This window comes from Rhopalosiphum maidis, chromosome 1 (genome assembly GCF_003676215.2).
Source record: "Rhopalosiphum maidis isolate BTI-1 chromosome 1, ASM367621v3, whole genome shotgun sequence".
NCBI classification, from domain to species: domain Eukaryota; kingdom Metazoa; phylum Arthropoda; class Insecta; order Hemiptera; family Aphididae; genus Rhopalosiphum; species Rhopalosiphum maidis.
Window position 1 is genome coordinate 47344978 of NC_040877.1, and position 248500 is coordinate 47593477.

At 27.9% G+C, this 248500-nt stretch overlaps 3 protein-coding genes across 4 annotated transcripts in view; 2 read left to right on the forward strand and 1 right to left on the reverse strand.

Moving 5' to 3' along the window:
• LOC113550403 (insulin-like peptide receptor) overlaps nt 1-2072 on the forward strand; it is a 9517-nt gene extending 7445 nt beyond the window's left edge. The window contains exons 4-6 of the mRNA XM_026952204.1: nt 1-804; nt 885-1382; nt 1461-2072. The exon at nt 1-804 is cut by the window's left edge and continues 1734 nt beyond it. Coding sequence (XP_026808005.1) covers nt 1-804; nt 885-1382; nt 1461-1659 — 1501 coding nt within the window. The 3' untranslated portion in view covers nt 1660-2072. The remainder of the gene's footprint in view (nt 805-884; nt 1383-1460) is intronic.
• Nucleotides 2073-16424: 14352 nt separating this feature from the next.
• LOC113548206 (connectin-like) lies at nt 16425-236724 on the forward strand. 2 transcript variants are annotated; one of them, XM_026948961.1, is made up of 5 exons: nt 16425-16716; nt 37772-37847; nt 45258-45307; nt 61624-62719; nt 234903-236724. In XM_026948961.1, exons 4-5 carry the CDS (start codon nt 61633-61635, stop codon nt 235430-235432), a joined length of 1617 nt encoding a protein of 538 aa, XP_026804762.1. In that variant the 5' UTR covers nt 16425-16716; nt 37772-37847; nt 45258-45307; nt 61624-61632; the 3' UTR covers nt 235433-236724. The 2 variants fall into 2 exon arrangements, with proteins under 2 accessions (XP_026804762.1, XP_026804761.1); XM_026948960.1 differs by lacking the exon at nt 45258-45307.
• Nucleotides 42537-45338, reverse strand: LOC113547772. Its single transcript, XM_026948262.1, has 2 exons — nt 45244-45338; nt 42537-42927 (listed from the first exon to the last, which is right to left on the reverse strand). Exons 1-2 carry the CDS (start codon nt 45336-45338, stop codon nt 42537-42539), a joined length of 486 nt encoding a protein of 161 aa, XP_026804063.1.
• Nucleotides 236725-248500: the final 11776 nt, after the last annotated feature.

Sequence of the window (248500 nt, forward strand, 5' to 3'; positions counted from 1 at the left end):
AGATATTATTGATAGCAATAGCGTACAAGATGAAGTCGTGAACAATCACACTGTTATTATATCTTGGGAGCCGCCAATTCTGATAAATAGTATATTACATAGTTTCCAGTTGGAATATAGGCGCTCGGATGCTCCTAATTTTGTTTCTGTGTGTATTACTATGAAGGAGTATGAAAATGCTGGCCGATCATATGTCTTCAAGAACTTACAGCCTGGTGTTTACCAATACAAAATCCAAGCTGTTTCTTTGTACAAACCTGGGCCATTCACTACTGTGAAAGAGTTTAATCTTCCATATCCAAACTCATTTAATAGCTGGAACCTTATTCTCATTATTTTCATTTGTGGTTGTATATTAATTGTATTAACTATATATTATATTCGTACACACTTTAGTCGTAAGATTTTGGAACGTAATACTATGTTTAATTTAGCCAATAATCCTGGTTATGTCGGTATATATGTTGAGGATGAATTTGAGTTACCTCGAGAGGATGTGATTATACAAAAAATACTTGGTAGGGGGACATTTGGCACAGTTCACGAAGGTCTGCTAATGCCTGATTCTATACCATGTGCTGTAAAGTCTGTAAGCAAGACAAACTTTTTGAGATACCATGCAGAGTTCTTAAACGAAGCAGCCATAATGAAGAAGTTCAGCGAAGCATACCATATAGTGAGATTGCTCGGTGTGGTGACTAAGACCCATCCACCACTACTGGTAATGGAGCTCATGGGCCGTGGTGATTTGAAAAGTGTACTGGTAAAGTGCAAGAATTCTGATGATCCACCTCCACCCAACAGGTAAAGACTTGAATATTAATTTTTTTTTCTGTAAGCATTTATTAATACTTTTTTTTAATGATTATTTAATTATTTTTCAGGTATACCATCATTCGTATGGCTGCACAAATAGCTGATGGTATGGCATTCCTAGAATATAATAAATTTATTCATCGTGATTTAGCAGCCCGAAATTGTATGGTGGCTAATGATATGACAGTGAAAATTGGCGATTTCGGTATGAGTCGACAAATATATAATGGTGACTATTATCGTAAAGGAAATAAAGGTGAAATGCCTATACGGTGGATGGCTCCCGAGAGCCTTAGTGAAGGTATATTTACCAGTCAATCAGATGTCTGGAGTTACGGGGTTGTGATCTGGGAAATGATGACGCTGGGAGCACAACCCTACTCAGAAAAGAGCAACAATGAAGTCATGGCGCACGTGCTTGACGGCAACTTACTTAACTTGCCAATATTTTGTCCTGATGTGTTAGCTGGTATCGTTAGACTATGTTGGAATTGGACTGCTTCTCAACGACCAAGGTTCCTAAAAATAGTTGAAACACTTGATGTTTATCTGGAGGATGATTTCAGGTTATTATTAATTATTTACTAGCCATTAATATTATATAATTTATCATTTGTTAAAATATTTTCAATTTTTGTTTATAGATCAGTTTCGTTTTATCATACACGTGGTTTACACAACGAATCACCTGCTGATCAATCGCTGATGTCACCATGTACTACGTACGAAGAAGATGTAGATAATGAAAGTATTTCTTTCGAAGGCGGTGACACTGTTGCTGTATATAGTGCGTTCCATGTAGACAAAAATAAAATGAGTAATGGCCATTTATCGCCAATGTAATTTTTAGGGTCAAAAATATTTAAGTGAAAATCAACGTTACCAGTAAAGTCTATTTAAAAAAATAAGTGTTTTTTTTTTTTTATTTTCTTTATAAATATTGTATAAGCGGTCTTAACTTGACATCTGGGTAACCGTTTTTGTAGACTATTATTATTTCGTTGTTAACTTTTTTTTATATAATTTAATATTTTGATGTTCATATTCTAATTTTATTAAGAATTAAAATAACATAAATTTTTTTTCATACCACCTCACATGTATAAACATATTGTTCTAGTTTCTAGTCAGCGCGTGGAAATCTTGTTTCTCCACCGTCTGTTTTTTCATTTTATTATTATTTTATTTTATTTTAGATTTTTACATGTCATTATAAAACTAAAAAAAAATTAAATATATATTGCCATATAATTACTTTTTTGGAACTATCTGATTACTGTTTAAAATATTTTTTTTGAATATTGACCGAACTAATATTTCCAAAAAAGTATTTGATATTACATGAGCGTATATTTTTTGAAAATATTTTTGGAATATAAAAGTCTCAATTGATAAATACAATGAAAATATAAGACTAATATTGTCTCACACTTTTTAGGAAAATTCAGTTATATTAATTATGTAATTGTAATATTGTTAATGATAAACATTTATAAAATTGTATTTTAGGTAAATTTTTATAAACATTTGATATTTGTCCTCTAGTAAAATTATCCTTTTCCATATGTGTTTACTATGATGTTCTTATAATTAAAAAACTTACCAAAATTGGATCTCTCATTGTCAAAATGTTTACTTGTTATCATAATATGTTTTCCTTAAAACAGTAAGGTAATTAAAATTATTTGATATTTGCATATTGCATATAGTAACTAATATTTTAATATTATTAAAATTCAATCGATAAATTTGATTTACATTTTTACTGATCATTGTTTAAGCTGTTTTAATTTAAAAATATGATAAATATATTAAACTATATAATTTACAATTTTAAACTAAATAAATCTGAAAAATCATTTTTTTTTTTTAGCCAAATGTATTATTTGATATGGTAATGTATAAATAATGTATGTGTAATGTAAACAATTTAAAATTGAAAAAAAATATATATTTTTTTTTAATATGAATTTATATTGTGATATTTCATAAATATTTCAATTTTGTACTTTTTATTTAAATTAATTCAAAGCTAATAAAATACATGACCTCAAGAATATTGGTTTTTACCATGGTCATATAGTTGTTTTGTATCTGGGTTTGTTACTACCTTGAAAAATACTGAATTATTATTTTTGGTCTCCTCTTTGAATAATGTGCGTTATTAAAAAAATGTATAAAACGAAAAAAATATATAATAAATGTTTAACACAAATAAAAATATTTTCTTTAGGAGGATGTCACACCCAGGCCCAGATTAATACAATCTTAGGCCCTAGGTAGAGCCGTAGGTTCGGACCCTCAAGATTTTTTTAAAAATAGAAATATTTTATAGTGATGAATAAAGTTAATTGACTATAAATTTTCAGTATTTATATTTAAAAAAAATGTTGAACCTCCCCTTCAAAATTTTTTCAGTTGAAGCCTTGGCCTTAGGCACAGTGCTTTTAATTCCTATGCACTTATACAGCACTGCGGTGTCCAGTTTTTAAATGGGTATAAAACCTTCTTTTTAAGAGAGGAAGTGTTGAATTTCGATATTAATCATTTAAAAACAAAAAAAAAAAATCAAATCTTAACTTTTATATGTTAATAATTTTAATAAATCTTAAAAACAATTAATTTTACACAGTGTACAAATATATAAAAAATCAAATTGTTAAAACCATAAAAAAACTTATTTCACACCAATTTGAATATTTCTTTATCCCTCGTATTTAAGTATTAAACAAGATAATTGTAACAAAAAAAAACAGTAGCCACACATTTCATTTTTGTAGGCCCCAAAAATGTTCGTAGGCCCTAACCTAACCTGGCCTATGTGCTATACGGCCCTGGTCACACCAGCACGTGTGGATTCATTTTTACAAATGTATAGCAAATTTTATGTTAAGAAGAATCTATTTTATTCTGTTAGTAGAGTGGATTGGTACATTGGTTATTGTCACTTTGGCACAAATAGGTGGGTGCACAGAGGACTTGGACACTCAAAAAAATGAAGTCAATGCGTTTCTATAATTATATTTTGAAATAGATATTATCAATAAACACAAAAATGTTGTACCTGTTACGTATTAATATTTCAGGTATTTATAGGTAGGTTGGTAGGTATTATAATCATATACCTATTATGTAGTTTATTTGATGTTGTAATAAATAGGTCACGGATACGTAGTTATTTGTGGCACAATATTCGTAGTAATGTTATGGTATATATTTATTGAAATATCTCTGAACACTGAGTGACGAGGTCTTCTTCGTCCATAACAGGATGCAGAATGGCCCAATATGTACGCGTTTATCGACGACTTATACATTCATATCAAAATAGTAAACACGTTTCCGATTAAATATTTTTCCAGGTAAATGTAATTCCTAAGATATATTTTCCAACGCTGTACTCGCTTTTTGTCTTTGAAAAATGGATTCATCGAGTTGCTCCGTTGAAAGCAGTTTCGAAATGAATCAAAATGTTGTCTCTGCAAAGATGCACATTTGACGAACATTTAAGAGGTTAGAAAGTAGAATACTCTGAAAGATTTATGACTAAAATATTTTAAGAAATCAAATCGGACGAAATGGAAAAATGCTGATTTACCCGTTTAACGATGGTCGCAATATGGCACGACCTCTGTGGTTATACCGCGGGGCTTACACTACACATATTCTGTTAACATACAGATGGCGTGGTGCTTATTGTCTCGCACTATCGTTTTTGTCTCAAAATCGTATTTTTTATTTAAGTCATCAATTCCTTCTTCAGAGCTGATAGGGAGCCAGTAGGTGTCCATAAAATTTATAATTTTCTAGTATAAAATATGCGTAAAACTCTTCCGTGTATTATATTTAAAACTTTTTCTGATGTAGGGAAATGTATATGTATTATTAGCCGACGGACATGCGGACGTCACTTTCGCAGTGTTTGTGTGGATGGTGGTGGTCGCTGACGATGGCCCGCGTGGCCCCGGTCGGTATGAATGCATTCTTGTAATAGTATTATTATATTTAAAGTATGTAATACATTATGCGAAATTAATTTAATACTATGATTACCGATTAGTGATTAGTCATTATTCATTAGTTTAGCAGTGAGCTGTTTTTTGGATGTGACGAAATAAAAGTTTACCACAATTCTAGACAGTTTTTTATGTTTTCAAGTAACGCTCTTACATTATACCAACACTATTTTGTACAATTTAAAATAAGGCTTACGGGGGATTTTTCTCCTACATCATCCCCTCTTGTATATGCCGCTGGTCCTAACTCCTAGTTTCCTTACGAATTTTGGGTTTCGCGCCACACATCACACATGAAAAATAAAAAATAAAAATAATAATATAGTGTATACACATAATGCATATACATATATATATACATATATACACCGGCTATAATTTATTTAATATATTTTTTTTCATAAACATTAACTTTGGCAACTAAAATTAATAATGTAAGGAGTAAGGACTAAGGAAACAGGACACATATTATGTACCTACCAACCTACCATGATTACGCGACGGCGGTTAAATATTTGTTTACTGTTGACAAGAGATACGCGAAAACCGTACAGTTGAAGGTGTTGAGTGTACGTCGTTATTGAATAAAATAGTAGATGCGCAACCTTCTTGTAGATCCATCGCCCCAAAATTATTTATTTTAATGTAGCGCAATTTTATCGACATTATGTGCTTAAGTATATGTATGTTTCGGGAAAAAGAAGAAATCGGGAAAACCTTAGAAATGTCTGGGTAAAACGCTAACTATCCGCTATCGCGATACTTGAAAAAAAATTTCATATTTTGGCTTTACAAATCTTGTTGTGACCAACCTCAGAAATGAGGTTGGACGTACGGTATTAATTATATTCGAATAAATCATAAATTACGTTAATTTTAGGCAATTTGATATGTATTTGATTTAGTTAGTCCAATATACATATATAAAGACAATAATAATCGACATTATGTAACGTACCATGTAAAATATGTACTTTCGTCATATTATCAATGTACTGTATGTGTTAAAGTTAAATTTTAATTCAATGATAGTTCATTGTCTATGAAAAAAGATACTGAGCGAAGACCGTATATAGTTTCAAAAACACCAGTTATATTATTACCTTGAAATGTGACAATTACATAAATATTTTTTTGAATTCTAAAATATTAACTAAAGTTTTTATTCTTCATTTAAATATTTACAATTTTCCAAATTTAATCTTCAAATGTTTTAACAAAAATTGCGTACTTTTTAAATTTTTTATTTTAGTACGCTAAATTGAATATTCATTTGAAAAACTTTCAGTTAACATTTCAAGACAGCTATGTAAATTGAATATTTTATACATTTTTAACTACAAAATAATTGGTAAATTGTTGTGATTTTGTCAAATTTCGTTAAAATTTAATCGAATATGCTAATAATAAAAAAAAAAAAATCATTCCTATGTATTTTAAATATTTTTTAATTTCTAAAAAAGTAACTTATATGGATCATATCGTATTAAATTTTCAACAAATAATTTTTTTTTTTTTGTTCTTTATTTTAATTAAACAATCTATGTAGCTTGTGTACAGTAAGCTTAAATATTAATGTTAAAGGTTCGACAGAAAGGCTTGACAGAAGAAGCCACTCATTGATGAAACTCACGGTAAAAAATAAAAAAAAATAACTAACTAAAAAATGTAAAATGCTTATAAATATCTTAAAATTAAACTAAATATAGAAAATGAAAATTGTGGATTATTTCAGTTTCTAAATTAATATTTTTTTTTATAAAAATCATTATTATACGTTTAAAAATTTTTAATTACATAAAAATTTAAACTTTAATAATTCTCATAAAAAATGAACATCGTTAAAGCGATTTCGCTTTAAAATTCCATCAAGAACAATTTATAAGCTACTTCGTGAAGCTTAATTATTATTAAATGAGCGCTTTACTAAAATAAGCACTGTTAGCAATAATTAATATATTTATTTTAAATAATACAATATAATATGTTTAGGCATAAACAATTTATTATTATATTATATCAAAACGTTTTCTTTACTTTACATGTCTTACACTATTAAATAAAGACGATGTCGTACCCACGTGTCATGTCTCTATTTTACTAATGAATAACATACCAAATTGTATGTTCAGCAGTTCTAATTTTGTAATATTAGCTTTACATTTTAAAACTAGAATGAAGTGACTCATTATCAAAGTGAAAGCTATGAACATTATCTGTGTTTTCGTGTTAGTTTTTTTACGATATTTTAATTTTAAAGCGAGTTATTAGAATTTTAAAATGTTATGTACAATTGTATAATACTCATAACCCGCCTAAAATTGCAATATTCTAAAAAATCAACGAGAGAACACAGATGATAAGTTAATGCAGTCTAATTCCAAAGCCAATGATACAAAATTAGAATCACTAAACACAATTAATTTACTATAGGTATGTTGTTAATTTGTAAGATATAAGAAATAACACATCAACACACACGGATGCGACGTCCTTTTAAGGTCCTTTCATAAAGGTACGTTTTTTTTTTTATCAAAATCATCAAACTTCTAACATTTTGACTTACTTTTGAGTTCCAGTCGCTCAATTTCAATTTTTGATATATCAGCAAGTATATATAATATTGTAATTTGTATAAATCGTGTTTCATTTTTTAATCATATAATATATTAAAACATACATCCGAAAAACTTTAATCGAATTGTCGAACAAATTATCATAAATAATGAACAGTATTCAATGTAAAAATCTAAAATATAGGAGTATAGATAAATGAAGGTAACCTATTAATCTGCAGTGTCAGTCATATTAAAACGTCCCACAAATGAAGCATGCGTGAACATATTTTAGGTGGAGGGGGTTGCATGGCCCCTTCACCCCCCTTGGATCCGCGCCTGAAATCACTCCGCTACCGAAAACACTTTAAAATTAATTAATAAATAAAAAAGTCTAAATTTATATCATTGAAATAATATCTAATAGGTGGGAGGGGAGGCTTCATTTACTTCAGTCTCCAACCTCTTTTTATCCTTCTTATTATATTCAAAGATACGAATATTATTTTAAGAATTTTAAATCGTAATATAACGGAACCTAACTATACTATTTGAAAATATTCAAACCAAATTCGCATCAACAAGTAGTTTTGCCTTTTAATTTTTGAATGGAAACAAATATTTAATATTCTAATAAGAAAATAAAAATGATGGATGCATTTTACAAAATAACGATTTGAAAATGCAATAAGTAATAACAATAAATAACGTGATATTATAGGTATGCCATTATAGTTTTATGAGTTTCTACTTCGATTCGCTTTGAAAATCGTACGAAATAAGTTAATATTATGAATATTTTTTCGGCGATAGCTTATTATACATTTTGCAGTGAAAAAAATGTTTATTGCGAAAAATATATATTTTTATAAGTTATGATTATATGAGTTACATCTTATACAATATTCAGTGGCGAAGCATAATAGAAGACAAAGAGACAGTGTATACGTCGTATTCCCACTTAGAACACGGACATTTTAACTTGGTATTACCTATTATGATAAAATAAAATATTATTTTAAGATTAATTCGAATAAACTGACGTAATATAATATAGGTACAAAATATTTCAGTTTTTTTTGTTGTCTTAGTGTTAATAGTGGCCTAGGGCTCGAACTTAATGCACTTAAAAAGTACTAATTGTGCATATGCATGCACTTAAAAAAATTAAAAATACTTATGCTTTAAAAATATGCGTTTATTTATTTACTCATAATTTTAATAAAAACAAATATTTCATTAAAACATATTTTTATATATTTTATAATTTGTACTAAATATTTATTAAAACCGGAAATTATGTATGTCTCTTTGAAATACGCACTGTACAATAATATATATTGAAAACCATCAAAATATACATTATTAATTATACATTTTTTATTTTATTGTAAAATTTTTAAATTGTATTATTTTAAACATAATATCATTAATCGTCAAGTATGCTCTAAAAATAAAAGCGAAATAAAATAGTTACAAAATTACAAAAAACTACAAAATCACTAAATATACAGAAATATACATTATAAACTTTAAGTATTTTTTTCGTAATGTCGTGAAATTAATTTCAAGTTTATTTAGCGATAAATCTTATAGCCCCCCCCCCTACAAAAAAAAAAACCATGCAAATGCAATAACTTCTGAGCCCTACAGCCTATTAGAATAGACCAGTTTAGGTCCTCGCGCATGAGCTGGCGCTGTCCGGCGTTATCTAGTGAACATCCAAATGCAGTATAATAAAATGACGTATGTATAAATATGAGAGTACGTCGAATTCATCTAATTTTGCTTGGTGCGTCATCGACCTTCGTAAACTCATTATCGAGGTAGGTTTTTAATTTATGATTTGTTTATTTTTGATGTGTATGATGTGATATTGTCTAAATATGAGTATCAATGGTATTGTCAATAGGCCTGATTTATTTTTTTTCAACGTTTCCACGATTCTAGAGTCTCACGTCTCACCACTGAACATTTTAAACTCAAATTATATTTAATGCATATTATTAACGACAGAACCGTTTGATGCGCATTTAAATACACTTAAATTATTCATAAGATAAATTATAAAAACACTTTTTATTACTTAATAATATAATGACATAATGTTAAGTGTTTTTTAAAATTAATTTTATTTACTTTGTCCCGCAACGTTTTGATCTTGTGAAGACTTAAATATTCGATTTTCCTCTAAAATAAATCTGTATAACTTCGCCGGAAGAGGTGACATGTAATTTAATACCGACTTGTTAAGTCCCCTTTGATGCTCACTAAACTTTACGTGCGCCTACTTCACTGTTCAGTGCTGATTTTGCTATCACAAAGTTGGTCATGATATTTTTATAAATTTAATCTCTTATTCATCGTTATTGTGAACAATTAAAATAATTATAAAGTCCTGTGTGTGTATTCAAATAACTCATAAAGTAATGTTGCAGACATCTTATATTAAATCATGTAGGTACCCACGTAGTCGTTTCTCAAATCACTTTGAACCGAATCTATTATAAGCGAGTTTAAATTAATTTTTGATTTAAACCGAATGTGTATTAGTATCAGGATCGTATTAACCGTTAAGGGGCAATGAATACGGGAGAAAACATAAATATAATGCTCATCGTCCAGTATACACCATTTTTCCCCCAAATAAATAGATCCTGATTGGTACACGGCTACACGCGTCTATTATTGCCTTATTGGTGTTGTACAAGACAGTAGTTAGATGCGGTGATATTGAATTGAGTCCATGCTACTTTTAAGTGTTTGAATCGAGTCCAGCTTATGCCCTTATGGTAGTCAATGGTAGTATAGACCACATAACCGTCCTTCCTTATAGGCAGTACCGAATTAAAGGCCTCGTATATAAGGTAAATAAGTCAGATGGGCCTAATTGGTAGGTATATAAAAAAAAGTATACACCTGTGCTTTTCTGAACTAAAAATTAAAAGTGTATAATTTATATATTTATGTTTCATAATTTTATTTAATACATAATTATGCCAAATAGAAAATATTTTATTTGTTTAGAACATTTTTAAATTACAGGTACACATACATTTGTATATTTTATTAAAAATGTTTGTATTTTTCAAAATATAAAAAAAATACCAGCTGTTTTACGGGTCGAATTTTTACGAGGGCCTTAAGTAGTGCTTAATTTTCTTATAGCCTTACAGGTTAATCCAGCACCGTTCATAGGTTATAACCTAATCTATCATTATAATACCTATGCTCTATAGTAACTTAGTCACTATACTACAGTGTATATTATTATATTGTGTGTATCATTCACTTTTTTTTTCATAAATTGTTAAACATTCTCTTTGGTAATTAAAATTAATGATGTAAAGAAACGGGACACATATTATGTACCACGGTTATGTGACAGCGGTTAAATATTTGTCTACCGTTGACAAAAGATACGCGAAAACCGGAGTAAAACTTACCTAAATGTATAACTGTATAGGTAGGTACCTACACTGTACAGATCGCTGAACACACAATAAAGGAGTATTTATTATTTATTATATGAAAGTGGTTATATCTCTACACCGCCTTAGATATTATACCGAAATAATAACGAAATGTAGTAGCTGCACTACTGTCTATTTTTTTTAGTGTGTCTTACAAACACAAACATGCGGATAAACTATAAATATAAAAGTAAATAAATTAATAAATCTACGTCGTATAAAACTATCGTCTATTACTATAAGATCTAAAATGTTTTACCTCTTTTTCTTTTTCACAAGTACGGACGATGGACCATTTTTCTACGTTGTATATAGGAGTGTAAAAAACCTACGCAACACAAAAGCTGCGGTTGTCTGTTACTTGTTACGTCGTACTATTGTGTGTATGTATCTATAGTTGATCGCAGAGGCGCAATTTAAATGAAAAAACTAGTAGTGGAACTTTATTTTTTTATTTAGTCTACAGACCACAGGCTTGGATTATGAGGGTGCTAATTTTAAGACCGGTTAGCTAATCATCTTCAAGCAACCCTCCCCTAAAATTTCGCCTACGATTGATCGCTTATTCACTTATTCTTTGAAGATAGTTTCTGCCCGTTTCTGGTAAAAATTGAATTTAGATGGTATTCCACGGAGTCAAAAATCAAAATTCCCCATAATTTTCAAAATAATCCGGATAAACTAATCAATTTTGTGTTTTTTTTTTGTTATTCGTAAAATAAATAATTATTATATGGGCTATACATTTTTATATTGACCTTTTCTAGTCATAATCATATTTTAAAATTAATTTGGTTTTATTTCTATACATTTAAATTTTTAATAAAACAGTTTCTATTATTAAGTAAAAAAGTTTGAAAATTGAATACAGGATTTGAGGATTCTTCTTAAGTTGTTAAATATTAATATTTTATTTATTAAGCGTTTTAAGTTAAAATGTTGACGTTACTTTGAATAAATATATATGTAGTTCAATATAAATAAATTATAAGATATTCTTACAAATAGAGACTGACACTCCATTTCCACTCATAATCGTTTTTTTATATTTCATGATTTATCATTGAGTTCAAATTTAACACGGCCGTTACAATGTGACTTACTCAATTACTAGGTACACTAGAATCATTTTATATAACAAAGCAACTTTTCCATTATATATATATATATATATATATGAAAGCAGACAACAGTAGTTATTCGAATCATCAATTTAAAAACTGCGTTTCTAGTTTCCAATATTTAACTTGGATGAAAACAATGTTCAATTACATAAAATTAGAATTCAAAAATTAGTAATTGGCTATGTGCAAACATCGATCGAAGCTAATATTATAGCTGATTTAAGTATATTACGATAATAATAGACAAATATTGTTATTTCGAGACGGTTTACATTTTTAAAATGTTTCAATATTATTATCGACCTATACTATTTCATATATTATAGGTATTCAACTATTGACGTTGTAATTAATATCTGATTATGTACAAGTACATTAACATTTATAATCTAAAATATTAAATCTATGATACGCGTATTATTATGGTTGGCCAATGAGCATATAAATGATAAAATAACTTCGTACTCGTTATCTTCAATAATGACTTGTATAACTCATTATTCAAATTCGATTTGAATATCTTATTCAATGAAACTTTACAACAATAAATAAATAATATAACAAATTAATTTTGAAAAATGATTTTACTAAAAAGAAGGTAATGCAAATTAATTACATATTTAATTACATCTCCGCCGTCGTTTCAATGAAAATAATTAAAGGTGTTCTTATAATATATATATATATATATAAAAATAATAATAATAGAGAAGTCCTTGTTATAAGTTGACTGCTGGTGTTTAAAATTGTTAAACATTGAATCACACTGTACCTAAAATTTTCGCACTTTAGTATAACATTTGTATGGACTTTGAGCATTTTTTTCAGCTGAACTATTTACGTGGTATAAGAATGCCTACCACCTCATTAACTTTATTTATAAGTTGTTTATTATTCACGGCCATCAATGGGGCTTATTAATAAATTACAGAGAATATGCAATTGAAAATTTATATTTCATTATACACGATGTACCTTGAAGACACAACAATTTTATATTAAAATTACATTTGCATCTTGAATGTGTCAGATCATTGTGATTCACTCTGTATAACGTAATAGGAACGCATCACACGTATAATTAAAAAAATTGTCGCCGAGGGACGATCTTATTTATAATAATAATTCATATTCTTTACAAATATTGTTATAGGCGAGAGCGAAAACGGGACGATTTTTTTCGAGACGATTGCATTTTGTAATTTTATTTTATTATACATTTTATAGGTTATGGTGTTATGTATATACTGCTTCTGTAGGTGACGGGACATTTTAGAAACCAATAATTGCTTTCATAGTTTTTTAATTTCCTAAGAAAATAATTGACATTTTAATACGAATGCTATATGACCTAAACGCACATAATATAAAGTTGTGTTTTGGTTAAATGTTCAAATTGTTGGTACCTAAATGTTATGCGTTAATAACATTGTGTTTCCAGCGTATTAAAGTATTATATCCGGACCAACCCGGTATATAATGCCACTTAAAACGAAGCGTTACGAATTACCTCTGCAAATCAGAAACATCCACATCACGTGATATGAAAATACTCGTTGTTTTGAATTTTCGTTATATATAGAAATTCAATTAAATCACCATTAATCCATTATTATGTATTTTTTTTAGATTTTTTGTTTTCAGTATGAACTATTCACGAGGAACTTTGTATTAAATTTTAAAATTTCAACTATAAAAAGTGCTGGTTTTAAAAATATTCAAATGCAAAAGGATTTGTAAATTTTCGTGATTCAGAAGAATTTTGTACACATTTGAACTTTAGACGATTATAAAAATAAATTGTGCTTATGCGTTTTAAAATATTTACATGTCTCTAAAAAAACGTACGTGAGATCTTGTATGTCATTTTTAAGCATTTTTGCCAAGTGAAGAATTTTTTATAGACATTTACAGAAGAGGATTTCCAATTTGGCACTATAGGCAGCTTCTTAGGGCGGAAAATGTGGGGGGTGACAAATTTTGTAATGTTTTATTCAAAAACATCAAACTTATAAAAAAAATTGGAAAATTAATTATTTTATATTTACGAAAGATAATTAATAATGTGCGTATTTTTCTATATTTTCTATTTTTTAAACATAGGTAGTCTAAAAATTCAAATTAATGTCCACTACTATTGTCTATATATTTAATATTTAGAGTAGGTATTTTGGAGGGGGTATTGTAACTTGTTTACCTATTATAGGGGCGGCAAATTTTTGGCGCATATAGCCGTAAAAAAGATATATCCGCCTCTGCTTACATTATATACCAGGTAATTATTTTATCGAGGCACGCCTATTATTTTAAAAACTATTAACGTTTTTTTTTTTTGCTTTTTTGAATGACAAAATATAATTTTAATTTCAAATTTCGTTGAAATTCGTAAAACGATAAATAATTGTTAAAAATATGATAATTTTTTTTTCAAATATTCCTCAATTTATAAATATTTAAAACTACTTATACCTATATAAACTACCTTGGCGTGAAATATATTAACGTATATCAAAAACTATACACCTCTTAATCATTAATAAAGCAAAATAATATTACGCCCGACGTCGAAAACCGATCGCCGTCTGCTGCGGCCTGCCCAGCGATGCTGTCGAATTCAGCCACTTGCAAATGGCGAGCCCCAAAAAGTATGCCGTGATTTCTTCGATTCGATGTCAAAACAATATGGATCGGTTCCCAATATTGTACTGATGTCTGGTGCAGGTGATGCGTTGAAGATCCGATCACCGTCACCGGTATCGACGCAGCTAGTATCTGCGGACTCGATCAAACTGCATGCCGCGAAATGTGAAGTCATTCGTCTACCGAGGAGTTCGATGCCGAACATTCACATAACGTTTATTGGTGAAACCGAACCAACCGAAATTGAGTGCATTTCTATGAAAGTTTTAGCCGATGTTGAAAATGGAACAAAACCGGCCTATGATGTGCACAGTTTATTCAGATCCAATAACCAACACCAGTCGTCATGGAACCACTACTGAACGTGGACGCCGTTTGTGGCGGAAACGTACAAAAAATTCGTACGTCGAATGTTTTGTTATGCGTAATATAACCTATAGTTTAAAATATAAAACAGTGTGATTATTTTAACTTCTACGCAGTTATAAGTTAAGTACATATATTATATATTTGAACCCAGAAAAGTTCCTTATGGCTTAACGGGTTAGGTTAAGTAAAAATATTTTTATATTGGTCACCCATACTAACTACACATCCGACATTTCTTAACTTCAGTGATCGGACGATAATTAGTATATTCAATATGGTCGTTGGCGATGTGTAGGTAGAAAATAATAGTAATTAAATACCGTAATCAAATGTTTAAACTTTTTGGTGGTGGTATAAGACGAAAACTAAATTCAGTTAATTTTCAATATTTCAAAAAAATACTAAAACGCAAACACGACATTAAACATAGATGTATAAATTGAGTATCATTTGAACGTATACGAAGATGCACAGTTTATTAATTAATTTTATTTTTAATTTAATTTTTATTTAAGGCGCTAAAGCCTAGAGCGGCAAATTTTAACGGTCGAAACGAATTTTTTTTTTAGTCGGTAAATTTATTTCAGCCTTCTGGCGGCCTGGACATTTAAAAAAAAACGGATTTCAAATATCTGTAAGCTTAAAAATAGTTGAAATATTTTGAAAATAATCATATTTAGTGAAAACTTGAAATAACTACGGTTATTAGTTTTTGAATTATACAAAAAAAAAAAATTAATTTTATTGAAATCTGGCTTTCTGTAAAAATCTTTATTTTTTCATAATTTGTTGTTTGAATTTCCCGATTATTTTGAAATTTAAGTACTATAAATTGTTAATTTTAATTATCTTAAAGTACAAACTAGATCAGATTTGTTATCCCAAACCACCCTCAATGTGGAAAATTGAAGCATTTTTTCGATCAGGTATTTATTGTGTAACAACAACTCTTCATTGTAAAATCAATAACTAACCCATCACATTTTTAAAACATATAAAAATTTGGATTTAATTACAATGATAAAAATAAAAATAAAAATATATATATTCTATCGAGTTAAATTTTTTCTAAAATTAAGGATAAGAAAATTGTTTTGGGAGCGAGACGACTAACTTCTATTGCATTTTCAGAACTTTTCACTGTACCAGCCGACCGGGAAATCCACGGTCGGTCAGAATTTAAATAAAAACGAATGAAAACAATTGCATTTCCGTCTTTTGACAATAATAATACCTACGTGTACGTTGTGCGTACCTATATAGATAAACATTGCGATTTATGTTTTCCGATGTATAACGGCGCGGAGGGATGGGGCCGCGAATGTTTATAGTTCGGTCGGTGGCTCGCTCTGCTCCGCCGTTCGACCGACCACACCACGAGGTTATAGCCGGTGTTGCCCGAGGTCTGCGATCAGTTCCCGCGCTGTCGCAGACACCGAACGTTGCTGTTAATTTCTAATCCGTAAGTCGAGCGCACCGTGTGCCCGGCTGTTTCTGACGGGATAATTTACGTGAATTTATCAGCCGTCCCACGATTTACCGTGACCACGCGACGGATAAATGAGATATCATATCGCCTGAACAGTTTATTGTAATCATCTTGACGTCACGATTTTATTTGCCGATTGTTTAGTAAACATTGTTGTTGTATAGATTAAATCGTTGTATCATTCGAATCGTTTGGTGATCGACGACGGTTTGTCGCGAAAATTGTCGCATTAAAGTGAGTAATTTAGAGAAACACCATCTCATAACCTGTAAAATGTAATTTTGATTATTTAAGAGCCGCGTAAAAGTTTAATATCACGATGGCTGTTGGAAACGTGTTACAAACCTTTCATGTTCCTCTTTATAATTTATATTTTGTAAGCTACGTCGTATCAATTTAAAGTAAAATCAGTAGAATTTACTCACAAGGTCATAAAGGCACTTACTCTATGATTGCATAAAAAGACCCATATTTTTGATCAAATATGTTTATGAGAATATACGTAAAACTAGACAATTGTTATTTGATATTCGATTATAAACCATTGTTTGAAAGTACCTTTAATTAATCGATTTAGAATGTGTTTTTATAGTAATTATTAATTGGTTTTTAATTTGTATATATATTAAAGTTCATGCTTATGATATTTTAATTATTTATTAATTTAATCATAATTTTATGATTTTATTTATTTATTATTAACATAATTAAAATAAACTATGATTAATAATTTTTGATAATGTAGGTACAATTAAAATTTAATAATAATTCAATTTTATTTATTTAAAATACAAATTTTGGGGAATATCCAAAAACTCAAGTATAAAAATGATTTAATCCTTCCAATCAATATCCTTCAGAACACTAACTAATGCCCTTTGGTATGTTAGTAATAGAACCCTTCACAATGACCTCAACATAATGACCATCCCTGATCAAGCATCTAAACTCTATAAACGATTCCTAGCAAATTATTTAATCATTTAAATCCTCTCATATCCAATTTATCCTTCCTAGACCTTCCCGATATAATTCGTTGACTAAAAAGAAAATGGTCTAAGGATCTATTAACTTAATTATTATTCACACTTAATTTATAAAGAAAAAAATATATATTATATATAGTCTTGAACTTGGACTAGACTATATTATTATTACTTTTGTACATAATAGCTGGTTCTTAGTATAATATCACTTGATAATTTCACTAATCGCGTTCCTCTTGTCATTTCTTTCTTTCTCTATGATCAAATTATTAATTGTATTTACTAATAGTATAAAAAAACAAATTTTAATAGAAGTAATATTAATAATAATAAATAAAATACAAATGAAAGAAATAATTTTTTTCTATACTTAAATGCAATAAATTATAATTTATGATAGTTTTTTCAAATATTTAATTAACTTACCAATGATTTGATTTTTGAAATCAATCATAGGTAAAACCAACCGTTAAGTGCTTATTTACTTTTTGTCAGGCACCTAAAAATCTAAAAATATAATTAGTTTATACTTGTAAATTATACTAATTTGCTTAAAAAGTTATGTAATTAATTCTACAAAGAACTGCTATTATAGGTTCTACCAAATTATACAAACAAGAATATTATATTTATTAGTTGTTTATTTGTGTATATATATATATATATATATATATATATATATAATAGGAACATTACATTTACATTTATGACTAAATATATGAATTATATATATTATTATTATTATTATATTATTTTTATACTATATAAAACTATAAAAGTATAATATAATGTTACTAGTATTTTAAATTTGAATAGTTATCAGTACCATTTTGTGAGGTTATTTAATGCTTTACTGATATGGATGATATGAACATATTTTTATGCAAAATAAAAAAATATTTTAAAATTTGACTTTGTGGAATTACATATTTTGATTGACTGAGCGTTAAAAAAAATATAGAGTTGAGCAAATTTATCATTGACCTTTGGGAAACATGAAACTTTTCTTGTAAGAGTTAAGTCCCAAAGTTCTACGATTTCCGCATAAACACGTCATACAAACACATCATTTTATCTGTACAGATGTATAGACTATAGAGTGAGTAAAAATATATTTGTTGTTGACAAATATTTACCAACTTTGATTTATATTAAATTCATAAAGTTTAAGATGATGTTTTTAGGATATATTTTTAAAAACCTTTTATTTAACGAGAAAAAACGCAAAAGATACAAATAAGTTTTAAAAGTTAAAACGTTTAAAAGTCAATATAAATATAGGTTAACAGACATAAATATATGATTTGTGATATTGAGAATTAGAAATGAGTAATTTGACCTTTAATTGTAATCATTTTTAGTTAACTTTTAAATTGATTGTGATTGTACGGGGAAGAACACTATATATTTGTATGTGTTATTTCAATGAAAATTGTAAAATGTTTGCGAATAGTATGTACACAATACATCCCAAAACCTGTATATAATATATCTTTATATTGGTTCAATGACATATTTGAAGAAATATAGCGAATATCCTATTTGATAGTATATTGTACATTGACTCCATTAATAAACTAACATTCAAAACTCTAGTATCCACCATGATATATTTCATTAAATAAAAAAAGTGCCGATGGGTATTTCCTATTTTTCTAGTAGTTATAGCATTGATCAACTATACCACTTAATCAATGGTTATAGGAACTTGAATTACTGTATTATTACTTATATTACTTTAAGCAAGAACATGTACATTTTTCAACAGTATTTCTAAGGGCGAGGAAAAACTTAGAAAAAATCTACACCTATATATTGTAAAAATATTATTAAATTGACAGAAATCCGTTTTTAATGAATTATAAACGTGACGCAGTACGACTTTTAACCTCCTATTTTATGTCTGTGCATTTATCATTTAAAACATAAGTATTTATTATAAAAAGTTTATCTGTAAATTTTGAAAATAGAATTAGTATGTCAAATTGTTTTGTTAAATTTATAGTTTAAAAATAATTGTGTTGATTCATAACGGTAATTACGCTAAATATAATTTGTGAATTACTATTTATTCAATTTTCCTTTGAAGATAAAATTAACAATTTATTAAATCTTAACAATTTATAAATTATTTTAAATTAATAAATAATTTTTACGTTCTTAACCTAAATACAGTTATCATAATCAAATACCAATAAATCTTATGTAGATTTTGTATTATATGTATAGATTTTTAAATTTTTTATTTCATTCGCTGTTTTTACTAGCCATAGAAGTATTATTTAAAACTTTTTAGATATACTCTAGGGGAATTTAAAATGGGTTTGTCGATGAAAACTTCAAAATCTGTTTTCAGTGATAAAAATTACACTTTACGGAGACTTTGCCTAGCTTGACCGCGGGGATCAGCAAGTACGTTGTAGACTTGTAACTTTTGATTTTTTAAAACTTGGAGTTTAGTTAAGTTTACTAAATCCATAAGAGTATTTATATTTTAATATATATATATATGTATTTATTATGATAATAGTTGTGTAATAATATATTTGTGTAAAAAATGAAAAAATGAAAAAATTTACTGTATTAAAATATAAATGAATAATAATATATTAACATCTTAAAAACTTATTACAATAATAATAAATTAAATTTATTTAATAATTGATTTATCGTCATTACATAATATTCGGATAATTTGAAATTGTATATGTATAATATATATTTATATTTTATATTATAACATATAGATTAAATTTGAATATATTATCAGTATTTATTATTTACATTACCATTTATAAACTAATTTCAACCATAAAAAGTGTTTAAGACATGGAAAAACGGCTAATTATTCAATAATTGAAAAACAGATTATTAAACAATTTTATTTATCATTTTTTTTTTTTTTTTACGAAATACTCATCATTACTGATGAAATTTTCTCCTTGTGTTTATTTATTATTAGAGTTAGTGTTTTATTTAAGGATAATTAATTTTGTCTATAAACTTGACAGTTGTTGTGGTTGATTATTAGTAACGTAAAATCAGACCATAAAATATTAATTCAGAGCATTATTTTTATTACTTACCAAACAATAAAGTTTTAAATTTGTTTTTAATAATGACTCGAGCAAATAATAATAATAAAAAAATACCTAATTTAAGTTTAATTAGTTTATATTATATAGTAAATACTAATATACATACAAACTACCTATATTATTTATTCCTTGAAATCGAATAAGTTTTACATTTATTTCAAATATCTTTAATTAATTTGTTTTGCTAACTATATATACATAATATATTATTTATTTATCTAATATGATTATTTTCTGTTTACATACAATACTTTGAATAATTTTTACTTTTGTTTATGTTTATAAACTTAACACAAAGAAATAAATACTAATATTAAAATATTTCTCGGTATATAAAACAGTTTTAAACTATGGGAAATTTTTAATTTGATTTCTTAAATATTTTTCTTATTTTAGTATTACTTTTATGCACTAAGCTTAAAAATATTATGAAAATGCCATTACCATATTGACATGATATAACTGCTCTTTGACATGAACTATTGAGTGGTTCTAATTTTCCGTCAATTTGGAAAGTATCAATTTATCGGGAGGGCTCCTAATGCTCATTTCATATTGGGGTCTTATAGTTCACATACAAAAGGAGAACGCACACCCGCGGTCGACTTATATTTGATCAGAATTTTTATTTCTCTAGAGACTACGTATATTACTCTCTCTTTCTCTCCCTTTTATTTTACCCTTCCCTAATTTCTTTCTAGCCCCAGTGAATATCCACTGGGAAAAACACACGGCAATGGTTCTTCCATTAATTTGCCCTCGACATCTCTAGTATATATACACAGTAACGCCGCAAAATACTAGTAAAACTTTGATTACCAGTCCTAAAGTGTTTTTTCTCTTGCACCCGTTTCTTTTTCTCTTTACTTTCCGTCAATAAGCATTCTGCAAGGTTTTATGATATGGCTACAATGTTTCTAAGTTAATTAGAAATTTCATGCTGATGGTATACAACTCATACCACGTCATTTTAACATTTTCTTATTAATAGTTATTACTTATATTACATTTATAAAATCTTAAATCCTTTTACACGAAACGTGATTTTTTTTTAATTCACACAATTAACTATAATTGATTATTTAAGAATACCTACGATAAAATGATACGGTGAAAATTGTATGCATTTAAAATTAGTATTGCAAAAAATAATAATAATAATAATAATAATAATGTGTTATAATAGTAATTATACATTTTCTAGAAATTTTAATATTATACATAAAATTTCTGAAATTTACGAATGTATTCAAGTGATATATTTATTCCTCACCGTAAATATTTAACTTTTAAATTATACTAACATAAAAAATAATTTAATTTTTATTTACATATTTTATTTTCAAGAAGGTGCAACAGTTACGATGTATTCAATACAAATAATTTGATCAACGTATTTTGTTGAAAAATATTTATTTTTTAAAGGAACCAAAAATAAGCCTAATACGAATTCTGATTTATGTAATATTAAAACATACAAATTTTAAATACTACGAGCTCTAGTGTCCGTCACATATTTTTAAGAAGGTTCACATACATATTTATGTTAGTGTTATAGACTATGGGATATGTTAATATTATAATACGATATTTTTGATTTAGTGGGGTAAATATTATGATATATTTTTTTGAATGCGTCATCATTAGACACCCAAAGTATACTGTTAAAAATCGGAACACCCTAATGGTCGTATTATATTTATTATACATATAATAAAATATGTTGTTTAGTTTTATAATGACAGACGACATGTAATATTAGGGGAAAACTATTATAAATTATAGTATTAAATTTGATTTGTATAAATTGTACTGATTTTAAATATTGAAAATCTAAACATTCTAAACCAAAGTAATTTTAATATAAAAGCATGTTCCTATTGAAATTTTCAAAAATAATAATTTTTATTTATTATTATTTTATCATACACATTATTAAAATTTTGAATAAATACATATTTATTATGTATAATGTACACTTTATAGTTTATTTAACTATAAATATCATATATTTTTATACAGATGTATTAATATTTCCTAAACAAATGAGACCCGTGTTGAAAGAGAAGTGTTTACAATGAAAATAAGACGTTATAATTGTATAACGTTAATTATATACTAATCTAATCTAATCTATTAGGTAATTAATGAAAATTAGTGAAATTGAGTAGTCTATACATCATAAAAATAAGAATATACGTATTTAACAACAAAAGTTGAAATTAAAAGTTTTTGGTTATCTTAGTTTTGCTCATGTTTTTATCATCAACCGATAATCCTTTAAAAGCGTGCGTAAGACTTGATATTTATTTATTAAAATCTATCCATCTGTCACCTAAAACTATCAATTATTTTTATTATTCTTTAAAATTTAAAACATTTATTTTTACCTAAAATATTTAATTTTATTTCATATCCTCTAGACTTTGAGTCAAAATTAATTTTATCTCAATATATTGAATTTATTGTTACACGAAGAGTTAAAAATTAATTATAAATGTATAAAATATATGTTTTCTTAATGTTTTGGTTCAGTAAGCTCCAACTTACGAATTAATTTCTAATTCCGATTTTTTTGTATTAATAATGTTTTTTTTTTAATAATTAGTTATAAAAGCAGTATAATCAAGTTAATTTCAGTGAAGAAGTCAATGGAAGTCAAAATATTAAAGTTAATCAAATATAATATAATAATAATATTAGGTATACCGATTTGAGATAAGTCTAAACATTATATAGACATTGGTAAATGTACTAGTTGGCCAGCCAAATATGTCACAATTGGTTGGTTGATAATTCGATACCTACACATTTAATTCAAATTATTATATCACGTTAAAAATAAATAATTTATAAATAAACAATATGTGGTACTATTATTTTTTAGTATTGACGTAGGCGACCGCACCGTGAAACTAATTAATTTCTATTCATAAAACATATTTTATGAAATCGATAAATAACCGAACGGTAAAGATATTTGATTCTCACCGATTACACGAGTGTTTTTATTATGAAAAGAAGTTATTATATTCTAATATAGTTATTGTTATTGTAGTGAAGGGTGCATCTAACGCCAGACGGCTGACTGGCTTAGCATGTAATAATAAGCAACAATTCATTGCAATGCGTCTAGTTGCAGAGACAAATTGCAAACATTTTTGACCCCGTTAGTCAGCTGGGGTTCATGGGCCATTAAAATGCGCGAAAGTGTCGTGCATGTGTCCCTTATTAACGGTACATTAACCACGGCATAATGCCGGTCACCGTCCATCGTTTGGAAACAGGAAAAAAAATATAATCGTTGATTTTGAATGCATAAATTTGAGTCTTATTCTATTCTATTATTGTGAAAAAAATTGCCCTATTACAAAACCAGGAACGGTATTAGAGGTCTTTTAATGCGGAAAAATGGTCCGATATTTTTATATTATACACGGTAACAATGAATGTTTCGTTAAGAGGATTAACTGTAACAAAAACGGTGGTTATGGTTTTGGTTTTCTGAGGTTATCATACCCTTTTGTTCGGGCCACGTTTAATCCAGCTCTATCTGAGTGTACTTATGATTCTGTACTATACACAGCCATACTACAGTGTCTATATGCACTTATTATGTATACGTTTATTCATAATTATTATTGGTTTTGTTGTATGTGTAAAATGCAGCACGGTTAATACAAACAAATACGCGTTAAACTGTGGTGGTGGTGGGGGGGTGTTCTTTATCTACTGGTAAATACCTATGATTAAAATTAAAAAAACATAGACATAATATTCGGCCTATTTTGTAAGAGAAAAAAAATTGTAGTTGTAACTTGAGCTGTAATTATTTAAAAAGCGTTTACCGTTTACATTTGTTTCTTTACTGTATTGGATGTCGTTAGTAAAAATATTTTAAAATTTCCTATACCACTGCCAGCTGGCTTTACCGAATTCCACAGGGAACACGAACCATGACTTATAATTAAACCTAATAAGCTAAAAAAAAAAAATTATTAAAATTAACGCCCATTAGTTATTAAAACTCCAATTATCTATATACACCGCGATTCGCATAACTCGTATAGTTTACGCTGCACGATATGGATAAAGCACAAGAACAAAGCGCAACATGTTGCGTATAAACAAAATTAAAAAAACAAGGCCAGCGAAACCAAATTTTTGGGAAATAAAGCATTCAGTTTTGTTTCTTCTATAGAAATAACCGGATAAACCTGACTCAGTTGTTAAAATTATGCAAAATAAAGGCAGGAGATTATAAGTCATATTTGTGTTAAATTAAAAAATATATTTAAATAACCAGATAGATCGACTTTGTTTAGTACACCGAGCTTATGATTAACCACTCATTTTTATTTATGTTTTGTATCCTTTCAATTGTATTTGAGCAGTGATGAAACATTTATTAAACCTACTGCTTATGATGTGGTCAATTTATTTAATTTATATAATATTTTTAAATTTTAAAAATATAAGTATGTATATTGTAGTCAAATAAATTATATTATAATACATTTTTTAACAGTTATATGTGTGAACAAATTAATGACTTTATAATTATTTATAAATGAATCTCAACAAGAAAAGGTGAATTGTCATTTCTCATTAATAATGAGTCATTATATATCCTTCTATCCTCCAAGATTATTGATTATATTGTAATATTTAAAAACAATTTTTTTTATCATTAAAAATTATCATTTATTTAAAACTAATTTTATGATACATAGCTTATATAACTTATCGTGTAATATTAAGCTTAATAATAAAAGTTTCAATAGTGTTTTTTTTTTAAATTAATTTTCATGGTTAACTGAAGTTTAGATTATGACTTTTATGGTTATAGAAGTGAGCATGAGATATGAGAAAGTTTTATTATTTTATGTGTGATTTTTTTTCTCCAAAAATTATTTTAAGGTATTTTTTTGAAGTTGTATACATATCCACTAATTTTTTTTTGTTTATAATAAAATATTATGTGGTACTATAAACAGATTGAAAATTTATAACAGATTGGCTTTTACTACTTTAGAAAGGTCATTTTTTAAAATCGAGTTTTGTAACCTTTTTTTCGCGATACACTGCGCCCAAGAAGAGGGTTTCTTTCTAACATGTACCCTGCCATACCTTATTTTTATAATTGATTTAAAATATTTATATTTCAAATTAAAATGTAATCTGTGACATAATTTAATAAATACATTTTTGAGAAAAATTTATTTTAAAAATAAATCTGGTGTTTAATTCGAATTTTAAAGTCATTATTATCATGATACTTTGAAATTATATAAGTATATTAATATTAACGCTAAATCAATTATTCTACAATAATATGTTAGAACATAAAATATAAGTACTCGTATTTCTTAATTTTTGAGTAGGGGACATTAAACAACCGTTAAATTAATTCTAAAAACATATGACCACCACATTTAAATTTAAAAGGGCTACGGATAAATCTGTTTAATGTATTATACATTGTATTTTTTTTTTTTTGTGATCGATATACCAATATTTAAAATATGAAAACTATTTTGTTTTCATTTTATTGAAAACGTTTTCCTGCCATTGAAATAAAAACTAGTATTATTTTTTTTTAAATAACAACATTAAAAATAGAAACACTTAAATCAAAATAATATAAATTAATGACTGAAGTAAATTTCTAGCTGTCGATGATTCTATTTTAATGTTAATCGTATACAGGCACGTAAAAGTTAAAACGTTACGTGAAACTGCCATAAATTGAATAACGACGACAGTCTTACATTTTAAAAGTAATGCTATTTCAAAGGAACTGGAAATAATAGATTACTCACAGAGACGTTTTAAAATGTGGCAGTATTGATCTCAGCGAAACGCTAAAATCTAACACTGGAAGAACGTTGCAATGTTATTACACAGTCTATGATTGGCCTAGATAGATTATGGCATTCTTGCGTTATGTAGATAAAACAATCTGGTACCCAACTGCACCCTCGACTAAATACGTCCAACTTTTGAGTTATGACGGTATTCTACCGACGGAGTCAAATATGTTTACACATTTTTTTAATAAAAATATGCATATACCTATTTTATGTAAACATTTTGAATTAAAATATTTATAAACATCCGGCCCCGTGTATATATGCTATATAGTTCCCCTTCATTATTTTCAATTTAAGCCAATGTCTAATGATTTGTTCGACAATTTCCATTTTTGTTGTTGTTAAATATTTAAATGTTATAGAGAAATATTGATGAAGAAATGTATAATATTTTAGAATAATGATACTTTAAAGTTCCGTCTGGCGAGAAACGACGATTTTCTGTAAGCATTTAATTCCGTTGACTATTGTAGGTATTACAATATAGCGATGTGCGATTTTATAGAATTAATAAAATGACATTTATTAGTCTTTCGTTTTAATTTAAATGTCTGAATGAAACGATTAAAATTGCGTAACAAAGTGATGCGAGTTAAACTTTTGCCCCAAATTAAATAGGCATTGTCATAATATATAGTATTCGTTATACGATGCAGTGTTTTACGGTAGATATGTTGTATCGTTGTCATCTCCCGACTCTTCGTGGTTAACGCGTTTTAATAGTCATAATAATATCGTAATGGCAGTGTTGTGACAACGAAACCAACCCAAATTAGAAATGGAATTTACTGTTTTGAAAAATATGTAATAAATCAAGCATGTTTACCACTCTCCCCGCCGTTAGTCGCATTTCCTGGTGCACTGTTATTTTAAATCTGTATACTCCAGAACTCGGATTTACAATATATTATGTGACACTCGTTTGAAAAAAAATGTGTTATTGTAAAATATTGCACGGTGCCCTGCAAAAAAAAAGAAAAAAGTAATAATAATAATTTCACGCGTTACGAATCACACATAGGGGAACATCTGTCGCGGACGCCACCCCTTTCATTTTTCCGAAAAGCGCTACACGAGTTCTGAGGTCTGAAATTGACTCTTGCCAACAGACCATGATTCATATTTTCGTTTGATCGGTTTCATTAATGGCTTTATAAAGAAATTGTTCATATATTTTTTTCATTTTTGAAGTATATATATATATTAAGTTTAAATAATAGAGAGGGCGTTTTTTATTATTTTAATTATAATTAAAACTATGTTTAGTCTCATCATAAAAACATAAATAAACGTTTAAGAATTTTATTTTTTTTACGTCAAAGAAACAGACAAGTTAGTCTGAATTGCTAATACAGTGGGTTTGTTTTTAATATATGTGTTTTGCAATCTACATTAATAAAACATAAATATTTAAATTAATGTTTAACAGTTTTACAATGTGTTAAATGTATGAATACTAAACTTATATTTTTGGTTAAATTTAAACAAATTAATGCTAGGTAAAATCATTAATTAAATCTTATTTTTATCAAAACTTTAAATGTAGGAAATTTAGATTGTTATTTTATTATTATTGGATGCATAAGGATATTTAAAATAATGTGATCAAATAAAATATATAATAATTCATACTAAAGTTTTGTATTTATAGAGAAATTGGGATATGCAATTAGTGATGGATTCCATAATCTATCGTTTTAATGATAATGGTATGTATTTGTTAAATAATTTAAGTAACATATTTAGATTGGTTTGGAAATTGATTAAAAATTAATTTAATTTCGTTACTTAATATCTTAAGTTATCAATTATTATATAAACCATAGACTGTTGCATTTGATTTTATTTAATGTGAATATTTTATGTGTTTTGTATTTATTTATTAATACTTCAACTGGGTTGAATATTAATTAAATTAATATTAGTATGCTTAATATATATGTATCTAAATTAACATTAGTTGAATATAAGTAATTATATTGTTTTGAATAAATGTAAATATAAATAAAAATAAAATTTAAATTTCATAATTTACCAAGCCCACATTGTCATTTGTCGTTAGTCTTCTTAGTGGTTTATTTGGTTAATAATCAGTAATTATACGTCCAATTTACAATATTTGAATTTATTTTAAATTAACTCCATAATTATTATTTATTCACGTCGACTTGAAATTCATAAGTTTTGGATAATTTAATATATTATCTACCAAAATTGTCTTGGTTCAGTACTCTTTCATAATTTCTTAATTTGTATTTCTGAAATCATATTATATTAGTATGTTTCTAAATTTAACACGAATAATTGTTGCTGACATGATTATTAACAATAGATATTTTTTTCAACCATCGTAATTAATGTATGTTATAAGAAAAAGCATCTTTATGAAATATTACTTTAGAGAAGTGCTTTAAATTTATTTCTTGACATAAACTGATCGGCACCATTCTCCTTTTTACTGCCGGAACGATTAATTTCAACGCTGTGCGATTCTGTGCGATTTAAAAGAAATTTTTGAAAATACATAAAGAAAGATTTTATCCTTTGAGAGTGATATTGAATTTTCAAGTCCCGAATATTATCAATAGATACGATATCAATAAATAAACGGAAGATAATTTTAATGTATTCGTACAAGTAGTGTGATATAATAAGTTAAGGTATAAATAATATCATAAAATATTGTTAATAAAAAAATAAATAAATAAAAATCGTATCAATACATATTATATTGATTTTATCTTTGTTGACTTTTTTTTTCTTTTTCACTGTGGAGGTTATAGAAATGTGTACCTGTAATATTAATTCTATCAACTACAATCATGTATTTATTATTATTTATTTTACTTTAAAATACATTAAATACTTTGCATCAACAATGCGTTTATTGGCCAATAAAATGCACACATAGTATTACACATGTGATATTCCGCAAGTTGGTCAGACGTGATTCAATAATAGTGCATGTGGAGCCTACGAAGGTATGGATATATTATATGGTTTGGATCACGGTAGAGTTGATTTTTTGATCGTTCTAGGTCTATGAAAAATTAGTTTCTCTATTTGTTAATATTTTTGTATTTTTAGAAAAATTTAGTTTAACTTATTTTTCAGAAAAATAAATTGTAATGATATCATTATAAATAAAAAAGTAATGCAATATCTTTAGAAAATACTATGTAGGTTGACAGACCGTCTTCACTCACAAATATTTTCATTCAGAGTTCAAGTTTAACGAATTTATCTCAATGACGAGATACACTCGACATGGTGTCGTCGACATCTAATATATTATAACAAACAGAATATTATTCGTCTTGATTTTTAATTTTTATGTATTAACATTTAATATTATAATTAACGCGTATGCTACGTTACTGCTTACCCAATTACATAAACTACAAAAAATTGTTTCGCGCCGTAGCAAACAGTTTAAAATATATTTTATATTAGATTCAGAAATATGTGTGGTCTTTGTTTATTTATTTAACTAAATGCAAAACTTTAAAGTAGGTACATAATTCGAAAAAATGCTGCGTTCAAGTTTTATATTAAAACCATTCGTTACAAATACTTATAACATTGGAGATTTTTATTAGCCATTTACAAGTGGCGCAGTATTTTCTATTCGTGCGTTTTTACATAATTCGCAGATTTTAGTTTTTATTTTCTTTAAAAATTATACTCTGAATTCAAAAAACTTTGATTCTATATTAAAATTAGATGCCAAAACTGTTTTAATAAATTTATTTGAAATTTTTACTTAAACTTAAATGTACTGTACGATATTTATTGAATTGTTTGAGATCAGTAGGTACTCAAAATAGGTTTCTAATGACTACCATCAATATAATATAGTATATATATATTATGTATACAGCTAAACCGATAAAACCGTAAATTCACGATTCTTAAAATAATTAAAACTTCAATTTTAAGATTATTTGAGATTGATAAATTTTTACAATACTTAATAATAAATAGCAATATTGTGCTTTTACTAATATTGCCGTAATTTTCTTGATTATGACGCAAAGCCAAATTAAAGTATGAATAAATAATATTAATAATTTTGTATTTATTTTATATAGGTACCTACGTAATAATATATTGTAATAATTTACCTAGATTTTACAAATTATAGATATCATTTTTTTCAGTGTTAGTGTCTATCAAAAATAATCAGTGTAATCTTGTAAATCAAAATTTAATATTCATAAGATACTATAGTATTTTTATATATTATTAAAAAAAAAAAATATTGACCTTTTGATAATTATTATTACTCGGTATTGGAAGTATTGATTGAAGAGAATAAGAAGTATCTAAGGCATTTTATTAACAATGAAGCTAGAAAATATATGTACGTACCTAACATTTTCGATTCTCCAAATAAATACTTAATGTTAAGTGTTTTAATAATTTTTCAAAGGATCTGAAAATTACTGATAAAAGTCTTAGAATTACAAACATCGCTATTTATGACACAAGGCTACACCTATTATCGGAATAAATCTTATTTCCTCTCTTGTTGTTATTCTTGATTAATTAGCACTGGAATATTTTACCTTACTCGTATACTTAAAATGTTCGTTATAACTACTACGTCATTTATAATCGAGTATCGTCTGATTTCCTAGTAATTTTTTAGGTTAGGTAGGTATAATTATTTAAAACAAATTTTCTCTAAGTTGTCTTATGTGAATAATCTTTGCTTTTTGTGAATAATAACTAATGCATGTTTTTTGAATTACAGTGAAAACATATTTGAAACGTTTTTAGCTAGTGGCTGAAATTAAATAATATAATTCAAATCACTAAAAATATCTAATATGAAATAAATAAATTACTAGTCAATTTTTCATATCAAAATTTAATTTTTTATCACAACATTGTTATTGCGACGGTATATTGTTTTAATTCATTAAAGTTATTTTTTGATTGGATTAACTCGACATGTTTGTTTTATTTCACGAATGATTTTTATAGTATTAGAACCATACAATGTAGATAACTTTATAACTATAATAGCTCATCTGTATGAATGATAAAATAATAAAATGGTATTATGTAATACATATTAGTAGTAGGTACTTTATTAAATCATTTTCATTATTTTTTTGCTGTGATTTAAAAATGAATATCCATAGCTACTTGAAATGTTCATTAAGTATTTATATTATTTTTTCTATTTATAAATATTTCCATTTTTTTTTTTTTTAATTTGTTTAGTTCTTATTTACTTATGTTGGTAATATTTTTCTTCCAAGTCAAAAAGATTTAAATTTTAATTCAAAGTTCCTCAAAAGTTGTTGTTACAGAATTTAAAAAATATCAAAGATATATAGTAAATATACTTTGTTTATAAGTACTTGAAGTTAAAATGTTGACGTGATTTTGAAAAATGTACTTACAGTTTAAAATAAATAAACTATAAAATATCGCTAGAAATAGAGGTTAACACACCATTTCCGGTCAGAATCATTTGTCATATTTAATGATTTATCATTGAATTCAAATTTAACTCATCCATTATAGTGACTTATACAATTACGCGGTAAAGTTGAAACCTATTAGTTATTACCCAACAGAGCAACTTTTCTAGTCTTTACTATTACATGTATGTAAATATGTAGATTGTAATTTGTATACTCATAAGAAATGCCAACATTTTATTTTCAAGTATTATTAAACATTAAAAACTGGAATAACAGGTATAGAATTGGCGACCTCAGTTGTATTAAAATGATTGCTTAAACGCATTCACGTGCCAAAAGTTTAATGATAAAAAGACATTTTTCCACGTTTTCACATCTCTCAGTGGCGGATATACATTAAATGATTACTGCAGTTAATTCTTAGATCGTGACAGTTACGCAAGGATAAAGAATTTGCAAGAACAAAAAAAAATAATGGTTTACTTTATTTTTATGTGTTTAGACTTCCAATATCTAAAATTGAGTTTCTAGTTTTATAATTTTATTTTTTATTCGTATTACAGTTTTAACTACTATAAGGTTTACAAAAATAAATGCAATCGTTTAACATTTTTAATAATTTATTTTATGAAAGGCGACATTTATTTTTAATCAGCATTATACATTTTGTAAATAAGTAGAATTATTCATAAACTTTGATTCTATTAATATTCATCATATTTATATAATTAATTAAAAAAAAAATCGTATAACTTTGAGTTGAAACCGTTTAAGGTTTGACATTTTAATATATGGTTATTTTTCGTACCATGTTCAAGAATCATGGCTTAATGTAATATATTGACATATTGTATTCAATACAATTTTCCAAATTATTTGGTATTGTCAGTAATCGTAACTTATTTTATGTGCTTTTTATACATTTGAAAATAAGATTTATAAAACACTTTGTCAAACTACATTCAATCAGTTTTCTAAATGCACTGTTATTAATCATTGGTTATAAATGTTTACTAATAATAATAAAACGCTGGCAGTGAGCGAAACTATACTATTATAGACGAGTGATAATCAATTAATTCCAGCCGTATCTTTTATGTATCTGTGTCCATAAAAAAGTATTGGTTTATTTATTTTCTCTGTAATATCATATCTATTATAAATGTGTAATTATTATGCTAACTTAATAAGTTATCCAAATGTAAAAAACACAAAAATGAATGATTGCAAAACAAGTTAGAAATTACACTTAAAATCTTACTAGATATTTTATATAAAGAAGAATTATTTTTATCGCGGATATGATTTAAAAATTGTCATTGTCAATGACATATTTTTTTATCCACATTTCTTTCTAGTGTGCCTGCAAGAAAATTAAAATATTACAAAATATTAGTGAACAATATTTTTAACACGATTACTGTGAATTTTTGGATTCCACTCACTAAATACTAGTAATACTACTCAAAGGCGCTTAAGCTACGTTCATTGCTCGATAAGTATAGTTGACAAATATTATTCGCATTGTTTATTTCCGTGTTTGTGGTTTGAATTCATTTAAACATGGTTAAGTTATATTGCATTAGAATTATATAATTTAAAAAATATATTGACATTATTAATATTGTCAACATTGTTACATGGTAGATAATAATTTAAATGTTCTCTATCTCTGTTACGGTGTATTAGCAGTGATATATGTATACCAAACGAAGAAATATCAAAGGATTTAGATGTTAATAATATTAGACAAGACACTTAGTTATACAGCTATGTCGAGTATAATTTATATATAATTATTGAAATAAAATGTTAAAATGATATATTGTATCGGTAACTTAGTAAAACAATACACGAAGCAAGCGATGTAACAAGGTTACTTCGGCACACGAATATGTAGCCATATTTTATATGGCTGAACAATTATAGTATTATAATTATTAAATATTTCGTCAAGTAATCGAAATATAGTAGGACTTGGTGATAATACAAAATTAATGTAGGATGACACATGTATTTGACCGTCTAGGTTAGGTTAGGTTTAGTATATAATAGTAAAATATAAATACTGTAATGGTATAAAACGCCTTTACAACATCATCATTATTAATTGTTATTAAAATATTCAAAGAAAACGCAAATTATTTATAAAATTGGTAGATACAAGGAACTAAACATGATATTCAATATTTAGAACTTTCTTTGTATAATAATAATAATAATAATAGGTATAGATAAACAAGAAAATAAAATACTGTTGAGATATGAAACAGTAATTAATTTATTTTGTTTTTTAATAATTTAAATAATAATTATTCGGAGTTAAGTTCAAAACGTAATATTGTATTACATCAAAATATAGTTATCACATTTGGCACAACTTTATTAAATTCATCGCGTTTCATGTAAACGAAATCTGTTACTATATTATGTAATGTTAAAATATTTTTTATTCTTAAACTGTTTTTCAAATTTTTAACTAGTATTAGATGAATTATATTTAATCAACAAATGTTATGTGCATGGTAAATCTACTTAATTTTTTACCTAATTTTCTAAAAGTTACTTTATTACTTATAATTAGCATGTGTGGACATAACACTATAATACATTGCAATTTATGTTATCCTTTTTTCATAGTTTCTAATAGTTAAACAATGTTGAATAATAAAATAAACTTAACATTTAAAATAATAATAAGTAGATAGGCATGAAATTATTCAACACAAATTAATATTGTCTAACACAATATTATATTATAATGAAAAACAAGTGTATATATTATTTTTTTGTGTTATATTATAAAAATGTTCATTGTTAAACACCCCCGTTTAATTATAATATTTGTCTATAGATAATATGAATGTCTAAGGCAAAATCGTATATAATAAATAAAAACTTTTACACTTTAAATCTTAAGTTTTTAAAGTTGAACTAAATATAATTTTACCCTTGTATTTTTTTACATTTATATTTCAACTAAAGGTATATACAGATTTTTTTAGTAGTGAATGATTGTTTTAATTTTAGATATATGAAACATTTTTATTGTACAGCACTGGATTGAATTTTGTCCTGTTAATGGAATTATAGTATAATTTAACCACTGTTTTATTTTTATACTCTGATACTAGGATATCCGGAAGGTATGGAATGAAAAAAACTCTTAATGGTAACAGGATGGTACAGTTACTGGCTAAGTTGTCTTTATACGCCTTTCAAAAACTTTTATAATAATCAAAAGATTACACAATAAAAAAAAAATACTGTGTTAAAAGTTAGTTTTTGTTTTATTAAATAATTATCCATTATTCTCTAAACTTAGATCTAAATACCTAAGCATACACAATTTATAAATGTGCCTAATTGGTAAACTAAAAATAAAATATGGAAGAACGGAAAAACTTACGATTTATTAGATTTAGATAGAATTGGTTTTATTTTATGTTTGAATTCTAAATGGAATAACTATTGAAACTTGAAATATTCATCAAATATATCATTAGCATTTTCTAGACATGACATAATTTCAAAATATTTTGGCACTTTTTGAGTTAATTACAGATAATTAATATTTTTCTGGTTCTTTAAAAGTTTTTTTTATTGTAATTAAAAAATTTAAAAAAATCAATGATTTAAAATTATTAAAATTCGTCAAAATCCAAAAATGTTTACACAATATTATTTGGTATTTAGTAATTAATCAAATATTCAATTTTAATAATTAAGGCTTTAACAATTGTTGTTCATAAAAAGTTGTTCTTACAGAATTCTGAATATATATAAAAAAAATTATGAAAATTCATTTATAGTTTTAATTTTGACGAATTTGATATTTAAATGATAAATAACAATTGTAGTATTTTTGTTGAAATTAGAAAAAACAAATCATAGGAATTTGAAAATTTTAGCTATTTACGATGACGTTTATTACTATTTTCCGTGTACAACGAAGTTTTTAAAATAATTTTATTAGTTTTTAGCTATTTATTACCATAAGAGTGTAAAATCATATTAACGGATATATTTCCAAAAAGCAAAAATAATGATAGCACGAAATAAATAGAGCTAAAACTAAAATGGTGAAAGTAATAGTTTACAATATTGAAGAAAAAAGAGCAAAATCCAATTTTAAAATACACATTGTTATTTATATTATATTATGATGGAGAAATAATAAACAATATAACATATTATTACAAACTTATCACAATTATTAATTTTAATTTATTCACTATGACTTTAAGATTGAAATAATACAACTTTTTTTTAGATAAAATGGAGCAATTTGCTAACTTTCGCTATGTGTTAAAAAAGGTTATGTTTACAAATTGTATATTCAATAATAAACATGAAAAAGCAGAAAAATGAGTCAAAGGACCCAAAAGACAAATCCCAAATCCCCTTGACTCCTGAAGTCCTTCCACGCTTTTACGTAGACCATCATAACCACATTCGTTTTACGCTTTATTTTTTGTTTTTATTAGTGTCGATCATATTTTACCGGCTATCGTATAGATTATGATGTGAATCTATTACATTACATTACACTTATTATTGCGTATACCGTTTTTTTTACTTCGATATTCCCAAAGATTTTCTAATAAAATATTGTACTTCGCCATTTTCATTTATTCACTGTAAATTATATTTGCATTGGCTTTCAAATTTTAAAATATTCATTTATGTGATTTAATATTTGTATTTTATTAGAAATTTTAGGTTAGTGTAAACTGATTACACGTAGTATATTATCATGGCACTCGAAGGACATTATATTTAGATGTTTGATATTTCATTGAATTTAAATTTACTATCATTTAATTAGTAATGAAAAGTTATGTTTTCTTATTTGATAGATGTATTAAATTTTTAAATTTTTATTTGGCTTTAAATAAATATATTTATATTTAAAGATGTATGCATTTAATATTGGGGTGTGTATTGTATTGTATTGTATTTTTTTTTTTTATAAAATTAAATACAATCGAATATGATTCATGTGCGGTTATAGTAGGTATGTAGTTTAACCTTACTCATTATCAGTACTCAGGAAACAATTTGTTTTGAAGTTTATTCGCATATATATTTTAGATTTTAAACAGAAGCAAGGAAGTTAGTTGTTTGATAATTATGTGTGTTTTTTTTTTGAGGGGCTAAAAGTTTTTGAAGTAGGAAAATGCTCGAAAAGTTTCATACAGCATGTCCATCAATTAAAAATTTAACATGGATAGTATTTTTCGGGTTAGTAAAAATTACTAATAGTTCAAGGAAAAATCATTAAATACTGTAGAAAAGTAAAGGTGAAATGTTTGGTAGTTTGACATAAAATCATTAATTGTTTAAAAACCACCTTTTTCCAAAGTGAAAATTCATTCAGTTTATTGTTCAATTCGAAACAAACAGTAAAATATATATCCGACTGTAGAGTGTTTTAATTTTTGAAGTTTATCAATAAATTGAATAATAAATTATTCATTGTTATAATCTCTATACATATTACATACTGTCGAATATTTTTACCATATTATTTTACATATGCCTGTAAAGTATTTTAAATGTATGCTGCAGCTTTAATCATGTTTAAAAATTAATTAAAAAAATTTAAAATTAATTTGTCATGTAAATTTTCTTTAAAATATAATATTATTTATGTTTATGTGATAAAATACCTACAATAGAATTTTTTTTTTATAATAAATATTTCGAATTATATAAAAACATGTATATTAATATTCTTAGGCATACATATACTCGCTTAAACTTATCCATGCGTACAACATATTTCTTTATTCAAATTTATAATATATAATGTAATATAAAATAATATTATAGTAATAATATTTAGGTAATTTGTTTTCATAATATATTACATGTATATTTTATAATTTCAGATATTTGTATTGTATTTTCGTGAAGGGAAGAAGAAAATTAAATCGGAGCTGAAATCGCCTAAAGTTTATCGTCTGGGTGAGTGTGTTCTATTTAATTAATTATAATTTAATGTCATAATCGGGAATAAGCACATTTACATACATTTATTAGTTCTATACGTCATTTACGTAGGTAGACAATAAAAATCGTATGAGCATTTTGAGTTATTCACTAAATTTCAAATCTACTGTCACATAACATTTTAGTATCTTAAAAGTGCTTATTTATAAAAAAAAAAAAAAACATTGCTCTGAAATCAATAGCTTCGTTTAGCATTACAGAATAAATAAACTGTATAATGTTTCTATCAAACTTGTGTCATTGAATTTTATATTATGTCGTTACAGGAAGTATAACGAAAAAATGATGCATGCTTAATATATTTTATAACAAATTGGTCGTGAAAATATTGAGACCTCATTGTTAATTTTATTGTTCTCAGTAATTTATCATGAGATATGGTTTATGAGGTAGCAAATGAATATAGAATTGGAGATTTTATTGATGACTATTGTAAATTTTTTACGACTTATGCATCTGCGTACAAAATACAAAGGGCAAGATTTTACATTACCAAGAAACTCTGAAACTACAAACTTAAAATATTTGTTTCTGCAGGCAATTTGTTTTCTATACATCCTCGACCATTAAAATGATCGATTTAGTAGTACCCACTACCTAGCTACTCCACAATATTTATTAAACTGTTGAAAAATATTATCTCTTATTCACTGTGAACTTTCAATTTATTTTAAACATTTTCCATTAATCTGTTTTTATTATCAGATTCTGTATTTTTTAAAGGTAATCATTCAAAATGCATGTTCTTTTGTTAATATATATAATTTTAAGTTAAAATATTCTATAAAATGCAAGACCATAATATGTCCATACCCATACCCATAATATTTTGAGCTGACTTTAAAAAATGAATTCGATTTTTTTTATTCAGGGTGAATAGAATACATAATCTTTGGCAAATTTTAACCTTCCTTAATATTAAACTTTAATCATAGCAACGATAGCTTAAATAAACATCGTAGTAATTTATCGCAAATTTATTAGAATATACATATATATTTATACACAATGAAAATATTGTTTATTAGATGTATTTAATAAATATAAAATTTATTTTTGTCTTCGTTTATCGATACTCAAATGTTTTGGTATATAAAATTTGTTTTTTATAATAGTGCAAAATAATATCATGTGACATATATGCATGTATGTATATGTACTTTTGGAATCATTTACGAGCTTGGTATTCAATAAAATGATAGTATTATATAAATTATAATTCATATAATATACATAATTAAATCAGATAGAAAAATGAAATTTATGATTATAAATTATTGAAACGATTTTATAATTTAATTTCGAAATATTTGATACGTATCAAGTAATTGGATAATATTTTAAAAAAAAACTAATCATATTTTTGTATCATTTTAGTGTGTTTTCTTTTTGTCTACTATGAATAATTCTAATATCTACCTCATAATAGTTTGAAAATATGTGTGTTATATGGTTTTTATATCAAATTATAAATGGTTTGTAGAATAGATTATATTAGGTTAAATGACATGCAACTGTTTTAAATGTACATTTAACACGAAATCTTTGTACAAAAATCAATTTTTATACATAGTCTATACCTGCGACTATAATACAATACCTAGTTGTTATTGCGGTTATTTTGTCTTTTACGCAAGTCAAAGTTCTCTTCTGAAATTTAATTTTAATTGCATATTGGTTACTTAGAATAATATTATACAGTATTAGTTCGATCGTAATATTGTGTCTACTATATATATATGCGAGCATTATTAATTTTAGTAGCAGTGTAAATCGATTGTTGTGAAATTTAAGGATTTATACGTACGAAATTGGGTCATATAAAACTACAAATTATACAAAACATAAAACCTTATCGATGTTTAAATATCATATTTTTTTATAAATTATCTATTATCTATTGTTAATATTTTTTTATACGATCAATTTTGTGACGTTTACTTTGTTTTCATTAATATAAATATTTATATATAGCTGTCCTGTGCTCTTCGTCGCGAGTACACGATGCATCAGTGTTAAATTTGGTTGCCTAATGCTAACATTTAGCGTAACGCGCGTGGTTAAGTAATATTAAATTAATTAAAAGTAGCATTATATTAAGATTTTTTTTTGCTCGAATGTTGTTCTTGATATTCTTCAAAGTTTATATCAATTTTATAATATTTCATTGTAAACTGTATTATCCGTTTTTATGATCAGATGTATTAATTGCTTTCTAAGCTTACACGAGAGCAAGCTGCATATCAGTTATCTTCGTGCACTTCGTTGCCCATTAAAATTATGCTTGTTATGTGGTTCAAATTTTGTTCAATTCGTTATTTATACTCGTTGATGATACGACTTTCCTTTTATACCTTTATGTGTGTATTTAAATTAAATTTATAACTTGATCGTTAATTAACTTATAGAATTAGAAATGTGCTTAAAATCATCTCTGCCCGAACAAACGTACGGTACTACATCAATGTATCTTGGTTTTTGTATACGTATTATACGTTTTCACTTGTAAATCGTTAATTTTGTTTTAATAGATTTTTATTGAATGCCAAAATTTTATGTTAACTCAATATTGGTAATTCTTCTAGTTGTATTAAGCTTTACTACGCTAAGGACAAAGTTTTAAAATTGTATCATTTTATTTTTTAATTTGACACGAGACGGCGCCACTGGTATATTCATTATTCATATTTTATCTCTCAATATTCCGTGGACGAGAGTAGAATCGATAAAACTAGGCTTAAAACTTCCCTCGTAGCTTATTACATTAAAAAAAAAACTACATGAGTGGTTACCGTGATCATTGGCGTCTAAGATTCACACACGTGTTATAGACATATCCATGACAACATTTCTTAAAATTTGATTGCAGCATCACCTATAAAGTCCAATTTTGAATCTAAATTACTAGAGATCCACTCAAATACTCACACATTTATTAATCACAACTGGTCCAGCCGTTTAGGAGGAGTTCAGTGACATACAAACGTTTATAAGAATTAAACAATATATAAAGGTAATGTATTTTAATAATAACGGTTTAATAAAATTTACTCATTGATTTTGCAATATGGGATTTTTTGTCGGTTGTTATTCAACTAAAATAAATTATATACATTTAAAATTATTGTAATAATGTCAATTGATCAATCGCAAATTCGTTTTATAATTATTTAATAGTCATTTAATAAGCTTAGAGTTAAATTACACGAATAACATTTATTGAACCTAATGAAGTTTGAAGTCACTAGCTTTCCTCGTCGGTACTGTTATTCATTTTGGGATTTAGTTATAGGTACTATATCAATCGAAAACCCAAATGGAGAGTGGTTTTGTTGGGAACGGAAAAGCAAAAAGAAATCTATTACTGAGGTTGGTTGGAGTAATTTATCCACGCATATCTGCAGTGCTTTAAAGATGTTTTTAATAACCAATAAAAATCAATCAATTTTTGGTATTTTATAAAATTATTAGGCGACATGCTCAAGTTCAGTTTTTCAAAAATTATTTATTTATTTAAATACAATTTGCTTATATTCTTTATAATTTTTTTTAATTTTCTTATTAGGATTAGATTTATGTTGGAGTTTAATGAAATCGAGGATTTCAGATTCAGATCAAGTTAGGCTAGGTTAAAATCATAAGTTGTTTGGAATGTACAAGATAAGAGTTTTGTAATAGAGATCGATTTGTTGATGATTATTTCATAAAATATTATAATTATTAAAATAAACAGTTATTTACACTATAATAAAACTGTGACAAGGATATTATTGTGGTAAATTCATTTTTAAAGTGCTTTATATTTTTATTCGTGGTAAAGTGAATTAAGTTTAATATTCTTTAAAACTGGTGTTCGTAAGAATACAACATACGCAAATGTTTGAATGTTTGACCATGAACCTTGTAAACTGTTATAGAAATGTTGGTCTAACGGGAAATTTATGTTTTCGCATGGTACAGCAAAGTTGATCTTTATGAGAATCTTATTTAGTTCTTGGTATGTGCTCCTATTTTCCCGAATTTTCTCAAGTAATTATACTTGCTTTAATAATATTATTACGCACTCGTATTAATAATTAATTTGATCCCATTTCGCGTTCGTTCCGTATAATATATTTATTACACTATTACCTATATTATAATATAATAATTATTTACTATTTGCTTAATATTTTTTAATTATTTATTTTATTTCTTTATACGCTGTGTACTGTGATTATCGTAGTGATACCACGTAGATAACTAATATTATTTTAAAAATCAATTTTTTTCTATACATTTACAGCAACACATGTTCCGAATGATTTATGTTACAAAGTACCATTAATATTTCAGGTTTTCATACATTTTCAAAAATTTTAAGCACATCTGTAAAACGTGGTTTTTTCCAGAAGATGAGACCTTGACCAATAAAATAATTTTATCAAAAAACCCTTTTAGTTACGAAATCCGTAAAGAACCGTATTTAAGAAAAGATTCATAGACACACGCATGCGCTTTATTATTATTCAGCTTATGGTTTAGTAAGATAGGATATACGTAATACGTAGAAAAGAAAACGCCTTGCATATATAATTGCGGTGTAAGTGTTATTATAATTCGTTGAAAGTGAATTTATAATGTTTATTATGCAGTTATCGACAGTCATTTTTTTTTAAGTTTGGCGTACTTGTCGCACACCAAACTGTAAGTTTCCAGTGGTAGTGTAGACTTAGCGTGTGCCAACATCACTTCGGCCTCTTTATAGCTCAACACGTACAAAGCTTCGGCAACGCAGACGGCCGCTTCTTCTCTGCAGCCAATGTCGGCTGCCTGTCCTTTGCAGCTTCCACGACACAAATAGGCTCCGTCACCGATTGCGGCCTCCGCGCACTGTTCAGCATGTTTGATTTTGCACAGCGCGAATTTTAATCTCCCAGCCAGGTCATAGGGCGAGGGGAACGTCAAGGACTGCGATCCAAATGCGTTTGATTTCGCCAATGCGGCGGACTGTCTAGTATTCTTTACGTTCGTGTGGTAATTCGGGTCTAAAACCCTGCAAAAATGACCAAAATTTGACTATAAAATAAATTATGTATGTAGTATAGGTACCAAAGTTTGCAACCAAACCACGAGGTGGTATTTTAAGACAGAACATCGCATATATGTTAGTACCACCCAGTGTTTTTTCCTATAATATTTTTCATCGATTGAGTTATTTTTGATGACCCTAACATATTTTTAAATGATAAAAAAATGATCATCGAATTCAGAAAATAATTTTTAAAAACATTACTAAAAGAAAAGTTTACCGGGACTGCGGGCGTGTTCCGAGACCTGTGTCATTCTGTATTTGTGCACATATATATCGTATAATGTACGATGAATATTATAAATGTTTTGCGTACGAATGTTTCGACATGGCATCACTTGGCAGTTGGCAGTAATTTTGTCTATTGAATTTGACGTTTACATTGAATTATCAATTGAAAAAGTTAGCGAATAAAATGGTATAAATATACAATATAATAATATCGAGTTAACAAAACTGATCGATAGGTTCGGTATTACTAATAATAATATTGTATTGTTTAATAGCGTAAGTCTATAATAACAATAATACGCGAAGGCGCGCGAGTACAACGTTTGTAAAGTATAATAAGTTAACAAGTTACAAATTCAACATTCGATTATAGTAATTTAAGACTATTCCGAGGAAACTATGGAATTCACTATAATATGTATTATTGTAGCCGATAAAACCCATGGGGTATACATAAGTAACTTTAAGGGAACCTATAAAATATGCATATTCAATACTTCAATAGCCATGATTAGAGCAAGGACTTCTAAGCATTTGTGTGATTGCTAAAGGTAAATACAAAATGTAGTTTCGTAACGTCGCTTTCATCGGTAAATGTTCAGAATCTACATATAACTATATTAGTTTTTGGGAAATATTTACATTTTCAGTGCATATTTTGTAAAAAAAAATATTATCTAGGAAGAAAATAATTTTTTTCAAAAATACACAGAAATTCTATTGACATCTAACATTATTTTCCTCGATCAATTGTATATAAAAAAGAGTGCACACGTGCATATGTTATATATTATATCATATTATTATAATACATTTAAATTCACTTTCTAGTACGTCATATATTATTAACGTAAAATATAAACATTCCAAAATGGCAGTTAATAAGACTTATAAAAAACATATTTTTCATAAGCTCTTGAAGCTTTTCGCATCTATATATATTATTATTTTATATACATAACAATTTTCAAAATATTTAGATTAATTTTATTCTATCATGGTTAAGTATTTAATCTATAAATTAATACACAATGCAGCAGATCGCTAATCGAGTTCCTCTGATTTATTTTTTCTATATGTGTATGATATATCTATTGATAAGTTATAATATAATTTCGATACTTATTCATGTATTTTTTACTTTTTAGTCGTGTATTTTATTATTTTACCTATACCAAACTGTTTATATAAAACAATTTTGAATAAAAATGTAATAATAGGTGCCTATATATTTTTGTATAACAGCAAAACAAATAATGATGTATACAATTTATTAGTTTATGTAAAAACATTTTTTCATTTAAAGTCGGGTGTACATTTGCTTTAATTAATATGACCTTTTAATTAAAATATAAATTACTATAAATTATTACACGGTTTTGAGTTTAAATAAATTATCTGTAAAGTATGAGTAATTAAAAGACAAAATTATTTTATTAATTTTTCCCCTTTGTATTTTTCCCCATTTAAGTCGGTGACCATCAAATAATATATATTTATATGAACACAAACTCTAAACAATTGAACAAGTATATTATATGTACTATATATACATTATACATAAATAGCTACAATACGTACGTATAATAAATCCATAATACATTTTAAAATAAAAACGTATTAGTCACGAGTCGATATAAAATTACTAATATTTTTTATGACAATAAAATAATATATTATGTTATATTTCTATGTTTTCTATTTACGATATTCCCATATAAAAATTATTTACTGTTAGGAAATAATTTTGATTTAAATGGAAATTGTAAATGTATACTCCACTACCTACAATCTACATATCGTGAATAATGAAAGAAATATCGCTTCTACAGTTCTACTATTTGATATATTCATCTGTATTCAATTTTTGTATTTTCAATAGTATTTATAGAACGTTAGATTTTATTTCTAATCAAATCGGCAGCTCTTTATGCATACAAATTCGTATACTTTTTTCGATAGTTTATTAGTGTTCAGTGAAAGGTAACATTTTTTTCTATTCTGCACTGTTGTGCAGGGGTGCAATTTATCACGTAAATGATGTTTTACCTTTTTTTGTCCAGATACCATAAACAATAGACTGTACTTCCAATTAGACAAATATACAAAAAAGGTAAGTTAAATATGTTTGTGATGTTTTGCATATAATTTACAATTTTTTCTTTAATATTGGAAATAATTTTTTTTTTTTAGAATTTAAGTGTAGGTATATTATATAATAGCTTATTATGATATAAAACATGAAACTATAGTAACTCTTAAGTATACAGAGAATAAAGTGTACGTTTAAAATTTAAGTTATAAATTTTATAACAATAATAATAATAATAATAGGTATTCATCTGGGAATTTCTTTTTTCATAATTATGCAACTTGAACTGTTTAAACATGCACATAGATATTTGTTGCTATATAATTATTTTTTTAAATATTAGGTCTGATAATTCTATTAACTTGACGGTTTGAATTGCCTAATATTATGTTTTTCGAGCAAAATAGTATTCATATTTAATTGGTTTGGATAATTGTATAATATATTTATATATATATAATGTATATAGTGTATAATTAATGTTTTGCCAGTTTTTAAAACTTATTTGCTGAAAGAAGTCTTATTTTTTTTATTAATTGACCGAGCACCATTTACTTCATTCGAAATAAATATAAATAAAAAATCACGTCTGATAATTTACAATTTATAAGGCAATAAAAATCAAATATTTTAAATGCATTATAGTACTGCATAACTTTAAAGTTTAAAAGAGCCTCTAATTTTAGTATATGTATCTCATTACCCATTAATTGAAATTAGTAGAAAGTTTATCGGATGTTTGGAAGCATACCGGATAAAGTTAGTAGTTTAGTGGTAATTCAAAGGTTCACCTAATTTCGGGGACGTGCGGCATATACCGTCGTCGAATGGCCAGTTAAAAGTGCTCCGTTTTGCGTGTTAGGCTTTCATCCGTCGCGGCACTATATATACATTCGGCAACCACGTCAAAAAGTAAAAACGCAAGCCCTTAATCATATACACGTGATAACTGGCGCTATATATACTTTTATACGTCTGCGCAATTACGTGCTCGCCGGTTATCTGATGCTCGTTCCTTATATTACGTGCTCTCGCCCACTCTCCGAACACTTAATTTTGATTTTTCCTAATAACACCCCGAGTCCCTAATATATATTTCCCCGAGTACCGGTTTTGTGTATATTGTTATACCCTTATGTATATATCCAGCCGTCATTAACTTAACAAATCGCGTACAAACATGCGGCAGGTATATAATTTATAAGGCTTTTTTAATCGTAGTATTTATTTCCAGCAGTCGTGTACCATCTATGATGCGCACGACAGGGCAATTTTTTATACACTCAACATTATCGCTTAACAAGAAAACATTTTGGTTTTTGTAATTTGTACAATCATATAACATGTTGGTGCATATTTTTGCTCAATTTAACTTTAAATATATTGACAAATCATAATTAATAAACTTAATTGGTTTAAAATTTGTTTTTTATAGGTAGTAGGTATACTACTTACGTAACACTGTAACACTGGTGACCACGGTCTGGATTCCCTGACCTTATACCTTCTTAACGACGTTGACGCTGTTAGCTGTTCTCTAGCCGCTAATTATTGCTACATGCTATATGACCATATCCCATATTATATAGTCATTTTTCAGAATTTTCTAAAATTAGATGTATATTATGATAACCATACTATAACCATTTCCGCGAATAGCACAAAATATAAAACGTAATTTGTAAATAACCTAAGAGACTATATGTCTGTGTAACTGTGCGTATGATATGGAAAAATTAGACCTCAGAATCACACATATATTTTTAAAACTATTTACGTAATGATATTTAAATAGCTATCAGAAATTACACTTGCAATTTAAAATTAAATTATTTTTACCTATTTCTCTAAATGATGGTGAGATTAGAACAAAATTCATATTATTGTAAAACCATAACATCCGTCGTTTTACTTGGAATTTATAATATAAACATGTGTCCATTTTAATGTTACAACCAATATTTAAATTATATCATTAATTTCTTAAAATTATGTAAAAATAATATTTTCAAAATCCCATAAATATATAGAGAAATGTATTGTTTATATTTTTATATACCCATATATATAATATATATATATATACTGGCTGAATGAAAAATCTTGTTGAAAAAGTCAAAAAAGTTTTTTGTAGTTTTAAGCATGCTCACACGAACTATTCGTATGCCCATCTGTGTTGATAAATGGTAATAAATGTGTGTACTTACAAAAATGTGTACCTATTATATAATATTATGTACTTGAAAGTGAAATAATGTGTTGATCTGTCGGCTTTCTATGAATGAAAGACCAAAGTATTAAATAAGTAAATAATACAAAATGTTCAAACTAAATTTAATAATAAAATATTCGAACTAGTTTGAACTTTTAAATTCAAAACAAGCTTTATAATATAACAACCTGTATAAATATACAATGAGGAAGCCCAAAAATACGGATTTTCAATGGAATAATGTACGCAATGTTGAATAAAAATGTTGGATTTAACTGTGAATAATACCTTTAAATGAATATAATATGTTTAAGTTTATATATTGTTTGGAATATGTTAATGTTTAAAACTGATCAAAAGTTATGTATCATTAAAACTGTGCGATTTCATCCATTGAACAATAAGTATGGAAAAAATGATAAATATGTTTTATTAATTAGAATTTATAAACATTTACACAACGGTTAATATAAGGTTTAAAGTATTAAAAGGAGAGTTCCATACAAAGTCGTTTTAAGTTAAATTTTAAAAGATAACATACTCATTAATTCCTTAAACACCCACTTAAGTAACCTCCAAAATGTAATCTAATAAATATAAATCCTCCCTAAGGTTGAGTGCACTATGATCTTGTTACTTTTTTTTTCAAATTGTATACATGTTAAAAGCCAAACAACAGTTATATAGGGCAAGACTAAAAATACTAAGACTTAAGACTAAAAATAATTGTTTAAAAATAATAGTAATAGTAATACTTATTATTTGTTACAACTTTGATTTTTTTTTTTAGATTTGCAGAGCATTTGCATAACGTCTAGTAGAATTGGCTTTGAATTATTTATTTTTATTTGGTTAGTACAACAAAAATATTTAATATTTACATTGTATTATATTATACCATTCTAAATAAAATACCTTAAATATTATATAATATAATTTTGAATGGTAAAACATATTTTAACTTATGAACTTTTAACTTTTAACGTTTAACTTTCGAGCTTAAGGTAGTTGTGTAACATGCAAAAAGAAATAAACTTTAATATTGTAGGTAAACTGATCTTTGTTTACCAAAATCTGCTATCTCGTTAAGTCTTAATCAGAATAACGGTCATCATTTATAAATTCTATCCAGATTCCCGAGAACATTGTAAAAATACTTTAGCGCAGTCGTGATATTTTATTTAAAATAAATAAATATATATTATTACAAAAAAACTGAGTAATTATTAATTTATTCACATCGAACCGACCATCTCTGGGTAGGTAACTGTTAGTTGAAGATAACAAGCCGTTTTCTTTATGTTTTAAATTCATCAATAATTAAACGGTTCATTGTATTTATAAAAATGTGGGAGGGTTTAAGATTATACAAATTGTGTAAAATATAAAAAACAAATCGATTTCAGTGGTCACAATAAAATAATAATTACAAGTCTACAGTATTAAACAAAATGCAATATTTTTTAAACGAATTAATAATGACAACTTATATCACATTATAATGTTAAATGCATTTATTTCTTATTTCAATTGGTTTAAAACAAAAAAGCCTACTTAACTGTACATTTTGCTAAATATACAGTAAAATATTATTTATTTGAATGTACTCATACACAAAGACACTAAAACATTTAGCGGGCATATGAAGACACTACAGTGTTTAATATTTTTGAGTATAAAGCTAATAAATGTTAGGGAATAATTGTATAAATGTATATTGATATTTATATAATGTAGTTTGTTATTATTTCATTCTAGACGGGCTATAAATTTTAAAATACCGTTTTCATTTCGTATGTTTTCTGTATTAAGCAAATTATGTAATGGCCTTTGGGAAGTTTGCAATCCAAGCATATAACAAATGTTGATTATTCAGTTGAAATTCATTTACTGCTACGTTGGATGACACACGTTATTTAACCAGAACACTATAAGTAAACACATTTTTCCTTTAGAGATAATTTTATGTTCAAATTTGTTTTCACCTCCCAGAATATTACCAAGGTATTAATTTAAATTAATTTCAGAGTGAAACGATTAAAGCGGTATAGATATTATAACGATCGTGTCTAAAGAGCATTTTGAAAATTAAAACTCATTTGATTTATACTATTTTTCCTTAAAGTATATCTTACAATATTCAGGATCCCGAGGGGAACGTTTATCACACAAAAGTTTCTAGATAATAATCACTTGATTGTGATCTTCAATAACATTTATTAAGATTATTTTATCTCCTTTTATAGCCATTAGCTGTCAAGAACTTTATCAATTTAAAAAAGCGCAACATTAATCTGGTAGTGATGTATTCGTTAAAATATGTAGTGGATAATTGGTTAAATGTCAATATTTTTGAGGATAAATTTTCATCTACTAATTAAAAAAAATAATTATTAAAAATAGCGATAAACGTGGAATCGATACTGTGTGTATTATACCCAATTTGTAATTATTAATGTATTGTCTATTTTTTATGTTAATATTTTTTGTATTTTATAATTAACAATAAATATTTATTTTTCTCTAAATTTACAGGTTTTCGATGTGTAATAAAATACTGATGAAAAATCGCGTAGTTTTTATAATTTTTACAAAATATCATGTGAATTATACATCAAGTATATAATACACATATATATATATTTATATTACATTATAAGATGATTGTAAATTTTTTGAATCGTACGATGGATGTAAATATTTTTTTTTTTAAATAATGCTTTTTATATTATAATATTTGTTGTATGATAACATTATATTTAACAGTTAAATAATACCAGTAAATGGTAGTTGTATCATTGTTTGTCATTTATTTTCATACAATGTTGAGTTGCTATTTAAGTATTTTTTTAAATTTTATTATATCATAATTGAATTTTAAATGTTGTTTTCTAATATAAAGTGCTTAGGTGAATACATCAAAATGTTTCTTAAAATTTAAAAGTAATGATTACGAAAAATAACACTACACATTCACATATGAATATGTATGATACGATAATGTTCATTGATAAAATGATAACGAATATAGATATAATTGTTACTATAAATAAAAACTTCAAAAAGTACAATAAACGTTTATTAGAATCATTTTATTAAAACGAATATTATTAATATATACAAAATTTATTTTTTAATTAAATTGAAAATTGCAAAAAATTTAAAAATGTTTCAAAATCATTTGAATGGTAAATACTTGAATTAATATTTTGTCTATTTTATATATAAAATGCATGTAGCTTAGTAGGTTTATATTGATAAATGCACAAACGTAACAAGTATACCTACTTACATATAATCATATTATATTAAAATATTTAATAGATACAATAATTATCATTGGTAAATAATGTTTAAAATCTCAAAACGATCTTTTTCGAATTTTGATACATTAAAAATGACGGTTTTCATTAAATAAAAATTTGTATTATGTTTTGACACTTTTTTAAATTGTACAAAAAAATTTAAGTACTTGATAAAATTATTAAATGGTCTTAATTGGATAAACTTATAAATTGTAAAAAATTAGGATTTATATTAATGCACGTTTGAAAGATAAAATAGGAGTTTTCGCTCAAAACAAATCGTCATGTATGTTCTTCGTAAGTATATACAACACTGTGAGTTTTAAACAACGTATACCAACCAACACAATGTGTGTGTGTGTGTGTGTGTTTTTTTTTTTTTACAAAACAAAATCAGATTGTTTGGCGGAATACACGAACTCGTATTTGTAGTTCACATTGGTACAGGGTTTAATCATATTACATCATCATATCCTTTATTAAATCAACTATAGGTATTTATTTGTTTGGGGATTTCGATTCATATTATTTCACAATTCCACCCTACCACGTTACGCGAATTTCCGATAGGCATGTAACTTTTACGATTGATAACCTTAAATTCTAACATAAATTTTAGGTAACATAAAATATTAATTTGTCCGGGATCACATCATATATGATGTATGACATAGTTGTGCGCGTTCGTTTCATCAAAACTTTTTAATTAATAATCACCGTCGAAGGCACACGACGAGTAATTCAGTGAATAGGTGTAGGTAGCAGATATGCCATTTTCAATTTCGATGACTATTATGCGTTCATTCAGCCTCAAAACGGTTTATTGCGAATAACTCGTTAGATATTTATAAATTGCCAGTTATTTGGTATTAATTTGCGTCTTATGGATTGTCTTACTGGGATGATCCCAATTCCTTTCCAAGTTCCAACTTGAGTGTATTAAAATATGTCTGTCTTTATCGACATTGTATAAATTGTGTGTGTATTATTATTATTATTATTATTATATAATTAAGTAATTTGGCATTTTCAATTTTATATTGTCATTGTTTATGAATTTACGAGGAATATTTTTTGAATTCTTTGTCCATGTTTCATAATAAATAATATTATAAAGAAATGAAAAAATATTTTTACTATTATCATAGAATTAATATAATAGGTAGGTATGTATTATTTAGACGTGTGTAAAAGGTTACGAAATTCTACGTAAATTAGATTTGTTACTGATCAAAAAACTATAAATTATAATTTATAAGAAATAAAAAAAAATATTTAAGTTTGTTGAATATAATATTTAATTGAAATTCAGAATTTTTTTCAAAAACTCGAATTTATTATTATAATATTTTTCGATATTCTTTGGTATATTAAAAAAAAAATGTTTTGATTTATATAAAAAAAAATAATTACTATATAAAATATGATTCGATGTTTAAAATAAACTTCTTTTATGATACGGTTTTAGTAATTTAGATTCAAACTAAAACAAAGTTTTATTTGTATTTAAAAATGAAAAAATAATTAGTTTATTTATTTTGTATTGTTAAGTATTAATATAAAAATGTTTGAGAGTACAGGGTATAGCAAAAGTTTATTTGATCAATAAAAATAACATTCAATTATATTTTAGTAAGATGTAATATAAGTATTATATCCAATTATGAAATTGTTATTTTAAAATTTTACGTAAACTACTCACTTGCCATATCGTACAAATTATTTCATACTGTAATGTTCAATAAGTGTTTTCAACATAAATTTTAAAGCTGAAATCTTATAAACCTACAGCTTATACATTTCTAGTCTAAGTTAGATATCAATATTCAATAGTGGTGGGTTATAGCTATTTACATACACAGTAATATATTTATTTGTTTAACGTTACAAATTTAGCATTAACAATAATAATATAATATAATATCGTATACCTATTTAAAATGAATTATTCTAAAACGGCGAACAGTTGAAATAATGACTTAGGTGCTTTGCATTTCACTAGGTACATCGAAACTTATAGTTTACATATGTTTCTAAGGGGGAGAAAATTGGTGGTGATCAGTTATTATTATTACTTTAACCAAAACATATCAGTTTTTTTCCATTATTTTGATCGATCTAGTAATGTGATAATAATATTGAAAACTGATTGGAATTTATGATTATGTCTAATTGAGATCGGTCAGTCTACTTTTCCTAATTTAAGCTCCCCAATTCATATAAATCTGGTTTGAATATTTTAAAATTAAGGAATTTTCAAAAAATTAATTATGCGGAATTAATATCAGAAATCTTAAAATGTGGATTGCCCGATCTCAAGCAGATATTATAACAAATTCAGATTAGTTTTTTGAAATATTATCCCATTATTAGATTGACCTGTAGGACGGAAAAAAACTGATATGTATATAACTAATCACCACCAATCCCCTTAATCATATTATATAATATATTGTATAGTATTGTGTTGCAATCAATATTCACCAAATATAGAATTTCGATCTTATTATAATATACCTTAGCATTGTATTACTAAATATATAAATTGATTATAATACGTAAAAATGTATTTTATTTTATGTAAGATAGTTTATGTATTAATGTAGAAAACAACCGATTATAAGATCATCGAAGGTTACCTAATAGTTTATATTTAAATAATAAATATTATGTTAAAATTATGTAAAAACATTATTTTAAACTATAAATTATTGTAGATTACTTTTCTTATTAAATGTATGTGTAGTATCTACATAACACATGATATATACAATCATATATTTTTTTATATTAAAGTATCATACTATTATAATTATTATAATATCTTATTGACACGGTTCATTAAGGAAGATTAATTTTGTTAAAACTTAGTTATGATAATTTTAGTTTTTAGCTTTTTTTAGATTTTAAATATTTATCTTTAAATAGTTTGGACACATTTTCTGATTTTTAGACGATTTTAAACAGATATTTGTCCAATTTTATTATGCCTCAATAATAATAAAATATTTCATATTTTTATTTTTATAATTCGTTAATATCAATCTTCAAAAATGTATTAATTTTTAAAAGTATATTACTTATTTATGTATTTTATATAATTAATTTTACTGATTCAATTTTTATTTTATTATATTATTTAAAATTTTATATTATATTATATTACAAACAGGTCAATAATATAAAATATTTAGTAGGAGTGACGTATTTTCATTTAACTTTTAAAAGTTTGTACTCGAATACTAATATTTTCAATAATGCTTCTATGGATTCTTATTATGATTGAAATACTCACCGAAATCTCATAAAAATATCATGTTATAATGGATTCACGTGAGTACACAGTACAAAACTAAATTATACTTCAAATTATCCAGCTCATGTTTGTTAATTATATTTCTAAATTGTAAAAGTTGTCTATTTTATCTTACGCCGCACATTATAAATAAATTCTTATTTTATATTCTTGAACTTTTAACTTTTGTGATAGTTTTATTAATGTAAACTGGATTGGCAGGCCAGTTGTGGTGGCATTAAGAACCCAAGACTTTATCCACCTCATCTTTTTTTTCGTCTAGTTGGTCTATATACTTACGTGACTAGGATTCATTTTCGGAACCAAAAAGAATACTAAAGGAAAATTCACCACTGAACTTCAATGACGTCTGGTGACTTAATAATGTTCTGTAACGACTTAACAATGTTGTGCAATAGTATGATAATAATAATTTTTGTTGTAAACACGATATTTTGATTTTATACATATATATTTACGGATTTACAAATTATTAACACTTAACAATCATTATTTAGTAATTATAAATTAAACTCAATCAATATTAATTTAAAAATACAATTATTTAAGTTTAACTTAAATATATTCCAGGGCTTTATGTAAGAATTAATTATACTCGTTCAATATATAATAATATAATTCATATAAGTATACATACGTATTAAAAATATTTAGACTAACTAAATATTTTAATAGGTACCCTATTTTTTTTTTAATTTACTAATTTATATTTTAAATTGAAATTCATTTTATTTTTAAGACTTTTATAATATTCGTACCTAAGTTAAATAAATTACAAAGAATATGAAGAAATTTCAAAAACTTTACAAATTAAAATTTCATACTCACACGTGCGTGTTGCCAATATATAGTAATTAATTATTACATATTTTACTAAATTTCAAACATTTAGGATCTTTAAGTTTGATAGTAGGTTAAGACTATATTATAATATAGACAATATCGCATTTTGAAATTTGATTTAAAACTTAAAATTAAAATTTGAGTACAGTGTTCAATTTACAGTAATATTGTAACAATATTGTTAATAATTTTGCTTCAATACTAATAGTATATTTGAATGATTATAATGGGGTTGTGAATATTTATGACAAGACATGAGTTATAGATAAGTGGTTTGTGGTTAGGTTGTTAATATGAATTAATTGATTTTTTGATCGTTTTTATTATTAATATATATATAAAAAAATACTTTATCATAGTATATTTGACATTTTTTACTTTCGTTTGTCAAAATTTGTCTTGTACTAAACAAGTATAAATGACAAGCGGTTATGGTTTGTTGATGTGTTTTGTTGTAATAGATAATTAGGTATAATTTATTTTGGGTGGTAGTTTTTTTGTTTATGCATTTTCTATTTAGACGCGTCATTATATGACTAATCGTTGGTATTGGTTTGTTGTATTATGACTAAGATTCAGTCGGTATATAGTGCCATTATGTAACAATTTTTATCTGGGGCAAGTTTCAGCATTTTTACCGTTGCAGGTGTCCAAAAAATTGGTTCTTCTGTTATATATACCTACTCTACATACATTTCATTTAATTTGTAAACAATAAACGTTTAATAATATAACATGTATGTTATGGTTTTTAAATTATATATAAAATATTCTGATACTTATTTATGTAAATATTGATAAGAATATTTAGTTCTAAATGTATAGAGATACTAATTTTTTAATAAATAAAAACGTATTACATACCTATATACCGTAGAAGCTCTACCTCATCATTCATATATTTATATTTCAATTTATCCACATTTCCAAGTATCCAATTCTTATGGTTCGCTCGGGATTTAAGCATTCGGATACATTGTAATAAATACTAATATGATGTAGGTGTGAGGGTACGTAGAAAAGAGACACATGAGCCCCTTGAGAAAACAAACTCAGAATTAACTACAAAATTTGTAAACTTAAGTGAATATCATGCTATAATACACGCACACAGCGTGTATGTAAAAGGTGAGTGAGCGTGTGTGTGCGAGAGATAGATAGAGAGAGAGAGAGAGAGAGAGAGAGAGAGTCTAATGATTTTTCATTCCACTGCAAATAAAATATTAAACACCCTTCTCCTTTTACTACTTTAAAGGTCTTGAGAAAAATCGACCGATTCTCTACAAAGTGTATTCAGAATATTAAAATTACGCGCTTCTGCCCCCCCCCCCAAAAAATAGATCTTATACGAATTAAACCAATCTTAATACACGACCCAACTGTTACCGTTTTCTGATTGTTACTATACGCTGCTGTCGGTGCTGCTTTACTAACATAATATAATTTGCATACACTGGTTATAATAACGGTGTAGGCGTAGGACGACCCTTTATAAGGGTAGTCGACCCCTTCTTATGAGTATTTTTAGAGGAAACAATATACATGCGTATGAAACACCACCTATGTTCCCGCCTGCATTATCTGACATGTTCAATTTTTTATTTTTTTTTTACGTACGATCATTTATTGATTTCATATAATATGCTTTTGCCTATAACATGACTGTATTATATTGACATAAATTATCATCCAATAACTATTGGTCTTTATTAACTAACGCTATTCCAGTCAAGATTAGAAAAGCTAAACATTTTAAACATTGATCTCATATTACTTAATATTTGACTATTAATTTATTAATCTAAAATAAAATAATAAAATATCGTTTCATAATAAATCGCAAATTAAAGAATGAATGTGTTACTAATTATAAATAAACTATTAATCGTTAAAATTAATAATGAATAATAAAAACAAAATACGACCAAAGAATTTTGAGTATATTTTAAAATTTAAATAGGTTTCATATGACTGAATTTAAATATAAAAAAAATAATTTATAAGAATTTAGTCTGCGTGTTTTAATACATTTTTATAGTTCATTTCAATGTACTTGTTCATATTTAAAAAAAATGTATACATAAATTTGTAAGTTATAATATGATACAGTTATTAAAAATTATATTTTGTTGAATATTATATTATTTAAGTAAATTTATTCATTAACATTTAATTTTTATAATTGTTATTATGATTTGTGAACTGTATAATAATATATAGTTTTATAGTTTGATTCGGATATAAAATTATATATTTTACATGCGTTTTATCATTTTTTCATGTAGTCAACGTAGAAGTATATCGGTATAATATGCCTTTTATGTATAGACGTTAATTTAAAAGATTCTTTTTTTTTTTTATTATTGCATATTTAAGCATTTTTCCTTATTTTTAGGGTATAAATGCATACATATTTTGTGATTTTTTAGTGTATGAAGTCTCTAGTTTTACTTGCAGCTATATGGTTTATAGAAATTTATTAAATGTTTATCTATTTATTGTATTAGATTTTTGATTTATTTTAGATATTAAGAGTATTTTTTTTTTTATTGGTGATATATGAAACATTGGAAATTGAATCAAAGGTTATTTTGTTTATAGTTTGTACATTTATGTTAATAATATAACTTATAGCAAAGTTATAAAATTGTAAAAATAAAAATAATAACTATACCTACGAATAAAAAAATTGTAATAGTGTTATTGTAAACAATTATAAAATAATAGTATTATTGGCATTAAACAAAGTTTATTACGATTATAAAATGTTGCATATAGTATATTTTCCATGTTGTTTTTAATATCTAAGTGCACATGAAACATTGAATATTCTTGACTTATTATGTGGTGTATAATATATTGTGGTTGTAACTTGTTTAATTTATAAAGAATAAGTAAATGTACTAGAAATTGGTGAACAATAAGCTCATAAAAATCGAATAATGAAAAAAAAAACACTTTTTTTTTAACTATTGTTCTATAAAACATATACGTACAATTTCGTTTGTTAAAGAATTTTTGGAGTAGCGTACAAACGTAATAATATTACTGTGCACAGCGGATAGTTTTAGACTATATATTGTATATGTCTTTTATAATCAAAACAAAGTTATTTTATTTATGTCCCGTAAATCTCAGTCATGAAAAATAAGTGTATTCGTACAATAAAAGTTTGGACAGCCACATTATAACTGAAAAAAGTAAATAATCGGTTTTATAAAGAGGGATTGTTCTCGTTTTACTTTATTTGCGTAACCTTTTGTAAGTTTCATTTTTAACATCCAATCAATGATTACCGGATCGGTACAATGATAATATCAACATAATAACGAATGTGTCACTTTTTGATTTTCAAAAATTGTTTGAAAAGTACTTAGGTACCTAGATTTAGTATCAATGTATTTTATAATTTTAAATATTATGTAATATCCAATCGTGTATAGTATAATATCGTGGTAATAAAGCTTATACAAAGTTTACCACTATAAATAATTATTCAAATTCGTAATGGCGATGTCGGGGATACTGCGTAGTTTATCGGTTAGAATATTGTCATAAAATATACTGTTTAGTGTTTATACATGATATATATTTTACGCGTGTTACGCCGCTGTTGTTTAAACTATCTTGCTGGTAACTAAAATATTCGGCTTATTCTATTCAACTAGGATTTTATGAAAAGCGGTCGGCAATCATCATAATACTCACAAATTTGAGTATTCTATATTATCTACTTATACTACGATTTTATTTGAACAATGTAATAATATTTATAGACTATAAATATGTGTACTACTACGAAAATAACGTGTGATTTTTAATCTTTGACAGTACCGTACACTACAGGTATACGTACATAGAGGTTATTTATATGATAAACAGAAATTTTTCGTTCTGATGGTCTTAGAGAAGTGCTTTGACATTTTATACGTTGATTCCACGGAAACGCAATAGTGAAATCATCGTGTGGGAAGTCTGTGAGCCACGGTGTCTAGCCAAATGATAATTGAATCATTTTCCAATTACCGTTCTCTTGCGTTTAGCACCGGCACCGTATAGTAGAACCCTCGGGTTACAACACGATGACAGCCACGCCCACTTAGGGGGGACTTGCAGAACACTTGTGTCGGTGACGCCCATCTAATTAAGATTTTTCCAATCGTGTAATAATAAAATTCGGCGTTGTCGGTGGGAAGGAGAAAGAAGGGGGTCGAATTTTTGAAAAGTCGAAACAAATGCTACGCGCTCTGTAGTCTTACTAATATAGGTGTAGGTACTCGCTAGCGGTTTTGACGTAACGTAATGGCACGAATACCGAGACGTTTACACGAGCATGAATTATGGCCGACTCGTGCGTTTCACCCATGCAAACTCGGTAAATTTTTTTTATTCCCGCCAAAGGCGAAACGCTTGCAATATTAAAACAGTGTATATACGAACCGCGGGGAGCACGTAAAGCACAATGGACATTTCAATATTGAATGAGCATGTGTGTATATATATACGAAGGGCGAACTGCATGGAATGGCCAACAATTCCTTTTGTGAGGAGGGCCTGCGGTCAATTGTATATGGGTGACGTAGTGGTGGGGGATGGAAGCGAATAAAAAGGAGAAAAAAAAGGCAACCCATAATCCATATATGTATATATATATATAAATTTACCCCACCCGTTAGCTATACACAGTGGCTTTTATCGTACGGTAGTTTTCTGACACGTCACGGGAAAAACACACATAGACAAAAAGAAAGCCAATATAATATATAAAATATGCCGTCCGTAAGGTAATACTCCTTCGATTCGTACACCATAAGAAACGCATATTACGTATAAATATTTCATTATTATGTCATCGCTGTTGTTCGTGAATTATTCGTGAGTCGTTCGCACGACAGGAAACTCTTTAGACGTCGTCGGGTGAAAGGGGTAGGTCGTAGGTATAATACGTATATATACTAATATTTAGGGAAAACAAATATTATGTCGTGACAACAGCCACTTAAAGAAAATTATATAGGTATAAGATATAAACCGTTTTAGAGCCATTGCCGATCGACAGGCATAATTGTCATAGGAAATCCATTTTTTCGTATATATTGCGCATCGTACTTAGCTGGTTCTCGGAAATGCACCGGGTCAATCGACAGGCAGGGGCAGCAATGCATACAACCGATATTTCTTTAGTTAAGTAACATACATTCTTTAGTTGTTTCAACTAAATGAGTGTCGATATTTTACCTAATCCTATCCAGTTAAAGAGTTGTTGGTGAGCTATTCCTATTTCATGAACCTGTCTTCAGAACCGGGTTGTTAGACCAATAAAAATAAAGTTTTATAAGTTCTATAAAATATAATAACGCATATAAAAGTTTATTTACTGTATGAAATAATAATAATATCGTACAATAGGTACAGTACTGTCGTCTGTTACCTAAGTAACCTTGTTATTGAGGATATCAGTGTATTGTAGATTACACTGATCACAGTAATAGCGGAGTACGAGTTGAATAATTTGATTATTATGAGGTACGTTATTATAACAAACTATTGTAAAACGAATACTAAGCAAAACATGTAGAGATGACCGCCGCTAGTCTGCACTTTACTATTTAAAACTTGACTAATAGTGGCTATGCAAATAATATGCTATGTGCATTATATTATATATATGAAGGTGATAAGAAAAAACCGCTTTCTTACTTAATATTCATTTAATTAACATTTTATAACATTTTATACATTAAAATTATATATGAAATACTTAATACCGAATTACAAAATATGATCATATCATATTTGATAGATAATTATTCGATTTTCGTATTTTGTGTTACAAAAAGCGTATTGACTGCTTTTGAATCACTAGTTGATTGATGCTTTTTAGAATATTTAGACAAAAATAAATATTGTATTAAGTTAGTCTTACATGTATTGGCCAATGAATCAATTAAACTACAAATTTCACAGGAAGCCTCGTGTTTATTTTCAGTTTTTTCAAACATTGGATATTCTTTAATTAATTTATCATTAAACTGGCATTTATAGACGAGACATTTTAAACTACAGTTCACAACTCACAAATTATGCACACGAAAAAGTAACAAATTAGACTTGACTAACAGAGCGAATCGTCGAATACTAACCAATAACTATAAATAATGAGCTTAAACAGTTAAATTATAGGTAACTGGATGTTATACATAGATCGATTTCGATTTCCTACAACAAGAGACTTGTACACAGTAACACCATAAGTATTTCGAGGAAAAGCGAAGATAACATCGATAACGTCTATGCCGACTAAATATAAATACGAATAATATACATCGTATGTTACAATTACAAAGTTATTGGTTTGGTCATTACGACATAATATGGCAGTTCGTCGAAATTAAATATAAATTAGCAAAAAAGAATACACAAATTTTAAAAGCTCAAAAGACGTACTGTTGGTAACCCTGTCCGTATTTAATGCCCCTGTGTTCGTTCTATTAATTACCAAAGCAAAATTATTCAAGGCGATATGTAAACGACAAATCAGTAATCTGTAAATTGTTAAGCGTACACCGAAAATTATACTGCAGTGCAAACAGATGGCAAATAATAATTATAATAATAATAATAGGTTTGTTTTACGATTCTTACCATTTTTATTTTTCAGATTTTCGAAATGGCGCGTCAACAACAGTTTGTGGCCCTGTGGTTGGTGTTTGCGGTTCTGGTGTACGACAACCACGGTTACGTGTCGAACCGGAGAGTGAAAAACCAAAGACCGGGCATCCGTAGCTATTCTGACGACGACAAGAATATTGGCGGCACCGAAATAAATGTGTGCGCGCTCGAACAGAAGACCACCATAAATTTGTACTGTTACTGCGACGACTCCAAGCCTTACGCAGCCACGTCGGCCGACTGTTGGGTGTTCAACGACGGCGAGCCCCGCGAATCGGCTGTGTGGCGCGAGTTCGGATCACAGTCCAACGTGACCAAGCTGACGTTCAACGTGCGCGGAACCACGTCGAAGACGCTGTCGTTCGTGCCCACCGAGGCGTTGGCCCGGATGCCCGAGCTCCGGACGCTCGAGATCGTATACGCTGCCATCGGCACGGTGCACTCACATGCGTTCGCCAACCTGTCCCGACTGCAGGACTTAGCTTTGGTTCGAAACAACATCGTGCAGCTGGCTCGGGACTCAATCGCGTACATGGAGGATCTGCGCGTGGTCACGCTCGGTGACAACGCCATTGAGAGCATCAGCAACGATGTGTTTGCCCGGTTGCCCGCGCTCAGGAAGTTGTACATGGACCGGAACAACATCAGTTATATTGCTGAGGGGGCGTTCGAGCAGTTACGGAAACTGGAGGAACTCGACCTGTCCGACAACAGATTGACGGGATCGTTGTCCAGGTACGTGTTTCTCGGACTGGTGTCGGTAAAGCGGTTGGATATGCGGGCAAACCATTTGGATCGAGTGGGCCCGGACGCGTTCGCCGAGTTGGTGTGCCTCGAGGAGCTCGTGCTCGAAGACAACCTTATAAAAACGATCGACGGCAGAGGATTTTCTGGACTGCCCAGCCTCCATAGACTGAACTTGGCGGAGAACCGGTTGACTGCACTCGACGACCGCACGTTCCATAGACTTGACAAGCTTAAGTTTATCGACATCAGATACAACAACCTGAAAACGCTCACATATGGAACTGTGGAACCGATCTTGGGACGGCTTCGGAACTCAACGTTCTTTTTCCATTTCAAAGGTTAGTGTCCATTTTCCGATTATTAATTATTGTTTTATAAAATTGTATTATAATTATTTATTTATTTATTTCATTTTGAATTCAATGGATTTCAAAGGGTCTAGCCCTTTTATAAATTTGAGTGTGGTATAATGACCAATAATGGATAAAGTATAATACATTTAAAAAATATAATAATTAGTATGTACAACACTAAAGAATATTAGAAAAAAAAAGTACATTCAAGTATAGATCGTACAAGGGAATAATAAATTGTTTTTATAGTAGTATAGGGTTATTAAATTGTTGAGTGTTCCGATTAATGAAGCCTAACAATTTATAAGATTTGCTGAGCATATGTTCATGATTTAGTCTAAAGGATAAATCTGAACTAAAGTGAACACCAAGATCTTTTATTGAATGAGCTCTGTTTAAAACTATATTGTCTAATGAATAATTGTAAATTATGTGCGCTGCGATTTATACCTATACGTTCAGACCAATTAATGTGATTTTCGTAAAGTTCCAACAATATACAACAAGCTTATAGGTGCAAATTTTTAGGGTGGTTTTTGTAACATTGTGCAATTGTGCTACACAAGTAGTTAAAATGCCTAAATTTGATGGTTTAAATTTGTCATATCGAACTCATGATCCAAAAATTACAATATTTTGAACAATTAGGATACTGGATAATAGTGGATATTTTAATTAAGATACTAGGAAACATGAATATCACCTAAATAAAAATTTGTGTCAACTAGTAGATGATATAATTTATTTATTGATGACGGGACGACAACATTGTTTTGTAAAAACGACGATGTTTAAAGTTATTATATAATTTTATTTAATAGTAAATAGTAGTAGTTTAATAAATACGAACAAATAATAATAATTGTTGTAATTTGAGATCTGTCAAAAATGAATAACTGGTTGAATAAGTTTATATTAATATAACTACACCAATAATAATATGAAAAATATAATTAAAAATATCAATAAATCAAGTAAATCAGTAAATTATTAATAATTAATACGTATTATATTACCTACTATATAGGTAGGCGTTGAGAGGCATTTCATTACATTACGTATGATAATAAATATCTTGATGATATATCTTAAATTTGAAGCAATCTATTGACATTAAACGAATTAAATTATATCGAATTGAAAAAAATAATTTATTATTTGAAATTAGAAAAATGGAGTCTATACAATATTTTTCAAGTCGTAATTTATTATTGTAAGCTGATAATTATAAATATATATATTTATATATATATATACATGTAACAAAATAATTATTTTTTCTTCTGTTATAAAATCTTTATTTTTAAGAAATTGTGTAGTATCATATAAGAATAATGAAATATATTATCTATAAATTAACTAAGTTCTCATCTGTTGTGGTATTAATTATTACATATATTGACTATAGTCTATAGTTATAATTAGAATTAACAAATTTAATCAGAACTACTGTAAAAACCATGATGAAAAACTTTTTTAAAGAGTCATCTGTGTTTATTTTACGACAATTGAGGAGTTGTACGGGACCTTTATCGCTCCAAAAAGTGTTTTCCAAAAAGTTAATATACTTTTATAAACCGATTATGTCCTTTGATAAAAATTTTAAATATAATACTTATTTCCAAGCTATATAATAATATATTAATTTTTCAATAGACTGTATTGATTTGTAAAATATTATGAATTATGATATAGTTTAGTATTTAATTAGTTTGGAAATCGTTTTGTATATTTCATTTGGTATTTATTTATTTTTAGTTCAATAATATCAGTTTCAGAAAAATATTTACATTAAATTATTGCATTCTAATGATAAAAATATGAAAATGAATCATGATTGTAAAACATATAATCTTTATAAACGTAATTTACTTCGACTAAAGAATCTATAGTTATAATTTATAATATATGTATCATACTGTCATAATAAATTAAAATAGTATAATATATGAAGTTAATAATATTTTGAAATCAAGTTAAGATTGATAATACTATAGACTGCAGGGGATTTGTCTTTTGATTATTTTAAATACTTATCAATTATATTAAAGATCGCATATCTCGGAGTTGTTAATACACTATTATAATTTTATTTATTTTTCCTTTCGACAATTCCTGGGGAGGAGTAAATTCTGTTTTTTCTCATTACTTTACTGGAATTTATAATATCATAAATAAATAGATTACTGTTTGAATTAGATATAAATAATGTTATGCATTATTGTATATATTACTTTTTATTTGATTACCTACATAAAAACCGGGTGGAGTAATATTCAATTATTAATCTGCTGTATGGATAACGAAGAAAATTATCTAAAAATGTAAATGGATCGTCAATAAAGCGATTCATTTTGTCATCATTATTTATTGTATTTGAAGTCTTATTCGATTTATTTGAGCCATTCGTCATTAGGCTACTTGTAACAAAAGTATGTTAGAGTTTATAAATATGAAAGGTTGGCGTCTTGTATTAAATGTCATAAAAAAATGATTGAGCTGATTAGGAATGGTAATTTTTGTAAAGCATAAAATATGATGCGCAGCTTGTTTTTAAACGAATGTCTAAATTGTGCACCGTCCGCTTCTTGCGTGCAGGGTTATAATTTTTTTTAACAATTCGTTACAGATTGAGACACATGAGATGCGAAAAATAAGTGTTTCGTTAGAAATCTCGTCTCATTTAAATTCCGAACGATCCTCCCGGGTTTTCCAAAGCCTTTTAAGCATAAAGGAAAAATGTATAAGAAGATTCGTTTGCGTGATATAATCTTTAAGGAAAACGATGTATAAAATAAAAAAAAAAAAATAGATGGTAAAGGATTTTTTTCTTTATTCGCCGTGCAATATCTTTTTAAAAGATAACCGATTTGGCAGTGATCTTTTCGTTTATGTCTTTGTCCATTTCGCATTTATTTTCTTTCCTTATACATATTACTCTCTCATGTGCCGTTCGGGAATGTATGCGAGTGACAGCCGGCGTGCCTGAGCAACAAATGAACATACTGATTAGGTGACCTTTACGCTGACGAAAACCGGGTGATTGCACCCTCGTCGCCTTTTGCCCTCGTCTATCCTTCCGCAGGACTTTCCGCTTTCATTCCGTCGCTCTTTGTAGCCTTTCTTGCAGCTCTCCGCTACATGTGGATCTTTTGAACCTCCTGTCGGCCAAGGGTTTTATTGCGTCCATTATTTGACCGAAAAGCACTCTAATTTACATTTACTTACAGATATAGGTGGATCGAGAGATTTCCTGACATCTGGCTATTAATAAATTGCAAATGTCTTGGATGATTCAACTTTACCTGGATGGTATAATAAGTATTTGTCAATGGGCTTGACTGTTCAATTACCCGTGTGATACGGTGATATTGAATACCACTATTCATTGATTGCGTTTAAGTCGGTTTGGGTTTTAGGTCGAGAACGGTTTCGACGCATGTTTTAAATTCATAATATCGTTATTTTGGTGGGTCAAGTTTATCGTTCTGCATGACTTAGTATTAATTTATATGATACAAGTTATAAATGTGAATTATCATTAGATATCTATAATAACTGTGTTTTTGATTTATACTTCGAACACTAGTATTATTATTTGTCGTTTATACAATTATAGTAAAAATTAATAATATATGTTTAAAACTAGTTCTTGTGTACAATAATACATCGTTAGTTACAGTTGTATATTGTTATATTATAAGTACTTGGTATACTGGTCTGCCGTCTGTGTATTATGTTCGTAAAGTTTATTTTATTTACCTAATTAAAATACTCACTTGGTGCACCTATTTGATGATGTGATTTTTTCAAAATGATGTAATTCATTTTTAACGTACACTAATGTAAAGATATGGTTATAAAATATTTTATTTTTCTATTTGTATTTTAATATTATTGAAAAATGTATCTTTAAACATTTATATTTATCTACAAAAAAATTAAATTTAATAATAACTTCTAACTAGACAGGCACTTTAATTGAATATTCTAGGTATTGTAAGTTGACAATGGAATATATAATTAGATCTGTCCTATTAATGCATGTATTATTACATCACACACATATATATATATATATATATATATTAAAATCATGTTTATGTACATTATTAATATATTTGCAATATCAAATATTAGTTTATGACAGCAAAAAAAATTACAATTTAAAATAACATCGGATATTATTTATAGTATAACTATTGAGAATTTAAAAATAATTATAACTTCCAAATGGCACTCGTAATACATATTATATGTATGTATATAATGCGCACCATCTAAAACGTTTGATGTTTGAAATGTACCTATATTGGCTATATCAATGAGTTCTTGTGCATGTTTGGTATTTACTATACCCAAAATTTAACTGTGTAATCCAATATTGGTTGTATTAAATAATCAGTTAATAATACCCCATCGATATACTTAAATGGGCTATTTCAAAGAGATACATTGAACGTTAGTTTAAAAGGGTTATATATTGCTATTTATATTGTATCAGAAGGGTTATAATAGTTTTGAAAGTTATTTTGCTGTACAAAACTTTTGTCATACAAAACTAATGATGTAAAGTTTAACGATTTAAATTTTTATTTACATGGATAGGGCCTATACAGTTTTTATGAAATCGAAACTTTTTAAATTTTAAATAAAATTATTAAAAAATGTGTGTTTCTCAAGACCTTTCTTTTTATTTTGCTATTTATATTCCATTTAAAAGCTTATGAATTCTTTTTTTTTAAATAATGGTACTTCAAAAATAAATTTAAACCTCATGTCTCATATTTGTATTTAAACTCGTTGTATATACTAATTCGTGCATACATTTATCACTTTTGGTTTATTGTTATTATTAATTGTATTCCAGATTGGTGAGAATATTATTACAATCTATATATTGTATGAATACCACGAAAAAGAACTTCTGTATTGTTAGTACACCTGCTAAATTTGAATTTATTTATATCAATCATAAAATTAAAATACGTCAATAACGTTGAATATATTTTCGTAAGACCATAAGCCCACTCAAATATTTGTCTTTGGCTACATTCAGTGAGCGAAAACAGATTTCGTTTGTTTAAACGTTATCGATGATTACTGTAAACACTGCTAATTGTTTATTCGCTGACATGCCTGTATGTCGACGCAACAAAGGACCTATTGATTAGTAGATAATTTATAGAGCTTTAGTGGATGAATGATGATGCACAGTTATTTTAGTCTTTATCGCTCTTATTATATATTGTACAGTTACATCATTTTTTGTTTGGACCGAGAACATATGCAAATATTTTTGTGCATAATTACAATAAATAAATTCTTCGTGATATCCAAACGTGTGTGGATACAACACGTGTAATTATAACATTATAGAATATATAATTAAAATAAAATTGCAGATATAATTAAACATAATGTGGACGTGGGTATCTGTGAAGTATGATATTGTATTTAAACATGAACATTTTAACATTTGTCTCGATCTTTGCATTATATAGTTTACAGTTTTTAATATTATATGTGTAGGATAGAGCGTAAACCATTGAAAAACAAAATTAAATACCTACATTTAAATAAGTATGCAGTGTTGGATTATGGTACGAATGCAAAACATTACACTAACTATATATAATTATAATATTATACAAAGATATAACAAAAACACATAATATAATGACTCAAACTTAAACTGTAACTCAATATGCTGGCGTGAAAAGTTGTTAACAAATTTATACTATGCGTTATTATATTGTATTGTCTACTGTGGTATAAGTGAATTGTTTTGTTCGAGATTTGTAGATGCGTCATCCTTTACACCCAATCCTTAGGCATGATATAAAAATATAATAGACAACATGTAGTTAATATGTTAGTTTAATAAATTAATTTCTTAACAATTTGTTACTATAGTGATTTTAAATTACAAGATCTGCATATTTTAGGTCAGTTTACCTAATATCTGTAATATATTATTACTATATAAATACAGAGACACTGAAACTGTAAATTGATGTATAGAATATTTTACACTTATTTTTAATGTATCCAATAATGTACATAATATTAATATAATGTCATCAAAATATAGGTATTATTTTTTTAATGTTTTTGTGCTTAATTTTAATCAATTTAATTTTAAAGATGTTACAGTGTCTTATATAAATTTGTATTCAAGAGTACCTATTTATTAAATAGGTAAACTATATTAACTATTGTATATTGCGCAGTGCCGGAAATTCTCAGAATTATTGTACTAATCTAATACTTGTATTTTCGAAAAGGTTTTAAAACCGTGTAATAAGCATAAAGTTGGTAATGGATAATCAAAAGTTTATTGCATTTTTGATTCAATAGCGCAAACAATTTTATTATCATTGTAAAATATTTGTTTTATAATAAATTAGGAATGAGATTAATTAGAAATGTATGCGTTAAACTTTACTGTTATCGTTAATTATTGTAATATAAAATTAATATAGTACCTATTATTAGTATTGGTAATGATATCTAATTATTTCATTTAATAAAATTATTAGTCTTTTGCTGTATACAATCGATAATTAATATACGAATACGTTTGTTATTATGTTGCGTAGGTTGATGTCTTGTTGAATAATAAACAATAAACAGAACCTACATAGTTTATGGTAACTGTTAACTCCCAAAGTCATACATTTTAAAATCATATACTAAGTTTATGTGATTCATAACATTTTTATTTTACGTTAGAAATATTAAAATAAAAATACATAATCTTTAATTTTTATGAATTTAGTTAATAAATTATTAAAATATGCGTTAAATATTAAAAATTGTATAACAATTATACATAATAAATTAAATATAGTTAACTGTGATTCTCACATAATATGATGTTTGAACATTGGATAGTTTATTTTCAAATATATTTTTTATTTATGAAACCGATAGAAATGTTATTTTGTAGTAGAACCGTTTAAAAATAGATTTCACAAAATGGATAATGTTCACGAATAGTGGTGGTTGGATGACTATTTTGTGAAAAGACCCATTTTCATTAAAAGGTCACCAGAAGTCCAGAACTATAAACATCAATATTATATATAGTTGAAAAATCTTTATTTTTTTTTTATGAAATTTACTTTAACACCGGAAATTGGTATAAAGTTGTACTATAGCATGCAATATGAAAAAAAAAATAACATTATAACATTATTAATATAACATTGGGCTAGATTTTTACAATAACTGTGAACGAAATGTTTATAAAAAATTATTATTATTTTTTAAAATGAAATCCATCAGAATCGTTTGCAAACACGATTATATAGTGTTATTACTTTGTGCGTGTTATAAAATTCGAATTTCGTGTTCATAATATATTATATGCATGGGATGGTCATGAGTGAGATATTTGGTGGAAATATAGCGTATTATAATGTCTGTGTAATTGCAGACATTGATTGTAAGACAAATTTAGTAAGGAAATTGTGTACCGCCTGAAAATATTTTCCACCCAATCGTATTTCAAATTTGAATATTTAAAATGTCATACAACATTTGAATTTCATGTTTAGTAACCGTCAAAACTAAACAATAACATTTTTTTAAATTCTTATACATTTTTTTTTTATTATAAATTTACCTGTAATTGTTGAACTATAATAGTTGCTACTAAAATTCTAAAATAAATTAAAATATATATATATATAAATTTATATTAATGTAATATAAATATAGACTTATTAAAATTTAAAAAAAAAAAATTTATTATTTAATGAAATATAAACTAATTTATAATTTTATTATTGGTTTTATTTTTATGATTTTACTAAGTTGGTTTAAAAAAACATTAATTATTGTAATTTAATATACGTTAGTACAATTGGTATAAATGCATTGGTATACAAAATAAAGTAACTATTGTAATAAACTATAATTACTTCTGATATCTAATTTTCCTAGGTACATTTTATTTTAAATCTAAAATGTATTCCATTAAGTATATTATGTATCTACAGAATGTTTCAAATAAAAGTAAAATTAATATACGTGAAGTACAAGTCTAATTACCAGATGGGTATAACGAAAAAATTATTATACTAGGTTAAAAAATATAAATAAGTCTTATTTAAAATTATATGCCACATCATTTTTACAGTTGTTGGTATCATAATGGTACTAGTCACTAGGTGATGCTGATAATTTAAAAATAGTGTGACACATAATTTTAGGGTAACATTTTTCATTCATTTATGTGGTGCTATTTGTTTTTATATTTTGAGTTTGAAACAATAGATTGAAAAAATTATATTTTTTAGTATAGCATTTCAGTAAAGCTATAACTTAATTTATTGTATGTATAAAACATATAAAATATATAAAAATATCGTTTAAAATGTATTTATTTATAAATATATTAGACAAGGTTAACAGAAGTATTTTATGAATGCAGAATGCTATAAATAAAGTTTTTGTTTTATTAAAATATATAATACGATTTTCTTAATCTATTTTTTAAATTTTAAACTGAATATTTAAAAGCATATTGTACCACGAGAATGAGTTGAACGTTTTACTATAGAAGTATATAATAATGAGTTAAAAAGCGTAAAACTCGTTTTAATTTAACAGAACATATCAATTAAAACGTAGTAAAGAATTAGGCGTACTATAAATATTATAATATTTATATATTTATATTTAATAAAGCATAAAGCATAATTCTGTTATATTTGAATAATTTTAAGTTAATTATAGCTCTATATTGTTTGATTCGTAATGAATTAAAACTTTAACTTAATGGAGTTGATGTTTGAAATGATATGCTATAATATAATTTCATGACAATCAAACTATTAAAACGTTTTTGATAATTCAATTGTTTTTTTCATTTATTGCAATAATAATCAATCAAAATATATTTTATTAAATATTATGTATTACAAAATGAATACACCAAATATGGATCAAGTAGATCTTATAAATGTAGTACAGAAATACTTCTATAACTAAATTAATTAAAATTTAATAATTATAATGCAGATTATTGTATTTTGATTCACTTCGTAATTTATAGATACTGTAAAAGTGTATGAGATTACAGACAATAATTATAAATTTGTTGAAAACAATTAAAATATATATAAAAAAATAATAATTGCTTTAATATTATTTTTTAGTCTATTATTTTGGATTTCGAGTTTTTATATAATTTAATTCAGAGATATCACTGTTCTCGGATAATTTTCTGAAGATGACGTTTCTTATCACTTAAATAATAATAATTCCGGAGATATGGTTCCAAGGCGCTTGAGAGGCTCGTAATTTTGGGTGTCTATATAACAGCACAATTATGTCGAAAAGCAAAGTGGACGGTTCCACAAGTACTGCAGAAAAGGGTGTTTTTGAGTATTTTTATATTATACGGTGTGATCCATTTGAAGTAAGATTCATATACTTTCAAAAAACACTAATATTTTTGAAAACATTTAATTAAAATAAACCTACGTTATTACAAAATAACATTTTTTTTTTTTACAATTTTTAATCACTTTACTTGTTTGAGATTTATATTACTATGAATGATACGTATATTTTATATTTCATTTACCACAGTATAGAATAGTATTTGGATCTATAAAAATCAAATTTTTGACAAGTATTTTATTAGTTATGACTTAATGAGTATTTAAAATTTAGATGAGCGGAGTAGTTGACCAACATATTGTGGGGTATTTATGTACCATCAATTTATTGCACTCATCTAAACTAAGAAAAAACTTAAAAGCTTTAGCTAATAAATTATCCGTTTCAAATACAAGAAGTAGGTACTAAAAAAAATATTTTGCATTGGAATTAGGAATTAAAAATATTTGTTATCATAAAAAAAACATGATACTGAAAAATAGTAATAGATAATAATATACGTATTTGATAAAAAAAATATCATGTACCTTTTAATGTTTTAAGTTTATGAAAATATTTATTTTTCAAATACGTTAAAAGTTTTTGAAATTATGAGTATCATGCGTTAAATAGATCATCCGGTATATCAGTATATGCGTGCTTGTATGTTTGTATGTGTTTGTGTGTGTGTGTAATACAAAAACAATGAAACAAACGGTTGCCGTCGAGATGTAATTAGAGTGGGGAAAAAATTAATTCCACGGTGTCGGTTTTATTGTCGAAAAGGTCCCGGAATCTAAACCATCTGTTGTTCGGATATAAGTCGTGGACGAGGTGGCCTGCCGTGAGTGGGGTAACCATGTAGACGGGCGGGGAGTGGTTGCGCTTGGAGAAAAACGTCGGGAGGGTGGTCTTGCGGCGGGCAGCCAAAAAGGAATTTATTTACAATACAATCGCAAGCATTATTAATCCTGTCACCTTTAGTGAAACTCGGATGGGAATCCACTGTACTGTAAACCATCCTCAACCGGCGATGCCACACTGTATCTATATAATATATTATATAGCCAGTGGTTGGTCTTCCACATTGACTGGCAATAATTCTGTGTTGTTGTTATCATAATATAAGTATATAAAAAGTACAAAACTCGACTCAATGCTGTGATCTTGTTTTTGTAGTGGCTACAGATCAAATTTATTGGTTAAAATCAATGTTCAATAAATGTTTTTTTTTAGGAGGGGAACGTGGTCTGGAGGGTTGGAAGTTTCGATTATTGACGTTGGTTGTGATAATCATTAATAATATTATTTATAATTATATCTAAACAGTGACCTACTGAATGAGGGAAGATATTTTAATGTACAAGTAGGTATATAGGGTTTTTTTTTTATTTTAAAATAACTGTCAACAATGTTATTATAATATAATTTAAAATGATTGTCGATCGCATTAGAAATTCGGAACCTTCAAGAGTGTTATTAAAATAAATAATTGTCTTTATAAAAATTAGACGACATTTTACGAGACAGATGTGTGTTAATACACCCCGTAGCTACTTATCATTTTTCGCGTTTTACTCTCTTTATTTTATTTCACTCCGCTGACGTATTACGTTTAATTTAAAAAAAAAATATCTTGCGCCATATTTAAATGATAGTACGCACATGCGGGTGCACCGAACATTCTTGTTGTATTATGTAATCTGTCCGTGAATGAAAAGTCAATATCGTGAAATATCTCGCCTATTCGAATGGTTTTTGAATGCAATTGGTTTAACATGACTCGGCTTTTACCGTCTATAAACCTAGTCATCTTTTATTTATTTTTACCTCTATGTCACCACACGCTTTGTATATCTTTTTTTTCCTACTCTTAACACACAACTCAAGCAAAACGTTTAAGCTGCACGAATCGCGAATATGTGGTGATATAATACGAAGTCAAAAACAACTAGGAAAATCTTAAGTTTCAAAAATTGGATAAAATCCATGTTAAAAATTCTAATTGCTGCGTTAAATGTTAAATGATTCCTTACGCTTGTTTTGAATTAGTCATTTATAATTTTGAACCTATAGAGATATACTATTCTACTAAGCTATAGTTCAATTAAAATTTCAAGTTAAATGCATTAAAGTGCTTATCACATAATAATACACACGATATTTATAAAAGTCTGTTCTGGTTGAACATTAAATTTTCTGAGTTTATCTATAATAAGTAGTTACTTATCTTGTAATACGGCGGAACAAAGGTGGTCTTAACGAAGTTATATTCCGATGTAGATATATATATATATATATACATATAATATATTATGTCATCATGGAACCGATATGGAAACGTTATGGGGTAAGACCATACGGAAATTTATTCTAATATACTACGCCAAACGGGAAGTACATATTACCAGAAGACTGTGCAATAAAATTATATCAAATGAAAAAATTAAATTTTGTACATCAAACGTTTTACAAAGTAAACATTTTGAAATATAATTTTATTTAGGGTCATAATTGCTATACCTATTGTCTATTATGACAGTTTAATAAGATTCAATTAAAGTGTTTTCTTTTATAGACATTTAGAACTTATCTGATTTTTACAAAAACCCTAAAATGGATAACTTTTTCAGCATTTTTGAATTAAAAATTCTAATATTCATATACTTCTTAAACAATTTAAAAATTATACTCTAATATATTATCAAATTTTTAATCAATATAATATTTGTATATTATATATTTAAAATGTCACAAGTTATACGTATTTGTACATCATATCGGTGTTGGTAGTCTGATGAAGCGTAGGTATAAAATATTATGTGACTAAATAAATGAACAAACCGATGACGGTGGTTTTATATCACTTTATAACACTTACGACTTTTTTCGTTTAACGATCTGACTCTTGAAAACATTTTAAAAATATATATATATATAATTTTATTATTTACCTATAACATCAATTATACGAATAAACCACACATATATAACATTGTGTATCGTATACTATGTAATATAACAAAGATGTTGTTAACTAGTGTTGTTGACAAAATAAAAATATTATATGTGGTATAACAGTGTCATAATCTCAATATAATATATGTTGTTTGTTAGTGTTGCAATACAAACTTGGTGGCAACAGCCCCCCGTACGTATTCGGTGCAGGGGTGAAATAAATTCTTATTGCCACAGGGGCAGGATGTATCGAACCGGCTTAATCTACTTAACGAAACCCCTGCTATTTTCTACATATTTAACAGCGACGATTCGTGGATACCGCACGAGGGAGCGCAAGTCTGATGTGTTTAAACTTTTCACGAACGGTCGACCGTCTCATTAATGGACTTAAAGTCTATAAGAGTGTTAACAATAATTCGTTGTTCTGAGTGTTCTGTATCTATTGTGTCCATACACTGTAGATACCATAATAATAATAATTTATTTAGAACGGCATTAGATAAAACTATATACTTTAATCAGTAATCACTTGGTTGTAAATAGTCGATTATAATAATTAGTTATTAACATTATTTTATCGTTTTGAGAAACGTTACAAATTAATAACTCAATTTTCAAGTAAGACCTTTGTTATTCTATGTGTATAATTACTATAGTATGCTAGTTTTTAATTATTATAATGTTATGTAATATTTCAAACGGTCATTGCCTATGTAGGTACGCATAATACAATAATGGTCGTTAACTCGTCATGATTAACGTATGCTTATAATTATTATTTAAAATGACAACCTATATATTATAATTATTGATTTATTGAAACAATAACGTATATAAGAATAAAATTCTTTTACGTGCCTACTATACCCATTATATTAAGATAACATAGTTAATATACGAAATTTTCTCAAAAAAGCTATATGATAATAAGCCTAACTGCTTGTGTCTTTAAGCTGGAACACCTATTGTTGAAATAATATAATAATATATTACATATATACTTCACCCAAGCTTAAATAAATCTATCTTTCTATCATTTTCCGTTTTGTTTCAGTTGAGATACATAATTCAAACAAAATTACAATAATTATTTTTATGATTTTATGATCTAGATTTTGAACATAATTTTAATGTAAACACAATACATAAAAAAACTGGAGAGAAATTCAACAAGTGTTTAGAAACCGCTAAGTAAATCCAATATCGTTAATATTGGGATTTGTTTTAATGTATTTACTTATCGAACATTTTTCCAAAATTAAGAAAGTAAATCATAAAAGTAATTATTATAATTTTAAGTGTTTATTAATATTTGATTTACATTTTTAAAAAATAAATTTATGCCTTATTTCTAATAATTAAAATAGTAATATAATAATATGTAACCAATATATAAATATTTAAATAAACATAAAAATTTTCGTGAACTAAACATAAAATTATGTGTGAGCTAATTAACCATCCTATAGCAATCTTTTGGGGTTGAATATATAAGCTATAAACACCGTCCAAATTTCAAGGAATATATTCATATAACTTTTATTGAAAACAGTCTAGTAGTTTTAATCTATAGAAGACAATCAAACAGTTTTAAATATTTTAGATAGATCATTATACGGAAGTGTATTATATATTACCTATACATATAATATTATATAAATGTCACGTTTTTTAATCAAAATGTCCCTTTTTGTTTACCACTAAGTCCGTTTATCGCTAGTAAATAATAAAAAGTATTCATTTTCATATTCTAACATGAAAAATTTTAAGTTTTATATTTCGGTAATCTTTTATTATTAGAATTATAAATTATATTATAGATCACGGCACCACGTAGATTATAAGAATAATAATTAATTCTAATTTTCAATATATTTTGTATTGTTAATATAATTCCACATCATATAAAAAAAAAGTAAATAACACTTAAGAATTAAAAAGTTTTCAAATTTTATCAATTTAAGCCCTAAACAATTAACAACCATTAACTATTTATCACAATAAAACTAAAAGCAAGATTTAAAAAAAATGTCGTTTAAACAATTTATTGAAAAATTTAATTGATAATTTTGATTAATATATCTAATTTATTCATTATATCGATATTACAGATTCTATAAAATAGTATTTTATTATCTGTGACCATATCAATAACATTTTACCAAGTATGATAAAAAAAAAATAATAATAAATAAAATAATCTTGATTTTTATATAATACTGTGATGTGTTAAATCATTTGCATATGATCGCTTGATTGATGAATAACGTGGACGATGGCGAAGATTAAAGATTGTGCACAGTAATACTGCCTAAAATAGCAAAAGAATCTCTAACAACTTTTCGTCCAAAGTGATAGTACCCATTCGTCTATATATCGTTGCTTTTTATACAAATTAATTATTACTCAAATATGATTTTTATTTATTAAAAAATATAAATTGGTAATATTTTCTATATTATTAAAGTAGGTAAATAATTTATTTCATATACATTTGTATTGTGTTGTTGTATAACAACATGGAATTTATGATTTTTTACCGTCCATATTTAATACATCACTAAATTCACATAATTTTCAAAAAATAAAGGATTTCCAAAATTTAAAAATTTAAATTTCTTATGGAAACGTTTAGAAAATGGAAGTATAATATATTGTTATTATTGAACTGCAGGTGGTAAACAAAAAGGTCGATTTTTGTGAAAAATTGGAATACTGTAGTAGGCACCTATATTATTTTATAACGACGTTAGGTACAATAAAATATAAATATGTTTCTAAATACAATATACTATATTATATACTGAGTAATATACGATAGAATAGCACCACCATCACTAGTGCTAATATTATGCGTATATGGACATGATTATAACTTTATAAGTTTAGGTACGGTATACATAAATCTTAACCTCAGTTATGTTTAAGCAATATGTCATTATGTAAATCGTGTCGTATAATAGATCTCCAAAGATGATGATGAGAAAATTGGTAGGTGAATATCGTCTCATATACATGATGTCACGCTATAGATATACCTTTTAGCTCTTTCTATTAATAATAATATATAATAACAATTGCGTGATAGGCGAGATTAAGCTGCAGTCCGTTGAAATTGTATTATGTCTTCGTCGGACGTCGTAGGACCTTTTATATTATTAAAATCGTCCTATTATAACCGCTAGTATAAAGGTGTCATTGCTATACGACTATACAAGGGATAAGATAGTGAGATCCTACCGATATTTTTAGAAATTATAAATGATAGTTGATTGAAATTAATTATTAAAATTTTCGAGTCACCATAAACGTCATACCTTTCAAATACATAATTGTAGATACACATGATGTAAGAGCGCTATAAATTATAGCGTAGTGTATAGACATCAACAATTTTTATATTGCTACTGATCTTCGTTCGACTACGAATACAGCCACTTAATAATGTAAAACTTGATTTATCTACTTTGTAAGTATTTAATAGATAATAAAACCTAATAATTACTGAAAATTTTGAATCCTTGTCATTTAAATATACTTGAGATCTTTATTATGTTATTATCCATGACTATGGTAACTACAGATTATGGTAATTATATATATTTATATATACTCACCTACTGCAGAGTTTACGATCCTCACTGAATATCTTATACTTAACCGGACATCTAAGTCTAATATTTGAATTTTTCCATTGCACTGAGCTTACTGGCATGGATCAAAAAACCATCATTATTGGTAATCTCTGTCACGTCCGTCTGATCTCACCGTGCGAAGATTTTCGATCGATTGTAAATACGAGCCTCGTTGCACATCACACATTGTTATGATTATATTATTATAATATACATACGTGTATAAATTACATAAATATAGACATTATTGGTATACATATATAACATAAAAATGTCATATGTACGGTTCGGGCCTTAGGTCGACGGTACATAATAATATTTCAACCGGTCAGCAGATTTCCCAGGAAAAATATTATGATGGTTGTTGGGTGGCTGCTGCGGGTGGTAAATGACCAACATGGGGGGCAGTATGGTCGGGTATACGGGGGTAAGTACGTGCGTGTGTGTGTCATTAGGAGAAAATATACGCCTGGCGAATATTTTATACGCAGCTTTTATTTATTTTTTTATTTCGCGTATGACGTTGAGAATCACAAGAGTAAGATATACAATATAGTACGCATACTGCACGGTGTCGACATGTAATATGTATGGGTATAATAATGACGATACACGAGAATATACGTAAATATAACATAAATTGACGTAAGACGATGAAGAATAAAAAATCCATACAAGAAACGGATCGAGATTTATTGTCCACGGCGGGGGTAAATATAATATTCTATTTTCCAATGTATCCATGTGTATATCTGTTTTAGAATTAAAGACACGAATCGTGCTCACAACCCGCCTGTCCGATCACTTGTACGATATATACAGGTCGCATGGTAAGGTTCAGGGTATACCTATTATTACTGCTTTTTCGCATCGTACATACCAGCGTAATAACCTCATACGATATTATATACGGCGTGGCATATTAATAAGGTCGTAAAATTCTAAGGACGGCGGCACCGCCACCCACTCGGCTAAACAATGTGCAACATACACACATACACCAACGCACGTCATATCATATATGATATTATTATTATTATTATTATACACCACTCACGAGTTTTATTAATATATAATACATAGTATTATGGCTTTTTAACGGTCCACGCAGTCTCCGCGCATCGTTTTTACACAGGTACGATCCTACGATATGTGCGTCTCATATAATCGCAGATTGCTGCAGAAAGGGCCCGGCTGCAAAACGACTATTATAGCTGAGTACCTATATTTATGAATAAATAATGGTTTTGCATTTTTTTTCCGTTCTACATTTTTAACACGTTGCTCAAATACAATGCGCGTGGTCTGACGATCGCCACATCTGCGTCAAAAACCCAAAACGAAAAGGAAAAGTTCCTTGCGTACACGCGATGTTCCGAAATTGCTGCGTTATAAATATTTGAAATAAATATACCAAATAGTTGCGAATCGTAGTATTAATGATTTCAGAGACTTGCGATACCGTTTCTTCTCGATAAGATTTCATGTACAGACCGCTTTGTTTAAACCACGTGTAAACATGTTTTCTTTGAAAACTTATCGGAAATAAACACACCTTTGAAAGTAGATATTATATGTACACTTTCTTCCTCCACTTACGCAATACCTATTGGATATTTAAAAAAAAAACAAATGACCACTAACGGGTGGGCTATAGTTTTGAGACGCGATAACAACATATTATATCCTTATATAAAATCGTTTTTCATATACTTAGAGTATGAATTGTGGCGTTAGGTTAGCTACATAGGGTTATTATTTTACAATATTTTTTATCGAAATAGGATTATACATTGGGATTGGTGGGCTGTAATTATTTACGATGAGAGTATACGTGGAAGCTGTTTAATTTTTATAATCATATTATATAGAATTGAGTATTAAAGAACAACGAGTACCTATTATACGTTTTTATGACTCATACGGTTGATCACAAGTTATTAGGTTTGGTTAGGCATTAGTATCAGCCTATCAATTTTGTTTGTTCGACGTGAAGACATGCAGTTATTTTCTTATTGTTTCATAATCTTATATGTTTGTAGAAATCAGGAACAATATATCAGTAATTTTAATTCTACACAATTTATATAACAATGTGTGTGGTTCATACCAGGCTGAGATAACTAAAAATAGGATCTACGGGAAGGCTTATATGCTATTCGTATATGGAATTAATAACTGTGAATCCATGAAAACGAAATGGTTTTTCGCGACGTTTCACTATAATAATACGATATCTTATAACAAACAAATCCGAATTGAAAATAATAATATATAATTAATCAATTAAAGTTTTGCTGTTTTCTTAATGAACCATTTTTATGTCAATACCTACTCTTAGTATATGCATAAACGTAGTGTGCATTTTTGTATAGAATTTTTAATTCAAATTATAATTTAAAAACAAAAATGTGTGTATTTGTATATTTTTGAACGAGTTGGTTTCCAGCGCGTGAGAAATATGCATTGTGCTCTTCTCTAGACGAACCACCGTCATCGCACCACCGCATCGACCGCAAAAACCGACCGGGTAAAATGTTGCGAGCGTCGTTCATTCGTCCAACCGACTGACTGACCGACCGACCGACCAACCCATGGCGGCGGTTTGTCCGTGGTTTTTGCCTATCGGATTCCTCATCGAATCCATATTCCAAGAGATCGTCGATAGAACGATTTGTGTATACTCGTTGTTTGGGCTTTCGAGATTTATGTGCAATAGTGTATATAAATGTACACAAATGCAACGTTGTACGTATAAAAGTAACATGTATATCGACTATATCTTTATTATAAGACCTTTGCCCGGTGTGCAGCTGCCACTGGCCGTAAATGTATCGGCGTGTTTATGTGTACAGGTGGACCACCTTGTTTTCCCGTAGAACTATATAGTGCTGTTGGAGAACACCATGGGTGTACATATAATACTATTATAGCTTGTGACAACCTCTTGTATATTATTTATCATATTTAATATCTGAAATAATACATTATTACAATAATACAATGTAAGTATAAAATGTGCGTAACCGACAAATGACAATAAATTGTATTATTTTAACGCTCGTGCTTATGATGTTATTAATGTAATTACCGTTATATAAAAAGGCGGATTTATAGAATCACAAAAAAAAAAAAAAAATAAAGCACCGCCCGTAAGAATATATTGTATTATTATTTATTACGATTAATAATATAATATCACGGAGTAAAAACGATTTAGAGATAAATCGATAAATATCTTATTCAAACTATACGACCATACGTCATTATTATATTTGATATAATCATTACTACAACGATTGAATTGACTTCTGGTTCAAAAATTGAATTTTATAAAAGATTAGTATGAGACTATTATTCCTAAAAAACCAATTATTTGTTTTAATTTTTTTTCTTTTCATCGTTAGTACAAAATACTAAATCTTGGCATTATGACAATACGAGTGACCGTATTGTAGGCTACCGAAACATTTCCGTTTTAGTATAATACAAAAAATACACCGCTGGGTCGATTTAAGTGACATTAGTAGGTACAATATTTTATATTCTTTATGATTTCAATATTATTATATTATGTGTATATAATATATAATATTACTATTATCTCTCTTATCCAATTTTAAAATTAATATTTATTATGATTAGATAAGTATCTATCTCGAAGATATTAAAACTGGAAATAAAACTTTATACTGATGACCGCGGTATTCTTATATTATAAGTTTTATAATATAAGTATATATTATTATTTTAAATTGATTTCTAAGCATATATTCATATTGTATATTTTTGTGTTGTAAGTAAGTAGTATTAGTAACTAATAAAATACGGCTGTAAGTTATTTTAACGTTAAAATCCACAGTGAAAAGACGATTGTAATGTTTTTAGAAAGCATTGTATTTATTCATTTTGTTAGTATTTTTAGTATATGTAAAATAATGAATAAATAAATATTTAAAGAATAATAAGCTTTAAAATTTGAATACTTCATTTTTTTTGTCAGTTATGAAACAGAATAACACTTGTTGTAAGATTGATAAAATTTATTTTGTCGAATCCATCGTTAAACGTAGACACTTCAATTTCCCAAAAAATTCTCTATTGGTAGATATAAAATCAAATTTAACTATTTTAAATTTGAAGTGATTAGCTGAAATGTATTTTTTAAAGGTTGTATTTATTATAGGTACATTTGTTTTCGGAAAATATTTTTTTAGGGCTGTAAAGAAACTTAGAAAGTTTCAGTTCCTTTACAAGTGAAAAATGAACACTTATTATTTGTACAATTTGGTTAAGTTTAAAATTGTTAAATAACTACCAATAAAATCTTGAAATTGAAAAAAACACTTATTGAAAAATATAAGCAGAAATCGTACAGATTTTTGACTAATGACTCATGTTGGCTTTTTGTATTATGTCAGATTTAATCATGTTCTCAGTAACACGTACGTAAATATAATAATTACAAAACACAATGTTTTGTAATTGTATATATTACGCCAGATAAACTAAACCATCTTAACGTTCTCTATTTTTCCTATGGAATATCTTCAACAAATTTATATTACCATGTCAAATTTACCACCGACCAGTCGTTATATTGGTTCAACATTTATTACAGCAATCGCCAATCGTATAATGTATATATATATACACATATATCTATGATCGTTTGGCGAGATTTACGCATTACCGACGACTATATATACTGCATATACGTTTCAAACGTTTTTATTTACTTTCCGTTTTAAAATTATCACAAAAAAGATTTTACTAAGTCACTTAAACCAATCGCACCATTAAATACTAAATGCTAATGTTTATTTATGTTAAAACGGCTTTGGACGTTATTTTTAATCCACACTTTTATTCGACGACCTATTGTTTTAATAAAAATTTAACGCCGTATCTTTCGGACAATGTTACATTGGTTTAGTCTTATTGTTGTATATTTTCTGAGAATCTGAGCGTATATGAAATGTTCTCAGATTCTAATATTTTATTTATTTTATAAACCGTACACCGTCGACTTGCCATTGTTTATGGTATGAAACTATTTAATTTCAAAATGTTTCCGGATGTGTATATGGTCTGAAAGCCGATTTTATATTGTTGATACTATATACACTTTTAGAACGTATATATAAACGATCTTTAAAATGAACAACTAACAAATATTCCTGGATGTGCATTTTATCTGAAAAATTATAAACACCTATATTATAATATAATCTTGGTTTTAATGGAATTATTACAATAAGATCATTTTTATATTAACCTAATATTTAATACTCGAAGAACAAATTGTTTGGTATAAAATCGCATAATTGTTATACGTTTAATATAATATGTGAAACATAATTTATCATCAAGTATAATATATTGTAGTAAAACGTTTTTCATAAGTAGTTTATTATTTTACAGTTGAAGTACATTATATAAAAACAAAATTATGTATTTTAATGATAAAATATAATATTCAGAGATTTTTTTTTCACCTTATTTCTTCATTCAACTATATATATATATATATATATATAATATAAGTATATGATAGTACGACACTGAATAAAATATATATTTGTTGTTACGTGTTTGAATAGAATTATTGTTAAATCAAGGGCTTAGTAGAAAAAGGTTTGAAATCGATTCTATGAAATTGTTTGGGACAGCAATTTATTTTAGGGTTTGGTATAAAAATTGTCACTATATCGTCAAGATTATTTTTTTGCGTAAACAATATCGACCAATGGAATTACTTGACATAGTTTATACTTTATTATATTGTGTACCTATAACCTAAATATACCTCATTGTAATCATTAAAATAGTATACATTATACATATTAGTTATTGATTGATATTGTTGAATAAAAATTATAATCCGTTTAATATGAAATTATTAGTTTTAAGTTCTAGTAATATAATCTTTTGTTAAAAAAAAATCGAAAATAATTTTGTTATTGTAAGGAATAAATTTTGTTTAGTTTAGTTTAACGATTAACTTTTTTTTATATTGATTGATGTATTGACGGAGATGGAATTTATTTCCATATTAAACGAATTCGCATTCTTGTAGATATTATATAGAATTTTAATATTAATGATTTTTATTTTAAAATAGTTTGGTTCTATTACTTATTACTTTATTAGTCATGAATTTTAAATCTAACTAAAATAATATGGGTACACGTTTAAGGTTATGATTTAGTGAACAATTTACCTACTAAAAATCTTTGACTTTTTTAAAAATCGCCTTTACAATGACCATCATCATCATCTAATTTTATGAGTAACAAACAAAATTGCGTTTTGAATAAAAGTTATATTGATATACTGTGTTTAGTAAATGTAACGGTAAAGGTAATTTTCATTTTCATTTAACTTTTATAAAAAAATATTATACAACATGGTAAAATTCTTATCCGTGAAGGAAATTATGTCACTAAAATAAAATATATAACCTAACCAAAGCACGGATCCATTATACGCCGTTTAATGTAAAAAATTGTTACAAATCCCATTTATATAGTTGGATTGTTATATTTTTAGAGAATTCGAGGATAATCTGCACTGGATAGCAGTTACACAAATATTGATATTTTTTTCAGAATTAATTTAATAATATTTAAATTAACCATCAGGAAATTGTGTAGTATAACGAAGAATGAAAATTATTAAACATTGTGCACTCGTAGTTCGTAAAAATAAAATTATACTAAACTACCTACCTACAATAATATTTATGAAAAGTTAAAACAGACATTGCAAATGCGGTATAATATTGTAGATTTTGTGATCATTCGTATTATAGGCTCATATAGTTAAGGGTTGAGTTTTAATTTTTTGTGTCGAATAAAATACATAGTAAATTATTCAAAAATTTTTAAAAAGAACTTAATATTTGAACGAATCGAGGATTAACCACTAACCGGATATTTTATTGAATTAGAAAAAATATATAAATAATATAACTACAATAACTACTGTTCAAATAAAATAAATATGGTCCATGTTTTGATTAAAATTAATGTTTTCGAAAAAAAAAAAAAACACATTAATTGTAGGTGATAGGTACATACCTACTGTTTTACATAAAATAACGTAATACAAATCTCACGTACAATATGTTAAAAATGTTTACTCCAAGTACTTTAAAAAAATCAAAATATGATGCAGAATAGTATAAATGAGCCACGGTGTCATATTATAAGAGTTTATTATGATAACTATATACAATAATAGGATTAAAAAAATAATTATACATACTATATTGAGATAACTTTAATTTTACGGAAGTGTTGGACAAACATTTTTTTCTGCAAGTAAAGGATCATAAACAAACTATATTGCGTTATAAAAATATTTTGTATTTTTCGCAAAATAAAATAATGATGACGTTTAAAGAGCAAACAACAATATAGTTCAAAAACAAAATATTTGCCGCCCATATCACCACGTGCAGGTTGGTAGCCACGCAGGTTACGCGTTATGCGTAAAACAAATAAAAATAAACGAACCGACGTAAGTATTATGTACTTATATTATTATTACACCTAAAACATATTATTATGAACAATATAAGTATTATAGACCTACATAACGTACGTGATGGCTCGCACAACCATTTTGTATAGTATAATTGTCACATAAGAGCGTTTCGTTGAATATTAAATTATAATAAGCTGAACTTCCATTAAGATTTTATCGATATTATGTTTTATTTTTTACGATATATTTATATATACATTGAACGCGTGTTTGGGTGATGTAGTATGCAGTTTCAACTTAGTCGTTACCTATAATATATATTATATTGTATTTTTTTAAACAACTTTTTTCTGCGATAAACGTTTTATGATGTGACGTTGATAGGCTTTTTATATTCACATAAAATAGTTTTAAGTTTTTTCACTGAAAATAATAGTAGTGTATTGCATGTGAATTATAATAATAATATTAATAATATACATGGTGATTCAACATGCATATGCGCTATCCCTTATTTTATCACTTATTAAATGTATTCAGTATTCACTCAAAGTCTGAAAATGTTTGGGAATTTTTAATTATAAGCCATAAGACCATAATATTATTGCATATTTCTATTTTTATGGCATTTAATAAGTGTATTTCTGTGATGCAAACTTATTTTTTTTAAATGAGAATTAAACTTTTTACTGAAGATTGTTAAAAAGAAAATAAGAAGTTTGTATTGTTGTATAGTTGAATGCCGAATATATCACACAAATTGTAAGTAGGTGTAGTTGTATTTTAAATTGTTGATTATTAAAATCAACCCAAAAATTAAAAAGTTGAAATTTAAAACATAAATATAATAATTAAAAGATAAAGTAGCGATACAATACTTTTTAAACACTTTAAATTCAAAATGATACGAAAAAACGCGTTATTCGTCTGCGGTCTGCGTATAGTATAATAAAGTATAACTCACATATGGACTTATAAAGCGTGTTGTCAATATAATAGGGAGAAAAAATATTGTTTCTATGCCAAAATGCACTGTGGTCTGCCGGGTGACCTGGACTTGCAGCAGTTATATGAGAAATACGGTTAATACGAGTATATATAAAATAACGCGCCAAAATCATAAATCATCAATTATTTTATTTCTTTTCAAATGAATGTATATGTTATAGTAAAACTTTATTTACTATTATATACACTATATACTACGAGTCACGTTCGACTTTAGAACTTAAAAATAATAACAAAGTCATGTTTTATTTCTAATAATATAACATGTAATTGAAACCATACAGAGAATTAAAAAAGAAAAAAAAACAGGAAAGTTGTACCTTATAGTTGTTGGCGCCGAGTTTGCCTCGTTATTGAATGGGTTATTATAAATGATTTATTAAATTTGAATTGCTTAAAATTATTTAACAACAACTGCCATTTACATTACATAAATAAAAATTGAATGGTTTGATATTTTGGTTTGATTCAAACCAATTAAAAAATAAAAGTGAATGCATGACGTCCTTTAAAGATAATTTTCCATTACGGGATATAGCAATAAGAATTATATAATTATAAACCGTTAAATATATATATATATATTAATGTCCTTATAAGTTATTCTTATACCAATCTAAAAATATAGAAAATATATGTGTTCAGTTTTATTTGATAAGTACTTGAAATTAAAATTTTAAGTCAATTCCACTTATGTTTTTTTTTTTATATGTATAATGATATATAATTAAATTGAAAGATCGAGCTATTTATTCAGTAGAAACAGGCACTCCGTTTTTTTTTTTCATATAAAAAGAAAATTTTAAACAATGCTAGACAATTGCCGGATTAGCAAATAATAATTTGAGGAAAATATGAAATTGATTTATTGGTCAATAGTCAAAATATTTACAACTTTAACTAAGAAAATATTCTACATAATTATGTAGAACTCTTTTAGGATATTTGTGTTTGCAAAAAAAATGTTTTATTCATTTTTAGGGGGTTTTAAAGCCTTTCACGAGGACTTAGCCTACCAGTCCCTTCAATTTATGCCAATGCATAAATATCTTATTTAATATTTTTGTATCATATAAATTAATATTATATTGAGTTGCAAGTACCGGTGCAGCTGCAGTAATTATATCACAGCGTTAAGTATTGAACAATTAAAATACCAATTAATAATATATTATACCGTAATAGTGTTTGGTTGTTGAGTTGTTATTTCAGCGGGATAACGTTTGGTAATAAATAATTATACATTCATACTTTGCAAATGTCCGTAACCAAACGGCCACGGATTGTCGCGAACAGGCCATTATTGGTGTTTATGGTGGTTATTATTAATATTTACTATAAATTATAATCCAATTATGTGTTCAACGCTCTAGACGTTATTAGAGTTAGTTTGCGTGTTACGCGAATTATCTTAGGAAAATTTTGTTGGTCGATTGCATACTATTATTATAATATAGTTATGCATCACACGTTTGTAATAGGCGTACTTGGCAGTAGTGGTGTTATACTGCCTTTTATAGAGAAACCGAATAACACACATTGTTGATAAACAATGACCAAACTCAGCACATCGTGTAGTGTTTAACCTATCATTTAAACATTCAAGTTTTAGTTGCATGCATTAATATATTAAAACAATTAAGATAAAAAACATTTTAGGTAGATCTACTTTTTACTCATGCTCTCTACCCATTCATTTACTTATTGAAGAACAATTATCGTTATTTTTTTTTTGTGTGTTTGTTCGACCTTTTTACAATGGAAAACTGTGAGAAGTGGCGGCATTTTTCGAGTTTTATATCCGAATTGAAACGGATTTATATATTATACGAAGTCTTAAAATTTTTTCGTGACAAAATTTTCGGTGGATCGAGGAGATCACGCAAGGACTTTACGTAATCTCTTGCACCGTTTTTGTCACACTATAAATTCAAATGACCCTGCAGACTGCAGTACATAATAAACGTATACAATCACGCTGTGGATTCCATTTGTGTACAGCCGTTTCAGACTCATTGTCATGTAAATAATATTAAAGTGCATTTGCGAGTATAGCGTAGGTACTGTTCTTTCACATAGATATATATTATATTATTATTATTATTACTGTTACTATTACTATTATTATTATTATTTGGTAAATAGCGTGTCCACAACACGCGCTTTACAGTTATCCATATTAATAAGTATAGTATGTGTTATACAAATATACAAATATACGTAATATTAGTTATTATGCGTTATTAAAATTTTATTATTTTTTGAGAGAGTACTACTGGTGAAAGGATTATGCGGTGGTCGCAAATATTTTATGTATGTATGATATACTTAATACATGTATGTAGGAGCCATATACGCTTTTCGAAATCTCAAAACCCGTCCGCACTTACTGACTGCATCAAGTACTGTGTGTATATCTAATATAATATACGAGTATGTGTTTTATATATATTATATGACATCCGGTCATAGTAATACTATACGTATTGTTTATACTAACGATTTCGATTTCGAACTTTGACCATTTTCCATATTCTTCCAAAAAGGTTTCACACCCGACAATATTTTATAGAAAAAATAAAAAAATCGTAAGTGTATTTATTTTTATTCGTTAAATTAAAAATATATTTATCTTAATCTATACGTTGGTGCCTTTTAATTAAATTTCTGGAAAAATTATCCTGACATTGTAGTATCTACCTATACTGCAGAACGACAGCGGTTGAATTAAACGAAACATGCCATAGTTATTGATAACATTTAATTTTGTCCTAAATTTATTAAACGTTGTGTTAAAATGTTTAGCTACAAATTTAAGTATACTCCTCACTATTATCTCTTTGACAGTGACGTATTATACAATAAATAGAATAAAATATTATATTATAATACAATGTGCCTATCAGATATGAGCAAACTGTGGTTTATGAACCGTGTATATAAAATTATTAATAAAATAATATCAAAAAATATAGTATCATATTATTATTTAACTAAACAAGTGGTTATCATAATTATTTTTTTAATCCCATTTGATATTGAGTTTCTATTGGATTATGTTCTTTATATAAATATTATTCTAGTATAAGATTCAAACTATATAACTACCTATACTCGTAAAATAAATTGTATATTTTTTTTGTACGTTATTTATTTTGTTTCGTTTTTTCAATATATAAGTACCAGTTATGTCTGGTTAAAAAATTTTTTCACCCTTTCGCTGTTAATTGTAATACTAATAATACTATATAAACATGCGTGTGTCAATACATTCAATATGCGTGTTTAATAATTATACAAGTGCGTTTGTGCGTGCTTGTAAGCTTCAGCTTTATCGGTTCAATATATCGTGACGTGTGTTTATGAGTTATGTATATTATGTTTAGGCATATCGTACTCGTATAAGGCTGATGTTTGACGGAGAGAACAAAATTAAAATATAACAAAACTTCGATGTGAGAGACCATGTATTATACATGTACAAATAGTATATATATATATATATATATATATATTATATATGTGTGTGTATAGATAGGTACTGGAGAGAAAATTATTTCGCATCCAAACACAGAGTTGTAGCGCTGACGATGAACACCAATAATAATATTACATAGGTAGGCTCTGCAGCAGTAAACAGCGATGATGTTAATATGTGGTTTTATGCGTCAACCTTCGCGAATAGTTCATTATACATTCTGATGCACTCGGATGACGACGTGAAATAATATAATATATTTCTCTAAGCCGTTAACAATACATAAACGCTACAACAGTCATTTGGCTTTCGTCGTAGTCAGTGTTTGTGCCTATTATGTTTTTACAATGACTGTGGACTGTCTATATTGTATTTGAATAAATGGGGTTTGTACAATAAGTATAATATTGCATACAAACTTAACGTTCTGAATAATACGCAAAATACGAATTCTATTACATCGATATTCGATTATATTGGGATCAATTACTAACATCTTAAAAATGAATTTTTTAGTAAACTATCGTTGTCTGCGTTCAAAAGTTTTTTGAAAAAGTGTCGCACATTAACTGCGATGTAGAATTCTGATAAATTATTGTTTTTATTGGACGACGTTGTATTATTATTAATTTCGTCCAGGGAAAATTTTTATTCGTCCAGTCCGTGAAGGTGAGGACAACTGGATGCCAATACTTCTACTGAAGTTTAAAAAATGTATTATTTTATATTTAAATTAATGTATAATGATGTTTAATATTTTTAATACTAAGTAAAGCATTTTTCTTGCTATTCAAATGATTTTTTTTTATTAATAAGTATATAATTTTATGTTAAGTATTATAGATGAATACAATTTTTACCGACATACTTGAATATTTACTTATCCATTTTTACCTTCGGGAACTTAAATTTTTATTATTTTGCCCATATTACAAAATAAATAATAAAAAAGAAACATTATAGTTAAAATACAACATAATCAGTGATTTGCATGTTGAGATAAAATTTCTTACAAGTCATTTTGAAAATTTATAAGAGAATAGGTATTATGCTGCATTTGGTTCCTTGTATATTGCACTCGTGAAACTTATTTGTTGGGAGTGTCCACGAATTCGTCTATGGTTTCGTAGTATAGTTATTAAATTATTGAAATTCAGTAGTTAATATATTTGTATTTGCGATGGCTAAAATTAATTTAGTTGTTTTATAATTATTTTGTACTTTAACGCCTAACGCATGCGTACTGAAATCGGAAAATTTTAAATTGCAAATTTTAGGTAAAATATTATGACAATTGTTCAGGAAATGTTTAACGTACGTTATATTTTTCATCGTGATAATATTTGTTATGTGTTATTTTATCGTCATCTATTAGACGCGACCGTTAGAAAATTCTCACTGTTTGAGTGGCAAAGTGTGTTATACCTATTTAAATTAAAAAATAATATACCACGCTTGTATTATGTAAGTATATTATACACATTACATATAATACTGCAGCTGGGTACGGGACGGTAACGAAAGCATTTTCGACCGAATGTATAATCAAGTAGCGAGTGAATTAAGTTTTGATCACATTTTTATAGTCTGTATAATAACCTACGAATAGCTTATATACGCCAATTTAAAAGGGTTTATAGCATTTGATAAGTTTTACGAGTATATAATGTTAAATATAATACATAACAGGCAGGATTTTTTGTTTGAATTTTACTTACATAATATAATATTATATTCCATCTTCTTGTCAAATGAAGAATTATTATTTTTAATTTTAAATAATTTGACTTTTTATAATAATACATAGTTATATGAAAAATGTGTCGCTAAACTGGTAAAAAATATGGATTAGAAATTTATCACAAAACAAAGAGTATATAATACAAAGATATTAAAAAGTAAAACAATAAAGAATTTATACTTTTTACGATAAATATTTCTATACATTATCTACCAGCATTTGCTGCAGTGAATATAAACTTAAATATTTATAAATACTTTTGAAAATAATACAATGTGTATTTGATTATAAATATAGGTTTGAAAAAGAAACTGTCTAGATACATACGTACCCTTCACGGCCTGACCTTTATATTACATGACAATCAACGAGAATTTAATTTTAAAAACAAGCATGCGTTGTATCGCAACAGTACAAATGCCAAACAATTTGTATAATAATAATAATAATAATAATACGCATATAAAACGGTATTTTTATGAGGGGTTTTTTTTGTTTCGTCTTAAGTATTAATATTATTTTCAACGCTATACACCTAAACCAACTGTCAGGAAAGACTAACGTGACGTGTGTGAAATATACAAAACCCTTACGAGGGTACTTCATGGATAGGAAAACCCAACAAAGCTTTATGAACGTAGTTCCGAGAAATTTCATTCTCGGTTAGTTTTAGACAAAAACACAGATCCATATTAATACAAATTGAAGAAGACAGTTTTTTATTTCACGCTGGATTGTTGATGTATATTATATATATTGTATAAATTGAAAATGAAATTCTACCCAGTTTGAAATAAATATGATGGATTCAATACGATTGTAAATTATTTTGCTGTAATATTGTTTGTTTTAAAAGTATATTTAAAAAATAAATTATACGTATTTTTATAGTAGGGAAATGCAGCGTATAGCCGTATTACTAACTCTTAAGCATTTTATAACATAAAAAATTTCAAGAAATTAAAATTGGATTGCATAATTATGTTTAAAATATTGTTAACTTCAATAATATTAACGTATTTTTAAAAAATCTTAACGTTAACTCAACAAAAAAATCTAATTTTTGAAAGTATTTAAAAATATAATTGCACCCTATACGAGTAGATAAACTGGGTAAAAGTTAAAACCAAATGATGATTTTTCGATTTAAAATATTAAAAATAAATTGAAAAATATATCCTATCTTTTATAAAAAAATAAATAATAACACACATTTTTAGTTAATTTTTATAAAATAATTATATTTTTTATGTATTGTATATAATTATAATATCATTTTTTTATTAAAATAAAATAAAATAGCACGAAATTTATATTACTTTTTCTTTATTACTAATATCATTTTTTAAGGTAAATTCAAGATATTATATATCCTTAAATACATAACAAATTGATAAATAAAAATTTAAAAAAATATGTTTTTTATGTTTGTTTTGACTATTTCGTATAATATACGACATACGATTTTGTTCCAACGGTTTTGTCCTACAATAGGAGGTGGCTTTAAATTAACAGTAGTTAAAAAGTATTAACAATATTACTTCAAATTATATTATTAAATATTTTATTCTTATTTTTTCATAATTTGATACAATTTTCTTTGATATTAAATATCATTAAGTAAAGATATTTTTGATCATAAAATAAAAAAAAAAAATTACCTCATAACTATATATTTTTTGATATTAAAAATGTACTTACTAGATAACTATTTATCGTAACTAGATAATTAAGTTAATATTTATTGATAACATAGGCATATTTGGCCATAGAAAAATAAACATTAATATTTTTTTCTTATTTCGACTAATTTCCCTACCCGCAAAAACATGTAGCACTAATGTAAAATTTTTTTTATAAAAATACCGGCTTCACAATATTTCAAGACTTATATTTTTTAATTAAATATATATATTAACTATTATTTTTAACGTTAAGAAGTGTATTTTAATTTTTCCTTTTTATGGATTTTAAGCGTTTTTAATAAAACTCTAAATGTTGAAACTTTAAAAGTATTCATAAAAAACTTTTATGTTCATATTATATTTAATTTTTAAACACTCAGAATATTTTAATAGAATTTTATATTTTATAATATTCGAATAACCTTGTGGATCAATATTTTTAAATTTATTTAACAATGACTATGATAAGATAGTATCTGATAGATGATAAAATTTAAAAAAATTTAAAAGACAAATATTAATGTATAATGTATATTAATAAATATATACAATTGTACGTAAGAATATTATATCTACACTTATAATTTTTTTGCCGTATAATAATTATTAAATTGTGTTAAACTTAACTGTGACTATCCACAACAATTATTTTATGTCTACTATTATTGTTTTGTTGTATTGGAAACATTTTATTTCAATTCGAAATAATTAGTCTTCTGTACAAGAGCTTGAAAAATTATTTGTTCAGACAGGGTATTGATTAAAAATTATTATAAATATTCTGGGCGAAATTTTAGACTTAACAAGTATCGATAATACTAAAAAATTTGATAAACCAAAACCAACCTCATCATCATAAACTGTAGCGGGATTAAGATGATTCTAATTTTAAGTGTAATGTATAATCTCTCTTTGAAGTTTTATAAATTATTTCCTTTCAATACGAGTATACAAAAATTTAATCTGATTTTCAGTCAAAACGTTTTTTTTCCTTGGAAAAGTAAAAAAAAAACTAACTAAAATAATAAATAATAGAAAGCCATCGTTTTCACTATATGGTAACGTACACGGGGGGGGGGTCCCTCGTTCATAGCGTATATGACATTGCCACTGCGATTGTAGGCGGCATCCTTTGGTCCTTATTATACAGAAGAATATTATACATGCACAATGGTTTTATTGTGTACATTTAGTCACCGTCGTCAATATAAAACGATGTGTTATAATGTATATATTTGAGAGTATCGAACGCTTAAATTCAAAGGGTTCATCAGAAATGTGTAATGTTTAGAAAATTAAAACGTTTTTAATATTAATTCCACCAATAGCATTACAATAATAATAATGAAAAAACAAATAATATACTTTTAGGTACATACTATGGACTAGTACATAGTATGTACTTAAGAGTATATTTATTATACAAATTTTTTTTTTCAATATTTTATGTACAGTACTTTTATTTTTTATTATTGTGATCATTTTTTTTAAATTCAATACTTTTTATATTATAGAACACGGATAAGTGAACAGTTAATTAAATTTTCAAAAAAGTATAAAAATATGTATTTATTCCGATATCTATCTACATAATATTATATATACATTTTTAATAAATTACTTTACATTCCCACGTTTGTACTGTTATATATATCTTTATTACGATGAAATTTCGTTTATAAAACTGTGAACGTATTTGAATTTATTGTTTAGAAACTTATCATTTATGTAATTTAAAATTACAGTTATACTCATAACTCATAAAGTGTTTGATGAATTTTTCGTAAATTTTAATGTCTTATTAATACTTTAGGTGTTGCGAGGAGATCATTAATTGTCTTTATAGTGTGCATTTTTAAACATTACTTAGTTTAAATGTCTTAAATAAGTGCTCAAATGTTTGGGCATAAAATTTTGTTATATACTTAAATATTTAAAATTTAAATAGTACATAAAAAAGTATCTTTAAAATATTAATTTAAAAATTTAAAAATTATCATCACTTACGACGTCAAAAAAATAAATTTTCAATTACGACTGCCATGATATTTTTTTAAATTTCGATAAGTTGGTTAATCTGCTTTTCTAAGTTAGGAGTTTACATTATAATAAGTTTTTAATCATACAGATACAATTCGCTAATTAAGACAGACAATTATACCTATGCAGTTAAGTTAACATACGGTGTATGACAGGACGATAAAATAGATTTTATTTTTGTAAATTACATAGAATATTTATGGGTATTATACATAAATATAATATTATTATTTAGGTCTTATGTGAATACAAATAACCGCTGTTGAATACTGGCAGTATTATTAAAAGTTTAGAGAAATCTTAAATGGATTTTACGACAACTGCTAAAAGTGTGTGTCAAAGGAAACTCGTCGAGGATGTGATCAAGTATTAATATGTACACGGCATTTATATTATTATTATAGGTGGGTACCTACTACCTATATTTCAATAATTTCTGTGTATTAAAATTATAAATTTGTCATTTATTCAGTGGGATATTATATTATATAGGACACGGTGTAGGTACAAATATAGTAAATTCACAAATGTACGAAAAACAAACGATTCTTTGACGGCTTGAACATAATATATGACATTTTATAAGAATAAATAATAATTTTATTGAATTTGTAATAATGTAACTATATTATATAGTATACCTACTTAATATAATATAATACTCGTTTAATATAGTCGGTATATATGTACGAGCATCTTATCGATTTATATTTTCGCATACACCCGGACTATAGGAGTCATTATTACTATTTAACTAGCAGTTATAAATATTTCTGAAGCATGAAAAAGGATAATAGATTATGAATTATTATTCACGCTGTCCGGTGTCCATTAGTAATGATTTGAATATTAATGTAAAATTATAGCAACAAATTGCGTAAATATTTTATTGTATAAAAAAACGCGTCTACACAATAATAAGGAGTTGGACTGCATTCGCGGTCTAATGGTTTTATGCAAATATAATATTACTGTTCAGCACAATGAATGTGATCGAAGTACAACGACCAATTGGAATGAAAAAATATATTTCGATAACGTCAAATACTTAAACGTGTGTACATATAGTTTCCATAGTGTTTTGTTTGTACAACGCGTTTCATATTATGTATTTGATATGTATTGATGTTATGTATATAGTTCATCGCTTTCAACGATGCGGGTTCAACAGTAAGTCAGTGAATGATATTAAATTTCTCAACATTTAAATTCAATTAATTCAAGAGAACATTAAACACAGTGTTCTATTTTTTTTTATTTAGACACTATATTCGTTTATTTTTTATAAATTGTTAAAAATGAACAGTCCAGATGTATTATTATATTTTCACGGAGTAAAATATTGTAAATAGCATTTTTCGGAGAACTTATAACAATTTAATTTCACAATCATTATAAAATTATCTTCTTTTTACATTAAAAGCACACGGCTTTTTTCATAGAATATAATTCATATATGAATATGAATGATATAGATACATTATTTTAAAATTATTTATTTACGTATAATAACAACAATAATGATAACTACAAAATCGTTTTAATACTATGAATTATTATTTTTAATAATTGAATAACCTATTATATTTTGATAATTTAAATTGAAAAAAAAACAAATACTACTGTGTAAATATAAAATATGTATACATCAAGGTTTATTTTAACGATACAGTAAATTATTGAAAATTAATCAATATGATGAGTCTTTAAATTTAGTTTTTTGTTAATTTAACAATAATATTTTTTTGTATTTTTTATTTGTGTGGATATCTATTAACTTATGAATTTAATGATTTATGTAACCTTTTAATTTTAAAATACGAAAAATACGAGTATATTAAGAATTAAAACTAATAAATTATAATTAATTAATAATACACAATCGTCCAAATGTTATAATATAATATTATTAACTCGTGATAAAACTATTGTTTATATGCGTATGGAATACTTATCTATAATAATTACACAGATGTCTACTGAATCGTCTGTTATACATATTGTGCAATATAAGCGTGTGAATTTACATCTAATATTTTTTTGTTTCAACTATCAAAATTTACCTACTGTATACATAAATATGGACAGCTGGTTTATCAGTATATATAACATTATTTTATATTATTATTAAACTACTGCTTTATACAACATATTGTCTAGTATATTATATTTGTTTATATTATTTTTAACGCGTTATAAATATATATATGTACTAAAACAGCAATGTATATAAATGATATAATATGCAGTAATATTGGTTTACTCCGAGAATGTTTTACAAAGATCGAACATCTGGTTAACCGGTAACTATTATCGATATTATTCCTACTTTAAAAAATATTTTAATATGTAGATTGTAATTAGAAATATAATTACGTTAGACGAATTTTATATATTATTATATACTATAATATAAATATCATACTTGAAACTATATAACTATTGGTCAACATTTTCTTAACTGTTAATCGTTTCAAAATAAAATTTTATCCTTGGAATGTATTTTTTGTGATAGTTTGCCTCGTATATAAGATATATATTCAATATTGAATATTTATACAAATCTGTAAAAAAATGAATAAAAAAATAGTGCGCGTGACAAAATATAAACCTTTATTCTCGATAGGTACCTATTGGATTTTTAAACGAGCTTATGTGGCTTCAAACAAATGACATGAATATTATATAGGTCTTTTCGTTGTTATTTAGATTTTAGAATGACATCAAACGATTTTGGTCACGACATAACGACATATTCAATTCTATATATTTTATGGCTATACGAGAATGTCGTTTTAGTTTGAGTTAATATCCAAATTATGTTTTCTTTGTTTAGTTTAATTTATCGTAACCAATAATAACATCATACATATTTACAAATTAAGAACACATGAAAAGAAAATTACTGATCACCAGTGAGCTATTGCTAATTTTTGGGTATAATTGAATTAAGCTTACAAATAATTGTTTATTGAATCTAAAGAATAAAAATAAAAATACGTACATAGTATATAAATAATACTTAATTCTTTAAGTTAAAATAAAGCTTGGATTATAAACAAATAGCCTAGAGAATGTCAACAAAAGTTTTTTAGACTAGATAAAATATTTGATATTAAAATGTCAGTATAGAAGCTGCGCTCGTTACGATAATACAGTTATATGGATTTCTAACAAAATCGAATATAACGACATAATATTGAAATACCCACTATTAAAATTATAGTTTTTCGATTAAAAGAACTTTTAAATTTGTACATGAATCTATTTATGATAAGCATGTCATGTTTTACATGAACTGAAGTATAATAATATAATACAATTTACAAAGATTTAAAAAAATTTAAAAAAATTAATTCAAACGTTTCGCTTATTTGTCAGTAATATTGAAACACAACTTTTTAGATAAAGTTTAAATAGTAAATAAATCTTATTTTAAATTTATGTGTACATTTTTAATATCTTATATTCTTATGTGTGACATAATTTTTATAGAACTTAACCTTTTATAGAATATTAAGTTAAAGTATAATTGGGCTGGATTCAATTACTATCAGAGGGTAAAAACATACGATTTTCGTTTAAAAATTCAATATTTAATATAGTGTTCATCATTAAAGTATTTCTGTCTCGTCTATTCAAATTACTGTATTCAGTTCAAAAGATCGGTAATATTGTGACCACGTTGCCAACCATTTTTACACTTTCACCAATGATTGCGAAAGTGCAGTAAAAATACTAGTATTCAAATGCAGTAAAAAGTGCACGTGATTCACATCTTCTACGCGAGACGGTGCTACAGTAAAATGAGATTATATTTTTATCATTAAAACTGAACTCAATATCTTGTAAAAATAAAATGTTGAAATGTGGTCAAGTTGGCACACTGATTTATCGTTGATCACGCCAAGTCAACAGGGCGTCGGAAAACGAAACGAATCGAAAGAAACGTTTCGACAATAATATTATTACGTACATCAAGCCGTGGTATATGAACAGTCTAAAAAAAATTGTATTTCTTTTTCTCGTTTTCGCCAATATTGTGATGCAACGTGTCCAGAAACCAATTTCCTGTTTGAGTGCATCTTCTCACCCCCAACTTACAAATAAAATCTGATAGACAAGGGTGGGTATTTACCACCGGTGTGCGTAAACTTCCGTCCAAATACAATGCAGTACAATGCGTATAATAATAATTATAATATGTACTGTTTGTATATACATATGTTAGTACGTATATTTAGTTCGTTGTGAAATCCCACTAGAGATAAAATGGCGTAATGGTGATTATGCATGAGTATAATATGATATTGTGATAGGTGTGAGTGACTATATTATTATATACAGGGATGTGTCCGGTTGTCGGAGTCAACTTTAATGTTTAGACCTATACCTATACCTACGATAGTATAATAAGAAAGGTGTGTCATTTTTATATTATATTGTTGGGTCTTTGTCGGTGCTAGCTAAAACTATATTAGAATATTGTAGAATTAACTTCATATTATATTCACAGCAGACGGACAAACGCTTTTATATTACATATGCAATATTATGGTTTAGAAATTTTATTATATTCGTGAAATTTATTTTTTAACGGAAAGTTATGGATTTCATGTGATGACTGAGACGAGAATGTAATTTTCACGCACTTGGTAAAATATTTTCAAATTTTACGAAGCAGTCACTCCACTTTTTTTCAAAAAATGGTTACAAACTTACAACATACAAACATTCAAATTTAAGTCTCAAATTTAATTTATAACTGATACTTAATAATAAGAATTGTGTACAGTAAATATTTTATTTCGCCAAGTGAATGATCGCATTGTAAAATAAATTAAAGTGACCACGTTCAGTAGAATATTTTTGTATTTTTCGAAGTGTAAAATATTCGTTTACACTACATGAAATAGAAACATTTTAATGCAAAAATCGACTTTATAAAATAGCTTCGACATAGACACATTCAGATTCACATATTATATTGTTCGATGATTGGAATTAGTATTATAATCAGCCAGTTAGGCTCACATTTTATTGTATTTTACGTTGAATAGTCTGTATATATTTTTTATTTTATGACTACGAATTTTATATAGAACAGTTTTTTTCTTTTACGGGTATATTTACAGATTAAATGTATGTTTAATGTATCTTTTATGATTTTAGCGCATAATCGGAGGTTTAATCAGTTTGTTATAGTAGTAGTGTCTACACAGACTAAAAACTTCATAAATTAAAATCGAAAATATTAATATAAGATTTTAATCTTGTACCGTAATATTAATCCATGATTAACAATATTTTTATGAAAAGGCTAGTGTTTATTTTATAGTATTACATAATACGACGTATCCACGTAAATTTATTGTAAATGTGAAGAGTAAATCATTATTTTTATATTTTGAAATTTACTTATATTTAAAATTAACTTACCATCATTTTCAACGTAAAATCTTATAAAATTTATAATAATAATAAAAAAAAAGGAAACAAGTGGGTATTACTCGACTGCATATTAGGTGCTGAATGGGTATAATGGGTGTGTTATATTTTAATTCAATATATCATTGTATACGAAAAACGATTTTGAACGGAAACTGTCTGTCTACCTAGTCACTATATATATTTCATGATATTTTTTTTGGATAGGTAGCTTTTAAAATTATTTATTTAATTTTTAATATTGCAAGTATAGGTTGATATTATTTTTTTGGGAAAATTTTTTGTATTTATTATAAAATTAATATTTATAATTATTAAAGAAATATGTATTTTTACCACATTATATCAATTTATATACCTAATTTAAAATATAAAAACACCGTTCTATAAACGTTGTAAAATAGTGGTTAAAATAGATTTATAGTAGGTATAAATAGATAATATTTTATATTTATGAGGAATTTGTATTACATTTATTTTTTAAAAATAAAAGTTTTTATGAATTTCTTTCTAAAAAATAATTTGTAATTTTTTGCGATTTTAAAGAATATCGTCAAAAAAGAATTCAAATGCAAAAAAAAAATATTGCGCGTTATATGTATTTATAACATTTTTATACAGATGGAAAAATAACTTGTGGAATCTGATATTAAATTTTTAAAAATATCAACAGTTAGTGAATATATTTTTTTAAATCTTTATAAAAAACAAATGAAAATTGGCCATGCTTTTAAGTAATTAAAAAAAAAAAAATAGTTTTTATTGAAAATTAGATTTGCCTAAAATTGCGGTTTTTCCTTGATTATTTATTTGATTTTCCTGATAATAATATAAAAAATGGGAATTTTTTACTTTTGAATTCTTAAATTATCATCTATAGATCAAATTTTCTATCAAAAACCATCCCCATTTTTGAAAATAGAGAAATATTTTAATTTTTAACCGTCCCAAAAAGTAATGATATACAGAAAAAATCATTGTAAAAACAATACATTCATCTTTTCACTTTGAATTTTTGTACAACTTTTGTTATTTTACAAGTTGAGCTTCAGTAGATAGGCTATATCTTCTTATTATGGGTCAAAATCAATAGAGTAAAATTATTATGAATTAATGTATCTATTACACTATGCAATGTACATATTATATTATTAAATCGTCTAGAATCTATAGCGATCGTGTATTATTAATCACACAATTACTATTTGCCATTGATGCCGGTTGTTGTTGTGAGAGTGGGGAAAAGTTCATATATTGATGCCACAGAGTACAGATTGTTTATACATTCATCTTGTATACATATGTTACATATTATATCACATGCACAATATACATTGTACTCATACTGTACATAGATTTCTACAGAAACCGTCCGGAAATCAAATATATATATTTATAACATAAAATATTTGTGTTTTACGTATAACATTATGTGTTCCAGCTCGGTCTTTGACTGTTGAATATTATAATTTATAATACTATAATAATATGTACCTACTGACTCGACTGTGTGCAACGCACTTCCGGTAAGTTATTAACGCATATAATATTTACACGCAATGGTTTTGGATTTTACGAAATTTTACTACCAAATGGTTATCTTTTTATTATTATTACCGAGAACAGTCCTTTATAATCATTGTATTCATAAGATATTTCGTGGTTTATTAACGCTTCTACGCTGCAGCAAGTCGAACTCACTAAACGTGTATTATAATGACAGTTATTATAGCCATCATTATATTAATATATTACAGATAGTGTCTTCAGGAGGATAGACTTAGCTTCGCTCAGTTATTTAAACGTAAATAATTAGTTGATAGAAGTTTATATAATGTAATGCTGATTTATTATAATATAATGTTACTTATAATGAAAGGTTAATGTAATATTATATAGGTACATCATTTATTGTAAGGTATAATTAAAATTAGTTTACTATACTATAATAAATAGAAGTAAATATTAGCATAAGTTAGCGAAGTGAAGGCAAATGAAATTAAAAAAAAGCAGATAGGTGACCACTGTTCTACGAATTTTCCGCGTAAAAATATAAATATAAGCTGGTATTTCTTTTAAAAGAAGGTTGGTAACACTAATTTACTTAAAAATATTAAAGCTTTTGGAAATTTTTTTTTTAAATAAACATATATGAATTATATATATATATATATATAAATATTTTATATTCTTGAAAATGTTTATAATTTTTACTTTTTGAGTGACAGCATATATTTTTAATTTTATATCCTAAAGCGAAATATTTTTCTGACAATTTAAATATAAAAATCGGAATTTGTATGAGTAGTTCAGTTTAGTTGATTACTACTTGTAAGTATTTAAAGTTTAGACAAGCATTCCGGAGTGGCAAAAGAGAAGGTGCAAAACGTTAGTCCACTACTCAGCTCATCTAAACTTTAATTTAAATACTCATAACTTATAATTAGTTATAAGTTATAGGTTATAACTTCTAACCTGTTATTTGTTAACTACCTACTCATTTGAAATTCAAATTTGACTTACTGAAATTCTTAGAAAAATATATTGTTTTAGAATATTTAATTAAACATAGGATTTAACGATACTCAAAATGTTATCATAAAAAAATATTTCCAAATCGTAAAAAAATTTGTGAGAAAATGCGTATCTCGCCTTTAAATGGATAACTGTAAATATATAATATAATCGCACAGAATTCGTTTCCGGTGGCGTGAAAAGTATGAAAACCGTTTTAAATCTTACAAAAGTGCGTAATCGCTAAACTTATTATTATAATCATTAAACAAAATATGTTTTACCAACAAATCCTTCGGGTAGAGATACGGGAGGGGAGTCATAGATCAACATAGATCTACACAAAACACATGCGTATACCGGTAAGGCAGTAAAGTATGCGTAAGACGTTTTATTTCGTATATCATAATAAAAATTACATATCGTATAGGTAATATACTAATACAATATACATTAATGTCGTACGTATAAAAGGTTTTGTATACGTGGGATACAAGGCTTTATTATACCGTCGCGATGTTCTAGAAACTTAGTTTGCAAACAATAGTTATAGGAACATATACGTTTAAGTATAATTACGTGATCATAATACTATAATAATATAGTGTTAGCAGGCCGCATAAAACCTGAGTAACAATTGTATTTATTTATTGTTTACTTAACGAATTCGTTGTTCGCTATACCGAAGAAAGTTATCAAAATATAGGTAATAATATATTTCTGTACAACATAATATTAAAATAATAATATAATATTATTTAAGAAATCAAAGATAAATCGATAGTTTTTTTCGTGTTCGTATGGTTTTGTGTAATTTTTTATTTGCATAGTGTAAAAACATAATACTTCGTATTCCCATGTCGTCGTCGTTCCAATTGCTCACCCTGCTCCGGACAGTTCCACTCCATTTAAAGTGAAGTCCACACACATGAACAATATTATCTACTTAGTGAAGTGGTAGTAGGGCGCTAAACACTACCCCTTTCAAGTGATAAGACATTGACAAAGACTGATAAAGTCATTATAATGAATACAAATAATAATAATAAAAAGAGATCTGCTCGTTAACGGTTAAAACGCATTTATAACAGTATATAAAAGTATATATAGAACAGACTACATCACAATTTTATATGCATACGTAGGCGATGTACAAGCGATACGTTCGGTATATATAATCAAATATAAGGGTTTCAATTTTCGTCAATCATAATTGATTTGGTAAATTTCGTTTAGCGAAAAGCTCAAAGTCACGTAGAAAATTTGTTATCTGGGTGTAAAAATCTTATCGATTAGATTCTCCCTGAGCTTTGAATTCATTCAATACCGTATAATAATATTATATAAACGCTGATGAAATTCTAGCACTAGAATACATTTTTCTTTTGATATTCCGTAATATGTATTTATGGCAATACTAAAATAACGTAGCGAGTATACCGCTGTATAGATAAAGTCTGCATTTATATTAATTGAACTTTTTGCTCAATTATCTTATTTAAATAAACATACCCCGAACTTTAAGTACCTAAATAGCATTTGTTAACCATTTTCATAAATTTATAATAATTATTACTGTATATCGAGTGATAAAGACTAAATTGGCAGATAGAATACTGTACTGTTATTATTACAATCGATGTTGGTTTTTTCATAAAGTTAATAAACGGTTTTATATCATTCAAAATGTGAATAAGTCTTAATACTATATTTTCAAGGTTATTTACGACGGTGTGAGACATCAAGAAGGTACAAATATTTGAAAAAAATTATAAGCAGTGCATAAAATAGCATACATTTTGTTGAAAATTAATGAGCTTTTATATCTTATCTCCTATACTTTTTCTAGCAATTTCATTAGAAAATATTTCTTAAATTACTATAAAATGTATACATATTTTTTTCAAAGAACCTATATACGTACCTATAAATATGCTTATTTCTATAGTCATTTGAAAACATGAAAAAAAAAATGTTCTTTTAAAAAATATTTTTTAAAATTAAAACATGGTTGGTTTTATCCTTCTTTTATATCAGAATAGAATAATATATTTACACCCTACAACGTTTTGAATTGTATATATTTTGTAACGTTGCTTAAGAATAATATTTTTAAGTATATTATATACAGTATGGGATAAGGAATAAATAAATAAATTCATACAAATTGACTCTTGTCAACATGTACTCTAACTCGTTATTATTGTTTCTAGTATTTTGAAGTTCCTTAAAGATTGATAAAAATACAGATTACCTTATAATAATTTGTTGTAAGAAATATTTTTTTACCTTATAGTCGTTTCAATCAATAGTTATTTTTCCGTATTATTTTATGTTCCATTTAATTATTGACTGTCGTTGGTCATTAAATTCTATCTAATTATATTAAAATTAAATTTATAATCTTTAGTAGTCAATTGTTTTACAGTTTTATACATTTTAAGAGATAAATCTTAAGCTTACACAATTTGTTGCTGATTGTGTTATAAATCCTAAGAATAAAACATCGATAATTATTTTTTATTATTTCTTTAGTCAATCTCATACATTTTAATATACAATAATCAAAAAATATTTATGTTCATATTTTCAAAAATTGTCTTATATTAAAAAAAAATATTGAAATTTCTATATTTTCCTTCATAACTATAACCACCGGGTTCTTTAAATTTAATCAAAAACAAATTATTATGAGTGCATGGTTTATAATATCATCGTTGTATTTGTTCCAATATCAGGTTAAGAATTACTTGAATTATTCAAATATGAACTCTATATTATTGGATATTTTTTTATACCTAATTGTTTATTTAGTTACGGTCGGTTTATTTAAAATATTTTTGTGAGAAGCCCAATTCTTTATTTTGTATAATGTGTGTCTATTATATGAATGCCGTCAGTCAACTGAATATTTTACTGCTTTAACTTCTTGAAATAACTATTTTTAAAATTAGTTACATGTCGACTTGAAAGTGTGTCATAAATAACGAATGTCTAGTTAAATTACTTTGAAATGAATTTCATTGTATTTGTATTTTATTGTGTATCGTTATCAGTATTCAAATCTTATTTTTTCGCAAACTAGTTGTATTTTAAAATTGGACGTTGTTATATTTTTATTAATTTATTTTAGTATTAAAATAATGGTGATCAATATGACGTGAGATACTTAAAAATAAATTGCTTATCATTGTTTGTTTTTCATTACTTTTCAAATATATATATTTTTTTTTACAAACAGCAAAATTTATTAAACATGACATTTTAAATATGTAAATGTAACTCATGTTTGTAAATTAATATTATTTTTGACTATTTATAGTCAAATATATTTTAATATTATAATTTTTTGTTTTTATTTATCATACAGTCATAATGTCCAAGTCAAATTCTCACTTTTAATAGTTGTAAAATGACTAGTGTAAAATAGTTATTTTTAATAACGTAATAATATTACGTTTATGTTTTGCCAAACTGTAAAATACAATATGTAACACTCTTAATGAATATAAAAGTGTATTATATTACGACTTTTTGCGCGTCTATGTCAAATACTGTTAAAAGTATTTAAAAGTAAATTACAGTAGGACTTAACTTTTAATCGCAATTTAGTTGATTATCGAATGGGAGTTTAAGAAGTTCAGCAGTTGAATAAAAAAAAAATGGCACTGACGGGTTTCTTGAAACTTTTCGGTTAAATTAATTTGTTATAATGATAATTGTATTATAAATACATAATTCGTTTACTTATGTAGTTATGTAATATATACATTATATATATATATATATATATAAACCGATATGACTATGGGAAAAAAAGATCGTTTGCATATCTATTGAAGTGTTAATAGAAAAAATGAGGATAGTAAAATAAACAGTTGTCATTAATAATGATTTATTATCGTGCCGATCGGATTGTCAAAGGTCGCCGCTTGATAAAATTGCGTGTCTTCGGCACATTATTATTATAATCTTGGTGCACAACAAAAAGCGTGCCTCGTTTAAACGGTCGACGTTTGGAAGAAAAAAATAAAAACATACGACCTATCAAAATATCCATTATGCAGATCTAAAGATAAGCGAAAAAAAATGAAAAACAGGGTATATGAAATCAATTGATAATATTATTAGGATTGAGATTTTTCGTAATGTTTTAAGTTCAGTCAAAAATATAGTTTTAAATATTTGTAATAGCCCACTGCTTTTCGTATATAATTTTATTATTGTAGAAATATAAATCCGTGTATGATATATTATACTTAGATATATATATATATATACACGAACGATTTATTTATGATTATGTACTGCATTATGATATCCATAAATAAAATAATCTGTTATTTCGATACTGCAAACTTTTTTGATATTTTACGCGTTGACAATTTTAATGATCGCAATAAAGTGCGTCCGATGAAAATTATTGCAATTGTTGATTATCAAACAAATCATGATAAGTCTTTATCATAGTAGTTATAATTTTAAATCGAGTTAAGTTTATATATGATTGTGTTCGATATTCAAGAATATACAAACGAAAAAAAAACTATTAGGTACTCGATTTGGATAATAAGCAGTTTGGACAACCGAAATAGATGAGTTGTCATGGCGTTTATACAAAACAGTTGCAGCTTGATCAACTTCAATTTTAAGAAGGGGATTAGGGAATGGATATTGTAATCAAGACGAATGAGAGGAAAGGAGATGATAGGGATAGGTATGCAATATAAATAATATAATACGTATATATATATATACGCGAGAATCTTGTGGGACGGCGGAAGGTGAAATAAATCTTTGCCAGATGGTGAAGTTGGCAGGAGCCTATAATATAACTGCGAGAAGATTCAAGTCTCATTTTAGGTTTTACAACAAGCTGAAATCTGCGACAGGCGTTTTTTTAACGAGATAGAAACGGAGCGTGAGTGGATAAGCGGGAGTAAAAGGGGGTGAGTGAGAGAGGAGAAAGGATGAAACAGAGAAATAGAGTGTTGATAATTTTGTTTTTGTCGAGGTGGTGCGAGATTTTCTGTGTAGTTTTGTTACAGCAAAATACTAACTCGTCATGTAGGTACTGGAAAGAGTTTAATGAGTTTTGAGATACACGAAAATGGCTTGTTAAGAAAACCGTATGATTTTGAAACTCATAAAATTGAATTTATTATTAGTATTTGTGTGCATAATATTATGTACAGTTTCAAAGTGCGCAATATTGAAATATAATTGCAATAATTTCAATACAATTTTATAATAATTATTATTATTTAATAATATTGACACGCTAATTAAAAACTATACGTTTTATATTTGGTTTGAAAATAAATTTTCCATGCGAGATACACTTAGTTACACATAATATTATATTTTTATTTTAAATAATCTTTAATACAGCAACGATAAGACCAATCAAAATCCTGGAAAATGTCTTCAACTTTTATATTATTTATTGCCAAAGAAAATATTTAAAGATTATTAAACGTTTCTTGAAATCGTTCCTGTAGTATTATCAATTTTTATTCTTTTGATATTTTCTAACTATAAATTGCTCGTCTTTTGCACAGTATATTATATATAACAGAGTGTTCACCTGTTCTCCGTTATATATTAAAAAAATGTTTTTCTTCCTAGTGGCATTATCGGAAAAAAAATCGCACAAGTGCTATTCATCGTACCAGTAAAAATAAAAAATGCCATCGAGTCATTGTTACAAATCCACTTCGGACATGGCGTGTTGTATTTTTACTCTTTAACAAATCACAAATACTCATATAATATCGGTTCTTAGGCCGTAAAAAGAATAACAATATACACGTCTCGAACAACTAACATACACCTCGGAGTTGTATAGATTGGTACTTAACTATATGCAGTTTCCGTCGTTTCCGAGTAATAGAACAATTACTGTATTATCAATTTACAGTGATTCAGCAAAACATGTTTCTCCTTATTATTTTTTCTTTAATAATGTAATTATTCAAAATATATTTAAAAACTGCATTTCCAAATTGTTGAGATTTTTGTGTACTACTTAAAGATTTTCCATTAGAAATACAAAATTTTATTTTTAAATAATACCCCCCTCCCCTTTAAGCAGTAAATTATTTAGAAAATATTTTCTTGAAAATGTTGAAACATGTATAATTATAGTTTTCATTTTAAAAACCAAAGTTTGTATCGTCACATGAAACTCCTTAAGCAGTAAATAATCTTTCAATAATTTGAACAATGACGTTCAAGTATATTTAAAAAATTGCAAAACAAAATTTTTAAATAAATACATAATTAAATATTTAAATGAAAAAATGGGGGTGATTATATTAGGTGAATAATTACTGTTTATTCACTATGGCTGCCGCTGTAAATGATATACCTATCCGGATGTAAATTCTGCACTGTACGGCCACTTATTATATAGGCGTAGGTACATATAATAATATAGCCGAGTGTTGTCATATACAGATCTATTTGTTTCAAGTTTTGTTTCAAACTTGACAAATCTTCTGCCAAAAACTTTTGTGTAACGCGACGGCTAATAATCATAAAGTTTTTCGATGTCCGTGCGACACTGTGTATAGTTCTTTTGATTTTTACTCTTGCTCTTCCTCTCTCATGTCTACGAGGCCATCACGAATTGTTCGTATATATACCGAATACTTTTCGAATGTTTTCGCGTGATGCGCGACAGGAGATTAATTTATTGTGTTTACGAGTTAATAATATGACAGCGGTCATGCCGTCACTGCTCAAAACAAAGTTATATTTCGATAACGATTTTATAATTGATTTTTTTCATTTCTAAGGCGAATTTTCGTCGTAAACACGCGATCAAATCAAAAATTAGTGCCAGTCGTGATCTTTATCTTGTCGACTTGGGGATTAAAAACTTGGGGACGAAAACTTGCGCTCAAACCATTCGAGTAATACCGAAAGTCTTCCACACATCATCACACATACATATGTAATAATATGTACGTGTATATAACCGTGTGTGCAGGCGGCTTTTCTCGGTAAGTCTTATTTGAAAATTTTCCTCCCCGGGAGATCTGTGGAGTCATGTGTAATACACGAAATATAATATTATTCGAGTATATAGAAATATTATATGCAAGTTCTTTCTGTTTCACGATATAAGTATCAAGATATAAACAAACTGTTAATAATATACAATATATATCGCAAGTCAAAATTTAATAATAATACACGTGGAGGTGAGTAAAATCGGAAAACCGAATTTTAATTTCAACTGATCGCTATTATTTGGGTCCAGAGTTAAAACGGTACACAAGTTTAGAATGACTTCCATTTTTTCATCTGATTTCATGTAAGAGGTTATAATATTATAGCCATAGCACACATATAGCGTACCATTTTAATTATTTACCTATTCGTATGATAATTTATTACATAATTGTCGCGTGACTAGCAACGAATCCATTAAACTAAATTTATACTTACTAACTATTTTCATTATTATTATTATTCAGAATAATGTTAATATACTTACATATTTTCCTTTATTTTTTTAAATAGTTCATTACTTTTCAATATGTACAATACTACTTCTGTTTCAAAAAGTTTGTGATTTTTTTTCCCAGAGGAATGTATTATACATTTATACAATATCACTAATACTGTGTCCTACGAATGAGTAATGTGTGTTATTTTGTTTGTTTAGTTACCAAAACTTGATATCAGCATTTCGAAGAGGAAGTGTTTTTCGTACAGGTAGCTAAAAACAGCTACTGATTCAGAATACTAGCGCAATGTTCTTGATATTCTTGTAACAGTACCCATTAAAATATTGTGTATTAATATTATTATATCATGTACAGAGTACAGATGTACAGTGTATGTGCAGTATACGTGTAACTGTGTAAAAAACAGTAAACATGATTCTGCGATTTGTATCGTTTCGATTATATTAAAATAATATTATAAATAATAACATTTTAAAACTAATACAGGGTAACATAGCACGAAAAACTAAGCAATTTCGACTAGCTGTTTTCGATTTAAACAAATTTATTCGCTTGGAATTTGATAGAATTTTTAATAGATATTATCTGATCTAAAACTAAATTGGAACCAAAAAATTCGTCAGTGGTTTAATTAGTAATGATTAGCTACGTTTTAACTTATGGTAGGGCGAGCACCACGGAAAGCCTGTGTTCAGAAATAATATCAAAAGACGGATTGGTTCGAGAACCACTGAGTTTAAGATTCTAATAAAAAAAAAAAATGATAAATAAATATTACAAATTAATTATTACTAATTAATAATTATTGAAAATATTATACAAGAGTTCATTGACATACATTTTTGTTTTCAATTCAAATTGATGTCATCAGTAGCTAACACTAATTACCGTACTATATTGATACCTATAATATTATTTACATGTCTATACTATTAATAACTAATATTATTTATGGAATTAATTTTAGTCCTACAATTTAAATGATGTTATTATTCACATTAAATCTAATTCCTAATTCGATTTAATCTAATCAATATGAAAAAATCTGAGTCTACTTCAGCCAAGCAGTTGAGATTAAAAAATAAATAAATTCAAACAGCAATCTTATCATATTCTAATGTAAATGCAAAAGTCGAAAAAAGAATACAGTTGTGAGATAAATGTGTCATCCGCTTTACTTCGAAATTGAGTTCTCAGCGGGGTCATCACGACATAACCCGAACGGACGCGAACAAAGGATTCGTTATCAGTGTCCTGTTTGCACCATAGTAATGTTGTATTGTAATATCTATGACATTTCAACGTGCTTATATGTCTATTTTAGTTCGTTTCGAGCGGTAACACGATACCTATTTCTACTTAGCAGGTAAACAATATAATAATCTAAATATTTTTTATTCCCTCTGCTTTCATCATTTCCGTTGTATGTTTTGTGTAATTTCAAATAAATAACAATAACAAAACACGAAATAAAGACACTGTGTAATATATAATAAATATAACATTTTATATATTTTGTGTATAAAGGGATATATACCAATGTTTCTCACACCTATCCTTTAAATAAAATGTGTTTATTAAAATTATGATTTTATTTTAATATTCTGAATTATGGTTAAACCGTAAGTTTTTAATACGAAAAATTAAAAAAAGTCAAACGTAAATCTAAAATAGTGTTCATAAATTATTCAAGTAAAATTTTTGATAAAATTCTTCAAAATCATGAAACTATGTAAATTCATTTTTAGTTAATAATTTATACATTTTTCAATCATTATTTAACATATTTTATGAAAGTTCCTTTAAAATTCTATAAATTAAAAAATCGCCTCTCCAATATAATCAAAAGCACAGTTTTTTTGTTTTTTACTCTTTAAGTAAAATTTTGATAATTTTATATTCAAACGAAGAATAACGATTTTAGCCATTTTGTTATAATATGAATATATGATATAATATAATATTATTCATGGAAATTTAAAAAATTAAACTTTTACGTATATTATTATATTTTATTTATATTCAGTACTCACACAATATTTAGATTAATGTTAAGTTATTGATAGCTATTTATACCATGAACTTATTCATATCGTTATTCTACGATAAGACGGTATTGATTTAAAAGATAATAAAATTAATATATAATATAAATATCTATGCATTATTAAAATGATTAATAATATAATATATGCAATGTTTTCGGCATAAACTAATTAAACCTACTATATAAATGACTATAGTAATTAATAGTAATATAAACATATCATAAAATATACTTAGTAAAATAATGGATAGACCGCTTTTGATCAGATTAATTTTGCTAACTGCAGTGACTTATTCAATACACTCAATACCTACTGTACAGTAGAGTGATTATATATTTTTCCGTAATTTTTTATATTAAGGAAATTAAAAAAAATATATATCAAATCTAATATTATTAATAACTATAATTATTTTAATATTTAATACCATGATTATTATATTTATTATATAAAATATACCATGCACAATTTTCCTTTATACATATAATGTTTAATAGCTTAGAAAGTACTCGTTTGAATTTCAATTGATATTTATTTTATGTATTAATTTTTTTATAAAAATGATTTGCTTAAAAACTTTTATTAGAAAAAGATGATTTTTAATAATTGAAAAATAGATTTGTTTCACCACACGATAATCTACAAATAAAAAGTATACAAAAACTAACTAGGTGTTTAAAAATATAGTCTTTAAATTTACTCATGAATTCTAAAAATCAGAATTTTAATCAATATAATATATAATTAAAGGGAAAATATTGTGGGTGAGCAGTGAATATGCCCCGTGAGTTGTGAATTATTCAGTGTAATTTTGTATATTAAAAATATGTACCTAATATAGTCTTGTCCATTTGGCTCGATTATTCAACTTTATCTTAACGTTTCTATCAGTATTGTATAATTTTATTAGCAGATAGACATGTTAAATTTTTAATTGGATTGAAATTAATTATTAAATGTAAATAAATAAAATTGTATAACATGAAATGTATTTAATAGTTTTTGAAAATTAGTGATAATTTTTAATATTTTAAGCTTAATTACATTATATATTTTAAACACAAATAATATACTTCTCAATTACTTAAATGATACTCAACTTGAACATTTTAGAGCACTTTTACTGCTCTCGAAAAGTGTTTTCAGGGAAAAAGAAATAACTCCGTCGCTTTGCTCAGAACCTAAAATCTAAAAGCTCTTTGTGTAGTTATTATATATACTATAAACATAGCCTCAAAAAACAACTCGCAACTGTTTATTACTTTGATGTAACATTGTTTGTAAGCCGAGTAATTTTAACGTGAAACGTTAATTTAGGTAGGTACCTATAATTTCTAGTCTGAAAGTTTATCTTTATCATTACAAATTTACAACACTAGACCAAAATACCGTATTTCTTTGTATATATAGGGTACATTATACAATATAATACAATGTTTGAAGTTTATTTTCAATACGTTTCTAACGTACATTTTTCCTATAGTATATTTTATTAATACTAAAAAAATCTGATATAGTCATCTTCAGATGTCCAAATCCATTAGTCTATTATCCGGGACGTTATCACTGCGCTTTTGTTCGAAACTCGTCGTAATCGCTGTTAGATAAGAATAGGAACTCGTTTATTACACAGTTAGAGTGATTCATTTAACGTATATCAGGTGTATCTTAAGAAACAAGGATTCTTTATTTTTAAATTATTATTATTATTATTTTGGAATAACGAATTATTTTACATTTTTATTCTATAATAATTCGTAAGTGTTATTAAACATTTTAATAACAAATTCCCTGTGCTCTATATGATTTTTCTGAATGACGATAAATAATAACTCTTTATACTATTAAATATTACAGAGTTTAGATAGCTAAATCATTTTTGATGAAGATCTACTGAAAACATATTTTTTCTTTAGAAATCAAATTGTATGTTAGTGCGTATAGTTACTAATTAGTGATAATAATATTCATGATAAAAGCGTATTGGTAAAACAATTAGAACGCATAGCAGTATAATTTCTTAAAATAAGTATTTATCAATCTATAGTAATATTATAAAGCATTTCTATAAGTAGATTAAAATTTGGAGACTATTAAGTGAATACTATACACATGAGTCGCTGTTAACCTACTTGTATAATATATGTTTGTCATTATATACCTAAGTATAGTTGTATATTTAGATTTAATAATAATGTAGTCTCATAACGAAATGTAAGACAACTGAAAAGTATTACCTACTGTGGACCGACTTTAAAATCATACACGATTGACTGTTCAGCCAAACCTCATAAAAAAATACACTAATCATCCATTTTGTATTTGTTTTATTCAAATATTTCAAGTGTAATATTGTTAATGGAAAATGCATTGTTTAACACAACGCATTGATTAAATAAAAATAATATTTTTAATAACTATATACTCACGTTTCCACTGTATACTATAAAATACTATATATCTATGTCATAATGTGAACCCATGTTTAAACACGAATCGCACTTTTGATTGTGATGCTCTAGTATGCTTTTCAATAATAGAAAAATTTGATTCATGTACATCAAAGAATATATAAAAATAAAACATTATTTCATCTTGTATTTTTTTTAACTTTATTATTTTTAGAACATTTTTTACGTTATAGGACGATATATATATATATACGGTTTGAAGTAGAAATAAACTTAAGAAAAAAAATCATATTATATTATATTATCTGTTTTTTCCGTAGTATTTTTTTACTACGATCCGTCTACGTAGAACTCAGGCCCTGTTTCTATTTTTCGATAGCGTCAATTATTATTATCTCATGCATGGTTCATGAAGACAAAACTTTTATTTTGCATTTTGGTTGTTTTATTTTTAGGTGATTTTTGACAATCTTAGTACGTCTTTTATACTATATTTTAAAATTGCATCGTATTTTTCATGTACATTTTGATGTATAGCATTTAATAACTTTTTTTAAATGTAATTTTTCTTATTTTTAGACCAATAAAATCCTCATCCTAAACATCATTATTAATTTAATAATATACAACGTTAAGATACATACAACCATTTATTATTAACGCAATGAATCTAAGAATATAATATTATAGTATAGAGATACGATAATATTATAATATAATAAAATTACCAATTGGACGAGAATATATTATGAGTGTACGTAATATTGTGTGTTTTAATTTTTTTTTTTAGATTAATTATTTATCCTACTCATAAGGATAAGATGCCCTTTCTTTATATGTGCCAAAGCAATATTATAATATATTATATGTGTCAGCGAGATAGAAGACACGACAAAAGTCTCAAAAATCTCGAGTGGAGTTTCGCGCCATGTGCTAAAATACATTTAGCGACATTTGCCGTCATTCTGTGTTTCATTTTGATACAAAACGCACCACTTAAATAATATTTTATGCAGACGATTGTATGACATAATGACACCACCACGCAATGTGACGCGTCGACTTCCAGATTAAAAAAAAAAAATTGTACCTACCTTGCTAACTTTACATAATATGTAATTATATACTTATATATACAAAAACCACTCGAGACCTGATGATCCAGAGGTAATTTTGTTTTGTGCGTATTTATAATGTAATACTGGTTGGGTAGCTACTGGATAGATAGTTTTTCAATATTTCTCATACCAAATGGATCAATTTATGTGTTTAAGATAATTCTCTATATGCACATCAGTTGTATAGCGAAAATGACCTAAACAGATAGTACGATTCTCGTTTTAAGTTTCTGTTTTTTTTTTTCATGAAAATATCTTGAAAAATTTAAAATTTAAATTAATCTTTATTAATAACTTAAAATTAGAAACTATATCAAAATTGTCATATTGTAAAAAATATGATAATTCTAGTAATGGTCAAAGTTTTAAATATTCTACTATTAAAATCTTTTGAATTGTAACAAAAATCGTTTGAAATATTGCTATTTAAGTTTGAATACCAAATCAATTCCATCACAATTTTAACTTCAAATGCTTATAAATTTATTTCTAATTTTTTATGTATTCTAGTAAAAAAAATGAAAGCAAAACTTACATCAAATTTACAAGCTTGAGCTATTTACGTTATGAAAAAAATGTCTACCATTTTATTGCTGTAAAACAATTTGGGAGGAATGTTATATGAATTTTCAAACTTATTGACTTACAACCAAACATTATATCAACATAAATCGATACAAACTAATGAAAGTCGAACATTTCAAAACTAAATTACTAATTTTATATTAATATAAATACATATATTTTATTTATACTGTAATGGTTCATCGAACTCAGTATAAATTGCAAATATATGATTTTTTTTTGGGAAGGAATGTGAATATCCGATTCTTCGTATTCTGATGATGACGACTATCTTGCGTAAGGATAGGTTTCCACTCATGGCGAGGCAAATCGTTTATCATATAATATTTGGTACGTGATAATCAAGTCATTTGGAATAATGGAAACTGATCTATATCATTGTTGTAGTTTAAAATTGATGGTGGACATGCTGCTATATGACGATGAAAATCATAATATTACAGTATTATAATATACTTTATTATAATAGTTTAATTCTTAAAAAAGTATCACACTGCAATAATAATTACTAACTCATTTATAATATCTACTTACAATAACAATTACAGTGAATTACTAACTCGGCAAAATATTTTATAAAGTTAGACACAAAACACTATCGTTTATCAATGTAGATATAAATCAATCGATATAAATATTAAATTATTATACCAGCCCAATCAACGCATTCGATATGGGTTCGATTAAATTTCACCATTATTGGCGACTGCGGGCTATTGTATTTCACTTGACGTTAAATCAATCACTCCGTATATGAAAGTACTAATATAAAATATAAATCTATACTATGTAATAATTTCATTATTTTGCATTTAGTTTACGAATCATTAGTCGGATTCTACAAAACAATACGCGCCCTATAACGATATAGATATAGTAGGAATAAATAATATTATATTTGTCGAACTTTTGAGAACGTATCAGAGTCGGCCAACCGTGAATGGTGAACGGATATCGAAATGCGTTTTATTTAACGATAGTAGTACCTATAATATATTGGGTACGTGTGTTCAATTTTTTTATCAATGTATAAAAATATGATACAATTAGCGTGCACGAGTAGTGAATGATATAATAATAATGTAACCATCACAATATATCTAATATTGTATTCTTGTCGTATATTATTTTCGTATATATTATCACCTATGTTATATTATAGAATACCTATATTTATGTGTAATGCAGCTAGCTATAGTAATGTGATCGATTTCTCGAGCGAAATATTTTTCAAAAATTTCAAATATTGAACCAATAACGAATATTTTATAATACACATTATAGTATTTTTATGCATAAATAAGTAGTTGAAGTTTATTTGAATGAAGTTATGCACCACAAATTTGGTGGAATATCCCCAGACACCGCAGTACGGCAATACATGAGCTTATTTAAAAACTTTAAATATACACAAATATAAGAATATATATGTTTATAACTTCTAAGAAGCTAACAGTTCGATATCCGGTATTTGGAGAAAACGTTTCTGCTTCAATATCCAAAATGAGAAGTTTCTAAAAAAAAAATAAAAATCATCGAGAAGAGAACGTTCTTATTTTAAATAGTTAATATATATACATCATGGTCCAAATATAATAAGTACTAGATCCAATATTATATATTATATTTTATATTTTGTAAAATAATTTTAAAGGTTCGATATTCTTAAAGGATAGTTAACATATTAATAATTGATAAACACTTGTTAAAATTCTAAATTAGGCACATCAAAATTGTCTAAAATTTAAACATAAAAGTGAAGGAGTATCATTTGAAAAAAGAAATTTGTATCTCTACAAGACACTTCTTATTAGTTATGAAATTTTTCAAAAATATGGCCTTAGTATATTTAAAAATTCCAAAAATAGGAATTTAAATAAATTCATTCTTAAGAAAGAAAAACAGAGGTGAGTATACTCAATGAATCATCCAACATATAAATGCAAAAATTATTTTATACTTTTTGAGATATTTAGATTTAACGTAAATTAAATATTTGTAATATTCCATGTTGTTATTAGTTTTTACAATTATTCCTGTAAGTATAAAACTATTGTAAATAATAACGACCACCACTTAAAATTAAAAACATGAGAAAATCTATAAAAATAAATGTATAATTAAACTTAGGTGCATATATGACCATAATTTAACAATAATATAAAACGTGTGTACTTTTTATTATTGAAATTTCAAGATCTTGCATTAGAGTCGATTTCTAGCAATTTTATACTACCGTATTACAATGTTAATGCATATAATATAGAGTCGAGACGAGTTGAGTACACAATTCAAAACATATTATATTAAATATTAAAATGAAAACATAAATGAGTATTATAACATCGGTTTTATAATTTTATTGTACACCGATTACCGGTAAACGTTTCTGATTAAGACATTTTTATCCGTAAGTAAAGGAATATTATTTTTTTTTTATGTATATATATATATGAAATGTTCAGTATGTAATGTTTACAATGCGAATAGAATACATGAATTGATTTAATCTTTAAATATCGTGTAAGTGGACTCCATGCTTTCAAAATATATTTTAATATATATTCGACTATAAGAGATGTTATGTTTTTGACATGGAAAAATACTAAATGGGCATAATACCTGTATAATATTATGTATAAGCTAAATGCATACTTTATAATATCTTCTAAAATAATTACTGCATTATTATTATTTTTATTTTTCGATTATATAAACGAATTAAAAACGTCCTTTCATAAAATATGAAATTTTCGGCAGTAATGTATATTATTGTAGATATATATTCTATATATACGGTATAACCTGTTTGTTTGCAATACATATACTTTAATAGTGTACCCTTGTAGGATAATTTATAATATAGTATTACAGTTTTGCATGTAGTATCATTGGTAAAATCATATGGTGTAAAAGATACTATTTTATGCGTATTATAATATTATACGGATTTGAGCTTAACTATATTTCAAAAACAACCCTTACACTACATAATACACAATAATATAATGATTCTATATATTATACAAAGTGATTCATAAAATATCCCCACTCATATTTCTTTCTTGAACAATGCATTTATTCAAATTTTGATTTTTGGAAATTATACTTATGTATATTTACCATAATGATTAGATTTTAGATTTTTTTTAAATATTTAGAGAGTATCCTATTCCAGGGTTCATGTGACGATAACAAGTCTGTTTTGTTAAACGAGAACCAGCCGTTTTTACTGTAAATGTTTAAGCTAAAAATTTTCATGTACTTATAATTTATATAGTTATATAAATTATAATTTTTACAGTTTTTGAGTTATTAAAATATGAAATAATAGCTTGCTTAGTGAATACTCAGTATATAAAATACCGCTCATTATAACAGAAGGTATGTGTCTATACTCTATACTCTATATATTTTACAATTTTAAAAGCAATGACAAATCCGAAAAGTTCAAAAGACGATCCTCTAAATACGGACTTTGAATTATCAGAAAAACAGTAAATAGATGAGTTTGCTTATGTATTATATTTGTAAAAAGTAATTTTGTTACTTTCCTCGATTTACTCGAAAACTACTGGAAAATAATAAAAACGGACCTCTCTCAGTTTACCATCTGTATCCGACTTCCGATCTATAGAAAGGTGTTGACTGCTGAACTAAACTTTTTGATCTTTTTTTTACTATCCCAAAAAGTTGTATACAACTAAACCCCTGAAAAAAATCGAAAAGTTCACAAATACAATAGTATCAAATATTAATGATAATCATTAGTAAAGGTGCACTTAAAAATTATTAGATTATACTTAATATTCTATATACTTAGTACCTACTCATACCTAACCAAACAATTACTGCCCATCATGATAGCTGTATCATGTAGCATGTAATATGTGTTGTAGTTCTGTACTCGAGAAAAACGTTACAGAGTTATTAATTTATTATATCGCTACCACAACATGTTGTTTAATAGCCACAGAGCGTATTAATAAATAGGTATCGTCCCGTCGGTTCACCGGACGGTAATAATTAATTCTCGCGATATCGGCCAGCGACGTTTTAGAGTAGTAAAGTTGCAGCACGCCATTCGTATATAATATAAATTGACGTAATGCACCGATATTATAATATAGACACGCTCATGCAATATAACATTGTTATTATACGCTTAATATGATATTTTTATTGTGTACATAATATATAATATAATATTGTAGCCGTATCACCGTTACGCGTTTCGCGTTGACCGTTAATGCGTTCTTAATATTATCGGGGTAGAAAGGATCGTAATAAACATCCACCTCACTACCCTTTCGCGGCCACCCACGCGCCGCCCGCGAGCGTTGCAAGTTGTATATTATACAACGAGATCATAACTTATTTCCGAGTATTTTACGACGTCAGGGTCGTTAAAATTTGCATAACCCGCCTAAATAATTTCCAAGTACGCGCGCGTGCAGCGTAGTAGTTGTGGACAACGGTGGCGGGGAACGCACCTGCTGCACCCTCTCCCCCTCCCCAAACCCATTGGAGCCGTGGCTATCACCTTCGTCTCACCTGTATTATATTAAGTAAATCTTAGTGTGTGCGTGCAAGTGTATGCACACGAGTGACGATAAAAACAGGCCGGATGAAGTTCGTTTTTGATATCAGACAGAGTTCGTTTTGCTACGTTCCCGGATGGTCCAATTAGGTACCGCGTATAGTATCACAGAGTTCGCAAAACTTATCACTAAAAATTTAAATAATGTGTTTGTTTACAATATACGAGTTATTACGATTAGAATGACGCTTGATGATTTAACCTTGGTAAGAAAACATGTATCGTTGTAGAATTGTTGTAATTTAAGCTGAGTGGTCGACCGTAATAAAATTTGGTCATTTGCTACTCTGGGACTTTCTAATAATGGAAACTGACAAAACAAATAGTATACCTGTCACATTGAAATTTCGGGTTTGGAAATTTGCAGCTTTCGTATGCGAAAGACAACAGGTAACGGAGAAGGACGTCTCCAATTAAAGTTCAAAGTAGAACACAATATTCAGATGCACCATAGCCGTTTAGTTCCAAGCACTTTAACGCCTAAATGCCCTAAATCGTATTTACACTGTTTTATTATACCTTTGGACTTGGGTTTTTTTTTCTTACACACTATCGTTTCAATTTATTTATGAATTGTTTTCTATTAATTTAAAACCACAAATCCTATCGCCATCATCGCCAATTAAACGGCAAGCCGCAATTTTTTTTCTAACCCGAAGTGAAATAGTATTGGTTATTATTATTTATTTTAGGTTATCCTATTTAATCTTTTTTTTTTTTAATTTTTAACAATTTATCACTTTTCTAAATTTATATCACTCAATAAAACGGATTAACTCTATTTAAAGGTGTATGATAATTTTCTTGAAAAGTATTCGGCACATAATATATGTATACCGCTGTATCTTAGACTGCGAATTTCAGCAGCTTATAGTAAGCACTAACGTTTTGGTAACAAAAACCGCCGATAACTTTAACATTTAATATTATTTATTCGATGTTCGCACATGCATAAAAACGTACGCCAATGATGAATGAATCACCATTGCGTGGTACAAAATTTGATTTTTAACAATATTACTATATTTTATAAATAAGTACAATAAAATATTACATACCAATATACCTACTATATATTATAATATATATACATATGAAAAATGTACAGCGCACGTGTTACTACTTGTTTGAAAACAGTACGAAAAAAACAACGTAACATATATATTATAATATTACACGTTTGAAAAAGCCACCCCGTAGTATTATAGGCCGTATAAAATATCGTAATAACCTCGCTTACCTTAATATTATTATAAATACGCGGGGGATTTATTATGACGGTGATATTATGTTTTTCAATAATACCGCGAAAATCCTTAAAAAATCAGCTCGACTGTAAACCACACACGCGTATACCTATATATTTAATAAAATAATAATAATATTATAGTGATATGTGTTCCCTGTCGAACTTTTTCCGTGAACGCACTCGCATTGCGTATATTAAACTACATTACTCTGATTACCATTTTGCATTCTGGCAAAAATTTGGTAGCAACAAACATCGTATATTATACAAAATAATATAATATTATTAAGTATATATATATATACGTATATAGCTGCATCACCACTACCACCGCCGACGCCGCCGGTGCGTTTTATCAACCTCGCGGCTGTCGTATATTATTTTTTGGCCGTTCAATTTTTGATAGTAATATTACTTACTTTCTAACTACCCGTGAACCACACATACTCGTTTTCATCTTTGCACGCTCGCGTAATAATATTGTTATAGTCCGGAAATGTTATTATAACGTAGGTACAATATATAGTTAAAATATACGCGTACATAAACAGGATACGTCGTGCATAAGAAAACAAAACATATAACATTATATCGAATCAGTGCAAATTCCACCGCAATACCCTTTCAAATCGTCTTCGTCATATTCGTTCAACATAATATAATATATTATCATTCTGACGGAATTTTTTCGCACTGTTCGTATATTGGGTACCCGAGGAACGATCAGAATCATTCGCACACTCGATAGTATTTCCTGAAATATAATTCCAAAAAATCGATTTACTACTGATCAACGATTATAACTTATAACACGTTAAATGATATCTATACATTTTTTTGGTGAACATAAACTGCATATTATGTTATTGTTGTTTCTCAACAATCTGAAATGGTAGATTTAAGCCTCCTGCAACAGCTCAAACAGACAGTTACTTCTAGATGAAACGTCATTGCTATGTGCAGATATAGTATATTATTACGACGATATTATGTCATCCAATTAATTTAACTTCCAATAAAACTGATTAATGATTTTTTTTTAAATTATAGACCACTAATCCGAAATGATTAAAAATATATTTATAAAAAATAAGACCGTTACGTATAAAAATAAATAAATAATAATATATTTACTTGGGTTGGTATAATAATTATAATGTGTATACCATTATACATTATAAAATTTTGAATAGACACGATAATAATAATTATTAATTACTGTGACTTCAATACCCTTTATTCACCTATCAACGTATATTATTGTCATTTTTTACGCGCCTTTTAAATATGCCTAATTATAATTAATAGTTTATAGTAGGTACATCATACATTGCAGTAAATATAATATAGTATTGCTATACTTCGTGGTTATTTAAATTTCAAACAGTTTTTATAATATAATATAATCATAATGATGGGGTATGCTGTACTATATAGAAGCATTATTTCGTAATAGCTATTAATTTTTGTACTTATAAGTACAAACTGTAAACAAACTGTAAGACACCGTAAAAATTCATATTTTTACTTTGGCAATATTATGCAAAAAACTTAAATAATATAAACTCCTTGCAAGTATACTTCTATTTCAATGTAAGTTTCAGTAAGCACTTTGAAAATCCTATTAAACTATACATCGTTTCTCTCAACACAGCATTAAACCATAATATTTTAAAATAACGTGATTTTAAAATACTTGTTGCGTAATTTATTTTAAACATAATATTCAACAATTTAAAGCGATTCAGTTTATACATGTTTTTTATTCTTAACACAGGATATTTTTTTATTTACGTATGTATCTATTGCAGTCAGACCAGTCAGTCCAATTTATTGGGTACATATTATATATTCTATTGTACGGTTTGGGATTTTACAGATGTTTTTATAAGATAATTTTATTAATTTTGATATTAATCACAGTAGCTTGAATTATGATCACATAATAATATATTTTGTTCTTAAATGAATTTTTTAGCTTACATGTAGAAAAAAATCAAATTAACAGAATGCAGGTAAATGTAAAAGTTATAAGTCATTATACACGCAGTTTTCAATATTACTTTTTTCTGAAAAACTTTTGATCGCTACTTTATTAATATTTTTAAATTCATTCAGAGTTACCATACTATTTAACGAATCGCTCGGTAAAAAAAAAAACTTTTATATTTTGGGGCACAGATGTCCGCGTATAATGATGCTGCTGTTATTGCGAAAGCGTATAATAAAGTCTTTCTAGACAATTATTATTATTATTTTATTTTTTTATATAATATTTTAATCGGTACATTTTTACTGAAGACAAAAGAACAGGCTGCCAGCAGAAAATAAGCTAAAAATTCGGATGATTTTTTTTTCGTTCTCATAACTAATTACGACTTATGTAAAACTTACAAAAATATCCATTTCACTTAAACTCTGTCAGCTTCGTGCATCTACCTACATATTTTTGGCATACTATACTATTTTATCGTTTCATGTATAATAATAATATACAAAAAAATAAATCCTATTTTTTAATTTCAATTTTTATTAGAATTGAGTATTATATTTGAGTAATTGAATGTAAAAAATAAATTTATGCGGTGGCCCGGGGCCACTGAGTTTATTACTGGAATAAGTTACTATCCAAAGCAAAGCAGGTATTTCACGTGCATCTTGATCCAAATATTATAAGGGATAATTATAATTATAATGGATATATTGGTCGCAGATTTATAAAATATGTGGTGCCGTAATTTATTGATTTAAATTAATTTTAACCTTATTGATAAAACACTATTTTTTATAACATGTTTTGTCAACATAAATGCACATTCAAATAAATAACTGTGCAATATGAATTTTTGAATTGGATTATATAATTTATTTACACATAACATAATAAGAAATTTTTTTGGTTTTAATAGCAATATATTTTATAAATACAAAAATTCATAAAATAAATTTCAAACAAAAAATAATTGTAAAATAACATTTTTGTAAGTTAGCAATTTGGAGAAATACCACAATTTATATTATTATATAATGTTAACGGTATTATAAAATATTATTAAATTCGTTCACCTAATTTTTTATCGTAAAATAATATTTTATATTTTATTTCTGTAATGTTTATAACTACCGTACAACATATATATATACGATATATAAAATATCATATAAACTTAAATAAAACAGTTCTAGACGCCTTTTTGTTTTACCAAGTATAATATATATAGAGCTTTCGGAATTGTTCGTAGTCACGAAACAGTCGAAATCTGATAATTACAATTCTACATGTACGTCGCATATAAATATCGTGTTTAATGGAAATTTGTCAACATTTTAAGATGTCACTTATAAGGTCGTAACACAAATGGTGTCGTAATATAGGTACCTCAATGATGTCAATATATTTATGAGCGCTGTTATGAAACTGAAAATTAATAATATTATTTTAATGAAGGTAAAACGCATACTAAAACAATCCACACTGCAATTGGGTTACAACTTAATTTAAATAATGCACCAGAAAACAATTTAAAATCCAGTCGATGTGAAGTAGCTTTTAATATATACAAATATAATCTTTGAGTCGAATGAAGTAATTACCATATTAATTATTTAGTGTTTAAATACTTAAAAATGTGTTTGCTATCATTCCTAAAATAGTATATAAATATTATATAATCATAAAAAAAATATGATTTTCTCATCCACGAGTAAAAATGCCATCAGAACCCTTTTAGTTTTTATAAGCACCAAACGTCTTAATGTTTCTTAGGAACTGTTTTCGAGTTTAATTTAGGGTTTAAGTTTTCCGATTGGTATATCTTATATGAACGAATAGAGTGTTTAACTAAAATCACAAAGTAAATATAGGTATTTATTGTGCGTTTGCAACAGGTATGATGATTGATGATGAATATCTCTTTTTGCGTCTAACTATTCCGTTCATATAAAAGTGCAGTCAAACCAATTTAACCGTTTTAATTTTTATCCGTTTACTAAATCTAACAGTTAAGTTTTAATTACATCTCATTATATAAATATATAATGATATGATATTTAGGAAGACTTAATTTTCATAATTTGAGCGTAATGATATCAAATCTAGAATCTAGAAATCCAATTTAGTAAACTTAACGACTTAAAATATGAAGTTAAAACTATAAATAATAATGCAAATACTGGTATTTGTTATCCTAGAATAAATTATGTTAACAATAATGACCAATCAGTAAAAGTGTACTCTGAAAAAAATAATAATAACAATAATATATTAATTATTATTGTAAATCGTAATATAGTATATAAAACGTTGAAATGTGAAATTGATGGATAGTGGGATATAGGCCCAAGTTCTATAGAAATTCTACTGCTGCGTAGTCATTGTTATATGAATACAATTCGACTGATTTAGACGGAAAAATCCTAAATCTATAACGAACAATATGTGCATCCAATCAACTGATTTATAGTGTGGATTTAAAGGACGAATAAATATTTATGACCACAGTAGTTATCTAAAGCGAAACGTTAAATTACCATTATTTTTCCACGATGTCATTAATTCGGCAATTTTTTTTAGTGGAGCGATGCTGCACTATTTTTATTTTTATTGAATTAGCTTAACGCAAATATATAACTAAAACAATTTAATATAAAAAATATGTATGTTTTTTTTTTAGTATTGTATTATTTAATCGTAATATATTTATAAAACTACATCCTTAAAGTGGTGTTAATATACACTTATCTGAGTAAAAAAATACCATAAATGATTATTAGCCACCTTAGTTTTTGTATTTCTCAAATTTAATCAGTCTAAATCAAACGAAATACGTGAAACAATCTTTAAATTAATTATATTATTTCAGTAATTTGTTGACATACAATCATTATAATTATATTTATATCGTTATACGTGTTGTATATGTTTATACATTTTATAAAATATAGGTAATAATAAAGATAAACAATAAATTGACAAGCGCCTTTTTATTATTTTTATTATAAAATATGAATTATACTAATAATAATTATCACTATTATTATACATTTATATGATAATCATAAGGTTCCTCGATTTCATCAAGTCAACTTTATATATAGTTTAGCTTTTAAATTATGTCTTCATGATAATACAGTAATATTATCCTATTAAAACCCTTAGTGTATTTTAATATAATAGTCATGTTCATCTTACCGAGTATTTAGAATAGGTTAATATGTCTCCTATCCCCTTTTTACAGTGAAATCTGTGTTTCTTGTGTATATATATATATATATATATATAGGTAGATATTACAGTTTCCGTAATAACTCTTTGATCTCCGGACTAAGGTAATTTGAACATGACTCGTTACACAGAAAATGTAATACAATCGTCACCCGAAACCTTTAATTTCATTAAAATATATGTATACAAATATATTGCATAACTAAATTATATTAACTCCAATGAACGTCAAAAAAAAATAATAACACAAAGCAGGTTCAACGTATTGGTATATTTTAAATTTTTGATTTTTATAAATTAGGTGTACGTAAAATGTAAATGTATACTATTCATCTCTGGCAGGAACATGATAGATCAAAGTCACCTTTGAAGTCAACATATAATACGACGATTGTCAATAACTACAAAATTATTATATAAAACGATCATATTTGTATGCGAAAACTCAACGGATTTTACAAATCGTTACAGTCGTTGGCACAGCTGGTCACTAACAATGTATAATATCATGTACAACACGCGATCACGTAGAGCAAAATATATAATTTTATACACACAAGGCACAGGTATTATATAGAGAGACACTGCCGTATACAAGCGATAGATACCTGTACGGTAAAACTTTTCGACGCGTCCTACAGCTCTGACACACAAATAGTAGTTATCGGATTAATTTCGTGATAATTCAAAGGGTTGTGCGCGAGAAATTAGGGTTGGTTTTACCTCGTCGCGTCGTCGTCGTCGCGGAACGAAAATATGTGGAAAGTTCGGGGTTACCGAAATTCCACGTGGGATTTCGCTCCGATCACTCTCGAAACGTTATTTGAAATATAACATAATATATTCGCGGACCGTTTATAAACGTCACATCCAGTAACTAGTGTAATACTAATAATAATAATAATAATAATAATTTACCCAGCTGACCGGCAGTACCAGCTGGTGTATGGGCACTACGCCATATTAAGTATTATCGTGGATGGATTAAAACACGGAGGGTTCAAATAAAATGCATTTAAGGTGAAAGGGCGCGTTTCACTAAGTGCGACCGTCGTTAACCGCTCGCTGCAATATTACACGATCGCATCGCGGCTTGTTAAGCGTACGTACGACTATTATTAGGTATTATTTTAACTGCTATTCATATTGTTGATTATAATAATATATTATAGTGCGCATGGTATTTTTCCGTTTTCGTTATAATTTTGAATTTCAATTGTTTCTGTTTGTCATAAGCTACCACTTATTATTACTTAATATTTTGTTTCAAACGATAAAATATTGTATATACTTGGATATTTTAAATGTCTTATAATCCGATTCGAACACAGTTGTCAATCTGCAATTAAATTAAAATCAATTTTTCATTGTAAAATAAGTTTATAGCTGCGTGCATTTTGTATAAGCAAATAAATAAATTATTAGTCCTCGGGATCGAAACGTCACCAAAATGAACCTTTAAGAATAGATCAAATTTTTGTCGGATATAAAAACATAAAGTTTCCTTTAAATTTAATGTAAAAAGTGTTGATACATATCTATGCAAGAGTTGGGTTAGTTAAGGTAGACACTGAATCTACAGAGACGGATGATTGCATTTATATAAATATATTATTGATCACTCGTACGATTGTTTTCACTCGTTTGGGTTTTCTCACTTTGGTGTTAGGTGATTTTTTGGTTAGTGTATTACGTCATTGCTATACCAAAATAATATACATAATATACCGAATTAGTATCACCGAATTAGGGTAATTGATATTCTCAGTGACGTATCTACTTTCATAAAAAAAAAAAAATTTAAATCCTTATATCTTTCGGATTTTTTTTTTTTAAATCGTATCCTTAAAATAGTAGACATTATTTTACTTAACTTCATAATTTTCAATAGTGTAAACTATACCGTGTACAGGTTAGGTAAGTCAAATATATGTATCACAGTATTCTGCTGCTGGCTTACAAATGTTACAATATAGCAATATACTTATAATATGCACTTACTTCCATGTGTCAATACTCGCTAATAACTATCAAGATCAGTTATTATATAATTTTTCTATCAATCTTACTTTATAGTTTATTTTATATAATTTTATACTAATTTACTGTTTTAAAAATGTATTTAATTATATTCAGATCGCAAAGTTAATAATATAACAAGTTGGTTGTTAAAAATTTTTAAAAATATTGTAAGAAATGAGCTTATTTTTTCAAAATATATACAAATATATCAGTTCAAAATAATTGATCGTGTTATAAAAGGCGATAAGAAATGTTCTCCATAAGTGTGTACCTAGGCCTTAGATGTAGATAAACGCGATTCTATATATAACTCAGTTCGGCGTTGTCATCGTTCCGTCGACACGTTATCTGTCGTTCTACCGCTATACCGTGAAGTAATTATTTTATCATTTCTATATTCGCAAGAAAACCCGAGTACAATGAAACAATATTATTATTACTATTATGCCGTCATTATTCGTTGTACGCCTGCGCGCGTTCAGAATTCGCACTCGCCACGATATTGTTCGCGGAAAAACTATCTTAAATGCTAATAATAGTGTTCGGTTACGCTCGGGCTCGTGGAAAATGTACTGTGTATAATATATAATAATAATTTATTATATTAATACACACGGCGGTTGCGATTTACAGCCCTCGCCGTAACCGCCGCCAACGGTACAGTCGCCTCTCGAACGAGTCTCTATATAAATAATAACACCGCTGTACGATGTCGAATTAAGCTGCAAGTCGACGCTTTCCGCCACCGTTCGCCGCCGACGATATTTTGCGCTTAACAAATTCTATTTTTTATCATCAGTTTCAAAACAGTACAATTACTGTTGTTCGTAACGCCACACGGTTCCGAGAAACCGCCGGCGAGTTTCGTTACCAACCCACAGTCTGTGTATATACACATATAATAATATAATTCAACCGTGAAAATATTAATAATTTAATATTTGGCGCATATGTATATATAAACAGCGCGTTTTCGATGTGTGTGTGTGTGTGTGTGTGTATTATTATACACACAACGCAATTAATACCAGAGAGTGCATGTACAATGCCCAACGAAAAGATTCAAGTTGTTGCCTTTGGTGCATGTGCTCTGCTCGTCGTCGTTGTCGTAGTAGGTCGGTCGGTTGACTGTATGGAACTTAATTTAATTTTCCCCGAATTCTCAAACAGTTGTTTTGGATAGTTTAATACTTGCAGAAATAGTTTCGTTTAATTTTTTTTTTTTTTTTTGTTTTCCGTTATGTATTGTTATATATCATATTATAATATCTGTAACAAACATTTCGAGAAACTTTACCTCGATCTCCTCGTCGTGTTGCGCGAGAATGTCTGCCGAAATTATTATACCAACACATTTATTAAAATTAATTAAAATTCATCTGATGAAAACGAGTTCTTTCGGTAAAATGATTGTAGAACATTCATTCGGAAATACGGTTAATAAGTTTTCATGTTTTCCAACATGGATATTTTTTCGACTATATAAAAGAAAACAATATTATAAATACCTACACTGTACATCCGATATGAATTCGAGATTGCAATGAAAATACAAATTACAAAAAAATTTGTAAAAGACAATGTCAAAAATGACAATTAAAAATCGTATTAAACGTGTATAACTACTGTATAAACTGTGAAGTGAAATACCTAATCCAATGAACATTTTATTCTCTATAAACATATAAACGAAATCTTCTAAGTAACCTACTTTTATACAAGGTCGATGACTGCGGTGGCAAATATTATTTTTATTTGTTCTCGTGATATAATATATCAAACACAAATATCAAATCGAGAAAATAATACATAATATATTCGGTACCCGGGGCGGAGTGGGAACTAAATTCATTCATATCTGGAAAACAGAATTCGTCTAAATCATATATTTCATTTTTGTTTGGAGGGTTGAAATAATACAGCTGTATTATATTGCTCACAATATTCTTTAAACACTTTTAAAATAAACGAGTTTTTTACTCAACAAAAACAAAATTCAAAACCTTTCGTTCAAATGATAAATAATAATAATTAATCAGTCCAAACTCCAGACCAGAATAAGACGCACACGGCATGTGAACCACAGATGGGTCAGGTCTAATATAACACAATTTGTTGTCTTGCAATCGTTATGTTGTTATTGTATGACTTAATAAGCAATATTAACATATTTCGTAAGGGTATCACGAGCGTAACAATAATCTATGACATAGATGAACAGTTAGAGCGCCACTTCCGCTATCTAATTTAACTGTAATTGCCTGACTTTAATAATGAATCGTTTCTATTATTTTATTTAATTTATTCATATAGTAATTTGCTCATGATAGAAATATAAATCACATATAAGCACGAATTCTGTAGTTGTGGTTGGTTAAAATGTAACACCTCACCTAACCACACCGTTATTTATGATTATTATTATTATTGATGAGAGCTAAGCGCTACGTCGTACGGTATATAGACTTCTACATCACAGCATAAATATTAGTTTATTTGCGATAGTTTAATTTTGAAACGATGAAATTATTATTTAAATTAGAATAGTAAAATAAAGTAATCAGGATTCCATTAAAAAATATTTATAATACATAATTGAATTACTACGCTAATATTTCATTATCATATTATTATAATAATATGTTGCCATTTTAATAATTTTGTGTCGAATAGATGGAATAATACGTTAAAATAATGATAGTGGCATATAATAAGGGAGAATTACGCGTTTTTATAGTTATAGCTTATATAATAGCGCTTACTGAAAAAACTAGTATCATTGAATTAAACCTATGTTATTTATGTATGAATAATTTTCTTTAATTATCTTATGCTGCAAACGATAGAAAGCATATTAAGAGACAACATTTGGATAAACGATATTGCGATTTAAGCGACGATTATTTTGCTTTTGAATTTTGTTTCACATTATCCAGATAAAAATTCACTAGTAGGAAGTTTTTATTCTAGTGGAATGTAAAACGTAATGAGGTGTACTTTATTAGGCCGTAAAAAGACAACAGTATATTTTTTCTGTACAGACGCAGCACCAGTCGACCAGAGCTTATCTCTATTTCCCGTATGCTGAAGATTTTACGACCATAAAATATATATACGTATATATATATAAATATATATGCGTGTGTTATATTATATTATTTCTTTTTCCTTAACTTGTATATATATTATATTATGTTATATACATAACTTTTGACAATTTGTTGAATGTTAGTCTTAAAAAATCTTAACTTTTGTACTTTAAATTCTATTCTCAGAAATGCGTTTCGATCTAAAACCAAACGACTTTTTTTTTTATGTATTATTGTTACCCTGAGATTAATCAATTTTATTGCTCCTAAAACACTGAACGATTTTCTGAATGATAATAAAATGTTAACTCGTAAATGATATTTTTGTGTTTTTAACTTACAGTTAATTGGAAAAGCATAAAAAGATATCTGTATTAGTTTTATATACAAAATAAAAATATAAAAATATAAAAATATGTAAATATTTTTTTTCTCAATAAATTACTATAGTTTTAGGTACTTATAATATTAAGCATTATATAATTATATAGTTATATCTTTTGAATAAATAAATATGATCAATTATGACCACACGGCGCGTTGGATATGCAATTTAGGCACGTTACCGTCAAGTATATATTCTCACATATCTTAATTAAATTAATATAATAAAATATAACTTTACTATTTTAACATATAATATTTTGAACGATTCAACTATATTATAATCTCATCGTTGGAATTATCTTTTAAAAGTGTGGTCTAGTGTATACACCAGAGTACGTAAAGTGGAAGGTGAGATCAGTATGTATATTACAAGCAGCGACTGGATTGAAATTTTAGTCAACTGAAAATGAAGTAATCAGGAGTATAGTGGTATAAGTTATTATTGCTAACTATCATGATAATATTTATTTTGGTTTAAATGCTATACATATATTACAAACATAAAAATACAAATAACATAAAGTAAATAGTATAAATAGTATAAAAAGGAATTTTTAGAAAAAGCCGTTAAATTTAAATCGAATCTGATAGATAATACTTTATAATAAATATAGTTTTTACAAATCGATGAAACCATTTATTGTTCGATTACATAATAATAAAAACAGACAGAAAATAAACTATATATTATTTTAAATTAGACGTATTTGATCGAATGCAGTTTTGTGAATAATTAAGTTACTTTAATTAAAACAAAAAAAATAATTTAAATTACTGAGGTAATTGTACACATACACTTAATTTACATTAAAAATATTAAAAATTGTAATATATTTTATTAAAACTGATTAATACCATCACATTTTAGTAGTATGTGGTGAAGGTACTTATTTATAAAATAGGCCATCTTGCGTACTGTGTCTTTTAGATCTTTTTGATCTTTTATTATAGTTTATATAATAATACACATAAATATAATATGTATAAATACATACATACACAGTATACACGTTCACACACTTACATATTATTTCTTGTATAATATATTACATATACATATATGTATATAGTTTATACTATTTAGATAACCTTTTAAAATTTAGATTGTTAATTAAAACAAATAATATTTTGTAGCTAAATAAAAATTATATTTTCTATGGACCTAGTAAGTACTCTTAAGTGTAATAATTTTTAAATTAAAAAAATAAAAGTTGACTATTTATTTATTATATTTCCAATAATCATGCATTTTGTACATGGTTTTTTTTCTTAATTTTTATCCACATAATATTTTATTGTATGAAACAAATAAGTGAAACGAGAGTACTTTTTTATTTTAAATGATAATAAGGGTAGATATTATTTGTATAATATTATACACACTATTGACTTAAAATATCAAAATTGCTTTTTAAAGTTTTACTGTTAGGTATATTATTATATTAGTACTAATCTCGGTGTTCTCGTATATTATATAAGTCATATTACATAGACATATAGCCATAGAAAATATTTTTTGACAAAGACGTTTAATGACGGACGTTATTACATTTATTTGATTTCACGAGTGACGAGGAGTGTGTATATAATTTATACAATATTATAAGGACAATATTTTATTCGAGACAACCCAAAAATATGGAAATTTAAAAATATAATACAAAAGTAAACGCATAAATCATTTTGCGTTTTTATTGCTATTTTGATTCGTCGAAATTGCAGTGTGTGTGCGTATTCGACGACTACAGACGAGTATCGCCATATAATTCATTTGCCAACTAAACGTAGGTACCTATATATACGACACACGAGGTTTATTGTTTATAGTGCTTCCATTGTATACATAATAATAATAATATAGAGAATATTTTGCCGGGACGACTGATATGGACAAATTTTAATTCCTCACTTGGGAAAGGGAAAACATCGGAGTAATGAAAAAAAAAAAAAAAATGAAAATGAAAAATAAAAACCCAAAAACGAATACGTATGAATATATTATCGTTATACCATTCCGCAACACATAAATACTATACGAGAGCTCGGACCTTTTTATTAATATTCGTTATTTTGTGCGGGTTTATTTTTTTCATCACCGTCGACGTCGTCGTCGCCGTTATACACAAAAGTCCATTTTCGAACCAGGTAACACAATTACCCCGGCCCCGCGATCATAATATTATAATATTACAGTGATCCCGCTACATACAGCGGCGGGTACACGGCCGCAACAAATGTACCGAAAATTTTACGTGTTTATATATTTTTTTCTCTGCTCGGCGTCGTGCGTGTGTGCGGCGCACAGTGTACACATATAATAATGCACGCGTATGGATATAACGTACATAATACACCTATACATAAATATATTTATTTATACATATTATGTGTGTGTGTATGCTAAAACCTGGACGTGTACCCTTGGGAAAGTTAGCGTTGTGTCGCTGTGCTATATATACATATATATATATATATATATATATACGTGTATATATTTATAAATAGTATATATAAGTATATTGTGTTTTATAAATATATATATATATGTATTATATGCACTGCATGTTTTGGCCGATGGGGATGCCGGGAAAAAAACACGCGTTGGCCGTATCCGTATAAATTATTAATATTAATTTTCGAGGAGAAATGTTCCGTCACGTTTATATGTATACAATTCACTACGCGCGTGTAATGGGACAGAGGCGAGAGGCGTGAGAGCGCACATCCCCCGTCGAATGGTCGTAACCCGGTAAGTTTCGTACGCACGACTAAAAGGTGGGAAATTTAATGACGAAAAAGTTAAGCTAACTCAACGGTAATGATGTTAAGTTATAAGACTGCTGTAGTAGTTAATGAATATAATATATTCAACGATAAAAGAGGATAATATTGCATTGACTACTTATGTTAATATTATTCTTTAACTGCTATCCGGGTTATGCGTAGTGTTGTAGTGATTATCTTTCAATTTTTTTTTTTTTTAATAACTAATCATTAACCATTCTGTTATGATTTTGAATTTTTCCTATATTACTTGTACACTATAAAGTGTATGTTCCGTAACTACATTTTACTCATTCAACTAAATCATTAAATATAGACATATTGATAAGTTCTTAACGAAAAATATAATTAAGTATATTATACATTTATATAAAACAGTATTTAATGCAATTTTTGATTTTATCTGCAGATTATTTCAATAATCTTAAAAGACAAAGCTAAATATTATGAATACTTTGACAACTGATGGAACTTAACCAAGTGTCTGGTTAATTATAGATAATTATTAGAAAATTTGTCGACTATACTCAATCATTAGCGTAAGATGAACCCACGGTGAGCGACTTGTACGTAAAATAGCACCTTAACTAAACGTCATCATGATGGTTTACTCGATAAAGGTCACAAACGAATATTGCCTGACCGCGACTAGATAACAACTACTGAGGCTTTTTATTAACGCGAACGAAGTATACATATATACTTACTATTTAAATTAAAAAGTTATTAAAAATATTTAGTTTTTATTAACACTAGTTATTAAAGTTTAACCTTTCCATATTTTTTTTTTTTTTTAATGTATATAATATTATAACAGCACAGCAATGGAAAAATACAGAAATTGCGTTAAGGATTTTGCTGTAATGTTACTTCAACGATTTTAAATATGCATATAATATAACGTTTAATTTATATGTATATAAACGTTATAAATACTAAATAATAATAATAATAATAAAACTGTATGTTAAATAATTTATCACGATGTTCGGGAATCGAGTTAGTCGTCCGAAAACGACGTCGCCGGCAGCTAGGTCAATTTCCGACGTAAGGTCGTTCCGTTCATCCGCCAGCGCCGCCATCGTCGCGGGTCCCCAAGGGACGGACAAATTGCTGTTCAGGGGATGTGCCGAGCCGAGGGGGCGAAAACCCGGAAAACGGTATGGGAAATCGACAGGTCGGCCGCGGTGGCTGCGTTTATTATAATATATTCGTTCGGTCGGACGGGGTACAGACGGGGCACACGCGCAATATAGACTAGCTTGATCGTACAGTTGATAAATGGTAACGCAGTTATTATATATCTGCAACTAAAGTCAAGTAGCAGGATTGGTCGGTCGAGTGGCGGAAGCGAATCCACCGATAGGATTTAATTCCGGCACCGTCAATATCGTAATGTATAATATTTTTATTTTACTTATAAGTTATAAGCTCCTAATAATATAATATAACAAATATTTATGTTATTGACAAATCATAAAAATAATAATACAATTATGTGTTGAATCATATTAAAGATTTATTTGGATTATGTAAAGGATTACGTTACGTTCATTTTTCTATAAGGTTATCGAATAATATTTCGAACTTAAGGTAAATTGTTCTATGCTGAGAGTCCTATCGATTGGACAGCGAGCATCATAATATTCGTTTGATGCTGTCTTTTGAAAACAAATGGCATCAGAGCGATGATTAGATGAAGTGACGTTAATGCTGATTTGAGATAATAAAAAAAAAAAGATTACTATCAACTCTGTCATTTACTATAGGTTATACTTATAGATATACAATAAATTAAATCAAAAATGTCTCTATAAGCTCGTCTATACACTATGACTGTATGGTGTGAATTTTAAAGTACAAACATAATGGTTCATAATTATCATGGTGTATTATGTTTGGTGAAGAATCTACGTATAAATTACATTATTCTATAATATATAATGTTGTATGAATATACAATATTATATGATACAGGCGTCACGTGAACGCAGCATAAATACGCCATATTCTTTTATCCCCTTCTACGGCTCTATACGAACAGTAACTAACTCAAAACTCCCAAAATCCTCGCGTTATCCTTGTATCCCCAGAGGGCACACGGTCTGTTTCGAAATTGCTAAAAATACCGTCCCGGGCGAGGGCACGATACCGACGGAATTGCAGGAAAAAATGTTTGCCCCATTCGCGTGCGAACCGTTCGAAATCAATAGTGAATGAAGATGTAATAACATATTGTTATTTGCATTATACATTTATATGATATTATTATTTTTATTCAAGTGGACTCAGACTTTTTTAGTTTTTGATTTTTTGTTCAAAATCAATACAATAATTTCACACAATTACATAATATACACTTATAACCGGTATAAGAGCGTTACCGTCAAAACTCGAAAACAACAATCAAGTATCGATGACAGTATAATATAATACATAATAATATAATGGACTTACAGACGACGCGCTCGGATGCCTTGCAGTCGTATATTTTATTTTAACTACGTGATTCGTTATCGATTAGATTATATTGCACGGTTTTTGTTTGCGATAAATTTTTTTTTTAATATTTTTACGGCATACCAAATGTTCGTTTTGCGTTATTTCCACTCCTCTGGCATACTGCTGTTATTATTATAGTCAATTTGCACGTTATACACTGTACCTTTTATGCTGTATACCGTGTACACTGCTACTATATTACAGGTCCTCAACTAATCCAATATATTATAATATAATTTTTTTTTTACTGCAAATGTTCTGTGTATTAAATTTACTATTTTTTTTTTTTTTTTACAAAGTATTGGATTAAATAATCAAATTACACGTTGAATTATACGAGCGAACAATGCAATTACTTTAGGATATGTATTCTAAAATTCCATCTATTTATATTAATGATATTGAAATATAGAAAGTAAAAAAAAAAAAAAAAAACAGAAATTATAATATGCACATAATGTTTTGTCACCGACATAGACAAATATCTATAACCTATATTATGTTTTACATTATGACCTATATAATATATATATACATATTTAGAAGTTGGCAAAACGATTTGTTTAAATGTACTTTAATATAAATTGTAATATATTATACTAAAAATGTGTATACGCTTCAACGATCATTTTATTGAAACTCATCCATAAACGTAGCCAACGTATTCTGTTTATTATTTAAGTCCAACGAGCTGTTCATTGCACGGAATTTCGAGGTTCGTTGACAGACTGAGCACGGAGAGAGTTGGAGTGAGAAAAAAAGAGAGAGCGAGTGAGAGAGAATGGATAGCTGAATTTCAACTGTCTACAAACGCGCAACTGTTCATCGTAAAACCTAGAACATGCTGCCTTTTTTAAAATAATTAACTGCAATTTATAATAGCTCGTGAATTATTTATTTATTTTTATTTTTTCGTGCCTTTATTATACAAGAAATAAAATACACGAATATTGAGCAATACGTTTTCATTATATTATTGCGATATAATAGCTAAATAATAAAACTATTCCCACTGCATCAATTGAAACTTATGTTACTTATACGCACCACACTGTATTAATTTAATATTAAATTGTATAATGGCATATGCCATTATTAATGTGTAAGGGAGGGCCACCTCTTGCTTAAACTTTTTAGTAAAAGCTTTGTTAATGTTGACATAGTCCTTAAATATCGAGATTATGATAATTAAAGAGATAGAATGCTCAGAACACAATACATATTTATATTATCACGTTGTGTTATTAATTTATTTATTTTGTCTGTACAACTATAACCATATAGATGATTAATTGGTAATTACTTTTAATTAGTAATATAAAAACCTAAGCAATAAGTTATATTTGGTTATTTTCTTTTTTTAATTTTCAAGTTTTAAAACAGTTCTTATATAAAATTTAGTATTATAAATGACAAATTTTATCGTTTTAACGAACGATATATATATATATATATACGTATAATTTAGTCATAAAAATATACCTATTATACAGATCATGTGTTATATAATAATGGTCTATAAATATAGAACTTATGCACGTAAGTGTATAGTATGTTGGAATAGAATAAACTAAATTAATATTTTTTTCGTCTAAGAGATGAGTAATATAACTTCAGAGGGTAAGATTAAAGTTTATAGTCTAGGGTAGATTTATTTTATACCCAAAATCTATACAATTTAAATTTATAGAGTATATTTTTCAGATTGTAAATATTTTGAAAAATAAACAATAAATGTTTTTAAGAGTTACCTATAAAATAATAATTATTTTTGGAAAAAATAATTACCTTTATTTGGTTCACATAGAAAAACAAATCAATTATTAAATTTTCATAATTGCATTCATCTTTAATTACACGCATAATAAAATATGTTGAAGTAATAAAACGAAAAGACAATCCTAAAATCACTTTGAATCGATATCCAATTAAATTTAATTGTTCGACGACGATTCGGTCAACTGTATTTTACTTATATACCATAAAATATTAACAATTATATATAATAAATAATATAATTATTTATATACTTAAATAAATAGCTTTAGGCTAAAAATAAGCTCCTACCGAATCTACTTACATGCCGCTAATTCATTTTCGTAGCCAGTTCTTCTAAATATTTCATAGTATCGTCTCATCTGAAAATTACATTTTTTCTGCCCCTTATATTCTCGGTCGTAATTCAATCCGTACAATGAATACGCTCGTGTTTTATTTACAGTTTATAAAATTTAATTAAAACGGTTTACGACTTTGATTAAAATCCCTTCCGTTATAATATTCAACGTGATAACACAATATTCGTTGTAATAGCAGTAAATCTTAAAAATGTACAAGCATAATCGGTATATTTCTCTTAAACACTTCAAACATCCAACCGTTCGGACGGAAATGATTTAAATTAAATATTTGCGGGCAAAAATATATTACTTCCATTAAGTTTTACAAGTTCCCCCTCCTTTCTATATAATAAAATTATTATCAAACGAATAGTATTATATATTATAATGTTCAGTTAAACTCCATCCGACTAGAATGTAATAATAATAACAACTTATAAATTTTTATGTTATGTTTTCAAAGTATTTTGTTCGTATCTAATCCAATATATATATATAGAGTAATTTACCAATCATACATATGCATATACAGTTGTTGAAATTTAGATTTATTTGAATTTTTAATGATGCTTGAAGACCATATTTTCAAATATATTTATGATATGAAATGTATATTTTTCTTTAAAAATAATAATATTTATAATTTTAATAAAAATAATGTTCTTTGAATAAATACTACCTTTTTTTACTTCAAAATGTAAATTCTTAAGATGATAAGTTTTAGACAATTTTGATGTACCAATGGAAATTAAAATTCGGAAAAGTACTTTTTGAGTTATTACATTTAATGCATTGATATAATAGTGTATATACGTATTATGGATTTTAAGTAGGCACAGTCTATAATGATTGTATAATTATATAGTATTTATGATATTGTACCATTAATCTATTCAGTATTCATAAATCATTTTATCTTTTATATAATTTGTATAAATTATTCAATACAAGATTCTTAATTCAAGATAATTGCTCAGACACAAAAAATAAATTATGTATTTACTTGTTATTGCTGACCGATAATTATGTATGCATTTGAGACATGATACATAGCACAAGTGGATAAATTACCGACTTATCTCTGACAGAGAAGCTTTACAAGAAATATGAGAGATAAAAAAAGTATGATCTAGTATTCTAGTCGATCTTGAATGGCTTGAATGGTTACAACAATACAAATATCAGATTTGTTCCTAGAAGTAAAACGTTTAGAGGGAGCTGGTCACGTTTGGTGTGTGTACGAAATGTCCTAATCTGACCAAAGGAAAGACATCGTCAGGGATGGAAAGTACGATAAATAGTAAGATATCGACGATTCAATATAAATGGATAATGTAATAGACAGAAATATAATATGGTGGTAGAAATGTACAAAAGGCCTTATTGCCTCAAAAGCACGTAGGCTAGCAATAATAAAAAAAAATCGTCCTATTTTGAAAGGACTAAATTAAATATTATATTTATTTTATACTGTATGTAAAATCATTAAAACCTATTAGGGACTATTGTTTTTGGTACACTAATAGTTCAGAAACTATACGTACTATTAATAAGAACTAAAATTTAAAAGCATCAGCATTTAAAAAAAAAAAAATTATTAGCTTCAACAGCTTATGCTGTAAACGAGATCAGTTCACATATTTTGAAATGTTGTAATTCATAGTTACTCTTTAAGGCTTAAGGGCACAACCAATATTTTAAAATATGGTATATTTAAAATTCCAAAAATTAGTTTTGATTACAACATTGTTAAAAGCTAAACCTGCGTTTTGGAGGGGGTGGGTACTAGGTGGGTACTCTGTATAATATGTATAAAATAATACAAATGTTATTGCATTTGCAACAGTTATATAATATTATTATCGTGACACATTATAATACAGTTTCTAAACGACGCACTATATAATAATTAACGAAATAAAACTTTAAAGCTCGTTCATTTAAATAATAACGATAATTTGTACACACACACAACCATCAACTATATAACAAAACTATATACACTATTCGAATCGGCTTAACGACTATATTATAATATACGTTGCAATTGCAGCTCCGCGATGGTATGCGTTATATTATATGTATATATATATATATAGTACGTTTAACTTCTTTGAAAGAATGGTTTCTCGTATACACACACACACACACACTCAGACAATACGATAATATATATATATATATTTATATTTGTGTGTTTGTGTGTGTGTGTATGTATGTGCGCACGCGTATCCAGTAGCCTCTTGCACGTGAAATTAATTAGCTCGCCGCGCCCGCTCGCTGTTAACGAAAATGCCATATTTTTCATGTCCAATTTTCTTGTCGTAGCAAAGTTTTCGCAGCAAACAACAACGCTGTCGGCTACATTTCGAAAGTTAGACGTTGCGAAAGTCGTGCCAACCGCATACGATCATCGTATATACACAATACGTATATACGTATAATACACTCGTGGTATATAAAATACTTGTGAGTGTATCTATATAAACGGGCGGGCGTTTTGCGTTGCACCGAGATAAATTGCGGGAAGTAAAATTGCTTTCGTCTCCGGATAATTTCACCGCCGCCGCCCCAGTGACCGTGTATGATAGTGAACATAGTGATATGATAAGTCGTCAGTATATTCTATATCGGTAAAACATACAGTGATATTCTACGAGCTCACTACCCAATAATTTTTAAATAAGCTTTAAGACCATATTTTAAATAATTTCTCTAGGTTTTTCGTACTACTAGAGGAGTGTATTGTGGTGATATAAACTTTTGTTATTTTTGAATTAGAGCTTTTTTACTGTAAATTATTCAGAGGATAATTTTTTAAGAAATATGATCATGTACGTAATTCAAAATAAATAATGTTTCAGTTATTAAAATGTTTGTGTTTAGAGTAATTGCCCTTAATAGATGAATATAAATAACTCAATTTTTTAAACTATCTTGGCCTCCATATCTAAGCATTTCAAAATATGGTTTTTAAGGATATTTCAAAATTCTAAAAATCAGATTTTCAATAACTTCGTTAATGAAAAAGAAAAAGGGTACACGCATGCATGTAACTATATTATATAAAGCTCACAATTAGGTACATAAAATACAGTGTTATGTGTACTACACAAACGTGTCATAAAAACGAAATAATTATTGTCGAATAAAAATGTATAATATATATGTTTGGAATCGTACACTGATTTTTAATTTGGACATAATTTATTTTTCACAACGTTATTTCACGTAAACACTTATTTTATCTAAAAAAATAAAACTTTAAAATAACCACGTTGTACTCGTATAATGTTTTTGGTGTATCATATATATATTGTATTATATATTTTCGATGTTAAGGGTTTTTGCATTGAAATAACCAACACAACGAAAGCATTATACTATCATAAAATATTTCTATATTGACTCTTTACAATTAAGTTATAGTTGATAGTTGATACGACACTCAAGATAAGTTACAGAGTTCGTAATAAAACGCAGTTGAATCAGTTGATATTATTATTCCACTGGTTTTCAATTACTCATCAATATTCAATCTATCATCATCATCATACTGTCTAATATATGACATTTTATCAACTGCATAGACTATATGTACAGATAAATAACAATAATTAATAATAATAATCCATATTATTTGCGTGCACTATGTATATTACATCGTAATGATTTGGAATTGAAATATATTTTATGCAGGACCGTTTGACATGACGACCAGCAAAGGATCTCACGCGGTGGGTCACATTATTATATAACGTAGTTTGGTGTACCCGCACACTTGTCAACATTTTTATGATCTCCTCACTATGATGGTATATGATTATAAATAAAACAAAACAAATTGTAAAAAACAAAAGAAAAATGATATATAAAAGCTACAAAAGCATGACTAAGGCACTAAATGTGCAATAATTATTAATTATTATTTCAAACGTAAACTACAACAGTCGTCGGTAAACGAGTATAACTATAGTATTGTATGTATTTTATTTTATGAAGTATTTTAAACATATCTTTCATTATAAACAATATACCTACATGCTTAAATTATTATTTATAATTTATTATTGGCACTTGGAAATCATTGATGAATTAAATCAAATTAAGTATTTTTTTAATCTAATTTAAACTCGAATAAAATGATCAGCTTTAAATTGTTATTTATAATTTATAAAAATACAGTAAGTTATAACTTCGAGCTATTTTTTATTTTTCTTATTTTTATTTTTGTGTTCTATCAGTTGATTTTAGTATCTACAAGATATTTTGTCTTCGAATATTATTTCCCAATATCCCTCGGCACTATCTGCAATATTAAACCATTATATTTATATATAGTATAATTTTCATCGTAATATTTTTCATGTATCCATTCGTTTTAATTTACTCGTATTACATATCTATATATAGACTGTAGTACATAAAAATGCATATTATAATATAATACGGTTAAGCTCATAACTTCAAAGTAATATTACAACATGCGCCGTACAATTGGCATTAATTTAAATTGGTATAGTACCTTATACACTGCTATAATATAATATTTACGAGTTCGCGACGCGTTCTAGCCGTTGTCACTCGTCGCTGTCGCCCATCTATCGCGTGTGCTATGTTTGAACTATTATTATTATTATCTTTATTCAACTGTATATTATGTTTGATATTATTTACTATACACACTATGTACAATATACTGAGGTACACCATAATTGGACTCGTGCTATTTGGTTATGACTTATTGAACTGTGAATAAGAGGTTAGACTCATGTGACTATAGAATATCGCGTCACGATTTCACCTTAACCATGAGGTTCGTAGTGCAGTGTTGGAACTAGGATTATCTACAAAAGAGGCCTGTTATTGTATCTTTAGGGAGGTCCATAACCAAATCCCCAGACATCAATAACGTGCTTTGTTAAATTTTCTTTTATCACATAGATTTGCAAATAAGTAAGTAATACTTTACTGTACCTTAAAACTACAAACATACATTTTGCTGTGAAATCTGTAAAAGTTATATTATACTAGATAAACATATTACATACAGTTTTTTTTTTATCAATTAACTATTGACTTAAATTGTTTAAATATTGTTAAAAACTAAAAAAAAAAAAAAGTTAAATATAAAACATTTGAACAGACAAGAACTTTTATAACTCTTATAAAAAGTTCATAGATTATGTAATATAAAAAGGAGTTCAGAAGGATTTGTTCCTTCTTGAAACATTTCAAATGTTGCGTAATATATTTTTTTTAATATGACTACTCCAAAAAGTATGGGCACATAAATCTAATTAATTTAAAAAACTTATATATGTACGTCTATTTGGTATTTAATATTATGTTTTCAATAATCAGAATTTCGAAAATCCTCTTTTTTACAAATATTTGTTGCTAATTTCAATTTTAGTTCTAAGTCCTCAAGAACAGCGTACACCGCATATAAAATACTTTTGTAATTAAAAAAAACAACAACAATACATTCTCGTCATACGTACTCAAATCGAATGGTTTTCGTATTGCTCCATATATTTAAATTGTATGACCGATTAATTTTGATTTGCTTAGCAAATAGCAATGTTTGAGTGACGTAGTATATCCACAATAATGCAGATGAAAACTATTTCTGTTTACCGTGTTTATAATAAGGTTTATTCTATAATGATGATTCAGCCGAAACAGTGGAACGGTACTGGCCATCGTCATAATAACTCGTTACACCGAATTATATAATAATAATTAATATGCTGGATTTACGATCAAATGTATTTATTTACGATTATATTATATTATATTACTTTAATGATCGTTAGGTCAGGGAAACTATTAAGCTATATAGAATACGCATAACATATAGGCAGTATATTATAATACCTATGTATTATATTATTATATCAGCGAGCAAATTATACGCATAATATTGCACACGGCGTGGCGGTACGCGTAGGTACAGGTACGTACGATGTAAATTGTTTAATAATCAGGGTGACGGTGGCATGACAACCATACGTATAATATTATTATACCATGTAGTAATATACGAATTATTACTGCAATACAATATCATATGCATTATAACGCACGAAAATCATTTGGAGACGCGGTGGCGGTGACACATGACTTGCTTCCGATGCAAATATAACAATAATAACAATAAATGCGAAAATATAGTGATAATAATAGTAATGTTATGCGCCACAACAGTTGAACGCATGAACGTTGTACCTATATTGAATCGCTATACATTAATATTATACAAACGCGAGTGTACGCTGAGAAAATAACATACCTATGGTCCTGATGGCTGCGATAAATATAGTAGGTATATAAAGCATGTTATAAGTCGAACATGCTCATCAGTCACTACCATAATACTATCCATCAATTATCCACGCATTCAAATTCTTTGAATTTTCGCGCTATTATTATTTAAAGAGGAAATTTCACAAAAATTTCCGAATATTATTCAACTAATTATATGAATATGCCTACAAAGGATAATATACGTAATTTATGATAATAGGTTTTAATTTTGGATATTATTATAGTAATCAACCAATGTTATTTAATTGTACAACTCGTAAGATCTGTGCGAGTAAATTAAGTGACTTCTATAGTCTGAATATTAAATATTTTTCATATATTATAGAGGTCTAACCGTATATTAAATAATTATAATCAATTAGTTTTGTGCATAAAATAGAAATATGCGGATAAGGAATATAACGGAGAAAGCGAAACATGCTGGCTGCAGTCGTGACCACCACAGTCGTATATAATATTATAGTGGTATAGTGGTTTGGAACTTTACTCTTGACCATGGTGGTTGGTGTTTAGGGACTTTAGTAGGATAATAATATATATATATATATGGGTATCAGAACCAGCTAGTAAATAGATGAGCGGCGTAGCTGCGGTAACTCGACGAGGGACGACAGTCGTCGTCTAATCACCTAAAGGTCGACTCACCCGTTGATGCGGGGGTGGTTGAATGTAGGTTGGGGGTCGGTTAGACGATGCAAAGAGCTTCTAATTGGCAATTCGCCATAATCTAATCGGTTTTTACCTTTATATATATATATACACACAATATTCCTGCACGCGTGTGACGTGAATCGAATTCGATTAAGTCTCCAGCGCCTCCTGGTCGTGGTGCGTTTCAGTATAATACACACAATGTATTCACTTAAGTGCATGTATGTGTGTGTATGTGTGTGTGTGTGTTTGTGTGTACGTCTTTCTTCGTTGACGATGGGATTCCCTTCGGGATCTCTCGCCACGACCATTTTCCACCGTGCTTTATACAAATTCAATCCAATAATTGTCTCTGATCCTCCTCATCCACCACGGCATAACAAAGTACAGCATACTGTCGTTTTAATTTTTAGTCATCTTTACAACAACTACGTAATTATATATATTTCGTACGAATATTTCGTTTAAAAAAATATATATATCAGTTAAATTCTTAAAACATGCAATAATAAGAGGAGAAAAAACTAAATAAATATTATAATTATAATATATATTAAAAAATATCCAAAAATATGACATTTTAATTTAAAAGAAGTTGGTACCTGTATTATTACAGTTTAATGGGGAAAATCTTTTATCCTACTAAGACCAGATGACACTATAGTAATATATTGTAATGTATGCATAACATTTATAATTTATAATTATAATAGATTAATATCCACACTATGAAGCATTTTTTTTTTCAAATCTTCTCTCGATAATTGCAGTTGTGTCCTCGAACACTATTATATAAACAGCCGAATACAATGATCTGGGAATGAGCAATTTTCCCGAGGCTGATTTATACGGCCCAGAGAGTTTAATGGGTCGATTTGGCAAAGTGTGTCTTTTACCGCAGAAAATATTGTCGGATATGGTTTTTTTTTGTTTTGTCGCTCTTCGCTTTTGTGCGTTTTATTTACGGCTCACATAAATCCAAGTGCCGTTTCAGCACAGTAGCTTACAAAAACCCAAACTTTACTAATTATTTCCATTTAGAGAGTATATAATATATATATAGATAGATATATTATGTAGTATGTCCGAATTTCTAGATGTATCGTGTGTATTTTAAATAATAATATTATTGTTGTTGTTATCGAACGTTTAGAAAACATTAATTTTTATTCATTCAGAGGTTCATTAAAATAATTAATGTTTTTATGTAAAATCTAAAACAGCACGAGAATGTAGCATTAGTCTTATAACAAAGACATTTATATTACTTTAATTTTTATTTTTATATACGCATAAGCACATTTCATACACACTGGGACACTGCATAATATTTACGAGCACCGAAATTCGTGACTATAAGTTTTTAAAAGTAGATTACCGTCATCTATAAGTATACCAATAAAATAATCTGGAGTGGTCAGTATACGGACGAATAAAACAAAATTACCATGGAATAAATAATACGTGCGTCAAAAAAATATGTTAAACGTTTAAAATTTTCATTATATCAGTTTTTATGAAAATCATGATAATATTGTTAAACGACCAAACCAAGAAACCGGAATAACTACAAATTCGCCGCTTTCGAAGCTTATTCTGGTTACGATTATATAAGTCGAATAGAATCTGTACCGTGAAGTATATTTATCAATTATAATACCCTTTATTTTATTATTTTTCCTTAAAAATGTGCGAACTTAAACTGTAAATCAATTATGATTATAGCGAGAATACAATTTAATCGAATAAAAAAAATCTTTGAAATGTCATGTTTTTTGAGCTATCCAAATTGTTTTGATTATATTATGTATTTATGTAGTATGATATTATTTTTAAAACATGAGTTGAATATTATACACAGTAAATGCCGCTTATTTGGAACACGGATAATAATTGATAAAATCGCGTTATTGAAATAAAATGTCTAGGGACCCACCGCATAAAAACATTGAAAATTAATCGAATTATTTAAACACCATATCGGTTATTTGAAATTTTGAAACGATTAGAGACTAGAGTCAAGTTACTACTATAATACTACTATAGTAGTATAATACGTCACAATTTTATCTTTACTTTCTCTTTTTATCGATACTGCATTCCATTTATCCAATAAATTTCGTTTATTTTTACTAAATTTTACCTTAAGCACGGTACCTACTATGCTCTTTACTATTATAGTTTAAGTTCAGTTTCGGAGTGCGTACGTAAAGGAGGTTAGTATTTTGCCTTTGAACAACATTATTCTTTTGAAAGCGTGGCCATCGAGTTACTCGACGCAAAAATATAAATTGATAGATACATATTTTTCATACTAGATGTGTTTTTCTAAATTATACATTATTTTTTCATAGTAATTAGAACCAATCACTTTTTATAAATAATCGGTTAGTGGACACATTTCATCTTGGTTCGAGAGTGTTTCAAATAAGCGGTTTCCACTGTATGTAGTACATTTTATTATGTATTATTTGTTTTCTTGACATATTAATATACTATAGTGATTATATCTTTGGCCATTTATAATACTAGTGTATTAGCAATGCATAATCGTCTGGTATAATAATAATCAAACAACGGGGGGGGGGGAGAGAAGAAAGGAACTGCAATTTATTAAAATGCACATACACACACACACACACACGCACACAATATGTATAAACAGTCTGGTTCAACAAGCATGCTTACCTTTTTTCTTCTTCAATTATTCAGTAACTCAATATCTTTATGGAGTTTTTAAATTTACTTTAAGATTATATTTCCAAATCGAAATTCTCCTTTTCTACTATTCATTTTTTTCTAAAAATATTGAAAAAAATTACAATTTGAAGGAGTAGTTTTTGAGCATTTTAACTGTATTACTAAGGATAATCGGCTAGTAATTATGAATTTAAAATATATGAGGTCTATGGTGACTCGAGTATTTTTAAACTAACGAAATTTATAATTTGTAAAAGCGGTCTAAAATGGTCGTAACTACGTACAATAAATATTATATTATACTAAATTACACATATTTTACATTTTCCTCATTTGTAAGGATCTTTATTCTCGATGTAAACATTTTAATTGCTCACCAACTATTCGTTTGAATTTTAAATTAGGTACATCGACATTTAAAAAAAAAAAGTAATCCACTAAATAATTTACAGTAAAAAGGAGGATTCTCATTTTATATTGTCACAGAACACTCCTTAGAAATAATATAAAAAGTCTCATTAATTTGAAAATATAGTCTTTAAGTTTATACTATGTAGTAATTAAAAAAAATCAGAATTTGAATAAATTCATTTTTAAATAAAAAAAAAAAAATGAAACGGGAGTGAACATGGATGTGTATTATTCGTGTATATCACATCCTATAATATAGTATTTATAATGTGAGGGATATAGAAAAAACCGCAATCATACTCGATACACATTATTTTGTATATATTACAAACGAACGCGTATTATATAGACTATAATAATAATAATGCGATTTCGCCTTCTAATCCACCGGCGGCGACCGCGCATACTCATATATATATATATATATATTATATTATATCGTTTGTGTTATTATACGTACTTTTCGTGTTCAACACACACACACACACTAATACCGAAAACAATATGAAAAATAAATAACTGTAAAAAAAAAAAAACAACAAAAATCGCTGCCGACATCGCGTGCTCGGTCGCCGCGTATGATAATATCGTATATATTTTTTTCGCGTCCGCGTGTATATATACTTATATTGCATTATAACAACCGCCGGATCGCACGCTACCACCACCGACCGGGTGACGGCGACGAGGGCGTGGGATGCAATAAAAATGATATTAACCTCTCTCCGCGCCCGCAATAGCGAATAAAATATATATTATATCGGTCGTATTATACGATAGCGCCGTTTTAATAAACTTTCGACGGTACAAAACAAACCAAATTTCAGTCGGTCTGTAAAACGACCAGACACGATACTCGCGCGCAAGCGGCGCGTGCCCGCGTGAACGCACGCCGCATTTATTTACGAGTACGATAATAATAATAGCGTAAGTATTGTAATGTTTTGTTTTCGTTCCTGTGCACTATATAATAATATGAGCGGTAGTTAAACGTGTCCGATGACTGTGACGTGCGTCTCTCTCTCTCTCTGCGTGAATATTATGCATATTATCCTTTATCGCTATATTATATACTCCGCAGCAACGCTGCAGAGCACGATTTTAAAAGAAACGCGCTGCAGCAGAGCGTATTGTTGCGTTTAAGACAATATTAAAAACCAGTGCTGTGGAATAGAAATATTATATTTTTTAGCCACCCCAAGTCCCAATCTAGTTAATTTACATTTCCTCACATTTGTTTAATATCAAATCGTATTAAATTATCATACTCGAGTAACCACTAAAACAGTAATAATCCACCTACATCCATAGTGATCTATTACCTAAAACGATGAGCGGTCGCAGTAGCTGCAAGAACTGAATACGGATTTATGTGTTGTTGCGGTAGGTAAGCGCCACTTTGTTCCGAAACGTCTAAATTATGGTTCTTTCGTTGATACGTAGACATAGATTATATATTATAGTATATTATACACGAGTATAGAGTACCTATACACGAGTCATTTCCTGGATTAAATTATTATTTAATTGATTCCACAACTTCATTAATCTAATTTTTAAAAAATTGCTTACCCGAGGAAATAAAATATATTATCTGTACTTGGATTAGTCAAAACATTTATATACTCAACAATAATACATAGGATTTCATTTAAAATTATTTATTATGGTTTTCTTTAAATCTTATTGTGTATAGGTAGGCAATAAGCGTAGATATCGATAATAGTTTGGTACGTTTTATTATTTTCTATTCGAAAACAGCCCCAGGAGTTTATGTTACAGAAAAATCTCACTGGGAATCATTTCGAACGTCTGTTGCATAAAATATCAGAAAATCATTCTGGTGCCGTTTTTTAAGTGTTAAAACCAATTTTGTTGTAGTCAACCCAAAACCACAGAATAAATGAAATTTAATTTAGTCTGCGCCGATACCTAGTAAAGATCAAGCACTCTCGGTTGAAGGCAACGCTCACAGATAGTAATACAATTTACAAATATAAAAAAAAAAAAACCACATAAAAATCGATGTGCTACTGCCACCAGCAATGTGCAGCAGTCGAACCACGAGGGTTCAGACGCAACTTACCAGCAGGCATTATAAATAAATATACACGAAAGAATGCAGGTCGCGAATAATCAAAAATTATATCGTAATAATCGGTTGTTTAGTATCACAAAAATTTAAAATAAATAATTAAAATTTCTGATAGCTTGTACAGTATTGAGTTGCTTCCTACGGATTTGGAAATTCCAGGGATTCAAAAATATTTCCTACATTAAATAATACTACTGAAATATTAAATTATTCAAATACCTAATCATCGCATAAACATATATAGTATAAGCATTATACGGTACGAACTTTCATATTATAATATTAAATTATTTCAGTTATGATAATTCAAATAATTATTTTCAAACGATAGATAGTCTATTTTATCTGATGAAAAAGGTATTGTGTTACGATGAAAATTGAAAACAAATTTTAAAAAAAGTGACTACCTAATCAATACAGAGTTATGTTTAAGGTATTTGATGAAAAATAAGCTATAAACTCACGTCTTAAATTATTGAATTATTAAGCACACAAGTATACCAGTATTGGACTTATAATAAAAATATAATCAATACAGTTTTAATTTATTAACAATTTAGTCTGAGTTTTATTGATCTCGTTTATTTACGTAATACATACCTATAACTCAAAAAATAACAGTAAATTACACAAATCATACTATGTAGATCGTAGAAATATAAATGTATACGTATACTTATATTCGATAAAGCGTATCTCACTCGATAATTATGTAAGTGCTTAATGCGCACACTTATAATACAATACCGCACTAAAATCAGCACTGAGTATAACTACTAAAAGATATGCAGAATAATATAATATTATTGTTTTTATGGAGTTGTAGACGTTATAGCCGTATACAAGACTAAGCCTAGTGTATAATATTATGCAAGTCGCTCTGCTGCACTCTGAAAACGGCTCCACCGTGTTCGTTGGCCACACAACACCAGAAAATCCTATACCGCTCGGAACGTCACACGCTTTATATTATTCTTACCGATACCTGTACGCGACGCGCGGGTATGTACACAAATATTTAGTACGAACAAAAATGCACAAATTCTCCACACAAATGATGGGTGAAATATATGTATATATATTTTTTCGTTTCTTACAATAAATAACTGTCTCCCTTCGGATGTTTGAAGGGTTCGTATACACTGTACAATGCATGTATATAGATATATTGTGTTCCGAGTGTGCTGCAGATAGATGGGTATGTGTTATATTTACGAAGTAGGTTTGTTTTTATACACTCCAGCCAAATCGTGCAAAAAACAAACAAAAATATTATACATTATACTGTATAACCGCGATGAGCGTGATGTATAGTATTTTTCTGTATATTATTGTATTGTTATGTAAATATTTCATGAAAACAATCAAATTTAGGTACCTAAACAATATTATTAAACGACGCGTTTAGTAATTATAATTGATCTGTTTAAAAAATCAAAAAAATCACGTTGTACTGTTAATCGTTTGATAGTTACTCTATTGCTTATGTAGTACGGTTGGTATCAACCGTTACTCCAAACCTAAATAAATGATATATCCAGTAAAAATTCATTACTACTCACAGCGAGGTTTGGTATACGATTTTAACGATTTCCCGACTAGAAACAAACAAACCAAAAACAATTTCATAGTTTCGGCGAGTAGCATTATTGAAGTAGCTGCAACAACAACAACTGTACCCGTCGTCCATTCGATATAATATAATATTATATACGTCATTATGTCAATTAAATAATTAAACCCATCCATAGACTATAATGCGGTTTTGATGTCTCACAGTTATCTGTGCTTTGGTACATTACACGGCCGTAAAGGTATAAAGCAATTCCACGTGATAGACGCATTTGATGGTAGTTGCATTATTAAATTATATTGTTACATAATTTATCATTTATAAATAATTGTACCTACTATCTATCTATATTCGGCAATATAATTCAATGTCCGATGTTAAATTATGCAAAAATTAATTTTTAAAACGATTATATGCTTTATTTATGTAGTACGTATAACGTACATAACTACATAATATTAATTTAATAATATTCCTAGTCACCTGAATACAATAATATCGGGTAGATAACTCAATTAATATTATGATATAATATTTATTATATTATTCATCATTCACGCAATCACCCTAATTATTTTCCTAATTACGAATTTATTAAAAATTTGATTCGTGGTTTTTTTTAAATATAATAATATAAATATCCATAGTCTATACGTTCAAATAGTTCTAGTTTTATATCATTTAAGGAGCGACCTGTAACAATATCAATGTATAATTTATTTTTCAAATAAAAATCACCCTTTTTCAAAATTGTATACCAGATTACTTTTTTGAATATATCGATGTTTCTAAATCAAAATTTGATCTATTAGTTTCCCTAACTTTTTAACTTTGTGTACCGAGGATATCAGGTCAAAGCTAATGGATTCGAAAAATATGGGGGCTATAATGAAAATGTCCTAATATAATTAACATACTAGACCAAATATTACATCTGTATTATTATTATTCTTCTTTTTTGGCAAAACCAATTTTAGGACTCGTGTTTTTACTGTGTATATATATATATAGATAGATAGATAAATATAGATATATAGTAATAACTCAGAAACTTTTCGTTTTAATTCTAATTTAGCTGAATACGTTTATATTTTAAATATATATTTTATAATTATTTACAGTAAATAAGTGTTAGTTCTCGTTTAAAAAAGGTATAACTATAGGACACTACTTAAATGGTATATAAATCTAAATAATTACAAATATGATCCTTAGATATATTCATATTAAATCCTGAAATCAGAATTTGAATAAATTCATCAACAAATGAGTGAGCATGTTTGGTAAATAATCATGTATATTATTATTTACTAGTTATGGTCAGTCCCCAGTACATAACTATATAGGCTTGGTTATTACTCAAGTGCGTATATTGAACAACGACGTAATTGTATAAAAATATACATCGTTATCCCTAGGCCCTAAGTATAGTTTAATGTGAATGTAAATATTATATTTATTTTCGTTGAATATTAATAAGTAATTCTGACAAAGCTCAATTTGAATTATAAATTTATAATTATTATCGCCAAAATTACCATCCACATATTCAATTCGCATTAAATATGCAGTGCATATTGTGTTATGTCTGTTTTCACAAACTTATCTATTCTGATATTAAAATATGTTGTCACATTATTAAAGAATGAAGATAAATTGGAAATATATAATTTAAAACAGAGACAATCTGTATCATAATAAAATTGAAATTTGATAATTAAAATTTAATTATATTATTTGTATGTAAATACTTAATTATATAAATTTATGTTTACTTTAATATGTTTCCAAATTAATGACAAAAATAACCACGATATTTCAAATGTTTATACTAATTAAATTATGAATGAAAATTGTAAATATATTGAAAAATGTTGACAACGTTTATCGTAATAAAATATTATTTGTTATTTTATTATATGCCTAATGAATAATAATAATTCATAATAATACGTAGGTATTATAATTATTGTGGCGAAAGCGGTAAAACAAAGTGGAACTCAATAGTTACTTCAATCACAACGCATTTCTGAGACAATATAAATTCATCGCAACTGCACCTCTTTTATTTCTTAATTATCCATAGTACATGCAACTAATATGTTTGCAAAGTATTAACTGTATCAATAATGCATACAACATAATATATTATAATTCAAAAATACATATTATTTTCGTAATTATACCTCGAGATCTGCAATGGCAGTTGGTTTTTATTTAGAGAAACTCAGTTACTTAAATTGTATAGTTTAATGTCCTATTTTGAGTAAATTATATATAGCAAATAAATTTGTCGAAACTGTTCATTTTATCGTAAAAAATCATTCATCAAATCATGAATTACGGTTTTTTTTTCATTTTTGATCATTAAAAAAGATCATTTTGTATTTCATTGTGTGCATTATTTTACACTTACAATTTATACTATACAGCACGTCATTATAAATGTTGAATCCTCCGTCCGTAATAAAATAACATTTATATAGCCCCTACAATTGTCACTTTGGAACACGTAATACGTCATTACTTCGATGTAGGAGAATTTTTCTTTATTTTACATTGGAGTTAGTTATTTATTTTTTAATACAAGTTACTTAATAACTTAACCTAAATATTTAAATAATTCCTTCCAGTTTTTTTAGTTTATCATCCCAGTTGGCAGCTATTATAACTTATTAGTGAAAAATTATTATATCAGTGTGCACTATGTCACCGAATCAACCATTTATAAATAATTATGAACTCTTAAATAATTACTGTATATCTACTATATTATACATAATGTTATACTATAGTAGTTTTTTATTAGTAAAAAAAATACTCGTTTTATTTTTTAGATTAAACTATGGTTTTATGGTCTTTTTTGATAATTCGATCATATACAGCCATTCCTTGGAAAAATATAACCTTATTTCAACTTTAAAGATGTTTTTTTCTTTAAAGACCTATAAATTCATAATTTATCAAATGAAAATCTGTTATTATGAGTATATACTTATTTTCCTCGTCCGATCAAACTTTTTTTTTTAACTAGTAACTTTAAACTCGAAATAATTACTTAAATCAAATTTAAAGAGCTAAAGCCAAATGTTTTAATTAATTCATATTACATTTTGTATAGGTATTAGACATTATCGTGTACTTTATTGTTTATCATTATTAGCTACAAAATATTATAATGGATTTCAGCGCGTATATAATATATATATAATACATTATTTACATAGTACCTATATAATACGAGTATAATCGTATGCTTCAAGCTGCAAACAATATTAAATCCCTGGCCAGTCTACTACCTTTATCTAATTTATTTGTTTACTATATATGTATATTTTTAAATTATTGGTGCTTTTTTAATTATCATATCTCATGGATATTTTTGTGTATTGTACATTTGTACTTAGATTACGAACACACACTTATTTATCTTAATTCTTATTATAGAAAAAACTTCCGTCGACGTTTAATAAATAAATAAATAATGTAGACACATCGAAGAGTTTTGGCTGGAAAAAACCCGTTTAACGTTCCGTGTTCATCAAAACTCAAAAGTAATGAAGTGTTAGTGAAAATGTGTGCACGCGCCGTCGTGCAGCGGTGCACGAGAATATAGAGAGGTAATAAGGAAGTCGAGAGAAGCGGAGAACAAGGGAACTGGATAAAAAAAAAAAAAAGGATAAGAGTGAAATAATATACGAGTACTACGACGGCGAAGGAATAAAGTTTTTTGAATGGGTCTCCCGAGTTTCAATAATGTTTACGATTATTGGCGCTGTTGTTCTGCGACGGCGGCAGCATGGCGAGTGAAACAGCGAAACGCTCAAAGAAGACGAACAGCAACAACAAAAAAAAAAAAAAAAAACGAAAACAAAAAGGATTGTCACACAAAACGTTCTCGGAGGAACTGAACCACGATCTCGTATAATAAACTCTCTCCTGGTCTATAGTGACTATGGCAAGTCATCGTCATACATTATATATATATATGTATTTCAACTCCATTAACTATCGATTTTACCATCACTTGATATTATATCGTTTCTAACGGATGATAATTTTACAATTTACCGGGCGATTTTAGCGCACAGTAATATATATATATTAAACCACGTCAACAAGTACGATTACGTATACCTATATATATATACAATTTATACTAACATTACTAACAATAAAATATAATATTACGATACACGAATCGTGAAAAAGGTATGTCTGTTGTTGTATGTATGGCCCATAAACCTCGTACAATATAATCTATAAATGTGTTATTACTTGTTTTTGTTGTTGTTATTATTATCATACATGTAGGATATACAGGTGCGACGTGTAAATATTTGCTTTTAGATTATATGGGTTTAATTCATACAATATCAAAGTTTAAAATAACCTGTAAAAGGCTCGCCCACATACGCATCATCTCATTGATTGTAATTTCATATTTTTACCTCAATTAATTATCAAAAACGATCTGTAAACGTGCCTCGTAAATTCCATTTCGGATAGGCTGCTCCGCTAATCCAATTACATACATAATACATGCATATAATACTACGTGTCGCCGGCTTAAAAACGAACCGACGATATTATTTATAATATACTGTGATATAGTTATGAAAAAAATCGTCGTCATATATAGCGTGTTACGTGATTATTTTACCAGAGTTTTATTTCGGGTTTTCCGAATCTATACCGATGATATATCATTAATATGATAATGTGAATTTTAATATTCGACGATCATACGTTATCATACTCATAATCGCATTGTTTTTATTTTTCAGGTAAGAAACGGTTTGGTGTATGACTTAAACCTATACATTATTTCTCTTCCGAAATATCTCTTTGCAACTCATTCGATTATTGTAAGTACATTATATTATAATATAATATATCCTCACATAATAATATAGTACACGTATGCAATTATAATTTTTATTATATTTCATAATTAAATTATACTTAACATCTATGATGTCCCATACTCTCATTAACTGCTGTTCCTGCAACACGTTCCGCACTAGGGTGTCAGGGGGCCCGCAATTTAAACCAATTGAAAAAAAATAAGAAGCACATAATATATTTGGATCGATTTTCGCAACAATAAATATTACGCGACATTCTATTTGTTATAATCGGACTCTTGAGTTATAATATATCGAATTCTCTGCGGTAACGATTTTACCAATATGTGCATTTACGTTTTACATATTAGTACGCTTTGTAATCGCCGTGCTGTGTATTACACGGTTATTTTAGCAAGGTTATCCTTGCATTTTTTCAACCTATCCATGCTATTGAAACATTAAATTAATAAACTTTTTCTTTTCTTAATAACGGTCGTAGATGAGACATATGATAAGGACTATTTATCTATTCCTTCAAGGAACCTGTGAATAATTTATATGATTTTGAGAACCGTGTCACGCTGCCTCCGAGCGCGTAATCCTCAGGAAACTGGTGATCCGTGTCGTTGGGACGTTGGGTCGGAAGTATAGGCACATCGAGATCAACATTTCAACAAATACTAAGATAGTTCACGTCTAACTAATACCCAACTAACCAATTAATTCATATACCGTGCTCATTTTAAAAATCTCAAAAATCGATAATTATAATCTATTTATATTTGTATGTAATAACTAATAAGTTGGTTTGTGTTTACTTTATTGGTTTATTTTTCCTTATAACATTATATCACAAGTATTATCAGTAATAATGGCGAAAATAAAAATAGCGAATTTTAAAATAAGCGAACATGCATAATAGTGAAATTTATTTATGAAATTATTATATATATATATATATATTCTTAAATGTCCTACTTTACAATTTTTATCCCACATTTAAAGTTTTAAAACTTCAAAATATATTTTTTTCCTGCTATTGCTGACGCAATCTTAAATCATTTTTATTTTTTTTTTTATAGGGAAGGCTAATTTTGTACCTGATAGTACCAAAAAAAATACTCACTATTACTCTTTTAGCTGCTCCTATGATAGGAAGTGATCAAATCTCATATCACTTGTGCTCAACACTATATTATTATAATATACGCACTCGCGAATTGAGATGAAAAAACGATAAAAAATAACTAACAAATAATTTAATATAAAAACTAAAAATGTCATTAAAAATTGTATAAAACGACAATTTTTCTGTAGAATAATAAATATAAATACATCATTGATTAAAACGGGTTGCTATTTGCCGATATGGTTTTTTCTAGTCGATCCAAAGCGGCATTTATTCGATAGATAGGTTGTTTCTCCATAAATTCACAGTGTAAATATTGTTTCGAAATCGTGTGAAATTCTATCTTTTTCACAGTCTAATAACTTTACGTTGATATTTTTATAATTTATCATAGATACTGTACATGCAGAAAAAGTTGTTTTTTGTACAGTGCGTGTTAAAAGTTTTAATTATCTGCATGTAGAACGAATATATATTTGATGCCATCGTTGACGTCAACCTATACGATAAAACTTTTGTTTTATTTTATCTGCAGATAATAATATTATATGTACAAAAAAAAACAATGTAACAACCACAAGATAAAATTTTGAACTTTTCTAAATTGACCATGTTGCTAGCTGTAGATATGTATATAGTGGCAGTAGATACCTCATACCATCTACACCCGCGCATATGCCAAAAAATCAAAAATTAGTCTCAATCCAACAAAAATGTAAAATTTACAATGTGTTGTATTGTTTTTTTTTTATAATTATATGAATAAGAAGATATTCTAAATATAATATATTTTTAGCATATTGTTTTTATTATGTACGTATAAAAATGCATATAAAATAACGCATAAAATACAATATTTAATTAATGGGTATAAAGCAACGGAGTTGAACATTATAGTGGTGAATATGAAGAGACGTGCTAAACACTGTATGAGTCGTGTAAACGGTGTTTATTTAATGATTTAAAAACAATTATTTTAATAATAATAATTTAATATTATCGTGTAAATTATAAACAAATTTGATAGAAAACCAACACGCACGTAGGTACACAATCACGATGTCGTCAAACTACTTACTACTGCGGTCGTGGGTGGAACGATGTCATGTTCAAATGAATTTACAGACAAATGTTGAGCATATAACATATAAAATAATATAATAAAAATATATTGTAAGCTAAAATGCTTAGGTACGTGTCACAGGGGACGTACGATGGGCGTTTGACAATATTGGCTATTATAGACGAATGGTTCATGGTTTTATTATTTCACGATGTATATAAATATCACAGCGTATAGCATATTGTTTTATTTACTCGCACTCTCCCCAGTTACCGTATTAGAGTTACTATATTGCGATCTCACCCCCGTTGCTAATATTGCAGAACCCCAATATAGATATTATGTATGCCCTCTCTCTATATATGTAATAAAATAAAATGTATATAAAATATACAAATATTTCTGGTGAGAGGATGGTGGTAAAAAACATAAATCTCGCCGATTTTTTAATATTTTATGTGTGTTATTGTATACGAAAATAAATTTAAAAAATGAGTTTTGAACATTCCTGCTAATAAATATATTACTCGTGTAATAATAATAGTTACTATAATTCGAGAATATTATCTAATTAAGATACGTATGATAATATTGAATATATTTAGTGGAAACAATAACGAAGAAAAATTTAAGTGATAGGTATTGATTTCGGCTTTAAATTCTTAAATATTGATTTTCTGATAAACGCATATATATAACATCATATAGTTTTGATTTTTATTGCATATTACTAGTTTTTTCAATTTTTGGTGATCGAGTTTGTCATACCTTTTTTTACATGGTTTTCAATTTGAGTTATCAAAACCGATAAGCATACCTATCATACGAGTACATTACTTGAATAATAAAGAAAACTTCATAAATTGTTTCACATTTCAAACCATTCTTACGTACTTTTTTAAAATTCTGGTTTTCACTCAAACGCTTGTTGCTGCTATGATATATGTTTTAGAACTTAAATCACAATATTGAGTTGAACATCATCATTCCAATATGAGAAACCCTTCTCAAAAACCAGTATATGAAAATAATAATACGTTTTAGATTATTGTTTGTAGATGTAGGGTATTCGCGTTGGTCATTTCCACTGTTGACTTTATATAAAACTATACAAAAAAAAATGTAAATATACGGAATTGTTTTCATCCTAATTATGGAAATGTCCATATTTTGTTAGATTATGTATACGTATAGTTTCTGCATATTTTATTTTTTTGTTTATTTGGTTGAGATAAAATTAAAATTAAAATATTGCATAACGATCTTTATTTTTATCGATAGTTTATATTCGTTTTTGAATAATAATTAATTCAGTGTGCACACACAATATTATTTTGTACACAAATATTGAATTTAAGTAAACTAAATTCTCGCGGCTTTTAATCGATATGAGTTAACGTCGTTTGCGTTGTTCAGTTACTTCGGTGGGACTAAAATCTAATCGAGTGAACAGAATAATAATTACATGGAATAATAATTATACACGAAAGGATTTAATTAGCGACGACGTTGCAACGATATTGTTTTATTCGTGTTGTCTGACCTAATACCCACACATGGTACGCTTTACATTTCCCGAACATTGTCGTTTACAGTGTTTATACACCAAATATGCTTCTTTTCCAATAGATTTTAAACCGATTTTTATGTTTTAAATATAATTAGCATCGAAATTACCAATATGCCTACCTATTTAAAACTTAACTATTTATTTATACATAAACGTGATCAATTTTTAAATATCTTGGAGATTATTTTTAAATTAGTTAATATAATAATATACAAAGCATTAATATTTAATTAAATCCACTCACTCTAATATGGAATTTATTATTCTTTTAAAATAATATCAATGATTTAATTTTTCAAATGTTTATTTCGAGTTCATATTCCAAAGGTTTTAGTAATTTTGACTACGATTTTTGTTTTTAAACACTATTCCAACGCAATCCTATTTGAGAATTTCTGCTAATTGTACAAATAACAATATATTTTTTCGTACGTACAGATGTACAGTCAACTTCAGTAAGCTGATGTGTAGTTGACACTTTAAAAGGTTGCAGTTTCGGATCTTTCATAGTAATTAATCTTGACGCGTTGATTTCTTTACAACTCATTGTCGTGGAAGTTTTTCTAACGATTTTTTTCTCTGAAATTTAAGTATAATGGTATATAACGTATAGCTTTAATATTTCAGATTTCCGCTGCTAAAATACACGCAATAATAGTATTGATACACGTTCAACATGAGTGGAGTAGTATATTGTCGAATGATTATAGTTAATTACATACAAATACATGTAGTAAACTCGACATTTTGATACTTATAAAAAATTACAAATGTGCGTTCGTAAAATAAATCTAGCAATATTAGCGATCGATTTTTCAGATTCCTTGCGAAAAAAGTTCTCATACAACGTATATTATGACGGATTGATTCTTTCTCGCCGCAGAACATTTGATACTCTCTAACCTAACCCAGCCTGGCACTTGTGTATCCATTTTGACTTATAGATTTTGTCGAGTAGTGTTCTGCGATAAAAAAAAATCAAATTATAAAACTGTCGTATTTGTGAAGCCATTTTATACGTCGCAGTGACGATAAAATTTGCGTTGTTCTGTAGTGAAAATCGTTTTAAAAGCACCACACGCCTAAAATATCATATAATGTTATTATGCACACCTATAGGTACATTACACACGTGTAATAAACACCTCGAAAATGATTGAGTTACACCCATTGGTTACAAATCAATAGGTATATTATAACTGTCGCGATATTATTTTAAAATTATTATCCATAAAATACTTGATATATGTGCATACAGAGTGAGACACTGCGTTCTCGCACATTAACCTCATGACACAGATCGGAAAACACTATGACTCAAGCTGTATAATATACAAAATATAAATAAATATTATATATTGTTATAGAACTGAAAAGCCGACAGACCATAATAATAATTTATCGCGGCGAAAAAGAAAGCGCGTGGCTGTTGAAAAAAAATACGTTCACAGAATACTTTTATCACGGACGCGCTACTCTTGTATAATATAATGTGGGGTGACAATCCAATACATATACTAATTCTATTTTCCACTTTTTACAATACTGATACATTTTTGTTAAAAACAATTAAATCATTATAGATATAATAATATTTTAATACACATTTTTTTTTCTGTAATATTTTAGTTTAATAGCCTAAATTAATATTATTTATTGTGCCAAAAAAGTACCATTTCTATCCAATATTACGTTTTGACATAATTTAAGGAAATATTATGTTAATATAACTAAGGGTTGGTGAAATTTAAAAAAAAAAACTACATAACTACATCTTATAAGATATTACAATAAATTAAGATTTTAAACTTATCAAATTCACAGTGAGAATCAGTTTTCTTAGTCTGTTCACAGACCACAGTTGTCTTTATGGAATTATTATGGGATAATGTACAAAACTGTAGTTTTAGAGTAATTTTTAACAATAACAATAAAGTTAGAGACTTATAACTGTATTTTAATCATCTCATAAAATATACACACAAATTAAATAAATAAATATTTATTTATTTATTACTTAATTTTATATACGTTTTATAAAAATTAAAGACTAATAGAAATAGTAGTTAATTCAATCCTATTCAAAACTATAAGCACGGTAGTAGGTTTATTTTGAAAATAATACTTAAATACTTTTCATAAAAAAAATAGTAGTCTGTACATTTTGCTTCATTCTTCCAAGAAAATAAACTATTTAATATTGCTGGAAATAGGCAATAGTTACTTTTGATTTTGGAAATAATGATTTTTGACACCAATCATGATTTTTGAGTTAACAGAGGAAATAGTATGTTTAGAAAAACATATGATAGCAATATTCGATTCTCCGAATTTCTCTTATCAATTGTATGTAATAACTCAATTATGTTAATTTTGGAAGTAGTATATAATAGAATGTCGCCCTACATATTGTTATAATGACGTATAGGAAATATAATTTATATCACCACATAATGCAGAGAAGGGTCACGTATATATATTTTTTATTTGAATTATACACATATACATAAGTACTGCCAATTTACGTTGTCATATACTATAAAAAAGAGTTTTATAAAACAATTGAACATAGTATAATACACACATTAATAATAGTTTACTGCAGTAACGTATGAGTACAGCTAATACGGGTCAGTATTCAATAATTGTGATAAAACTAATGAGAACGATTTTTAAAATATAGTATGATTCAAAAGTTACCATCATATTATTCATTGATTATAAAAAAAAAACGTTTTTATTTTATTTATTTTATTCTAAAAGTATACTACACGTCGTGCACTCTATGGGGAACATTTTATTTAAAATTAAAGCAATTCTAATGACAAAATCACTGTATAATATATTTATTGTTTAAAATAGGTACTATTCATAATAGTATACGTATAAGTTGGTATGTTGAAGAATTTAGATAACATTTTAAAAACCATTTAGCTTTAACCGTAAACAAATCATCTTTATTTTACGGGCTATTCGATTAGATACAGTAATACATAAATATTATATTCATAATTACTTTTAAAGTGCGTTATACTATTCTGCCTGCCCTAAATTTTGAATTCATAAGAAAATTCATACCAACAATTATAATTCTAACCATACACGTGTTGTGCAGTAAAACGAACATTCGTACACCACCCCCATCCGGCCAAATTAATTGTTTGTACGGAATTAAGGGGGTGTTAATGCATGACGTTACGCCATCCCTCACCTACGAAGAAATTGCTGTAGATACTCGGAAGTCTTACAAAAAATTAATATCACATCTGTAAGCAACACGGATTTCGTTGTACGTTAAATATCAAAACACAATACGACATTCGAATACGTAGATGAAAGTGTATTATAGCCGCGAAACGGTAAGTTAGCCAACCCGTTATTCGAAACGGTCGGTACGTATAACAATACGAAAAGACTCGCGAAAATTAATTCTTAGCGCAATCTCTTCCGCACACTATACAAACTGCGAACCTGAACAAATAATAAACGCGCGAGATGTGTATAATATAATTTGCGCAAACACTGCAAACTGATTAACGTAATATCGTGTGATGTCGTCGCAACGTGATCCGAAAAATATTGTTTTCACTCTTATAGCTAATGTTGTTATCTCTTGATGATAAACATACGATATAAGTAAATAATAAATATGTATAGTATACATGTAGTAGTCGTACTTTTTTGTGAAAATACCTACTATTATAATTGTATGCATTTTATTATTGTTACCTGTTTTTTGGAATTAATTTTAAAATTATCGAAAGCTTAAACGATATGAATGTTGATGTTGATGGTTAAGAATATATCTATAATACAGAATTACTTAATGTCTAACTTGTATCTATATTTTATGATTTTCGATCCATTTAAAATTACTCACATTTTTGTATACATAATTATGCTTAAAAAAAAAAAAATAATTACAAATTGAACCAGTATAATATTACTCCACTCATCTGCATTTTGATTTATATATATATATATATATTTATTTATTTATTTATTTAATAATATGTTTATTATACGGATTTTATCGTGTAAGACAAAATAAATCTTAATAAAGTTCTAATGAGACCAGTTTTTTTGTATGTGTATGGTGATTGATTGTGTGAGCCACAACAAAGAAACAACATCAATGGAGCTGGAAAATTAGTAGATTGAGCTATGTTGGGTACGTCATGTGGAGATCGATGAAGACAATTGGAATGATTATAAATTAAAAACCTAACACAAAAAGTCCAATGTAGATCATCCCAGACAAAGATGGAAGAATAGAGTGGTCAAAGACTTGAAAGAGCTTGGAATAGAAAACGGGGAAGAACTAACTAAGGAAAGAGATCTGGAAGAAAATGGTTTTTGTGGCAATGGGTATAAATAGCTCAGAAAATTTCAAGAAGAAAAATTTATTCTATACGGATAGGCCCATAAAAATATTAATAAATATTTTGTGCATTGAAATCAAAAATATATTTAATCGCTAAAAGCCAGAAAAATCGTAAAAAGAAATAGAATTTTTTTGTAAAAATGTATTTTTCAAACTATATTATAAAATTTTTTTTTTACAAAACCACAAAAATATATTTAGAAAATACATGTTGATATTTAAAATATATACTCTCTCAAACTCATGTAAAATTGTAGTCTGAAATTTAGCAATTTTCGATATAGGCGTCGTTATTATACTTAACTACTTTACTTTAAATTAATGGCCAGAAATATGGTAGTCGATTTTAATATTTTGTCGGACAAAATTATTTTGAACAATGACAAACTGTTTATAATATCACTTTATTTTATTATAATATAAAATTATAAACGCGGAGCTTCGGTATAGGATACATAATGTATTTTACGAGAAAAACATATTATTATTATTATTACGCGGTCGTTGTACATGTTTTGCCTACACTATATTATTATTATTTCTAAGCTTACTGAGCTGAATCGCGTTGGGCACATGGCGCACACTGCAGAATCATTATATAGGTACCTATGTATAGTAACATTTCAGAAGTAAATTAATATCGAAACCATTTCACTGCAGTTGTGCATAGTACGTTTTTCCCCTTATACTTCTCTTACAGATTGCGATAAATGCTCTTTTGAGTTTTATGTAAATTAGAATTTACTATTATTATTCAAATGTTCTTGTAAAAATAAAAATCAATTTAAACAAAACGATTGAACGGTGCAGTATTCCGGTAGAACAATATTATTATAAATAGTGTTTCTACTACGGGCATAATCACTCTGCGAATCAAAAGTATTATCATAAAATTGTTTTTAAATCTACTGAGTATTTTTTTTTTTTTGTTTTGTTTTACCGATCGATTTTGTTTTTAGAATAACATTTGTTACGCACGACCTTTTCAACTGAAATAAAATGTATAATATGAAAAGGTTTCAAATTTATTTACAAATATGTCTATAGAAATGACACAACTTGTAAATATTCATAAATTTTAACTCGGTAAAATTTTTGATTTTTTTTTTTTTAGTATTTTCATCGATGTGTGACGTTAGTATATAGTAAATACAAAAATTGATAATTATAAAAACTATATAACGCATTTCATATTCCAATTTCCGTTATTTTACATAATATTGCAAATAACGTTTGGGGTGTAATGAACTTATTTTTTTTTTTCGATTTGAACATCTTGAAATTGCAGCTTTGTAGTTTCAATTTTAAAATGTTTAACCCTAAAAAAAAATCTTTATTCTTTGATTCATATTTGTGTTAAATTTGATAGTCACAACGTAAATATAGGTGTACTAGCAGGTAGTAGATATAGATAGATACGTACATAACTATTTTCTCGAGTATATAATTCTTTGAAAAAATGTATTACTTTTTCATGTATCTAAAAAAAATACGTTGCAGACATATTTTATTAAATTTAAAAGGATTTTTTTTATTATTACATAATATTTCACTCGGTTATTATTCCTTTGAAACTTGATTAAAGACTAGAAAAGCACGAGGAAAAATATAGCTGGGTGGACGGAATTTATATTTATGATTAAATACTAAACATAGAGTACATCATTCGAACTAATTGATATTAGGAATGTATAGTTTATTGTTTTATTTAGAATTTAATATAATTTTTTTAAGTATATTAGTGTTGTTAATTGTAATATTCGAATGATACATAATATTAAATCTGCACTTACACGATGCTGTGTCATCATAGCAATCACATGATTGCTCTAGGAAAGAGCACACGTAAATAGGTACCTATATATATACGTGGTATGCAAATATACTATATTATTTTTAATATCATACCATAGTCATTATTACGTGTATGTTTGTACTACAAACTGAACGAAAATAAATATATTACCTAGTCGAATAAATAAAATTAAATCTATAAATATACTACCACACATCATTATGGCTGTTGCGATTATATTTAACAGGTTTTCGTAACAAATAATACATAAAACATTAATATAGAACACAATAGTTAAAACTATTATTCGTAAACAATGATATTTTTTTATTAAGTATTAAAATCGATATAATATATTGATCTTTTATTTCAAAAACGCAAGCTAAGCTACGATTATTACGTATCAAATTCCTCCTATAAACATCGTCTTTTAAATATTTCAAGTATGAATTTAAAATAACTATTAACATATAGTATTTGTTTTTTATGTCTCAAAATCCAATGTATTTAATGTTTCGATGATATGGAGTATAGTAATAGATAATAAAGTTTTGAAATTGCTTTAACTAAAATAGTGATATCAGCACTTTCAATTTAAAAATATGTATCTCATACCAACTTATGACGAAAAGCTTATTTTTTTCATCAACAATATTTTGTTTGTTAATTAGGTAATTGTTTATTTTAATATTAATTTATATAGTTTAAAATAAAGTTTTCTACATGTATTTATAATTTTAATAAGTTGTAGGAAAGTAAGCTAACTTTTCATTCGAACAAAAAAAAAAACTCAATGAAAAGTTGTGCTAAAAAACTATACTATCAAATAGCATAGTAGGTATAATAAAACAATGTTCATTAAGCTGTGCTTGTGTTAGTCGTTATTTCATTTTTATACCTTTTTTTAGACATTATTTTAATAAATACACATAAAAATATATTTTTAATTAAATACATTTAAAAAGTTTAAAGTTTAAACTGTTCCTGTTTCTTTTTTTTTTTTTTAAATATAATGATATTCTAACTAGCTGGTTCGTATTTTGTGCAGGTGTGTTTTTAAATTTAAAAACAATTATTATTATTATGATGTTTATAATAATAGTTTATAAGAAAATAATTCTGTGGAAACTTTTGTTCAGACCAAAAATGACAAAAAAAAAAAAAAATATGAAAACGTTATTTGGTCAATAAATTGGTTTAAACATCGATTCGAGATTGTTTTATAGTTAGAGATTAAATTAGAAGCTAGTAAAGAAATCAAAAAATTACACTTGTTCATTCTATTGTACAATCTGATGAAAATATTTTATCTTAAATTCAGTCAAAAATGCATGTTGTATTAAATACAACATTTCGAATTTCTATCACTATTAAAAAATACAATTGTTCCATAAAAATGCACGAATAAATTACATAATTAATATTTTTTTTTTTTTTTGTTATATCCAATATTATTTAAAACTAAAAACTACTTAACTTTTTTATAAGCTATACAGCATCAAGTATCTTATTAAAAAAACGTAATTAAATATACATGTCAATAACGATTTTTGAAATGAAAAAAATTATTTACCTGACACATATATTTTTGTTAACATAATATACTATCACCCTTGTGTTTAATTTTCAGTTGTTTTTAGTACCAAACATTAACATTTAGTCAAAATTTTAAGAAATAATAATAATACCAATAAATAATATAAAATATTAAAATAAATAAGAAGAGCTCAAATTATTGCATAGCTAATTATATTATAGCTATTATATAAAGGAAAATTATGATATATTTGAAGTACTCATTTTGCAGTTTCACGTGTTAATGTGTCAATCAAATATTAAAAAAGAAACATTTTTAAACTATTTAGGTAGATTCATCGTTTGAAAGTATAACATAAGTTTTTTTCTGATCAATTTCGTATTTAATTTTCAAACTTAAACATGTCTATATAATATCTTGATAGTTATATATTGTATAAACCTAATATATCATATTATAATATTATATATACAATATACATATAATTAATAAGTTAAAACTGATATCATCATAAAAGTTAAACATTTACATTTCAAAAAGTATTGCAATCTTATTAATATGCCTATAACTTTGTAAGGATTATTTAAATTATCCATTTAAGTTAGTTAATTCACAAAAACAAATTATCAGTAGGTATTTCTTTATTTTTCCATACCATATTGCAGTGTTTGTCATTCGTTTGATAATAAACAATATGAGAACATTATAGAACTTTTATTCTTCTATCACTTCCAATGATTCAAAAATTAATTTTTATTTGCAAAATAAATGGACAACAATTTTATTGGTATAAGCAAAATGCTATGGAATAAATTCAACAATCTAAGAACTCGTACATTACAATAATTGCAAAGAATACGAAAAAAAATATTGTTATATAATTTCTATTTATTTTTCAAGCTTACACACAATATGCTTTTAAATAACATTTGTTTTACATTTTAAATTGAAATAAAACTCTTTGTAAACAGGAGGTATATAGGAGAGGTTATTGTTATTATTATTTGAGAAAAATGTACTTTTTATTATACCTACATTATATTTTTCCTAACAATTTTCCTGGAAATGTATTGTTCCGTATTATATTATATAGTACCTATATGTAACTCATCATTAAATTCATCAATGAGAAATAATAAGTTTGTTGTCTGTTGACTGTTCTCCGTAAACTACTTTTTTCAATTTCATAGAATACTTTGAAATTCATAATATATGTTATTATTAATGACTTTTAACCTGCATAGCATTTTATCTAAATAACGAATTCTAAAATAAAAAAAAAAACATCTATATAAACATTAAACATTTAATTATTTTAAACATTTACATAGCTAGTTTGTTTAGTGTAGAAATAGCTTTAAGAACAATTTCCGCAGAATAAATATTTAAATAATATATAATAATTGAATTCGTTATATTGAAGATTATCACATACTTTAATAAACATCAACAGACCACTTCTTTGATGTTGGACACTTGCAGCTATTCGTAAAATTTCTGGTAACGATTGTGAATGTCACTGGACCGTGCAACACGCTTAGCTGCGCAAGAATAATACACAATATTATTATGTATATACGCCGTAGTAGGTCATACATGTGTTTGCACATCGCGTAATATATAGAACTAACGACCTGCGTCGTGCAGTATGATACGAATCCGTTTTTTGTCCGTTATGTTTTTTTGTCAAGTATTGAAAATATCCGGTTTTCCCGTCCCACCGGAACCGTCTATGCATCCGCTAAAATAAAATCGCATTTATTATCCATTTATTCCGAAATCAAAAAATCTGTTTTAACGAAATTCAGAATCTTATTTTTGACAATGTTTTGTGTATATACTGCACGTATTTTACGTACGTTGTACAATATATTATATCACATAATATGCGTGTACTCGTTTTTACTATAATTTCTCTTACACACATATAAAAATATAACGAACGTTTATTGATTAAATAAAATAATGTATAAATTATAACAGTTTTTCACGGTTTATTAATCCAACGTAAAATACAAACAGTTTATTTATACTATTATATTGTCTACACAAGTTATGGACTGCAAAAAACTCTAATTTTCCTATACATATGCATACACTATGGTAAATTATTTTCAAATAGCTTAGGTACATAATTGTTACGTTGTGAAATATTACTAGATATCTTATAAGATTTAATTTTATGCTATTATATAGTTTTTCAATACTAAAATAAATTAATTTCTGAAGACGTGTGTTTATTGAATATGACACTAACATTTTTGTGCTTATTGCTGTGCATTTTATGCATGATTTATAGAATTGATTTATAGTGTTTCCAATTTTCGAAAAAAATAATTTTATAATTTTTTGAATTAAAAGTCCAAGTATAAGACATTGCAGTATGCATGCAGTTTTCAATAATTTAATCGTAAAATATTTGAGCTACATTCGATGTTATTGTGAATGCCCATCGAATTTCTTACGAATAAATCTATAATAATATAATACAACAATTATGTATATTGGGTTTTATATTATTATAATATTAGGTTGTAGAAAATAAATATAAAAATAAATTTTAATTTAATAATATTGAAGTGTTTACTGAGTAATAGGGCCTGAAAAATTACGACTTTTACATCTTTTATTGAAACATCATATTATACGATGGTTTCCAAGCTTAAAATGTATTTCAATAACATCACGAGTTTATTATTTTTCATCGTTATATTTTTTTGTTATAATTCGAGAAAAGCCCACAGCTTTATTATTTTAGATATACCTAAGTAGTATTATGTTGATAACGGCGGCAACGGATATAAATAATAATTACAAAGTTGTCAATAATATAATAATCATAAATAATAATAACTTTAATAAAATCAACAATTTCATTGATATTTTTTTTTAGTATTTATATTAGCATATAATTTCTTAGGACGTTTTTCGTGTTTTCGTGTAATAAAATGCATTTGCTTTAGGGCATTTTTAATGTGAAAATTGAAATAACATTGCGGTAATAATATTTATCTTTCTATGTCGTCTACTTCTTCTAAGTATTTGCCGTAACAGTGTTTGATTTTTGTTATAATGTGTCTGGGTAAATTATTATGCATTAATCTCAAAACTTTTTGATTGGGTCCAATCAAAAGCAGGGCGTCAGTAAAGTACTCGACGGCTAAATCGTCGTCCTCGTTGTCCATGGCATCCACCGCGGCGTTTATCTGCAACAATAAACTCTAAGCTCGACTACTCATAAACTACCCGAAGGATTATTAATTATTGTACACGCTTATATACAACGTCAAAATCATGACATTAGTAATTAAGCGTGTTAGATTAAGACCCTAATTTTATACACAAACAGTACATTACAAAACTAATTACTTCTAATATATTATTAAAATAATTGAAATTAATTCAATCTAATAAAAAGTCGTAAATATCGGAATGCTTTTTTTTTTCAAACATAATAGTATGTAGATTTTATATTTTATACCAATGAATATGTTTATAAGATTTAGTGTCCTCGTCAATTGTGAACAATCTCAATGAATATATTTCGTACTTTGTGTTTAAAAGTTTTAAGATATTATTAATTATTGCCAGTGCAGTTAAATTTTCTATTTTCTTAAACTTTTGAAATTGATTATCATACACATTATATCAACATCTGTGTATATATGAGTCAATATAAAGGTTAATTTTCTGTTATGTATGTCATGTGAATTTTATAAGCTATAACTTTTCTGAAATAATAAACAATAGTTTTATATATTATATAGAGTTCAGTGACAACGAATATACTTTTATGCGATTTTTTTCGCAATCATTATGATAGAACAATATTATTGTGAAGTTCCACTCATCTTAGAATATTTATCATCAATATACTAGATGGTCTAAGGGGAAAGGCGTTGGTGGTGTACGTGTACTCTTGCACAGTTCGGGACGTACTGTATTTCGTCACTTCCCACCGCCCAAACATAATACATAATAACTATTGTATACGCAGTACCAGCGATATCGATCTATGTAGAATATACTACAGTCTACAATATGATATTATTACATCGTTTATCGTCTTCTGGCTGTTTTCGGTATTTTATAACCTTTGACTAAAGTTGTGACCCGCCTACATTGTCGGCCGCGAAATTAGTGACTCGACAAGAATTTTGAATGAAAAAGCTGCGGTGTTTGTCAAAAAACTATACGGCAGACCTCCAAAAAAGGGTTTTGCGGGATTCATAACGCGCGTCTGAATTAAAACTATACAACATAATATCATTATATACGTCATACATTCATATAATATGCACACCCGAAATTCCGATCTCACGCTAAATTAATATATGTACACACGCGCGTCCCAAGAGTAGGCTCATTATACAGGTAGTAGGTACATAAACGTAAGTACCATCAAACATTTGCCACTCGCACAGTACGTAATGCGTATAACAGTTCATATTCACGTGAAATTAATCTCGTTTATGGTAAAAATTCAATTATACACGCGCGTGTCCCTTGACTCTATACACGTCGTTATAATATACGTAGGTAGGTATACCTATTTCACGAACATAATATATAATATTTATGATAAAACTAACAATTATAGGATACATCGTATTTTTCGAAAATATCATAAAATACAAAATATTCTTTTGTCTTCATTAGTAAATATATATATATTTTTTTTTTATCTACCACGTTGTATTATACGCGTATACCTACTTGGCAGTTTACGGTTTTGTTAGTTTATTTATTAATAACCATTAATAATAACGAGATTTATTATTAAAACTGTAATAATAATTTTACGTCTCGTTTGTAGCTTGACTCTCTAAGCGTATGGAAATGGTTTTTTTTCGTTTTTTAAATAAAAAGCAATTATTACTTTTTGATGAAAACAAATTTTCTTAAAGAGTAAAGTTTTTTTTTACATACATTTATTTTAGGTCTGTGATTTTTCGAGCGATCATTCTTCGTTTACATAGCTTATATACCTACTTGATGTAGTGAGCAGAATGTAGGCGGAGGGGATTAGTCATTACAGCAGGCCATATAGTATATTATGCATATTGCATGTAATAAAGTACATTTTAATGTAATGAAAAATATAGTATTTTAATTTAAAATAACTGAATAAAATAAGGCCAACTATTGCAATCAGAACATTAGAAAAATAAATCGATTAATAAGCAGTTTTATCATTATAATAATATGATAATTTTATATGCCATTAAGGACATTCTATAATAATTCCTTTTAAGGTTGATGAATGTTCGTTTTTAGGCAAATAGATTACTTTGAAAATTTGAGGTACATATAATTGTCAAAAAATTATCAAGTTCTAGCAATGCAAATCATTAGTAATCTACGATATCTACGACTTCTGTCGTACATTTCTAAAATCTAATGCATTTTTACTTAAAATATGTATATAAAATTAATTAATAAGTATTTTTAAATTATCGATTTTGTTACGATACTTAAAATTTGTAAAATACTCTGGATAAACATGTTTAAAAAATTTAAGACTTAAATAAAAGCAACGTAAAACAATTTTTTTTTCTTACATAGTTTCCTTTAGTTCAATTACCTTTGTCTTGATAAAATTGTAAACCGGACTGTGAGAAAATATGATGTTGTCTATGACGTCTAACTGTCTTACTATGGACTTGGCTTTATCCATGACCAGGTGTTTCTCATCGATTTTGTGGTTTGCTGACCAAAACGTATACAAGACTATCAAAATTTCCATCATTATTATAGCAATTGTAGATAAGGCATTCGGAGTATAGCAGTTTTGACAAGGCATGTTTCACCTGTGTTTAAATGTGTTCTGTATTAAGTATACTAGTGTTGTTTATAAAGAATTCTATAGTGATTTATAAGCTCAAATGCGTTATTATAAATAAATAAAATATATAAATATTATACGTCATGGTATTCAAAAATATTTGAATAACTATTACATCAGCTGAATCTATAGACATTTATTATATTATTATAATATTATACCATCGAATACGCTATTGGTAACAATAATTTATTAGAACACCAATCTGTGTAAAAAAATTATTATTATGATGTGTAAATACATTTGGATGTGAAATAACGATAAGAATCAAATAATTGTATTAAATGAAAAATTCATGATATTCGTAAATATAACCAACTTCTCGCACTTATTTCAATTTTAAAAAAGCCATTTGTAAAAAATAAAATCCTAATGCTTTATTGATTTTGAACATTAGAAAATACAACCTATCGCATAATACTAGATTAGCTTGTTTTTAATAATTTATTTATATTGATGTCGGTAAACATAATTAAAAACAATAAAACACGTTAATAATAAACACAAATAAGTAAAAAAAACGAAAGTATGGCATTATGATTTATTAATTTATCACAATAATATTGCAAAAAAAATAATAATAACAAGATTTAATAGATACAGTGTTGTTGATTGAATCAAAAATCTGTAGCGTATTAAGAATTTTTTTTTTTGTTGTTGTATGGAGCGTCAAATTATAGTGCTTTGAATTTTGTGGTTTTTATTGTAATTATAAATCGAATTGCTTTTCTATAACGCTGATTATAAAAGTTAAAATATGTTTTAATAATGTTATCGTCTGTATCATATAATGTGGTTTAGTGACAGCGTTACAGAGCTATATATTACAATGTGTATATGACACTTTACAGAGTTAATATTATTATTATTATTATTATTATTAAGAGTTAAATTTTTGATGCATAACAACATATGCTATAACAGCATTGACCGACTATTCAATTTAATCTAAACGAGTTACGTGGATCAATTTTTAACTGAAAATCATTTTATAAAACAAATACCTAGTTTTCTTTTAATTTGTATTTTTTTTTTTAAATTATCTATCGTGTTTTTTTTTTACATTATTGCTATTAAATAATAGTATTTGAAAATGTATTTATTAAATTTCCTAACCAGCCCGGGGATAGATACGTCACCGATTAAAATGATGTTAAGTTGTAACTTGACAAAAAAAAATGTATATATGTACGATTAGGATTAATCGTGTCTTTTGTTAAATGATCGAAGAATTGCTTACAACAAAGCTTTATGTAATAAAATGTTTCTCTGATGTATAATATACCTTCCTGTATAAGTATTCCTAATTATTTTCAGTTAATAAAAATAAGTTACATCACTTAAATCATCAATTTTTATTGATTTATTATAATTTATCACTATTAACTAATTGGAATCCATTAATAGAAGTAAAAAATGAGTTTTTAGACAAAATAAAACCATTTTTACAAAACAAATCACATAATAAGTTTCGAGTGATATAATCTTATGTCTAGATTAATTTTCACTGCACATTTTCTGGTATAACGTAGTTTTCTATTACGCAATGCGTTTCGTAATATGTATTTTATGCTACACAATACAATATTTCCGTTCTGTGAATGAGTATTTTAGTTACACCACAATTCGAAGATACGAAGCTATGTATTTTAAATACACAAATGTATGCAATTTAATTAAAGCATATTCATAATATAAAAATATTGTTTGATATTGAACGTTGCGTTTTGAATTTTGTTCATCCGGGCAAAAAAATTGATCTTGTAATTTTCAACACTAAAATAATATTTAATATGAAATTTGTATGTATTTGTATGACTATTTTCCATACGTATACACTTTTAGTTTTCACCTCACAAACAAAACAGAAACGTTTCCCCGGCATCCCACAGGAGAACCGATAGCGTTAGGGTGTTTTTCTGGACCCATCGTTTAGTATGTAATTCGTATGTATTTGTATGCTTATTTCCGAAGTTTGTACTACCTCAAGTTTAAGTCCAAATAGTGACCTAAATATTTGAACATTTCTCCAGCACTTTTTAAATGTATCCTGCAGTAGCGTTAGGGTGTTTCTTATTATAATATCCATTGATAATCGATTGTTTCAATACAAGACAATAAATTAATATAGCAAATTAATTTTAAAAGAATAACAGCGCAATGCTAAAATATTTTATCGTATCATCAAGTTCTTCCGTAGTTCGCGTACAACGGACACACGCGATTTTATAATGAATAACTTCTTGTCGAGACGTATGTCGCGATACAAGACTGAAAAACCGTCATGTGCCGCATAAACGCCGAAAACCTATATATCGGCGAATATAATATTCTATTCGTGACTATATGTTTATATTTATACACAGTATATCACTATACCAGGTAGTTTCTATAACAATTCGTGACTGTAAATAACTTCTTTCAAATAGGTATGATTTTGTAAAATTATAAAACTGTATTCGAGTGCTACGTTTGTTATGATTTGCAGTATGATTGTCTTTCTGAAATATATAATATTGAAGTATATTATAGAATGATGGGTAAGGACAAAGGAATAGTGACTATAGCTTATGCTAGGCCATCGTATTTTATTATCTTACTAAAACGTGTTAGCAGGTAATAACCGAATTATAATACCGAATACGTACTAAAATCGTAGTCTATAAATAATATACTGTAATATATTGATTCACAAGCATGCACGGTTAGGCTCCTTTTTTCTTCAATGATGAAGTTATTAAAAATCTAATTCTCTCTTTATTTAAGGAGTGTCTTATGAAGATGCGAACTTTCATTTTTCAAAATGACAACCTCCTTTTCTAAAATAAATTATTCACCGGGTATTTTTTTTAAAAATATTGAAACATCAAAATCTAAATTCGAACGAGTAGGTTTTCGAATTATTTAAGTTTTTTTGACTACGGATAATATTATAGATCTATGGTAACATTCCTTGAAAAATAAAAATAAAACATAATAATTTGAAAATATGGTCTTCAAATAGCAATTTAAATATTCCAAAAAACCGGAATTTGATTAAATTAATTGTTAAATGCGAAATTTGGGCTAATATTATACTTGGTGAATTATCCCATGTAAGATGAACATTATATTTTGGAAACAATTTCATATGTACAATGTACATAAATGTAATATAATGTAATAATATCTTAATATTGTATTTAACACTTGCGAAGACCTGTGGCTCTATAAACGTTTAGGTTGTAGATGACATAGCACCTATACATACACCACTGAGCACTGTGTCCAGTCATGTTTATATTACTTTTATATGATATAATATCATTATTTAATATTATATATATATTATATATCGTGTGTAGTTCTATACCATACTAACACCATCAAATCGTCGAGTCATTTCACGATAACAATGATCTTCTTTTTCTATTTTAAAGGACATATACCATTATAACATCGATGAAAAAAAAATATTCGTACGAGTATCTACATAAAGAATTAGGGTAGGCATTGCTTGGAAATTCATAAATTATAACGATATGTTTAATTGGAATAGATAGATCAAAAAGTTTTTTATTTTTTCCGGAAAATAAATGCGTTAGATTCGAATAAAAAATTGGAATTTTCTTTTTCTAACATAACCACATAAGAGGAAAAGAAAAATAATGAATTACAAACATCTAGTTTCTATAACATATAGGTTTGTGTTTTTTTTTTATAAAATAAATAAACAAGATACCTATCGTAGAGGTAAGTTTCAATATTTCTATGTACGTCGTCGGGAAGTCGAAAATATAAAGTTTGATAAATATTATATTTTTAAGTATAGATATGTGATTTCTAGTTTTATATATTTTTTACTTAATGTATAAAAACTGTCAAGCGGTAGAATGGTCACTGATAACATTTTAAATCCTAAAACTTATATAATGTGCACATAATTTTTACTTGTGAGTTTTAAAACTAAAGTAAATAAATTTGAATTTTTAGATTAACTGTGATGAGACCGTTGTGTATAATATTACGTGGAATTTATTTGATGAAAATGTAGATACCTTCTTTATAAAGATAATATACTCATAATGATAAAACTTAATATTATATTTTAATTTTGAGTTTCACCCATGTTTTGACATTTAAACTATAGGTAGGTACATATAGAATATTATTATTATTATTTTATCTCTTTCTTTTTAAGACAATATATACATTCACCACTCGTGTACGATATTTTGTAATTTATGAATTAAAAAAAAAAAAAAAAAAAAAAACCTTTTGGTGAACATTAAACTTCAACTCGAGCAGTATATAATCAGTTAATTGTACCGCAAAACAAAATGAGCATTGGATTTTGTGTAACCCAATTACTTTTACACCGTTATCAGTGACGTCAAGGGAAATAAAATACACAAGTTGATTTACTTAGAGAGCATTTTCGCCTGATTTCACTCAAAAAGTTTTTTAATCATACACAAATATTGGACTCTCTAAAAGCTAAAAAAAAAAAATAAAAAAAAGGTAAATAAATAAAATATGTCTGCGAATAGAAAATATCTATACTTCATATTTTCTCAAGTCCATTAGTATTCAATAATAATATAATATTAGTAAACTTTCATTTCGTGACATATTTTAAGCAATTTAATTATTTTTATCGATTCATCGTACTATACACTATCTCTGGACGAATTTAATGGGTAGTATAATATTATAATATTCTCGTTTACGATTCCTTTGATATTATACGAGTACGTGCACATATTATTATTATATCGATAAAAGTAAATAATTTTTTTCATTACTAAAACGTTTCAGGTTATTATTTTATTCCTAATAAACGTAATAATATTTTATAACGACTAAAATAAAAATCCACGATAGACATCAGATATTTCTGAGGATATTTCTTAAATGCTTTTAATTCACTTAACTACTGTACTATACGAAGAGTATACAATTATGACTTCTGAGACCTATAGTTTTGATTCTTTTCGTTATTTTAATCACGATATTGGTACTTTAGTATAATATACATTTTGTGTAACCGCAGATCATTTTACCTGTTGTAAAAACTTCCAACCGACAATTCATCTTGAGTACGCCGACGAGTACTCCCGATGTGCAGTAGTTCGTTATAAAATAATTACGTACACTGTACACGTGTAATAATACTCCGGCGTATGATGAATAAGAACAAGTGAACTTATGTGTGTAAATTAATCTGACCGGTAAACCGAAGTGAAAAAAGACAATAATAATAGTACTCATTTCACAAAAAGTGTCCATATTGTCATCTTGCTCGAATTTGACTTATGTACTGCAAAAATGTATACACTGTATTAAAAGGGTACTCGCCGTCTGAAGGACAGCATCATCGGCATCCTGAACAACCCAGAAGTCGTTCGGTCACTCAGAGGGTTGTTATATTTTGTTAATCTCTTTTGTAGATTATTATATTATTCTGAGCGGGACAGTAGGGTAGACACCACACAGGTCGTATTATATGTACAACGGAGTGCTTTATTAATTTAATTCGTTTTAATTGCGTTCATGTAAGTACTCGGGTTTGTGATCAAATTTTAATAGTAACGAAAAAAGATCGAAAGCAGATATTGAGAAAATCTTCAATGGCATTACTATGATAAAGTTGTGGTGTTCTAAAGTGCGTTTTTATATTCTGCGGTGAGTTTAGTTCCAAAAATACTGGAATTGGCCGGGAATTTCAAGTCTATTCTGAGAAGTATTATTTACCAAACAAAATAAGTCAAGTCACAGAGAAATACCACGATTAAGTAGACTAGATCGAATAAAGAGAGATTTAAATCGGGAAGATAAGAATGATTTTGTAAAAGTTATAAAGGCGTGTAAGTGGTAAAAAAATATGGAATATTTTAATTCCTAATATATTATTAAAATCATCATAGATATTGGTTCGTTTACTGTTATGATAAATCGCAAAGAAAAAAATTTCTCATAAACTTCAAAATAATCATAATAACTCAAGTCGAATATAATATAATATATTAAAATTGTTCATAAGCAATTATATTATGTTATATAAAATATAAAATATTGATAGTAAAAAAATAATACTTGATGTATGTATAAATATTTAAAACTCCAATAACTATCATTAAAGAAATTATAAATGATTTCCTTAGTATTATAATACATACAAAGGATAATGATCTCGGAAATTACATCAATACTTCTCCTACACATTCTACTGTTTAGATTACATGATTTTATTTTTATTAAAATATTTACTAATGATAGATAACCTTAGGTGATAGAGAATAGATATTTTAGATAACTATCACAATTTCGAACAAATACTACAACAGTAGGTACTTCAGTTCGGTTTGCACTAATATATGAGAAATATACCGTGTAAAGTTACCATAATATAATTAACCGAATGGTTTCCCATAACAATAGTATAATTAATATTCACTTGATTTGTTCATGTATTTATAAATATTAAATAAACACAATCTAATAAACACAAATTAAAGAAAACAATGTTTTAGTTATCTATGAAAACACCTATTACTTCTAAAATAAACCATTATTTAATAAATAGTAAATATTTCTATAAATAAAGGTACATCAAACTATAAAAATCAAATAAATTAATTTGTATAATTACCTAAAGTTTAAGTTGTTGTTATTTCTGACTTACTTTATATTTATTACAGTTAACTAAAAAAAACTCTCGCAGAAACTTACACTAAACTTTCAACACAAGATAACTGTAATATTTATTATAATTTAATTATAATTATATATATTTATATTAGTTTGTTACTATAAATGTAGGTGTTATAAAAAATGACTAATATAAATAACTTTAATACTTTTAGCCGCGATAAATAATTATTCAGCTACCCGTACAGTTAATATCTATATTTATTTATTTTAAAGTTAACAACTATTTTTGTACTTAAATTGACTGTTTTAGTAAACAAAAACGTACCAATAAACCGGGCTTCGTGGACATTTTTCAATTATTTTAAACGTTCAAACAGACGGTTTTTATTTTTATTGTTATTTATTTATAATTCAGACAATAAGAATACAAGATTGTTTTTTTTTTTTTTTTTTGAGTTTATATAGACGTGATATTTTGTCGATTGTTGGGCTAAAAATATTTTTTTCTTTAATTTATATAATTTTAGTTCATTTTTCAAGTAGCTCACAATATTGTTATTATATTTTTTGTTATCCATTTCAATTATAAATAACACGACGTACTTAAATTTTTTAGTTAGAATGGACTTTTCAATATTATAATTAAGACCTGGGAAAAAATAATGACAGATTAATGTTACGGTTATCTAAGCTATTTTATAATATCTAAATCGTAGATAAAAGAATCATTTGTTTTATATATTTTTAATTTTATTTTTATTGCTATAGACGCCTATCTAGGCCCTTTGCTACCAATACCAATCCCTTCCATCCTTCTCTGACATACACGTGGCTTAGGTTCACATGCCAATCTGGTCTCAATTTCACTATATGTCTCTTTTGATCGCATAATCTAACCACCATTTCATCGGTCGACTGCGCGGTCTTTTCCTGTTTATATTGTTCATGACTACTGCTTAAACTATCTATACTATTGCCGGGTCTTTGGACGCGGTGTGCCCTCTTCAATTTTGCACCTCTTATAAATTTAACAATATTTTATTTTCCAAACAAAATTACCTCAGCTGTTCATCTGATTTTCTCTCCCACTCTCAAATGTCATAGCTATAGACAAGCACCATAATACATTTTCCTTTACACTTTTCTCACTTTTTTATACTTACAAAATTTATAATTACAATTTCATAACTATTTTATAGCAATTAGACATACGCGTACACACATACACACACACACACACACACACACACACACACACACACACACACACACACACACACACACACACACACACAAACACACATATATATATATATATATGTTTATATTAAATAGTAGTAATGACGATAGAATAAGAATTTATAAACCATCGATTACCGAACTGTCTGTTAGAAACACGGTGGTATATATATGTATAATAGTTTATCGTTATTTTTGAGATTTAAACGACAATACACTAGCTACTATCGCGAAGACTACCGCACGCTCTGCCTCAACGCTATTTGACAGTATATATGTAGTATGTACAGTTCTTCCGGTCAGGCTTTTTCTTCATAATATATACATATATCTTCTTTTTGTGTGCATGTCGAGCCTCCCCGGTAACAGCATTAGATTTATTTATATTCTAACATTTTTTTTTTTTTTTTTGCAATATACCATGTATATTAAATTACTTGGAATCCGGGTACAGTGTCAAACGATAACGTACGAATCTTTTGTTGCCTGAAAGTATATATAATAAACATAGTTTACATCATACATAACATATATACGCGCCGACGCTGTTGCATTAGAATTCTCCACGTGTTGACCTTTATCCGGATCACAGGGACGACTATCTAACATAATATTATATACATAGATAAGCGATATTAGAGGTATGTGTCTCCCGATCGTTATAATATACATATTAATTATTATTACTATGAATATGGTGAATTCATTATCAAACAACAGATTTGTACGCAAATACAGGGATTCAAATGGTTCCAACGTTTTTAATTAAATCGTAATTAAATTTATTTTAGATTGATAGACACAGCTGCAGTAGCTTTGTATTACGAACTGTTGCGGTTATATATTATTATAGTGATGAAATCGTAATGATCTTTATATAGATTAATAATTACTAAATAAAAACGTAATTATTGTAAAAGACGCGATAATCTAGAAAAGCTGAACGTATATAAGGTACGCGAATAATCGTAGTAATCATTTATCGCACAATAATAACAATTTAAAGCTGTTATCATTATTATTTTTTTTTTATTGATATATATTATTATTATTTTTCTGTTTCGTTATGTGCATACCTAAGCTACGTCGATATAAAAGTAATTACTATCGAATATTATTATTTCTGATAGTTCAGAAACTTTTAGATTTTTTTGAGTATTCCACTCGTGATATATTAAAAAATAATAATAATGAGTAGAAGTAAAACAGTTTTTCAATTTCATCCCTTCGCCCTCCAGTCACACACGTCAACACGCCGTAAGTCCCTTGTACCGGGCGGCCGACCACCCGTCACGTCATCTTCTCGTATGTACGAGTAATTCTCGCATTGATCCTTCTTGTCGTGATCGTGTGTTTGAAACTCATGTTTTTGCGCCACAGTTTCATTTTTTTTCCACATTGCTGATGATTTATACGAAGTGAAAAGAATATTTATATATCGGAAAAGGGTTTATTCGACAATCGCGTTCAACCCCTCGGTGTGAAAAAAAGACAAGACTACACTACGTTAGTTCCAACGATCTGTGAGCGTGATGTCCAGCAGACCGACAGTGATTCGATGTAATCGACCGTGTCTGCGATGACGACAACGACACTACGGTTTCCAATCATTAGATCGTTTCGAAAACGAATATAATTTTGCACCGTTGGCAGCGCGGGTGAAATCTAATAAATACCTATCGATAAACGCTTGCAACGCGAAATTATTATTATTATTATTACTATTATTAAGTCGCTGTGCACTTATTTAAATATTACAAATTAGCAAGTTAATTTGTTTTTTTCTCATCCAAAGTGTGCAGTAGGCGTATTTATATAATATAATATTATATATTTTATTTTCATACGACGTATATTATTATTAACGTTATCGCTCGAAGGGACTTATCGAGACGGATATGCTCCCACGCGGAGCCGTTTCGAGTAACTTATCCCACCCCTATAACACAAAGTATACAATATAAGATATATACATATAGTTTTTTTTTTCATCAGTTATTTTTTGGTTTGGCTAGTCAAATCCGGTAGTGGTTTGTATATTATATACAGTTTTATTTGCGGGTAGCGCCCGTGGTGTTTGTTTATATATATATATATAATATACGGATGTGGGAGTGTGGTAAGGGATGGTGGTGCGAGCATAACGAAATCCGAAAAACTTATTGTTTTGACAAAAATAGAAGAACGAACTCGACTTGACATTTTTTCGTTTGACAGCACATTCGATTACTACTCGCAAAAAAAAAAACAATATTTTTCTCATTGTTATTATTACTAACAAACGTATGTGTACACGAATCGAGAGTTAGGTTAGTTTTTTCTAAAAAAAACACACAAAGAAATATTTTTCTAATGATTTACGTGACATAGATTTTTGACAAAAGATATATACTAATATAAGCTTCTATCCTTTGCATAGTTAGATAACGCACAATTTATGGTGTAAGAACGTGCATGATGCACAAATTAAATTGAACGTAAATATATCAAAACTGCATTGAGCATAAATTATTATTTCGTTTTATTGTTAAAACTGAATACAATATATTTCGTATATATATATATAACATACAAATAATATCATACCGAGAAAATTCGTTAAGACATTAGTCTTATGTGTCGAGAGATAAATGATAATTTATGGCTTAGTATAATTCACTTTTGTGATACGAATTTGATAATGAATGAAATTATTAATAATCCGTGATCTTAATCTGCAAACGTACACACATTATTTTAATGTACAAATTATTTTTGCTCACAAAATTCAACATCATTTTGATCGCTGGTATTAGCAATGGTTGTATAACATTGGTAATTATTTTTTTTTTTTATAATATAATTTACTATCATCAGTGATGTATTTTTAAGATTTCGTCTTGCAAGGGGGGAGGGCGAGATTATATTTATATATTGTCAAGAACTCAAGTGACTAACAGTCTCCAAGTGGACAGTGATAACTTTACGATATTATAACCACAAATGATACATTTTCGAAATCATTTATACAACCTGTTACCGGAGAGTAGGTTACAAAAAAGTTAAATGCTAAACAAAACTTATAATCTATTACAAATATATTATGTATCATTTAGAGATAACTTTTATTGTATTATTATTTACTATACATTATATAGTCATAGTTATTTTCTTATTGATATCTCTAAGTGTCAATAACACGAAATTAAATTTTGTGTTTATTAGACCTGACTATGTCCAGCACAATTTTGATATTCCGGTAACATAATAATAAAGCTAATCCATTTAATCTATTCATACTTATTTACCTGATAATTTGGCTAGTTAGGTATGTAGCTACGAAAATATTATACTGAATTGCATTAAACATTAAATATCTATAACTGTGTATTAATATAGTGTAAATATTTAGAATGACAATTTTTTTTTTTTATTTTCTTTAAATCATTTGAGAATAAATATTATTATTGTTATTTGACCTTCGTCGATAAATAACTGCTATGAAATCGTATTTTTTCTGAAATATATTAATTTATGGATAAATATTTTCATGAAATACAAAAGTATAATACGATGAATATGATTAGAATTATTACTAACGGAAAAAATTGTCAGATATTATTAAAAATTAAAAAAAAAAAACCGATTTCAATCGATAAGTTTAATTTTGAAATCTAAATTATACGGTCAAGTTAATCGTTTTCTTGTTTTATTTTAATTCGTTAACTAAAATTGCTTTAGAACACAACACGTATCATTTATAAGCATTCGATTCTAATGATTAGAGTATCCAAATTATTTTTTACTAGGATGTTAGAGCTATAAAGTTAAAATTATTAATTTTAAATTTGAGTACATAAGTCGTACAAATAATTATTACAAAACTAAGTTGCATTCTAAATCATAATAGTTGAAAATTATATTGTATACTTTAGTATTATAGTTGGATAGTTACAGTAAATTGTTAAATGATGATGGTGTTGGAAACAACTGCCAAATAATTAGATTTCTTGTTATTCACATTAATTTGAAAAATTATCAACTAAGTACTCATTATTTTAAAGTTATTTAACAAAATAACTTTACTAAAAATGAAATAAATTTTCTATTAACATTTTTGTAGCAATTAATTAATTCGTTCCGTAAAATGAAATTCAAACTGTGTATTTGATCAAAAACAAATTTAAATATAATTTATTGTATTGACATACGTACCTATATTGATACTGCAGTGAGCAACGAGTAAATAGAACTATATTATAATCTATGTCATTCGTTTCTTGGAATTATTATATTTCATGGTTCAAAAGCTTTATGTTTATGTGATATGTTTTTATTAAAATGCAAAATAAAATAATCTCTACAAATGTACAACAACGTGGTACAAAAGTGTAATTATGATGATGTATAACATTGCAATAGGCGTGGTGTGAGAGTGAGTTTTAGGAAACTTTATCTTAATAATAATTCATTGTATAATATTCGAATATAATAATAAATAATATTGTCTAATGGTTGTATTTACGTTTTATAACGTAAATACTTCATTTAAATTATTTTGATTGGAACTAGTTTTCTATTAAAATTAGAAAAATATCACTACAATACGTCATTGTAGCGTTCAAAAACTTATTACAAATTCTTACATAGAATCTCTGGTTAAGCTTAAATAGTGATTATATTAAATAATTTTTGATAAAATATAATACAATTTTTAGTAAAAAAACTATTGTTATACATTATAATATTATTACCACTATATTATATTAACAAAAACAAATTAATTATAATTATTTTGACATTCTTTGACATAATTTAATCTTTTACTTTTTTCCTTCGAATTAAATATTACCTACATTCTAGCCAAAATGTTACTTTAGACTTCCGATTCATAAACGCGTTATCTTTTTGACACCATGACTGTAATTTGATTGTATTTTGTCTACCCATTGTTATTTTATAGTCGAAATTACAGACAGTTTAAAAAAAAAATTGTCGAGTTGATGTTGAATTCGTAAAAGAGATGAAATAAAGATTATTACATTCGAAAAAGTTTTGGACTCGGAGATACCAACATTTAATTTCAAGATTGTAGTAGAAACCAAAACAAGAAATGATGTGGGAGGTGAGTGGTATTATGTACGTGGCATCGTTAATTCTTTGAAAAGTGATTTAATATAAAAAAGAATGCAAAGAGGTTTAACATTATGTACGTTTTAGTTGTTGTCCTTTGAGGGCTTTGCTCGCTCAGTTCACATATTTCGATCACTGATTGGAGACAATAGGACAAAAAAAAAAAAAATACGATCCGAGAGTTTTAAGTGAACAATGATACAAGTTTTTAAGCAGTATAATGGAAATTTTTTTCTGGTCTTTCACCGCTCACATAATATAATAATATATATTTATAAATCACAGATGTTGATTTTCATCGACATATGTACATAATATATATAGATCAATCGTCAGTAGGAGGCACAATTGTAAATTCGTCTTTGATTAGTTGTATCTTAACAATAATGAAATGACTTATTCGTCAGTCACAGAACGTTCTATTATAGTTATTTTATAATACTCACTACTCAATATACCCTGCGGAATACGATGTGTCAAGACTTTTATCAAGGTAATGGTATATACGAGTATGTACTCATATATATATATGTATAGACAGCAGGCAGATATAGATATACTAGATTGGATACTTTAATCATGTTTTTGTCGTTGCAATAAATGGGGCTTATAAAAAAAAAAATCTAATCTTAAAAGTGACGCGTTTGTTAGTACGAAATATGCGTTTAATGCAGGTTAGTATTTCTGTGACTGAGTGCGTGTAATAAAAATGATCTCATACAGAGCGATTCTTAAGTATTCACTCATCAGTGTCTTGAATATAATCAACGTTTTTTTAAAACATATTTCTTATACATATAATTGGAATTCATTATTATTTAAACACATTTTTGAAAAGTTTCTCTCTTTATAAAACATACGCATGTTCTTTAATTTATTAATACTCCAAAGCAAAATACTTTTCTTGGAATTGTTCAATGTAAGAATCGAATAATATAAGAGTAGTTTATAAGTTATACGTATTTAAAGTTTAGACGAGTGTGGAAATAGTCTGAAATAGTAGTGGATCAACAATATTCTGAGTAGGTACTCCTGTGCCACAGAAATACTTCACTAATCTAAACTTTAAATACTTATAATTCAGGCTTGGAAGTTATAAAGGTTAAAATAGGCAACATATACTAACTAGAAAAATTCTATAAATAATAAATTGAGAAAATTATAATTTTGTTTCAAGAATGTTGGTTTAGAAAACACTAATGTCTCAATTAATTACAATAAACTTCTCGAAAAATGTATGTTGCTTTTCGAAATTACGAGTGGTCGATGTTAAAACAATCACCCTGTGTAGTTATATATCGTATTATTATAAATTGTGATTTCTTATTGTACGGGGGCGATCTGTCTTTTTTCCCTCTCATATTTTGTTTTATTATTGTTATGTTTTAAAGAACGCGCGTACCTGTGCGAGAAGTATAATTTACCTACATACATTTTTAAAACCCTAAAGTACCCCGAAAGGAATAAAATATGTATGTTTCGACACGGGTGCGCAACAATACACACACACACACACACACACACATTATATTTATAAGAACTTCTCGAAAAATATTATATTCATATACATAATGCGCGCTACGTGTAAAAAATGGCGTGGCGGTGAAATAAATCCATATAGGTGTTTTATATTTTTTAAATGGAGATCTGGTCCAAAAAATTGAAAATCAGTAATGTCAAAACTCGACAGTCGTATTATACAATTTAAAATAAAAGGTCGTTATAATATGTATGGAAGTGAATACTATTATATTGTTTACCGATGAATTATAATATGAATCTCGCCGTTGAGAATATGTTACATATACATATTACAATCGGTACATATTTATTATTATCCATATTAATAAAAAGCAATGTATGTATTTGTGTGTGTGTGTGTGTGTGTGTATGTTCGACGTGTGCAATCCACACTAAATATTTTAGTCGAAACAATCAAAATAACTGCGTTAAAAATCTGTGCTTTTACATTTAACAGAGTTTAAGAGAGAGGTAAATCCGAACAGGATCAACTAGTGTATTGTAATATCGCGTATAGCTAGTACCCACGGGCTAATGACGATGTTAATGTGTATGGTATATACATATATAGCAGAACTCGACGTATCTGTGTATAAAATATATATTTTATGTAACTGGTGCATTTCGACTAGTAGCGATCGCAATGACGCAAACGATATTCTTATTTCGATGTCATACTGACGAAACAATACCAGGCGCTATAACCGCGTGTTTGCGGCAGTGGTAATAAAAATAATAGTATTAGTAAAAGTGGTAAACGCTGTATATCCCGAGTGCGTGGTTTCCGGTCACATGCATAACGCGGCTGAAGTAAAGGACATGCCATAAGATTACATTATTATTACTGTTATAGGCACCATTTTTATGGGGTACCAGAGGTTATTGTTATTGGCCGGTATTGTATATAAACGTATCGCGTGCGAAATTCTTGCGAAGCGGCTGTATATAGGGTGACTATATTGTCCCAGAATATTCCATATTCCTCAAGGAACCTATAAGACTTACTCTAGAGTTCAGTCCGAACATCGCCTTTAAGTTCTTTAACTAGGGAGATAGGGTTAAAGAAAAACACTGCCTTTACGACGGAGGTATAATTATTCCGATTTAAAGAATGCTTAAAATATATTAATATTTATAAAATTTGTTGAGAAAATCCACACTAAATAATGTAGACACAGTGAACATACTGTGAAAATAGATAATATTAAAAAAACGAATATCAACTTAATGAAAACATATTGCTTAACTTAAAATTTAGTATGGAATAAATCTATGTTAATCCATTTCAATTCCTAAAAAAATTATATTTTACTTATACTCCGAGGATGAAGATAATGTAAAACTATTATGCAGACATTTTTTATTTAACATATTTCATCGTTTACTTTGAGTCATAATTGTAAAAACTCGACCCTTATTACTACAGAGTTGTAATGAGGATTTCTAAATATATTACGTCTGAGGCATAAAAAAGTAAAAATTGTTTTTATTTTAGAAAGATAACGTGTTTGAGCTGTAGAATTATAGTACGGTAGTAAACATGCATACTATTTTAAATTAGATCGTTAGAGAACATGATACTCAACGGTGGTGTTCAGTGATAAAATAATCACCCTGTAGATTATGTAAATGTAGATTTTGAACGTCAAGAGCACGTTTTTCGGTAAATATTATACAGGTTAGTCGAGTCGACTGAAACACAATCTCATATTTTCAATTATATTATTTACATATAAAAAAAAAATGTATAATATATTATGATACGATATACATAGTCATGCATAGATGAAATAGAAAAACAGTAAGATTTAAGGTATAAAACAAAAAGACGGTAGCCAAATGAACGCAACTGTCGTCCCAACTCGTCAGGTTCTTATATAATATACTATAATACGTAATAATATTGTGTATTAAATAATTAAAAATTAAAAAAAAAAAAAAATTGTAAAAATTGTAAGATAATCGAACGATAATATCACCGCTTAACGAAAGTTCAATAATAGCCCCAGTGTACATCCACTGGCGTGCGTACTTACTGCTTATTTGCATATTTTTATTACAACCACGGTAGTGCATCACTCAGACGATTTATCTAGATGAAAATATCCATCTGTGTATCTTATCTAGAATCTAGGTAAAAGTCATATCAACTATTGAGTATTTATTATTTATCTATTTGAATAAAAAAGGTAATCTAAAATTAATTAACTAGACAATATTTTGTAAACAGATTTTCATTTTTATTTTATATACATATTATATATATATATATATATATATGTTTGTGTAGTGAGTACAAAGCTTCTATGCCATTAAAAGTATATTTATTTTATTTCCGTGTTCTATTAGTTATCTTATATATTATTATGTTTTTCACGTGTGTTTTACTGTGGAGTATTTTGTAGTCTTTTGTTCATTATTATTTGCGAACAACAATGGGTAATCTCGTTTAGGTATATATTATTACATTTATAGTGAAACCACTATTTCACAAACCATTCGTGTGTTCGATATAATATTATCTATTTTTTTTTTATCTAGATACATTTTTATATTTTTGTCCAACACTGATTATAATGTCCGTAACAGTATAACCGTCCGAACATTGAAATCTTGTTTTTGATTTAAATTATGAATGTTGTAATGTTGTATAATAATTTTACTAAGATCGTCGAGATTTGTTTTAGCTTTTATATTGTTCAGCAACTCGTCAATTATTTTGATTAAAAACACTGTTCACGTCGCTTTCAACAAAAATTAGACCGAACGAACAATCATTAAAATGTATACTTAATATTACGAGAAATTGTTTTGTTGCTCGATACATTATAAAGCGGTCATGGCCGATACCGACACTTTTATCTTTTTGTCTGTAAAGTAAATCATTTATTACACGCTAATTTTGCCGTTGATTTTGTTTCGGAGGAGCTAATTTTTTTTTAGAAATCGATGCGACTCAATTTTTTAATATGCATACCGTAGCCGCAAGTGGCGCAAGTGGACACGCTGAGATTATATTATTATAGAGTCCCCAATTTCCCAGCTAGCTATAAAGTCTATTCACTATATACGAAAACGCGGTAAGTCAACGTGCCCATAGGCATTTTGTAGGCGTACGCACGTAATGTATATTTATGTTATAATATTATTATAGTCGTGTTCGCACCCGCGTCGGCCGAGGGGCGTCCATAAATTTCGGCGACGACGTTATTTACGAGAGGTGGAAGAAGAAATAATCAAAAAATTTAAAAATGAATAAATAAAAATCCAACACGACCCTAAACTTGACCCAGCCTAATTATTTTCCGTGGGTTTACATGATAAAATAATAATTGTTTAGTTACTGCATTATAATATATTGCAACGTGTTATACACGCTACGTCTGTGTGCACATTATAACACTATAGGTCAATGGAACACCAAGGTCTAAAAGCTATAAATGATCTTATTAAATAATATAATATTGTTTGAGATACATGACTAAAAAAAACCAACGAAATATATTAATCTTTTGACTCTTGTTTTTACATAAAATCGGTTTTATAAATATTATAAATTATAATAATTTTTGCTGGGTGGCGTGTATACAAAATAAATATTTAATATTATTTTAATAAGTTTAATACTGTATAATAAAATTAATTACAATCTTTTAAAATTTAATATTTTGCGAATTTTGTGGATCGGTAATTAATTTAATTTCAAACTTTTTATGTGACAGTAAACGAAATTAGTTCGGACTTTTTTCGAAACAGACTTTTCATTCGGGATTTATTTTCGTCAAATCGATTTTACGATTTATCATCAGCATAGCAAACACAATAATGTAGAAAGACGTCGCAGCAATTCAGTGTGCAACGGCGGTCGGCTGTGTGTGTGTGTGTGTGTGTGTGTGTGTGCGAACAAAACGCTCGTGTGCACATACACAAATGCACGATGTTTACTGTGAATAATGCTCCTTTTGAAAGTAAACCATGAATCATTTTAGGCTCGTACCTCGCGTCAACACTACTAACACACACGAGATTTACGGTAGAATGAACCATACGCGTCTACACGTGTGTGAGTGGTTTTTGTCTATTTAATTGTGTGCGCTCAAATGTCTAGACTAAAAGGACTACGGGTTTGATGACAACACAGCGATGAGTTCTTTATTTTTTTTTAAATATTACGTTGTATGCCACGCAGAATGACCAGTTCAGCGTGAGTAATATTAATCGCTTTCTTTCTATAGAGATATATTCGTATCAAAATTTTTAATAGTGTTCTACATGGTAGTTCCCAGCACGTCGCCTATATCAATAGCATATTATACATTATTATTATATTTTTATTTTTGAGATTTTGAAATATCATTTTGGAAAATAATAATTTTATTTTTGGATTATCCGAACTAGACATTAAAAATTATTATTTCTTATATATATCTCAATAATAATATATAGCTTGTTTATAGTATTTATAGATGTGCATTTTTAAAAAGTTGATTAACTAGTTTCTATCAAGCATTTGGATAAATGTGTACTTTGTAAAATTGAATCATTGGGGTGATGAGTATCTTTGGATACACATATAGTGGGAAATCGGATGAGTAATACTAGAACGAACACAGTAATACATCCAGTACATATAACATACATTAACTTGATGCAAACATTTAAAAAAATGAATGTATAATATGTATACATTTTTAATATTCATTATTTACATAATAATAAAATGTTAATTAAATAAAAGAAAATATCTAAAAAACAACCTATACAATATATATAGTGTTTAGTATATTTTATTTCATTTAATCAGTATTGTTTTTACTACATTATCATTGTTAAAACAAAACTGTACATCTAAAAACTTGATTACTTCTTACAACGTTAGAGTACAAGAATACGTCTTATTAATTATGTTTTTAAAACTATATTTATTTTTATCGTTGGTTGAAACATAATATGTTAAAAATATATTATATTTTAATTTATTAGTTTATTACTTCATATACTACGAAGGTATGATTTTAAATAAAATAAAGAACAATTACAATAGAAACAGCTGGATCAAATCAACTGAGTTTTACCTGTGTAAATAATTTATAACAACTAATTTACCGGTATAAACAGTGTGTATTAATATACTTTACCGTTTTATAAAATGCACATACATCAATAACGCTATGTTATTAAAAATAACACACCAATATTGGACGGAAAAAAATAATATATTCCAACAATAATTACTACTCCTTTATATATTTATATTGCACAAAACTCCGATCAACCAATCATCCGAGATTATCAACCACCTTGGATGTCTTAAAAAGTGAATTTATTTTTGACATTATTAGAATCAGCTATATTTATGAATACAAGTCAGATATTTAAAATTTTAAATAAAAATAATATCAAGTGTATTACAGCTAGATATTTGAACACAATATTTATTATATTATCGTTGTATTCAGTGATGTTACTATTTTGCATATACAATGCGCCGCGTTACAAAATATGTAACTAAAAAAACGATTTAACATAATATTGTCTCAAACTACACTACTACCTTCTATAATTATTATATGAATAATTTCTAAATAATAACTATTTTATCATTAAAATATATTTATTATAGATTTATAGTAAGAGAATGGAAGAGGTACACTATAGGTGTACAAGAATAGTGAATATAAAAATAAAAATGTTTATACCTTCAGAAATAATCAATTATTTTGTTATTAATGTAAAAAGTAGCCTAGTTATTTTATATAAATAAAATAAACAAGCCATGTGAAGTATAAACTTTTAGCGTTATAGTGGCTGTATAATATTCTCAAGATGCAAAGTGGTTAATTACACATCGGCATCTAAAATGTATATTCTATGTGTATGACCTTTTCTCGGTTATTGCTTGCACTGAGCACCAGCTTTGTATGCATACAACATATATTATACAGTACTGTTATACGATGATTTACACTAGATTTTGGCTTAAAACAATAAATATCAACGCGTTTGGCGAATAGCCGTTAAATATTGTTATTTTGAGTCCCATTAAATGCGCTGGACGTTATTTACCCGAAATATATTAATTAATTATACATGCAAATCTTCAGTATTGAGGCTGGACGAGTCAACAGATTAGTTTGGCGTGATTAGATATACGAGAATTTGTTATGGAAACAAAAACTTTGAAAATACGTAAAAATCAGGTACCTTTCGTCGATAATCTATATTACGTGCCTTTTTCAACGAAGCAGACGAAAGACGTGTACATGCTTCCACATGAATAAAAGTATGTGTGTGGCGAAATTATGTAAGCATGTTTAATATTTTGTTCAAACATGAGAAATTTAAATTAAAATGGTATTTAATATTTGTATTAAGCATATTATACACGTATGAAGTATTTAATAATTTGTAGCCGTACGAAAATGTTTAATAATATTGTACAGTGTACATGCCGCTTCTCAGTACCTATATAAAATAATATTATGTAATTTTAAAGAAAATATTATATAATACCTTAGGATAACGTGTTCGAGGAAAAAAAATAATATGAGCTATTGACACGGCCAAGCGGCTTCAGGTATAAAAGTGAACAGTATATTGCGTCGTGATACGTATAATAGGCATTACGACTAAACTCGAAACGGGATGAGTGGAAAAGCATTACGTGTCAACGGTATATACGTGAACTGCACACGTGACGGACGGATACTGAATAGATGTTCAGATATTATACGAACGCAGTAATATAAGCGTGACGAAAACAAAGGATAAAGTGAACAATTTTAATTACACCGTATAAAAATAAACGGAAACACGAAAAATATAATATACCGAACCGCGAGAAAAGTAATATGGTAAAACGCACAATATTTGATGTTTTACATAATGCGCAGTATATTACAATAATAATATACATTTATAATACGCCAGCGGTGAATTATTAAAGAGATTCCCAGTGGATGAGACGAAGAAAAAAAACTTAGTAAATATAACTTTTACTTCTTGTAATTACTTTGTTTCGAATTCATAATATACGCGGTATATAGTCGTATGCACCACGTACGAGCGCGCGTGAAGAGATTATACACGTATATATATTTACTTGTTTTTCGATTCCGAACGGAACTAGTCACAAAAGTACATTACTATTATTATATATTGTAGATACGTACTAAACTTTTTCACTGTTTGTACGTAATCACTTTTCCCTGTAGAGCAGAGGAGACCATCAAAAGTTTCCACTTAACCCTTTATGGATTAGACGCTTTACATAGTATGTACTTAAAAATTATAGTTATATGTATATATTATGTACACGCAGATATGATACCATATTATAGTAATAATAATAAAAAGCTAATTTTTTGGTATTTTCTGGAGAATAGCAAAAAACCGGCGTTACGACGCGTTAATTGGCGCGTACAAAATGTTACCATATTTTTAAAACTTTTTTATAATCAACTTGGCATTTTTAATTTTAATTTTTAAAACCTAAAAGTTTAATATACACGCTAGTGGTTAATCATTATAATTTATAGTCATCATTCGAATACCGTCGAAAATGCAGGTCAGACGATTTTGTTTTTCGAGCGATTCAATAAATTAGAAAACGCACCTAATAGTCAATTTGTAAATTATTTGTCGAGATTTATAATATGTTATTGACAATTAAAAGTTATTGTTTAAACAAAATTTAATGTAAACAATGTTTAAACATTCTATTTTTAAATTGAATACAATTAAAAGTTGTTGACCATATATATATATACGATATTTTTTTTTCCAGTTCATTGAACAATAACATTATAAATCGTTACTATATTATACAATATTGAGAACAATCAAATCTCTGTATCCTTTATTCCAGTGGCCCGTAATTTATTCCGTTTCTTTTTTCAGTGTACTAATAGAGCCGTACATTTTATATTTTTTTTTTTTTTGTTTACACTAACTTAATTACATTTGAAATTAAATATATACCCACAGGATACGTTTCTTTAAATATTTAGATTGTATTGAGTTTACATTTTCTAACATGATTACATTTTTTTCTATTAAATATTCTCATTTTAATAAATTACGATAGTCATTGTGAATGATATCCGTTTTTGTTATTTTCTCTAAGACTTCCGTTAATGCGTTCTATTAAACAAAAGTATTGAATCATTAAACGCATGCTAAATATATTTTCAACCATTCAAACGTGCTAAATAAAATTAATAAATTACTCCGCCGGCCGTTATTATTGTTATACAGAGAAAAATGTCGGATTAGAACAGCTAGTTATTAGTGATATTATATTAAAGTATCAACCGAAAATCTACAGCGATAGCTTTACATTTTATATTTATAACGATGAAAGTTGAACGCCTGATTAAACGACTAGCAAATTGGCAAGATACGCGTATAAAGTTTGGATGTTTAAAACACTATGCATTTTTAATTTAAATTAGCCGTAAAAGAAATGGAATATTACCGCAAGCGCCGTTGAATTATTTATGTTTTTAAGAAAGTTGAGTGTCACCGTATAAAGTGCGTGTATAACATTTGAGGGATTTTGAAAAGGAATATACGGTTGAAAGATATTATGTGTTATGATGTATGTATACATGCGTAGAAAAGTTTTTGTCCGTCGCATATAAGAGATACATCTCAAAAGACCTTTGCAGACGAAGAAAACGGACCCTTGCAATGAACGATCGTTATAGATACCGGACACGAATATTACTGAACGACGATGAAGATATTATGCTGCCTTGACTTCCGATATAACTGCAGAAACTGAAACACTACACATAAAGACTGCTACACGTGTACAAGTCGCATGACGATGTAATAATATAAAGATACGCGGAACACTTTTAGGAAATCTCTTGAAGGAAATCGTATTTCATATATACATAATTTATATATATACACGCATTATCGTTTTGGATGGTTACAAAAAAAAATTATGATTGTTCGTATCACATAATATTTGGATGAGTATTATTCAATTACGTGACTGAGCAAAAACTAGGCTGGAGAGTAATAAAAAAAAATTATTCATTATAATCGAAATCGTTATTAATTTGTTTTTTTTTTTTTTACTCATGTCTTAGAACTCTAACAACCCCTCCCCTCAATCCCATAATTAGGTCACTGGTAGTACATAATATCGCTTAAAAAATTAATATACGTTACGATAGACTCGCGCTCGTATAATAACATACACTTATAATCGATGATCGTAATATTAACGCGACGAGTGTTTTACTCGTAAAAAACGGAATGCGTTTTATTCAATTAAACCGATCGTAAATCCACATTGGCGGGAAATTCATTTGTAACATTGGTTGAGTGTTATTTTATATCAAGTCAATTTCGACGTAAACGTATAACTGAATACGCATAGGTAAACATAATATTAATCAAATATCCAATTATAGGAAACCCGATACAGGAATTTGATATATTACCTACAAAAGTCAGGCGTACATATTATACTTGTCGTTTGTCAATAAACTGCACTACGGCGTGTGTTTGCGCCCATATCTTATTTTGTTACACGAAACAATATAACTAAGTGATATTATATTTTATTAACATATGATTTCTGGTAGGTACTGTATTAATTATGTTATTAAAACCTATTTAATAAACATCCGTAACACAGACCATTAATTACATAGATTTTTTTTTTTACATTACGACGGTTATGAATACAATTAATGCATCACAACATCAACATTTTAAATAAAGTTATACAAATCCGTTGGAAAATTGATTAAGTCGACGATTCATTCAGTTGAGTCCAAACGCGGTGTCAATATCGTGGGGTATACTGTAATGAATGCGGTTTTTATTGTATATTATAAACGGTCTACTAAAATGTGTTAAACGTATAGTTCGATTCTCCAGGTTTAGCATATGAGGGATTCCTCTCTGGCCATTGGTCTAATTTTGTTTGCTCAAAAATTCTTATAGCCATTTATTTTTAAGGGTTGCGTTGATATTTTTTTTTGTTTTAGTCATCATAAGACATTTGTTTTAGTAAAATAGTTTCATTATTGTTTATAACGATTAAGGCTTGTTCGTTACTTAATATTTCTGAGTGTTTATATGTTTTCCAATATTGGTGGCTTTGTTAAAGTTGTTTTAGATTTTAGTTGCGATGTCACCGGGGTTGAGTTTGTTCTGAATTCTAATATATTTTTATATAACATGCCACCTCAAAGCTTATTTTAAAAATTGTTTGGCGTGCAAATTACTTTTATTTCATACATCCCACACGGGCCACATTACGCGCAAAAATTTTCATTAGCTCACCACATTTTTTATTTAGAAGTACAAAAAATGTATACAAAAGTACGTTAAAATGGCCAATTACATGAATTAAATCGAGATGATTTATTAACAGTAGTTATTAACGTAAATATATCGTAATTATTATTATAATATAAATGTCATGACTCGAAATCATTTTTGATCTTAGATGTCAAATCAACATGGTTGAACTCGAACAAAAAATGTTATTCGTATAAAAGCCAAAAGGTAATACGTATACTATACGCAAACAGATTTCAACGTCTCTATTGTTTATAAATTATTATTATAAAACTAAAGTTTTATTGTCACTTTCCACTAAGTTCACTGCAGTTTATCCTTAACGTTTTAGTGACGTAAACTATTAGCTTAGTTATCATCTATATAAGAGATAGCACAAAGTAAATAATTAATTAGAAACATCAAGTTTTATTTTATAACTATCCACACTTTTTAGTATTTAAATATTATTTGTATTTCAAATATAAGATATAAAAATAAGATTGAGAATATTATTATTTTAAATGATGTTTTGTCTAACGGGTCTGTCTGTTGGCTTTGGTTCCACTCAATTTAAACATTATTTTATTGTTATAAAATATGTATTAATAATAATAATAATAATAATAACTTATAAACTCTAGAATAAATTCCGGTCTCGAAGAGCTTTCATAGATGACTAAGTATTTAAAAGCATTTGAAGTACCTAATATTTAAACGTATTTATAATTTGATTTAAATACTCTTTAAAAAATGTATGTAAATTCCTATCAAAATATTTTCTTATTTGAGTATTGATTAATAACCTATTTAGAACACACAAAAATATTATTTCTTAAAATTAAGGAATAATTTCATACGTAGAATGTTTTTCTTTCTTAAAATTTAATGAAAAGTTTTCTCTCAGTAACTCTATGAATACATTCTCATCTCATCCGGTGTATTTTGATAATAATAATAGTTTTATAAAAAAATATTGTGTTTGTATAGCTCTAAATTTATAATCATAAATTGTTCGTTACTCATAAACCTATATTTTATGTCACCCTTATCAATACACAAGTTGTTTACCTCCTTCCAAAATGATAATTTCTCATTTACCTTACAGTTATCGGTGCGTATGACGTAAAACTAAAAATTAAAAATGATTAATTACTCACATATAAATATTACTTGCTGCAGCTACACTCGCAAGTAAACAAACACGCGGTGCCTATATACCACTAAAGGTCACTGTGTACCTAATCAATTACAAAAGTTTGTACAAAATTCCAATGATGATAACCACGATAAATAACCACACTTTTGCGCTACAAATAAAATATACATCACATGTGAGTTCACATTTTTAACGCAATGATGCATTTAATTGAATAATTTATATATTATAATTTACGAGTAATGTGTTCGATCACGTCGTATATAGATAAAGAGATAGACAGTCATTTTTCATGTTATATATTATAATGCATACATAAATATTAACAGCTGTGTGAACTGTGAAAATTGATCTTAATCTATGATTATTGTTATACTTGAATATTTTCTAAACGTAACTAGTTCTTCAAATCTAACTTTGCATGTTAAACATTTTGTCATTTTTACAAGCAATATATTTTTACCTTTTTTAGTAAATCGTTAAATTGCAACCAAACGTATTGATTTTCTTACATAAAGCAGATAATTACATCGTTTCTGCAGTATACACAAACTTTCACCTGAACTAAAGCGTAAGACAAATTTATCAATCCCAACTAAACTAAACCAGAGTAAATTAAGTTAATTTCTGGATCTATTATTTATGGGATCAAAAATCACACAAATCATACACCCACAGCATTTTCGTCGACTATAGCGGTTATTAGAGAGACGTCACGTTTACCCATAAGACATTATATCGCAGTCATTTACGATCACCCGGAAATGTTCAATGAAATATGGTGAACCTATAGTTATTTTAAGTAATTATATGAGTGCAAATGAACGCGAGCAACTAGTGGACGAAACCGAGTTTCTGATTAACCACCGCGACTGAAAATACGAACGTTTAAAATACACATAAAAATGGAAAATCGGAAAACGCTGTAGGAACGACGAAATAATGTCGTTTATGAAAACTTAGTGAAATAATGATAACCGTGCGACGTAACGTAAATAGGTTTTTTTTTCGTAATACGTTCTTCAATCACACGCTTTTCGTACTATACACGAAAATACCTATCCAGCACCAGCCAGCATCGGTGTGTACGGATTGCCGTGGTGGTTAAATTCCCGGCGAGGAACTATAACATGTATTATTTATAATATATAATGCAGCGACATCGAGCGCGCGCGCGACGCTTATTATTTATTATTATCACTGTGGTGGAAAGGAAAACCGTAACGTATTGCACGAGTATACACGTGACACCGCACCTATTATAATATATACACACACGTTAAACCAAGGCCAGTGCGAATCAGACGGCGGGCACCGAAACACTCGAATATATCATATTATATTATAATAATATACGTTTTAAAATGGATAGCTCAGTCCACGCGATCACGTCCACGCAGTCGCCACTGTTCATCGCTGTCGACGAGAGTGTAATTATATCGTCGTCACCGTTGAGTATACTACATAATATTATATCGTACCGTGTCGACATTAACTACGAGTAGCTACAACGCGTATAATAATTAATACATCAGCTGTAACACCACCAGAAGTGTGGTTATTCGTCCGTTGCGAGTTTATGACCTATTTAATTGATTTTTTTTTTTTTGCGACGAGCAAGGAAGTGATAAAGGGCAACACCGTGAAATTTCACGTTGTAAATTTACCACAGCACGATAAATTTATTATCACGTATAGCACGTCGCCACATACTATCCCTGTAAAACTGACCGTTCGCGAACATTCGTTACCGCGTTCACCGCGATGAGAATTGACAACCCCGTCCCATCGCCATACAATTTATCGTCTGTGTACATTGTACACAACTTACTGCTGACCGATCGAATGCGCACGTGTGTGTACACGACGTCTAAAATACATACATATTCTCTGGACGATTATCTTTTTACTGATTATCTGGAAATGTATATTTACGTTATTTTGAAATGCAATCTTAAATTAGTACACTCCGTATCACGAGAAGCGTGAAAAGAGTCCCGGCCAAAACGCGTGCGAGTTGACATACCTGTCACCCATTTGGCATACCGTCAACATTGCCGTCAGTCAACATCAGTTTGTAACCACCGTCAGTCTACCTACATAAACGTAACGGTTTACCTCTCTCTCGCAGTCAGAGTATACAAACCGATATTTTTGAAAAAATTATATTTTGCTATTTGTATATCATATACCATTTTTAAAGTTTTCAAATGTTTTTAACGGCGTAAATGTTTCAAATTTCATATTCTATATTTTTCTAAAACTTTCGTACTGTAAGAACGAGCGAGAGTACATAATAATTAGTGAAATTTATGTAATCGTATTCATAAAAACACTTTTAAAATATCTAAGAAATTAAAACTGGATTACTATAAAAAAAAAAAAACTAAAATGACTATAAATGTAGGTACTTTATTTCTGAACGCAATTCCGTGCATCATTTTAATATGCACACGCGTTATTACTTTATCAGCTTGTATGAAGCGTTGAAGTAAAAATGTAAACTTTCAATAGAAAAACTTCAATTTTCAACTTACGCTGATGTTATATATATATATTTATCTAATATTACGTTTATCTACTATATGTCTATATTATAGACTATCTATATTATGCGATATGATAATAACAACAAGTATAACAACGATGAAAACGATATATATACACGTGCGTTTAATAGTTTTGCAAACACATATAATATATATACGATATGGATACATGTACTTAGATGTTTACCCGGTCGTAGGTATATACGTAGGCGTATATACATTATTACACTCGGTTATATTATACATATATATATATACGTTCTAGTCGTATTGCCTACGATCACTTATATATACATATTATATAATATGTATGGAATGATATATTCCGTGTGTGCGTCTGTGTGCGTGTATACACCGTGTTTAATAATAATCACCTACATGCGGGAACGATAATAATTTATTCACCTGCTGCAGCAGGTACATATAATCGTGATCGGCGGGGGTGAGGTTTTCCTTGGGCCGCGGGCGAGTGTCAGCGTGGTGAGGAGTGGGGAGGGCAGTCAAGTTGGGAGGGGGAGGGGTGCCTATTGCAATATTCAACCGACGGGAAACAAGCCAAAACACCAACCTCTTGTGCGGTGTGCATAAATCATGCAAGGAGGTGGCGGCGGCGGCGGCCTCCTATACAGCAGTCCGAAAACCACCCCGTCGCCCCTAATACAGTCATACATACCTTTATTTATACACACACACACACGCGCGCGCGAATGCCGTATCGGCGTGTCCGGGTTGCCGCCACTCGTTTCCCGGCGGAACACCACTTTGGTGGCTGTCACACCGTTCGCGCCCTTTCCAGAGAAATTAATTTATCAACGGGAACATCCGCGCGCGCCGAAAAGTTAAGGGGGTGAAAATCCACCGGAGAGTTTGTATACGCGTAATATATCAATACATACATGTATATACAAACATGTATACACACACACACTCGCATATCTATATGCACTTACGTAATATAGACAATATTGTTATATACTCGCGTATACGATATCTATATATAATAATAAACATAATATATTATTATAATATAAGTATTGGCGAACCGAGCGCTCACTCGTGTCCGGTTTCTCGGGGTGAAATTTCTACGGACTTGATATTATAATATATAAAACAACAAACGCGCGATAATAACACGTACACGGAATTTCAGTACACTTCAACATAATAATATATAATATAATATAAAGTTTAGTGTCGTGTGTGTTCGCGCGTATTTGACCCGTTGTGTACTTATAGTACACGATAATGTACGTAAGTTTACCCACCCGTCCGGACCGGAATGCTTTTGTACACACACACATGCATACGACAAAACCTACCGTTTACTATACCGTAACCGCGGTCGTGGGTCGAATAGCGCGTGTGTCCGTTGCTGGACAGAATAGCAACGCAGCATATACACTCCTACATAATCTATAACATGTAAAATCATATTATATTATATATATATATATATATAAGGCCATAGACGTAATTCGCGCAGTGACCGCGGCAAAGGCAAGTGAAACGACTATTATTTACAAAACGACCGCCACCCTCGGCCAACTGCACTACGCCGGTTAAACATTATTATTATTATAATTATTATTACACACATGTATATAATAGTTATAACAATAAAGTCTTTTCATAGAGAACTGCACCGCCACAGTCACGACTCGCCGGACCAACTCTCAAACTATTCGGAAACTCAACAGCACAACACGTCACAGCGATCCACCGTCATTGTCCCGGGTACTTTGGTGGTCTGCCAGTGCACAACTGATTTTTTTTTATGCCTGAATTACCTGCAAACGTATACACTGAATTATTATAGATAACTCACGAGCGCGTAATTCGCATTTTTATAAACATACACAATTTACTGATCCATAATATTATTGTGCGCATACATGCGTTTGTGAATTTTAGAAAAATAAAAGAATTCTTTATAAGTGGTAAAAAAAGTTGATTTTGAAAATAATGTTAGTTACGCGTTAGGTATTCGGCGGTATTACCGTCACAGTGGCGATAGTAAAATAAATAATAAGAAAATATTTAACTCTATCAAAGGTCAACTTGGGTAAACCGTGCAGACATCAATTTCTCGTTAGACCATCATTTTCTATGACAACTCGCAAGGTTCAGGGTCAAACATACATATTGGTGTTGACTCACGAACATCAGTTTTTATACTACTTGTACGTTACTTGTTCACGAGTAAAAAGAAAAATCAGTTAAAAAGTTTTTTTTTACCACAAGAAAGTCTTAGTCACATTCTTAATTATATAGTGTGCAAAGAATCATTAATTTGGTACAGATTTTAATTATAATTTACAAAATAGTCATCAACAAATATATTTCGATGATGAAACTCTTTCATCAGACATTCTAGACGATTCGAATGATTTCAAACCTGACCTAAATTTATTCAATATCATTGATTGCATTAAATTCTCCACCAATTTAATCTTCATACAAAACATTCTTCTTTTTATTTTTGTTAAGAGAAAAATAAAGAAAAAATTTATAAAATAATAAAAAATACCTTTTCATTTGAACAAATATAAACTTTTGAAAAATTGAACCTGGCCTGAGTTCGGTCACCCGGTATTATTATATTATATTATACGAAGAATATTCTATTTTAAATTTAAACATTGTTATTTCATTGCCAATCAACATTGCTCGATAAAATATATTGAACAATGCGAAAACATATTTTGTTCTGAACTTTTTGCGGTCAATACACGTCATATTTGGTACTAAAGTATAATACCACAAACGTCGGTAATGTATTTCCGCTAATACTTAATACAATACACAAAACTAACATTGCGTTTGAAATTTCAAATAATACTACAGAACGAAGCGTACCACAAAAATCTTTAAAACATACCATAAAACGATAGCAACAGACGTATAATAATTATTATACAAAAACCACCGCGTTTGTGAAATTTAATTCGAGAATGAAAATACCTATATAGTATAAAACACGATATTTTATTTGCGACAAAATGATAATCGTAAAACCCGTACCGTGAAAACATAATGAACATTATAAATCATCAACTCTAAAACAATATAATAAATATAAAATATATGATATCAAACGGAGAAGCAGACTTTAAGCTTTAATGTTCGCCGTTAACTGAAGTTTTTCGCGTTAAATAGTGGTATACCTAGCGGAAAACCGAATCAATATCGCCATTATGTCTCGATGGTTCTCAAAGACGTGCGAAACATTTTCTCCGAAATCCCTCTGTTATAGTATTAATATCAAAAAATAATACCGAGTTCGAATACCACAGCAGAGATTTTTGGACAATTTCCAATCTACAAATAAAGAATGCGTATATATCGTATAATATTATACGAAATAAATACCAAAAACCTCGTATACGATATTTAAAGACAACTATAATAGATAAAACGACGTTAAAAAAATAAAACATTGTTTCGGAATACATGAATGATTACAAAAATGATCAAAATCCACTAGAATTTGAACGACTTTCTGAATACCGTAAAGTTGTTTTAAGCATAATAATAGTTTGAAAAAATGCCATTATGAATATTTTTCCCTTCAAACTTTGTTCGTTAATAAATGTTATTTTTTTACATTGTTATACTCTTCTAATTAAATAACCTCTCATTTTTATAAGTAAAAAACATTTTTTTTATATATATATATATAATATAAAGGTTTCAATGAAACAATTTTTTGTGTTTACCAATTTTTTTTTTTTTTTTTTTAATAAAACAAAAAATAAAAACAAATTATGATGCTTGGTCGTAAATCTTTATGATAATATGCTGATAATAATGAAATATTTCAATAATAAATTTAATTTACCATAGTTAATTTATTAGATTATTGTTTTGAATTATACGGATCACCATACAAATTAAATTATTTTTTACTCACTTCGATTTTATCAGATGTAACCCTAGGAGTTATATAGAAATATATATACGTTATTCAGTAATTTTTCGAAATAAAGTTTTCGAAAACTTATTTTCACAAAATAGGTAGTTCGTACAAATAACATTTTTTGTTTTAATAATATTAACTACAGTTCGTGTAAGACAGAATCATTTAAAAAGAAAAAGCACCGTAATAAAACTATATATTAACGTCTCCGGAGGAAAAAGCAAAAATTTAATAAACGGCTAAACGAAACGATTAGGTTTAACGTTATCAGAATATATTTTAACTTTTTATTTCCTCCGTCTGCACTCGAAATTGTAATATTATGTTAATTGAACACAATTAATGGGTTTATTTATCGTTTCGTAATATATATATATTATATATATATATATATAAGTTTATTGTCTAGTGTGATAACTCTCCATAGCCATCCTGTGAGCATTTTCCTTTTTTTTAATTATTCTAGTTTTTCGAGATATTGCTGTTCGATAAAATGTTATTTAAATAGCGCATTGAACATAGAAAACTTTTTGACCGATCAAAGGATCGCAGTTCGAGAACGAATCTTCTCCCCATTATATGCACACTCTACATTGAACACGTATAACGCCATTATCTATACACATATAATATATTTATAAATATATGGGTAGATGGATATAATAAATCTCGCGTTATCGTGACGTGGCCCGCGTGTCATCGAAATCTCTTGCCGACAAAATAATATAATATACCGTTAGACGAAGCTGTACACAGTGTAATATATTATTTAACTGAAACTCGAAAACTACGAAAGAAAACAATTATTATACGGATGTATAAACTTTTGTATTTTTTCCAACGTTTTGCGTGCTATTAAAGCGTAACAAATAAATAATAACTCTGGAATTAAATTCTGTTTTGTATTTAATATTTTTCATTACCTCCGCTATATAAATCCATATAAATATATAATAATAATAATACTTTAAAATAAAATATTAAACGCGCGTTCGCGACCACTGTTCTAAATCACAAAAGGTACAATATTCCGGCGGTGTGTTAATGAAAAACGATCGTTTAAAAATTGTTCGTTAATTTTCGTGTACTATTCAGTTTTTAATTTCAGAGTGTCTTTTGATCCTTTTTTTCAAATCGTATACAATCATGAAAATGTGTGATTTACAAGTGTGACGCATTCTTTGGCATACGTGCATACTGCGTATGTTGTGTAATACATCATTCCGATTAATTTTCGTTTATAATAAATAAATGTTTCCGCTGAGGAATCCGTCTACGCACATTTCCCCAACGCCATTCAAGACTATTCATATAGTACCAATCAATGACTAAAGCATATATGAGACAACCAACTATTTTTTAATACGTTTTCGTTCATTTTGACGTTTTGATTAAATTTGAATTAACAACTGTTTTTTCAACATAATGCCGTAACTTTACATAGTTGGAGTACTCATAACATATTATAATATTAATAAAAAATTGTGCAGCTTATTCGTAAACAATATTAAAATAGAAGTTAAAATTAAAATACTGCAGGTCAACAAGAAACCTTGTTATTTTATATTTCGATGAAAATATACAAATAGATACATATATAATACGTGTGATGTATATGTGATGTATATTATTGTAGATATAATATTTAAAGCTGTCCTCGTTCATTTCGGAACTCATAAAAAATGTATCCATGTTAAATTTGGTTGCCCATGAATGTATACCGTCCTCTCCATTAATTTTAAACTACACTGATAATTAGACCACTTTTTAACGCGACCGTTCACCACAAAAAGTCGTTCTTGATCTATTCTAACATAAGCTTTCAGCTTAGCTTGTCTTGCACTTCCGACGTTGCAGTAGTTTTCAATGTATAAACTCGCGCTCAAGAGTATTCAACTCGTGCAAATCGCTCAGATGTTTCATTAGCCCTCGAATTAGAGGCTCCGATCCAGTCGAGATTTACCGGCTTGCATCTCGCTCTTCAGATGTTTCATCTGATATAATGATTTACGTTTACAGCGTATGTATGGTTGATATTACTATAGTTAATCTTTTTCGGTGGATGAATCCAAAAATAGTTCACTTAATTTAGTTTTGGGCCGTTTCGCAAACAAATCGATCCAGTACCTAGTTTTTGAGTGTATCGGTTTCGGATATAATATACCAATATCCATTTTCGTGTGTAAAGACAAGTAAATTTAAAATATTAGATTGAAATATTGGTTTTTCATTTCGAATTGAAAAGTGACTAACATCATCGCGGTTCAAAAATGTAATTTATTTGTTTTGTATCGCTTTCGATACGTTTTTACATCTATGATAAGCGTGCAATATAATACATAATACACCAGCCGCATATTATCAGAGCGATGGCCATCCGCAGGTTAAAAACAAAACGCGTTAAATTCCGCACGAAATGTAAACCAAACAGCAAAATGCTCATTTGTTTCCGAGCAGCACGCGCGCCCCTTCGCGATTCACATTATATGCGCGTATCGTGTGTATATATACATATACGTGACAAACGCGTATTCGCCGAGTTTTTTAGTCTGAGTAGGTCGCTGCTGCTCTTCGAGGGGTTAACGCGCGTGGGTACCTATATACATGTGTGCGTAGAGAGTTTAAATGGATTCAGCATTTCTGCGTATTCGTATATTATATATACAGTGAGTCAGAGTTTTTTTTTTGTTTTCGTTCGGCAAAGGAATCTTACGTGAAAAAAATGTACACGTATACCGAAAAAATGCAAACACTTTATTTAAACCGTTCCGCGGAGAATTATAATATAATACATGTATACACGGACGTCAGTAGATGAGCGTTCGCTAGGTGGTTTCCCGTGTAGCGCCGGACGAGTAAATTATTCATCAGATGATTTTACCGCCTTGTCTGCTGCTCGACGAACCACTGTATGTGTGAAACCGTAAAGTATTATACATATACATATGTGTATTACATATATTGCAGGTAATTCTTTCTTTTTCCTTCTTCGTTACTGAATGCACCCCGCTGTACAATGACAATACATCATAGTATAATACCCTATCATACAGGGTGATCACTGCATAATATTAACCAAACAGCGCTGAATTCGTCAGTTCAATTTTGCGAGATTGTATAAATCACAAAGCAGTCTATATTTTTCATCAATGAATATTTTATATTTTATACTGGTTATTTTGCTACAAACTTTTAATTGACCATGAGTAAAGTATAAAATACAGTATATGTATGAAAAATGAAACACGTAGAAATATGGAAAATGCACTGTGTTGCAGGTGTACAGCAAGCCATATATTATTATAATATATTTTAGATGAGTTTAGACTAGGCTTTTCGGCTAAACACATTTTTGTTTTGATCGGCCGGGGAAATTGGGGCGTATCCGGTCAAACCATCGACATATACGGTTATATCACACTGTATAATGTAATACAATGTATCGTGTGTGGGCATTATTATGTCTGCGGTCATGAAAGAGTATCTCTCCACGTACTATATAGCGTGATGTGGGTGGCCGACAAAAGGCCAAAGGGCCAAAGGGCTCTACAATTATACAAACGCGAGCGAACGCGTGTGTGTATGCAAACAAAACGTATATATTATATAGGTATCTGGACGACTGCTCGTGAATTTTTTATGACTGTTTCCGTCGACGCTTATAAGAGCACCACAAATAAGAACGCGTTCGACGACGACCCCGTACTAAATATTATACGCGTTACTCTGAGGGTATTTATATTATATACGCACGTCGTAATCGATTTCGGCCGCCGCCGCATGCGTCACGTTTCCTTGTTTCTATCTCCCGTTTTCGTTTAGTGGTTGGGGTTGCGTAGGCGTGAGGAGTTGGGAGGGGGGAAACACCCCCCCAATATATAATTAATAATCAGGTACTATGTATATAATAAGAACGGCCAAACGGTTGATCGGTTCCAGGCACACATTCCCAGTAGAAACTTTTTTTTTTTTTTAACAATATGCGTTCGGTCTTTGTGATATTCCGCGTGAGATAATTGTCCAAAAACTTTTACAAAAAAAATGCCTTATATTTAGAGTGTAACCTTACAAGGAAATCATATTGCCTAGTAAATACAACAAAAAATTAATTTGATCAATTTTATGTATTTATTTTTAAATCCTATAGTTTTTATGTCGTACCCTTTATAATATTTAGTAAATACATAGTTACATACATAATATATTTTGGATCAAGCGGCTTGTATGAAATTGAAAAAAAAATAATTTTTGTACACAAGTCAACCCTCAACAGAAAAATATATTATCATTATATCTTAATCAAAAAAAGTTTAAGCACCCTGGATGTATAATATAATATACATACGTATATACGCAAAAGGTCCCGCGGCCGTAACAGCCCATTTAAACTTATTGTAACGTCGAATGATAAATATATTATTCGCTTGTCCATTGTAATACGATGAAAATACGTCTAAATATTATACCCGCCGACAAAAAAAAAAAAACGTAATCTTATTATTGTTATAATCACGTGAACAATGCAGTAGGTAAACTATAAGGTTTTATCTGCGGGAAAAAAATATGCCCTTGCGCTGGTAACGCCGATCTCAACTACACAGTGGGGTGAATTCCCGAGAGCGTTTTTATTGGGAGGGTGAATGTGTGTCCCGCGTGGTCGTGACATTGGGATTAACCCGATTAAGCATTTTCATTTTCTATAATTTAACTAAATTAAAAAAAAAAGGTTTAAAAACAAGTCAGCGTCATGTGCACTGCGGTCTCTGTGAGTCGTTAATAATTAAGAGTCAAACGGAATTCTCTGTGACTCATGAACTCTCTTAGAATTCGGTATTTAGTATTTACAGAAGAATCGTGGAAATAGGACACCTGCACTGACACCCAACCATTTTAGTTTTCTATTTTCGAAAAGGCTTTGCGCCATTTTGTTTATATATACAATAGTTAGACACGACCACGCAAACCTATTTTACCACGAAAAATTCCACGAATATCGATGTAATGCCAAACATACATCGCGGTGGACAGCACTTGTATACATAATGTATGTTGTACGCTCGTCCGAATGTCGAACGTGTGATATATATAATAACACTCACGTGCACTACTGCGGGTCGATCCGTTCAACACGTTATATTAAAATGGTCTCAATTGGTTTTTGTGGTATTCAATAAAAAATAAATTGTTTCATGTATAGTTCATAGTAAAAATACCTACTCGCAAATATATAAAACACAAAAAAAAACTAAACTAAAAGTTTCTAAAGAAAAATAATAAAAAATTGGAATGCCATTATATACATGAAATAGTGCTGTACTTCTGCAAGCTGAAAAAATAACGAAATAAAACATTTTTTTTTTTTTCAAAATCGAAATGTTAACGTTTCATTATAAGGATTATAGCGATTACGAATCGATGTGAACATAATTATTGGAAAGTACTTGTAATATCACTTATCGAAATAATATATAGCTCATATAATAACCGCATAAACTTAAATTCTTAACGGTGTCGACGAACTGTTCTAGCTCTTTCGCGCCACGGTATATAGGTATATTATAAATAAACTTCTACACCGAAAACAGAATAATCGCTGTTTGAGTTTACATAAATTAATTTTATTGTCGTGCGTATTTAAATGTACAATTTAAATGAGTTATCTAGCATGCATATATAGCAGTGCATCTTAAACTCCAAAAGCATAAATTAAAGTGATATTAACATTGGTATAGTTAATGAAAGTTTACGTTTGTAAAATATAACCATATATATTGCTATTTTACATTGTTTCAAGTGCAATGATAAAGTATTTTTTAATAGAATAAAATTATATTTTCATACAGAATTATCTTAATAAATATTATGTATCTAACCTTTACCGTATTTTAATTTATAATAACGTACTACTTGATTGGTACATTGAAATTTATTATACTACAGGTACATATATATAGTATCGACTTAAAATATATTATTATTTGTATTATACTTGATAATAACTGTGCAAATTGATATGCTACGGTTCGCGGATGGTATAGCAATAATATCGGTAAATGAAGAAGAATTGCAAAAGATGCTGAGATGTATGGAAGAAACGCTGCTCAATGAACTTAACATGAAAATAAATATGAAAAAGATTAAAGTCCTTATTTGTAATAGAAGCAAAAATATTAGGGCAAGAACACATCTACAAAATAATAAAGAAACAGAGCAAGTAGAAGAGTTCGCATACTTAGGAAGCATTATAAGTGAATATGGAAGAAATAAAAGAGAAATAATAAAGCGAATATGCCAAGCTAAGATAACATTTAATACGAAAAAGAGGACTTTTCACTTCAAGAAATATCAACATACACACCAGGACAAATCTTCTGAAGACATACGTATGGAGTATAATGTCGTATGGCAGCGAAACGTGGACGATTGCTAAACCAGAACAGGGAAGAAAAGAAGCTTCTGAGACGTGGTGTTACAGAAGGATGCTTAAAATAAGTTGGATGGATATGGTGACTGACGAGGAAGTATTGGAAATAATGGCTGAGAAAAGAACTTTATGGAATGTTATCAAGAAAAGAAGAAATGAATGGATTGGACATGTAATGAGGCATGGTGGGTTGCTGGGATTAATCATAGAAGGGTACGTAGAAAGTAAAAATTGTAGTGGAAGACCACGAATGGAGTATATACAACAAATAATGAAGGACCAAAGGTGTAAATCTTATGAAGAGACAAAGAGAAAAGCAAGTAACAGGGAAGAGTGTAGAATTGCTACAAACCAATCTTAAGATTGAATACAAAAGAGAGTGAGAGAGAGAGAGAGAATAACTGTGCATGGCGGCTACCGTGTATTCCGGTTTTCTCATTTAACTTTCACGGGAAAGTAGAAAATCACGGTCGGCCGTCACCTGTATAATATAGGTATATTATTATTAGTCTCTCGAATCGACCGTTGCAAATAAAATAATATACGCACACAAGCCCATAACAACGTGAGGGACCATCTCCCCTTACAAACAACGAAATCGTTTTCTAGTTACGGCTTTGATTATACCATTATTGTTACAATAAATGAAATGATTAATAATTACTAGGCGACGAAACCAGCCGTGATATACGACCGCAGTCGCGTTTAACTTGCATGTGATTTAAATAACGGTCTTGCTACGTCTTATCTGAACAACTTCTATGCCAGCTTGTACGCCTTGGCGGCAGGCTCGATCCCACAATGTGTGAGTTTACGTATATAGGATACGACTTACGAACGACAGAAACGTGTCCGTTTAACCGCCAAAAACGATAAACTGTGGTTGTATTTTCGCGTACGAAATTACAGCGATCAAGTCCATAGCTGTTAAATACGCTTGTACGATATACATACTACTATGCAAATTTAATAATTAAATATTAAAATAATCAATAATTATGGACAAAACAATTAGCATTTCGATGATTGTGCGCATGTTTCATTAATGTGCGCATATTATTATTATTGATGTTATATTTAACTATTTAAGTACTTATAGGAATACGAACCAATTTAATTGACAACTGTCAATCGATATTATAATTACTATCGTCTATCACCGTATAATCGAAAAATACAAATAATAATCAAAGTATCCTAAAATATGATGATTTAGAATATAACATAAAATTAAATATGCTACTTAACTTTAATTTGAATTTCAAACGGCGATTGGAATCGAGCCAAAAATTAGCAGTAAATATACCTATTCAAATCGGTACATTTTGAAAATATCATAAATTTGAAAACACACCTGAAACCTAAATTGTAACTGATATTTAGAGGTTGGGATTTTTGTTGGTGCTTATAACAGGCTCTTTTTTATTATTTTAATAAATATATAAAAATAATTTTCTGACATAACACATACCACAACAGGTACTCTGGTATTATATTTATTTAAAATATATATATGCATTATGCGAAATAATTTTATATACCTTGTAATAAAGTTTCGTTTAGTTGTAATGTATTTTTTTCGCGTATACATATAACTAACAATGTTATTTTTCATTTTAAAAGCAACCAGTGAGTATAAATTTTTTTATGTATTTTGTGTTAAAACCGTTTCACAAACATTAAAGTCAGAGCTATAAATAATGAGCATTCGCCTTTATTTTATACATAGTGATATAATTAACTTTTTTTCTCTTTAAATAATAACTGAGCGCGCATGTTTATGTTCAACATGAAAAATCGGAAAAACGTCATCCGTATCGTTTCTCGCGATCTGTTATTTTATTAATTTTTTCTAGTGAAAATCAGATTGTGTTTATTCTACACGCGTTTACGTGTTCCGCTTACAAGATTTCCTACATAATGCTCAATAATTTATTTAAATTTTTACATTTTTCCCTTATTATTTATATAAGGATTAAACATTTATGTGTAAGCACACGCGTCAATTTTGATTGTCGAGGGAAGGGAGTATTTATTACTATTAAGACATCCGTCGTAAAGCATATATGATGTAATATTATATAATAATAAAACAAATAATAACCCGTTCCAGAAAAGTAACGACATTTTTTTTGTTTTTAAATTATTTACGTGACAAAAAATAATTTTAGGCGAAACAGCAGTGCATATACACCCACAGTTGTATATTTCATACATGTTGCTGAACCGCTGTTTCACATACTTTTTATTATTATACGATTTTTCTAGTGCATTAAACGCGTCGCTTTTATTTCCAAAACTAAAAAAAAAATAAATAACTACCCAGCAGCGAGCACATGGCAATTATTAAGCCAACAGCATCGTGTTCTGTCGACAGCGCCAGAGAGATGAAAACAATAATTATTATTATTTTAAATACACAACAAAACTTCGTGCGTGGGACCACGTGGTGGTTGAAGCAGGAGGCTAAAGAGCATCGGTGGAGACGAAGAGATCAATTAATCTCGAACCTCTTTGCGTCCGTGTCGAGCAGGTATCTACGATACCGTGGTTATAAATGTATATGTGTGGAACTTTATATATATGTATACGCGTATAATACAATATAATTATATTACAAAGGGACTTGCAGCGTAATTTAAATTTGACAGCCGTCCTCGGAGCTCCGCGGCCTTCCCGCTCCCGCGGCGCAGAAAACCGTGATTGTCCTCGCGGTGGATGAACGCAGCTGGTGTGTGTGTGTGTGTGTGTATACGATATTATTTGCGTAGTGCTCCGAGCACAGTCTATCAAACGGCATCGGCACCAGACGGATTATCATTATACCATCATCATTATACGCACTCACTGCATCAGCATCCGGATCTCTGCCACCCCGGTGAGACATATATTATAATAATTATGATAGGCCGGAGAGTCACACGGAATCTGTCTTTTGTTTCGCGCTCTAGGACTCCGCGATATTCAATCATGTATAATAATATTATCGTCCCTCGTCCCATGCTAATCACACGCCCACACACACACGCGCGCGCGCTCATGCTCTTTGTCCTCCCACTCCACTCTGCTGCCCGCACCCCTTTGCACAATTCGCTATTTCCGCATAATATAAAACACGAATCTTTGAAACACACTGCAGCTTATAGAGGGATAACGATCGACGAATGCTGCAGAAGACCATCACCTCGTGTCGAATGATACGACTTCGAGAAAAAATATATCACGATAATGGGCTTAAATTAACCGAGCATATTAACATCGCACAGTCTGTATCGTATTTATCAGTATCGTGTCTCTCTTATTGCTGTGTAGTGTATTCCGATATATAATACACACTTTGTGCGTGCGTCTTTGATCCCGGATATATTTCCCCGGTATACCGGGAAAAAACCCAAATTAAATAAACGAGAAAAAAACCTAAACTCGACCCCATTTTGTCGTCAACCCTCCTCGCTCATCATCCCCAGGGACCTGCAAGCGAACGCGATCTCACCGTCCTATACATACATTTGTTTTCGTTTAGCGATCGCAATGACTCAGTCGCCGCTCCATCGTGTTTGTTTTTCGTCTCCTGCAGCCGATATACCGCCGCTTGGTATTTCTATATGCTATTATATATATTAGGGGAGACCGACAACCCTGCAATTCCCACCCACAACGACCGTTTGATGTTTTCTTCTTAGTGCTATTACGTAGATGAGGTGCGACACCGACAACGACCTCCGCCCTCGTTTTCTTCTCGATCCTTTTCACAAACACATGAACTTCTCATTGATCCGACCCCGCACGTTCGCAATCGATTTGCGTTGTGTACGGTATTTAGTGTGTATAATATATTACGTATTATGCAATGGTCGCGCTGCCGCCACCCTTTGTATACCGATGAGGTTCGACACGTCGAGCCCGATTTTTCTCGTCTGATTCGATCGAATGATTTATTTTGACATTATCCTCGTCAAATACACCGCCCTACTACTCAGCGCACATGACGTGTGTCGTGAATAAAGATAAAATTAAAAAATGTATGCACGTATGAAAATCATGCATCAGCAGCCTAGGGGAATCGATCGGTTAAGTCTCGTAATTACACTGTGCGCTGCACGTGGTTTATCGCGCGACGTGCACATAATCGAACGAACGGTGAAATGTAAACACGAAAGGGGTTCTATATATATATATATGCATAATACTTGTCTTACGGATTAATTTATCATTGCAACCGTTCTCCTTGAACGTTCGGTTGTACCTATTTTACGTATAAAATACACAGGTCAGTATAATAACTAAAGGGTGATAGCATAATGTGTGTACATTGTACCGGGACATTTGAAAATTTAGATTTATACTATTTAACATTAATAAATATAGAATTTTTAAATTTTTAATGTTTAATCCACTCGATGCAATACCTACTATAATACCTCGTAGTGCGTACACAATATTATGACAATACCCATAATGTTATATTTATCTGAAAGCCGTATGGAAATAACTTTAGTTGTGTGAAATGAAAACTATCGATAGTTATGTTCATCATTCACTGTACAAAGCGCAAAAATAGCTTTAAAAAAAAGTACTTATCGCTTTACCTTAATTGTAAACAAGTGGATTTGAAATTGGCAGAAAAAAAAACTAATTTTATGAATTTTACAATAATTTATATACTGTCAGTACAATAATTATTAATTTGTGCTTTAAATTGTTGATTGTAATTAAAACAAATTATTAACTAAAATATTTGGACGAATGAGCATTTTTTGTAATTTGTTATTACTTAATACTAAATGGAAGTATAATAAATATCATCAACTCTTATTTTATAATATATATCACGGTGAGGTCAAGTTTGTATAATTGTTTTAATTGTATATTTTTGAAATTAATTTTTAAAATAATTTGAATATGTTTTCATTAGAAAAATTTTTTTAATGTAGAAATTATTTTTTAATTAACAATATTTATTATTACAACTACCATTCACGAGGAAAAAATAATTGTCTATATAACTGTTAAATTTCATACAAATCGTATGGGTCTTCCTCTTTTATTCTACCTTTTATTTTACCTTTTATGCTTGTGAATTATTTAAAAATTGGTGAGTTTCAAATGCAAAAAATAGGTTAATTATACATGAGGCTCTAATCTAAATTTTTATTGGGGCCAATAATTTATAGTTACGCTACTTATATAAGTATATTAAACTTAAAATACATTATTCAAACGCACTTCTTTAAACTTATTGCATCGTATTATTATTGTGACCGATTTCAACATAATATAATATCGAACATGAGCCACGTGCGTGTCGTTGTTGCATTCGAGTGACGATTACTACTTACGACACGCATATAGCATTTAATACTATGACATAGTATGAAAAAAAACAATAAATTATTACTTTTTTTTTTTAAAGTTTATCTATAATCATTATTTTTTCATTTGATACACTGCACTAATTATTAAATTATTACTCGTGGGGCTAATTATATTTTGTATGTAAAACTATGTTGACCATTTTATTACAAATATTAAATTATATTGGTTTAATATATCCGATATTAATATAAATTGGTGTCCCGGTATATGAAAATTTTCAGAATATTATTATTAAATAAAAAATTATAATTAATATTATATAAATATTCGTAATTTAGAATTCACAATGTCAAGGAGCATCAAATGAACATTTTGATAATTAAAAAAATTATGTGATATGCTATTGTGTAAGCATTTTAATTAAGTGAATAAAAATATTGTTATCGAAAACAAAATTCTTCGCTATTATATACGTATAAAATACACAGTTAGTAAAATCCTATGAAAATTGTCAAAATAAATAAACCTTTATTACCTGAATCAAAACCAATTTATCAACAACCCTGACAGGGATAACCAACCGATAAACGGCGAGTACCTATATAAACATACAAACACACGTCATATTCATATATTATATTATTTCAAGTGACACACTAAATTTGTGTAGCAGTAACATATTTTCGATATTCATATGTAATATTATGACATACCGGTACCATAAACCCTGTGGTATTACTGGAGTAATCTTATATCTTTATATATGATGTACAGTACATATTAAATGTACGCAGTTTCGATATTGTCTATACTAAGTCACATCACGGATTTTCATTCAGAAACTCTAACTGTTATTTCTTTTATTGAAACGATGAAAAACCGAAGTATCTCGTGTTTGTCAGTAATAAACGTGTGTATATCCGATCCAATGACCATCACGTGGGGCCACCAATAAAATTCGAGCTACGGAAAGTAAATCCAATGTATACGGAATTTTTTTCAAGAGTGGTTTTGGAAACATTTAGTTTTTTTACGCTTGAAAAATATATATCATATACCAATATATAATAAAATATACACACGCTCTCGACCTTATATTATATATTGACTGTGACCACGAGAATGAACTGTATATATACTATATTATATATAATAATATAATATACCATACAGGGCGTACAGGGCCATCGCCACTTGTTGTTTATTATCACATTCATCCCTCTCCCCCACAGTTCGTGTGAAATGGTTAAAGGGTGAACTCCCGAACGTACACACACACACACAAACGATCTCGCGTAATAAATAAATATATATATATATTACGACTATAGAATCATGCGGTAAATGGGTTACTCGTTGGAAATCCGCGATTATTACGCGTCGACGTTTTTATAATATATATATACCTGTAGCAGCACGTAATGCGATCGAATCGAATAAAAACGTCGTCGATTCGCACTGATATATTATTATTATATCGGATGAAATAATTTATAATAATTTATTTCATACGTTTATATGAAAACAAAAAAATAATGTAATGCTACAAATGTACGGAAGAAATTTACCTATACCTGTGTTTATATAATATAATGATATAGCTCGCGGGACGAAAAGAATAATAATTTAACGTAAACAAAAACAACAACTACTACGTTGCTGCGGTCGTTTAACGTTTGACGCGTGACCTGCAGCGCAAGTTTTTCTCTTACCGATTTATATCTTTATATTATAATTGATTGCGCACAAGTAAAAAATCAAATTACTTTAACTTATAACGACGACGGTAATCCGAAGAAATGTATATTCGTCGTTGTTTACATTTCAATAATAATCGAACAGTATTAAATTATATACAACGACCAACTGCCGTGAATACACTGAAGCGCAAAAAATCTTCAATAATCCATCAGCGCTGCGACAAAAACTGAATAAAGAAATTACAAAAAGTAGAGTACACATTTTTTTCGAAATCGAATTAATTCATCAATTATAGTAAATATTGTCATTAAACTGAAGATTTTATACCTTATATTTATACTCAAGAAGAAGTAGGCCTATAATCATTGATGCTGAAGTACTTACAAAGAATTTAAAAAAAAAAATAATAAATTACATAATATTGTTTATAAATTTATAACCGTTTAAGACTTATTAGATTTAACGAAAAAAGTGCTACAAATAGATAAAAACATTTAATTTTCAATATTATGTTAACTGTGAATAGAAAAACTACGTATTAGTCGCCGCTTATTATATGGACACTGTATTTTATACTGACGATTTTCCAAAAATGATATCGTTCCTAAGTGTGAGATTGAGATGATCGAAAAATTGCGTCTGAAAAAGGTAAATTGACGTGTAACTTTGGGCAATTTCTATTTTCAAAAGCTCATATATTCTAAGAGTTTTAACCGTGCCGAGAGTATAATAATGGTATATAATATGTATAATAAAGAAAAAGTGATCGTCCGAACGAGTCCGATAAAATAACAAAAGTCGCAGCGTAACGCATAATAATATACGTAACGATGAGACTCACGCGAGTTAAACTTTTGCCGTCAAATTCTGTACGCGATATACACTCGGAGTATACCTTATAACATTCGCAAACCCATTGAAATCGGTTTATAAACGATAATTGGACGCGATTTTCCGCGGAATTGGAAAAAGTTTCTCGCACAGTTCCATACGCGTTTAGACGTGTGAGGTACCTACGATGTAGCCGTCGTGTGTATATATACGCCATTATAATACGGCGAGGACAACGACAGCTGCTGCTGTTGTACGCACAGTGTACGTCGCACACGAATTTATATATCACAACGCACTACGTAGGTATTATGGGCGCGCGTGTATATATATATATATACTTACGATCCGAACACGACGGACATACTTGTTTAACTTCAAACTTGTATTTGTATAGACACATATAGATATAGGTATAATACCTGCAGTGCGCGCGAGTAGTGCGCCGACATTGTACTTTGAAAGCGTGTAGGACGTAAGTGATGCGATTTTTTCATTATTTGTTCGCTTATTATAATATATCGTTGGCGTATACAGTTCGACGCAGTCCGCGCAGTTCGAATGCATAAAAGTAATATTATATAAACGCCCTCGCGTTGGCGTTTATGAATACGTCATATAACAACTCACGTACTCAGACGTCGTGTGTATAATAATAATATAGTATCGCGTATTAAACGAATTATAAATACAAAAAATATATAATAATAATATAATACCGTATAAGTGAAATATAATTGCATATCATATGTACACGCGTACGATAATGAACAAATATCGATGTCGCGACAGGGAAACATGCAACACTAGGAGATACCACGATAGCAATAAATGTTATACACGTTATTTTATCAAAATATCATTTTTTTTTTTTTAATTTTACAAAAAATAAATACCGGAATAAAAAATTAACAGTTGGACACGATAATAGTTTAAACAAAATAATGAGTTGGGAAAAAATGTTGTTTATCTGAACGACTACAATATTCAGATGCGCGACTAACATAGACTACACTAGAAGATTAGACACTGGTTAGAAAAACACACAAACACTATAGTGTATATATCAGTGAATAGAAAATATATAAATTTGTGGGTGCTTATATAAACGCTGTGCCTGTTTTACATTTACAATTTTTAAAATAACATTTCGTTCCGACAATTATACATTTCTGTCATTCGCCAAATATTAAAAACTTTCTTGACAGTGGAAAGTTAAATCAACGGCGCTGTTGAATTTTGTACTTTTCAATGATCCATCACCTTACTATACGCTATAATAAGTCACTATCGCTTAACAACACCCATCACTTTTATTATTAAAAAATTGATAATGTATTCATTGCTAATGAACATTTCTTAAATACGCGCAACTATGTTTTAAATTTGTTACTTCATAGTTGACGTTGTAATATTTTTATAACTTTTTTTCAATTTATCAAATATTTGACTGTAATGAAATATTCTTGATTGATTAAAACATTAAATTCCTACATACATTTTCATTTAAACGTAAACGCGAGTGACAATATTGACGTTATCCATATTACATAATGCCATAATATTATACTCCACAAAAATGTGTAGAAAAAGTATTTATTTGGTATAATTTTTAGTTTTTTAACCTAGTACGAAATAGTTTAAAATCAAAAAACTTGTTTACAACACTCTCAGCCATAATACCAATTAGAGATTCTTCAAAACGTCTTTAACATATTTTCTTCAAATTTAAAATGATAATTATTGATTGAAACCGTACAACAAATATTTAAATCTGTTTTGAATCAAATACTTATAGACTATAGTTATAAAACTAACACTACAAATATAAGATAGTTTTTATCAATATTCTTTTCTCATTTGAATATTTCAAACCCCGATGAGCATAATACTCTTACCGATCAAATTATAAACAATCTTAAATTAGTATAATATATTTCTATTTAACTTTCAACTTATATAATCTAAAATGTTGACACCCCTAGCAGCCCTCTCACACAAATAATATGTATTGTGATTTGTGGGCACCTACCTATTATTTTAAGTTACAACAATTAAGGTATGATATGAACAAATAACCATACACGAAATTGCGCTTGAATGAAGTTAAATTTTAATATTTAATAACAAACAATAACATGTGTTTTAACGACAACACGTTGCGAATTTATATGTACAATCTTATTAAAGTTTAGATGAGTAAAATTAAGAGGCACACGAGTACCGTACGAAATGTTGGTCCACTACTTCGTTATCTAAGCCTCAAATACTTGTAACTTAAGTTCGAAAGTGCACTTATTTTTTTTTTTTTTTTGATAGAGTATAAACGGGAATTCGACGCTAGTAAACAAATATCGAAGATTTATTTAACAAAGAAGGGATATAAAAAGTTTATAGTGCATATGAATGCGTATTTGAAAAAAATATGTACATTTCATAAAAAGTAATTTTTTATGCCTCGATTTTATGCGTATAAATAAAATGATAAAAACTGCTGATATTACACAACTTTTAAATATACTTGAAATACATTTTTATATTAGCCATACATAATATTTTATCGTACTTAAATAATTTCCTCTGTATATATATATATATATATCTTATAATTGTTAAAAGCTCTCCCCGGATTATTAAATTCGTATACGTATATACACCGTCGGACCGACCGAGACCGTGCCCCGAGTCGTTGTTGTATACGACGCGAACGTCGGCCGGAAATTAGAAAACTTGCCCAAAGTACACTGCGTTAGTGTGTAATAACACGCTGCGGCACGTTTTTGTGCGTATACAGTATAGCCGATAGGTATTAAACAGGGCGCGTATTATCACTGTACGTCAACCGTGCGGAATGGATGCGACCGCCGCGAGACTTTATAACTATTCGACTACGCGTCACGCGTGTGTGTATGTTTTTTTTTTTTTTTTTTTTGGCGAAATTCCTTTTATTATTATTATTATTATACGACCTACGTGACAAAAGTAGCCAATAATGCTCGCGTCACGTCTAACGACACATATTGAAATGTTAATGTCAAACACGCGTGCCACTACTATTATTCCGTTCGAATATTATTATTTTCGGCCGCAGCAGCAGCAGTCAATAATACGAATGCGCGCACACATACGTACAGTGGCTTTCGGTCGGATGAGGATGAGGGGGGGGGGGGGTGCGGTGGAGTCAGTGGGTCGTTCGAATTTCGTGTGACTAAATTGGCGGGGATTCCGCGACAGAATACTGTATTTACCCGTGATCCTCGCCATTAATGTCACATCTGACATTACAACGACCACCCTACGCACATATCATTACCTGTACGAATGACATTATTATTGGACACGCGCGTCGAATTGCGCATTTAGGCCGTACATAATATATATATATATATATATATATACGACAAAATATCATATATGTGTAGTTGTACAACATTGCCGACGACTGAAATGTGTTGCACGCGTTCGATTGATGACGTTTTAAATAAAATAACATAATACGAACTCGGGGACACGCAGTTGGTCAAAAACAATTATTATTACTCAGTAAATAATTCGATTAATTGCGTTACGTCAATAATATTATTTTGTTTAAATTCAGAATAAAAGTCATAATTTTTTCATGTATTGAGTATACGTGAAATCAAACGGAAACATAAAATATTTCCGAGGATGATCGTCATAGGAAATAATAACTCCATTTCATTTTTCACTTAAGCTTTCCGTGTGATTTCCATAACTTTTAAATTCAAACTCAGTATTCCAATTTCATACTGTTAGTAAAACGAAATATTTATGTACGAGTAGGTATACTTAGTTGGGCACATCGACTCATAACCTTCATTAATATTGTGTATGTTATTTACAAGATTTGCAAGTCTATCCCTTGCCCATCAAACCCAAGTCAACTTAAGTCGTACTAAAACTTTGAAATTATATGTACAAAGTGTACGAATGATTGATGTATACACTACACGATAACACACTAACACAATGTGTCAGTATCTTAATAGAATGACAGCAATGTAAGGGGATACGGTCATACGGACAGTCTTATCTACTAAATTGAGCGCTAAACGTGGATTTCCTAACCATACCAAAAACATATATTTTTATTTTACCAATGATATTGTTAAATTATGTGAGCTAAATGTAAATTATGGAACTTTATAAGAGCCATCATCAATAAACAATTATATTTTTAAAAATCTTAAAGACGCTGATATTATTTAGAGACGAGTTAGAAGAAAATGTAAAAATATTATTTATAAATACATATACGTATATATGATGTCTAGCGGGCCATAATGATAATAATTACCTGGTGTAAGTGTGCGCGGCGTGTGCAGGTAGACATTAAGCCACGGAGTTTGTTTCATTGCATAATCTCTTTAGGAGGTTAACTACCACGACACGTCTATAATTCTCATTCCGAATTTTGTCCTGCTAATCAAAATGAACACAGCGTGTACGTTTCGGGGGCTCGAGCATATTGCCCACACATAATCCTCAGGCCCGAATACACCACTGCACCTAAATACCTAATCCTAATATAGTATCCTAAAATACTTGGAGTATCGTAAACGCCCGATTATGATTATAATACAACGAATATGACTATCATTGAAATTAAAATCGATTTAATTTCGTAGAAAACAAATATACCTATTTTTGTGATGACAATTTTAATAAAAAAACGGACTTTGTACATTTTTTAAAAGGATCCAAAAGCATACAAATTGAATACGCTCCACTACAAGTGCATAAAAGCGTATGTGTGATAGTATAATATTTATTCGTCGTTTCTTGGTATCACATAAAAACGATTTAGTGTAGACAGTATGAAATAGGTAACTTAAATATACATTAAAATTATTCAGAATATTAAATCGCACGGACTTCGTGCAGTATTTTGAAGTAGATACATATATGTATACTTACGCATCTATGATGGCCTATCGACGTAAGGGCCCACTCGACTCGACGGGAGAACTGGGAGATTTACGTTTGTCCGTAATATTATATCATATACAATATGTAGGATATCCCAACAGTTTTTCCAATAACCGTGATGATGGATCGAAATACCACTGTAGTTTGTTGATTTTTAACGGCGTAGTATTACAAACCCACTGCAATATGTTATTGTTATGTTACGTGCGTTATGTGTATATATGATATCAGTAGGTAGTATATATAGGAATTGTTTCGTACGGTTATTATTATTTTGATGATACTAAGTGATAGAGTGCAACGAGATAATATTATAAAGCCCGCAGATCGCTGCAATTCGTTTATAATAATATATACGCAATACGTATAAAAACATAAAATGTCATCGTTTTGTTCGTGTCTCGCGGTTTTCCAGCGCCCCGTCAAAAATTCCATAAAAATGCAAATGATTTCGATCCGACCGTTTTGCCATCAAACGGACATGCACTAACGTATACATGTATACTATGTAGGTAAACATATACATATATAGCTAGAAATACGTATAGCACAAAGGATTCGTTCACATAATATAATTTTATGTGTACAAAACAAAAATATTCACAGCCGAGGGAGATCGTCATGCGAAAGACGTCGCGTATGATACCAAATCACGAACAGCCTGTGGGTGCTTTGTCGACAACTCTAAATTAATTACTGATGAATACTATGTGTGGTGTACACAAAGAAACCGCGTGCGGTGGAGAACTCGCATAAGTTTAATCGGATTGACGACGCACCAAATGAAATTGGTATTTGACAATGGTCTGGAATCACTATATATATATATATATATATATTATAAATATATGTATTCCATCGCAATACACAAACGTCTGGCGGTAAAGTTCTGGAAAGTTTTTAATAATTTTTATACGATAGAGCTGAGTGCATTTTAATAATAATAACATTATACAGAGTGAACGTCCGTCATCGTTTGTAAAACTGTTGTATTATTCTTACCCGTTTTGTTTTAAAAACCTCTGTAAACCTTATTTCTAAAGATTTTTCCATTAACCGTAATACCCATTGTTTGATACTGCTTCGTGGGCGAAGAGAGCGAGTCGGTATAGAAATTATTTTTAAGATCGACAATATAAGTATTTATAATTGTATTGTTCTATAGTATAATGTTATCAGTCTTGTAAAATACTAGCGTAAAATTATTATTCGAATAGTTTTGAAAAAAGTACTCGAACAAAGTATTTTAAATAATTAAATTTTATTTTAATCAAAATTAAATTATATTTTCAAATATTTTTCCTATTTAGTTTCTATAGGTTATCTTAATTTTCAGTTTAATCATATTCAATAAAAAATATAAATATTTAAAATTTATAATACTCATATAGTTTTATAAATTACATAATAATAATTTATATTTTTTTAATGAAGCCGTTATATATATTTATATATATATATATATATATATATATATATATATAGCCTATAAGGTAGATAAGTTGATGAGCCAACAAAAAAAACAGATGTGCAATTGAATGTTATACCTTAAATGATTGGTGTAAGATTCTCTACACAATTAATGTAAAATATGAAATTTTTGATTAAATGTGGTTCAGTCGATTTATAAAACCAGAAGGGATTGAATGAGGTCTTCAAATTTCACTCAAATTACTTTCTCGTGTTACTCGACAAATTAAGAAGGTACTGTGTTAATTGTTTAAAATAAAATATTTCACCTATATAAATAAGAACCACCCCAATGTATCTGTTCTCGAATATTTTTAACTAGACTGTAGGATGTAACACTAAACAACGTGAAACTATAAACGTATTTAAAAAAAAAAAAAAAATACACGATTGTTTTGTTCTATCTACACATTATTGTTGACCGCACTATTGGTTTTTACCACTGCCTAACTTGGGTCCCACTACTATGCCCGTTAGAACGAAATCCTATAGAAAAATTGTATTACTCGTTTTCGTATGGTATCAATCGGATGTTCATTCGGGTTGATCGGCTTTCATATTTCGTTTTTGCTTTCGTTTTCTAGACTATTTATTATTTTAATATATAGTGTATGTGTACATCGTATTTACAGAACACGACAATTGAAATTTAGGTGTAAATTTATGAAAATTGTCAGTTGGCAGTGTCCAGGCGAACGCATACAGTTTATATAATTGTAACGGCGTAATTGGATTATTTATATTTTAGTCCATCTCGATGCATTGCAATTATTTTCACGGAATTGCAATAAATTATAACCATATGAAATATGCATTAATTAATACAAAGTGTTTAGAAATTTTTTTAACAGTTGACATTTATAAGTATTAATTTATTTTAAAATATTTATAACTTTATTAGACTATTTTAAGCGCCAATCGATGCAGCTAAGAATTTTGTGTTATTTATTTACCAAACTCTAAGACTGTCGATAAAATCACTGTCTTAGTTAAAATTAATTATAAGAATTATTTGGAAAAACTTTGATTTGTAAATATTGAATAACGGATGAGTGAACAAGCAATTTTTTTTTAGAAACGCGAGCTTTTTATACATTAGAGTTTAGTTGTAGAAACCAAGTGAAAATACACTCAACTGCAGTTATATTATGTTAATTAATACTACTATATTTTTAAAATCAGAAAATGTTATGATTTTTAATTAACGTCAATTTCCAATGTTAAAAATATCATGTTGTAAATTATAATTCCGTGATGACGTCGTTTATCAATTTTTTATTTTATAATCCGTTGTTGTTGAGATGTCAATTATAAAGAGAAAAACGACTATACAGTAGGAGATAAAATATTCCTAATTTATAAATTATTATATTGTATGGAATTCAGAAAATTTTTATTAGGACAATATATATATATATGATAATACTGGGGTTTTTCTCGTCGTTAAGCCATTCTACTATGCGCAGGAGATTGGAATTTTCATTTTCCGCTCCTAATTACTGCGTATAAGTATAATAATATTTTTAACTAATAACTGATGCAAAGATTTGAAATATTTCATTTTTATATTAATTTTCCTCTCAATAACACATTTAATGTTTTACACTTTTGAAAATCAAAGTTATAAATCCTATACTTCAGGTATAATGTTATATTTTTGATTACTGCACAATTCGTACTTAATTCTTCGGGAGTTTTCATTAATCGTTTTTTAATATTATACTCTCCGTGTTTTAATAATATATTTGCAATTGAATAATAATCCAATTAAAAAAAAATCGAAATAGGCAGGAACATTAATATAAGGTAATTTCTATTTTTAAAATGTTTTTAATCCTCCTATAAACATCATTATTTTTATTTTTTATTTAGCCCACTTAACCAAATTTTTATTTAAGGAAGAAATGAATTGTTATACTTTATCTAATTATTATTATATTTATATTTAAATGGTTTTTAAATTGCTATTAGTATAATATGATGTCCTTAAGATAAAAGAACAAACTATACTTAGTGTCTGCATTTTTAATCATAGTTTTTCAATACTATCGACGTAGTTATCTAATCATAACATAATAATCCGTCGAAAAAAACAACCATAATATAGGTTTATAATAATTAATTAAACAAAATAAAATAAAATGTACAAATAACGTTCGAGCATACTTCCATAGTGTAATAAATTATAAATTACCATATTATTATACATTTTGATCACTGCAGTTATCTAGAAAATTAAATTTTACTATGTGAATAAAATCTACAAGATCTAACACTTACATTACGTGTAGCTTACTGATACTTGTACATAAATAATACAATTTTTTTTATTATTTTTTTATATCATTTTTATTTCATCTTGAAAGTACGCAATGATAAAATTCCAAGAACGCTTCTCTTTTTGCATTTTGATAGTTTCCAAAAAGCGTGCATTTCCAAAATCTTCATTCGCACCGAATTCGAAAGTTTTTGACATTTTATTATTTAACAAACTGTAACGTGCTCGCATTATAACAATATAATATTATACTATTCGCGGTGTGCATACGCATTACATGTACGCATATCATTATAGTATCTATATGCATACACCGTCTCCTTAACGTTATCGAAGTATTTTATTGTGTCGTTAAAATTTAGATTTATCGAATTATGGGTATCGGAATAAGATATACATTCACGTTAGACGCCGCCCCCATCATTATGGCCATAATAATAATACCGTATAATATAATGTTGGTACAAAAATATATGCAATATACGTGCGACGATAACCCGACCTAACCCAACGTAAATCTGCATGCCATAGGCACTATGAGTGGAGGAGATATAACTGTTACACGGATACAACCGCTCAACGGTTTAATTAATTTTTTTTGTTATTTTAATAATTAATAAATAGTTACTAGACAACATGTTTTTAAGTTTCAAAACGATTTTGCTTAAACGAATTTCGGTTTAACTGAAAGAACATTTGATCAAAATAAAAATTATATCTCATTTATACACCACTTATTTAATATATATCGTATATCATCGTTGAATTTTTACAGATTTTTCAGACATATCCATTTATATATACAAAAAAAAAAAAATGTATCTTTTATAAAATACAATCAGTATTCCATTTTCATTCCATGAATGGACTGCATTAAACTTTTTGATCAAAAGTACTGACCTCAAAAAGTACCATTAAAAATTGTTAAACTAATACTCCACTCACTCCACTTAAGACATAATGTATGTATATATATATGATACACGTGTAATTTTTTATAGAAGTTTCAAAATTAATTTATACAGCTCAACAAATCTAAAATATAAACTCACGTTTGTCAACAATATCGAAAAATATATTTAGTACACACATTTATATTCTATAAATAAATACAAATTCTACCATATATATCGGTTTCAGCTCCACAATTTTTCATATAGTTTTGGTAGGTAACTTTGATAATGGTTCTCTTAGGATCGTTTGCAGTCTCTGCACCACTAATGCAACTTTACTATAAGGTCAAATTAAAAATTAGCATTTCTAGATATCTAATCAATGTTTTTTTTAAGTTATTATTGATCGTCGTGTAATAGTAAATTAAAAAATAAAAAGTGAAAATTATTAAAAGTGAATGAAAAATAAAGACACAAAAGGTTGTTTAGCTATTTTGTTTGAATATTGATTAGATTAAATATACGTTTTAAATTACAAATAATTATTTTTGATATATAAAGCATTTGCTGTATTTAACATTTTTTCGCATTTACCCATGTTATTTGACAACTATAGTCAAAAATGAAATAAGTTCAATATTGTTAGATAAAAAAACATTTTTATCAATCTTATTGAATTATTTTTTGATAAATAACTCGATAATTTCGAGTGGCGACCTGCTTTTCTAAGAATAAAAAAAATTTTAGTACTCACGAGTATGTGTTATTAATTTTTCCAGATATACTATTAATCACGACACTATATACATTTATATATATGTATACTTAAAAAAATGTTAAAAAACAATTATAAATGTAATTGTTTTTTTTTTCAAAAAAAAATACTTTGCTAATTTCTCATGTTTTCGTCTGTCTTGTGTCTCACAGGTAACAAGTTCGAATGCGACTGCAGCCTGCTGTGGATGAACCGACTGGCCATCGAAACGAACAACGAACAAGTGGCACGCGAGCTGTCGACCGCGCAGTGTCAGATGAACGACACGGCCGACGGTGACGTTGACTTGGCCGATTTGAAAGTGACAGGCCCGAAGAACGGCTACAACAGCGGCGGCGGCGTTGGTGGCTACGGCGCGAACAAGGTGGACGCCGAGACGGCCACGGACAAAGCGGACAAAACGGTCGGCGGCAGCGGAGAAATGGGCGCGGCCGATGGATTGCCAATGCCGTTCGACGACACGCAACTGATCGCCGTCAGATCGTTGAGCGAGGACACGTGCCCGGGCAAGGAGCAGCCGCTCGTGGACAGGGCGCCGGACGCGGCCCAAAATTCGGATCGCGTGCTCTGGCAATCGACCCAGTCAGCGGCGGCGGCCTCTGCTCTGCCGGCGCCACTGTGTCTGTCGTCTCTGCCCGTCCTCACCACCGTCTTCGCCATCATCCGTTCGCGTCACTCTTAGGCCAACAACGCATGTCGGGCTGCGATGATGACGATGATGACGATGATGATAATAATAATAATATAACTTACATACTTACGTTTTATATAATATTATATTTAAGTGTTTGCGAGTGTGTCTGTGCACGTTTTCGGGTGTACGGGGTGGCCAAACGTCAAACACGAATTATGTTAACGTTATGAACACATTAACTATTTATACGAATGCACTGTCATCGTGATTTATATAGCCGTTGTATAGTGTCATAAATGAAATGATATCCCTTCGCTATATTCAAACAAATTTATATCGATTTTCAAATCACTCGAAATTCCCCATCAATTTATCTATCATCCACTGTATCTGTGTGTTTGTGATATGTCGGGGAAAATGCAATTTTCCAATAAAACATTGATTTCGCCGTAACGCACTGTACAGTATTATAGGCACGTTTACTCACGAAAACAACATTATGATATTATTATACAGGTGGGTACTGAACACGAATTTACTGTCTGTTTTCGAACCACAGCCCGCGTTTTTTTTACGCACACGATTTAAAGTAAATCACAATATTCCTTGTCTCGCACCGCAACAAAACACAACGATTGTCAAAATAATGTTATATAATAAACATATGAAACTGTGTATAATTTTATCGACAAGTGAAAAAATAATATCCAAGAGATTAACACGGCCCCGATTTTAATATAAAAACTATTCGACGAGCCTGATGGTGGTGGATCGTATATATAAACATAAGGAACGGACGTGCGGCCACCCTAAATTATATGTAAACATATTATATAGATATAATAACATATTAAATACACGATATAGATTAGACATATAGATGAGTATAATACATGTTAACGATGAAAATCAAAATCAAAATCACTATTATCATTATTAATATTATTATTATTATTTATTCGTGTTGTCGTAACAATAATATTTTTTCGTATCTATAACAGTATATATTATCGTCTGTGGTTTTTGCATAATTCACATAATATATAATTCTTGTATAATTGCAACAATAAGATTATAATGCTACATTCGTAAATATTAATCCGTTCGATCCATTATTGTATTTCAATTTAAGCACGCACAATAGAATTATAATGTGTAATGATAATGATTAAACGATGACTTATATACCAAAATACAATGACAACCGACGACGTTACGAACGGAAACGTCTGGGCCCAGAGGTCACAGCTTATACACTCACATTTAGATAAAAATAAAAATAAACAACGTAAATCGCGTGTAAATCTACGTAGACCGCTTATATTGTAAAAAAAAAAAAATAATAAAAATCACCGATAACGATTAACGATTTAAACACAATATAATTATATACCTGTATATGATACAATATGATCAAACGTGTCTTTCGACGGTCGGCGGCGGTCGGCGGTCGTTTGTAATAACAATATCATTACACGGCCCCGTTCACATGATAACACTCGATCCGGAAAACGGGTGATAAGAAAAAAATTGTGATTTTTATTTTTTTTTACGAAGCGGATTCGTCATATTTCCCGAGGGTCTAGAACGAGATTGTGTGTTAATATCCTATAGTATACGCGGATAAAAGCTGCTATAATATATGTATATTATATGATATTGTCTTATCAGGTTTATTTTCCCCGTCGAAAACCCCAGAACGGACCACTGCCGTCCACCGACTGCGCTGCGCTGTTCTTCGAGCGCGTTGCCGCGACGACATCCAATATACGAGTACGCTGCAACAATAATAACGAAACGCGATTCGAGCACGAAAAAATGTCACGTCACGTCATAATATTATTATTTCGATCGGTATAAGCGCACGCGCACAACTTACAATAATATCACATATGTAAATAATTTAATAAACCAGTGTGGCTGGGAATTCACTTTGAAGAATGGGCACTGATAATTCTTTGCGTAGAGAAAGCTTGACTAGGATACCTCCTCAGTTCTGTCGAATCATAATGATATAATATTATGTTGAACTGTGCGAATAAATAACATTTTTAACTTTTGCACCAATACACGTTCGCACAGATCAACATGGCCATAATTCGTCTTACGCAAACGTACGTACCCGAACACTGAGAGAATTTTTGATTTTCCCAAAACTTTGGGGGGAGCTGCAACCTCCTCACTCTTTCCTCACTGATAGGTACGCGCGTTTACGGAATGTGCTAGTGAGATATGAGACAGCGTCACGGAATGAAACCGCGGATGTGCAACATCATACGGCGGAACTCGTGTTGTACTTGCACAACTGCAGTCGTCTAGAGATGAAGTGCGCGGTATTGTCGTATAATATTACGTATATCATGTTTGCCGTCTACGCGGTGCATCACATTGTTAAATTACTTATAATAATATATCATTCATTCATTCTACGGCTTTTTTTTCTTACTCTCTCTCTCTATCTCTCTCTTTCATAAATCTGTTATCAAAACAATGCACTTCCTTCGGTATTGCAGCAATATTAATCGTGTAAATTATATTATTATTATAAACGTAAAATTTCGCGCCCAATTCGATAATTCCAATTCTTTTTCCGCGAAACTTTTCACTTTGTTTTTAACTCGTGTTTGTTTTAAAATTAATATTTAAATATCCGAAATCATGAAACTATTATATTACGATGATCGCAAAGCTCTAGAATATAACTTATAGAATATTTTTTATAAAAAAAAAAAAAAAGAAAAAAAAACATTAATAAATCCATTCCTTCAATTTTAAATTATAATAATATACATAAATAGACAAATATAATATGTTGTATTATATAATTACGTTTTGTTGAATACAAAATATTATTTAATTTAACGTCGTTCTTATTAAACTATATAATTCTATTATATTATAGAATATACGGTAGAAAAAACCAAATTTGAATTTTAAATATCCATATTACACGACATTAATGTACTATATTATAATTATTTTAAGTTATAACTGTGTTATTTTTTAATTATTTTAAGTTGTGTTATTATTAGAGATTTTCTCTCATTTATTCATAACTACATAATATATACCTAAATTATTATTTATTGTAATTATGAATAGATAACTGTATTCGTATTTTAGTCTACTGATATAATATTTGTATGTGAATATCGCCATTATGCGCGGACTTATTTGTAAATATTTTTTCTTCGTATAGTTGTAATTATCAGTTATTTATAAGGCCACACATTATAATATATGTCATATATCGCGTGTAAAACGTACTATTATATTATATAATGTTTTATTCGTTCACCGACCTATAATATTTTATTATTTTGAACTCGAGCATGTACACTGTACATTGTACGAAAAATTAGAACAAAACGGACACGCCGGAATCACTGAAAATTAAAAGTTGAAAATAGAAACGTATATATATATATATATATTAAGTTAGAGTATTAAGTTTCCAAAACACGTAATGACTATTATTTAACCTATCCTAAAAACTTAATACCTGTTAAAACCAATCTTCGTTTTGTATCAAATAAAAACCGTATTATATATTATATACATGTTAGTTTTCGTGTACGTATCGAATAGTTTTCCTCTATAGAATATCATATCGATATACTTCCGTTTGGAAAACAATCACTTGTCATTATATTATATTATGACCCGCTAATGTACAGCAGTTTATCGTCGCCGATATTGTAGAGGAGCGGCGTATCGTGTTTAATTTAATTATATAATAAAAATGTACATCTATATATATATACAACAGGTATTGAGATTACATACATATAATGGCTTTGTATATGATATTATATTTTTTTTTTTTTTTGTACATATACCTGAACGGCTGTGGCCTGCGTTTTAGTAAATATTTGTCTGTCAATCATTTCAGACCATTTCAAACCTCTCGTCATTATATAGTCGTTTCGAGAGGGTGTTATTTGACACGGACAGCTATAGTATATTATATTATATAATAGTTTATAGTTCCCGTAATAAATATATGAAAGCGGCATGAAAAAAAAAAAACCATGCGTAGGTACAATATTACATTTTATACTTAAAACCTCACCAACGCAATTTATTACCGATATGTACTATAACTATTTATAACTATTATACATAAGGTATGTTTTTTTTCCAGCGAAGTACCTATATATACTCATTTTCTATGCAATTTTCGTGAACAAAAATAACCAACATGTATTATGTTTGCGCACTACTCCAAAAATAGATTTAGCAAAAAGAAATCTGACATAAAGAAATGAATATGATTTGCGCATCTCTACTTTTTATATATTACATAATATAAGTTGCACACACAATACATGTATAATGCATATTAATGAGAAGTCTATTACACGGCCAGTGCTTCACTCAAAAAACACATATTATACTCGTAAGTACAGATTAAAATGTTATCATACATAATGATTAAGATATATGAATATAACAGAAATTGTTAATACTCGTTTATACGTAATAAAATATAAAAATTGATATATTTTTTTACAATTTATTCGACATCAAAATAACGTTTCTAAAATACAACATATCTGAACCTACGACTGGTAGAATGGATTCAAAATGAAAACCTTGTATTATTTTATTAAAAAAATCATTAGATTATCATAATTTAATTCTCGCTATTGTTTTTATACTCTAGAGCCATCACAATAATACACATAAGTGCATTATGTCATACAATTGAAAAAAAAAAACATTTTAACCGAAATAATAAAATATTATAAGCCAGACGTAACTTCTTATAAAATTTACTTATTTTTATCACGATAGCACAATTCATTTTCCTTTTCAATTTAATGTCAACATCTATTAAGGAAACATGCTGTAGGCCAGTTACTCATTTAGGGTGTACATGATCAAGTTGGTAAAATACAATTAAAATATTGTCCGCAAACTATATGCTACAAGTCTACAACACATGAGCTTTATCTAGAAAGAAATGTTGAACGTATGCAAATTATTAACAGCTGAAATTCGTTGACGATTATCGTTTTAATTAAAAATTGAATAATATCCAAATTGGTGTATCATAGACACATGAATGTCGACTTGGCAAATTATTGTGTCATACGTTAAAACAAAATATTCTGTAATTATTGATATTAGTAAAGATGTCAAGTTAAAAATAATGAGATAAATATAGTCATAAAAAACAAAAACACGCCTCCTAAACAACCATGACGGCTATACAAGGAAGTAACAATGATATTAGGTACATTTTTTTATTACACGGGCCGCCATCGCCTGACTTTTCCGGGTAGCATCTTCCGGGAACGCCTTTAAATCATACGCGTAATTCGTTTCACGACGGAATTCGTCATGCACACAAAATATATACATTTGTAAAATATAATATAATAATAAATATAAAGTCGGATGATAAAAACATCGGTGCTCTCCCGTACGTACATATTACATAATAATATCCGTAGTTTAAGCTCTGAATACGACGTGAAGATTATTAACACCGCACGACCCTCGTAATATCATGCCCGACCGTTGTCATATAGGTACATTTTGTTCCACGCACACGCTCGTATTGAAATTTTATATCGTGCGTATTATGTGTGCATACTGCCGTACATATATAGGTAATAATTTTGCGGAAATTTTTATTTATAGAGCCAATTACGAAAGTTTATATTCGTATTTAGAGACAACAACTGTGCTCATTAAAACCCGTGCATACCTACTATATTGTATTAAGCGCGCAGAATACATGTAGGTTTTTTTTTTTTATTCGTGCGATGTTATACATGTGCGCGCACTTGTTTCAAATACATATCGTATACATTAAATATACCACCGGACTAGTTTTATAAATCTTTTCTAAATTAAATTTAAAAAGTAGAAAACCTATTGCGTTCTATTTCACTACAACTGTAACCATTACGCCGTTAATCATTTCGATGTACCTACCTACTACGAATTGTACACAATACGTATAATATACCGCGCGCGAATGGAAATATCACTATAATATATTCCTGGCCGTTTGTCCGTTGACATCCGTAATCGTCCGCCAATAAAAACGCTAAAATACCAGCTTATGATCACAGCATTTAGGTGTTTCATGTTATCAGTTGTGCGGATGATTTTGTTTTTTTATGAAGAGTCCAGATCGAATACGAACACGTTTTTATAGGATGCTTTCGGTTAATATTTCATCGGTTTTTTCACCGCGGCGACTATTAATTTTCAATTCCATCGTTTTACGATTTTAATTCGCGATTCCTTTTTTTAAATTGCACATAATGTATTTCAAAGTATATCTACCGTATAAAATAATGATGACTGCAGTTATTTACTCTGATCATGATAAGATTCATATATAGGGTTTGTGACGGATCATTGATTTCCCACCATCGCCTTATTTCGAATAGATACGCGATATCGGGCATCTACGTTGCTCGACAATATATTTCAAATTCCAATTTACCATGCATAGCATAATATATAAACCTATATTCACTTACTATATTATATGCTGTGTGATACTGAAATAAGTGGCAAACCGGCAAATAATAAAGTATAATTGTTCTGATATAGGACAACTGTTTTTTGACACGTTAAACAGAGTAATGCGTACTTACGACCTCTATTTTTTTTCTCTAGTAATGAATTTAAAAAAAATTTAAAAATGACACGATTAGTAAATCTTTTTTCGATTATTTCCGAAAAAAATATACTATAAACTATACTGACATTATTACGATATTACCGTTTATCAGAAAATCCCAAATTTACAATTATTAAAAATTAAAATATAATGAATAATAGACGACTAACCTGTTTTATATTACTGCAGTTCTGTATAACACCTCGAATACCTACATACTTGTATCGATTAATACATTAGGTTTTTAAATTTTAATTAATATAAAATAAATCGACGACGCAGATGAAGGGTGTACGGCATTTACGAGATGATGAAAATTGTTTGATTTTATTTACTTTTCTTGAAGTTCTAACCATCGTTTGGAATTCTCTCAATCCATGTCTGTATCAAAACCTCGTCAATTGAACAAGCAATGATGGTTTTCGTTTTGAGGTCAATTATTATTTCATTTTATATACAACACACTGCGCGTCTGTTGGTTTTCCCTTGATGGGTAATGTATCACATTTTCTATCGAAACAAAATAATACGCGGAGTCAAAATGCACGTGAACTAGTTATGTTTAATAAAAATAATAATCCATGTCTTCGTTTAGTAGAAACTGAAATAAAGCCAACTTCATGATATATACTTAATCTTTATTTCATATAATATATCATTAACATCAAAGACTTTTTTGGAGTAGGTAGGTACTTCCAGAAATGAAAATGCACTGCAACACGATGTGCTATAGCGTCTGATGAAATGCATTAATTAATCATTTTCTTTAATAAAATAGCATATATTTTTGTTTTCAATAATGATTAGAACTAAGAAGCGCAATGTTATTAATCAGTAATCACTTCAACTGTTGTAGGGATACACTATTTCTATTATCTGAAGATAATAATTACTTGGTAAGCAACATTCAAAATGTGAAATGAACCAATTCTAGAGCATTATTTTTAGACATGAAACACATATTGATTTATGTCAACAAATTGAGTTGGTGTCTACTTCTATATCAGGTATTCTAGATTCTAGTGTTATCATTTTTATTTTCGTTTAAAAAATATATATTTATTATTTTAGGATTTAATATTTTTATTTCGACTTTGATTCAGTCATAAAATAGGCACTTAAAGTAAATGATTTCTGTATAAAACAATGAAAATATCACATTTAGTTAGAACTTTATAAAATATATACGATAAAATATTATAAAGCACATTATAATATGTACTACAACAATTTCATAAGAAATACAACTTTGACATTAAATCACATAAAATCTTTTTCTTTTATTTTTTATCGGTATTGCGACTATAATATTTCAACAATACCCATACTTTTATAGACAAATATTTTCCGAAGTGGTTCAAAAACAGTCTTTTATAAATAAAAAATAAAAATCTTTATTCGAAAATATCTATTAAAAAAAAAAAAAACTAATATTGCGTCATCATAGAATATATTGTATACAATAAAAATGCATTGTTCGAACACTGTTAAAATAAAAAATTCCACCGATAAATTTAAGTGAAAACCCTAAATATACTGAAAATTATTAAAAACCATATATATATGTGTATTTTGAAAGTGCACATAAAAAATGTAAGCTCATTAAATGTGGTGCCCATATTATTTTTTATTATATTTTCAACAAGCTAAATGGGTAAATTAGCTGAACTAATTAAAATAGACTATAGGTACACCTTAAAAATAGTGTAAATGATAAAAAAAAAATACATAATTTTTTACATTATATAAATGTTAAAACAATGAAAACATAAATTATTTTCTATGCATTATTTTATACTATTACAAAGCAAATTACTATCACTGAAATGGAATTCAAATTAATGAATACTTTTTGGGTGATTAGGTTTCAGCAATTTAATTTTAAAATGAACGTCGAATTGAATAAGTATTTATATATTGTCGAAATAATCACACATTTAAATAATATTAAAAACGATGTATTTTACAATCATCTGTTATAGATTTTTATCATTATTATATGATATTTAAAATGTATTTTAGTACTTATTAATAATTAATTATATTTACCATTTCATATAAACTCAAAAAAAAAAGAAATAATAATATTTAATTTTGGAAAACTAAAACGATTATTGTTATATGTTTCTCGAAACAGCGAAAAGGCCAACTCTTATTAGAAAAAATTATCTTTTACACTAATAAATGCAGTTCAAATAAATACTAATTATTTAAAAAACAAAATAATAAATAAGTTAATCTATAATAACAATTATTTTATTTGTAAAATTTACAAAAATGATAACAAGGCAAATTTTACAATTGTAGATGTTCAACTGGAAAAAAAAATATTTAAACAACTTACCTTTAACAAAAATAAATCAGATATTATGGTAAACTGTGTGACAAAATAGCTTTTACGAGCGATATTATTATTCTAAAAATAAACACTTCTCTTTCGTTTTCCAACTCCATTGGTTTATTTTTTTCTTAATTATTATATTTTTTTTTAATCTGGCAGCACTCAAACAAAATAAACAATTGGCATAATAATTATTGATTCACATAAAATTACGTTTATATAATATTTTTATCGTAGAAACCTATTCTAGACTTTTACGTCCAATTACATTCATTAACGTTATATTACGATTTATGGTTATTAGTTTTTAATTTTTATTGATAATATGACGTAATAATTATTCATTATACTTTGGCTATAATAATTACTGTTTCATCATAAATGTTATCTTTTTTATCCTTTAGAAAATGATTTATTTTATTTTTAGATAAATATTTAACTAAAATGAATACATAACCGTCACATAGACATCAAAAGAAATTATTTTTTAAATTCTGAGCGGAGCGGTGAATGTATTGATTTTATCATTATGTTTTTTCTTTTTTGTGTGTTATATTTGTGTTTGATAAAATGTTTCGATTTTCTAAAATATTGGTGGTTCGGATATCAAATTGAATCTAATTTTTACTTTAAAAAGGTTAAACTTAAAAATTCTCAACGCTTATATATTTTAATAATTGGGAAAAATAACAAAATAGTAAGGAAAAACGGGAATTTTACACAAATCCTATTTTTGACAAAATCGATTTTTTTTTTTTTTTATATGTAACTTATATGGAATAACCGTAGATACTTGAAATGTTTACCAAATGTTTATATTATCATATTCTATTTACAATAAAAATGTTCAATATTTTTTTTTATAAATTTAGATTAAAAATTATTTTACCTACTATTAGAACACAACATTTTTCTATCGGCCCTACATTTTTAGAACACAATTGGTACATAAAAATATTTTTGAATTCAAACTTAATACACACCTATTATAAATAATGGTATTATAGTGACTCATTCGACACCTTATGCACAGTAGAATACAAGTAGTACCCACTTACCTACTTTTTTTTTCTTTAGCTTTAAATCGATAAATTAATAAAATATATAAACGAGTATTGATAGCATTTTTTCAAAAACTTCTTTGAATTATTTAAAACTACTTTCAAGTATTTTGAACACTAATTAGCTCAAAATTATAATAACTGATGTAGGTACTATTATTACTATTATTTTGATCGATATAAAATACAAATAGGTATGCTCAAATAACAATTTTTTTAAATAATTTTCAAACAATAGTCGTTATCAAAATAATTATTCGTTTTAGATTTTTATGTTTGACGTTTTCTTGACAACAATTTTTAATTTATGTAATTCATATAAATTTTTTAATATTTGGTTACGTTTTTTTTTTTTATGGAAAAACACTTTTTATTCCATTGTATTGTAGTATTGTCTAAAACAAATTGTTGATGATTTTATTTATATTCTCTATTGTAATAACTCTCATAAAAACTAATGAATTAAAAAAGTTTAACCTTTTTATTAATTTTGTTGGTGAACCGACAGAAAGATTGAACATTTTTCTTTCTTTTTATGTACACAACTTTTAATTATAATACGGTAACTGTAGGTGAGCGAAACAAGCCATATTATATTAATAGTAATTTTGAACGCAAACGAGTTCATGCGTTTTAAAAACACGAACATTTTTCTGTAAGAAATAACTTGATAACTATAATAATAATTGATTCACACACCTGCTATAGCTATAAATGTACTGGCAATTATTTCATAAAAAAGTAAGGTCAAATTTTTTTTAAATTAATAAATAATATCAATACTTTATAGTTTGTTATATCGACATAAACATAAATGTCAATAATATATATATATTTTTTTTTCAAGTATCTACCACGCTCCATATTATTTTTTTTACGATTAAAATCGTTTTAAATAAACAAATAAGGTATGCTCATTAGTAAATTAGTCGTCTTGGAGAACGGCTAAATGAAGAAAATTTGTGTAAATAATTTTTGAAGTAATAATAATACTACTATACTGGGAACAAATCCCGACAAGATTCAGTTGTCGCGAATTGGAAATTAATTTTACTCGAGTACTCGAGTCAATGCAAAAGAGTGATTCATCATAATATATAATATGGTTGTATTATAATACACTCAATAACACAGTAAAGTATTATACATAAGTCAAGTGATACAACTAACTGTTAAAAATTCGAAAAAATCGATACACATAAAAAATGTACAATATTTATTATTTTATAATGATTAACCCTATTTTTACATTATATACATTTAGAAATTTTTAAATATTTTAAGCTTGTTAAACAGTATTATACTTAACACATTTTTTTAGTAAAGGTATGCCTGTAATTAATATTATTTTCGTATTATTTGTCTAATATATACAACTAATAATTAATAATATTATAATGCTAATTTTCTTTATTGAAAAAAAAAAAATACGATTTACCAGTATTAATTCTATCTCATTTACCATGTTCCATAATTCTCTGATATGTCGTGTAGAGCACAATTTTCACATTTAACTAATTTAGGAAAACGGCAAACCACGATGACCGCGACAACCACACCATGCTATATATGCAGTACGCATATTATATATATTATATTAGATTCATACCAATGTCTGTTTTATTCTGACAATGACACGCAGATTCAATACGTACAAAATTAATATTATAATGTATATTCAATCGTGTAATGTTGATACACGAGATGATTGGTATTCCCTTACTTATAACGTAGCAGTTTAACAGTTAATAGTTATTTTAAAATGATTTACTTTGATCACTATTTGTCCATCGGACTGTATAATATTCGAAAATGAATTGGACACTGTTACAATCAATACGATGAGTACAGAGTACTATATAATGTATATGTATTAACAATATGAGAATTGTTTATTATGTGGTGTTAAATTGAACAAATATTTCCGAAGGCCGAATATCTACAATGATGTGGTGTCAAGTGTCCCTGCTATCGATACAAAACAGACGGGTGACGATAGCGATTATGGTTGCAGGTCATCGCAATCGTCTGAATACTGCCGCCGGACTCGGAAACTTTCATGACAGAACCACATTCCAAACAGTCCTTTAAAATTTCAATTATCAAATCTCTGCAGAAATACGAGCGCACAACCGTACCTACTTTATGCGAGCGGTCGTCAACTTTTCGGGCCAAATTCGTAAATTTAAATTCCGCGCATCATTCATAATACTTGTATTAATTATTGTTTAAACAATATAAATGCCTACGTTAAATATTAATATTGTAAAATAATGTTTTTCATTTTATCAAATGAAAATTTATTTTATTAAATGGAAATTCAAATTTTTAATATAAATACCTAATACAGCCGAATTACGATAACTCAAAGTTGAAGGGAGATAAAAATTCGCTTCGAAATATGTATTATTTGAAATATTTAACTCGAATTTATATTACTTGTATATATTTATATTTCTAGGGGAATAAAAAAAAATTCGAGTTATCAAGGTTCGAGTTATTGCTACTCGACTGTATAACAAATGCATTTTTATTGTTATGATATTTATTACATATATTGTTTGGAATGAGTTTGTGGATTTTTAGCTTCGATGAAGATATAGTCTAGGATAAATAACTACTTATATTTCAAGCAGATTTTTAATAGCTGTAGTCTGTGACTGATAAAAAGATGTTCGCATAAATTTGTTGTTGAAAATTGAATTACAATTTGTATTATACTATTACACTTAGCAATAAGGGTATTTACATTTAATGTAGATGCAAAAATGATGTATCAATAAGAATGATATTATAAATTTATCTAGAAAACTATGATTTTACCTAACGAAGTTTTCTTTGAGTTCATGCTAAGCTACATAACAGGTACTCAAAACCAAAATGTGCGATCTCAAAATATCAAATTGGTCTAGAAAACAATTGCAAACGCCATAATATTATATATTTTTCCACAGACCACAATCAATAGTTTTTAATGATAGTCAATTATAGAAATTAACAAAATTATTCTGCGTCAAGTCTTGTAGTTTGGGTTTGTTCTAATCAAAACTTAACAGTAAAAAAAAAAC

Bases quoted from the DNA above. Each gene is read 5' to 3' on its own strand.
- LOC113547772 (XM_026948262.1), bottom strand. From the start codon at position 45,338: ATGCAAAACATCACAAACATATTTAACTTACCTTTTTTGTATATTTGT. The intron at 42,928-45,243 runs GTAAAACATCAT...TCATTTTTGCAG, and splicing joins TGGTATCTGGACAAAAAAAG to GGTTTTAGACCCGAATTACC.
- LOC113548206 (XM_026948961.1), top strand. From the start codon at position 61,633: ATGGCGCGTCAACAACAGTTTGTGGCCCTGTGGTTGGTGTTTGCGGTT. The intron at 62,720-234,902 runs GTTAGTGTCCAT...TGTGTCTCACAG, and splicing joins GTTCTTTTTCCATTTCAAAG to GTAACAAGTTCGAATGCGAC.